Source organism: Salmo trutta, chromosome 9 (genome assembly GCF_901001165.1).
Source record: "Salmo trutta chromosome 9, fSalTru1.1, whole genome shotgun sequence".
NCBI lineage: Eukaryota > Metazoa > Chordata > Actinopteri > Salmoniformes > Salmonidae > Salmo > Salmo trutta.
In genome coordinates, this window is record NC_042965.1 from 2,904,242 (window position 1) to 3,122,121 (window position 217,880).

General features: G+C 44.7%; 4 protein-coding genes across 7 annotated transcripts; 2 read left to right on the top strand and 2 right to left on the bottom strand.

The window, feature by feature from the left end:
• Positions 1–876: 876 nt before the first annotated feature.
• Positions 877–192,579, bottom strand: adgrv1 (adhesion G protein-coupled receptor V1). Of its 2 annotated transcripts, XM_029762120.1 has the most exons (91): positions 192,325–192,579; positions 164,922–165,109; positions 164,087–164,236; positions 155,724–155,819; positions 154,992–155,096; positions 154,610–154,723; positions 149,691–150,259; positions 149,280–149,550; positions 147,582–147,911; positions 146,393–146,569; positions 145,699–145,922; positions 144,339–144,465; positions 143,952–144,137; positions 143,526–143,706; positions 143,149–143,312; positions 142,865–142,988; positions 142,419–142,679; positions 141,189–141,315; positions 140,598–140,815; positions 138,734–139,468; positions 134,984–135,357; positions 133,930–134,106; positions 133,141–133,321; positions 132,301–132,494; positions 131,641–131,770; positions 131,259–131,339; positions 130,644–130,783; positions 129,807–130,416; positions 129,458–129,673; positions 129,080–129,295; positions 127,031–127,275; positions 126,694–126,875; positions 125,695–126,515; positions 125,398–125,607; positions 124,503–124,633; positions 124,262–124,361; positions 123,805–123,984; positions 123,357–123,526; positions 122,927–123,014; positions 122,617–122,640; positions 121,624–121,702; positions 121,033–121,171; positions 120,722–120,863; positions 120,264–120,529; positions 119,862–120,037; positions 119,538–119,665; positions 119,213–119,394; positions 118,443–118,589; positions 118,153–118,233; positions 117,682–117,943; positions 116,938–117,060; positions 116,348–116,570; positions 115,942–116,146; positions 115,616–115,762; positions 115,177–115,432; positions 114,401–114,603; positions 113,477–113,653; positions 113,053–113,235; positions 112,715–112,894; positions 112,443–112,607; positions 112,177–112,297; positions 111,804–111,927; positions 107,849–107,987; positions 107,383–107,568; positions 106,865–107,100; positions 106,262–106,410; positions 103,476–103,674; positions 98,767–98,986; positions 95,173–95,412; positions 94,834–94,983; positions 94,114–94,602; positions 93,641–93,784; positions 92,683–92,854; positions 92,218–92,359; positions 91,202–92,049; positions 90,694–90,814; positions 90,347–90,518; positions 89,338–89,580; positions 88,011–88,418; positions 87,178–87,362; positions 86,751–87,003; positions 85,919–86,058; positions 83,918–84,078; positions 83,480–83,580; positions 44,516–44,632; positions 39,655–39,833; positions 29,786–29,943; positions 17,320–17,441; positions 8,944–9,135; positions 6,085–6,262; positions 877–1,355 (listed from the first exon to the last, which is right to left on the bottom strand). In XM_029762120.1, exons 2-91 carry the CDS (start codon positions 165,105–165,107, stop codon positions 1,237–1,239), a joined length of 18,687 nt encoding a protein of 6,228 aa, XP_029617980.1. In that variant the 5' UTR covers positions 165,108–165,109; positions 192,325–192,579; the 3' UTR covers positions 877–1,236. The 2 variants fall into 2 exon arrangements, with proteins under 2 accessions (XP_029617980.1, XP_029617981.1); XM_029762121.1 differs by lacking the exons at positions 122,617–122,640; positions 192,325–192,579 and having other exon boundaries at positions 164,922–165,107.
• Positions 192,580–193,623: 1,044 nt separating this feature from the next.
• On the top strand, positions 193,624–199,230 carry LOC115199735 (lysM and putative peptidoglycan-binding domain-containing protein 3). The gene is made up of 3 exons (XM_029762122.1): positions 193,624–193,707; positions 197,416–197,676; positions 197,809–199,230. Exons 2-3 carry the CDS (start codon positions 197,422–197,424, stop codon positions 198,481–198,483), a joined length of 930 nt encoding a protein of 309 aa, XP_029617982.1. The 5' UTR covers positions 193,624–193,707; positions 197,416–197,421; the 3' UTR covers positions 198,484–199,230.
• On the bottom strand, positions 199,231–210,684 carry polr3g (polymerase (RNA) III (DNA directed) polypeptide G). 3 transcript variants are annotated; one of them, XM_029762126.1, is made up of 8 exons: positions 210,596–210,684; positions 207,649–207,804; positions 207,120–207,249; positions 206,616–206,675; positions 205,902–205,961; positions 205,737–205,804; positions 205,373–205,492; positions 199,231–199,600 (listed from the first exon to the last, which is right to left on the bottom strand). In XM_029762126.1, exons 2-8 carry the CDS (start codon positions 207,760–207,762, stop codon positions 199,511–199,513), a joined length of 642 nt encoding a protein of 213 aa, XP_029617986.1. In that variant the 5' UTR covers positions 207,763–207,804; positions 210,596–210,684; the 3' UTR covers positions 199,231–199,510. The 3 variants fall into 3 exon arrangements, with proteins under 3 accessions (XP_029617986.1, XP_029617987.1, XP_029617985.1); XM_029762127.1 differs by lacking the exon at positions 210,596–210,684 and adding an exon at positions 210,369–210,450; XM_029762125.1 differs by lacking the exon at positions 210,596–210,684 and adding an exon at positions 210,113–210,301.
• Positions 210,289–215,956, top strand: mblac2 (metallo-beta-lactamase domain containing 2). The gene is made up of 2 exons (XM_029762124.1): positions 210,289–210,877; positions 213,570–215,956. Exons 1-2 carry the CDS (start codon positions 210,436–210,438, stop codon positions 213,956–213,958), a joined length of 831 nt encoding a protein of 276 aa, XP_029617984.1. The 5' UTR covers positions 210,289–210,435; the 3' UTR covers positions 213,959–215,956.
• Positions 215,957–217,880: the final 1,924 nt, after the last annotated feature.

Below are 217,880 nucleotides of genomic sequence, written 5' to 3' on the forward strand. Positions count from 1 at the left end.
TAACCAAGTCTAGCAATTTTTGAGGTCAGAGGTCAGGGTAAAGTAACCACTGAGTTTACAGCTCCAAGCTGAACAGTGAACACACTCATTGGGCTCCTGAGTGGCGCAGCGGTTTAAGGCACTGCATCTCAGTGCAAGAGCTGTCACTATAGTCCCTGGTTTGAACCCAGGCTGTATCATATCTGGCTCTAATTGGGAGTCCAACAAGGCTGTGCACAATTAGCCCAGCATTGTCCAGGGCAGGGCGTCATTGTAAATAAGAATTAGTCCTTAACTGACTTGCCTAGTTAACTGGCTCTCACTTTGCAGATGAAACGGGCTCTTTTTTTTGACATTTTAGTTTGGATAATTGAATTTGTTATCTGAACTATCCCTTGTCATAGAGCTTTTGAAGTGATGTAACGTGTAACCCATGAATAGTCTATTGTCTGACAAATGCTTCAGTGTTTGACCTTGTATCCTGATCGTGTACCTGCAGTACATTTACAGGTTTGGCACACTTCATGAGGATCATCAGGCATTAGATTTCATCTACATACAGGCTCAATATGAACTTTCATACTCCACATCCATACTCCATATTTCCACCTCCCGCCGCTTTTGCAGACCCAAGCAGAAATGTCCAGACCTGATCTCCCAGGACCAGATCACTCAGACTGTGTAGAACAAGTTTGTGAAATTCCCCCAGGAGACTGCATGCATTCACAGTGTCCTCTAGTCTGACCCCACAGCGACTCAGCAATTCCACATCCTGCGTTACGCAACTCTCACACAAGCTCTCCTCTCTTTATGCCCAACTGTTGACAGACCATAGACTGCTGCCAGCCGCTCCAAACGCAATCACAGGCGGACAAATTTAATCAAGACAGCCCAATGTAAAATAGCTGTTGAATTATTTATTAACAATGTTACACAAACCTTAGCAGCAGGTTTGTGGGTGCTGGCTCGTGTCCTAAAAACTTTACAAAATGTTTACATCCAAGGAGAGATAAAATCAACTTCAAAAACTCCATCAAGGACTTTCACAAATTAATTTAGTAAAACATTTATATATTCATATATAAAAACAGACATAAAAACATCACCGGGTTTCATGATATCAAACAGCTAACGAAAAAACTACAACTTTTCTAAAAACAAAACAAAACAAAAAAAAATCGGGATGTTTTAGTGCAAAGGCAGTAGAAATATAAAAATACTGTTGTGTTTTTCTCTGTGGTATAAAAACGTGGGAGGTTAAAGGTGTGTGTCGGCGATGGGGATGCGTCTTAGTTCAACGATCTGGGATGGGGCCGTACTCCCACCATCATGGCTCCCGTGGATCGACTCGTTGTCGCTCAGGTTAAGGCCAGATCCTAACAGGGAGAGAGAGACAGCACACATGTCAATCATCACTTATTGATAATGTTAACTCTGGTCCAGTGCTTAGTGCACGGTGAGCGTAGTGGAAGAATGCGCACTACGCTGTGGACCAGAGCTAAGATAATGCATGACATCAACTTACTTGATTCATAAAAAAAAAAAAAGAATTTTGTTTGTGGTTAAAGGCCTACAGGACATTTCGACATCAACAGCTGCTGCAGTGTTCTGAGTGAAAGGTGAGTGAGAATGATAATCAACAACCAAAACAGCACGTAACAGCACATTTTAACATTATCTATACACTTCAACTACAGTCAACATGTCCAAATTGACAGGTAGAAGTGAGTGTTTCATGACTAGTGGTTCCAAAGGTAAAGGCATGAACAATAGGGTGTATCAAATGGCACCCTATTCCCTAGTGCACTACTTTTGACCAGGGCCCACTAAGAAGTACACTATTAAAGATGCAGTCCAGGATGTTAAGCACAACAAATTTGTAACATATTGTTTGAATTAGATTCGTAAAATATCATATCAATTGATGTAGTACACAAAAAACAGGGACCTGTTTTGTCTCGTGAGCACCACTTTCAAAACCACTGGCTGAAATTATACAAAAGTTCTGGACCATCACTTTAAGGGAATAATAGGGTGACATTTGGGATGAACACAATGTGATGTAATCCAAAGAACAGAACGACCTCTAGATTACCTGCGCAGTTATTGCAATAATAATTTTTATGACAGTCAATTACAGCGCATTCGGGAAAAATTCAGAACCCCTTCTATTTTTCCACATTTTGTTACGTTACAACCTTATTCTAAAATGTTGTAAATAAAAAAAAATCATCAATCTACACACAATAACCCATAATGACAAAGCAAAAACTTTTTTGCAAATGTGTTAAAAATTAAAACCCGAAATACCTTATTTACATAAGTATTTAGACCCTTTACTCAGTACTTTGTTGAAGCACCTTTGGCAGCAATTACAGCATCGAGTCTTCTTTGGTATGAGGCTACAAGCTTGGCACACCTGTATTTGGGAAGTTTCTCCAATTCTTCTCTGCAGATCCTCTCATCCTCTGTCAGGTTGGAAGGGGAGCGTTGCTGCACTGCTAATTTCAGGTCTCTCCAGAGATGTTCGATCGGGTTCAAGTCCGGGCTCCGGCTGGGCCACTCATCTTCCTGTTGGAAGATGAACCTTCGCCCCAATCTGAGGTCCTGGGCGCTCTGGAGCAGGTTTTCATCAAGGATCTCTCTGTACTTTGCTCCGTTCATCTTTCCCTCGATCCTGCCTAGCCTCCCAGTCCCTGCCGCTGAAAAACATCCCCACAGCATGATGCTGCCACCACCATCCTTCACCGTAGTGATGGTGCCAGGTTTCCTCCAGACGTGACGCTTGGCATTCAGGCCAAAGAGTTCAATCTTTGCTTCATCAGACCAGAGAATCTTTAGGTGCCTTTTGGCAAACTCCAAGCGGGCTGTCATGTGCTTTTTACTGAGGAGTGGCTTCTGTCTGGCCACTCTATCATAAAGCCCTGATTGGTGGAGTGCTGCAGAGATGGCTGTCCTTCTAGAAGGTTCTCCCATCTCCACGGAGGAACTCTAGAGCTCTGTCAGAGTGACCATTGGGTTCTTGCTCACCTCTCTGACCAAGGCCCTTTTCCCCCGATTGCTCAGTTTGGCCGGGTGGCCAGCTCTAGGAAGAGTCTTGGTGGTTCCAAACTTCTTCCATTTAAAAATGATGGAGGCCACTGTGTTCTTGGGGACCTTCAATGCTGCAGTCATTTTTTGGTACCCTTCCCCAGATCTGTGCCTCGACACAATCCTGTCTCAGAGCTCTACGGACAACTCCTTCGACCTCATGGCTTGGTTTTTGCTCTGACATGCAGTGTCAACTGTGGGACCTTATATAGACAGGTGTGTGCCTTTCCAAATCATGTCCAATCAATTGAATTTACCACAGGTGGACTCCAATCAAGTTGTAGAAACATCTCAAGGATGATCAATGGAAACAGGATGCACGTGAGCTCAATTTCGAGTCTCATAGCAAAGGGTCTGAATACTTATGTAAATAAGGTATTTCTGTTTTTGATTTTTAATACATTTGCAAAAATGTCTAAAAACCTGTTTCGCTTTGTCTTTATGGGGTATTGTGTGTAGATTGCTGACATGTATTTATTTTTGTAATGTAACAAAATGTGGAAAAGTCAAGGCATCTGAATACTTTCCGAAGGAATTGTACAGTAAAAGCAGGGCATTAAGGACAACCAGTGGGATGGTAAGTTAACGATTCACCCTTTAACGGACTGTGAAGAGCCTAATGAGTGTGCTGCTACTAACTTTACTGCCTGACTGACTGACTGACTGGCCTATTATGCAAAACCTCATTCTAGACTTCCCTTCTATCTCCCTGACCTCTGCCTGCGTCTGAGGGAGGTCTAGGGTAGATATGAAGGAGGTTATCGTTTGAGTGTGGCAACATATGGCCGGCCACGTAGAGAGCTAGAGGTCAGAAATACACGCCAAAAGGGAGGCGGAAGAGGGACGGTTACAACACAGGCCAGGAGAAATGCTCTAGCACAGCATTTCTTTCTCCAAGTCATTGTTTTGGATGTATTTAGGATTAAACATCTTGTTCAACCTGGAAGAAAAGAAGAAGCAGGAGCGCTTCAGGTATCCCACAACAACCCCAGGTAATAGACTTAGCAGATATTTGTGGTTATAATTGTTCCTTTATGCTTTTCAATCGTGTTCACCTGTAGAATTCATCTTCCGAGATGTTGTTTTAACAATAAGAGAGCCGTGAATGCCGCCCCATTCGTAGACGTGTTCAACTTGAGGCTGAATGATGGGGTGTACAGTTGGGTGATAGAGGAGTCAAGGCAAGGCCAGTGAAATGCTGACTCATCTTCCATAACAACTATGGCTTATGCAGGCACGCACGTGCGCCCACCCACATCATACACAAAACACACACACACTACACGTTAAAGACGGCTGAAGAAGAGTTAGCGCTCGCCTCTCCCCGAGGCTTTTATTTACGGTAACATTACCCTCTCTAGCCAATCCACTCTCATTAACACCTCTGACTAACTCCAAGTCCGCTGCCGCCAGGGACTTTTAATTTAGCGCAGCCACGGCGATAGACATGTCTTTTCCGGAGAGTGGATACTGGCGTGTATTCACTGACCTCGCCCAGGGGCCCAGTTAGCACTGAGATGCCAGATTAACCTCTGTGTTGCACGGGGCCCTTCAGAGGCCACTCAATCAAGGGCCCGGCGGGGCCACCGCGAGGTGGGGTCAAAGCCCAGATGGAGTTCTTTCCATGATATGGACACCTTGGTTATCAGGCCTGACTGGGAAATAAGGTAAGACGCATGACACATCTCTTCCCATGGGGTGTGTTTCTATAAACAGAAATCTTCACGGGTGAGAGAAGGTTCATGGAAATAACATGTGTCCTCTCTAAAGAATCCAACTACAGTGAACGTAGTAGCTATGTACAGTGAAGAGACATATCAAATCTAAACGGTATGATGATGTTATGCTGTGACAATAATAGTAATAATAATAATAATAATAGCAAACATGACATGACGCTCTCACAGCACTGCCATCTTGGTCCACCTTAACACTACAAAAGAACATGACATCACTATTCGATGCGCGCTACTTTTGACCAGGGCCCATGGGCCTCTGGTCAAAAGTAGTGCGCCATATTGGGGATAGGGTGCCATTTGGGGCGCGTCCTATATTCCCTAGAGAAACAGACCAAACAAAGTCCTGAACACTACTTGGCATGTTTTCAGCTGGGTCCTGCCACTTGTTATTCAGGCAGCGTAGATCGATTCCTCTGTGATTTGAGAAAGGGAGTGTGGAGCGTTGATATATCAGCCGGCAGTAAGACCCCATATCTCATTAAACATTGATGACTGAGGAAAAATGGTTCCTACAGCCTCAAGACAGGGTTCGCTGAGGACTGACCGAGCAGGGCCAGCAGTAATGGCTGCCATGGGCCCACGACTGCACCTGCGCGTACATGCACATACACACCGGCTCCAGGCCTCCATACACACCCATGCGCATGCACATGCACACGTTCAAATGCGCACACAGCAAATCACACAAAGGTTAGAAAACCATATGTGAGTCCCCCATATTCCAGATCAGGTACATGTATGCTCAAGTACAAGTTGGAACTCTAACTGGATTGAATCCCCGAGCTGACAAGGTACAAAATCTGTCGCCCTGCCCTTGACCAAGGAAGTTAACCCACTGTTCCCCGGTAGGCCATCATGGGGAATAAGAATTTGTTCTTAACTGACTTGCCTAGTTAAATAAAGGTTAAATAAAAAAAACGATTATAAAAACTATAAAAAAAACGTTAAAAAAATGTTTAAAAAAACTTAAGAGGGAATAAGAGGTGATCTGTATGTATACTGACTCATGGCAGTATCCACTTCTCCCTTGACACCATTATGGTGTTGATGAGTAGGACACGGAGTTTCTTCTGACCATATGACCTGATTAGGAAAAACTCTGGGCTCTAATTATTGGCTTCATATAGGCTATAGATGACTGATGAATAATATGTCTGCAGGATAAGTGATAGGCCGTGCCCTAAATTGCTCCCTATTACCTACAAAGTGCACTTCTAAAGTAGTGCACTACGGGGAATAGGGCGGCATTTGGGACGCTGGCCAAAGTGATTCTTACCCGTCTTTAAGGCAAATATGAGGTCGTCAAACTCCTGGGACTCCTCGTCGGCCACTAGGTTGTCGTTGATGAAGCCTCCTCCGTCGGTGGTGTAGGTCCCACTCTGAGGGCTCTGCTTAAACACACTGCTGGGCTGACTGCCCGGACGCAGGGACGCACGCTCCCAGTCCGCGGACACCTGCCACACACACACACACACACACACGCACAGCATGCACACACATAAACGCACGCAGGCGCGCGCACACACACACATAAAAACACAAATATGCACACACATACACACGTACATGCACACGCATGCACACACGTACGCACACGCACGCACACAAACACACACACAGCATATCTTTACAGACTGTATACGGCATTAACAAAGACAGCCACTGTCCAACACATTGAAATGACACTGATCAGAGGGCATAAATTATGTCAGGGTTACATTTCTAGAGTGTTTTTTAGAAGCTGACATTTACACTATTTGGAGTGCACAGTGGGTATCCTTATGGATTTGCATAAACAACACAAACCAGAGACGAGCACGTAAAGGGGGGGAACTAAATCTCCATGATTAATGCAATGCCAAAAACCAGTCCCATTCTGGCAGGGAGTCAGCTCAGGATAGCAGAGAATGGGCCTGTCAGCCGTGTAATCACGTCGTAGACGTGGAGGGTCACGCAGAGTTTATGTTGTCAAAGCTCCCCAAAGGGTTAAACGCAGGACGAAGGGTCATGTGGGGGTTAAGGGGTGAGAGGGAGGTCGCTGGCTCTGGGTCTCATACAAAATCAGTCTCGAATATGCAAACACTGCACTGAACCTGCTGCACTGGTGAATCCTTTCTCTTCAGAGAGAGAGAGAGTGAGAGACAGAGGGAGAGGAAGAGGGGGAGGGAGATAAATTAAAAGGGAGAGAGGGAAGACAGAGGCGGGCACGAGAGATAGGGAGAGAGAGAGAGAGAGACCCAGATAGTTCCCAGGGCTAATCACTAGATGTCTGGATGAGTGGTGATGGGAAGAGAGAGTTCAGCACCATCACAGACAACCAGCTAGCCATGAGAACCGGCACATTGTGTACATAACTAAGATATTTCACTTGGCTAAGCGATCTTGTGTGGTTTCCACCAAAAGAGACTGGATGTTTTTTCAGCAGACAGTATGTGTCCAGGTAATAATATAACCCATCACCGGACAACTATCCCTGTCCTCTCATACACGCCATCCAAGGCACAGACAGGGAATTATTGCGTTGTGGAAAGAATCCTTGTGGAGTCTAATTTTCCCTTAGTCTGCGTTTTCCAGGAAACCCAGTTTCACCAGCCTCCCTCCCTCTCTCCCCGGTGACAGACAGGTGTAATAGCCTATCTCAGTGTTTCTTAATCCTGGTCCTGGGGACCTAATGGGGTGCACATTTTAGTTTTTGCCCTTGCACTATACAGCTGATTCAAAAGATCAACATATCATCAACAGCCAGCCAGACAAACAGACAGGTGTAATAGCCTGTCTGAACAGGCCTGTAATGACAGACAGACAGACAGACAGACAGACAGACGTAATAGACTGTCTGAACAGACCTGTAATGACAGACAGACAGAGAGGTGTAATAGCCTATCCGAACAGGCCTGTAATGACAGACAGACAGACAGGTGTAATAGCCTATCTGAACAGGCCTGTAATGACAGACAGACAGACAGGTGTAATAGCCTATCTGAACAGGCCTGTAATGACAGACAGACAGACAGACAGACAGGTGTAATAGCCTATCTGAACAGGCCTGTAATGACAGACAGACAGACAGACAGGTGTAATAGCCTATCTGAACAGGCCTGTAATGACAGACAGACAGACAGGTGTAATAGCCTATCTAAACAGGCCTGTAATGACAGACAGACAGACAGACAGGTGTAATAGCCTATCTGAACAGGCCTGTAATGACAGACAGACAGACAGGTGTAATAGCCTATCTGAACAGGCCTGTAATGACAGACAGACAGGTGTAATAGCCTATCTGAACAGGCCTGTAATGACAGACAGACAGGTGCAATAGCCTATCTGAACAGGCCTGTAATAACAGACAAACAGGTGTAATAGCCTGTAATTGGTACAGTGTCTAGAGCTGTGGTACAGTGTCCAGCCACCATTTACCATATCCACTCTGAAGGGGGCTGACACCTCCCATGTACCAATCCCCTCCGCACCCCTTCCTCCTCCCCTCTCCATTTTCTCACTAACTCTCCCCCCCCATCTCCTCTTCAGGGTAACTCCTTATAGGGTGTCCAGCAGAGCTGTGACTTAGCAGGGGATGAATGGACTGGGCCCGGGGAGTACGTAGCCTGACAGGTCATATTGAGAGGGCTTAGTTCTTGGGTAAGGTGGGCTACTAGTTGAGGAGAGGAGAACACTTCTCTGCATGGCAGCTCTCACACACACACACGCTAGTGTAAGCGTAATTGCGGTATAGCTGACTCAAGCGATTGTGAACAAACAGAAAGTGTGGAGGGACACGCTGTGTTTCCCTGAGGATCTGCTGACAAGGGTGTGAGTGAGGAGAGGACTGGTCAAACCGAGCCCTGGGTATGAGGGCAGAGAGAGAGAGAGAGAGAGGGGAGAGGAGAGAGAGGGATGGGACTGGGGAAGGGGAAAGGGTTGAGGTAAGGGCTTTAGAGTAAGGGCACCGGGCAGGGGAGAGAGCGGTATGGGGGGTAAGGATGACGCAGTCAGTCAGTCAGTAAGTTGGGGACTTGTGGGGCTAGAACAGGGCTCCTCAGCATTTTCTATTGCTTTTTCTCCGTAGTTTTGTGCAGTGAGGGAGGGAAAGATGGCAGGGTGTGTGTGTGTGTGTGTGTGTGTGTGGGGGGGTTACCTCCTCCATGGCGCTGATGAGGTTCTGGGTGGACTTGTTGATCTCCGCCCCTATGGTGGCGGCACCCCCTACCCCGCTGTGGTAGGTGGAGTCTGGGCTGCCGTGGCCGTTCATCTCCACTGTGTAGCTGGCCTTGGATGGCCAACACAGCTGGTTGTGCATCAGGAAGTACACCGCAAACACGTACAGGCCCTGGGGAGCAGAGGGTAAAGATAAAAAATGCGGCACCTCCATTGCAATTCAAAATGATTTGACCCTGCCAGGCACATCCCGAATTGAACGTACACACAAAAGAAAAAGGAGAGCGGAATTAAATTGTTGTCGATAGCGCGTGGTTCTCCCCATTGCCCTCTGCGAAGTGCACTATGTTGAACGGCTCCACACAACGCAGAGCAGCACGTCCCGTACGGGGAAAGTTTGGATTGATTGAGAATGGTAGAAGTGGCAAGACGTCGTCCCTTGGACATGACATCACTGTCAGTCAGCAGCATCCTGATCTAGTATCTCTACCACTTCCTCTGTGTCATCAGACAAGCCGGTGTGAATTACTCCAGCACGTTCCTCTGTGAAATACCACAGTCCCGGCAGACATCTCACAACACCAGGCGGGCAGGGATGACGGCAACCATAGACAGAGATGGAGTGATGCACTGCACTGCAAATACAGTATTACCGCACGCGCACGCACGCACGCACGCACACCCAGGAGAACAGGACATCACCAAGCGATCTAGAGCAGGAAGTTCATCAAAACTGGGACTTAAATTAAACCAATTGCAATCTCTCCATGTCATTAAAGCCCGTGCTTCTGTTTCACCAGTGGCCTATTGATCTTAACAGCCAGGCAGTTTAGTCCGGCTCAGGGAGAGGAAAGCCACTCAACACTGATAGAGAGACAAAAGCTCCCAATGTAGATACAAACGTGTGGGAATCATTACACTTTCCTTGGAACCCTGACATTGAAAGGGGAAAATAAACGCGTGGCTTTTAATGGATACGACATGCGAGGAGACGAAGGGGAACAGGCTTAGTCCACTACCTGTTTATTGGTGCACTGTAAATAGGGAACATGCGCTTCTATCTGGGGAAAAAGCACACATATGGGAATGGACACAGTACACCCACAACAATCACTCAGAGTGCCTTTACAGCCTGAGCGGAGCGTGTGTGTATGTGGTGTGTGTGTGTGTGTGTGTGTGTGTGTGTGTGTGTGTGGAGCAGCCACTATCAGTAGTCTCTGATAGAGTGAGAGCGACCCCATCCTGACAGTCTTCAGGGCGATTAGCACACGCCGTTTAAGGACCAGCCTGAGTCAGCACGGCCCGAGGAACAAACTTTATTACCCACAGGCTGTTATGTAAGTGTTCCTTGCTCTGGGGACTTGACGTGTGTGTGTGTGTGTGTGTGTGTGTGTGTGTGTGTGTGTGTGTGTGTGTGTGTGTGTGTGTGTGTGTGTGTGTGTGTGTGTGTGTGTGTGTGTGTGTGTGAGACAAAGAGAGCGAGAGTGTTACTACAGGAGGTTAGGTCACGGCCCCTACACCACCATGGGAACCAGGGAGGGAGGAGAGAGGAGGGAGAACACAAGAGGTACAGAGAGGCCCCGCGCTAAACAGCTAGCTAGCAAGGGAGAGAACGCTTTCAGTAGAAAATCAATTGAAAGGAGAAAAAACAGAGAAACAGAGAAAAAGCAAAGGAGAAACAGAGAGGTACTGAGATGGGCAACAGAAAGAGATCAAATGATAATGCATGGACATCGTAGCGCTTAGACCACTGGGCCTATCCCTCCTATACCATGTCTCCTAGCAACGTGTGCTGGGTTGAATCGATGAATGAGGCTGCTACTTCTGCATTATCAACTCATCTCCAGCGACAGGGCTCATGACAGGATCTGCGCTGCAATGAAGAGAAGTCTATTTATAGTCCGCTGTGTGGCCCAATCAGGAAGTGCGGGGGTAAATCTAATTCTGTGGTGGGTGCCTGGCATCTTTCATTGATCAAAGAAAGGGGGGGCTGTTTGTTTGTGAGCTAATAATGTACAAGCCCATTTACTGGCAGAGGGGCGTACACAAATCAAATCAAATCAAAGTTTACAGCAGCACACAAACAATGCTGCCGTGATTGGATTATTCTTCTATAATTCGGGACAAATTCAGCCGGATCTAACGCAGATGCTGCCCTAGACAACCCCTAGACAAGAAATATGTCAGAAGAGAGAAAGAAATAGAGCGAGAGATCGAGAGAGAAAGAGAGAGAGAGAGCGAGAGAGAGAGAGAGAGAGAAAGTGAAAGAGAGAGAGAGAGAAGCAAAAAAGCCTTGCATATGCCAGCTCTGGGTAGCATCTATATTGATAGACTCCAACAGTAATGCTGTTATGTCTGTCCGTGTGGAGTGCTGAGAAGAAACCAACTAAATCTATGGTTGTACTGAATAATGTGCTGGGGCACAGAGGTTGCTCTCACTCCAAAAACACCGAGACTAATACTTGGCAACTAGTAGTATATGTCTACGTCCCAAATGGCACCCTATGGGCCCTGGTCAAAAGTAGTGCACTATATAGTGCCATTTTGGACACAGCCTGTGTTTTATAGACACAGACTTGTTATGTAATTTGTAAGTCACTGAAATTGACATCAAGGGAAATGTCTCTGTTGGTCCTTGCCGGCATCCCAAATGGCACCCTATTCCCTATATAGGGCACTACTACTTCCCAAAATAGGGCACTACATCTTAAGGGAATAGGTTGTCATTTGGTACACAGCCCTTATAGGGAGAGTGAACAGCTTGGAAATGTGACAAATCCTTTCCTCCCTGAGTCATAATACACACGCAGCAACTGCTCTGTACTGTAAGACGGTGGCCCATCCAAGTTGACAGCTGGAGCTAGGTGCTGGTTATAGCCGATGATATCACACTAGATGTGATAGGATGCGTCGGAGGATGTCTGCCCATGGAAGGCAAGATATCCGAGACATTACGTACATTACTGAAAAGCAACTCAATCAGGAATACATCTAGGATCCCACTGTAAACATTGGCTATCTTGACCCTTAGGATCCAGACTTACAATTCTGCAGTGCAAAAAAGAATCATGCTGGATCCACCCAGTTACCAGTTCCACTTCCATAAATTGAATACGGTGAAAAGTCTTCTCTGTAATAGGCTGTGTGCCAAGCGGCACCTTATTCCCTATGTAGTGCAATACTTGGTCCTGCAGACATACAATACTTTGGGACACAGACATTTACTGTACATCCCCTGATGGCTGCCTTCATGTGCAGCTGTCCTTTGAGGTTGCCTAGAATGTCCAGAGCAGCGCTAACTAACCACTAAGCAGGATGTATGAAATATAGCCAAGCACACTGGAGCCAGCTGGTTGACGGCTGCTTACTGGAGGACATGTAACAGTGCTGCTGTGGTTCAGAGCTGTTAGCCTAAATCGCAAAGTAAATAGCATTGAGAGAGTCTATATAGTTGAAATGAATGGATAGAATCGACCTTCTGTGTGTGGGCGCATACATGCGCGTGCATGTACACCCAAGCATTCGCGTGCACACACGTACGCTCTAACATCTGCACTTGTTTAATGACTTTCAGCAATTAGCCGAAGTGAGCAGAACCATTAAACAGCCTTTTACAGTCAGAGCAACAGCCACACTAACAACAATAATAACATGGAAAATTCTCCTCATGGAAAATGTACCGCATGAGCGAGATAACACAAAACAACCTGAAAGAGCATCCAACCGCAAACGGTGCAACAGAATAGGGGCACATAAGCAGCTGGAGTAACAAATAGCCACAGAACACCAGAAAGTGACATAATGTACTCAGATATTATGCCAACTCAATGGATAGCTAGAAAGTAAATGAATTGAAATGTAGCCTTTAAGAGGTTTCTTAGACGGTCTGAGGTGGTTTGTGACACCAAAAACAGAAAACCTTTAATCTGAAGATTTGTTATCCAGCCATACATGTATAATAAACTTCCCTCCATGCAGCGTAGACGAACGTGACTATATTATAAATCCTAATCATATGAGTTGAATTACATTCCACGAAGCCAAATACAAAAACCTGATACATGCTGATGCATTATGGTTCGCAACATTTACGGTCGTCTCTATTAATGTTCATTGGTGTTGGCGATGACGTGGTACTAACGGCCGTGTCACGACACAAATGTCAGTGCTCTCATCTCCACGTTCCCCGTCTCCCCATTAAAGCAATTCGTTTTTGCTCCATAAACGCAGACTCTCAAGGCAGAACAATTGTCCCTTAAACGTGTTATGGCCGAAAGAGGCGGCGACAGCTTCAAAAAGGGCCTGGTGCAGGCGTCAACGGCAGAGAGCAGCAGCCGAAACAGCAGCGCTCGGGAAATCTAGGTCAGATGTGTTTGTTTAGAGCTAATCGATGGTCTCGGATGCAGCTCTCCTTGGAAGCTCATTACCTGTAGAAAAGGGAATGGTCTGTTCCAGCTCAATTCTTCCTGTCTTACAGAGAACTCTCCCTGGAGACAACTGCTTATAGACCGCTTTAGTCTTTACATCTGAGCCCAGGGCAATTGGAGGCTGTGGAGATTCTCTGGTTGAAAGCAAAATAACTTTTCAACCGTGTTCTGCTCTTTCTCCCTGGGGATGATAGAGCTGATTATTTTGTGAGAATTGTGATGTCTGTGGTGGGGGGGGGGGGGGGGGGGGGGGGGGGCAGTGGAAGGGGCTAGGGAGAGGGAGGTCTGTGAAAGGGGCTAAGGAGAGTCAAGTGAGAGAGATTCACTCATGAAAGACACTTCAGAAGCAACCAAAGGCCTTTAAGTTGGATTGGACTTTCTCTACACTTTCAGGGGATTCATCCTGTATTGGAACTTAGTGGCAGGGGAATTCATAAAAATACAGTGAGGGAAAAAAGTATTTGATCCCCTGCTGATTTTGTACGTTTGCCAACTGACAAAGAAATGATCAGTCTATAATTTTAATGGTAGGTTTATTTGAACAGTGAGAGACAGAATAACAACATAAAAATCCAGAAAAACGCATGTCAAAAATGTTATAAATTGATTTGCATTTTAATGAGGGAAATAAGCATGTGGACACCTGCTCGTCGAACATCTCATTCCAAAATCATGGGCATTAATATGGAGTTGGTCCCCCCTTTGCTGCTATAACAGCCTCTCCTCTTCTGGGAAGGCTTTCCACTAGATGTTGGAATATTGATGCGGCGACTTGCTTCCATTCAGCCACAAGAGCATTAGTGAGGTCAGGCACTGATGTTGGGCGATTAGGCCTGGCTGGCGGTCGGCATTCCAATTCATCTCAAAAGTGTTCGATGGAGTTGAGGTCAGGGCTATGTGCAGGCCAGTCAAGTTCTTCCACACTGATTTCGACAAACCATTTCTGTACGGACCTCGCTTTGTGCACAGGGGCATTGTTATGCTGAAACAGGAAAGTGCCTTCCCCAAACTGTTGCCACAAAGTTGGAAGCACAGAAGTCTAGAATGTCATTGTATGCTTTAGCGTTACGATTTTCCTTCACTGGAACTAAGGGGTCTAGCCCGAACCATGAAAAACAACCCCAGACCATTATTACTCCTCCACCAAACTTTACAGTTAGCACTATGCATTCGGGCAGGAAGCGTTCTACTGGCATCTGCCAAAATCAGATTAGTCTGTCGGACTTCCAGATGGTGAAGCATGATTCATCACTCAAAAAAACGCATTTCCACTGCTCCAGAGTCCAATGGCGGCGAGCTTTACATCACTCCAGCTGACGCTTGACTGCTTGGCCTTGGAAACCCATTTCATTAAGCTCCCGTCAAAGAATTATTGTGCTGACGTTGCTTCCAGAGGCAGTTCACAACTCGGTAGTTAGTATTGCAACCGAGGACAGATGATTTTTACGCGCTACGTGCTTCAGCACTCAGCGATCCCGTTCTGTGAGCTTGTGTGGCCTACCATTTTGCAGCTGGGCCGTTTTTGCTCCTAGATGTTTCCACTTCACAATAACAGCATTTACAGTTGACCGGGGCAGCTCTAGCAGGGCAGAAATTTTACAAACTGACTCGTTGGAAAGGTGGCATCCTATGATGGTGCCACGTTGAAAGTCACTGAGTTCTTCAGTTAAGGCTACTGTCAATGTTTGTCTATGGAGATTGCATGGCTGTGTGCTCAATTTTACACACCTGTAAGCAACGGGTATGGCTGAAATAGCCGAATCCACAAATTTGAAGGGGTGTCAACATACAGTATGGCCTATTTTGTCCCAACATTATCCAGTTGATATCAAAAGTATCTTTCTAGAAAGATACTTTGATATCATGTTGGGACAAAATAGGCCATACTGTTCGTCCATTGGACAGCTGATCAGATTACCTCATATTGGGGTATTTGTACATGGCACGGGCTTATAGGTGTTGTGTTACCTCAGCTATTGTCATCATGACATCATGTCTGCAGTCATTAAAGCCACGGGTTGACTTTAGTGTGCTCCTGTCGTCTTTCACGTGCAGACGCTACATATCACTAGGGTCCTGTGTGACACACTTAATGGACAGATGACGTCTAGAAGAAAGTGACAGCTAGCAGAGACATTCACAAGGACTGGCCTGAAAGAACAATTATTCCACTGTCCAGTCCACTGCCTACCTAACTCAACAATTTCAACGCTTTTATAATATGTCCTTTTCAAATGATACGATTGCTTTATGAGTGAGGAATCTACCCTCAACTAGCAAGCAACACCCCTTCAGAGTTCAGACAATGAAGTGGGGTTGAACAGTTCAAACATCTTCAACACATTGTCAGTTACGCAACCGTTAAAAAACGAGATATTCATGCTATTGGCTGTGGACTATGCAGTCGTACAGAAATATCTGATGATAAGGTTCTCTCTCCTCTCTCTCACGCTCTCTGATATGCATTCCCACACTGTACTGAGAGGACTGAGAGAGTGGTCTGGCCTGGGCGATGTCACTCTCCGGAGATATGGTATCTATGATAGCCCGTCAAGAAGAGCTTTTCCACCCTGCCCGGGCCAGACATCAAAGGATGGCTTCAAAGTCCTCGAATACCCTTCATCACACACACACTCATCCAAGCACACACATCAAGACATGCACGCACACATCAAGACGCAAACACACATGCGCAAGCACACACACATCAAGACACGCACGCACACACACACTCACGCAATCATACACACTCACGAATCACACACACACACGCACACATACAAACACACATACACACACACACTCGAAGGGGCCAAACAGTGCAGTGGCTTAAGGGATCAATATATAGTACAAGTGTGCTAACCTCCAAGGCTTCCAGAGACTGAGCAACGATAGATAGAGGGAGGCTATTCTGAACTCACACACACTGACAAACAGAAACCTTAGTAGTTATTACGCCAATGTCTACATTGGGCTCTTAAGTTTCCAGGAAGTAGTTGGTGCTCTGTTGTAACATTTACAAAACTAAATCAGGTTTCCCTCCAGTTTTGACGGCAATGGAGAGATTCAAGACACTAGACAGTAAATCAAGGTTAGTGGAAATCACAGTGTTATGAACATTAGGGTTAAATTGACTCTACCGGGAGTTATCTTAACCCTCAAGAGAGTGATAAGCTCCATGGAGTCAGTGTTGATAACTGGAGTTGATTGGGACAGAGTACTTTGAACTCCATTAAGTGTAACCAGAGACAGAGTTCAATCTATGGAGTTATGCATCGATGTGGGAGGGGACTCATTGTCAACATTAACCAGCATGCTCTGTTGCAGGTTGATTTTTACAACTGTTTGTTTCAATATCTGTGTGTTTTCGCACGTACATTGATTGTTTTTGATCTTACGCTACACAAAGAAAATAACATTTCTTCTAAACTAACCCAATCTGTAAGGGGTTGGATTTATAGCAACCGTTAATGAGATAGTTTCCTCAGTTTACATGGTGTAGTTCAGGGATGTTTTAGGAACTCAGTCGGGATCTCAACTTACTGTTGAAAGTTAGAATAGTAGAATACACAAGGTGCGATTTAGAAATGTGGTTGTGCATCAGCAGTTTCTATCTTATGTCGGTCACTGACAGTCCGTCAATTAGCCCATGTCAGCAAACATTTTCCAATTGCTAAGTTAGTTTAACGGCCAGCTAACTCCCTGCGAGTCGGATATTTACTCAATTTATTGTTGTTTTAACTCCAAAAATATCAACACCGTGACCAGAGTAGTTTCAACATCAAACGGGAGTGGGACCATATAAACCCCCCAAAATAATGTTACATTTGACTCCATAGGAGTTCAATTAAGTCTTGTGATTTTACTGTGCAAAACATGTCTGGATGACACGCACAACGATGATGAAGATAATGGCAAAAAGGTCTTACCAGCAGGCAGTTGAAGATGACGTACAGGATGAGCATCCACAGGTATCTGTAGCCCATGTGTAGTCCTGCCCACAGCCACACCAGGGACACCAGGGCAAACAGGTACAGCACCATGGGCACCTCTGCAGCACACACAACAGGGAACACGCAATACACAGTTAAAACACACAGGCACTCACACAGACAGACGCACATACACGCAGACAGATCGTTCCTAGAATGAAATAAACGACGTAACCTATTCACAATCAGAAATTGGGAGCTATCCCAAAGTTCAGAGCATCCTGATCGCTGCCCTCTCTCCATGTCTGGCTCTGGTCCATCATCCCAGTGCTCTGGTCCAGTATAGAGTAGTGAGCTGGATCTGAGGCAGCAGGCAGCAGACCAGGCCCTTGAGGTGGATTAATGAAGCCTCTCTTAATCAGTACACTTTATACTGTAGGTCACAGATCCTGGCACCGGGCTGCCTGGTACAGTACACCCGTCGGCACCGACACACGCACGCACGAACACACACACACAATCTGTGCCAACTGCTCAGCTAACTCTCTCTAACTAAAGGGCGCATCGATAGATGAGAGAGAGAGAGATTGCAAGGAGATAGAGAGAGAGAGAGAGAGAGAGAGAGAGAGAGAGAGAGAGGGGGAGAGGGAGAGAGAGCGGTAAGCACAAAGACAGTCTACACAATGACAGGGCTGTTGAGCAGAGCCCAGAAAGCAGTATCTCTTGTCCAAATTGCATCTGGTCCCAAAAAGTACTCGTGAAGCTAACCTCCGAACTACACTCTAAACCAGGGATGAGAAATGTTTTAGTTTTGGTGTTAATTTCGTGCAATTGAAAATGAGCATGTTTTAAAGCTAATTTCCTGCAATTCTACATAGGATGGAGAGAAATATTTTCAGTTTTTAATGTGATATCTAAGTGACTGATTAACAAAATCAATGGGGGCCCCCAGGCTCAAATTCAACCTTGATTACTACAAGTTTAGTTAGCTGGCGCCGAGTCCCCCCACCAATAAACGTATATATATATCATTTAAAAAAAAAAGTAAAAACAATGTTGGCAATATTTTTTGTCAGACTGTCCTGCACCTGAGTGTGTGTGAGAGTCTGTGTGTATGTAAAGTACATGTATGTGTGGGTTAAGGTGGGTTTAGTCTTGGGGGGTTCACTAGAGACTTGAAACAGATCTATGGTGAAACTAAAAGCCTTGATTTCAGCATGTTGGAGCAGAGGGACTTTAGCCCGCCCCTCAGAGGGACTTTAGCCCGCCCCTCAGAGGGACTTTAGCCCGCCCCTCAGAGGGACTTTAGCCCGCCCCTCAGAGGGACTTTAGCCCATCTCTTAACCTACTGAAGCATGTGCATTGACCTCCCAATCCTCCCCCAATCCTAACCTTAACTAGGACAATGGTTGCCAACCTTTTCCCTTCCAAATCACCCTCAAAAGCTCTTGAGAACCACCATTCACAGAGTCAAAGATTTTTTTTTTTTACATAACATAAAATACATTCGGTCGAATTTAGTCCATTTAGCAGTGAATGTAACTAATTAAAGGCCTATTGCATTTAGATTTTTGTGTGTATTTTTTATCCTCCAAAAATTGAGGACAACCTGCAGTTCCCTCTCAGACAACAGGTTGGAAAACAATGGCTTTTAGGAGCGACTTCACGTAACACACTACCCCACAGTTGAAGAGGGATATGTGTGGCTCAGTGGGTAGAGCATGGTGCTTGCAGCACTGGGGTTGTGGGTTTGATTCCCACAAGGGACCAGTAAAAAACGCACTCACTACTATAAGTTGCTCTGGATAAGAGTGTCTGGTAAAATGTACTGTAAGTAACACATCAGTAAGCCCAATTCTAGAGGAGTCATGACCCTATAGTTCACCTAAAAATACCTTACCCTATTTACAATGTTGGACATTGGGAAGCACAAAAATCATACAGTATGTTCATGTTATGTGCTCCAGCATTCATGACTCTCTCTTTTAGCTCAGCGTTGAACAATGAAGATGTAGAGACTGGACACAATGCGCACATACAGAGGAAAAGAGAGAGAGAGATCTGACATTTACATGAGCACGTTTCCATTAGTGTGTGTTCTTGCCTGTTGAGAACAGAGTGTTCCATGTTAACTAGCCAGACCAGGGATAATAAATCCCTATTACCATTTGTTTTGAACAGCAATGCAGATGTGGTCCTTTGATCCCCACTCTCAGTCTGTGTGTTGGCTGTGGGTGGATATTGAGTCACTCAGTTTTATCCTGACTGTTACTGGGGAGACTCTTTGCCGGCCGGGGTGGAGGGTGTTGTGGGTGATGTGTGGAGCTTAGTGATATCGAAAGGTGATGAGGGGAAGAAGCAAGGAGCAAGTGGTGACTGGAAGACTCAAACTAGTGCAGGGTAGCACAGTACAGCATAACACAAGCAGTCAGTGCGTTCCATTGGGTGCTGGTTAAATGTAGGGCACACTGTTCAGTCCACTTCACAACTGGGCAGGAAACACAGGGCACGGGCCCAGGGCTAAGCAAATAGCCTACACATAGGTGCCACATCCACCACCTTGTCTGCTCTCTCCCTCTTCTTCTTCCACCTCCGTGTGCCAGTTTGCCATAATTCTATCACTCCGTGCGATCCTTTTTCCACTTTCCTCCGATCTCACGCTATCATAAACTCACACACTTCCTTCACACTCTCTCTGCCTCTCTCACACATCTGCATCCCTCTTCGCTCCTCCCTCCTTGTTTTTTCCACCAGTGTAAGCACATTCCTGGCTGAGGTCTGAGTAGGAGTCCCACAGTGGGAGCAGGTTCCAAAAGCCTGCTGGGAGGGAATGGCTGGTCTGCTGGGTCCACAGGGATGGGAGAGAGGAGCGGCAGGGTGCTTTCCATCACTTCCCCATGGAGATAATAAAGTCATTATCTTATCTTACTGTTCAACCTTGAATGCAGAAAGGGCCTTAATAGACAACCTGCCAAACCCATAATCCTTCGCAATTTTTCTCAACACAATGTGCCCACTTTTATCCAAAAAGCCTGTTTAAACTTTTTCCCACAAGTTTCCACTGGAAAAAGATAGATCCCTTCCCTTGCCAAGATCAGAAGCGGAGAGGATAGGGCTACAGTGCATTCGGAAAGTATTCAGACCACTTCCCCTTTCAGACATTTTGTTACATACCGGTTTATTCTAAAAATGGATTTCAAAAAAAATATCCTCATTAATCTACACACAATACCCCACAATGACAAAACAAAAACAGGGTTTTAGAATTTTTGCAAATAGATTAAAAATAAAAACACTAACACCTTATTTGCCTTACTTGCCAGCAGCATACCACCCTGCATCCAACTGCTGGCTTGCTTCTGAAGCTAAGCAGGGTTGGTCCTGGTCAGTCCCTGGATGGGAGACCAGATGCTGCTGGAAGTGGTGTTGGAGGGCCAGTAGGAGGCACTCTTTCCTCTGGTCTAAACAATATCCCAATGCCCCAGGGCAGTGATTGGGGACATTGCCCTGTGTAGGGTGCCGTCTTTCGGATGGGACGTTAAACGGGTGTCCTGACTCTCTGAGGTCATTAAAGATCCCATTGCACTTATTGTAAGAGTAGGGGTGTTAAACCTGGTGTCCTGGCTAAATTCCCAATCTGGCACTCATACCATCATGGCTGTCTAATCATCCCCAGCTTACAATTGGCTCATTCATCCCCCTCCTCTCCCCTGAAACTATTCCCCAGGTCGTTGCTGTAAATGAGAATGTGTTCTCAGTCAACTTACCTGGTAAAATAACGGTAAAATAACTAAAATAAATAAAAATTTACATAAGTATTCAGACCCTTTGCTATGAGACTCGAAATTGAGCTCAGGTGCATCCTGTTTCCATTGATCATCCTTGAGATATTTCTACAACTTCATTGGAGTCCACCTGTGGTAAATTCAACTGATTGGACATGATTTGGAAAGGCACACAACTGTCTATATAAGGTCCCACAGTTGACAGTGCATGTCAGAGCGAAAACCAAGCCATGAGGTTGAAGGAATTATCCGTAGAGCTCCGAGACAGGATTCTGATGAGGAACAGATCTGGGGAAGGGTACCAACATATTTCTGCAGCATTGAAGGTCCCCAAGAACACAGTGGCCTCCATGATTCTTACATGGAAGAAATTTGGAACCACCAAGACTCTTCCTAGAGCTGGCCGCCCGGCCAAACTGAGCAATCAGGGGAGAAGGGCCTTGGTCAGGGAGGTGAGCAAGAACCCAATGGTCACTCTGACAGAGCTCTAGAGTTCCTCTGAGGAGATGGGAGAACCTTCCAGAAGGATAACCATCTCTGCAGCACTCCACCAATCAGGCCTTTATGGTAGAGTGGCCAGATGGAAGCCACTCCTCAGAAAAGGGCACATGACAGCTCGCTTGGATTTTGCCAAAAGGCACCTAAAGGACTGTCAGACCATGAGAAACAAAATTCTCTGGTCTGATCAAATCAAATCAAATTTATTTATATAGCCCTTCGTATATCAGCTGAAATCTCAAAGTGCTGTACAGAAACCCAGCCTAAAACCCCAAACAGCAAGCAATGCATGTGAAAGAAGCACGGTGGCTAGGAAAAACTCCCTAGGAAAAACTCCCTAGAAAGGCCAAAAACCTAGGAAGAAACCTAGAGAGGAACCAGGCTATGAGGGGTGGCCAGTCCTCTTCTGGCTGTGCCGGGTGGATATTATAACAGAACATGGTCAAGATGTTGAAATTATGAAACCAAGATTAAACTCTTTGGCCTGAATGCCAAGCGTCACATCTGGAATAAACCTGGCACCATCCCTACGGTGAAGCATGCTGGAGGCAGCGTCATGCTGTGGGGATGTTTTTCAGCGGCAGGGACTGGGAGACTAGTCAGGAGCAAGGGAAAGCAATGTACAGAGATCCTTGATGAAAACCTGCTCCAGAGCACTCAGGACCTCAGAATGTGGCGAAGGTTCACCTTCCAACAGGACAATGACCCTAAGCACACAGCCAAGACAACGCAGGAGTGGCTTCGGGACAAGTCTCTGAATGTCCTTGAGTGACCCAGCCAGAGCCCGGACTTGAACCCGATCAAACATCTCTGGGAATAGCTGTGCAGCGATGCTTCTTATCCAACCTGACAGAGCTTGAGAGGATTTGTAGAGAAGAATGGGAGAAACTCCCCAAATACAGGTGTGCAAGCTTGCAGCATCATACCCATGAATACTCAAGGCTGTAATCGCTGCCAAGGTGCTTCAACAAAGTACTGAGGAAAGAGTCTGAATACTTATATTAATGTGATATTTCAGTTTTATATTTAATACATTTTAGAATAAGGCTGAGTATTCTTGGGTATGATGCTACAAGCTTGCACACCTATATTTGGGGAGTTTCTCCCATTCTTCTCTACAAATCCTCTCAAGCTCTGTCAGGTTGGATAGGAAGCGTAACAAAATGTGGAAAAAGTCAAGGGGTCTGAATACTTTCCGAATGCACTGTATGTCCCCTGTATCTTTGGACTGACAGGCTTCTCAGTGTGAGAAGACAAACTGTGTGGAGGACTGGGGGTTCAACACAAACAAGCGAGCCGAAACCCAAGATGGTGCTGACGATACTGTCACAGAGGAGTTATCAGCTGTAACAACACACACAACACATCCCAGCATACCCCTACACTGGCCCTTAGGCTTGGGTTCAATTAAGTTCACTAGCAACACAGGAATAATTCAATAATACTGGGGTTATGAATAGGTGTGGGTCTGTTCGTGCCCTATGTGTGTGTGTGTGTGTGTGTGTGCGCATGCGTGCGCGCGTTTGTGTGTACACGCGTGTATGCTTGCGTTTGTGTGCACGTACGTGCGCTCGTTGCTGGGTGTTTGTGTGGTCTTGCCAAACTCTTTCCCCAAGCCCTCTTCTGTGAGTGCTGTGGCTGGGCAGCCCAATAGGTCTGGCTACAGGCCTGCTCTGGGGTGCTGTGTTAACATGGAAGAGTCAGCTCGGAGGGAAATGTAACTTGTCATCACACCTAAATGGCAGACCCACAAGATCCACTGTGGACTTCTTCTATAAGTCAAGGGGAACTTCAAGTACTGTACTGTTTGCTGTTTTTTTTTTTTTTTCACCATCAGTCTTCCTGACATGTATAATAATGGAAATAATCAAAAAAAATATTTTACCTTTATTTAACTAGGCGAGTCAGTTAAGAACAAATTCTTATTTTCAATGACGGCCTAGGAACAGTGGGTTAACTGCCTTGTTCAGGGGCAGAATGACAGATTTGTACCTTGTCAGCTCAGGGATTCCAACCTTCCAGTGTACTAGCCCAACGCTCTAACCACCAGGCTACCCTGCCGCCCCTAATAGAATGAATGAAGAATAGATAAGAACATCGGCCTAATTAAATGCTGTAGTAATATCCTTCTGTTGACCAGACTCTGTTGACTCTAAAAATAACTGTTTAAAACACATGAACAAGCGAGGCTGGCAATATTTGTATCGTCTTGTAATGTATAAAGGCCATGCTTTGATAGGGTCAATGGGTATGGAGCACAACCATCACCATGGTTTTATTGCTTGGTATCTGCTTATGCTATCAAATTGTCAGTCATATCCATTCTGTGTGAAGCAGCAAGAAAATGACATTACATAATGATAACATTGTGTGGGTGCTACCCATCCAACCCAATAGCGTGGTTGTTGAGTATTGTTAACAGTGCAATGATAAGAATGGGGGGGCAATACACATTAGATAACAACATTATACTCATCACTGTACTTAAGAAAAGGCTATCAACGGTAGTGCCGGCTGTAAAGGCCTCATACTCTTGGAAAGTCGGACAGTGTCCTAATAAAAATATGTATCGTAAAAATAACGTGAGCTGAAAATTGTGGCCAACAGTACGACCTCTCAGGGCCAAAGTAAGTGGTGGATAGACAGATTTGATCCATCCTTTCCCTTAGAATAGACAGAGTGTGTAACCATTGGCTGCAATTTGGGATTAGGAGGTGGTCAGCTGTTTGTATGACCACTCCCATGGCTGGTGACAGCCTGTCTAGGGTCAGTGATTGCATCGTGCCTCCTCTAATTACCGTGGTATATATACAATAAGTACAGTAGGAGGAATCGTGTGCAGTGAAGTCTCAATTGCACCCAGTATCAAGTTCAAAATGGCATGCTGTCACGTTTTTGCCTGCCTGTCTGGACCAGCCTCTCAATCATTTGCCCATCGAATTGTAAATCTCTCTGTGTGTCTAACTCTAACCCTAATCCCTGTGACACACATATTTTCCCATTGAATGCAATGTACTGGCAAAAACGTCAACCACGTGACACTCATATTTTCCCATTGAATGCAATGTACTGGCAAAAATGTCAACCACGTGACACTCATATTTTTCCATTGAATGCAATGTACTGGCAAAAACGTCAACCACGTGACACTCATATTTTCCCATTGAATGCAATGTACTGGCAAAAACGTCAACCACGTGACACTCATATTTTCCCATTGAATGCAATGTACTGACAAAAACGTCAACCACGTGACACTCATATTTTCCCATTGAATGCAATGTACTGACAAAAACGTCAACCACGTGACACTCATATTTCCCCATTGAATGCAATGTACTGGCAGAAACGTCAACCACGTGACACTCATATTTTCCCATTGAATGCAATGTACTGACAAAAACGTCAACCACGTGACACTCATATTTTCCCATTGAATGCAATGTACTGACAAAAACGTCAACCACGTGACAGTCATATTTTCCCATTGAATGCAATGTACTGACAAAAACGTCAACCACGTGACACTCATATTTTCCCATTGAATGCAATGTACTGACAAAAACGTCAACCACGTGACACTCATATTTTCCCATTGAATGCAATGCACTGACAAAAACGTCAACCATTTGACACATCTTTTCTCATTGAATCCAATGTATTGAGAAAAAAAAACGTCATATATTGTGACGTTTTCATAGACGGTGATGTGACAGGATGACGTTTTCCTATGATATCATGTTGGTACTGCACCTCAGTCTGTACAACACAACCAACACTGGAAACGCAGAACCATGCACATGGTATCTAAGACGTTTCTTTATCCATCCGCTAAATGCACCACATCTTGTCCCACTGCAAGGTAACGAGCCTGACACTGACGCTGCATTTCACACCTGGCTGTAGAGTAGAGTATGTCTGCAGACTCACACGCGGCATCAAATGTGAGTGACGTCAGAGGCAGTGGCATATCTCACAGCACTTTCAGAGCTGTACCTGCAGGTCAGGGCCAGACAGATGTGAAATAAGTGGAGGCCTGTGCTTATCTCAGCAGCAGTCCGGTCCTGGTAAAGGAGCAGAGGGGATGGTGTCCGTCACCTCCTCTCGTCTCACAATGATTACATCAGCATTCCAACAGGCTCCCCTGTCCTCTGTTGTTGTCTCTCTCACCCACCGTCAATAGCAATGGTTATCAGAGGGGAGTGAGCCCACTACATGAGCCAGATGAACTGAAATCATTCTGTGGATCATTAGAGAAACAGAAACGCCGATGGACGATAGTTTTATACGCTATATGTCTCGCAAATAAATGGCATTTAAAAATATCGAATACAGCACAAACGTTGGAGAAAAACAGTGCCAGTGAATGAGACTATGAGTCTGGAAGCTAATATGAAGAGACAGGTTCAGTGATCTGTCCTGTATGTCCCACTCATCAATAACAGCATTTACCAAGAGGCTTGGCATCTCTACACAGTAACTCCTGTCATCCATGACACCCAACACTTCTGGTTCCCAAGGCTCTCATCCCTGATTGGCTGAAACATTAGAAACGTTCAGCTGTACCTCCATGCCGACCATTAGAGTAGCATTAATCTGCATGTGGCACCCAGGGGCATCATAATGCAATTCCACTGGAGAGGGCTTTTTAGTGTGCTCTCTGGCCACCGATAATTCTCTATCTCTACTACAGTAGCCATGTCTGCACATCAAGCCTCTCTTAGCCCAAATGAGAATCAGTCTTGGCCTTCTCGCCAGCTTCTCATCCTACAACCTTGAGTTATATAAACTCCAGACAGAGAGAACTCAAACCAACCAGGGATATTACTGTGACTGCTTCCCAAATGGCACCCTACTCCCCACATAGTGCATTACTTTTGACCAGAGCCCTACGTGCCCTATCGGGAATAGGGTGCCATTTGAGACGTGCCCTGTATCTGTTTGTAGTGGAGCCTGCAGCTATTTTTGTTACATCAATTCTCAATGACCAAATCCAAGCTTAGAGAATCAGCCTCATATTTAAATGAACCAGTCATTTCCTAATAGAAGTGCTGGACCTACTGAAGAAAGTCTATAGCCCTGAACAGGATTTCTCAAACTCCACTTCCTGACTAAATGTAAAAAATATAAAACCTTTAAAAGTGTCAGTTCCCCCAATTTTGAAACCCTTATTCAAGGTTTCAAAGACCTCTCTGATGAGAGTAGGCTCCTCGTCTCCTGTTGGATGAGGATGCAGAGAGCTGTGAGAAAATCAAGTACCTTGTGTTGTGTCCACAGTGTTGTGCCCCTGGTCCAAAGAGCATGTGATGACTGTGGTCCTCCAGGGCGGGAACAGATTTTCTAAAAATGTAAATCGCTAGGAGCTGATTTCCTGGTGTTTTTACAGTCTATTATGTCCAATAATAAAAAATGTTTTGCTCAGAAAAGTTTTGAGGGGGGGCAAATAAAACCACCCGCGGGCCAAATTCAATTGGGGAACCCTGTTCTATTGGGCTGCGATGTAAACAAACAACACTGAGGAGAACTACGAGGAGCCTCTTCACACTTGCTACACTTTATTGTAAAAATACCGTCGGCTACACACGTTACTTAAATGTAAACTCGCGTACTTGCTACGTCTCGACTGCTACTTCCGGAGACACTCAAACGACAGTTGCCCATCTTGAAGCAGGGCCGTGTATACAGAATTGTCTCATTGAGCCGACACTCCAAAAGCATAAATCGTAATAGCAGAGCAGTTTTTTTTTTAGAAACAGCTGAAATGTATAAACATTTTCCCAATACCTGAGACTTGTTTTATTGAGTTTTTACCTGAAATTGCAGTAACAGCCGGTTATTGCAGTATATTTTGGTTTGTTTAACACTTTTTTGGTTACTACATGATTCCATATGTGTTATTCCATAGTTTTGATGTCTTCACTATTACAAATAAAGAAAAAACATTGAAGGAGTAGATGTACTAAAACGTTTGACTGGTAGTGTATATAAAAAGGCCTAGGCAGCCTAGCCACCCTAAATGTGAATATAAACCACATTTATCACATTCACATTTTCTCAGAACACAAATAAATTGCATTTCTCGTCCAGCCAGTGTAAATAAGGAGTTTTAGAGGCTGTTGAAAACCTGTTAATGGACCTCATGGTACTGCTACCCCTCTCCTTGAGTGTGTGTGTGTTTGAGTGTGTGTGAGTATTTGAGTGTTTGTGGGCGAGGCTGCTTTAGTGTCCCCCTCAGGGTGTCGGGCACAGGCAGGTACATGGGCTCTAAGGCTGAGGAACAGACGCCGGCAGTGTCAGAGGCATGCCGAGTCAGCCACCACAGCACGACGTGACTGTGTGTGAGTCTGTGTGTGTTTGTTAGGCCCGGTGGCTCTGCCTTCTCCACAGCGGACACACAAACACACTCCAGGGAGGGGTAGAGAGGTACGCAGGGCCTGCCTTAATCCACGTCTACGGCGCCCGGGGGAGCAGGTGTTGTGGGGGTTAACTGCAGAACGGCAGATTTGTTCACCTTGCCGGCTCGGGGATTCGAACCAGCGACCTTTCGGTTACTGGCCGAATGCGCTTAACCGTTAGGCAGCTGTTTTTGTTCACCCGCACCCACCTGCAGTTGCTAATAACCCATCCGCAACCGCCCGACTATATGAGATGAAGTGAAGATTTGAGGCCTGCACCAGACTCCATAGAAAATGTGTTGTAGGCTACAGTCAGACACAGACAAACTATTTTTGACAAGGGGTACAGGATTTTTTTGTTTCAGCTTATAATTTCCAACATTTTTTGTAAACTATATGTTACTCAACTTGTCTATAATTAGATACATGCAGTTTCTCTTATATGTCGCCCTAGAGGACTAAATAAACCCCTTGCTCACCAGGATAATGTCATAAATGACAGAATGAATGTTTCAATCTAGCTGACATTGTAAAAGTTCTCTCTGTCATCTCTGCATCTATCGCAGCGCGAAGACATTTAGGGACCAGGGATATGAGTAAACCCCCGCATCCTTATCACACACAATGTAACACAGACCACACGCGGTGTTGTGGGGAGCCTATGAGCAGCTTGCCAACCAAAGGGCTCGCACTAATTCAGGCTTTCCTTTGTCATTGGAGGGAGCGACCAAAACACTGAAACTTAGCAACAATGGAGAGAGATTTGATTCACGATACCGATGGACCTAAACAAAAGCCAGGGATAATGTGTGTGTGTGTGTACTGAATATCTTCTGTTTGCAAGGAACTGTGTTTCCACCCACTCCGCATAAATCCAAGTGAGTAGCATACAGTGCGTATGTGTTCTGCACTGACGTGCACGTTGCACAAAGCTTTAACCAAGGCTGCCGTATTGTGCCTGATCAGATGCGTGCTTGCTTCGTATGTGATATGAGTGTGCGCGTGTTGGGGTGGTTTTGCAGGCCATTGTAAAAATAGTCCAGCAGCCTGGGTTGGGGATGAGATGTGTGTTGTAACAAGCAAGCTCCACAGGCTTTTCAGGGAACCTACCACAGAGTGTTGGAACAAGGACATCCTACCCACCATCTGTGGATGGGGCCAGCCATGGGGGCTGTGGTGGGGGGTTGCTAGGGGTTGTTGGAGATGGGTGAGATGGAAAAATAGGAGGTATCTCTGTGGATGATGTATTCGCTATAGAGGCTGTCATCTCCTGGACCTGTTGGTCAGTCTGGAAAGCCCTTGTGGTCAGACTTTTGTTGCTGTTGTTACAGTATGAGAATCCAATGTTCTGTTGAAATGTCCCCTCTAAGGCTGGAGAGTAGAGCCATCAATATTGAGGCTGTTCTGGACGGTATAGGACAGGGCAGTATGAACCAGTTCTGACCAGGTTGAACACATTCTAGTCAAATGTATCTGGCAGCTTCATAAGCCTGAAGGGGGTCGGGGGGGATTGACTACTACATGGACCACAGAGCAGGTCACCCAGTAGACCAGTAGGCCTACAGACAGACAGAGGCAGAAGCAGTCTGCTAGCCGTTCAGACATAGGGGCTGACTTGGTCTGGTTGCTCGGGACATGGAGGTGGCTAGATGCTCCAACCCATGCCATAAGTCCCATAGTGGGCAGACTGTGTGTGAATTCACGTTTGTATTCTTGCATGCATCTCTGTGTGTGTGTGTGTGTGTGTGTGTGTGTGTGTGGGGGGGGGGGGGGGGGGGAATATACCTGAGCTGTTGGTGCGTCCGCGGTACACGTCATCGTAGGCCTTCCACTGCTGTGTGACCTGGTAGGCATGGATGAACACCACTAGTACCCCGACCAGGCAGATGAGAGGGACCAGGGCTGCTGTACACAGAGCAGCATAGATATTAGGAATGAAACACCTGCAGAGAGAGAGAAGGAAAGAAAGAAAGAAGGGGGAGAGAGAAAGAGAGAGAGGGTGCAGGAGAGAGAGGGGGGATGGAGAAAGGGAGGGAGAGAGCGAGAGAGTGGGAGGGAGAGAGAGAGAGAGAGAGAGAGAGAGAGAGAGGGTGCGGGAGTGAGGGAGGGGTGAGAAAGGGTGGGAGAGAGAGGGAGAGAGGTGTTATTATACTGAACTTGCAGTAAACAGCCAAGGAGAGGAGTAAAATGAAGCCCTGGATATGTTCCTTTACTGCGCTGTATTAGTTAAAGACATTCTTGCTTCAACATCCATAAACAGGATCTAGGGCCTGATACCTCTGATCCTTCATAAGACTCTCAGCATTCCCAGTGAAGAACAAGCTTCAAAGACACTTCCTTTATGCACAAACAATCTACTTAAACCTCCCTCTCACAACCAGGGCAGCCCTGAAGCAACCCGGGACATAATATCTAAAGACGCTTAAAGTATTTTTCTATTTAAGGCTATTTAAGGCTTTCTAGTTTTTTTGTCTCCTTTTGAAAACAGCGTCTTATTTACCGAAGGTTTATCGTCGATACATCTGCTGTTTTGGCCAAGTCTTCGGAGTGTGCCAAAGTGACAGAGAGATGGAGAGCGTGCCAGGAGGAGAGGGCTGCTATAGTCTACAAGCTCTGCTGTTGGTCAGGGAGCGAGCATTATCCTGCAGGGATCAAATCCACCACTATCACTGACCACTTCAAAAAATAAATGACAAATAAAACAGTTCTCTTCCGATCTCTGGTGAAATACTGATCCTGGATTCTGCGTCATATTTGATCTTGATGTAGCTTTTTAACCCATCATTATTATAAGGGGATGAGCTGAAGTACTGCGCAGTTACTTTGGCGCGCGCGCGTGTGTTTAAGGTCACACTCAGTGTTGTTGTGTCCTTGCGGCAGCACATTCCACCATGGTTGGGGAGGGCAAAATATTCAGCCCCACAGTGGGCCAATTGGCACAGTCAGACATGGCTCCTAACTCAGTCTCACACAACAAACGCACTCCCCAGGGAGTGCAGCAAAGACACGGTGTTCTTTCTGAAGGGGTATCCCTGCTCCGACGGCCCTCACACCACCCTCCCAGTGTTAAGCCTAGCTACGGTGTCCACTAGGTCCAACTGTTCCCCTATGCCCAGACACAGTCACCTCCCAATGGTCCCTTAATGACCACTGACACTTGTTGTGGATCTAAAAATAGAGAAGGAACAATATTCATTTATAGTACTGCTTTTCTCTGGAGCATGTCAGTCTGTCTGTCTGTCTGTGTCTCTGTCTGTCTGTCTGTCTGTCTGTCTGTCTGTCTGCTTTTCTGTCCGTCTGTCTGTCTGTCTGTCTCTCTCACTCACTCACTCTCACTCTACTCCGTTCTATCTCTGCCCCCCTCCCCTACTCTCTCTCCCTCCCTCTGCCGCCGATCCTCTCTTTCCCTTTCTCACTCCCCCTCCTTCCAGGTAATCTATTCCGAGGAATTCACTCCCCTCATCTTTCCAGTCCCTGTTGTGCTCTAGTCGTGTCATTTGGAAAGGTAGGGAGCCTGTGTTTGGCTCTGGGAAAAACAACCCAATCATCTTGTTATGACGAGAGGTTTATCTCAATGAGCATACCAACGGTGCCATCTCACAGGACTGCGCTAATATGGCACTGGAACAACGGACACAAATACAGCCCTACCCTACTTCACCAAGGTAAATAATTGGCTATGGTAAACATAATAAAAATGTAAGGTATTGTATGTCAAATAATAATAATACAGTATTTCATCATGTTCTTCCTGCGGGAGAAAGTGTAAAAACAGACACATGCTGTTGTTGGTCATGTGGTGTCTGTGTGTCTTTGTGGGAGGGAATGTTCATGGAACTCCTGTGTTGCATCCTAATAATCTCTCCTTTCTCTCAAAGTGTGCACTTGTTCACTTCCCTTCATTTGTGGGAAGTAGTAGAACGAGTGCCCAGTTCAGGGAGAAGGAGAGATTGTTGGAAGGCACCCTTGCAGAAAATGTTAAACGCTAGAAATGAACTTACTTTGAACAAATATGTAGCTAGAGGTGTGATGTTTTGTGGGTATTTGCTGTTATTGTACATCAAAAGCTTCAGCAGGACATTGATCCAGCCCACAACATAGGACCAGGATTGGAAAACAATCTTAAAGGTTAAATACAGCCGTTTTTATCTTAATATGAAATACTTTCTGGGCAACAATTAAGTACCTTACTGTGAATGTTTTCAATTAAAATTGTCAAAAAGAAAGAAAAATAGCTTCTTAGTAAAGTGCAATTTCTCAAGCAATACTTTTTGCTAGGATGTCTGGAAGTGGTCTGAGTGGGGAGGGGAAAACTGAAAACTAGCTCTTATTGGCAGAGAGGTTTGGGAACTCTTTCTTATTGCTCTATTAACTAATTTACCAGCTGGCGATGTCACCAGGCAGCCAAAACTCCATCGCACCACGACAAGCTAAAATTCCAGGTCGGTCTTTTCAAACAGCTGTTACACTAAAAAGGCATTATCATAATTTTCACAATTTCAGAGTTTTATTCAAACCTCATAGTGTGGAAATATATATCCCCTCTCTCCACTGGGATTCTCTGCCTCTAACCCTATTACAGGGGCTGAGTCACTGGCTTACTGGTGTTCTTCCATGCCGTCCATGGGAGGGGTGCGTCACTTGAGTGGGTTGAGACACTGACGTGGTCTTCCTGTCTGGGTTGGCGCCCCCCCCCTTGGGTTGTGCCATGGCGGAGATCTTTGTGGGCTATACTCGGCCTTGTCTTAGGACGGTAAGTTGGTGGTTGGAGACATCCCTCTAGTGGTGTGGGGGCTGTGCTTTGACAAAGTGGGTGGGGTTATATCCTGCCTGTTTGGCCCTGTCCGGGGGTACCATCGGATGGGGCCACAGTGTCTTCTGATCCCTCCTGTCTCAGCCTCCAGTATTTATGCTGCAGTAGTTTATGTGTCGGGGGGCTAGGGTCAGTCTGTTACATCTGGAGTATTTCTCTTGTCTTATCCGGTGTCCTGTGTGAATTTAAATATGCTCTCTCTAATTCTCTCTTTCTTTCTTTCTCTCGGAGGACCTGAGCCCTAGGACCATACCTCAGAACTACCTGGTATGATGACTCCTTGCTGTCCCCAGTCCACCTGGCCATGCTGCTGCTCCAGTTTCAACTGTTCTGCCTGCGGCTATGGAACCCTGACCTGTTCACCGGGCGTGCTTGTTGCACCCTCGACAACTACTATGATTATTATTATTTGACCATGCTGGTCATTTATGAACATTTTAACATCTTGACCATGTTCTGTTATAATATCCACCCGGCACAGCCAGAAGAGGACTGGCCACCCCTCATAGCCTGGTTCCTCTCTAGGTTTCTTCCTAGGTTTTGGCCTTTCTAGGGAGTTTGTCCTAGGGAGTTTTTCCTAGCCACCGTGCTTCTTTCACATGCATTGCTTGCTGTTTGGGGTTTTAGGCTGGGTTTCTGTACAGCACTTTGAGATATCAGCTGATGTACGAAGGGCTATATAAATACATTTGATTTGATTTGATATACTGCTCAAAAAAATAAAGGGAACACTTTAACAACACAATGTAACTCCAAGTCAATCACACTTCTGTGAAATCAAACTGTCCACTTAGGAAGCAACACTGATTGACAATACATTTCAGATGCTGTTGTGCAAATGGAATAGACAACAGGTGGACATTATAGGCAATAAGCAAGACACCCCCAATAAAGGAGTGGTTCTGCAGGTGGAGACCACAGACCACTTCTCAGTTCCTATGCTTCCTGGCTGATGTTTTGGTCACTTTCGAATGCTGGCGGTGCTTTCACTCTAGTGGTAGCATGAGACGGAGTCTACAACCCACACAAGTGGCTCAGGTAGTGCAGCTCATCCAGGATGGCACATCAATGCGAGCTGTGGCAAGAAGGTTTGCTGTGTCTGTCAGCGTAGTTTCCAGAGCATGGAGGCGCTACCAGGAGACAGGCCAGTACATCAGGAGACGTGGAGGAGGCCGTAGGAGGGCAACAAACCCAGCAGCAGGACCGCTACCTCCGCCTTTGTGCAAGGAGGAGCAGAAGGAGCACTGCCAGAGCCCTGCAAAATGACCTCCAGCAGGCCACAAATGTGCATGTGTCTGCTCAAACGGTCAGAAACAGACTCCATGAGGGTGGTATGAGGGCCCGACGTCCACAGGTGGAGGTTGTGCTTACAGTCCAACACCGTGCAGGACGTTTGGCATTTGCCAGAGAACACCAAGATTGGCAAATTCGCCACTGGCGCCCTGTGCTCTTCACAGATGAAAGCAGGTTCACACTGAGCACGTGACAGACGTGACAGAGTCTGGAGACGCCGTGGAGAACGCTCTGCTGCCTGCAACATCCTCCAGCATGACCGGTTTGGCGGTGGGTCAGTCATGGTGTGGGGTGGCATTTCTTTGGGGGGCCGCACAGCCCTCCATGTGCTTGCCAGAGGTAGCCTGACTGCCATTAGGTACCGAGATGAGATCCTCAGACCCCTTGTGAGACCATATGCTGGTGCGGTTGGCCTTGGGTTCCTCCTAATGCAAGACAATGCTAGACCTCATGTGGCTGGAGTGTGTCAGCAGTTCCTGCAAGAGGAAGGCATTGATGCTATGGATTGGCCCGCCCGTTCCCCAGACCTGAAACCAATTGAGCACATCTGGGACATCATGTCTCGCTCCATCCACCAACGCCACGTTGCACCACAGACTGTCCAGGAGTTGGCGGATGCTTTAGTCCAGGTCTGGGAGGAGATCCCTCAGGAGACCATCCGCCACCTCACCAGGAGCATGCCCAGGCATTGTAGGGAGGTCATACAGGCACGTGGAGGCCACACACACTACTGAGCCTCATTTTGACTTGTTTTAAGGACATTACTTCAAAGTTGGATCAGCCTGTAGTGTGGTCTTCCACTTTAATTTTAAGTGTGACTCCAAATCCAGACCTCCATGGGTTGATAAATTGGATTTCCATTGATTATTTTTGTGTGATTTTGTTGTCAGCACATTCAACTATGTAAAGAAAAAAGTATTTAATAAGATTATTTCTTTCATTCAGATCTAGGATGTGTTGTTTAAGTGTTCCCTTTATTTTTTGGAGCAGTGTATATAAAAGACAGGCAAATCACGTTTTTGACTGCAGTGGCCCTTTAATGTAACTTGCAGCAAGCCTTACACGCTTGACCTTAACGTTATCATCTAATCATAGTGATACCAATTTTCTGACTGCCTATGCACAACATCCACAGTGATAACATGTCGTCCACTTGGATGGCGTAATCATGAGTAAACATTCTTTTACTGTAATAAAATCAAACTACTTTGTTAAGAACTTTAATCAAAATCTCCAATATTTTTCCATTTGCACAGCTGTAACATAAACCATACTTCACAAAACCACGCTCCCACTGCCTCTCTGGCTGTCAGAATGTGAAACCTGGCAAATAATCTCACCCTTGTCAATGGGCCAGGCAAGCCCAGGATAACACTTGAAAAAAGGAGAGATGAAGAGGCGGAGGAAAGGAAAGGTTCAGCCAGGGTGAAGAATGGCATGAATGCCACAGACGGCCAGGAGGCAGGACTGGAGCAGAGGAGGAATGAACCAATAAGCCAGGAGAGGGCAAATCAGGACAAAGGGCCGAGATGCAACACGGCAGGAGACGAGAGAGGAGAGAATAGAGATACAACAGCATCACACAGAACTACATGCAGGGCTGTAAAAATAGGCTGCAGGTCATATATGAGACAAATGGTCTTTGATTTATTAGGATCCCCCTCCCCCATTAGCCGACACCAATGTACTCTTACAAGGCCTAACTGTGCCAAGAATTCATATCTGCAGAGCGGTGTGGGACTGCAGCACCAGATATTCAATCTGGAGTTACTTTAGAATGGCCAAAACCTTCCACACACATACACACAAACGTATGCATAGACACACATACACACAAACGTATGCATAGACACACATACACACAAACGTATGCATAGACACACATACACACAAACGTATGCAGAGACACACCTACAAGCACCCACCTGGCTCCTTATCAATTCAATGTGGAGTGAATCCCTCAGAAGTACACCCTTTACAGCTGAATGCATTCAGCTGACAAGGTATCCCCCACTGACTAGGTATCCTCTATTCCCTTTCCTTTCCCTCCTACCCTCAATCATTACTGATGCACACTTCACCCCCTGCACTGCTCTTAAACCCTCCACACTTCAACCCCTGCACTGCTCTTAGACCCTCCACACTTCACCCCTGCACTGCTCTTAGACCCTCCACACGTCACCCCCTGCACTGTTCTTAAACCTTCCAGACTTTAACCCCTGCACTGCTCTTAGACCCTCCACACTTCACCCCCTTCACTGCTCTTAGACCCTCCACACTTCAACCCCTGCATTGCTCTTAGACCCTCCACACTTCACCCCTGCACTGCTCTTAGACCCTCCACACTTCACCCCCTGCATTGCTCTTAGACCCCCCACACTTCACCCCCTGCACTGCTCTTAGACCCTCCACACTTCATCCCCTGCACTGCTCTTAGACCCTCCACACTTCACCCCCTGCATTGCTCTTAGACCCCCCACACTTCACCCCCTGCACTGCTCTTAGACCCTCCACACTTCATCCCCTGCACTGCTCTTAGACCCTCCACACTTCACCCCCTGCACTGCTCTTAGACCCTCCACACTTCATCCCCTGCACTGCTCTTAGACCCTCCACACTTCACCCCCTGCATTGCTCTTAGACCCCCCACACTTCACCCCCTGCACTGCTCTTAGACCCTCCACACTTCATCCCCTGCACTGCTCTTAGACCCTCCACACTTCACCCCCTGCACTGCTCTTAGACCCTCAACACTTCATCCCCTGCACTGCTCTTAGACCCTTCACACTTCACCCCCTGCACTGCTCTTAGACCCTCCACACTTCACCCCCTGCACTGCTCTTAGACCCTCCACACTTCATCCCCTGCACTGCTCTTAGACCCTCCACACTTCACCCCCTGCACTGCTCTTAGACCCTCCACACTTCACCCCCTGCACTGCTCTTAGACCCTCCACACTTCACCCCCTGCACTGCTCTTAGACCCTCCACACTTCACCCCCTGCACTGCTCTTAGACCCTCCACACTTCACCCCCTGCACTGCTCTTAGACCCTCCACACTTCACCCCTTCACTGCTCTTAGACCCTCCACACTTCACCCCTGCACTGCTCTTAGACCCTCCACACTTCACCCCCTGCACTGCTCTTAGACCCTCCACACTTCACCCCCTGCATTGCTCTTAGACCCTCCACACTTCACCCCTTGCACTGCTCTTAGACCCTCCACACTTCACCCCCTGCACTGCTCTTAGACCCTCCACACTTCACCCCCTGCACTGCTCTTAGACCCTCCACACTTCACCCCCTGCATTGCTCTTACACGATCCACACTTCACCCCCTGCATTGCTCTTAGACCCTCCACACTTCACCCCCTGCATTGCTCTTAAACCCTCCACACTTCACCCCCTGCATTGCTCTTACACGATCCACACTTCACCCCTTCACTGCTCTTAGACCCTCCACACTTCACCCCCTTCACTGCTCTTAGACCCTCCACACTTCACCCCCTTCACTGCTCTTAGACCCTCCACACTTCACCCCTTCACTGCTCTTAGACCCTCCACACTTCACCCCCTGCACTGCTCTTAGACCCTCCACACTTCACCCCCTGCATTGCTCTTACACGATCCACACTTCACCCCCTGCATTGCTCTTACACGATCCACACTTCACCATCCGGTCAAAACACTTATTCTCTTCCTCCCTCTATTTACCTCTCTGAATATACCGTTAATATAATTTATGTTCTATAATAATATACACAAAGTTCTATATTATTATTATTATATTTATTATATTATTTCCCCTTTTTAACATCTTTTACCTTTACCTACAAATCACATACATAATAAATATACTGTGATAATAATATTGAACTTTGTCTATCTTTTCATTCCAACGCTTCCAAAAAAGCTCTCCTTCTCGCTCATTCCTTCCTCCTCATCCTCTGTTGACTCAGGGTCAATGTTCTACCCCTCCTTGCCAAACAGAGGGCAACACCCACCACCACCACCCCCACCACTCACCCCCACCATCGGACCACAGCCCAGTAGACCAATAGAAGACAAGGAGGGCAGTGAGAGAGGGCAGACTCAGACCTACCCACAATCCCACAATGCCTGCCTGCCTCTAGAGTGACAGACAGACAGACAAACAGACAGACCCAGACTGTTTGCTGTGGGATTACCATTCAAGCCTGTGGTCAGTCAAGAGGCATTCTAATGCCACCACTCCAGCTTGAGACAACAGAGCTTTGCCAATAATTAGCTGTTGCATGAAAGAAGAGGCTCCCCTGGAGAGCAAATATCTATCCAACAAAGAGAGTAGTCATGTGGCTGTGTTGCCTGGCTAACGTGAGAGGAGAGAAGGTCTTAAAACGTCAAGTCTCACATTTCTGTCATGAGAGCTCATGCATTCACCAATACTACTTTTTATTGAACACAGTAAATACGCTTGGTCTTGGCGTATTGAGATACGGCCATTTGACCTATTGATTGTGTGAAGGGAGCTGATAAGACTACAGCGTAAACACCGTGTAAACATTATACATCACGTATGTGTGTGAGAGAGAAGAACAACCGTTTACTGGTGCCAGTGTTGTGGGTGAAACCAATGTCCACCTGAACAGAGAGGAACCCAGCTAGATGAGGTCCTGTGTTGACCGCGTGATGGGTGACTCTTCGGTCCCTGGTGGAATAGGTGCTACCGCCCAGAAGACTAAATAGACCTCTGTCTACCTCACCTCACAAAAACACGAAAGAGAGACACACCTACCTATGACCACAGGCTCATTTTAATCGCAAGAAACCTCACCTCGTGCTAAGACACACACACACACGCAAGCCCGCACAACAGACAGAATCTTAGGGAGGGTAAGTCTGTGTAAGGACCTGTGTGTGCAGTTTGAGAGGATGACCTCACCAGCACAGCTCCTGGAGGTGTATAAATAGCTCTGTGTGGGTTATTTAAAGCCTTACCCTCTCCACCTCGGAAACTAGCAGAGGGACAGCCTCCCTCCACCTCCAATGTAAAGAGAGAATCATTCATTTCATGATTCATTCAGTAGATCCACCTCTGGACCTGCTGACGACACTAGCTTGTTCTGACCATAGACCTGGGTGTTGACCATAGCCTTAAAAATAAGTTGGACACAGCTGGACTGGAATGGACCATGTCCACAAAGTACAGGGTCTGCAACTCATGTGGTCACAACTGGGCACGCATAGGTGTATAATAGATGTGCTACTTACATATCCCTCATCCGACTATAAATAAGTGTGTGTGTGTGTGTGTGTGTGTGTGTGTGTGTGTGTGTGTGTGTGTGTGTGTGTGTGTGTGTGTGTGTGTGTGTGTGTGTGTTCGTGTTATCTACTTTACATCAGGCACTGGGTTAAGCTCTTTGTGTGAATGCGTAAGCATATTTGTGTTTGTGTTGTACGAAGTAAGCATGTGAGTATTTTCCTATTCACTCTCGCCAAGTGTGTTTGCTCTGGTGTATGTGTACTCCTTTGTGCTCCTGTACTTGATGTGTGTGTTTCCTTCACTCACACATCCCCGTGCACCAGGCCGTAAACACTGTGTATGGTCCAGCCGAAGCCCCCCAGCAGCACGATGACCAGGATGATGATGACCAGAGCAGGAAGTCCCCAGCCCAGCAGTAAGTAGACCAGGTAACGCCGCTCCGTGTGCTCGTCGTTCATCACCAACACCTGCCAAAAGTTCACTGCCTGGGAGAGTGTAGGGAAGGGGAAGGGAAAAGAAGAGGGGAAGGGAGGGGAGAAAGGGAGGAGTGGGAAAGAGGAGAGGGGGGGCGGGGGGAGGGGAGGTGGAGAGGGTGATGAGAGGAAGAGGAGTGGGGGGAAGGTTTGGGAGAAGTGGAGTGGGGAGGAGGAGAGGGGATTCGAGGAGGATAGAGAGCAAAAGGGGGTTAGTGAGGGGTTATCAGCCAGTAGGGAGGAAGAAACTCCAGCCGAAGAGCCAAAGGACTGTTCAGGAACCATATGGCTCACTACTGTTTGCTTTGTAATCTAGCGGAGTAGCAGGCTTGGATTATCTCTCTCGGTATTAGATGCTGTACACCTTGTCCTAGAGAGGCTTACACTAAATACACTCCATAACTCTACATTGTGATAATACCCGTAAAAGGCCTATCCACAGCCAGGTCCTCATCTCTTTCTGTACAAGAAAGGATCACATAATAAAAGGAGAACAGAACATTGCATATTTGATTCCATTACATTCATGAGCTGAAAAGTTATCGGTGAATGGGTGGGTGTGGGGTCAAATGCAAGTCACACAAAACCCTCTGCTTCCATGATCAGTCTCCTCCTCTGAGTGTTGCATCATCAGCAGCAGAGAGAGAGAAAGAGAGTATGAGAGAAACTGTTGTGTAATGCATCATATTGGACTGCTAATGGAGTGACACTTTGAGCTCCATGTACATACTACCTCGATTGGGCCGACCAACCAGTGCTCCCGCACAGTGGCTAACCGGGCTATCTGCATTGTGTCTCACCCACCACCCGCCAACCCCTCTTTTACACTACTGCTACTCTCTGTTCATCATAAATATGCATAGTCACTTTAACCATATCTACATGTACATACTACCTCAATCAGGCTGACTAACCGGTGTCTGTATGTAGCCTCGCTACTTTTATAGCCTCGCTACTGTATATAGCCTGTCTTTTTACTGTTGTTTTATTTCTTTACCTACCTATTGTTCACCTAATACCTTTTTTGCACTATTGGTTAGAGCCTGTAAGTAAGCATTTCACTGTAAGGTCTACCTACACCTGTTGTATTCGGCGCACGTGACAAATAAACTTTGATTTGATTTGATCAGTGATGGCTGGGTGTGTGAATAAACAAATTAGGAGTTGGGTTTGGCCGAAGGCCGAAGAGGCTTTGGCAAGTATTGGCTTGCCGTTACATAATGTTGTGGAGCCCTATGGTAAGACATTCCTAGCCGGGCCTCTGTATCCAAGATGCTCACCGTAAGGCCTCGTAGACTGGCTGATTCAATTAGGCACTGTTATGTTTTGGCTCTGGGCCAGCCAGTATTCCACCATTGCACCGCTCAACTGGGCCATTGCAGTCCAAAATGTAATTTTCCTGTGTTTTATATATATATTTCCACACTGAGGTTGGAATAATCCTGTGAAATTTTGAAAATGATGATAATCCCCTTTTGGCTGCTTGAAAAGATCGACCTGAAATGTTAGCTTGTCGTGGTGCGATGGAGTTTTGGCCTGCCTGGTGACATCCCCAGCTGGTAAATTAGTTAATAGATCAATAAGAAAGAGTCATTCTTCTAGCCATCACCGATCCATTTTTCATTTTCCATTTGTTTTGTTTTGTTTTTCCACACACCTGGTTCTCATTTCCCTCATTATGTGTTGTGTATTTAACCCTCTGTTTTCTCCATGTCTTTGTGTGGTATTGTTTATCTGTTCATGTATGCGCACGTTAGGCTGGGTTATGTTAAACCCTTATTTGTATTTCGTGTCAGTTTGTGCCGTGTGCTTTTGGGTCGCCAAATAAAATGCTTCGTTTGGCTACCAACTATCTGCTCTCCTGCGCCTGACTTCCTACAGCCCTTCACGCATACCCTGACAAATTGTTACCCAGAAATGATTTCATATTAAGATAAAAACGGCTGCATTGAACCTTTAAGATTGTTTTCCAATCCTGGTCCTATGTTGTGGGCTGGATCAATGTCCTGCTGAAGCTTTTGATGTACAATAACAGCAAATACCCACAAAACATCACACCTCTAGCTACATATTTGTTCAAACTGAGTTCATTTCTAGCATTTAAATGAAGCTTTGGCCTGCCTGGTGACATCAGGTGGTAAATTAGTTAATAGACCAATAAGAAAAAGAGTTCCAAAGCTCTCTGCAAATAAGATTTCGTTTTCAGTTTTCCTCTCCCCAGTTTTCCTCTCCCTACTCCCAGACTGTCCAAGCAAAATTCTTGCTTGAGAAATTGCTTTTGCTAAGAAGCTATTTTTGTTTCTTGTAGACCATTTTAAGTAAGGTACTTAATTGTTACCCAGAAATGATTTGATATTGAGATAAAAATGGCTGCATTGAACCTTTAATGCTGATTTAGTGCAATATGGATGTCTGTGAAAGCCTCCTGGCTGGCGTCCGCGCATACGCCACTTAGCAAAAAGCTGATACCTGACGACTCAAGGAGAGGGAGGGTAGTGGGTGGATACCCCATCCGATCAATATTATGGAGTATAGGGAAGGGAGTAGGGATGTCGATGAAGCCAGGGATGAGCTACTACCGCAGAAAGGGAGAAGTGAAACCTAAGAAGATGCATCAGACATCACATCTTGGTGGTTTTAAAGGGAAAGAGATGCAAAAAAAGACATGAGAGAGACGGAGAGACAGACGCAGAGAGAGAAAGATGTTACTTTGTCAATTTGACTGACGGACTCCAGGTCAGAGAGTTGAAAAGGGGAAAAAGGTACAACGACACCATCGCACACCAACGCAGTGTCTTCCTACGGCTGTGTGAACACTTTCCAGTGTGTATTGCAGTTGACCTTTTCCACCACCAAATCAGCTCAACTAACACCATGCGTTTCCATCACGCCAGGCTGCCAGCGTTCCGCAAACATTTAGCTGCGAGCCAGTCCAAACTGCAACTGTTTCCTATTGACTTACTAAGAAATCTCAGAGTCCAACGTTATTCATTCAAACATCTCCCAGGTCATCTGAAAAGTATTTCAATCAGGCTTAAGAAGCATAAATAATGCAGTGACACGTACCGCTACTACTCTATGTCCCTGTCAAGACTCCAAAGCTACGCTCCATTAGTTAACGTAATGCACTAATCTTTCACTTTTCAGAAAAATGACTTAGGTGCCAAGACAGATTACATCCAGTACATAAACAACTAGAGCTTTCCTCCGCGTCACAAAGAACAGAAGTGGAGCGCTGCAGGTGAAGATAACAAACAGCCTGTTATTGCAAGAACGGGGGTGCAGATCATTTGGGGTAAGACTCCGAGGTATGGTAAATCAGCTTGTGTTGACCATGTGTAATTAACTAGGCCATGCTCACAGCATTCCTGTCCCTGCAAATAGGTCACAGGTCATCTATACACCATCTCCGGGATTAACTTGAGCTTAAACATCAAATATGAACCACTTGAAGCCCACGTATGATCGTTTTTAGAGCTGAGTGTGTGTTTCGAAGCAGTTACGTGAGAATGGAAGAGGGTCAGAAGGAGGTGTGTTTATGTGGGGGTTGTGGGGGGGGGGGGTAAGAGAACTTGGAACCCCAGCAGTAACAGCAGATATACACGTAGCAGCTAACCTGGGATTTTGCCACACATTACATAAAAACGCACGTGTCAGGTAAAGAACAAAGGAAAGAATGAACATCTGTTTCTGCCAAGTGAGGGAGTCACAAAAATCCTATTTGACATGGTAGAACTGTAATTGTATTAATGAAATCAAACTATCTATGGAAAGATACAAACCAATTTCCCGTTCAAAGCCTCAAATCCAATCCGTTGACTTATCATTTCAAGAAGTTCCCTGCAGTTCAATTCAGGAAGAGTTGACAAATAACAAACGGCAGCGCAAAGGATATGAGCATTAGAGGTGCAGTATGTCAATTCTAGCATCCACAATTGGTCTTTGATGACAGAAATGCTGCCATTCAACGCCGACTATCGTACGAGAGAGAGAGAGGCAGAAAGAGACAGAGAGAGGGAGGGCACCCTGACTGAATGACCCTCATTGTCCACACAAGCGGAAAGAAGCATACATGGGCCTTTACGTGCCAACGTGTGTGCCAAGGCAGCATAGAACTATCAGAACAGCTTTCAACAGGTTGACGCAGGTGTACAGATGGCCCCGAGAACAGTATGCCAGTCTTTCAGTGCCTGCTCTGTGCCATTGTTCAGGTCTACACTTCTTTAGACAACCCACCCGTCAACTGGTTGCATCTGATCTTAAATGAGGCTGATCATTCAATAGAAATTCTAAAGTGGATTTTGAAAATACACACATGACCTCAGTGGCGAACCTTGACTATCGGACTCAGGCCTTCAGTGGAAACAAAAATTATCTAATATGTAGTATCAAACAAAAAAATCAAGAAAATAACGGAAACATAGCCTCACTTAATGCGCTTTTGTATTCATATGACTATGATTGTACTCACAGATGGAGCATATTTGGAAATGTAATGAGACTACTCACCAAACCAATATTGTCCTATGTATGAACTGTTTTAGAATAGGAGTGCTGATTTAGGATCAGTTTTGCCTTTTATATAGATCAGAATGAATACGACTCAATGTACAGGTGGGACCTGATCCTAGATCAGCACTCTGATTCTAAGAAGCTTGATACATACAGGCCAAGGTGTCAGCAGCAGGCCTTACCTGGATGAGCATCCAGCTGAACTGGCTGAGGTGGAAGTAGTGGGAGAAGAGGCCCAGAACAGCACAGCTGTCCTCGGAGAAGACACGGCCACGGAACGCCGACACCAGGAAACAGATCTACAACACAGAGAGAGAGACAGAGTGATATAGAGGGAGACAGAGAGAGAGACACAGAGAGGGGAGTCAGCTGAAAGGCAGACAGAAACACACTAATGCACACAAACAAACACACACCAAAACGAACAATGCATAACATTTGCCTGTACACTATGCTCTTTACTACACAACATCCAGCCCCCTCAATCTCACACACACTAATACAGTTCATGCAAAATAACACTGGCACAAAAACACTTACAACTTTCCCATTTACACTTTCCCTCTGCGGTCTGAGCTCAGTCAGCTAGTACTAGGAACAGTTTGAAATTTACAGGGGTGGGTGGGGTGGTCATAAATAGGGGAGGGTTGTCTAACTTTTTGGGGCTTTGGGGAGGGTTGTGTGTTTTGCAGGTTTTACTATATCATTTCTTCCATCCTAGCCACATGTCCTCATTTGCTTGCATGCGCCAACCCTATATCAAGGTGTTTTGGTACTTCCCTTATGCACTACGCTTTTCCGTGCACTAACTATACCACAGGTAAATACAGCCTACCAGTCTAACTGTCTACCCTGCCCTCTATTCAACATTCATAGTGACAACACTGGTGGGCGGATCGTATGTCAGGATCCGCAATAAGCTAAGTAAGCAATCATATCACACATAAAATCATTAAAAGCTGCATCAAGGTGCTCCATTGCGCATCAAAAAAAACAAACTGTGAAGCCAGACACTACAGCTCAAAAAGCTCCCCTATTGATATTGATTAGGGACAATAGATGCATCCTACCCAGACAAGCCTACAACACCACAATGCAATGAATAATGGCATTCATGTTTTCAAGTGAGCAAAAAAATGATACTCTAGGCTGCAAACTGAAGTGAAAATGTCATTTGAATAACGGCGCAAAAGCCCTGCGATTTGAATATTTCATGCCATTTGGATCAGTTGTGGATCTACTCTTGTCAGTTTGTAAGGTGTAGAAAGGCACAGTAACAGGCCTTTAAGGCTGTGTTTTAAGTTCTGATACTAAGATCTGTTGCGGATCAGATCATTCTCCCAAGTCGTCCTATAATAACGTGGCCACATACGCTCCCAGCAGGTCCAGTTATTCAGGAAAGCTTAACGCGCACTCGGCTTCCTCTTCAAGTGGCTATACCTCGCCCACTTATACCTAATGCTTCAACATAGCCTAAATATAGCCTGTACTGCAAACCGTGATGTTGAAGTGCCCGAGAGTAAGCTCGTCCGTGGTGGTCGGCGAACCCTCAAACTTCTGGCCCGTAGCCCTGAGTGGCATCGACTGTGCCAAAAAAGCATGCTACAGTGGCAAAGTCGATGTCCGCGTTTACAAACACAGAGTTGCTACAATTATTTGTTTTTGTGGTCGTAAACATTATTTTGAGTTCCTTCCATGAGGGGGGAGGGTGTGCAATATTTTTTTTACAATACAAGGGGAGGGGAAAGGGGGTGCATTTTTGTTTATGACACCTTAGGTTGGACCAGTCCTATCCCTCCCCCCTCCTGCAGACCTGTTACATCACAATGCGCAAAGGCAGGCAGGACCAAAATAAATAACAACAACAAGTGACAAATACTTCCTGGGTACCCGTCCAGTAACCTGTGTGTGTGTCCTACCAAAGGGCACTGCAGTCCACACTGTGTGTGTGTTTGTGAATGTGTGTGTGCGTGCGAGCGAGCGTGTATATACACTGACTGTACAAAACATTAAGGACACTTTCCTAATATTGAGTTGCACCCGCCCATTTTGCCCTCAGAACAGCCTCAAATCGTTGGGGCATGGGCTCTACAAGGTGTCGAAAGCGTTCCACAGGGATGCTGGCCTATGTCGACTCCAATGCTTCCCACAGCTGTGTCAAGTTGGCTGGATGTCCTTTGGGTGGTGGACCATTCTTGATACACACGGGAAACTGTGGAGCGTGACAAACCCAGCACCGTTGCAGTTCTTGACACAAAGCAGTGCACCTGGCACCTACTACCTTAACCCGTTCAAAGGCACTTAAATCTTGTGTCTTGCCCATACACCCTCTGCATGGCACACATAACATGTCTGAATTTTCTCAAGGCTTAACCATCCTTCTTTAGCCTGTCTCCTCCCCTTCATCTATGCTGTTTGAAGAGGATTTAACAAGTGACATCAATAAGGGATCATAGCTTTCACCTGGTCAGTCTATATCATGGAAAGTAAGTGTCCTTAATGTTTTGTATACTCAGTGTATATCTGTAGGTGTGTGTGTGTGTGTGTGTGTGTGTGTACATGGGAGGGACCTAATTTAATTAGCGATTGGGGGGGAATTCAGAAAAGCCATGACGACAGCTGAAAATACTGCAGCTCTCTAACGGCAGAGCTTAATTAACCCATGGGACAGAGCCTTGTGCCACTGCCAACCACAGCACCATCTCTGCTTATGTAACTGTGGCTGCCACCTGGCCCGGTGCCAGTGCTGAAGGCCAGGGAAGGAGGGAGCGAGGGAGGGTGAGGAGGGAGAGCGAAGGAGGACATTGAGTCTCCTAACTCTGCCTTTATACAGATGAAGCCAAGAAAGGGAACGAGCAAGAGACAGAGAGAGAAGAAGAAGGAAAAAGAGCAGGGAGAGACAGCGGCTGCACACCTGCCAGACTGCCAGGAGTGATGGATAGGAAAGCTACAGTACATCCAGATGGCAGGCTGCACCAAGCACACCTGCAGAATGATGCTTCTTCATCTGTCTTACAACTCTCTAGGTGCCCCCAACATCCTCATCATCACAACATCATTCTGCAGCCAACTCATCAATCTACCCGATGCTGGTGTAAACACACAGTATTCTATGACATTTGAATGGAACAGCAGATCAAGATGTCATACCCTCTAAGTGTGTGTATAAGTTGTTGGGAAAGTAGTTAAAGTAACTGATTTGTGTCAAACGTCATTGTCTGATGCTAAGAATGTGCTCACTCTGCTTAAACCCCTCCTGTACTCCCTGTTCAACCATGACTGCGTGGCCAAGCACGACTCCAACATGATCATTAAGTTTGCTGATGACAGATTTTGTTGTGAGGATACAGAATCAATAGACCATTTATTTTGGTATTGCCCCCAGGTAGCCTGTTTCTGGTCTCAGGTTCAGGATTGGCTGAAAATGCAGAACATTGATCTAAAATTGACCCTATAAATAGTACTGTTGGGAGATCTGGAGAGACCGGGTCAGTCAATTAATAATATACTAATACTCGTAGTAAAAGTATTTATCTTCAACTCGCAATCTGTGGATTTTATTCAATTAGATAGATTGAAATTGTATGTTAAACATCTTAGCATAGTTGAAAGATATATGGTGCATAGAAATCTGAAGAGGGTGGCCAGGAGAGATAGGTGGGAGGGGCTGAGGGTAGCTGAGGGTTGGGATGTGGAATTGGAGACAAGTGGGAGTGGAGTTGCTGGGCGGGGGATAGAATGACGGTCAAAGATAAAAGTATAAAAAAAGAAAGTCAAAATAAAACATAATAAAAAGTAAGTTTGAATGACACTGAGGGGCAATGTTTTTACAGCTAATGTCGGTTTGCCTGAGGCTGATGCCGTGCAGGTGTTTGTATACATGCATATACACACACTCTCATTCAAATGAACACATGTGTACATACACGGACACTGTCACGTCCTGACCCTTGTAAGATGTCATTTTCTATAGTAGAGTAGGTCAGGGCGTGACAGGGGGTGTTTTTGGGTGGTTTTCTTGTTATCTGTTTCTATGTGGTTTTTCTAGGTTTCTATTTCTATGTTGGAGTTGTTGGGATGGTCTCCAATTAGAGGCAGCCGGTTCTCGTTGTCTCTAATTGGAGATCATATTTATGTAGGGGGATTTTCCACTTGTGTTTGTGGGTTGTTCATTTTTGAGTAGTGTGTATTTCTCTCTGCGTCACGGTTTTGTTGTTTTAAGTATTTGGTGTATTGCAACGTTTCACTGTAATAATAAATATGTTGAACTACAACCATTCTGCGCTTTGGTCCGATCCTTTAAACAGCCGTGACAGACACACAGGTAAATAGTGCCATACATGCAGTCAAACATATTCAGTTGGCCTTGCTATTATGCTTTTTGTTGTCCTTGATGTCTTTGTTTTTTGCATTGTTTTCTGTTTTCCTTTGTCTTTTTTATCTTTTGTTAATTTTTTCTCTTTTGTCCATCCAGGACCTCGATACCAGGAGGTGTCAGAGGAAGGCCCTAAGAATTGCCAAAGACTCCAACCACCCTAGCCATAGACTGTTCTCTCTGCTACCGCACAACAAGCGGTAGCAAGACTTCTTAACAGCTTCTACCCCCAAGTCATAAGACTGCTAATCAAATCGCTAGCCAAACTATTTGCCTTGACCCTCCCCCCGTCTTTACGCTGCTGCTTCTCGCTGTTCATTATCTAGGCATAGTCACTTAAACCCTACATGTACTGTACATATTACCTCGACTAACCTGTACCCCCGCACATTGACTCGGTACTGGTACCCCCTGCATATAGCCTCGTTATTGTTATTTTATTTTTACTCTTTTATATTTTTACTTTAGTTCATTTAGTAAATACATTCTTAACTCTTAGTTTTCTTAAAACTGCATTGTTGGTTAGGGACTTGTAAGTAAGCACTTCAAGGTAAGGTCTGTTGTATTTGGCGCATGTAACAAATAAAATTTGATTTCTATGACAGTACATTCAACAGTGGGAAGTTAGTTTAATGAATCTAGTTGATGCGGTTACTAAAACAGCTGTAGCGTTTGATCGGTAGAAGATAATCCTGTTCTGATGTCAGATTTGAATAGCAGAGACCACGATGCCACACTGTCTAAGTTTTTTACTAAAGTCCTGGGAAAGTGGTCAAAGTAGCTGATTTGGGTCAAGAGATACATTGTTTACAGTGAATAGAATGTTTGAAGACACAGCTTCAGATTGGAAGTTAACAACGGGAGGTTTAGAATGTTGAAATCCCATTAAAGTGGATGAAGTTTAATAGTATAAATGGTATCAAAACGCTGTATGCAAGCACATGTAAGCATTTCACTGTAAGGTGACAAAATGTGACAAATAAAACTTGATTTGTTTTGATTAAAAATGTTGAATGGAGTTTCTAGCTTAAATGGTGTAAGAGCAGTAGCGTGCTAAATAATAACTAATAAAAAGTATATTTTTTCACAATATGTCACGATTGTCAACTGAAGGAGCATTGTGAAGTAAATTTAGCGTAGCTGTGGCGTGATAGGGCAGCGCAACCTAATGCATAACTTGTTTGGTTGGAAGTTTCGTTCCACATCTTTATTTAACTGTGAAACTACGCAAGACATAAACTAATAAACAAAAACAACAAACCGTGACGAAGAGGTGCAACATACTCAAAATAATCTCCCACAAACCCAGGTGGGAAAAACATCTACTTAAATATGATCCCCAATTAGAGACAACGATGACCAGCTGCCTCTAATTGGAGATCATCCCCCCCAAAAAAACATAGAAAACCAGAAACTAGAACACAACAACATAGAAAATTAAACTAGACAAAACCCAGTCACGCCCTGACCTACTCTACCATAGAAAATAAAAGCTTCTATGGTCAGGACGTGACACAATATTTAAAGTGTGGCCACATTTATAAGCTGCAGCTTTGAATTACACAATGTTTGTGAGAGCCAGGGAGTTAGATTCTTAACAAATGTATTGGGACAGGACATATTATATCTGCATATTGAGTCATATTAAGTCTCGTTAAAATTAATACGTTTTCACAGCAGACGCAGGAACTAGTCAGGTTGACACTCTCTAACGTCAGGGTTACAAGAATACATATCAACCAAACAGGTCGCGTTTTTAAGATCCTGACAGTAATAAGTGTTTTGTTCCTTAGGCCTACAGTAAGTAATGACGAGTCTTATAACTGCTGCTTTCGTAACCCTCAAATCACCAGAGGACCATTTGCTAACATAGGGAACCTAAAATGATAGATCAACATTGGTGTCAAAAACCCTACAAGGATCCTATGAAAGGTAGCTGGGGTCACTAGCGCAGAGCCATCGCCTATCCATGATGACTATCAGTAAACATCAAAGACCAACAGCTCTCCATATAAGCACATAAGCTGAGAGAGAGAGAGAGAGAGCAAACAAGCTCTCCCTTCCAACCAAACAAGTTATGCATTAGGTTGCGCTGCCCTATCACGCCACAGCTACGCTCAATTTACTTCACAATGCGGTCACCCAGGCAACCTAGGGCAACAAATATTGCATAAAGCAGTCTCATTTCACCTCGCCCCAGAGGTAACACTTCCACTAAGGTGGTTGATTCCTTCCCTCTCTCCCTCTCCCTTTCAGAAACTCTGAGCCAGCCAGAATGAATCGCTGCAGGTTTTGTCACCTCTCCTACAGGCCTGGATCCTATGTTGAGTTAGGGGCTTTATTTAAATAAACAATGAGGTAACTCAGTTTTCCGTTAGTTTTGCAGCTCTGTATGGTATGAGAAGGGGAGGGACGATTCAGGAAGGAAACCGGGGCAAGAGCTGCCTGGAATGGAGCCTTTGAACCAGGTGGCTACTTGGAAGTGTGATTCCGGGCAGCAGTTATTTGCTCCTAATAAAACCTTGGCTTGGCCAAGGGCACAGCATGCCACAGTCATCACAAGCATCACACACACACACACACTTATCTTTGTTTTCCTCTTCTTCTCATGCCTTGACAGAGTTTATTGCATAGCAGTGAGAGGGTCAGGTCTGCTCAATAAGACCAGCCCCAGACAGAGCCAATTCATTGATCATAGCAAGAGCTCAAACCATTGATCATGGTTAGAGCGCTATGGTCTGGGCTCAGTGGAGCACACAGGACAGGATCACTGGATCACTGAGTGGATCCCCTACAGATTTCATTTGGGTATCATAGCTATCTAGAAAATCCACCCTAAAATAAGCAGTCAAACAACTGTTGCACAGCAGCCAAGGACTCAGGGTTCTGAAAGCCCACCACTCATTTTTTTTGTCCCCTCTATAGACCCTTTTCTGAACCCCAGTCATTTCCATTGAAGACATGCTTCGGCTTGGTCTTCTATTTTAATTATTGTGTGAGTAATGTATTGTGATTGCAAATATTGCCCACAATATTGCCCGTTCATACAAGAGCAATCAAATCCCATCTGGTCTAATTTATATATCAAATAAAACAAATTAAATCACGATTTTTTACCAAATCCATTTGCTTTCCAAAAGACATAGCAAGTCTTCTCTATCTTGTCTCCGAACTAGCTCTAAGTCGGGGTAGTGCGACAAACTGACTAACTATTTATGAGTGTGGTAGATTAACGCTATGTGTTCTGGAGACAGTGACAGCCCATCACTGGCCCACCATAAAGTAGCCTGTAATCAGACACATAGGCCTGTTGCTACTAGCTCCATGACTCAAAGTGGTACTGGGCACTCGGGTCCACTGAACACTGAAGACTGCCAGGGTGTTTATCACCGCCAGTAGTGTAAAAAGTACCCAACTGCCATACTTGAGTAAAATGTTTCTGTCCTGCTAAGCATTCAAAATGTACTTTTGGGTGTCAGGGAAAATGTATGGAGTAAAAAGTACATTATTTTCTTTAGGAATGTAGTGAAGCAAAAGTAAAAGTTGTCAAAAATATAAATAGTAAAGTAAAATATCCCAGATACCCTGGACCCCCTCCAATTTGCAAACCACCCCAACAGATCCACAGACGATGCAATCTCAATTACACTGCCCTCCCAACTAGACAAGAAGAATACCTGTGTGAGAATGCGGTTAATTGACTACAGCTCAACACCAAAGTGCTCTCCAAGCTCGTCATCAGACTCCGAGACTGAACACCTCCCTCTGCAGCTAGATCCTGGACTTCCTGACAGGCCAACCTCAGGTGGTGAGGGTAGGCAACACCTCCGCCACGCTGACCCTCAACACGGGGGATCCCAGGGATGCATGCTTAGCTCCGTCCTGTACTCCCTATTTACCAATGACTGCGCGGCCACGCACAGCTTCAAGTCCATCATCAAGTTTGCTGACGACACGACGGTGGTAGGCCTGATCACAGATGGCGATGAGACAGCCTAAAGGGAGAGGTCAGAGACCTGGCAGTGTGGTGCCAGGACAACAATCTCTCCCTCAACGTCAGCAAGAACAAGGAGCTAATTGTGGACTACAGGAAACAGGGGAGTGTGCACACCCCCATCTACATCGACGGGGTCGCAGTGGACAGGGTCAAGAGCTTCACGTTCCTCAGTGTCCACATCACTGAGGGCTTAACATGGTCCTCTCACACCAGCACAATTGTGAAGAAGGAGTAAGGGATTTGGTATGTCCTCTAGATCCTCCAAAGCTTTTACAGGTGCACAAACGAAAGCATCCTGACAGGTTGCATCACCGCTTGGTACGGCAACTGCAACGCCCTTGATCGCAATGCCCTACAGAGGGTGGTGCGGACAGCCCCATAAATCACCTGGGGCGAGCTCCCAGCCATTCAGGACATTTATGCTAAGCGGTGTCTGAGAAAGGCCCGAAAAATTATCAAAGACTAGTCAACCCAGCCATGGACTGTCCTCTCGCTGGTTCCGTCCAGCAGGCGGTTCCAAAGCATTGGGTCTCGGATCAACAGGCTCCGAGACAGCTTTTTTCCACCATGCTGTTCTGCTATTATTGACTCTTAGTACCATTAGTAATTATCCTGCTACCAGTCACTTTTTTACCTACTTCAATTACTCCATTACCCCTGCACATTGTAATATTGGTACTGGCACTGTCCTGTATATAGTTTGCATTCTTTTTTTTTCTTTTTTCTTCTAGCCATGTAAAGGTTACCTTCATTGACAAAGGCATCTTCTACGCCAATGTTAACATGCTATTTACAAAGCATTTGTGGATGGAGCAGCAACTTACAAATAACACTTTTGAGAACTGTGCACCATTGGCATTTCCCACTTTAGTTGTTCACATTACGGCAATAAATTAACATTTCAATAAAATGTGTAATGTGTAATATGTAATGTGTAAAATGAACATCAAAACATTAGAATAAGCTAAATATGTGGAAGAATATCATATTATAAATCAAAACTTGAGCTGCAGAAAAGGATGCTTGGTAATATGCACATTTTTGTGCACATGCGTTTCTTAAATATATACTTTAAATATATTTTGTGGTCATTTAAGTTAAATATACTTCTTTACTTAAGTATATTTTCTTAAGATATTAAAAAGTATACTCTCAGGAAGCATGTTCCTCAGGTGTGCATGTTTCCTTATGTGGAATAAACAATAGTTATCATTGTCAACTTTCCCTGCACTCTTCTGAACAGGAATTCAGAAATTACTTCAAAACTCATTATTGGCACTGAAACTACAGTGCCTTGCAAAACTATTCATACCCCTTGGATTTCTTAACATTTCATTGTTACAAAGTGGGATTAAAATGGATTTAATTGTATTTAATTGTATCTACAGAAAATACTCCAATGTCAAAGTGGAAGATTTCTATATTTTTTTGGACAAGATAGATAACAATTATATAACTAAAATATAGTCATTGCATAAGTATTCAACCCCCTGAGTCAATACATGTTAGAAACACCTTTGGCAACGATCATAGCTGTGAGTCTTCTTGGGTAAGTCTCTAAGAGCTTTACACACCTGGATTTTGCAATATTAGCCCTTTATTATTTAAAACATCTCTGACAAGATGCTGGTGCTCATGGCTACACAGCTATTTTCAAATCTTGCCATAGATTTTCAAGCAGATTTCAGTCAAAACCGTAACTTGGCAACTGTGGAACATTGTGTTGTAGGTTATTGTCCTGCTGAAAGGTGAATTCGTCTCCCAGTGTCTGTTGCAAAGCAGACTGCAACAGACTGAAGCAGGTTTTCCTCTAGAATTTTGCCTGTCCTTAGCTCCATTCCGTTTCTTTTTATCTGGAAAAACTCCCCAGTATTTGTCTATGTCAAACATACCCATACCAGGATGCAGCCACCACCATGCCTGAAAATAAGGTGGCATTTACGCAGTGATGTGTTGTGTTGGATTTGCCCCAAACATAAGGCTTTGAATTTAGGCCAACACTTTTTTTTGCACTATTACTTTACTATTTGCACTATTACTTGATATATGTTCTGTATATTCGTATTATTATTTCATTCTGTCATTTAAATCATTTATGGGGAGTCCCTACAAAGTTGTTTATCCATTCTCAGTTTTCTCCCATCACAGCCATTGAACATTGTAACTGTTTTACAATCACCAATGGCCTGGTAACATCCCTGACCGGTTTCATTCCTGTCCTGCAGCTCAGTTCAGAGAGAGGACTGTAACTTTGATGTGTCTGGGTGTTAATGCATAATCCACAGCATAATTATTTACTTAACCATGCTTTTTTTTGTAAATGGCGCCGGAGAACAAGGCAGACATTTTACGTGCCCCAACCGATAGTTTTTTTGCAACTATTTTTCGACTTATTTTGTACATAATGTTGCCGCTACCATCTCTTATGACCGAAAATAACTTCTGGACATAAAGACTGTGATTACTCACCACAGACTGGCAGAATCCTTTTTTTCCTTTAACGAGTCTGACGGGCCCGACGCGAACAATATACTGGTTTCTCTGGAAAAGGACCAGATCCCCGTGATTTGCGTGAAGCGGAGAAAAGTGGGCCAGAGGATGGGCTGCCTTCGGAGAATTCGTAGGCGATCGAATAAACCCCCACTTCCTTCCATTCTGCTAGCAAACGTGCAATCTTTGGAGAATAAAATCAATGACCTACGCGCAAGATTAAACTACCAACGGTACATTCAAAACTGCAATATCTTATGCTTTACGGAGTCGTGGCTGAACTTTAATAACTCTACCTACATGTACATATTACCACAACTAACCGGTGTCCCCGCACATAGATTCTGTACCGGTACCCTCCTGTATATAGTCTCGTTATTGTTATTTTACTGCTGCTCTTTAATCACTTGTTACTTGTATTTCTTACTCTTATCCGTATTTTTGAAAACTGCATTGTTCGTTAGGGGCTCGTAATTAAGCATTTCACTGTAAGGTCTGATTTGACATTGTTACTGATCTACCAATCGCTGCCATTTTATGAGGCTTTTGATATGCTCCCTGGTCTTTGTAGTTGAATTTGTGCTTGAAATGCAATACTTGACTGAGGGACCTTATGTCACGCCTGCTCCCGCTATTCCCCCCTGGCACTCGAGGGCGCTAGCCTGCCCTGCATTACGCACTCCTGCCACCATCATTTACGCACACCTGCCTTTCCTCGTCACTCTAATCAGCGATATTGGACTCACCTGGACTTACTCAATCACGTTTATTACCTCCCTTATATTTGTCAGTTCCCCAGCTCTGTTCCCCGCTGCTGCATTGATTGTTATTTGTTTGTGTTACCCGTGTGCTGACACTGTTCCTGTCTCGTTCCATGTCTGTTCCATATTAAATGTTTGACTCCCCGTACCTGCTTCGCCCTCCAGCGTCATCAATGTGACTCCTTACAGATGACACTACCGTTCAAAAGTTTGGGGTCACTTAGAAATATCCTTGTTTTTGAAAGGTCATTTTTTGTCCATTAAAATAACAAAATAGATCAGAAATACAGTTTAGACATTGTTAATGTTGTAAATGACTATTGTAGCTGGAAACAGCAGATTATTTTATGGAATATCTACATAGGCGTACAGAGGACCATTATCAGCAACCATCAATCCTGTGTTCCAATGGCCCGTTGTGTTAGCTAATACAAGTTTAACATTTTAAAAACCCTTTTGCAATTATGTTAGCACAGCTGAAAACTGTTGTCTGATCAAAGAAGCAATAAAACTGACCTTTAGACTAGTTGAGTATGTGGAGCATAAGCATTTGTGGGTTCGATTACAGGCTCAGAATGGCCAGAAACAAAGACTTTCTTCTGAAACTCGTCAGTCTATTCTTGTTCTGACAAATGAAGGCTATTCCAAACTGAAGATCTCGTACAACGCTGTGTATTACTCCCTTCACAGAACAGCGCAAACTGGCTCTAACCAGAATAGAAAGAGGAGTGGGAGGCCCCAGTGCCCAACTGAGCAAGAGGACAAGTACATTAGAGTGTCTAGTTTGAGAAACAGACGCCTTACAAGTCCTCAACTGGCAGCTTCATTAAATAGTACCCGCAAAACACCAGTCTCAACGTCAACAGTGAAGAGGCGACTCCGGGATGCTGGCCTTCTAGGCATAGTTCCTCTTTCCAGTGTCTGTGTTCTTTTGCCCAGCTTAATATTTTATTTTTATTGGCCAGTCTGAGATACAGTATGGATTTTTCTTTACAACTCTGCCTAGAAGGCCAGCATTCCAGAGTCGCCTCTTCACTGTTGACATTGAGACTGTGTTTTGCGGGTACTATTTAAAAAAATGTGTTTACATCCCTGTTAGTGAGCATTTCTCCTTTGCCAAGATAATCCATCCACCTGACAGGTGTGGCATATCAAGAAGCTGATTAAACATGATAATTATACAGGAGCACCTTGTGCTGCGGACAATAAAAGGCCACTCTAAAATGTGCAGTGTTATCACACAACACAATGCCACAGATGTCTCAAGTTTTGAGGGCGTGTGTAATTGGCATGCTGACTGTCCGCCAGGGAATTTAATGTTTATTTCTCTACCATAAGCCGCCTCCCACATCGTTTTAGAGAATTTGGCAGTACGTTCAACCGGCCTAACAACCACAGATGACATGTATGGCGTCATGTGGGAGAGTAGTTTGCTGATATCAAATTTGTGAACAGTTCCCCATGTTGGCTGTGGGGTTATGGTAACGGCAGGCATAAGCTACAGACAATGAACACAACTGCATTTTATCGATGGCAATTTGAACGCAGAGAGATACCGTGATGAGATCCTGAGGTCCATTGTCGTGCCATTCATCCGCTGCCATCACCTCATGTTTCAGCATGATAATGCACGACCCCATGTTGCAAGGATATGTACACAATTCCTGGAAGCTGAAAATATCCCAGTTATTCTATGGCCTGCAAACTCACCAGACATGTCACACATTGAGCATGTTTAGGATGCTCTAGACCGACGTGTACGACAGCGTGTTCCAGTTCTCGCTAATGTCCAGCGACAATGAATTTAAAGTACACTGTTAATAAGTGTATTGAAGTGTGATGATAGCATATTTATAGTAAACCAAAAGACTGAATAAACAATGTAAGTGTAATGATATTATATTCATAGTATACATCAGATATAGTAGAAAAATACATCTCGTATTTTAAGTATATTATTAGATTTTTTGGTATATTTAAGTAAACTTTAGCATACTTGTAATGTATTAAAATATACTTTTTTCACTTGGGTATCTTGAACATATGACAAATAAACTTTGAAACTTGAAGCTTGAGCTAGGGGCCGGCAAGCTTCCTAAATGCATGGCCCTCTATCAGTAAACCCTGGGCCATACCTCAGTTTTGTATAAATAGCCTCTGAAATATATGCAAACAGAAAATAAATGTCACATTTTTGTTGGAGTTTCTTGGAATGGTGTGAGTGGAATTATATGATACAATATCAGTGCTTTCATCTACTGATTTCAACCAGTATGGCTGTGGATTGACTGCATTGTTTAAATGGAATGTTGGCACATTCGCAGTTAATTTCAAACTTTAAAACTGGCAGGCTAGCTAACTAACAAACAACAGTGCATTACTCATCTCATATGTATATACTGTATTTTATACCATCTATTGCATCTTGCCAATGCCGCTAAGTCATTGCTCATCCATATATTTATATGTATATAGTCATATTCCATTCCTTTACTTAGATTTGTGTGTATTAGGTAGTTGCTATGGGATTGTTAGATTACTTGTTAGATGTTGCTGCGCTGCCCTGTCTGACCTAGAGCTAGAAGCATTTCGCTACACTCACAATAACATCTGCTAACCATGTGTATGTATAAAATGCCATTTGATTTGAGCTAAATTCTTCAAATTCAATATTTCACACAATATCTTATCACAGCACTAGCAAACCATGGTCGAACAACTCCCTGACCAAAATGGCTGACCTTTATCCCATCATAAGAAGGTTCATGTCCATTCTAGTATTCTAATTCCTAATTCTATGAGAGCGACCTCCAACCCTGAGCTGTGGGGGTGTGTGGTACACCAGTGCCCCCACTGCCTGCAGTAAACTGCCATGGGGATAGGTTAGGTACAGCACCAGTCAAAGGTTTGGACAATCCTACTCATTCCAGGGTTTTTCTTTATTTGTACTATTTTCTACATTGTAGAATAATAGTGAAGACATCAGAACTATGAAATAACACATATGGAATCATGTAGTAACCAAAAAAAGTGTTAAAGAACTCAAAATATATTTTATATTTGAGATTCTTCAAAGTAGAATATATTTTGATTTGTTTAACACTTTTTTGGTTACTACCTGATTCCATATATGTTTGTTCATAGTTTTGATGTCTTCACTATGTAGAAAATAGTAAATATAAAGAAAAACCCTTGAATGAGTAGGTGTGTCCAAACTTTTGACAGGTACTGTAGTTGTCAGGTGCATATGTTGTTGGTTTGTCGCCAGATCCCAGCCTCCTTTTGTAGTGAGCAGGAGTGTGTGGATCCTCAGACACTGGGCTCAGTAAAAATCACAGTGTGGGAGGTACAGGACTCAAAGTACAAGTCTCCCATCCTGTGTGTTTGTGTGTGTGTGTGTGTGTGTGTGTGTGAGTGTGCAAGCGTGTGTGTGTGTGTGTGTGTGTGTGTAAGCGTGTCTGTGTGTACAAGCGTGTCTGTGTGTGCGCAAGCGTGAGTGTGTACGTGTGTGTGCAAGCGTGAGTGTGAAAAGAGAGGCTGTATACACAGTACACTCCGGTAAAACAGGAACCACTAAGGCACTCCAGCACAAACAACTGAAAGCCTGTCTCTAATTTATTATCCCAGTGTACAAAGATGACAAATTCAGTCAGTCTCTCCCTCACACTCAAACCAGTCCAAGGCAGCCATGCACCCAGGAGATAGATAGATCCCTGGCATTGAGACAAACTGGAAGAGCAGAGGCCACATACGGGTTGGGGAATAGAGCTTCCTCTGTGGAAGACTGCATGTGTGTTTGTCATCAAGCACCAAGGCCAAGGCGGAAAGGCAGGGGACTCGGGGCGTGCCATTGGCCCACGGTTCAGCAGATGGGCCAATCAGCGGGCTTCCCTTTGTTCTCTTTTGATAGCACATGGTTGGATGTCAGGTTGTTGTTGTTTTTCGGGTCTCTGCTCTGAAGGGACTGGATGTGATGTCTGGTTTTGCTGTCACAGTGCCAGCTGGAGGTTGTTTCGCTGCCTTAAATAAAGTGATCTCAAGACAAGATCCAGCGTATCTGGGGTACGCAAATGAGGTTTGAACACCCGTTACAATGTTTCACCCTGAGCTGAAGGATTTGAGGTCTCAATGAAGCCTACAACGAATTGTGATCTAATTTACATCACATTGGCTTCTGTCTATCGAAGCCATTGACGGCAACAAAAACCTGGTGCATGTAATAAGGATCAAAATGCAAAATCAGGACACAACGTTTTTGGTATTGATTCTGCTACCACTGAAAACCACAGCAGCTTTTGTAATGAAAATGCCACGACAAACAATGTGTGTGAGGCATTGAGTAAACCCACTACAATGCTTCTACCAGGGCTTCTTGTTGCTAACCCTGGCGGCATCCTCCCGTCCTTGTGTTGTGCTCATCTAACCCAATCGATAGCGCTGTGTGCTGATGTTAGCTGGCTAGTGTGCCAGTGGGCTAATAATAGGATCTGCTAGAAGCATTACATCAGTGGGAGTGTCTGTCTGCCCTGTTCCATAGCTCCAGTCGGCTGTCCAAAAGCCTTATCTATCCCCCTCCTTCCCTCCCTCTGTCCCCTCCTCCCTCCTCCTCTAACAGCTACCAGTCTGAACTAGCTCTTTCCAGCCCAGGCAGCATTGTGGGTGTTTCTTCAGCTGCTTTTGTTCAGACAGAGACAGAGCACCAGCTTAAGCCCCTGCCGAGCCCCAGCCCCATCCCCAGCGAGCCCCAGCTTCCTCAATCCACTCCCTTAGACACTACTGCTCTCCTCATCACCCCCACTGCCCCATCCTATCCCCCAGAGGTTTGGTGTGTCAGGCTCCAAGTAGTGAGAGTCGCAGGACGCACACTGGTTAAAATTAGGAGAATGAAAAACAATGGGAGATTAAATCATCCATGTTCTATCTAGAAATGAGACCATATATTGTAAGAGCTCAGTGCTAGTCTAAATTCCAAGGGGGAAGATTTTTGTGATTTAATTTATGATCTAACTCATGGTGAGCGCTTGGCCAGCCTTATTGGCTACTCTGAATATGGGTCAATAAGAGTCAGTACTGTATATTATGTGGGTGGGAAAGGGAATGTTTGTACAGTATGTATGTCTGATTGCGACTGTTTGTTACAGTTATGGCGTAATCGTTGCGTGCACGGTGGTGGTCTTACGACGGCCGTGAGAAGGGGGTCACACGGGGATGGCTGGCTGTCTCGTTGGTGGGTTAGTGGGGCAGAAGGACACTTGCCCACACCTGATTTATGATTGGCTGAGGAAGTATGTGAGCCGCCTACGCAAGCAGGATGGTGACGGAGTGAAAAACAACCTAACATGCTCACAGTAAATGCTCAGAGAGTAAACGACAACAGCAGCAGCAGGCAGCAGCAGAGGAAATGGGAATGTCTAACTGCTAATAACATATTTTTCACTATATTTTACTGTACGAGATGTTAAATATTTACTGTACGAGATGTTAAACATATTTAGATGGTAGAAAATGAGACTGGCTACACTGACAAAAAAATCATGTGCAGGCAAGTGTTCTTAAATGGTTCTTCCTCAGCTCTTAAGGTTCCTTGGAGAACTCTTGCCCGATAAAGAACCTTTTGAGTTAAGTGTGGGGTTCTTGACATGGCATCTACGGTTCTTCAGAATTCTAAAAGGTTCTTGAAATGTATGGAAGCCTGCAAATGTGTCCCTTTCATAGCACACAGCAAATTGGCCTGTGTTAACTAGTGTTGATTTTACAGTCTAACATTTCTAGTGTTGATTCAAGAGTTAAATGAACACTGTAAAGAGTTAAATTAACACTCAGTGGTGTAAAAGAACCCCAGTGTTGGTGTTAATAACCAGAGTAAAATCAAAACCGCGCCCACATCATATTTCCCAGCATGCCTTATTGCAGGCAGATTTTATTGTTTCAATATCTATGTTTTTGCATGTACATCCATTGATTCATTAATCTTATGCTACTCAAATATAAATAACATACATTATTATATATTCCAATCTTTTACTTGGATTTATGCACTCGTTCCTGAAATGGTTGTTTCAGTTTAGATGTTTAAGATAGTCTCATATCTTAGTCTTTCCAACCATGGCAGTCATTCTGAATGCAGGTTGAGGAATAAAAATTCCCAATGTTGGATATCCCCACTCTGGCAGGATTCCATTAGGAATTACACATCACTTTGCAAGCCAGCATAATGGGACTTGCAGGCCTGATGTGGCCTGTAAACTACGAGTTTCAGGCCACTGTGTTAGGGTAAAACTGGGCCTTCTATTTATTAAAATATGTATCGTCTTAAAGAATGAAATTGTAATGACAACATATTCACTTAGAATCTCATTTGGTGAAGGCTACAGGACTGAAAATGATTTAATGCAACATCAATGTCTCTGTCACTAGCAAACACAGTCATGGGTGGTACTTGTAACTCAAAAATGTACTCGAAAGGTACCCTGAGAAATATGCAAATAAGGCTTAAATCCCTACTGCAGGGCTGTTCAATTCCGGGCCTGGAGGGCTAAAACATTTTTTTTTTTTGTAAGGTTCTTAAAATAACCAACCTTATTTGGTTCCAACTTGCACCTTTATTTTTAAGAGTGTAGAATGAAGGATAATGATGGTGAATTGACGGCTGTTGGAGCACTGCTCCATAGGAGAATGCGATGCCTATGCCTAATCCAACAGGGTACAGGAACAAATATTATCCACTTATTACAAACAAACCCCCTTAAAAACGCCAACAGTGGGAGTACTTGTGAGGGCCATTCTCTATGACATAGAGCCCTACGTGCCATGGAGCAGCCCCCTTGCTGTTTGATACCTTGTACAAGTTGCTTAAGGTCAACACGTATCAGTAAAGTTCAGTCATGTTTTTGGTTAACACTCTCCGCAAGCCTTGCTGAATCCGCAAAGGACTTGGCTGTTATCAAATAAACAACCGCCCTCCTCAGTCCTGTTTAGGGTTGCAAAGGGAGGGTATATCACTGGAAACTTTCAAAGTTTAGCAGTAAACTAACCGAAATTTGGTATCTTTCAAGGATCACAAGACATCTAGTGGCACTTTTGGTACTTCAGATTATCACAGGTGTATGTTCTTATCTCTGGCCCTCTCTCTGGCATTATCACGTGTTGTAACGGCTGTCGTAGAGAGGGGACCAAAGCGCAGCGTGTTGATTGCTCATGATGAATATTTATTTTAACTCAGAAGACCAAAGAAAAATAACAAAGAGAAAACAAAAGTGCACTGTTGTGTCAGGTACAGAAAACTAAAACAGAAGACAACTACCCACAAACACAGGTGGAAAAAAAACCCTACTTAAGTATGATCTCCAATTAGAGACAACGAGGACCAGCTGCCTCTAATTGGAGATCATCTCAAAAAACAACAACATAGAAATAGAAAACTAGAACCTAAACATAGAACTACGAAACATAGAAAAACACAAAACACCCCCTGTCACGCCCTGACCTACTCTACCATAGAAAATAACATCTTACTATGGTCAGGACGTGACACGTGTAAAACATACGAAATAATTCAATAAGATGTTTTTAAAATAAAAAATAGAATGACAAAGTTGTAAAACATTATCCTAAATATAAACCATCAATTTAGAGAATACCATTTCTGTTTAATATCAGGGTTTCAGCATGAAATATCCTTTATATTTTTGTACACATTATCAATATGGATTTGTTGTCAATATTTTGGCGTCAAACTGGTGGTGGCAATTGTGAATAAAGTAAATAGTTGGACAAGTTGCAGAGGTAATAATGCCATTGTTGATTAGATGCTTTTTTCATTAATTAGGCCATTTTTCTTTCTATTGAACCATATGGTCTACCCACTAGAAAATAAAAGACAATATCATTGTCAATATCAAAATCAGAGATATAAATATAAATATACAAAATGAATACTATATATCAGGGCTGTCAAACTCATTCCATGGAGGGCCTAGTGCCCGCTGGCTTTTGTTTTTCCTTTCAATTAAGACCTAGACAACCAGGTGAGGGAAGTTCCTCACTAATTAGTGACTTGAATTCATCAATCAAGTACAAGATAGGAGTGAAAACCTGCAGACACACAGCCCACCGTGGAATGAGTTTTACACGTGCTAGACGGTATGGGACTCCTGAGTGGCGCAGCGGTCTAAGGCACTGCCTCTCAGTGCTAGAAGCGTCACTACAGACCCTGGTTCGACCCTGGGCTGTATCACATCCGGCCGTGATTGGGGGTCCCATCGGGCGGCGCACAATTGACCCAGCCGGGGTAGGCCGTCATTGAAAATAAGAATTTGTTCATAACTGACTTGCCTAGTTAACTAAAAATGGAAGATGCTTGTCCAAAAACACAAGGTTGTATATGCTCCCACCGGCCTCAGCCAGACAAAGAGCTCATTGGGGTGTTTCACAGATGCCTTAAGCACGGTGAGGAGTGAGCTAGAAAAACACAAGAGCCAGCTGTTCAAGGTCAGTACTAAACACACTCTCAATGGGTCAACTCACACTCTAATACACAGGACTGTGTGTGTGTGTGTGTGTGTGTGTGTGTGTGTGTGTGTGTGTGTGTGTGTGTGTGTGTGTGTGTGTGTGTGTGTGTGTGTGTGTGTGTTGGCTCTCAGTTGCTTTTTCCAGCCAGGGTCATCAGACAGACAGCAGGGACCATGGTCACACATTAGACAACATGGCTACCATTCAATCAGGTCCCCAGAGCCATAACAACAACAGCAAAGAGATGACTTAAAACAATGCCAAGCAATTTCAGATCCCTATGCACCTAAAAGTTTTGGAACTGCCAACTGAACGGCTGCAGTATGTGAGGGGAGAGTCCCTTTTAAAGTCACAAAGCATTGATTAGTGGTGTTCAGCACCACATCCCATCCCATTCAGCACTAGAGTATACCTCCTTCCTGGTGCTACCGTCTATCCATGTTGAGAATGAAGCTCCTCTCAGCTTCCCATTCACTCTACAGTGCTGATCTGTTTTGGGGAAACTCAATTTCTGAGTGGCACCACCATTATGTCACATCACAGCCAGCGGTTAGTTCGTTTGCTTGGTTGCGTCATCACCTGAGCGGTGTCATGCTCTGCGCTCCAGCTTGCCTCTTTATAATCAGTACACCAAACTGTGCAACTTAAATCAAAAGATCCCAACACTGCTTGAGTTCCATTTGAGAGATTTGGAGGGGTGGGGGATTACATCACTGGATCATCAAATCAAATCAAATCTTATTAGTCACATGCGCCGAATACGACAAGAGTAGACCTTACAGTGAAATGCTTACTTACAAGCCCCTAACCAACAATGCAGTTTAAAAAATACGAACAAGAATAAGAAATAAAAGTAGTATTTATAGAAGTAATTATAGAGCAGCAGTAAAATAACAATAGTGAGACTATACACAGGGGGGTACCGGTACAGAGTCAATGTGCGGGGGCACCGGTTAGTCGAGGTAATTGAGGTAATATGTACATGTAGGTAGAGTTATTAAAGTGACTATGCATAGATAATGCATGACATCCCTGCCTGATATCATGATCCTGTCTAATTAGTCGTGGGCGCTTTATTACTGTATAATGGCCCATTGACGATGAGGGATCCCCTTTAACTCTCCTGATACTCTAATACCACTGCATTCATCAGTGAGTGGATCAATCCATATGTGATGAGCCAGATCAGGTTGAGCACTTAATGTTGAGTCCTGCTGTCCACACAGCCCAATACTGATTCACTTTCTCAGCTGTGCTTATCCTCCTGAAATCTTTCGACCATGCGTAAGCACTGTTTCTAGTTGTCGAAGTACTGCATCGCAAGAAGGCAATAGTAGTCTATATGTGGTTGTAGTAGCCTATTGCAAATGTGGAATATATGAAGACACTCTTATTCATAACAAAAAAAATTGCTAAATATAATAACAAGATGCAATCATTTGCCATTAGTGAGAAGATCGAAATTCTGTTTATTTTATCTACAGTGAGGGAAAAAAGTATTTGATCCCCTGCTGATTTTGTACGTTTGCCCATTGACAAAGAAATTATCAGTCTATCATTTTAATGTTAGGTTTATTTGAACAGTGAGAGACAGAATAAAAAAAAAATATATAAAAAAAAACGCATGTCAAAAATGTTATAAATTGATTGGCATTTTAATGAGGGAAATAAGTATTTGACCCCTCTGCAAAACATGACTTAGTACTTGGTGGCAAAACCCTTGTTGGCAATCAGAGGTCAGATGTTTCTTGTAGTTGGCCACCAGGTTTGCACACATCTCAGGAGGGATTTTGTCCCACTCCTCTTTGCAGATCTTCTCCAAGTCATTAAGGTTTCAAGGCTGACATTTGGCAACTCGAACCTTCAGCTCCCTCCACAGATTTTCTATGGGATTAAGGTCTGGAGACTGGCTAGGCCACTCCAGGACCTTAATGTGCTTCTTCTTGAGCCACTCCTTTGTTGCTTTGGCCCTGTGTTTTGGGTCATTGTCATGCTGGAATACCCATCCACGACCCATTTTCAATGCCCTGGCTGAGGGAAGGAGGTTCTCACCCAAGATTTGACAGTACATGGCCCCGTCCATCATCCCTTTGATGCGGTGAAGTTGTCCTGTCCCCTTAGCAGAAAAACACCCCAAAGCATAATGTTTCCACCTCCATGTTTGACGGTGGGGATGGTGTTCTTGGGGTCATAAGCAGCATTCCTCCTCCTCCAAACACGGCAAGTTGAGTTGATGCCAAAGAGCTCCATTTTGGTCTCATCTGACCACAACACTTTCACCCAGTTGTCCTCTGAATCATTCAGATGTTCATTGGCAAACTTCAGACGGGCATGTATATGTGCTTTCTTGAGCAGGGGGACCTTGCGGGCGCTGCAGGATTTCAGTCCTTCACGGCATAGTGTGTTACCAATTGTTTTCTTGGTGACTATGGTCCCAGCTGCCTTGAGATCATTGACAAGATCCTCCCATGTAGTTCTGGGCTGATTCCTCACCGTTCTCATGATCATTGCAACTCCACGAGGTGAGATCTTGCATGGAGCCCCAGGCCGAGGGAGATTGACAGTTCTTTTGTGTTTCTTCCATTTGCGAATAATCGCACCAACTGTTGTCACCTTCTCACCAAGCTGCTTGGCGATGGTCTTGTAGCCCATTCCAGCCTTGCGTATGTCTACAATCTTGTCCCTGACATCCTTGGAGAGCTCTTTGGTCTTGGCCATGGTGGAGAGTTTGGAATCTGATTGATTGATTGCTTCTGTGGACAGGTGTCTTTTATATAGGTAACAAGCTGAGATTAGGAGCACGCCCTTTAAGAGCGTGCTCCTAATCTCAGCTCGTTACCTGTATAAAAGACACCTGGGAGCCAGAAATCTTTCTGATTGAGAGGGGGTCAAATACTTATTTCCCTTATTAAAATGCGAATCCTTTTATAACATTTTTTGACATGCGTTTTTCTGGATTGTTTTGTTGTTATTCTGTCTCTCACTGTTCAAATAAACCTACCATTAAAATTATAGACTGATAATTTCTTTGTCAGTGCGCAAACGAACAAAATCAGCAGGGGATCAAATACTTTTTTCCCCTCGCTGTATACATTCTAATATAACTAGAAATAGACATATATTTATTCTTATTTATTTCATTTCCATGATCAACACCTTTTCTGGGCATGATGTTTTCATATTCCCGCAGTAGCCATACAACAAATTACTATGCACATTTAATTGTGCCTATTATATAGGCTATTATAATTTCAAGTTTTTGCTCTATGCATCCGACAGGGAGCGTGGTTTATAACATACAGTAGAATTGAACAGGTGAACAGACCGTTTATATTTTGCATTGAAGTGCGTAGGCTATTACTTTAAGTACGGTAGTTCTCTTCTTTTTTTCCCCAGCGTAGACAATGTTTCAGAATTCACGTGCAGTGTAGAATATTTAGGTTAGTTAAAATGTGAATGCAAAACATTATTGCATTCAAACGATCTGTTTACACGTCCACAACAATCTGCTATTGCACAGCAAATGCCATTGCAAAAGAAACCATTCTGCCAACACCTCCAAAGACATTTGATCAAGTTCGCCATTGCTATTTCCTTTAGGTTAGATACTGTGTTGGCATAATTCCAATACTTCCAAAGTATACAGCAAATAAGGGCATTATTGTCACCATAAAAGGTGAATGATGGGCGTTTTTCAGGCGGATTTAAATGCTCGTTCACGCGCGCACACTTTATGATAGGTCTGATTTATAATGGGAAACAGGCGTGCGCCAAGTTTATAAATCTCAATATTTTTGTGCGCGCAGTCTTTTCATAAATGGTGCACACAGATATTTAATGTAAATTGTATGCAACGCTTATAAAATGAGGCCCCAGAACACTGGCAAATTAGTTCAACAAAACAGAGCGGAGAGCTTAAACGGTTTCTCCTTGGAGCAGAGCCTTGCAATTTATTAGTGTGCACTAAAAATACGTGCAGTCATTAAGTAACAGTGGGGCTCTTGGCAACTATTGATCACTCTCCATCCATGTTCTGACCATAGATGGAGAGTGACCCCAACAGGACAGAGTGGGAAACGACTGACAGGAAAAGCAGCTGGAGCTACCTTTCTTTATTGAGTGGCACAGTCAGAGAACAGTATGTGTGTGTGTCAGTGGAGGCTGTCGGGAGGAGCTATAGGAGGACGGGCTCATTGTAATGGTTAGAATGGAAACCACATGTTTGGCTCGGTTCCTTTTACTCCATTCCAGTTATTACAATGAGCCCATCCTCCTACAGCTCCTCCCACCAGCCTCCACTGGTGTGTGACTGTGCTCTTCAGTGTGTTGTCATGGTAACCCTCATCCTTGACTCCACAGATAAAGTCTGGTTCTGTCCAAACACTCCTCCAACTAGTGTTAACCTAAACAAAGGCCTATGACTGGGCAGGCTGATTGTGTTAAACTAGTCTGGGCGAAATCGTTGCTGTCATACTAAGGACAAAATGTCTGAATATAGACAGGGCCATTTTTTCCTAGCTCTTCCAGGAAATGTCTCCTTTCTCCTTTTTTATTTTGTGCTTGCACACCATTGTGCCCGGCACAATGCACAATGTCGTTCTTTAATGTTACATTTTGTCTTATCTCAGCATTGTTACAGTTTAGAAAGCAAACGATACAACTTGACAACAAGGTGGTAAATGGAGCAGGGCCTCTTCAGCATCGACCGACCATGAAGACATATACTCTGTCAAACCCCCTGGTTACACAACGCTCCACTTGACCTGACTTAATGTCATAGATTTGTCTTAACTATCATCAATACTGGTATACTGAGGTATCAGCAAATAGTTTATCATCCAAGTAAGAGGCTGTGGTGGAAGCTATATGCAAGAGCCACACAATACCACTGACGCCGTTATTCCAAGTAAACAAACAAATCAACCAATCGAACATACACTACATGACCAGAAGTATGTGGACACCTGCTCATCGAACATCTCATTCCAAAATCATGGGCGTTAATATGGAGTTGGTTTCCCCCCTTTGCTGCTATAACAGCCTCCACTCTTCTGGGAAGGCTTTTCACTAGATGTTGGAACATTGCTGCGGGGACTTCCTTCCATTCAGCCACAAGTGCATTAGTGAGGTCAGGCACTGATGTTGGGCGATTAGGCCTGGCTCGCGGTCGGCATTCCAATTCATCCCAAAGGTGTTCGATTGGTTTGAGGTCAGGGCTCTGTGCAGGCCAGTCAAGTTCTAACACACCAATCTTGACAAACCATTTCTGTACGGACCTCGCTTTGTGCACAGGGGGCATTGTCATGCTGAAACAGGAAAGGTCCTTCCCCAAACTGCTGCCACAAAGTTGGAACCACAGAATCATCTAGAATGTCATTGTTTGCTGTAGAGTTAACATTTCCCTTCACTGGAACTAAGGGGCCTGAACCGTGAAAAACAGCCCCAAACCATTATTCCTCCTCCACCAAACTTCACAGTTGACACTATGCATTGGGGCAGGAAGAGTTCTTCTGGCATCTGCCAAACCCAGATTCGTCCATTGGACTGCCAGATGGTGAAGCGTGATCCATCACTCCAGAGAATGCGTTTCCACTGCTCCAGAGTCCAATGGCGATGAGCTTTACACCACCCCAGCCAACACAAGCGCATGGTGTGTGGCTGTTCGGCCGTGGAAACCCATTTCATAAAGATCATGTTGCTCCTAGACGTTTCCACTTCACAGTAACAGCACTTACAGTTGACCGGAGTAGCTCTACTGTAGCAGGGTAGACATTTGACAAAGTGACTTGTTGGAAAGGTGGCATCCTATATGACGGTGCTACGTTAAACGTCACTGCGGTCTTCAAGAAGGCCATTCTACGGACAATGTTTGTCTATGGAGATTGCATGGCGGTGTGCTCGATTTTAATGCACGTGTCAGCAATGGGTGTGGCCTAAATAGACAAATCCACTGATTTGAAGGGGTGTCCAGATACTTTTGTATATATAGTGTATCAAGCAAGCCAAACCAGTAGGTTGACCGTGAGTTTGCCCTGTCTCACCTTCCAAAGTTCAGCCTGAAACAGATTTAGGGCCGCAAACACGACCTGGCCTCCAAAAATAGAGCAGTGGACCAGAGCAAGCACTCAGTCAGACAGTTCAAGGGTCCTCTCATGTTTATCAGGCAATGTGGTGACAATTAATAAATAAACGCTTAGACCAACAACATTGTTCAAAAGTAGAAGCCTAAAACCACAACTGTATACATAACAGCAGCAGCACAATACAAGTCTAACTTTATAAAACACAAACCTGCAAATCTACAGCACAAGAAGAAGGGTCTATAGATGTGGGATTGTAGGCTACCGCGAATTTGACGATAGATAAGGCTGCTGGGAAAAGCTGAGCAAAGCCACCAGCTGTCATGGCCACTGTTGAAGTCTAAACTCTCGACATCAAAGTAATGCTTCAAAAACGTTGAAAGAAATGACTGTAAAGGAAATCTGTAACAGCTTTCTGGCCGATGCGATCAGATAACATCAGACATCTATAGTACTGAACTCTCTTGACCTCAAAACTGTCTCTCACCTTTGTTGCATTTTACAGTCAGATTCAAACTGTAAGCACTGTAATAATGTAGTTTAATGTGGTTAGTTCTGTGGTGAAGAGCCAGAGTCAGTGCTGCTAACCCATGGTGGTCAAGTAATTCCAAATAGCCGCAGCTTAGGCTATATGTTAGTCAGAAGGGAGCTCCTGCCTCTGTTTGCAGAGCTTTTTCTGGAAAGAGGGGGAAAGTTCAAGGCCACAGGCACCTCTGTTTTTGGGGTCACCCTCATTGGGCAAACCTCCCTCGGTGGTAAAACAAAGAATCAGAGTCCACGTGGCTGCACTGAGTGAGAGAAAGGGCCTCTCGCCTGTGTTTGCAGAGCTTTTTCTGGAAGGGGGGGACAGTTCAGGGCAACCGGCCCTTCTGTTTTTGGGGTCATCATCATTAGGCAAGCCTATCTCGTTGGTGAAATGAAAAATCAGAGAGTGATCTCGTCTGCTGGGCCAGAGGGGCATAGTCTAAACACACTCATAATGACAAATCAGACCCTGCCCTGTTTATTCATCTCAAACACAAACAGCTTATAAAAACAAACAGAGAAAAATGGCTTTAAAGTTTATTTGCTGTCCAACCAAAAAAGTGATAATGCACTGATGTATTATCTTACTATGAAGTAATTTTTTGGATTACAATGTCAATGTACACTGAGTGTACAAAAGATTAGGAACACTTTCCTAATATTGAGTTGCACACCATCTTGCCCTCAGAACAGCCTCAATTCGTCGGGGCATGTCTCTATAAGGTGTCGAAAGCATTCCACAGGGATGCTGGCCCATGTTGACTCCAATGCTTCCGACAGTTGTGTCAAGTTGGCTGGATGTCCTTTGGGTGGTGGACCATTCTTGAAAGACACGGGAAACTGTTGAGTGTGAAAAACCCACCGGCATTGCATTTCTTGACACACAAACCGGTGCGTCTGGCACCTACTACCATACCCAGTTCAAAGGCACTTAAATATTTTGTCTTGCCCGTTCACGCTCTGAATGGTACACATACACAATGCAGGTTACAATTCTCTCAAGGCTTCACCTGGATTCACCTGCTCAGTCTATGTCATGGAAAAAGCAGGTGTTTCAATCAATCAAATACTTTTATAAAGCTCTTTTTACATCAGTAGATGTCACAAAGTTCTTATACAGAAACCCAGCCTAAAACCCCAAACATCAAGCAATGCAGATGTAGAAGCTTGGTGGCTAGGAAAAACTCCCTAGAAAGGCGGGAACCTAGAGAGGAACCAGGCTCTGAGGGGTGGCCAGTCCTCTTCTGGCTGTGCCGAGTGGGGTTGAATGCGAGACAATGTGTCGCGCCCTGATCTGTTTCACTTGTCTTTGTGATTGTCTCCACCCACCTCCAGGTGTCACCTGTTTTCCTCATTAGTCTCTGGGTACTTATTCCTGTGTTCCCTGTTTATCTGTTGCCAGTTCGTCTTGTTTTGTCAAGTCAACCAGACTTATTCCGTGCGCCTGCTTTTCCTTTTCTCTGTTTTTGCTAGTCCTCCTAGTTTTGACCCTTGCCTGCCTTGACTCTGAACCTGCCTGCCTGACCATACTGCCTGCCCCGACCTCGAGCCTGCCTGCCACCCTGTACCTCCTGGGCTCTGACTTTGTTATGATCTTTTGTCTGTCCCTTGGATTATTATAAATATCAAAGACTCAAATCATCTGCATCTGGGTCTCACCCTGTGCCCTTATACAATGATTCAATGTATGTATAGCAGATAAGGGTACCCATTGGGAAGACCAGTAAACAGTTGAACTAAAACTTGTTCAACTCCAAAAAATTCAAGTTTTTTTCTGTCAATGATGACATTTGGCTTCTGATTGGTATGAAGCCAAATCCAATCTGGCTTCCCTTGACACTTTTTTTGGGTGCGCCAGGAGCATTCACAGCTGAGCTCACTCAGTTTAACTCAAGGCTGATTTAAAAATAGCCAAATGACCAAGAGAGGCCAAATGCTCGCTGGCTTTCCTTGCGTTCAACGCTATGGGCGACAACATTGTCAAACTGTTTTTGACCAGACAGAATCCGATAGATTGGATAAACATACTTTGACAGAGGGGCATTGTTTCGTTTGCTTGCATGCTTTCTCCGGTGAGATATATTCAGCCTCTTGCGAATTGAAGGAAATTTATGAAACACAGAGAAACATTATTTTGTATATGTTTTTCTTCTTTTCTTGGTACATTTTCTAGTGAAGCCTGGTTTCCCCTGGCATCCATGAATACACGCCACTGCTAGCACCTATGGTGGAAGTAGAACTAGACCAGCCGAGGTATAGGTATATGTATATCCAATTTGTAAGTCGCTCTGGATAAGAGCGTCTGCTAAATGACTTAAATGTAAATGTAATAGTTTGTGGCAGGGAGAATACAGTTTTGTACAAGAATGAAGGGCACTAAGGATTGAGATGTTCTTTTCACCTCGTCTCTTCCTCTGTTACTTCTTATTCTTGTGTGTCTTATGTTTGGCAATGTTTTGCAATACAGAGAAGTTGTTTGTAGTCGCCCAACTCAGAACGCATATGATCTTTCAAGATTGTGGGTGCCTTAGTTATGAAGGGTGCACAGTTTAAACTACGGGATGTTCCTCTATGCATAATAGGGTATTAGACGTGGGGGGGAGGTCCCTCAGTGATAAGAAGTGTACAGCGTTATCAGGTTTGGGTAGGTAGGGGTGTGCAGTTCGTATAGAGCAGGGATGTTCAATTCAGGCCTGGAGGGCTGAAGCACTTCTGTTTTTTGTTTCTACCTGGTTGTTAATTGCACTCACCTGATTTCCCAGGTCTGAATCAGTCCCTGATTAGGAGATGATGAAAACCAGAAGTGTTTTTTCCCTCCAAGACCAACATTGAATAGAGCTAGGGAGGGTTGCTGCAATTGGCTCAGGATGAAAACTGAGTTCATCAGCAGCGGTGTCATTTCCCTTTTCTAATGTGCTCAGCGCTGTGGGTGGCTGGGAACTGAGGAGAGGTTCAGGATGGGTCCATAACTCTAGGGCACTGATGGCCCTGCTCAGCTCAGCAGACACAGCACAGACTGACTGACTGGAGAGAGCAGAGCCAACCAGGGCCATCCGTCCTCCCAGTCACCCCCTGACGACACCAGAGAGAGATGGAGGGGGGAGGAGCTGAAGAGTGATACAAAAAATGTGTTGTCACTACAATTAAATAATAAGGAGTAAGACAGGAGATTGAATTGGAAAAGGCTTCATTTACATCTTTTCACACTCATGGTGGTGCAGTCAGTCCACGTGCCCGCAGAACTGAGTCAGATGCGGGAGAAAGGTCAGGCTGGCCTCCTGCCTCTGTTTGCAAAGCTTTTTCTGGAAAGAGGGGGAAAGTTCAAGGCCACCTGTGCATCTGTTTTTGGGGTCACAATCAGTAGGCAAGCCCCCCTCGTTGGTAAAAAAAAATAAACCTGAGAATGACCTCGTCTGCTGAGGCAAAGGGGCATAGTCTAAAACGGGGGGTGGGAGGGGTTGGAAACACACTCATAATGACAAATCAGACCCTGCCCTGTTTCTTCATCTCAAGAGACAGAGAGGAGAGAGAGAGAGAGATGTAATGGAGAAGAGGTATTGATGATGGGGGTAGGAAAGGAGTATGTTGAGTATGAGAGAAAGAGATGGATAAAGAGAGGAGGAGACAGTAACCTTCCGGTGGGGCGTAATGTGACCCCCTCTAGGGGCCCTCCTCATCTCCACCCTATCCCCTCCTGTCCTGCTGGCTGAGGCCTTGGTTACATTACACCATGGCATGGCGTCATTAGGCTAGGATAAGCAGAAAGGTGAAGAGCCTCCCTCCACTGAATAGTATGGAGTAGCACTGAGCACACTACCATCATCATTTCATGTCTACTATCAAGTGGGACCAACTCAAAATAAAATATAATTTTCCAGGCATTGTTTTCAAGGAGAAAATCTGTCAAGGTCCTACTGAAAACCCATGGCACTCAGATCAGAAAGGGACTTTTTTGGGGGAATCGAGGAGTGGAGTGAGTGCCAGCATTTCTTCCTCTCCCGACTTTCTCACACCCCACACCCTCCAGACTGGCCTCTGATAATAACACAGGCCTTGTGAGGAGGCTTTCTGACGTCAGCCACACGTCACACGTCTTATTGATTTACTGTGAGCTGCCTAACGAGAAGCAGACCCTATGTGTCACTGCTATGAGCACAATGTTTTCCTTAAGTTGTTCTAACAAAGTAAACAGGGTCAGGCCCTGCGGTTAAGCAACTACCTTTTCCGGCCTGAGTGCGGAGAGTGATGATATCTCAAATCCCTTAGTTCTGGCTTCCCCATTTTTTCCTGTGGGCAGCAGAGGCGAGCGGAGCGGAGTTCAAACTGCTGGACCCTGTCCCAGAACGACAGGATATCCTGTATTACTCACAACTACGGTCACCTAAACACCTCCTGACCGTTGGGATAAACATCAGAGTGTGTGTGAACAGAGAGTAAGATACTTCCAGAAAGTCACAGTGGAAGACAGAAATGTTTGTTTTACTATCCTTGTGAGGATCAAACAATTGATTCCGATTCAAAATCCTATTTTCCCCAACCCCAAACCGTAACCTTAACGCCAAAGCCCAAATCCTAACAATAACCCTGTACCTAAAATACACTTTTTCCTTGTGGGGACTGGCGAAATTTCCCCACTTGTCCGAATTTTCCTTGTTTTACTATCCTTGTGAGGACTTCTGGTACCCACAAGGATAGCAAAACCAAAAACACACACACACAGGGGCCAGGTTGTCAGGCCCTGAGATAAAGAACATGCCTACAATGCCACATATATAATACTCCCGAAGACCCACGATGGGCCCACCATCCCCACTCACACAATAGTGATGTCTCCGACCTGTCAGCAAGGAACTATGGAAATAGGCCTGTCCCATACATACATAACTGCTGAGGAACACAATCCACCATAGTTATTACCTGTTACGTCAGTTATGATAACATCAGGTTAAAAAAAAAGACATGTTTGATTCTGTGGGTCAGAAGGTGAACTTCGATGCATATCCGATTATGTAACGCGTGCCTCTACTAATGCAACCAGCGAGAAGAATTCCAGTAACAACACTTCTACATACAAATCCCATTAGTTTGGGACCGATAAGAATTTGAATTTTGTCAGAGGGAGAGAGAGAAAGGTTGTACGTTTCACATGCTCTGAGTCGGACCAGAACGCAACAGGGCTGATATGCTAGCCTCGGGGGGAATAAATGAAAAACTGCGAGTCGTCAATTCACCACAGAGAGGAGTTATGTAAGCTAGTTGCCCTAACTGCTCAACTGTCTGGATAAACATGCACATATAAACCAAGATGGAGACCTCTGAAGTGTTCTGTTTTTTTCAGGTGTAAGACAAAACAGCTATTTAAGACACGAGAGAACCATATGAATTTGATGACAAACTGCCAGCGGTTGGGAGAGGTTAAAAGGAAATACAAAACAAAGTGATGTTACTGGAAAAAACGCTGACGTGAATGTTTGGGAGGAAGTGTGTTTGTGTCGGTGGGTGATTGTATGTTTGTGTTTAGTCACATTTGAACGGTTGCTCATGAAGTATGCTTTTGTTTGGACAAATACGTTTCTGCATGTGAATCAGTGTGTGTGTATCAAATCAAAGTTTATTGGTCGCGTACACAGATTTGCAGATGTTAGCACAGGTGCAGCGAAATGTTTGTGTTAGCTCCAACAGTGCAGTAACACCTAGCAAAAAAACACTATACACAATCCAGAAAAATAAAGAAATTAAGAAATATCAAAATGAGCAATGTCAAAGACAGGATTATAAATATTTATACAGTGCATTCGGAAAGCATTCAGACCCCTTGACGGTTTCCACATTTTGTTACATCACAGCCTTATTTTAAAATTGATTAAAATAGTCCCCCCATCAATCTACACACAATACCCCATAATAACAAAGCAAAACATTTTTTTTTTTATTTAGCAAATGTATAAAAAATTTTTTAACTGAAATACCACATTTACATAAGTATTCAGACCCTTTACTCAGTACTTTGTAGAAGCACCTTAGGCAGCGATCACAGCCTCGAGTTTTGTTGGGTATGACGCTACAAGCTTGGCACACCTGTATATGTGGAGTTTCTCCCATTCTTCGCTGCAGATCCTCTCAAGCTATGTCAGGTTGGATGGGGAGCGTCGCTGCACAGCTATTTTCAGGTCTCTCTAGAGATGTTTGATCGGGTTCAAGTCAAGGATATTTAGAGACTTGTCCTGAAGCCACTCCTGCATTGTCTTGGCTGTGTGCTTAGGGTCGTTGTCCTGTTGGAAGGTGAACCTTAGCCCCAGTACTCTAAGGTCCTGGGTTCTCTGGAGCAGGTTTTCATCAAGGATCTCTCTGCACTTTGCTCCGTTCATCTTTCCCTTGATCCTAACTAGTCTCCCATTCCCTGCCGCTGAAAAACATCCCCACAGCATGATGCTGCCACCAACATGCTTCACCGAGGGGATGGTGCCAGGTTTCCTCCAGAAGTGACGCTTGGCATTCAAAACAAAAAGTTCAATCTTGGTTTCATCAGACCAGAGAATCTTGTTTCTCATGGTCTGATAATCCTTTAAGTGCCTTTTGGCAAACTCCAAGCGGGCTGTCATGTGCCTTTTACTGAGGAGTGGCTTTCGTCTGGCCACTCTACCATAAAGGCCTGATTGGTGGAGTGCTGCAGAGATGGTTGGTCTTCTGGAAGGTTCTCCCATCCCCACAAAGGAGCTCTGGAGCGCTGTCAGAGTGACCATTGGGTTCTTGCTCACCTCCCTGACTAAGGCCCTTCTTCCCCGATTGCTCAGTTTGGCCGGGCGGCCAGCTCTAGGAAGAGTCTTGGTGGTTCTAAACTTCTTCCATTTCAGAATGATGGAGGCCACTGTGTTCTTGGGGACCTTCAATGCTGCAGAAATGTGCCGCGACACTATCTGAGCTCTACGGAAAATTCCTTCAACCTCATGGCTTGGTTTTTGCTCTGACGTGCACTGTCAACTGTGGGACCTTGGCCCCGACAATCATGTCCAATCAATTTAATTTAACACAGGTGGACTCCAATCAAGTTGTAGAAACATCTCAAGGATGATCAATGGAAACAGGATGCACTTGAGCTCAATTTTCGAGTCTCATTGTAAAGGTTATGAATGCTTATATAAATAAGGTATTTCTGTTTTTTGCAAACATTTCTAAAAACCTGTTTTCGCTTTGCCATTATGGGGTACTGTGTGTAGATTGATTTTCTTTATTTATTTAATCCCTTTTTTCCAAAATGTGGAAAAAGGGAAGGCGTATGAATACTTTTCGAATGCACTGTATATACAGTACCAGTCAAAAGTTTGGACACACCCACTCATTCAAGGGTTTTTCTTTATTTTACTATTTTTTACATTGTAGAATAATAGTGAAGACATCAAAACTATGAAATAATACATATGGAATCATGTAGTAATGCCCAAAATGTTTTTAAAAAAGAGTGTGCAAAGCTGTCATCAAAGCAAAGGGCAACTACTTTGAAGAATCTCAAATATATTTTGATTTGTTTAACACTTTCATGTATATATCAAATTGTGCGTAAAGACAGTATGGACTATTTGAATAGAAAAAGTTTGTACAGCAGTAGTAATATAGGATGAGCCATGACTAGAATACAGTATATTGTATACATATAAAGTGGGGAAAACAGTATGTAAACATTATTAAAGTGACCAATGTTCAATTAGTATTTACATAGGGCAGCAGTCTCTAAGGGTAGAGTACTGGGTGGTAGCAGGCTATCTCTCGGTCCCAGCTTGGATGCAGATGTAGATGGTAGCGGGGTGAGCAGGCCATGGCTCGGGTGGCTGAGGTCCTTGATGATCTTCTTGGCCTTCCTGTGACACCGGGTGCTGTAGATTTCCTGGAGGGCAGGCAGTGTGCCACTGGTGATGCATTGGGCTGACTGCACCATCCACTGGTGAGCCCTGCAGTTGTGGACGGTGCAATTGCCGTACCAGGCTGCTCTCAATGGTGCATCTGTAGAGGTTTGTGAGGGTCTTAGGGGCCAAGCCAAATTTCTTTAGCCTCCAGTGTGGTTGCATGCCCGTAGCTCACACACATACTGACAGGATGACACACACACACACACACACACACACACACACACACACACACACACACACACACACACACACACACACACACACAAAGCTCCAGCGCTGCCCTTACTCCTGAAAGTCGTTTATGGCGGCCCCTCTCTGATTGCCGAGGGCAAATGTGCGTTATTGCCGCTCGTATGAAGAGCCCTAACGTGGTTGACACACACGCGGCCAGGTGAGCTGCAGCACCGGGTACATTTCCACTCCACACAATCTTCTGTTGTCTTGCTGCGGGGAGGGCTTGTCAGAGTGTGGCGTTGCGTGTCTGCCACCACCCGGGCGGACAGAGCACCAGTGAATCACAGAGACAGGCCAGGTCACCTCTCTCTCCCTGGTGTCGGCTGAGTAGACAGATCACTCCTCACCCTCAGGGGGGGTCCGATGTCCACACCACTGACTGTCCTCTCTCTGCACCCTAATGAACAGCCTCCCCACGTCCCCCAGGTCAGTTGGTTGGTGGTTGGTGCACCCCGGTTGACCCCCTGCCTGAGCCAATCAGAGTGACCAGACCTGATATATGGCCAAAAGGAACACATGGGTCAATGCGACTCCACCATATTACTTAATATGCCTCCTTTGCTACGGTGCGCAGCCTGGGACAATAAACTGTTAATCCTTGAACACTGAATATTAAATCAAATCAATCTAACATATCCCTCCAGATCAGTTGGTTAAGGGCATGGCTACATTCTCTTTTTTACTATGCAAGTGTTTTTTTATGGCGCTATACTACAGAACACAGTTCATGCTGTTCTAGCTTATCTTTTTTTCATTTCTGTAAAGTGTGTTGTGACTTTAAATTGTGATTTGATCGCTACAAAATTCCCAGAGCTCGGCTGTTAAGGTGTAAAAAAAAAAAGACGGATATCGAACTGATAACGGCAGCAGGAGAAAGCTGATGGTTACTGATGAGAATGATGTCACCATCAGAGATAACCTTGTTCTCTCCTCATCCCAATGCCATTGTCGGGAAATGAGATTTCGGATTCGAAAAATTGGCCTCGCTGAATTGGAGGCCGTGGGCTCAACGATCCCCCACAAAAAGAGGATTGATATGCTCCAGCTAAACCCTCTCATCTGTTTGACTGATAGAACACCGTCAGATGTCATCTCCTAGGTATGTCCTCATGACCCAAATGCAAAACACCCCAAAGAATGACCACAAAGCAGACAGAGAGAGAAAGAGGGAGAGAGCGAAAAAGAGAGCGAGAGACTTTAGGTCAAAAAGTACTTGTGCCTCAGCAGGAGAGGCATTATCTAGACTTACTCCCAGACTCACAACTCTAAATGAAAGCCATGCAAATCGGCCTCCAGAAGAGACTGCACACATCTTAGAGGGGGGGTGACAATGAAAGAGGGGAGGGGGGGAGAAAACGAGACAAGGGGGGTGAGATATTGAAAGAGAGAGGGTAAGGGGGCGGGAGAATAAAAAGGTGGAGGAATGTGCTTGCCACTGCTGGAGGAGTGAGAATCAATCATGGAGGCACTTTTAATTTCCCTGGCGCAGAGGGTTGTGTCAGTGAGTAATTACACAGAGGGAGATACTCCTCTGGCTCGGCCTGATACCACAGACTGGAGCATCAGCTGGCACCTCAGACCCCGTAAAGAGGATGAACCCTCAACCCTGGCCCCTGAGCCTAGCCATCTGCCAGCCGCATAGGATATGTACAGCATGTATGTATACATGTAGGTACAGTACCAGCCAAACGTTTGGACACACCTACTCATTCAAGGGTTTTTCTTTATTTTTACCATTTTCTACATTGTAGAATAATAGTGAAGACATCAAAACTATGAAATAACAAATATGGAGTCACGTACTGTACTAACCAAAAAAGTGTGAAACAAATTAGTGAGGTCGGGCAATGATGTTGAGCGACTAGGCCTGGTTTGCAGTCGGCGTTCCAATTCATCCCAAAGATGTTCGATGGGTTTGAGGTCAGGGCTCTGTGCATGCCAGTCAAGTTCTCCTACACCGATCTCGACAAACCATTTCTGTAGGGACCTCGCTTTGTGCACGGGGGCATTGTCATGCTGAAACAGGAAAGGGCCTTCCCCAAACTGTTGCCACAAAGTTGGAAGCATAGAATCGTCTAGAATGTCATTGTATGCAGTTGTGTTAAGATTTCCCTTCTAAGGGGCCTAGCCTGAAACATGAAAAACAGCCCCATTATTTATCCTCCACCAAACTTTACAGATGACACTATGCATTGGGGCAGGTTGCGTTTTCCTGGCATCTGCCAAACCTCATATTCGTTGGTCGGACTCCCAGTTAGTGAAGCGTGATTCATAACTCCAGAGAACGCGTTCCCATTGCTCCAGAGTCCAATGGAGGCGAGTTTTACACCAATCCAGCCGATGCTTGGCATTGCGCATGGTGACCTTAGGCTTGTGTGTGGCTGCTCAGCCATGGAAACCCACTTCATGAAGCTCCCGACGAACAGTTATTGCGCTGACGTTGCTTCCAGAGTCAGTTTGGAACTCGGTAGTGAGTGTTGCACTGGAGGACAGGCGATTTTCACGAGCTACGTGCTTCAGCACTCGGCGGTCCCGTTCTGTGAGCTTGTGTGGCCTACCACTTTGCGGCTGAGCCATTGTTGCTCCTAGACGTTTCCACAATAACAGCACTTACAGTTGACCATGGCAGCTCTAGTAGGGCAGACATTTGACAAACTGACTTGTTGGAAAGGTGGCCTCCTATGATGGTGCCACATTGAAAGTCACTGAGCTCTTCAGTAAAGCCATTCTACTGCCAACGTTTGTCTATGGAGATTGCATGGCTGTTTGCTCGATTTTATACACCTGTCAGCAACGGGTGTAGCTGAAATAGCTGAATCCACTCATTTGAAGGGGTGTCCACATATATATATATATATATATAAATAAATGTATATATATATATATATATATATATATATATATATATATATATATATATATATATATATATATATATATATATATATATATATGTGTGTGTATGTGTATGTGACGGAAATCTACACAGTGGAGCAACCGCTTGACCTGATTTAGGAGTTTCAATCCCATTTCAAATCAAAGAAAATGTCGCTCCATAAAGCTGGCTAAACAGAACTGTGGTGCTGAGTGTAAACCCCTCGATGAACCCTTCAACTGTGTCACCACACAGTGTCAAAGAAACTCTAGGTCGAACTCAGGGGACTGCTAGTTATGGGAAGATGGACGTCCCATTGACCTGTCTTTTTTCCGTTTTCACACCTTAGGAAAACAATTCTGCTCAGCAATTTACCAGTGGGAAACCCAGGACTTAGCCTTCTTTTGGTTGCTTGAGACATTAACATTTTGACTTTGTTTATATGGGTTTGCAAGTACAATGAATTGAAGTGAAATTGAAGAATATGTGTACAGTTACCCACAAAAAAGAAAGTCCAGACCATGGACACAATCAAGTAGACCTTCAGCTATGACGGGCACACAACCTACCAAGCCTTCAACCAGAACTTGACCATAAAGACTGAACAGCCCAACAGGACACACACATCCCCTACACATACCTACCTACCTACCTACCTAACCGGGTCTCAACGTACAGTACAGTATCTGAAAAAGACAGAACGGAATTTTCCATCCCAAACCTTTTAGGTTCAGGGGCTCCACTTAGCAATAAAATCAGTGTGCCCGGGGTATTTAGCCCCATGGAGAGACAGGTTTAGTAGGGGCTCTGTGTTTTTCTGTTAGGCACTGGGGATCAGTGGAAAATTCCCACTCCCACTCACAGGTCCAAAGGAGCTGAGACACTCCTCCGTGGTAGCCCCCCACCGGCCACATTTCTCCTTCACCGCTCTAACGGTTAACGGCAGCCATGGTTTTTATGGGAAAGGGCGCTGGAGGATTGTTTTGTTGTCAGGGCTAACGGCTTAGCCCGCAAGGTTGTGGCGGCCCTGTGCACAATTCTGCAGCGCCTGTTGATGTATGTGTGTGTGTGTGTGTGTGTGTGTGTGTGTGTGTGTGTTTGAGTAGAGGGGACTGCTGACCTATAGAGCAAGGCAAATTGATCTGCACAGAGATGAATGCTTCTATAACCGTTTTCAAAAGGTTCCTCATCTGTCTAAATTTACCCACACTGTCAAAACGTGCTAATCAGCTCACTTACACCCAGACAGAGAAGAACAAAAATTGTTATGTTTGCGCCACTCAAAAGCCTTATGGCTAGAATGGATGCATGGGAACATCATTGTGGATGGAGGAAGACGTGTCTGTGTTTTGTGGAGATTCAGCGAGGGGACAATACGGGGGTGGTCCTCGTACCTGGGTACCAAGGCAGCCCATCATCATGTGGGTGAGCAATTTGGCAGCAAACATGGGGAAGCGGGAACACAGCAGGTGGGATACGATGGCCAAGCCGAAACCTGAGGATCAGACAATAAGATATTCTGTATCATTCCATATTGAACATAAAAACCCACATGTTTTAAACTGGTTTAAAAATACTTACAATGTAAGACAAGACATATTAAACAGGGTGGGAGGTAACGGAGGACAGAAAGAGGCAGAGAGAGAGAGAATATGGAGAATGGAGACATGAAAGGCAAGAGAGAGAGATATATATATATAGGGAATGGGGGGAGAGAGATATAAGGAAGATATGGAGAAAGGAAGAGAAAGAAAGAGTGATATAAAGAAAAGGTTGGACTGAAAGAACTAAACTGGATGTATACCTAAAGAGACCCTCCGTCTATACGGTACCTGAGATACAGATGAAGCCTGAGGCGTAGAAGGCCTCGTTGTAGGAGGCCGAGGCGGCCATCTCGGCATGGACCGTGTACACAGACAGGTGGGAGCAGGCACACTCCACATAGTTCCCACTGTCCTCCACTACCCTGCAGAACTGCCCGTCTGACAGCCAGCTACAGGAAAGGGAGGAGAGGGACAGGGGAGGCATAATACAGTCAGTAGCCAACCTTATGCAGGAAGTTCATATGAAGTTATGAAATTCTGATTGAAACATCCAGCTGTGTAGTGTCTCTGCTTCTTTAAGTGCTCCGATGTGCCAACTCTCAGATGCGTTAACGGATTCAGAATATTTCAAAGGGTGACAAGTATAACAAGACAGAAGGAGAGAATTCATATTTGTTCCAGTTTAAAATTAAGCTGAGCTAATTTACTTTCTGAGTGACAGGCATGGGGGATTCTGAGATTACTTGACAACTCGAGGAAATGAATCTAAGAAACACTGACAGTCCTAGTGATTAAATGACTGTGAAGTCTATGATGGGCTTTATTAGACCTGTCATTAGTGCAGCGAGTCTCTCTCTCTCTCTCTCTCTCTCTCTCTCTCTCTCTCTCTCTCTCTCTCTCTCTCTCTCTCTCTCTCTCTCTCTCTCTCTCTCTCTCTCTCTCTCTAAGCTGACGTTATCAACGCTGTTATCTGGTAGACGGATCTTTGAGACAGCTGCTCCATGGAACAAACCAAACCGGAGAAATCTGCGTCCTGTTACAGGCTGTTTAGCCAAGAGTCCCACGCCGGGCCTCCTCTGGAATGTCTTTTCAAACACACTTCTGATGGGCGAGAATGTTCGGGAACTCGGAGCAGAACAAACTGAACTCTTGCTGGGACAACCCAGAGAGAGAGGGGGAGGCCAATTCATCCATGGCCGGAAAGAGGTCCTGGCTGGACAGGGCCTGACCCCTGACCTCTCTGCTGGAGGCTGACCCTTACGTGTGAGGTTCACACCTTCAGAGCAGAGCTGAGCAGGAGGGGGACCCTTTCACTCACTTATATGGTTGTGTCTAAAAGAGTCATTTCAGTCACACACCACATTAATACATGGGTTCAAGATAAGGATAGCGACAGAAACTAAGAGAAATATCCGTTTTGGGGGATTCATAAAAAAAGGAATAATATGTGATCATGAAGGCTCTGTTTGTTGTGGTAGAGCTGTAGGCTCAGCCCTAACTATGTGCTCTCTGTCACCTCTGGGTCTGCCTGGCAAATGGCCCAGGAACACACAAAGGACAATGATTTAAGAGCCAGTACGCCCCCCCCCCCCTTTGAGGGGCCAAATCTCTCTCTCTCTCTATAGTATCCATAGGACTGACTATTGAAATGTGTGTTAGTGACGCTATTGCATCCATGTTTGGTATGCATCTGAAACGTGTCCCTTCAAATGTTATAAATAGAATGAAATGCATTCTGTTTTGTATCCTGTATTATGGCCATGGAATAAGGTTGTATGAAATGCTTCTCTTGTAAACTACTGTAAGCTAGGTCTGATTAAAAAATGTTTTTACCTTTATTTAACTAGGCAAATTCTTATTTTCAATGATGGCCTAGGAACAGTGGGTTAACTGCCTTGTTCAGGGGCAGTACGACACATCTTTACCTTGTCAGCTCGGGGATTCGATCTTGCAACCTTTCGGTTACTAACCACTAGGCTACCTGCCGCCCCAATTAGTTCATGGCTTGTCTGTATGCCTAGATTGTGATTGCTATGTTAATGTCAGTATTGCCTTGTAACTAAAGCTTTATGCCTTGTATGTGAATCCATTCATTTTACAAAGTTATTAAATAATACTTGCATTCTGCATTCGCTTCTCATGAGCATTTCTTGATCTTAGTCAGCCAAACGCATAATACTTGATTACACATGGTTTCACTATAATGTTAAATGTTAAATTACATAGTACTGTGTATAGGAGAGGGGGTTGAGGGGGGGTTGAGGGCATCAGGTGGGTAGAGTACAGTACCTCTCAGCAGCCTGGTTCCACAGAAAGCACAGGGACCGGCCAGGTTTGACCCTTGGCCCAGGGGTGTGAATACGGTACACCACCTCGTCACTCTTATTCAGGGGCCGTGACCCACGGCCCTGCAGGCTGGCAGAGAAAACCTACAAAACAAGAGAAACACCATTAGAGTACAGATCAGGATGAAGTTGCCCCCTAAATGCTGATTTAAGGTCAGTTATGGGATTTTCCACAAAATTGTTCAATACTAAGGATTGGGGGAAGGCACGCTGACCCTAGATATGTGTCTACAGCTATTATGGGCAACTTCTATTTGGTTTTAGCTCTAAAGACCAACAGGCAGAAACTAAGGACAGAGCCTCAGTGGACAACATTGCCCCCTGCTGTTTCTGACCAGCACAAAAGTTACATTCGGACAAAAACATCCTGACCTGTAATGCCGTAGCACTCTCCTATAACTTGATGATCATTTATTTACCTTTATTTGACCAGATGAATGGACTAAACGAGTAAAACTGTGATGTGTTCTGGGCGGCGAGAAGCCTATCGGTTAAGCCCATATTCCAGTAGCCGAAAGGTCACCGGTTTGACTCCTACAGTCCACCAGCTGAACAATCTTTCGATGTGCCCTTGAGCAATGCTCTTAACCCAAATTGCTCCTGTAAGTCACTCTGGATAAGAGTGTCTGGTGTAAAAAAAAAAATCACACTTTTACAACAATGACTTTGGGAAAAATTGCAAGGGGGGGCATCCCATCTCCAGTATAGTTACCAATCAGTCTGGAAGTGCTTATAGCTGCCATGATTTGGCATTGAGTGTGTGTGGGTCTGCTTGCCTTGCCGTTGAGGGCGGTGGTTTTGTCATTGGTGAGGAACCAGTGCTCCGTGCTGTACTCTGTGAGCTGAACGCGGCGGCAGGCTGAGGTGGAGAGGGTGCCCGCGGGCAGGGCTGGCACCTCAAGGAGGGACTCTGGCAACTGGAATGAGTCTGAGTTCTTGCCTGTGAACATGTGCCCGTTGATCTGGGTAGGGTACCAGTGGTAGGCAGAGATGGATATGTAGGCGCAGGTGTCCAGTATGGTCCTCCCCCTTTGAAAATACCAACAAATCACACTCTTATTCTACTCATATAGTCTTTGTAACAGTGGGAAATAAAGATCTACTATACAAGACCATAGTCGACCTTAGTGTCGACATTAGCAGAAATAATAGACTGCACTGCTCCGCTTGAGTTATCCACAATCCCCCATGGGCAGGACTGACCTTTGACCCTGTGCTCCACACTGGGAGTGTGTGAGGAGGGAGAAGGCGAAGCGCTCAGCCACCTCTGCCAGCTGACTCAGGCCCTGCGTGTCGACACGGCTGGGGTTTGCCATGGCACACAGGAGGTCATAAGTCAAACCACGACTGCTGTCAGCAAGAGGGGTCCGCTCTGCCTCCTTAAGCACCTTGGCGAGCAGAGGGAGAGAGAGAGAGAGAGTGGAGGTGTTTATGACTAAGATACATATAGCCAGTAACCTAAGAGCCCCCTATTAAATCTACACACACACACACACACACACACACACACACACACATCTACAGTACCTGTGGGTTATGAGTGACAAGTGGAATTTGGTGATTCTCTGCTACCATACATACAGTACAATGCAACTGACAAACCCTTTTGGAACCTTTTTTTCTAAGAGTGTGTTGGTTGATTTCTAGTACGCCGGTGACAGTTATTCCCTGTGCCCTCAGCCCCCTGCTCTGCTCTCTCACACTACAGAGCAGGCTTGACTTGGCTAGAGGCTGATTGGTTCAGATGAAGTGACAGTGTAACAGCGAGCTGGTGCTAGAGTCAGACAGTCAGTGACAACGGAGACCTTTTCAAAAGGAAACTCTTCTGCAGATCTGTCACTATTTTGTATGGGAAAAGGCTGCCCTTTGGCAAAAGCAGACAAACTCAAATGCAACACACGCTAAGCACACAAAAGCAAAAACCCACACAAACAGATCACTTTTAATAACAAACAAAGCAAGTTTGAAAAAAAGTCTCCCTCTGTTCTCTGTTTAGCCTTTGTTTTGTCTCTCCCTCGCTCTCCCTCCTCTCTCACCTTCCCCATTGCGACCAGAACGGCAGTCAGTTGTTCTGGTGTGAGCTGGGCTGTGGCCTTGTTGAGCAGGGCCTGGAGCACCCTATCCAGTATGGCGCTGTCCAGAGGCTGCTGGAGCTGGTCCAACAGGGCCCAAACCAGCTGGGCCTCTGTGTCCGATACCAGGGTCACGTTAGCCAGCCCATACTCAGGGTGCACCCTGGCCCCTCCGCTGGCTCCATACAGCTCCACGCGGAAGCGCTTGGGCGGGGGGTTGGACGAGGCCTGGTCTGGGGTGAGGGTGATGTCCAGCCCCGTGCTCCTCTGGCCCAGGTCAAAGGTCAGCTGGCCCTCTTCTTTTAGGAAGTCCATCCCGGCCACGGCGGGCCAGACCAGGTTGGGGCCTACTGCCTCAGCCCGAGGGAGTTCCTATTGGACGACAACGAGAAAGGAGTGTGAGGTCATAGTAGGATGGAAAGATTGAGGGAGATGGGAAAGGTGGAAAATAGAGAGAAAGACGGATGGATGGGGAGATACAGCAGGTGTTGCAACAGAGCTTTATGCATGTACAAATATAAGAGAAGAGGAGGTTGAAGACCTGTGGCGAAATAGAAGGAAAAAGGGATGGATTGATGAACAGATGAATTTGGACTCTGTGACATAAATATGTATCCAACTGATGTTTTCAGAACATCATTTCTGTCTGAAAGATGAAAGGAGATAACCTTGTCATATGTAACATGGAGGTGGAGTGCTGGTAAGTGCACTCGACAATCTCCCTTTTGATCTACAATATCAAAGGCTGGGGTTACAAGTGAATGTCGGCCCCCAGCTAGGCAGTGGATCAAACACACAGAGCTCATCCCCCCCCCCCCTGGGAGAGAGGCAGGATGGGAGGAGAGGGAAGACACACAGACACACCGTTAGACCTCGAAGGTCACAAAATTAGGTCAGCTTAATTAGGTCAGGGTGAGGAATGGAAATCTGATTTGGTGAGTTAGACAACACAACATCTTGAATAAGATGGGACTTGGCCTACTTTGAAATTGTCATTTTCGACCAGAAGGATGTGAGAGGTTACAGAGAGAGACAATGTGAGAGGATGTGTGGTAGTATGGCAATATAAAAAGTATTATTTTATGTGAATATATGGAAATGTGAAAAATATTATTACAGAGGAATATGTGTGTGAGTATTCCATGTGTGTGTGTGTGTGTGTGTGTGTCTGTGTGTGGTGTGTGAGTGTGCTTGTTTGTGTGTGCACTGTGAAAATGTTTCCTGTGCATGTGGGTGAGTGTGTGTGGTGTGTAGTATGTACTGTGCACATGTGTATGTGTATATTTCTCACCAGCATGCGGTAGTGTACGGTGATGGTGGAGGCTGTGCTGGCCTCTCTGTACACCTGCAGACTGAGGCGGGTGGTCTTGAGGTGTGCTACGGGCAGTCTGGAACCCACCGCAAAGTAGACCAGCCCCCGGGGGTCATCGCTCTCCAGCATGGTGACATTGGCAAAGCGGGCACTCTCGTTGATAGCAGCGCCAACACCCACCTGGTAGATCTCAACCAGGAACCAGGCCTGGTACTCAGGTTCCTATGGCAACACACAGACATAGGAGGTTTAGGAAAGGCTATCTGGTTTAAGATTGAAATACATAAAAAGGGGAAAAGGATGACAAATAGAAAGAGGGAACATTATGTGCCCCAGCCATAAAATTATAGTACAGTACGAGCAATGTTTATAAAAATGTGTTATATAATTGAACCCCATGCCACATACTGGTGGACAGGTCCTGCAGCCTCCAACAGTGAGACTGGGACTAATAGCTCCTTCCCAGGTCTGGGGGCTGTGTCATATACCAGCATTGTAGGGGGAGGGGAGGAAGGGGTAGGGGATTAGGAAGCACAGCAGACAGACTGCGCTCGATAGGAAGAGGCATGTGGAGGTCTGCCCTAAAATATCCCAGACACACAGACAAACAGCAGGACAGGAAGTGGGCAGAGGCTGGGTGAGCTGCCTGGTAGGACCACCAGGGAGAGGAGAGGAAGGAGATGAGATGAGAAGAGAGGACCGAGGATGTGATCACACCACAGGGGCTTCCTGTCCTCCTCTCTTCAAACCTCCACATTAACATACTGTATATCCTCTGACGCCACAGCAGAAAGATATCGTGTGAAATACAAGGGATGTATGGGCTGGGAGAGAGCTACTTTATAAGGACATCCTGCTTGCGCCTTCAGTGATCAGTGGTCCAAATGAAGAGGAGTTGCTGACAGTTTTTGAGAGTTTTAGAGTATTGTGAGACTCATCTGTTCTGGTCCCCCTTGACCTCTAACCTCTAGTATGACCTGGGAATCACCTGGTCTTGTCGGACCTCCATGCTGAGGACACAGAGGACCTGTCCTCTCCTGCACAGCACGGCGCCTGAGGTCTGCAGCAGCTCCCGGGTCAGGTCGACACCGTTGTTGACCAGGGACAGTTCCGCCCTGTTGAATGTGGCCCGCCACATCACCTCAACATCCTCGAAGGCCCTGCACGGGGGAGGCAGATGGGTCTCACATCAAACACACAGTGCCCCAAAGTGGCTGGTATCACACTACTTATGATGACGATTTTACCATCACTGTCACTGCTGCTACTCTTTGGTTTGCTGACAGTCATGTGAGCAGAGGAATGTTACGGAGGATAAAACACTGAGGAACATACCGGTTCTGTTGTCTCTGTAGGTAGAGTAGGGCCGTTCTGTTCTGTTCCGAGTCCTCATCCAGAACCTGGCCCAGCAGAGAACTCACACTGAAACCCACTATCCCATTATGGAAATCACTCCCTGAGAGGGAGGGAGAGAGGGAGGGAGTGGAAGGAGAGAGAGACAGAGTTATGTGACTATTTCCTTATACTGTTCACTGTATGTACACTGAGGAGAGCGTTCAACAAATACAGCGCATCGAGCTTCCAATTCTCTTGTGACCGTCCCTTTGATTATATCATCAATTATATTCAAACAAACAGTGGAACAGATTTCCCATCACTGGAATTATGTCAGATGTCTGTGCCCAGGGACCTAATTTAGAAATTGTATTGGAAAACAATGACCTATAAAGATTCAATTGCATTAGACAAACTAGAGCATGACATTAGCTTGAATTGACTGACCAATGGATAGACTAAAGGAGCATGTGACAGGGGAGCTGATATGGGCGTTTCAGTGTTTTACCTAGGATTATAATTTTGGCAAAGGAGCTGAAGCCCTGCTTATCGGGTCCATCTGCGATCTGTGCCCCTCCCTCTGGCTCGCTGAGGTAGATGAAGAACACTTCCTGTCCCTCGGGCTCAGAGTCGTCTAGGATGAGTAGGCTGACCTCGGCCTCGCTTTGCCCCTCCTGCAGTGACACCAGGGTGGACTCCAGCCTGAAGTCCTGCCCCTCCAGGGCTAGGCTCCTGTTGGGTTCCAAAGTAAAGGGGAGAGGGGCACCTCCGACACTCCCGCCCCCATAAGCCTGGACCCTGACCCTCACTGGCCCAGCCAGGCTCTCAGACCTGTGCACCTTGAGGAGCACTTTCCTCTCCTGCTGGCTCCCCTCCTCCCTGTCCTCTGCTGTCTGAACCAGCCCCGGCCCGATGCTCAGCACTCCCCCGCTGACATCACTGGCCAGGATGGTGACAGTGGCCACACTGTGTTGGGGGGTGAGACGGGGCCGGGAGTCGCCTGAGTGGGGGTCACCACCACGGCTCAGTACCTGAACGTCTGTCAGGTTGACATAAAAGATCTCATCGGGCTCCGAGAGCACATCGTCCAGCACAGACAGGCGGATTGAGGCGGAGGTCTGGCGAGGCGAGTCGAAGAACAGCTCTCCGTCCTGCACGGCGGTGAAGTCCTGTCCCGCCAGGGCGCTGCCCGACGCCGTCTCGTAGGATAGGCGGGTACGGTTGCTACGGAAACCGTAGAGCCGCTGGACGTAGAGGGTGATGGTCTGCACGTCCTCCTCGATGACCAGCTGGCGGGAGTCCGGGGCGAACTGGTACAGCCCCAGTGGCTCGACCTCTGCCACCGTGAACCCTGACCTGGAGAGGGAAACAGAGATTAACATCACACCATAGCTGTTATATCATTCTAACAGTACTATTACATACAGAATGCAATCTTCAATCAGAAGGCTGTCTCGTTCCAACCGTTGTGCCTATAGTATATAGGAGCGTTATAAGCCTGGCAGGTGAGGCTAGTTACTGTACCTGAGTCTGGCTTCTCCAGGAGCAGGTGAGCTGGAGACGGCTGCAGTGAGGTGAAGGGCGTAGGCCGCTGGCTCAGACACATCAGGGAGTGCCTGGAGGGACACAGCCTTGCTCCTCTCTCCATGGGCCAGGGTCACTGAGCCTGAGGAGGACGACAAACCCTCAGACAACACCCTCAGACACCCTACATCAATACTATCAGTTTGGTCATTTTGTAGGGCGTTTGTTGGTGGTGGTGTTTGGAAAAAAAGAGATGTAAATGAGACTGGAGGAGGTAGAATATGTCTGATGGGTTTATATAGAGAAAAGGAACACTTATCAGCCTATTCACATGCCCTTCTGTGTTTAGAGAGAGAGTTAATGAACAAATAGGGAGAGACTTCCACATCTCAGATAGACAGATAAACATGTCACCAAACCTCTCCTCAAGCTCACAGTGGTGAGTTTCCCGTCTGAGGGCCTTACCTGAGCTGGGGGTGATAACTCCAGGCTTGAACCCAACTGAAGCCTGTCCAGGGGGGTACCCTGCGCTCCACTCCACCCTCACCCCCCCAAACAGCCCCGTCCTGGACACCAGCGCCTCACACACACCCGTCTCCACACTGGAGACCTGCAGTGCCAACGAGGCAAAGCCCACCTACACACACACACACACACACACACACACACACACACACACACACACACACACACACACACACACACACACACACACACACACACAAGTCACACAGAGGAGAAGGAATAGGGGATGATTTCATAAGTGTTACATTAAAGCCCAGGACAGATCTAATAGACAACATATTGAGACGAGACAAAGCAAAACTAGCCAGTTTTAGAATGATGTGCTATAGAACAGCTGACTAAAGATGGGGCATTCAGACTGAAGAGAACTAGACGAACGGTCGAGACCGTTTCCACTGTAACGGTGACTCTCTCCAATGACGCGATGAAACTTTGAAACAAAGTTGGCATTAAGATTGTCCACAGCCCTGTGTACGGCTGTCATGCTTGGATAATACTGTCTGATAGTAGAAGAGATAGTAGTGGCAGCTAGCGAGGTCAATAGACTAAGCCTACGTCGTGGTCACCACCAAGCTGGTCAATTGACTGAGAAGAAATGTATATGTTACATTAGTCTGTCATAACTCCTGACAGAAAGAGGTTGGGTGTTCAAAGGGAGGGGCTACCAACCACAGACCAGTAATTCAGTTAGATACAGAGCATCCTCCTCATCTTGGGTCAATGCAATGTGAGACAGGAGGTATGAACATGGGTCCAACTAAGGCCCAACAGAGAAGTTTCCCCTGAGCTGAGATCCCCAAATCCTATCCTTAAACATTAGTGGGTCAAATGCAAAACTGACCCAAGATCAGCGTCTAGGTGCAACTTCACCCTACTCAATAAAGTTGTTGACTCCTACCTCAGCGCTGGCTGCTTCCTCTGGGACGGTCACTATGGCGACCTTGGCTTCCAGTAGGAGGCGGGGTGGGGAGCTGGGGAGAGGTCCCAGAAGGCTCACGTCTGTTAGCTCCACAGTGAAGTTCACACCCACTGAGAGAAACACCTACAAGACAGAGAGCGAGAGACAGAGAGAGAGAGATTCAGTCTGGTAAGCATGACTACAGAGGCAGGGTCAGCGACAGGGCATTGTAGCCAAAAGGGTACTTAGATATACTGGAGATAGTTTTGATCTTATTAGGTCATTTGTGATGTTCATCATTACAAATTATGCAAAAACAGGAAAACTATATAGATTCAAAAGTTATCTACATGCTTTGCCAGGAAATATATAAATTCAGTTGCGGCACGAATGCATGATCCCCCATTGACGGTTATAAATCATTGGGGTCCCTGGTCTTGAGTATACTATCTCTGGCCCCAATGGTCCCTTACCTGACTATTAATTGGCACATAAACAGAGACGGAGTCCTCCCCCTCCTTGACCAGGGCTCTCCCAACAGCCGCCTCTCCCAACAGCTCCTGTCCATCCAGCCCAGGCCCAGTACTGATCCGGTAGCCCACACTGGCGTTGCCAAAGGCTCCAGCCTGCCGCGTCACCTTCAGGGTCAGGAGTCTCCCCAGCCCAGCCCCCATCCCTGCCACCACCACCGCCTGCTGCTCCGCCTCCAGCCCAAACAAGCCGTGCGGCTCGTCGTTGGCCCACACTCTGAGTCGGGTGCTACTGCGGTTGGCGTCCAGGGTGGCGCCGCCCTCCACGGCGCTCAACCTGAGCGTGTAGAGCTCCTCCAGCTCGGGCACGGCGTCGGGCAGCAGGGAAAGGACCACCTCTGCCCCCCTCTGACCCTCCAGGATGACCACGGAGCCGCTGAGGCCCGAGAAATCCCCCGATGTGTCAGAGTCACTCAGGATCTGCCAGTGCACCTGAGAGACACACACACACACATCTATAACATACATGGGAATTGGCTGTACGCTATAGGACCTACAGTGTAATGACAGTGTGAGTCTATTATAAACTTCATGCATTGTCAATACATTCTCTGAGTACATCTGAAACAAAGGGACACACTCAAAGCCTGAGCACTGCCTATAAAGCCTATTGCTGGCTGTAACTGTATGATGTCACCCCCCCCCCCCCCGAGGTGGTCTTACCGTGATGTTGCCCATGACGCCCTCTCTGCGCGTGATGAGGAGGGAGATGTTGAGCGGCCCCTCTCTGTCTGTGGGCTCACTGTACACACGCTCTCTAAGGTCCTCCTCCGTGAACTGCACTATGCCATTAGGGTCACCAAACTTCTCAATCTGAGACAGAGACACACACAGATCCAGACACACAAACCCAGAAACAAAGACACGCCATCACCATGACTCAGAGACTCTTAAATATCAATAAGAGACTGTGATGTAATTTCAATATGATACAATAATGGTTTAAATACAACTGGAGTGCATATTAAAATTGAGATGTCACTCGTTGGGAGGGTGACATACCTTGAGCGTGACAGAGCCCGCTCGGGGGTCAATGTCCATGTCTCCTGAGAGGAGCTCAAGCATGACTACAAAGGTCTCCGCCACCTCCACCTCCCCATGGGGGAGAATACTCAGATCGATGATGCGTAATCCCCCCTCCCCATCTCTGAAATGAAACGATCCGTTCACAGGTTCACCAATGTCTGTGTTTACGGGTGGTAAGACCTCTTTGGTGTTGGGACCCAGCATGCTCCATGTTATCTGAGGAAAGGACATCAATTATTCAGATGGGCTGGTATGCATCACATTCATGCTTGTAAAGACATTTAGGTAAAGACGAATACATTAACCAAATATTTTACCAACAAATCGATTCCTTGTGAAAAACACATTTTCCATAATATTGACTTATTCTCCACTTTGTATTACAGTCTGAATTCAAAATGGATGAAATAAAAAAAATTCTCATCCATCTACACACAATATCCCAAAATGACAAAGTGAAAACATGTTTTTAGAAATGTTTGCACATTTATTGAACATGAAATACAGAAATAACTAATCAACATACAGTAAAAGTTAAAAGTTTGGACACACCTACTCATTCCAGGGTTTTTCTTAAATGTTTTGATTTTGTACATCATATAATAATAGAGAAGACATCAAAACTATGAAATAACACATATGGAATCATGTAGTAACCAAAAAAGTGCTACAAAAATCTAAATATATTTTACATTTGAGAGTAGCCACCCTTTGCATTGATGACAGATTTGCATACTCTTGGCATTCTCTCAACCAGCTTCATGAGGTCGTCACCTGGAATGCATTTCAATTAACAGGTGTGCCTTGTTAAAAGTTCATTTGTGGAATTTCTTTCCAAATGCATTTGAGCCAACCAGTTGTGTTGTGACAAGATAGGGGTGGTACACAGAAGATAGCCCTATTTGGTAAAAGACCAAGTCCATATTATGGCAAGAACAGCTCAAATAAGCAAAGAGAAACGACAGTCCATCATCACTTTAAGACATGAAGGTCAGTCAATTTGGAAAATGTCAAGAACTTTGAAAGTTTCTTCAAGCGCAGTCGAAAAAATCATCAAGCGCTATGATGAAACTGGCTCGCATGAGGACCGCCACAGGAATGGAAGTCCCAGAGTTACCTCTGCTGCAGAGGATGAGTTCATTAGCGTTACCAGCCACAGAAATTGCAGCCCAAATAAATGCTTCACAGAGTTCAAGTAACAGACACATCTCAACATCAACTATTCAGAGGAGACTGCGTGAATCAGGCCTTCATGGTCGAATTGCTGCAAAGAAACCACTACTAAAGGACACCAATTTGAAGAAACACGAGCAATGGACATTAGACCGGTGGAAATCTGTCCTTTGGTCTCATGAGTCCAAATTAGATTTCTGGTTCTAACCGCCGTGTCTTTGTGAGACACAGAGTAGGTGAACAGATGATCTCCGCATGTGTGGTTCCCACCGGGAAGCATGGAGGAGGTGTGATGGTGCTTTGCTGGTGACACTGTCAGTGATTTATTTAGAATTCAAGGCACACTTAACCAGCATGGCTACCATAGCATTCTGCAGCAATACGTCATCCCATCTGCTTTGCGCTTAGTGGGACTATCATTAGTTTTTCATGAAAATGACTCAACACACCTCCAGGCTGTGTAAGGGCTATTTGACCAAGAAGGAGAGTGATGGAGTGCTGCATCAGATGACCTGGCATCCACAATCACCCAACCTCAACCCAAACGAGATGGTTTGGGATGAGTTGGACCGCAGAGTGAAGGAAAATCAGCCAAAACGTGCTCAGTCTATGTGGGAACTCATTCAAGGCTGTTGGAAAAGCATCCCAGGTGAAGCTGGTTGAAAGAATGCCAAGAGTGTGCAAAGCTGTCATCAAGGCAAAGGGTGACTACTATATATTTTGATTTGTTTAACACATTTTTGGCTACTACATGATTCCATATGTGTTATTTCATAGTTATGTGTTCACTATTATTCTCCAATATAGAAAATTGTAAAAATAAAGAAAAACCCTTGAATGAGTAGGTGTGTCCAAACTTTTGACTGGTACTGTAAGTTTTCACAACCTTGAGTCCATACTTTGTAGAAGCACCTTTGGCAGCGATTACAGTTGTGAGTCTTTCTGCGTAAGTCTCTAAGAGCTTTCCAATCCTGGATTGTGCAACCTTTGCCCATTATTCTTTTCAAAATGCTTCAAGTTCTGTCACATTGGATGTTGATCATTGCTAGACTACTATTTTCAGGTCATGCCATAGATTTTCAAGTAGATTTAAGTTAAAACTGTAACTCGGCCACATTCACTGTCTTCTTGGTAAGCAACTCCAGTGTAGATTATTGCCCTGCTGAAAGGGGAATTCATCTCCCAGTGTCTGGTGGAAAGCAGACTGGAAAAGGTTTTCCTTTAGGATTTTGCCTGTGCTTAGCATCATTCCGTTTCTTTTTTATCCTGAAAAACTCCACAGTCCTTAACGATTACAAGCATACCCATAACATGATGCAGACACCACTATGCTTGAAAATATGGATAGTGGTACTCAGTTGTAATGTGTTGTATTGGATTTGCCCCAAACATAACACTTTGTATTTAGGACAAAAAGTGAATTGCTTTGCCACATTTATTGCAGTATTACTTCAGTGCCTGGTTGCAAACAGGTTGCATTTAAAAAATATATTTGTATTCTGTACAGGCTTTCTTTTCACTCACACTAATAATTGTATGTGTGGGGTACAGAGATGAGGTAGTCATTAAAAAAAATCATGTTAAACACTATTATTGCACACAGGGTGCAACTTATTATGTGACTTGTTAAGCAAATTTTTTCTCCTTAACTTATTTACATTTGCCATAACAAAGGGGTTCAATACATATTGACTCAAGATATTTCAGATTTTCATTTTTTATTAATTTGTAAAAAAATGTATTTAAAAAAATAACATAATTCCACCTCACGGGGTATTGCGAGTGACAAAAAAAACCTCAATTAATATTTAAATTCACGCTATAACACAGCAAAATGGGGATTAAGTCAAGTGGTGTGAATACTTTCCGAAGTCACTGTGGGCTAATAACATTACAGTGTCATTAAGTTTAGCAACATAGAATGAGTGATGGACATCTATCTGGCAGAGAAACGATGATGGTGAACATGCTCTTGTACTACGAGGTCAGAGAGACAAAACATGGCGGTTATACACTAGTATCCCGAACACAGATTCAGGCTCGTCCTGAACTAAAAAGTACTTTCACTGGAGATTCTCCATTGAGCATACTTTTTAGTCTGTGTCCGGGAAACTGGCCCGAAAGTTGCTTAGATGTCTATAGGCCTAGCAAGTACAGGCGGTTGTTAGCACCTTAATTGGGGCGGACAGGCTCATAGTAATGGCTGGAATACTGGCTGGAATGTAATGAAATTGACACATTGAACACATGGCTTCCTTGTGTTTGATACCATTCCATTCACTCCACTCTAGCCATTATTATGAGCCATCCTCCCCTCACCAGATTCCTGTGCGAACAAGAGGAGGAAGAGAGAGAGAGAGACCAGACAGAGGAAGTGGATGGTCCCAGTAGGCTTACCGTAGTGTTGCCCACTAGCCCGCCCACCCTCTCCAGGTGCAGGCTGAGCCTCAGGGTGCTGTTGGGGTTCACCAGGGTGATCACGCTCTCGTTCAGGAAACGGACCACGCCGTTGGGTGAGTCGCTCTTGGAGATGGTAACACTGGCGACCAAATGAGTACCCAGTATGGCTCCGCCCGTGGCGCTGGACAGCTGGATCTCAAACATCTCGGCATACTCCCTGGAAGAAGAGTTCCAACATGCTCATTACTGGTCTCTATACGTTCACATACATTTCTTTACAGAAACTCTTAAGCCTGGTTCAGATACAACAGCAGACAGATAAGGAGAGACGAGATGAGTCAAAACTAGAGAGTTTTACAATTTTGTGTTGTAGAACTGCTGACTAAACACAGGGCATTCCGATCAAAAAGGTGACACTGTAAAAATGCCTCCACACTATTTGTCCTAGTAAAGTCCTACCGTATAAGAAAATCACGACAGCTATGATGGAAACAGGAATTTTCCGTGTAATTGTATGAATGCCAACAAATCATTTGTTCGTTCGACATGGTGGGATCTTTTTGTGTCTGTACAATTAAATTATGCGAGAAATGGCGGTGGAAACGTCTTTATGCGCAAGTATTTATATAATAACCATCAATATCGAAGAAACTTGGAGTCACACGATGACATGTTGTGTTCTCCTCCCACTACAACTAGGGAAAGCATGCACTTTATTAGGCTACAGAAGAAATAAGTTATGATGAACTTCACAGGGTGGTGAAAGTAAACGGTGATCTTGATGCTCCTTTCCAATAACTGCCGATGGTCCTTTTCTGGGTGACATGATGATCGATGCTTGACTGCCATTTGACAAATAAACATTTTCTCGCTCTTATCCATAATAATCTCATCATGTAGACTAGCCAACCCGCACAGTCTACCCGCTCTGTATCTGTGAACTGTTGGCTAGAGCGCAGGTGCCACGACCAGAATAGGCACATTTGCTATTTAACACAAACATTTGTGACAAAACTATTGGTAGAGTTGAAAATGCAATGGAAACACATTGAAATGTACATTTTTATTTGGTACATGAAAACTTAAACGAAAAATGACATTTTGTGTGCACTACGTCATCCCGCACTGATTTTTATCCTCAACAAGTCTGTTTGATGGAAACACTTCACTGTTGGCAAAATGCACATATTATTGTAAAGTAGATTTTAGAATATTTGCACGAAAATCTGTCTCCAATTCGATGGAAACATAGCTATTGACGTGATTAACCTCTCTTGGGTAGGGGGCAGTATTTTGACATCCGGATGAAAAGCGTGCCCAAAGTAAACTGCCTGTTACTCAGGCCCAGAAGCTAGGATATGCATATAATTGGTAGATTTGGATAGAAAACACTCTAAAGTTTCTAAAACTGTTACAATAATGTCTGTGAGTATAACAGAACTGATTTGGCAGGCGAAACCCCGAGGACAAACCATCCAGGGGAACAAATGTTGAGGTCATAGGATTTTCCAATGTTTTCTATGGGATACCCTTATTATTAGGAACCTGATGGCAGTTCCTATGGCTTCCACTAGATGTCAACAGTCTTTAGAAATTGTTCGATGTTTTTATTTTGAGAAATTAAGAAGTAGTCCTATTCAAGTGTCACTCCAGGTGGACTCTACTGTTTTGGTGCGTGTGAAAACGTTGTTTTTATCCTGTATTAGAAACAGTTTATTCCATCTTAAATTTTATTGATTATTTACGTTTTAGGGTACCTGAGGTTGGATTAGGAATGTTGTTTGAAATGTTTGGACCAAGTTTACAGGTAACTTATTAGATACTTTGTAGGCATGTTAGGCGAGTTGAAACCGGTGTATTTCTGAATCAAACGCGCCAAATAAATGGACATTTTTGGGACATAAAGAAGGACGTTATCGAACAAAAGGACTATTTGTGATGTTTCAAGGACATTTTGGAGTGCCAACAGAAGAAGATCTTCAAAGGTAAGGCATTTATTATATCGCTATTTCTGACTTTTGTGTCGCACCTGCCTGGTTGAAAAATGATTTTCATGTGTTTGTATACGGGGCGCTGTCCTCAGATAATCTCATGGTGTGCTTTCGTCGTAAAGCCTTTTTGAAATTGACACAGCGGCTGGATAAACAAGAAGTTATGCTTTATTTTGATGTATAACACATTTTCAAGAATGTTAAATATTTGAATTTAGTATTTTTGAATTTCGCACTTTGCAATTTCACCGGATGTTCACAAACAAAGTTGCCACTTGTTGTACTAAGGTCTTGGATCCAACAAGTCTCATGAAATTGGTTGAGAGAATGCCAAGAGTGTGCAAAGGCAAAGGGTAGCTACTTTGAAGAATCTCAAATATATTTTGATTTGTTTAACACTTTTTAGGTTACTACATGATTACACATGTGTAATTTCATAGATTTGCCATCTTCACTATTATTCTACAATGTAGAAAATAGTAGAAATAAAGAAAAACACTCCAATTTTCATACCAGCCCAACAGACCCACAGACGATGCAATCTCTATTGCACTCCACACTGCCCTTTCCCACCTGGACAAAAGGAACACCCACGTGAGAATGCTATTCATTGACTACAGCTCAGTCTTCAAAACTCATCACTAAGCTAAGGACCCTGGGACTAAACACCTCCCTCTGCAACTGGATCCTGGACGTCCTTACGGACCGCCCCCCAGGTGGTAGGGATAGGTAACAACATCTCAATTACGTCGACTAACCTGTGCCCACGCACATTGACTCTGTACCAATACCTTATGTACAGGTGAAGTTGGAAGTTTACATACACCTTAGCCAAATAAATTTAAACTCAGTTTTTCACAATTCCTGACATTTAATCCTAGTAAAAATTCCCTGTCTTAGGTCAGTTAGAATCACTACTTTATTTTAAGAATGTGAAATGTCAGAATAATAGTATGATTTATTTCTGCTTTTATTTCTTTCATCACATTCCCAGTGGGTCAGAAGTTTACATACACCCAATTAGTATGTGGCAGCATTGCCTTTAAAATGTTTAACTTGGGTCAAACTTTCAGGAAGCCTTCCACAAGCTTCCCACAATAAGTTGGGTTAATTTTGGATCATTCCTCTTGACAGAGCTGGTGTAACTGAGTCAGGTTCTTCGGCCTCCTTGCTCGCACACACTTTTTCAGTTCTGCCCACAAATTTTCTATAGGAATGAGGTCAGGGATTTGTGATGGCCACTCCAATACCTTGACTTTGTTGTCCTTAAGCCATTTTGCCACAACTTTGGAAGTATGCTTGGGGTCATTGTCCATTTGGAAGACCCATTTGCAACCAAGCTTTAACTTCCTGACTGATGTCTTGAGATGTTGCTTCAATATATCCACATAATTTTGCTTCCTCATGAAGCCATCTATTTTGTGAAGTGCACCAGTCCCTCCTGCAGCAAAGCACCCCCACAACATGATGCTGCCACCCCGTGCTTCACGGTTGGGATGGTGTTCTTTGGCTTGCAAACCTCCCCCTTTTTCCTTCAAACATAACGATGGTCGTTATGGCCAAACAGTTCTATTTTTGTTTCATCAGACCAAGGGACATTTCTCAAAAAAGTATGATCTTTGTCCCCATGTGCAGTTGCAAACTGTAGTCTGGGTTTTTTATGGTGGTTTTGGAGCAGTGGCTTCTTCCTTGCTGAGCAGCCTTTCAGGTTATGTTGACATAGGACTCGTTTTTCTATGAATATAGATACTTTTGTACCCGTTTCCTCCAGCATCTTCACAAGGTCCTTTGCTGTTCTTCTGGGATTGATTTGCACTTTTCGCACCAAAGTGCGTTCATCTCTAGGAGACAGAACGGGTCTCCTTCCTGAGCAGTATGACGGCTGCGTGGTCCCATGGTGTTTATACTTGCGTACTATTGTTTGTACAGATGAACGTGGTACCTTCAGGCGTTTGGAAATTGCTCCCAAGTATGAACCAGACTTGTGGAGGTCTACAATTTATTTTCTGAGGTCTTGGCTGATTTATTTTGATTTACCCATGATGTCAAGCAAAGAAGCACAAAGTTTGAAGGTAGGCCTTGAAATACATCCACAGGTACACCTCCAATTGACTCAAATTATGTCAATTAGCCTATCAGAAGCTTCTAAAGCCATGACATCATTTTCTAGAATTTTCCAAGCTGTTTAAAGGCACAGTCAACTTAGTGTATGTAAACTTCTGACCCACTGGAATTGTGATACAGTGAATTATAAGTGAAATACTCTGTCTGTAAACAATTGTTGGAAAAATTACTTGTATCATGCACAAAGTAGATGTCCTAACTGACTTGCCAAAACTATAGTTTGTTAATTAACAAGAAATTTGTGGAGTGGTTGAAAAATGAGTTTTAATGACTCCAACCTAAGTGTATGTAAACTTCCGACTTCAACTGTATATAGCCTCGCTACTGTTATTTTACTGCTGCTCTTTAATTATTTGTTATTATTATTTTACTTTTTAATTATCGATTTTTCTTAAAACTTACACTTATTTTTCTTAAAACTGCATTGTTGGTTAAGGGCTTCTAAGTAAGCATTTCACTGTAAGGCGCATGTGACAAATAACATTTGATTTGATTTGAATGAGTAGGTGTGTCCAAACTTTTGACTGGTACTGTAGGTGATTTGCAGTGTAGCAGGCCTGGGTGATCAGACAGACAGACAGACTGACTCACCTGTCCTGGTCATCTATGATGGTCACGTTGATGTGACTGGTGTTGTGGCCGTGGAGGAAGGTGAGCGAGCCGTTGGCCAGGCTGTAGTCCAGGCCTGGGCTGGCCGTCAGGCCCCTGGATATGTACTCTGCTGTGACCAGGCCGTAGGAACCCACCCTCCTCACCACCGGGATAGACACACTGCCCACGTCTTCCTCCACTGGAAATAACAGAAAGGAGAGAAGAGGACACAGTAGGCTGAAATGGCACCTATGGGGCTCTGGTCAAAAGTAGTGCACTATACAGGACAGTGTTTCTCAATCCTGGTAACACACCTGATTCAAATCAAAGGCTTAATGATGAGTTGAGTAGTTGAATCAAGTGTGTTAGTGCTAGAGGTGGAAAAAATGCACACATGTTTTGGCAAATTACTGGTTAGCAGAGTAGAACACTTGAAAAAGAAAAAGAGACTGATGAAGACAGCATGGCTGTCAAAACGTTGGTTACTAAGTGTGCGGCTCTCCTTATCTTTTTCAAGAGTATGGCAGTCGTCATACCCTAGCTCAACACCAACAATTTAAAATAAGGTACTAAAATCATCTAATTGCTGTATGACATGTTAATAGAATGCTAAGACCCCTATCGTCTGAGACTAATGAAGCTACAGCCCCCATGGTGATAATGGCAGGAGTCAATTTAGATTGTTTTTGCTTTTCTCCAAATTGCATTTTAGAGTTTTTAAACTGTGTAGAAATGCTGTAAAAAATGCTGTCATTCAGATTCCATTCACCCAGCTCAATGTAACATCGATAGGTTTCGGCTATTACATGATTTTCTAATTTTGCCTGTACCCATCATGAGGTCGCAACAACCTAGCCTATGAATGAACGTTTCCAATGTAGCTGCAAAGGTCGAGAGAATTTTGAGTAATCTAGGTGACAGACAGTGACATATTCAATACTGCCTTGCACACTCTTGCTTACATCTAGCTGATGTAGGGTGTAATCATTAGTCCAACAGTTGCAAATGAGAGTTTCTATTGGACAAATTCAGGGATGTTTATCCCCGTTTTGTTCCGTTTGCTTCAGTTTAAGAAATGTTTTTCAACAGAATCGGCGTAATGAATACACCCCTGATCACACGCAAACGCAGTTCACTTTCATAGCAGCCACATAAAACAACACGATCAATTTGCTCCTTGTATATAATTTCTTCTCACAACTATCTACGCGCTCTCCTCCTCTCACCTTTTCCCTTCACTTGTGGACTTCTGTGAACGACACATCAGCTGTCTGTAACCAGGCGAAAAAAAACCTTCCCTAGCCAAACCTTCATATCATAACTGCTAACCGCTAAGCACAGCCTACATCATTGTCAACTCATAGTCAACATACTGTAGCTACTAGAACTAACATGTTAGTAAACCCGCCACAATCATGCATTTCAGAGTACAGTCAGAAAGCAGTTTAGCAGTTACACCGGCGGGCCCCAGTGGCAATAAATTAATAAAACCAAAAGCTTACCTTGATTTGGAAGAGTTCCCGTGTTGGATAGTCATAGCCAGCTAGCTAACAGAACCCATCTCTGTTGGAGCCAGGTGTTTGAGTAGGCTAAACTAGCTAGCTGCATTCAGTGAAAGTTTTTTTTTTTAAATACAACCAAATATAGCTCTCTCTCTCTTGCTTCTCCTTAATTTTGGAAGAAAATAATTTGTTCAAAATGGTTTCTCTCTCTTTGAGTCAACTCCTCACCACATTTTATGCACTGCAGTGCTAGCTAGCTGTAGCTTATGCTTTCAGTACTAGATTAATTCTCTGATCCTTTGATTGGGCGGACAACATGTCAGTTCATGCTGCAAAAGCTCTGATAGGTTGGAGGACGTCAACAGGAAGTTGTCATAATTACTGTGTAAGTCAATGGAAGGGGGTGAGAACAAAGAGCCTCCTAGGTTTGTACTGAAGTCAATGTACCCAGAGGAGGACAGAAGCTAGCTTTCCTCTGGTTACACCATGGTGCTACCCTACAGAGCATTGCTGAGGCTACTGTAGACATTCATTGAAAAATAGTGTGTTGTAATCAATTATTTGGTGACGTGGAATATATTTAGCATAGTTTGATCTAAAAAGGATCACTTTTTAAATGTTTCAATATATTTTTTTAATGAAATTCACTGAGGAGGATGGTCTTACCCTTCCTCCTCTGAGGAACCTCTACTGGTGAATATGAATAAAACTAGATAATTATGAGCCTGTAGTCAAGGAGAAAGCTTTGAGCTTTAGGGAGAAAGGCAGGATCCATGATTGGCTGAGATAATGGAGGGGAATAATAGGGAGACTACTTTCTGAAGGACAATCCATGTTGACTCATGCGTCAACATTTGAATTATTAAAGAGATGGGTGTGGCTAGGGCTTAAGAGGATGTGAACGTAATTTTCTCCTACTTGTCTCCAAAGTGGAATAACACGTGTCTCAAAGAAGCATAACTTTCCCATGTTTCCCCCAACTGCAGTGATTATATACCATTTTGAAGCTCTGAGTCTGGCTTTTTTTACATTTTATAAAAATACAATCTTGAACATTTGACATCAGCTCACCTTCCTGAATTCAGTCACTTAAGTAAAATGTAATACTGCATGTACTGTAGTACTCCTTACATATTGCATTTATCCAATCACCACTCTCAGAATCCCTCTATTATGCATATTCATGGCATATTAACAGGATGAGATGACATTTCCTAAAGTGATGCCTTATGTTCTAATAGCTGTGTTGAAGAGAGCCAACGTGTTAGAGGCTTAGAGACTGACCTGTGATGTTGACATAGTCAGGGAGGAACTCCAGAATACCCTCAGCGTTGTCACTCTTCTGGATGACGATCATGATGGAGGAGATGTTGCCGATGGCTGGAGGCTGGTCTCGTTGCAGGCCGTGCTCCATCACGCTGAATTCCACAGTACTGACCACAGGAGGGCGACAGAGGTCAGAGACACCCCACCTCACACCCAGTCAAAAAAATAAGTGGGTTAACGCTGAATGCAGTTCCCATAAGTAACACTCTCTAAACTTTCAATGCATTTTTCTGCAAAAGGTAGGTAGAGAGTGTTTACGTGCGTTTACCCTCCATTACACCACTGCTCACACCACTCCCACCCCAGAGACCAACACCTTCCACTCTTACAGTGAAGTTCACAGTACTGATCACAGGAGGGTGACAGAGGTCATTAAATCATTGACCAAGGTTGAGATTCTCCTCCCACTCACACCCCAAAACCGCACACCAACAGCTCACGGTAGAAGTTGCCCTTAGGAACAGATCAAGGATCAGCTTTCCCTCCCCAACACTTCTAATCTTAACTGGGGGGGAAGAAAACAAAGAACTGACTCTAGATTAGTGTCCAGGATCCCCCTACCTGTCATTGAGGAGCTCTACTGTGATGATGTTGAGGTAGAACTCCTCAGGCCCCTCTGGGAGGTCGTCGTCATGGATACTCAATGTGACACCACGCGTGGTCTGGCCTGGGCTGAAAAGCAGGCGCCCCGAGGCTTCAGTGAAGTCCACTCCACTGACCGCTACACTGCTTGCTGTCTGGTAGGTCACCCACACACTCCCAAACGTGCCCATGGAACGCACCACTGTCACATTGACCTGACGGAGAAGAGAAGGGAGAGGAGGGATGGGGGGGTAGGGGAAAAAGCAGGCGGCCATATCATCAACTGAATGGCAATTTATCATGGCTGCATCATAAGCCGAATGACTTTCATGCCACTCCCTTAACCACCCTCCCTAATCCCTCCCTCCCTCGGATAGGGCAGGTCAGACTTTTCTCAGGCTCTGATAGGGCAGCAATAGTCATGTAGACGTCCTCTAATGCATTTCAACATTGTGGATGTTTTTGATCATGGCCCGGGACTGCCCTGGCTCTCTCACCTTGCCCTCCTCCTCAGAGGCCCCGACGAGGCCCTGGGGGAAGGAGAACAGGCCGTAGGGGAGGTCACTAGCTGCCATGGTGACTGTGGCCCGCTGAGCCGAGGGACTGATCTCCGCCCCTGGCGTGACTGAGGTCAAGGTCAGCTGGTACACACGCCGCTCCTCCGCCATGTCATCATCCAGCGCCTGAAACAACAACATCAACGAACACCACTACCTTCAGCCTCTGACCCAACATCCACACTAAGATACCATTTAAAATGAATGGCCGATAGGCTGCATCACATCACACTAGTATTCCGTTTCACAGTTCTATTGGGAATTATTCATTTTCAATTCATTTTCACTTCATAATAGGATGAAGTACAATAAGAAAATATACTGTATGTTAAGACAAGATCATAGTGATGAATATCATTCCATAGTCAAAGACAGACAGCATCTGTGTTAAATGTGGTTGTCATACCTTAAGGCGGATGGTGGCTGCAGACTGTCTGTCTCGCATGGTCACCACGCCAGACAGCTCCTCAAACTCAGAGGCCACAGCAGGCGTGATGTTCCAGTAGACCTGGATCTCTCCGAAGATGCCTGGGCCTCGTACAAGGCTACAACACACACACACACACACACACGCACACACGCGCACACGCGCACACGCACACACGCACACACGCACACAATTTCCTCATTGCAACATATTTTTCATTGACCTCTTATCGGCCAAAATAAGAGTATGCTTTTCTCAATAGCACAACAGCAATATTCTGTCCCATGAAAAAAAGACAATTCCCCCTTAGCAATGATATGTGTGTGTAACTGAGGCAAAGTCAGTATTATCCATTGGGTGATTGGTTGAGCCTTATTGGGACGTGACATCACTCCGAGCCCTTACCAAAACCCAACCATTGGATCAAAAATGTCACCTTGTAGCTGTGGTAATTAGTGACAACGCTAAAACCAGTAGTAACCACATACTGCAATGACATTTATCTTAAAATCAAAAGACTTAACTAACATTCCCACACTAGCTACAGAGTTTGAGTCACCTCAGCCGTTTTCTTATAAACAGCTCAGCTAGCAACGCAGTAACCAACGCATTTAGAAGGCTAGCTAACGACTGAAATGTAGCTACACTACGTGAACAAATGCATGTGGACGCCTGCTCGTCGAACATCTCATTCCAAAATCATGGGCATTAATATGTAGTTGGTCCCTCCTCTGCTGCTACAACAGCATCCACTCTTCTGGGAAGGCTTTCCACTAGATGTTAGAACATGGCTGGAGGGACTTGCTTCCATTCAGCCACAAGCGCATTAGTGAGGTAAGGCACTGATGTTGGGCGATAAGGCCAGGCTCGCAATCAGCGTTCCAATTCATCCCAAAGGTGTTCGATGGGGTTGAGGTCAGGGTTCTGTTCAGGCCAGTCAAGTTCTTCCACACCGATCTCGACAAACCATTTCTGTATGGATCTCACTTTGTGCACAGGGGGCATTGTTATGCTGAAACAGGAAAGGGCCTTCCCCAAGAGAGAATCGTCTAGAATGTCATTGTATGATGTAGCGTTAAGATTTCCCTTCACTGGATCTAAGGGCCTGAACAATGAAAAAGAGCCCCAGACCATTATTCCTCCTCCACCAAACTTTATAGTTGGCACTATGCATTGGGGCAGGTAGCGTTCTCCTGGCATCCGCCAAACCCAGATTTGTCCGTTGGACTACCAGATGGTGAAGCGTGATTCAGAGAAGGTGTTTCCACTGCTCCAGAGTCCAATGGCAGCGAGCTTTACACCACTCCAGCCAACGCTTGGCATTGCGCATGGTGATCGGCCATGGAAACCTATTTCATGAAGCTCCCGACGAACAGTTCTTGTGCTGACCTTGCTTCCAGAGGCAGTTTGGAACTCAGTAGTGAGTGTTGCAACCGAGGAGAGACGATTTATACGCGCTAAACGCTTCAGCACTTGCCGGTCCCATTCTGTGAGCTTGTGTGGCCTACCACTTCACGGCTGTGCCATTGTTGCTCCTAGACGTTTCCACATCACAATAACAGCACTTACTGTTGACCGGTGCAGCTCTAGCAGGGAAAATAATTGCCGAACTGACTTGTTGGAAAGGTGGCATCCTATGACGGTGCCACGTTGAAAGTCACTGAGCTCTTCAGTAAGGTCATTCTACTGTCAATGTTTGTCTATGGAGTTCGCATGGCTCTGTGCTCGATTTTATAAGCCTGTCAGCAATGGGTGTGGCTGAAAAAGCAAAATCCACTCATTTGAAATGGTGTCCACATACTTTTGCATATACAGTGCATTCGGAAAGTATTCAGACCCCTTGACTTTTTCCACATTTTGTAACGTTACAGCTTTATTCTAAAATGGATTAAATAAAACATGTTCCTCATCAATCTACACACAATACCCCATAATGACAAAGATGAAACAGGTTTTTAGAAATGTTTGCACATTTATTACAAATAAAAAACAGAAATACCTTATTATGATAAGTATTCATACCCTTGCTATGAGACTCGAAATTGAGCTCAGCTTCATCCTGTTTCCATTGACCATCCTTCAGATGTTTCTACCAACTTGATTGGAGTCTACCTGTGGTAAATTCAATTGATTGGACATGATTTGGAAAGGCACACACCTGTCTATATAAGGTCCCACAGTTGACAGTGCATGTCAGAGCAAAAACCAAGCCATGAGGTCAAAGGAATTGCCCATAGAGCTCCAAGACAGGATTGTGTCGAGGCACAGATCTGGAGAAGGATACCAAAAAATGTCTGCAGCATCGAAGGTCCCCAAGAACACAGTGGTCTCCATGATTCTTAAATGGAAGAAGTTTGGAACCACCAAGACTCTTCTTAGAGCTGGCCGCCCGGCCAAACTGAGCAATCGGGGGAGAAGGGCCTTGGTCAGAGAGGTGACCAAGAACCCGGTGGTCACTCTGACAGAGCTCCAGAGTTCCTCTGTGGAGATGGGAGAACCTTCCAGAAGGACAACCATCTCTGCAGCACTCCACCAATCAGGCCTTATTGTTAGAGTGGCCAGACGAAAGCCACTCCTCAGTAAAAGGCATATAACAGCCCGCTTGGAGTTTGTCAAAAGGCACCTAAAGGACTGTCAGACCATTAGAAACATTCTTTGGTCTGATGATACCAAGATTGAGCTCTTTATCCTGAAAGCCAAGCATCACGTCTGGAGGAAACGTGGCACCATCCCTACGGTGAAGCATGGTGGTGGCAGCATCACGCTGTGGGGATGTTTTTCAGCGGCAGGGAGTACGAGACAAGTCAGGATCGAGGGAAAGATGAACAGAGCAAAGTACAGAGAGCCTTGATGAAAACCTGCTCCAGGGCACTCAGGACCTCAGGCTGGGCCTAAGGTTCATCTTCCAACAGGACAACGACAGGACAACTCCTGCCAAGACAACGCAGGAGTTGCTTCGGGACAAGTCTCTGAATGTCCTTGAGTGGCCCATCCAGAGCCTGGACTTGAACCCGATCAAACATCTCTGGAGAGACCTGAAAATAGCTGTGCAGCAACGCTCCCCATCCAACCTGACAGAGCTTGAGAGGATCTGCAGAGAAGAATATGAGAAACTCCCCAAATACAGGTGTGCCAAGCTTGTAGCATCATGCCCAAGAAGACTCGAGGCTGTAATCGCCGCCTAAGGTGCTTCACCAAAGTACTGAGTAAAGGGTCTGAATACTTATGTAAATGTGAAATTTCAGTTTTATTTATTTGTTTAATTTGCAAAAAAATTCTAAAAGAATGTTTTCGCTTTGTCATTATGGGGTACTGTGTGTAGATTGATAAGGATTTTTTAAATGTAATTATTATTTTAGAATAAGGCTGTAACGTAACAAAATGTGGAAAAAGTCAAGGGGTCTGAATGCTTTCCGAATGCACTGTATAGTGTCGCTAACATGTTGGCTCACACATGCCAGGCAGTAGCCAACTACTGTAGTTAGCTAACAGTTAGAACATTGTGGACACCAAACGACGCCGCCAGCTAGACTCAGGAGCTCATGGGCTACCATAGCCAACTGATTAGACATGACAACACCATGGGCAACAATAACTGGCAACTAGTTCGTTTTCAGACAAATATGTTAAATTCATCGTTAGTTTATCCACCGACTACTGTATTTAGGAGGCTAGCTAAACTACTGAAATTTAGTTAGCTAGCTCACTGGCCAGGCAGTAGCCACTGCTAGCCAACTAATCATGGATTTCTTATTCTTTAATACAGTTGGGTCAACTTGATCATATCAAGCAACAGACAGTTTCTGAAAAGGTAAAAGTGCATCTGTCTAACATCACACGCCCCAGAAGGATCAACTAATCACCCAACGTAACTCATGAATATTAATGACTTTGCCCCCGGCTATCTTACGAAAGGAAATTTAGCTAACTGTACCTGATCAAAGCAGTCCCATTATAGTTTCCCTGAGGTTCTCCTATCAGGACATTCCTGGAGGCCTCAGCGATGCCCACCATTCCCAGGGCTGCACGGTCTCCCTGGATGGTGATTGTGGCCACCCCTAAAGACACACACCAACCCAGGGGACACAGTTCAGTCTAATGCCCTCCACTGGTGCTCCTTAAACACACCCCAGGTAGAAGTTGTCTCTAGGGACACATCTAGGACCAGCTTACTCTCCCCCAATCCTAACTGTAACCATTAGGATTGAAAATGACAAACTGACCTCAGATCAGCTTCTAGAGGAAAATGCATTCCTCTCCTCTCCATAGACCAGAGACTGTATGTGAGGCAGCCCAAAGATACTGACCGTTAATGGGGTCGATGACAGCACCACTCTCGGCAGCCAGGAGCTGGACAGTGAAGTTCTCGTCTCCCTCCAACACAGCGTCAGCCAGAGCCCGGAGCACCAATGTTTTCCTCAACTCTGTCTGAGGTTCACAAAGTCTCACATCAGTGTCTTTTCAACAAACTACGGTACATTTAGCATCAATTATTACCAAGCAGAGCAAAACACTGTCAACTGACTTACTACCATCTTCCCCTATGGCCACCCTAGCCCCACCCCCTACTGACCACACTGAAGACCAGTGTTCCGTTGAGAGGTGAAAGGTCATCCCGGGCCGCGTCCTCCAGCCGCCACACCAGTGTCACCGCCCCCTCTCCTCCCGCACTGCGCAACACTGTCAGCATTGCCATGGCAGCTGGGTCACTAGTGAACGCTGGCTCGCTGATAGTGACCTGAAAGGAGATTAGTTCGTTTAGCATAATGATGGTTTATAATAAAGTTGTATTTGATTAAGATAGCTGTATTCATCCTCTGTAGGGCAATATGCTGGGTATCTCACAGTCTGCTCTTGGAAGCCAAAACGTCCCAGCGGTGAATCGTTGGGGGGGATGGTGACGGTCACAGAGGTCCCCTCCCCCAGTCTGGCTCCACCAATCACACGCATTAGAGTCACACCGAAGCGCTCTGCAGACTCCACCTCCGTGTCATCCATGATAATGATGTCAATAAAGGCTTCACCCTGCAAACAGAACCAGAGTTTTTTACCTGAGGAATACAAGCCTCTTATCCTTTGTAGAAGCTCAACTAGACCAAGTGGATCATCGTGAGGTGACCTAACTTAACTAACTACGTAACCTAACCGGAGAAACTCTCTGGCCCTGGTTATAATCACTTTACCTGGCCGTCTTGAAAGGTGATATTCCCAGAAGCAGGAATGAAGTCATTGAGGCTGGCAGTGATTGTCCGAGCCTCCCAGTACACCACCACTCTCCCAGTCCTGCCAGCCAATCGCACCACAGGTAGGCGGAGAAGGTTCCCGGGCGGGGGCACCTCATAGGCCAGTACTCCTCCGGACTCTTCCTAAGAAGCCGATACAGAAACAGAGTTGAAGCATTAACACTTGAATAGGATTAAAATACCTATTTGTATTTAATCAATCGTTGGATCGAGTTATCAGATAACCTCTAAACTTTAGCATCATGTACAGTAGTTACTGTTGTAATGTGTTGTGAGATACTATAGAAAGGAATGGAGTGTTATACTTCAGCAGCATTGCTAACGTATGAACAGAGGGAGTAGTGTGATGTTTTCTCTGGTTGACCTGTGAGACGCTGAACTGCAGGACCCCCCGTGGGTCGTCGTTCTCCTGGATAGTGACCACAGCCACCTCCATGCCAGGCCTCTTCACACTGGGCTGGCCAGCCCCTGTCACCCCCCCCACCAGCTCCACGCCTGTGATGTTCACCAGGAAACTCTCAGCCAGCTCCGGAGCCTCGTCCTGGGGATATGCACGTGTGCATTCATTCGCACGCATGCGCATACACGCACGCATGCACACACAAACACACAAACACACACGCACGCATGCATACACACACAAACACATGCGCACACACACACACACACACACACACACACACACACACACACACACACACACACACACACACACAGCCCTGAGGACCTGAACTGTAAATGCTAAATCAGGAAGAAGGGAAACCATGTTTAAACACCCAACCCACAGCTTGTCCTTGTTCCACTTCTGAAGCAACTTTACTCTCAAAAATCACCTTAATAAATGCTGGCAGTTTGAGAGCACATTGAAATCAAGGCCTTGTTTTCAAGCTCCTCTCAGTCTAAACAAAACACAATTATAGTTACCATTAGTGGAGGTTAAAATAGCGACTCAGCACTGCAATTTACTGGGAACGGATCTATTCTGGGGTGACGGGAGATAAGTGGTGGGTTTCCTTGGTGGCAGGCCCAGCACTGGTGGTTTTAGGCCTGGTATGGGTCTTAGCTGTAGGCAGAAGGCACCCAGAACAGGCAGAAAGCCCGGCTGTTTACTGAACCAATCTAAATCCACACTGCTTGGGTGGGAGAGGGGAGGCGAGGTAAAGAGAGGGGAGAAGAGGAGAGGAAAAGAGGGGAAAGTAGAGAGGATTCTACTGTACTGTCCTCAAGCGTCCCAGGAGGACACCTGGTGATTATTTGTCGATAAAGTCATATTCTATTATTTTCGTACCGGCAGGATGGTGATGGTGACAAGAGCCATGGTGGCATTCTCCTTCATGATGACGGTGTCCTCCCGGGATGTGTAGTCCTGTGGGGTGCTGGCCTGGTTGGAGGGGGGCTGGGACAGGGCCGGTCTGGTCTGGTAGTGGACCGCCACCTCCCCAGACACTCCCTGCTCTCTCACAATGGTGAGGGTGACATTAGTGGGACTCTCTGAGGTGAAAGCAGAGGCAAACATGGACAAGGAGCGTCAGACGACACACATAGGTAGCCTAGTGGTTAGAGCGTTGGACTAGTAACCGAAAGGTTGCAAGATCGAATCCCCGAGCTGACAAGGTAAAAATCTGTCGTTCTGCCCCTGAACAAGGCAGTTAACCCACTGTTCCTAGGCTGTCATTGAAAATAAGAATTGGATCTTAACTGACTTGCCTAGTTAAATAAAGGTAAAAATACATTTCAAAAAATAAACATAAACCTTACCGTCTGTGCAAGGACAGAAACAAATTTGGATAATGAGTAGAAATGAGTCCTACCAATGTCATAGCTCCTGTCAAATAAGTTGTGACCACTTATGACAACCTACCATACACTTTAGACAAGTAACCAAACACTTTAGTAGCTTTAAAAATGGACATGGTTCAAATATGGCTTTTTGTTGTCCTTGATGTGTAAGGTAATTGCATATGACTTGTTCTTTAACTATACATAATTGAACATGTTTCTTTCCTGTATAAATACATGAATATATATATTGTTTAAAGTCAATCTAAACAGCTGGCCTCTTACTCTGGGGCTCCTGTGTGTGGAGGTACTGGGAGTCCAGGTGCCAGCCTATCACCCCATAGGGCGAACCGTTGGGCAGGATGGTGAGGAGGGCCTGTGCCCTCTGTGGGTCAATCAGCGCCCCCCTGGAGAGCTGGTCTAGGCCCACTGTGGTGACATCCAAAAGGGTAAGGGTGACCCTCTCCCTCAACTCAGGAAAGCTGTCTGCTACCACGGTCATAGAGATGGTAGCCACCACCTGGCCCTCAGAAAACGTCACCTGAGATCGAAAACAAAATGACGGCGGATGATGTCAATTCACAACCAATGAACTAATCAACCTAAATTGGAAATTTCACATCAGTAAGTTGTTCTGTACTTCTTCTATTTCTCTACGTCTACATTTTCCTCAAAGTTAACAGTGAAAGAGATAATCCTGAGAGAGAGAGAGAGCGAGCCTCACCACTCCTGAGGTGGGAAAGACGTCTTCCAGACTGCCGTTGGCTGCCCAGTGGACGGTCAGTCTGCCGAAGGTCCCTCTCCTCCTCTCAACACTCAGAGAGATAGGGTTGCTCCTCTCCAACTCTTCTACTTCCACAGATAGAGAGCCCTGGAGAGAGGCAACGTCAGTGTGTAATATAATGTAGATTTGACCATTCAAATGTATTTGGAACACCGATAAATAAAAACGTGAACACATATATATTTATAAATATATAAATGCAAGTGACAAAAAAAACCTCATTTGAAATGCACTGTGAACCACAGTTAATCGACAGAGGAGGGTACCTGTGCAAAGCCTATGACTCCATGGGCGTCGTCATTGGTTGGAATAAGCACGGTCATCTGACCACCAAAGCCAATCTCAGCCCCTCCCTTGGGATTTCTTAGGACCACACGGAACTGTTCTTCCTCTTCCGGGGCATCGTCGTCGACGATGTTCACCGCAATCTCCAACTCCCGGTCGCCGGGTGTGAAACGCAACTCGCCATAGCTGAGAGTTTGGCGGCAGAGAGCAAACGGACGACGGTCAGAGAAGACAACCCCGAAGAATGAACGGGGGAGCAACAGCACACTTGTGTGACAACGAAACAACGCAAATGAACATTTGCCCAAAGTTTGATCAAACTAATGATCAATACCTCTGGTCAGAATGTAATGGGTTGCCATGGGAACAGTGGGGCATCATAGGTACCTGGGTACGAAGTCAGAGTGGTTGGAGACCGTGGTGAGCTCATACAGGGTTGAGCCTGAGGGCTCGGTGGCTGCTATGAGGCTCTTGGTGGTGTTGAAGTAGGGTAGAGGTAGAGAAAGGAAGTGAGAGGCTGAAGGAGACCTGAGCACCATGGCAAACAGACTGATGTCAGACCTCCAGGAGTACAGCGCTGAGCCATTCCTCCCCGCCAGCAGGACATGGGCTGAGAGAGACACATCTTTAGTGGGTAAACAGGGATAAGTTGTGAAATTGTTAGATATTACTTGTTAGATATTGCTGCACTGTCGGAACTAGGAGCACAAGCATTTCATTACACCCGCAATAGCATCTGCTAAACAGGTGTAGGTGACCAACACAGTTTGATTTAATTTGATAAGACTGCAAATGTTAAAGATTTGTAGGGTCGTCATCATTATAGTCACCATCATCATCGTCACCCCCATCACCGTGATCGTCATCGTCATAATCAGTTGTAACTCTGATAGTACTGATTGAATGATAACACTTAGGGGTCTCTGAGTTGACCCGTGTGAAGAAAGTTGACCATCATTGCGTGTGTGTGTACTCACTGATCCCTGAGGGAAGGGTGAAGGGGTGGGCAGAGCCCAGGCCAGGGTGGGGGATAGACTGGCTGTGCTGGGGGAACTGCTGCGTGGGTCCCCATACAAACACCTCACAGGAGGGAGAGGAACCTGAGGATAGGAACACACACACACACACGCGCGCGGATGAACGCACCCACCCACGCATGCACGCACACACGCACGCACGCACACACACACACACACACACACACACACACACGCACGCACGCACACACACACAGAGCTTTATGTTAGCACTCTATTCTTTCACGAGGAGGTTATGTTAAGCATGGGCCATGCTGACACACCCAACTACTATAAATTACACACCCTGAGCCTTTCTGTGGTTTCCCTATGGCCGACTACAGTGAGCCTTCCAGTAAACTCACAGCATAGAGCCTACCTACTTCGCTTATGTGGATTGTGGTCTGTGGTGTTTCATCAAAACATACATAAATACATGCTCCAATATACATTAGGACCTTTGGCGCCTTACTCCCTCCCATCTGTGCACACAGATCATGTTTTGTCTTTAGTAGACTGGGGACACATTGACTATGCCTTACGTATCATAACTGCAGTACACCATCTCTGCACCACATGCGCCCTTTCAGAGTGAGAACAAAAATGGCACTGTAGCAAAACGTCAACATAGAAGATTGTATTTGTGTTTGCAATCAACAGAGGTTACAAAGGGCATGGTTCGTAGAGGAGGTCACGTGAGGTCACCTTCAGTGACGACCAATAGGAGAATGTCTGCTCCCATGGTGAGAGACTCCACTTGTCGAGCTCTGCTGCTGACAGGCAGAGGCCTGGGGTTCTGGAAGTGTCCTTGACTCCACTGGAACAGTACACAGCCGTCCTCAGTCTCTTTCCCCACACAGGCAGCCAGGTAGAGACTGGTCCCGTGGGAGAACAGAGACACACTGAGGACACCCTGAAGCTCCAGGCTCTGATGAACAACAAAGGTACTCCCAGTCCGAACAAACACCTGGTAGAAACAAGAGGAGTTAGCTACTAGCTAGTCGAAATCAACTCCAGGTGGTGTGGACTCGATCCATTGGGCGTTTTTGATTGGAATGACAACAGTAATGTGGTAGTGTACATATGGGTATCATGATCTATGACACCTGTGTGGTACTGTACCGGTATGCCTCACAGGTTATGGCAAGTCATGTTCATTTTAACCCCCAAACTCACCTGGCTCGAGGCAATCAAGTAGTCTCTTCCTTCAACGGAGAAGTGTTTGACATCAAGAGCTTCAACAGCCAACGTTTGTTCCTAGGGGGGGAAAGGGTTGAATTTGAATGAAATGAATACAATACTCAACATAATGCCACTGCCATTGAGTGACTGTTATAAAGGACGTATCATAGGAACATAAGGCCAGTGACCGTGTAGATCTTACATCATCTTAACAGGTCGAAAACAAATCATTAGGACCCCAAATGAATCGACAACCATCAAGCCAAAGAAGTGAGGGGCTTCACCAGTGTAAGGTTGTGGTCCGGCTGCACTCTGAACAGGCTGAGGTTGGCGGCAGGGGAGTCAGTGTGGCCTCCGTGTGTGATCGCTACATTGTGCGAGCCGTTCACAGAGAAGCCCACACACACACTAGGGTCCTTGATCCTCACCGACTGAAAACACAAGAGATTCAGAGAGAGATTCAGAGAGAGATTCAGAGAGAGATTCAGAGAGAGATTCAGAGAGAGAGAGAGAGAGAGAGAGAGAGAGACAGAGAGAGATCATACATTTGCAATCCTGAGTGACCATGATATTGAGTTATGCATGTGTGGATGCAACACAAAGTAAGGCAGTTACCTAAAAGCTATTATGGGTTGGTGGTTTATGTCTTCCTTCCAATATTCACTCCTACACTTTCTTCCTTCTTTGCCTCCTATGTAGTTCAACTACTGCACCGATGAAGTTTGACCTTTGATCTCTGACTCTACACATAGGCTAATGTTTAGATGAATGACATCTCTCTCTACAAGTCCCCTTTCTGTGATTGGTTAACTGCCTGTAGAGGAGAAGTGATAGACAGCACCAACCTACTCGCTGTTCCACACGCCAGGACTGAAAGATGCAACAAATCCCCCCCCATACCCTACTTCTGCCACCTAATTGATAAGATCCTTTGACTCTTCTCATCTAAATAATGTGTAATTGTTAATTTTCTAATGTTAGTCCATATCCATTTATTTCATTGTCTATGACCGCAATGTGGGTATTAAAAAATCCTGAACTTGAACTAGATTACCTGTATAGGTACCAACACCCCCTGCCACCTGTACAGAGTGGCGTGGCTCTGGGTGGAGCCGCCAGGGGAGGGCATGTCCAACCTCATGGCCAGAGGAGAGGCACCATCAGTCAGGGAACACCAGCCTGAGGTGGGGGTCTCTGAGAAGATCTGATACACTGCCATCACTGGAAGAGTCCCCTCTGAAAATAGACTCGTACAATCACTGTATATCATGGTAAACAAGTGAACACAGACTCAGAACGGAAATTGCCACTGGATTGTGTAGTGTGGATATAATGACATTAACTGTGTGTGCAGAAGCAGAGTTTCTAGCCCGTCTTACCCATGGCAATGGCTGTGTCCGACTGGGTCTCCCACTCCACACTGACCGCTGCCTCTAGACCGTTACTGCGGGACACAGTCAAGAACACAGTCCTACCACCCTCTTCTCCCACCACAGAGCTGTCAGTCCTGTAGAGATAGACGTACATGTGTGAGTGTGTGTGTGCGCACGTGCGTACTTACATGTGCATGTGCGTGTGTGCATGCATGCATGCATACTTGCATGTGTGTGCACGCATGTGTTTGTGCTTGCATGTGTGCGTTTGTGTGCTTGCATGTGTGCGTTTTTGTGCTTGCATGTGTGTGTGTGTGAGCACATGCTCACCTATTGAGGGAGGGTGCGATGCGGAAGAGGCCCAGCGGGGCGGAGTTCTGAAGCACGGTGATGAGTGTGTGGAGTGTGTCTCCAAGCCGCGCCCCTCCCGTTGGATTGGACAGAGTTACCGTGAACGTCTCGTTCACCTCGGGCTCAGCATCCAGAACCGCCCAGATCTCCAGAGTCTAGAACATCACATCACGCAGGAACGTCAGAGAATGTCAACACATCAGAGAATGTCAAAATGAGAATATGAAGGGCTTTATAGGCTGAAACACATCAGGAAAAAGATTCTTGCCCTTGCCTATATATCAATTCAATCTATTCTCAATCCTCCAATATATCTTCAACCTATTCAATCAGTTCTCCTGTATATCTTCTAGACTGACTGAAGTCCATGGTCCCCTTCACCTTGAACCTGACTCCGTCCTCCAGCTCCACAATGCCCTGCCAGGGCATGAGGTCGTCCTGGGCCAGCGTTCCGTTGGCATCTGTAATGGTGAACTGGACGTTGACGGTACCGAAGGTGCCCTGGGGTGGGTCACGCACCACGTACAGGGTGGCCACGCTCTCCCCCAGCCCGGACACCGACGTGGGTTCCCTCAACAGGAAGTGCTGGCTGCTGTTGAAGGAAATGACACCGTGGCCGTCGTCGCTGGCCAAGATGCTCACCATGGCTACGGAGACATGGGACAGGGGAGACGGGGAGAGCAGTTTTCACCAGGGCTCTTGTCGAATTTGTGAAATCAATCAACAATGTCTGTGAAACCATAGGTACGTAGACTACACAATAATGGCCTTCAATAAAATACAATATAAAACATGTGTGGTGAACATGCATGATGCTACAGGCTTCCAGAACATCCTACCTGTGGTATTGTCTCCCAGCTCCAGCCCAGACGATGGATTAGCCAAAACCAGCTGGAACCTTTCAGCTCCCTCTGGGATGACGTCATCAACGATCTGAACCTCAACAAACTTGTGCCTCTCCCCATCAGCGAAGTGGAGCATCTGAAAGAATAAACAAAAACGTGTGAACTCACAATGACAAGGCGTGTTTAGTCTCACTGGTGGGGCCCAGAGTTTTTCCCGGTCAGAACAAAATGGTCAGGGAAAATTCCTGGCCCTACTCATTAAGAACTCTGATTGGTGGTTTAGTGGGTTAGGGGCACGGCCTCACCGACGGAGTGGCGTTGTAGTCCAGGCCCAGCTGAGCTTCCAGGTTCTGAGCGTAGAAGACGAGCGAGACGTTTCCGTGGGTTCCCGCGCTCCTGTAGGCCACCAGGCTCAGCACGCCTATGGTCTCATTTACCTCGAAGCTACAAGGGAAAACACACAACCAAACACAACCAAACATCAGATGTGTCTGCCACTAGAGGTAAGAGAGTAAGGATTTACTTGCTATGGCTATAATATGTGCTTGTCTTACCCATCTACCTGAAGACGGATGCAACTGTAAGTCACTCTGGATATAAGGGTCTGCTAAATGACTAAAATATAAAATGTCGTAACTTGGGTGACTTGTTGATTGACAGCCATGAAAGGGGAAAGAAAAACAGATCCTACTAAAAAAGGTGAGAGCAGTGTCGGCTTTTCCCAACCAAGCAGTCCGTGTGAGGAAAAACGTGGTAGAGTAGAGGGAGTGCTTTTGGGTATATCTGCACAACCACAGGTGCTCTTAGAAACAGAGGGCATCTCGTAAATGGAGAGAAAGGGGCCAAAAGGGGAGGAAAATCACTGTGAATGAGAGGTTGAACACAGAGCCACTCACTTAGTGTTTGTCCATTCAATGACACCTCGAATTCCATCATTGGCGTCAATGCTGATTTCTGCCACCAAACCCTGGGTGTCTGAGGAGAAAAGGCACCATTACAATGGGAATGGTAGCTCATGTCCTAAAGTCTTGTTCCAGTAATACTATCACAAAAAAAAACTAGCATTAGCTTCAGCATGATCACTATGATTGCAAAACGTGGGCCAGAGCATCTAAAGAGGATATGAAGCACTTGTTTGACGCTACAACAGGAGCACAAGATGAGGAGACGAGGGCCATTCACTTTTCACATGCAGCCAGCTGAGAGTTGGAGTATGTGTTGACTGATTTCTAATGTCCTTACTGTCTGTCTGTCTGTCTGTCTGTCTGTCTGTCTGTCTGTCTGTCTGTCTGTCTGTCTGTCCTTACTGTCTGTCTGTCCTTACTGTCTGTCTGTCCTTACTGTCTATCCGTCTGTCTGTCTGTCTATCCGTCTGTCTGTCTGTCTATCCGTCTGTCTGTCTGTCTATCCGTCCGTCTGTCTGTCTGTCTGTCTGTCTGTCTGTCTGTCTGTCTGTCTGCCTGCCTGCTCTGGGCACAGACAGCACGAGGGCCATTTAAAGCGTTTGGTTTGGCTTTCCCACTGCTCACCACAGTGTTTTTCAGCTCGACCCAAATCCCAACTGCCCCTCAATCACAGAGGCATCAATCAATCATAAGAACCGTAGCCACTGAGTGCTGGCAGGCAGATGGGCCCTATGCCTCTCCGGTCTGTGTTGTATTCTGTCTACTCGCTGTTTTCTGAAGTTACCCATTCATAAAATGGACTATGGTTAGGATTACACAAGAGGCAGTAGCGCTAATTACATTTTGGATATATTTGCAGATCAGTGATAAAACTGTGCCCGTTGAACGTAATGTAACGTACAGTGAATGAATCGCATATTAGCCATTATGCCATACTACACAATGCAAAGCATTATACTGTAATAAACACTAAATATATGTTACCTTTCAGTGTGAAATATACAACTTCTACTCATCACACAGAATGGAATAGAAGAGAAACGAAAGGAGAGAGGAGAAAATAAGAGATACAACACAGATTACACAGAATTGAACATGAAAGGGGAATTTACAGTACATAACAGGAAGTCTAGGGCAGAAGAAAAAAAGGAGTGGTTGGTAAACCCATCAAATGACATGTCGAACTAAAAGTGACGTATAGGATCGCTGTGGGAAAACCATACACATTTAGAATGCTTTGTTTGTGATTATTAACCTAGTTGCCCATTTCGGGACAATGCCAAACACAGCATACCTAGTTTAGGGGCAGGTGAGAGGGTGGTGATGAGTACTGCAGACGTAATGTTGACCAGGAAGAATTCCTGCAACTCGGGGACGTCATCCTGGAAAAATAAATGTATATCATTTGTATGACATATAGTCTGCTACATTTATACTGTTTTGAATTCTAGGAAAACTCAAATGAAATGAATAGGCATCCTAAACTTAGCCTACCAGAAAACCACCAGAGCCAAATATGACCGTGTTTGCTGTGGTGGCCAGAGTTGGAGACAATTCCTTTTCAATTCAGTCAATTTAGCAAGTAAACTGGCATTCCAATTCCCCCTAAAAACGCATAGAGAAGCATCGAGGAAAACGGAGCATTGACCAATTGGAATGTCAGCTTATTTCCTGAATTGACTGAATTCAAAAGGCATTGAGCCCAGCCCTAGTGGTGGCCTTACGTCTAGTATGATGATGGGGATGGCCACCGACGTCTGTCCATCCTGCAGGATCACTGAGCCCGACGCAGGGAGGAAGTCCTGTCCTGGTTCAGCGAGGCCGCCGCCCCCTTCCACCTGGGACAGGTTCTGGAGGGACCCTCGGACCGTCTCATAGCTGATATTCACCGCCCCTGAACATAGAACAACAACACATACTTGGCTGTTAACAAACACATTTTCTTTAACATTAGATCGCGTAACAGTTAACCAATAGCAGTTAATGGGTGACATCTGATTAGTTAACATGGCGGCATTTGCGGCTAATCTTGTTTTGAGACAATAGATCAAATGTACAGTATAGTCACAACTTTTCTCCTCCTTAAGGCCTGGAGTTTTCCCTGGTCAGATCACGTGATCGGGAAAAACTCTGTCGCCGCTAGTTAGTCCCAAATCCCTATTCCAGACTGACCTGAAGCCACAAACTCTCTGTTGATGAAGACGTTCAGGATGCCGTCGCGCTCCTCTGTGCTCAGGCTGAGGGAGGATGGGGCGATGCTCAGCATCCCGAATGGCTCGTCACTGGTATCCACGGTAACCACAGCCTCGCGCCCCTGGATGTCCAGCGCTGCGTGACCCGTTACCAGAACACCTGGGGGACAGAACACTGATGGATAATATCCATACAAACACTAGTCACACTCATTTCCAGCCTTATAGGTTACGGGGTCAAACAGACTAAAAACTCTTTGCTATGGCAACCTCTATGCCTGATCCATGCTGCATAGAGTCATTGTAAACAAAAAACTTGCTCTTAAATGACTAGCATGGTCAAACTAAAAGTGAAATAAATAGAGATCCAAGTACATAGGAGTGGAATGTGCATGTTCAGTTATGTTTGTCAGCCAAGGCCAGGGAATGTGATTTACCGTAAGTGTGAATGTTGGACAGGACCACCCTATATTCTTCATTCTCCTCAGGTGTTGCGTCTTCAAGTAGCTGGAGGACTATGGTAGCGTTCAGTGTTCCCTGTGTGAGGGACAGGAGACGCTCGAACAACAAGTACCATATACACCAGAATGAACCGAATACTAGACGCGGCATGTAAACCATGAGACGGACTCCAGTCAAAGACGTTTCTTGAGGAGTTACCCTGGTCAGTTTGTTTACCTCGGTGAAGAATAGTAGTCCTGAGGTATGTGTAAAGGTCCTGGCAACACGGGGGCCTTGGATGGCCCAGTCCACGGTGGCGTTCCCCAGACCAGGAGCTGTCCTGGTCACCAGCAGGGACAGCATCTCCCCTACAACACGCACGCACGCGCACACAGGCACACACGCACGTTAGTCACCTTTTAATGTAATACATATGGCGCAACATGTCAAGCTGTATTTGGAACTTGCACTGGATTATACAGTGTGCCTTCCTGTCTCCGTGAAATGTTAAGGTTATTTCTCATTGCCAAATCCTTGTGCAAAATGTTGCCCATAGTTTGCTGTTTTAGATTATTAGACCAGGATACAGGCTTTGATTACAGCCTTACGAAGGTCTTTCCTTAGCTACTGTAGGTGGTTCGGAAAGAATCAATCCATTAGGAAGTGGTGTAAGTATTCGCCACAGATAAGAGTGGAAGGGCTCTGTCATGCATACCCGATGAGCCATGCCTGGACCTATCTACATGTGCCACCTGTTGCAGCATGCTCCTCCCACTATCCCTTGCATTCCCTCACTAATTCATTGGATGTTTCCGAACGCACAGAGAGCGAAGTGATGAGGTTGAGGAACGGTAGCTGTGTTGCCCTCCACAAACAGCACGTGTATGAATTTGTGATCACAAAGCCAGGATATTCAAAAGAAGAGAAATGCAATGTTCAGCTTACTACAGTTGCTGATGCATTATGATGTTGTGATGTGCTGATGTGTTATTATCAGGGGAGGCAGGGGTCATTATGTCATTAGTGGCTGCTTGGTAAACTGGCTCGGTGCCGAGCTAAATAATTCACACAGTGATTCAGTTGACGCTTGCTTCATTGAAGCGACGTACAGGGTCCCCTGTACTACACCCACCCTCTCTGGCCATGACAGAGCGTGAGACTGCGTGGAAGCCCACCACCCCCGCCACGTTGTCGTTGGCCAGGATGACGATGGTGACCGTGTCGGAGCTGGGCAGGATCCGGCTGCCTCCCGCCGTCTTCACCAAGCCAACCATCAGGGTCTCGCTGTCCTCTGGCTCCGAGTCATCCACGATCACTATCTCAATGGTCTTCTTCAAATCGCCTTTGGATGGAGAGAACACAATATACTGTATATCAACATAACATTCATATCCAAAAAGCATTATGCAGTACTAGCTTTTAAACCTACCGTCGGCAAAGACAAGCGTTTCCCCCGTCCCGGTGAAGTCAGTGTTGGGTGTAGCCATTCCGCCCACGAACCTCCACTCCACTGTCACCTGTCCTAGGCTGCCCCCCCTCCTCTCTATGACCAGGGGTACTGAGACGCGTGGCTCCTCTCTCACCTCCAGATAGATCCCATCCTCTGTAGCGTTAGGGCTGAGGCTGTAGATGAGAAACACCCCAAAGGCATCCCCGTTCATGCCTATGGTGACCACTGCCTTGTCTGGTTGCCCTATGGAGGGCAGGTTCTTCTCAGCCACGGTCAAGTTGACCAGCTCCACCTTCAGGATGCGGATGGAGAAGCTCTCATCCATCTCTGGGAGTTTGTCCGTCAGAATGGGAACGGTCAGGTTGGCTACACCCGAGCCGTCTTCCAAGATGGCCGTCTGCGCTGTCATGGCGGTGTAGTCACTACCCGCCACGGCCTGCGAGCTGAAGAGAACGGCGGCGGCCGTGGTGTTTTTGGTATAGGTGAGGGTCTGGGCGGACGCGGTGAGCTGGGCAGCCCCGCTGGTCACCCAGGTGCAGGAAGCCATGGGGGATGAGCCCCCAGGGGGAGACAGGGAGAAGGCCTGGCAGGCCTGCTCCCTCAGGCAGACTGCAGCACAGGCAGCCAGGGGGTCTCCCTGAGAGCTGACGTTGACTGGCCTGCGGGGGGCGCCAGAGGGTACTCCTGACACCGGGGGATTGTAGTACAACAGCAAGTCCTGGCCCTCAGTCTGGGCCATGCTCACTATGTCTATCTCTGAGGTGCTGTACAGGACCTCCACTTGGCTAAAATGACCACCGCTGATGCGATGAAGGAGTGGGAGAGAGAGAGAGAGAGAGAGAGAGAGAGAGAGAGAGAGACAGAGAGTTAGTTAAGAATTCTATTTGAATAGTAGCAATATGTCGATTCACTGCAAATTCCAAGGTAAGGAGATGCAATAATACAGCAAGAGGACAGAACTAAAACTTAAGGACAAACCTTCGACGGACAGTAATGTTGGCCATAAAAATTCCCTCGAGAGGTTCCTGCACACGATACACAGACTGGTCAAAGTAGACCGTCCCATACGGGTTGTCATTGGCTGGGACAGTAATATTGATTGTTTTGTCTATTCCAAGGTTTCCTCCATTAGTGGCACTAGTCAATTCCACCTTGATTATCTGAAAAGCACAGAACGTTTAGAGGAAAAATGACAGACTGTATATTATATTGGCCTCTACATTATATAGTAAATATAATTATACAAATCCTTTCTTTGGCAAAAAAATAAGAACAATGTTATGAAATGAAAGAAAAAAAAGATTGCGTTTCTTACTTCCTCAATTTCCGGCACATCGTCTGCTAGGACCTCGACTTTCAACGTCTTAATGGTTTCTCCGGGCGCAAAGACCACCTCTCCTGACACAGGCCGGAGGTCCCCTACTGCTGCTCTGCCGTTGACCGTGGCTCGCCACTGGATAGCCACGGTCCCTATGGTCCCAGCATTACGCACTATGGGCAGTGTCACCTCAAAGGAGTTCGCCCCTGGCTCCTCTACGGTGACAGGAGCAGCCTGAAATTCTAGGGAACACAAACAGTACTTTTATGAGGTCTAATGTCATTTGTTGACAAAGGAAAGATGCCGGAATCTTCAGTGGGCTCTTTTAGACTAAAATACAGTTTGCTGATGTAGTCAGTATCGTGCATATACTGTAATCTGATTTGAATGAGCAATTGTATATTTTAGCACTATATTTAAGACTAGTATAGTGTGTGTGTGTGTGTGTGTGTGTGTGTGTGTGTGTGTGTGTGTGTGTGTGTGTGTGTGTGTGTGTTTCAAGGTTTCCGTTTTCTGTTTTCCGTTTGGTGCCGGCAAGATTTTTATTTACCAGGGCGGACATTTGAGAAATTGACCAGACACCCATTTACACTGGCTGTTCATTTTGGGGCAGCAGATGGTTAGAGCGCTGGGCCAGTAACCGAAAGGTCGAATCCCTGAGCTGACAAGGTCAAAATCTGTTGTTCAGCCCCTGAATGAGGCAGTTGACCCACTGTTCCTCGGTAGGCCGTCGTTATAAATAAGAATTTTTTCTTAACTGACTTGACTAGTAAAATAAAGGTTAAATTAAAAAATATATATATAAAAAATTCCTTAACAGAATAAAAAATGTGCCTTTAAACGTACTAAAATGCAATAGAATGATGTTCTTATACCAACATGACAGGTTTAATTGAAAAGCAAAACATTGCCCATTGCGTCTTCATCGCTGCTATAAATAATAAATGAATATAATAAAAAAAATTGAAAAAACATTTAGGCTAGAAGAACCTGTCGCCCAAAGTAATAAAACATAATTTCGAAATATAATATTTGTATAATATAATTTCCGATCAACCTGTCCTATAGGGTATTTTTATGAACATTTTAATGAATACCGTAATTTCCAGACTATTGAGCGCACCTGAATATAAGCCGCACCCACTGAATTTAAAAAATATATATATTTTGAACATAAATAAGTCGCACATGTCTATAAGCCGCAGGTGCCTACCGGTACATTGAAACAAATTAACTTTACACAGGCTTTAATGAAACCCGGCTTGTAACAAAAATAAATAGGCTTTAACGAAACATGGCTTGTAACAAAAAAGAAAAAATTTGCAGTAAGCTTTAGTTGTCTTTTTGCACTGAGTCAATTCCTCACGCTGCTGTTTCCAACGTCTTATCATCATCGACTCATTAAGACCAAGCTCCCGTGCAGCAGCTCTATTTCCTTTTCCAACAGCCAGATCAATCGCCTTCAACTTGAAAGCTGCATCATATACATTTCTCCGTGTCTTTGCCATGATGAGGGTGACAAAATGACTACCGTAATCAGAATGATGGGAAGTTTGAGAGCGCTCAATTTAATCTAAACAGTAAACAAAAAAGTTGTTTGACCTTAACCCGTTCGGCAATTTCATTGGTCTAATGAAAGCTTCATGCCGCCAAAAAACTGAGCACGTCACAGAATGTGTTTTTTTTTAGAAAAAAATTTGAAAGCGGGAAAAATCCATATATTAGCCGCGTCGTTGTTTAAGCCGCGAGGTTCAAAGCGTGGGAAAAAAGTTGCGGCTTATAGTCCGGAAATTACGGTAAATAACAAAACATGGCTGTCTACGAACACAATAGTTTGCATCTAATTTACTTGCGTTTGTGGCGGACTTCGTCCTGCTCAAAGTGAGCAGCTGCTGTTGGGAAGTCAAAACTGTCCAAATCCTAAGAGCAGCTTGCGATGCGCATCAGCCTCAAATCTTCGTCAAAGTTTTTCCCCAGAAAATTTGTCCGGCAAAATTATCGGCAAATGTGAGTGCATTTCTGTGTGTGAGAGAGACGTGAGCTAACCGAAGGCCCCAAAGGGGTCATCAGAGGGCAGGATGGTTATGATGGTGCGAGTGAGCGCCCCCAGGCGAGCGCCCCCTGTGGTCACGTTGAGCAGCTCGATGCGGAAGGTCTCCTCCAGCTCAGGAATCACATCGTTGATGATGTAGATGGGAACAGGCTTACTGGTCTCCCCCTCCAGGAGAACCACGTCAGTGGATGCTACGCTGTAGTCGTCACCTGTGTTGACACACACATTGTTAGAAACACACATTATTACACACACACACACACACACACACACACACACTTACAAACATGCGCACGCACGCACGCACACACACTGTACATGCTTAGCAACATAACAAAACACTATTGAGATAAAATGTAGACCAGACTTACCAACTCTGGCAGTCATTGGTACGGCCCTGAACTTCACGGACACGTCAGCAAAAATTCCCCCGGTGCGTGTCACATTGATGATGGGTCCGACATAGTACTCAGCTACACTGACCGCCGGGGCAGACAGCTGCAGGAACCCAAAGGCGTCATCACTCGCCTCCACTATCACCTGGGCCACGATCTCAGCCTTCGGACCAAGACGAGGAGACCGGGCTACTAGGAAAGATAGAAACATGGAAAAGCGGATGGTTTGACAAAAATCTCATATTCCAGCTACAAATGTTGACCGTGTGACGACTATAGGCCCAGAGATTCATAGTCGGGACGTGGAAATGTGGCAGCGACTTACTTAGTCTCTCCTGCTCTCCTTCTATGAGATTGACACTGATCAACTCCACGAACACAGACTCGTCCCTCTCAGGGTCATCGTCATCCAGCACTCGAAGGGTTACGTTAGCCTCACTCTGATTGGCCGTGAACACCACTGACTCCAGGAGGGGGACGAAGTCGTTCCCCTCACTGGCCCTGCCCACACCCGGGGTCATGAAGGGGGCGGTGTCAGCCTCACTCAGTGTTCCGTACGTCACGCGTACCTTTCCCATCAGCCCCCTCTGCCTGTGGATGGTGAGGATGACCAGGGTGTGGCCCTCGGGCAGGCGCACTGGCCTGCTGCTGTCTGAGAACACAAACACTCCGTAGGGGTCGTCACTGGCCAGCACTGTCACAGTGGCCTCAGTCCTCACAGCCAGACGCCCATGGGAGACGTTGACCAGGGACACGCCGAAGCTCTTGTCCAGCTCCGGCACCTCGTCCTGGGCCACCTGTAGCTCAATTTCCCCCCTGGTCTGGCCCACGTGGAAGGTGATGTTCCCGGCCCTGCTGATGAGGTCTTCCTTAGAGCTGTCCTCAGCCTCCCAGAATACAGTCACGTTGGATAGGGCACCGGATGACCGCACCACCTGATACGGGTAAAGAGGGAGTTTACAACCTAATGTCAGGGGAACACACATACACAGACAGACAGACAGACAGACAGACAGACAGACAGACAGACAGACAGACAGACAGACAGACAGACAGACAGACAGACAGACAGACAGACAGACAGACAGACAGACACGCACTGGCATAGAAACAGACACACACATGCACAGACAGACACACACACACACACACACACAATGACCTGCAGGAGCACAGTGCTGCGTCCCTCCTCAGGCTCGGTGCCGTTGACAGACAGTGAGTCCTGGCTGAACTGGAACAGTCCGTGTGCGTCATCAGAGGCAGCGATGGTCACGGTGATGTGGGCGGCGACTCCCAGGCTGGCTATATAGAAAAACCGTCAGACAACTGTAAAGGCTGCCCTTATTTTCATACTTACAATTTGTTCAAATGAGTCAGACAGTTTTTCCTAGTGTGCGATTTAAAACGAAATTCCAGTTGAATTCCATTGATCCACTTGAAATAATAGCACTGAACACCGCAGTGCATTGTGGGTTTTTAATCAGGTGGAGGGTGGACCCCGACAGAGAAACAATGAGCCTGGGGGGTCTGTGACATTTCTGGTCACCACTTACCACTGTTGCCCTCCACTCAATATAATGCCTATTTGCTTTTCCCACACCAATCTCCCTGGTCACTGCTCACTGGCCCCATTGCAATGTAAATACCATACACACAAATATACAGGCATGCAAACACACACACACACACACACACACACACACACAATACACAGGCTTAGGGGAAAAGGTGGAGTCTAAAAAGATGGGAGGGGCGGTGGAGGGGAAGGTGATCTTACCACGGTGGTGAGAGGACGGGAGGAAAAACTCAGTGTCACTTTCTCCACTGCCACTGCCTTCACTCCGAAGGAACTGATCCACTTTGAGATCGCACAGGATCACACCAGAGGAGTGGGAATCATAGGGGAGCACAGCACACCAGACCACACAGGAGGAGCACACAGGAGGAGCACACAGGAGGAGCACACAAACACACACAAGGACACAGGAAAAGGGTCAGTTAGAACAGGATCTCAGGGATGGGAAATACTGAAGGATGTGACTACAGGATAGGAAGGTGAACTCTAACAAGTATCTGAAGTAAGAGGAGGTAAAAAAGATCATCCCCAATTGGCCGATCAATCAACGAATCAATCAACCAATGGTATTTGTGTGTCTTACCTCCTCCACCAGGGTTGTAGAGTTCCACTCTGAACACTTTGTCCAGCTCTGGCACGGGGTTGTCTATGACCGTCACACTAACGTACTTGAAGCGTTCTCCTGGCAGGAAGTCTAGCACGCCATCTGAGTCCTGTTTGGGCCATGGAACAGGTACAGACAGATCAGGTAGGGAACAAGAGGTTCGCTTGGGTAGTTAGCATAAGCTCACTATCATTAGCTGTGTTTACACAGGCAACCCAATTCTGATATTTTTCCACTCAAAGATTTTTTTTCAGATCAGCTTTTTTGCCAATAATTGGGCAAAAGGTCAGAATTGGGCTGCCTGTGTAGACGCAGCCAAACAGCTATCCAAGGAGTGAGTCTAGTGACTCAAACACATTGGAATTGTCATCCATTATCATTTGGGCTTTTATTTACAGGTATGTCTTATTATTGTCTTCATCATTTCAAAATAAAAGCGCAACAGATAGCCAAGTATGAGGATTGAATAGGTAATGATTATGGGTGTATTCCTTATTAAACATACATAAGTAAATCACGCTTTATAAAGCATTGGTTTCTAAGGGTGATTTGTGTGAGAATACACAGATCTCCAGTAACCATCCATCCCGGTGTCTGCCTGAGACCCTGGTCTACGGGATAAGGAAGGCTGGAAATGACCTCATAGTCCTCGGGGCTGACAGCGGTGAACGGTGAGGTCCTGTAGCCGACCATGACTTTTCCCAACAGGCCTTGGGCCCTGGCCACCAGCAGGCGGACCTCTCCGTCCTCCTCATTGACCGTGACATGGGCAGGCTCTGTTGCCGGGCGGATCATCCCCTCAGCTGGCAGGCTGGACTGGAACTGGATCAGACCTGGGAGAGAGAGAGGGGGGGGTACCAGTACTCACAACAGCTGCTCATCTAGCCTCATAGAACAATACGCTTGTCAGAGATTATGAGAGAGAGAGAGAGAGAGAGAGAGAGAGAGAGAGAGAGAGAGAGAGAGAGAGAGAGAGAGAGAGTCAATGCACTAAATATTCACCATACATTCACAACATGGGAACATCCTTAACTTTGAGTGATTATTTGTTTTGGCTCCATTGTGTCTGTGATGACATATGTACAGTATAACAGTCAGTTATTAACTCACACCAATAGCAGTCTGTTACATTGTTTTCAAGTTATGCCACAAGCTGAACCTTTCGAGTAGGTTGTAAGCAGGGCTGACCGTAGTTAATTTATGTATCTCTTAAAAGGTGTCAGATGAACTCGTGGATTCCATTTTTATGTCTCTGCGTCCAGTATGAAGGAAGTTAGAGGTAGTTTCACGAGCCAATTCTAAATAGCTTAGCACAAAGACTGGAAAGTACAGCTAGCACCAAACTATCCCTTTAAATATGTGGCTGTACAGATTGTTTCAGTTCTTGATTAGTGCAACTAAGGGTGGAAACTGGGAAGATGGGTATCCGTTTGAGGTTCTAGTAGGGTGGCACAGTGATGTGTGTATGCCTCTCTGTACCATAGGGATGGTCACTGGCTGTGATGGTGACAGTGGTGGCTGAGTTGTCAGGGTCAATGCTGGCCCCACTGGTGGGGGTAGAGCCTGGTTTCCCGTCACCTGACTCGGCTGACACCAGGGTGACCTGGAAGGACTCAGCGAACTCAGGGGTGTCATCATCCAGCACCAGCAGGTTCAGGACCTGGGAGTCGCAGGGAGATGATGTCATAACACATGAGTGAAGATTTTAATCTAAAAATCAGTCCTAGCGTAGGTATCCATAATGTCTTTTCAGGCTTTGATCTCTGTAGTGAGATTTTAGACTAAGCCTAATCATTAGCAGGCACCTGTTACTACGACAACATTTTCCTTTTAGCCACTAGGTGGGGCTAGAAGTCAACAACACCACTGAATGGATGAAAATAGTTTTCTGGGATTCAATATGGCCAGAAATGTAGTAGCACGGTAAAATATTTATATTGACTGGTTTGTAACTTTCCTATAGTCTGAACTTCTTGCAGTTGCATTTATATGCAATGTGTGTGTGTGTGTGTGTATGTTCTCGTATATGTATAGGGTTGCTCTACAGGTGTACCATTGGGGTTTCCCTAGCTCATGAATGATTGAGGAGCGCAGGGTAGTTTTCCCAGGATGTATGTATGTATGTATGTATGTATGTGTGTATGTGTGTGTGTGTGTGTGTGTGTGTGTGTGTGTGTGTGTGTGTGTGTGTGTGTGTATGTATGTATGTATGTATGTATGTATGTATGTATATGTGTGTGTGTGTGTACTCTGGGTGTTCCCCCTCACCTCAGAGCGCTGACCGGGCAGGAAGAGCACAGAGCCGCTGGCGTTAGCAAAGTCCTGTTTGGCCTGAGCCTGTCTGTCTGAGTCCAGCTGAGTGACAGTGTAGTTGACATAGACGTGGTCCAGAGCCCCACGCATCCGTTCAATGACACAGGAGATGGTGGAGCCTTCCTCTGTCGTCTGGCCGTAGAGAAAAGAGATGGTTATTAATGATGCTCCCTGAACTAAGACATTTTAAAACATAATGTCACATTACACTTGTCAAAATTGTACACAACCTTTTGTTTGATCACAAACTTGGTATAAAAACGGAAAGAAAATCATTTTGGACATTTTCATGTTTTCCACAGCAAGATACGGTAGTTCATTACCAATTCAAGACTGACAACCACACATTCCAAAAATGAACATTTGGGTTTGAGAAATACTTTTATGGACAACCCTCCTCTAATTCCTGCACAGTCAAGATGTGATTTGCAGAGTCCACCCGATAGCCCCGCATGCCTCCGAGTCCCTTTGTCCCCTTGCAGCGTTAGAGGGACCCTAGATCTGATGGAATGGCATCCCCTGGTGTACCACCTATTGTGCTACTGGGACTCAAGTTCCATAGGAATGCCCTTGGCTGCTCTGCCATCTGTCGCTCTACCTGAGAGGAGCCATGAGACACCCTTGTCCAATCTCCCTAAAGGGCAGAGCGCACACTTTCACCCAGGCGTAAACACTGGTTAAATATGCAGAAGGATATGCACTCACTAATGACTGCCTTCAATTACATGTCTTTCTCGGTAACAAAATACCCATATTCTCAGGAGATATGCTGGATCAAAGCCAGTTAAAGAATGTGTGATTAATGTGCTGTGTGGTCTTCATTCTACTCTGTGTTTTACATCACTGTTGCTGATGTGTCTGTCAAACTCAGGGACCGCCAGAGTTGGTAAATATGGTCTGTACATTTCATCTCAATAGTGTCAATAGCGTCTCATTTATACTGTAAATCATTTACAGGGTGTGCGCGAGTGCTTTCGTGTGAGTGCGCGCATGCGCGTGCGTGTCTTACGTCTGGTATGCAGGCGCCGGTGAAGCCAAAGAAGCCGTTGGCGTTGTCGCTCTTCATCACCCGCAGGGTGGCGGTGGGGCGGGGGAGGGGGAGACGTGCTCCCCCATGGGCCGCCACCAGCTGCAGGTAGAACAGCTCCTCCCCTTCCTCCTCCTTGTCGTCCCGCACCTCCACCACAAAGGCCTTCTGCCTCTCGCCCTGCCAGTACTGCAGGTAGCCAGAGATGTTCCTCAGGTCCGTCTTGGCGGGCTGCGCGTGGAGCTCGTGGATCTCCGAGCGGTTCAGTCTGCTGTGGTAGAGACGCAGGTCCTGCAGGAGGCCCGTGTAGCGCTGTTCTCCGTAGGGGTCCGAGCCGATCCTCACCGGAGCTGAACCTGCAACACAAACACAGGAGGCAGAATACACTCAGAAAAACATCAAGCAGCATGCTGCTGTCAAAAAAAGCGAAGCAAAAACAGCGTATCCGTTCCAGAATGGTTTCATGCTACAATGCTGACTTAAAAAGGTGTAGGCCTATGTACTCCAAAGCCAAATCTGTCTTCGTCTCTAACCCTAACCCTGTGGAAAAAAAGTGGGTACAGCGCATCATCATTAGGCCTATCTCTGCAGCGCAAATTATTAAACCATTAACTAGTTCAGAGGTCATTCTCTATGATGACCCACCTTACTGAGGGCTTGACCAGTACCCAGCAGAACAGCAGAACACTGGACAAATTGAGAAAACCTGCGATGGTGACCCCTGACAAAGCCATCAGACAAAGCAATAAAACACCGGTTGAGTTGACAAGGTCGGACGTGTCTGACGTTGGCATTTATATCCCTTCAATTGAAGTTAACCATAGAAGAGCTATCAACACAGATAGCCCCGTTATGTCTTCAGTTATTGAGGGGGAAAAGAAAACCGCCGTCGGCTTTCTTCTGCCTGTAACAATGTCCACCAGTGTGGCGGCTAAGCGCTCGTTCAAGCATTGCAGAATCTCTGTAAGTCTGAACAAAGGGAGAGGGGTTGGGTGGAATGCATGGTTTTAAATAGATCCTCCTCCCTGACCAGATGTGGGCCACAAGAGTGAGGAGAGGAGCAGGGTCCCACAGTGGTCACTCACAGACGACCGGTGGCTTCAGATTGATGGGGAAGTCTCTGTCTGCTGAGAGTGAGACGCCTCACGGGAACAGGCTCAGACAGGCTAGACTTCAATGAAGTCACTGTAGTCTGAAAGTGTAAATTATACAATAACACAATTGTAAGTATTATGACTTTTGCCTTTAAAGCTAGAATCCTTAAAGATGTCCTACAGCGATTTTGAATGTTTCCTGTTGAAAACAATATCCCAAATATAGTATATGTTTTGAGCAATATATATATATATATATATATATATATATATATATATATATATATATATATATATATATATATATATATATATATATATATATATATATACACACACACACACACACATACCCAGTACCAGTCAAAAGTTAGGACACCCCTACTAATTCAAGTTTTTTGATGGGATTTTGTACTATTTTCTACATTGTAGAATAATAGTGAAGACATCAAAACCTTGAAATAGCACATATGGAATCATGTAGTAACCAAAAAAGTGTTAAAAATAATTAAAATGTATTTTATATTTGAGATTGTTCAAAGTAGCCACCCCTTTGCCTTGATGACAGCTTTGCACACTCTTGGCATTCTTTCAACCAGCTTCGTGAGGAATTAATTTTCCAAAAGTCTTGAAGGAGTTCCCACATATGCTGAGCACTTGTTGGCTGCTTTTCCTTCACTCTGCGGTCCAACTCATCCCAAACCATTTCAATTGTGTTGAGGTCGGGTGATTGTGGAGCCCAGGTCATCTGATATAGCACTTCATCATTCTCCTTCTTGGTCAAATATTCCTTACATAGCCTGGAGGTCTGTTTTGGGTCATTGTCCTGTTGAAAAACAAATGATAGACCCACTAAGCGCAAAACAGATGGGATGGCGTATCGCTACAGAATACTGTGGTAGCCATCCTGGTTAAGTGTTCCTTGAATTCTAAATAAATCACAAGTCTCTTCTTCTTATTGGTGTCCTTTAGTAGTGGTTTCTTTGCAGCAATTCGACCATGATGGCCCGATTCATGAAGTCTCCTCTGAACAGTTGATGTTGAGGTGTGTCTGTTACTTGAACTCTGTGCTGCAATCTGAGGTGCAGTTAACTCTAATGAACATATCCTCTGCAGCAGAGGTAACTCTGGGTCTTCCTTTCATGTGGCGGTCCTCATGAGAGCCAGTTTCATCACAGCGCTTGATGGTTTTTGCGACTGCACTTGAAGAAACTTTCAATGTTCTTGAAATTTTCCGCATTGACTGACCTTCATGTCTTAAAGTAATGATGAACTGTCATTTCTCTTTGCTTATTTGAGCTGTTCTTGCCATAATATGGACTTGGTATTTTACAAAAGGCCAGCATCCCGGAGTTGCCTCTTCACTGTTGACGTTGAGACTGGTGTTTTGCGGGTACTATTTAATGAAGCTGCCAGTTGAGGACTTGTGAGGCGTCTGTTTCTCAAAATGGACACTAATGTACTTGTCCTCTTGCTCAGTTGTGCACTGGGGCCTCCCACTCCTCTGTCTATTCTGGTTAGAGCCAGTTTGCGTTGTTCTGTGAAGGGAGTAGTACACAGCGTTGTACGAGATCTTCAGTTTCTTGGCAATTTCTCGCATGGAATAGCCTTCATTTCTCAGAACAAGAAACTGAAACTGACGAGTTTCAGAAGAAAGTTCTTTGCTTCTGGCCACTTCGAGCCTGTAATCGAACCCACAAATATTGATGCTCCAGATACTCAACTAGCCTAAAGAAGGCCAGTTTTATTGCTTCTTTAATCAGTACAAAAGTTTTCAGCTGTGCTAACATAACTGCAAAAGGGTTTTCTAATGATCGCCTATGTAGATATTCCATTTAAAAAATCTGCCGTTTCCAGCTACAACAGTAATTTACAACATTAACACTATCTACACTGTATTTCTGATCAATTTGATGTTATTTTAATGGACAAAAAATTGCTTTCATTTCTTTCAAAAACAAGGACATTTGTAAGTGACCCCACACTTTTGAACGGTAGTATATATACGTTTTTACACAACTGCAAACTTCAAGGAGTATGGCACTCAAGGAGTTGGTCTTATGGTCAAATGTGACATCATCATCCTCCCCCCTTGCTTTTAGAATAATAGATGAGCAACAGAGAACAACTCAGACCCCCCACCCACTTGTGCCATATCATGACATACTGTACCTGGACCACCTATTGAGATGTGCATTTTGTTAAGTAAATCCGGTGTTAAATGAGGTTATAAGGAGACTGGAGGAGGACTTTAATTGAAACAATAACAAAGCAGCCACCCAGCCTGTGTTTTGGTAAAAAGCTGAGGTGTAGGCCTGGAGAAATATAACCACTCTTAATTTCAAAGACAGAGCTATGAACTGACCATCCATGGTATCAAAAGGATAGTTTTAACCATGTTTTGAGGCTATACAGTGTTTGTTTACATTTCCATTGTTTACAAACACTGGCAGCAAAACAAACTTGTATTTTGGGTTCTGATGGGGTATGACAGTTGAAATAAACTCACGAGGCATTTGTAAGATATATTCTTCCAGAATGAATGGGTATGTATCATTCATTTCTAAGTCCCAAAATAGATGTACAGTAGCAACTAAGGATTCCAGCTTCAAGAGTTAATGAAATTATTGGGACTCACCGTCAGTGATGGCCTCTCCTTTGAGACTCTTAATCCCTCTGGGCATAAGGTTGCCATTCAGGAAGAACTCAATAATCCCATCATCCACCGTGATCAGCACATGGAGCCACACATTGTCCTCCACAAACCTCTCTGCCGTGGCCCGAGCCACCAGGGTGTTGTTGGCCCCCAAGGCTGTGTAGTACAGCATCACACTCACATGGGACTCGTTGGTCTGGACCTTCACCCCATAGTACAGCGTCCCGTTCCTGTTGCCCTTGGACACGATGAAGCCGTTGGTGTCCGGCCTGGAAACCAGCCAGGCTGAGAGGGTGAAGTTAGCAAGACTGTCAGGCCCTTCCTCTGGGCTGATGGTGCCGTAGGCCCCCTGTAGGCCCGAGAAGAACCAGGTGTCGGTGCCTGAGTGGTGCCTCCTGGAGTGGGGCCTGAGCTCCACCTCCTTTGGGAAGGAGGCGCTGAGGAGGAGGTCCTGCATGGGAGGGAGGCCGAGAGGGAAACGGACAGATACAATCTCCCAGGCAACCCGCACCTCCCCGAAGGTGCCCTGCTGCCGCAGGATGGTGAAGGAAGTGACATCAGACATGTCTTCTTCTGACAGGATGTCCTCAGCCACTTCCTGGTCCAGGTTGTCGACAGCGATGGCGAACACTCCAAAAGGGTCATCGTTAAAGGGGATCAGGACAGAGGCGTTGAGGGATGTATTAGCCAATCGGCCACCCTCTCCGGGGTAACCACCTATGGAATATCACCGGACAGAAAATGGTTAATGCTTGGTATCAACAACATTTGTAACGTGACACAGAGTAATTTAGGAATAACCTAAATTACCCCACTTCAACTGAGAGAACATAGGTAGCTTTAAAGCTCAGATGTTGATGTTCTAGTCAAGAACATACTAAATCAAATCAAATTAGATAAAAGTTTATTGGTTGCGTACAAAGTTTAGCAGATGTTATAGCTGGTGCAGTGAAATGCTTATGCTACTAGCTAAAAATGTCAAACAAATACACAAATAATAATCAAAAACAAGAAATCATTCATGTCCGGATGAATCCAGTTAACAACTCAAATAATATTGTATCAGTAATCCAAATGCAATCTATACGTATACACACCAGTAAGATAGAGTGCCTTCGGAAAGTATTCAGACCCCTTGACTTTTTCCACATTTTGTTACTTCATAGCCTTATTCTAACATTTCCCCCGTTCCAAGGGGATTCTGGCCCATGTTGACTCCAAGGCTTCCCACAGTTGTGTCAACTTGGCCGGATGTAATTTGGATGGTGGACCATTCTTGATAAATACACGGCAAACTGCAGCATTGCAGCTGGCACCGACTACCATAACCGTTCAAAGGCAATTACATTTTTTGTCTTGACCATTCAACTTCTGAATGGCACACATACACATTCCATGTCTCGATTGTCTCATGACATAAAAATCCTTTAAGCTGTCTCAACCTCTTCATCTACACTGATTGAAGTGGATTTAACAAGTGACATCAATAAGAGATCATAGCTTTCACCTGGATTCACCTGGATTCACCTGGTCACTCTATGTCATGGAAAGAGCAGGTGTCCTTAATATTTTGTAAACTCAGTGTTTATGGACAATATAACAAAAATGAAATGTACAGTAGTAGATATATTAGAATGAGCTATATGAAGAATACAGTATATGAATACACAGTGTGAAAGACAGTATAAAAGAAATGGTCCAGTGTCTACTGTCTCTATATACATCGGACAGCAGCGTTGGCTGTGTGCGTGTTGTGTGTGAGTGAGTCTGTTACTTACTACAGGAGTACTACTAGTTCAGTAGGTCACCTGGCGGATATCTGCCTCACACTCCCACTTCCCCTTACCTGAGATGCTGATGAGCCTGAGGACGTAGAACTCGTTAAACTCAGGGAGTTTGTCTGAGATGGCCTCCAGGACGACGGGCTTGGTCTCCTCTCCCGTGGTGAAGGTGATGGAGCCAGAGGTGTTGGTGAACTCCTGACCAGGCTCCAGGGCTGTGTCGTTGGCATAAAGGCGCCAGAACACCGTCACGTTGCCAAAGTGGCCCCTGGCCCTGATAACACTAGGAGACAAAAGGACTGTATGTAGGACTGAGGAAGAACTCAAGGATACAACTCAGGTCCTTAGAGGCTTGAATGTATGCTGGTTCCTGTGTTTTCCTTCTAAACAGGAAGTGATTAAGACCTGAAAATCAAATGTGAGCACTTCCTTAGCAACCAATGACATTAGTGGACCAACGAAGTGCCAGGGAGAAGAGTGTCAGCAGACATTACGGCCCCCGAAGTCCTGAACTGTCCCACACAGGATTAAATTATACCAACAGATGGTAGAATAATCAACTCAATAAGTTTGTTAAGAGCTGCTAATCTATTCCAGAGGCTGTGTAAGCATGCAGGAAAGGTGTATGGTATATTAAGGCTAGAGTTGGTCCTTACTAGAAGTTGTTGGTCTTGCCCTCTTCTACAGACCTCTCTGTGGATTCCAGGGAGAATATTCCGTTGGCCTCATCATTGGCCTCAATCACCACTGTCGCTGTGTCCGCACCATACACAACAGCGTCACCTGTCCCCACAAACACACACACACACACACACACACACGCAGGGTTTCAAGTCCAGCAGTTTTACATGCTTTCTAAGCATGAAGTCACTGAACATATTTACGATGCCTGTTAAAACTCTGTCCCTCTGTTGTTATTAAATAACAAATTACTGAACAAGAGAGAAACATGAAATGTGTAGACAAAAAAAACAAAAAAAACATGTAGTGTCCTTCAAGTCAGTAAAATGTTCTTGTTTGAACTTAACATCTTGCTTGGCTTAAATAAAATGCGGCATGTGCGTGTGCTTTTACAGGAGAAACAGAGAGAGAGAGAGAGAGAGAGACAGATGAGGTTGCTTTATAATACCCACATAGTATTGTCATGCTAAATATCATCACAAAAAGGAGACTGTTCTCATTACCATAGCACACAGTAACCACGGCAACCCAGCGGAGAGGGTCAGGGTTCTACATGCAGATGTCCGCCACGAAAATAATATAAGAGCCCTCGCTCGTTAACTAAGGCTTGGAGAGGAGCAGAGTGGGTTAACCCTTATTTTCACTCCAAGTAGTCCACGCACATACAGCCAGGCCAGGCGGCGGAGTGGAGTAGTGGACTGGGCTGGCGGGCTTTGTGCTGCAGCCTGCAGAGTGAGTCTGAGTTTGGTAATTAAGTTCCCCCACAGGCCCACCCGCTTTCATCCCTGTCTGTGTCACACAATACCGGGATTAGGAGGGCTTTTCAGGGTCACCAGTGTCAATGCTAATCAACCCAGTTACTCACCAATGTACAGAAACAGCTGTCAAAGAGACTGGAGATACAGCTACTGAACGAGGAAAAACAGTCAACGTAACGAGGATGATTGTTTCCTACTACGGTCGTCTCTAAAATGACTTGACCAATATCTGTTTGTGCTATTGTACTGAGAGAATGAATTAGATTGGACAACCTTCCATACTACACAATGTGAGTAAGGCCAGGAGTTTTTCCTGACCACGTGGCCTGACCAGGAACCTAGCCATTGTTTAAAACTAGAGCGCAGAGTTTTTCCTGCTCAGGTCACGAGGTCAGGAGAAGTATCTTGTTCGTTCGAATGCATAGCGAACGTGGCAGCCTTACACACCTGTAGTGTTGTAGAGGAGGATGTAGAAGGGTTCGTCAGTCTCAGGTGTGTCGTCCTCCTCCGCGGCAACAGAGATGTTCTTCGACCATTCTCCCACACCAAACACGAGCACGGTGTCGTTACTCAGCGGGGCCAAGTCACCCGGTGACGTTGCGCCGTAGTCCACGCGATACATCACCGTGGCAACCAAGCCAGCCGGACCAGCCCTCAAAACAGTGAAGTTGGCAACACCCCCCTCCCGAATCCTGACAACCACAGGCTCTGGAGGACAGAGAGACAGAGTGTTACGTCATCCTACGTCAACTGACATAACCACCATGCCGCGTGACAATAAACACTAGGTCACTTGATATAGCCACTCTATGTCTGCTAACACGCAGCAGCGCTTGAAAAAACTCCCAATGCTTTACATAAAGTGCTAGGGAGCAAATCAAAGATATCCTTACCTGCAAAGTAAATCGGGTCATCGTTTTTGTTGATCTGCAAGCTTGCGTTGAGTATGTTCCCAAGTCTTGCTCCCCCTGTCACATTCAGGAGCGTGATGGTGAAATTCTCCATGTCCTCTGGGAGCTTATGTTGGAAACAAGATATTGTCGGGCAAAGATGAAGTATTGCGTAGAAAAGATAACGGATACCATACAAACCATGACATTTTTATTGTCATAGATGTTATACACATTATGTAAAGGAGCCCTGGTCAAATACTGTAGCGTTTGAGAGATGGCTTTACCTCATCAGATACAGAGAAGAGGGTGAGGTTTTTCACATACTCCCCCTCAGCAAACACAACGTATCCCTGTACGGGGCTGACGTCAGCAGACATGTGGGGCTCTAGGACCCAGGACACAGACACCTCCCCAAAGCGACCCCTGTTCCTCACCACAGGATAGGCCACTGCCAAGGAGACCCACAACAGAACACAATATTTACAATATAATACACTCAATCCTATTAGTTTCTGTATCATCTCTCTGCTGAATCTCGTCTTCTAAAGAATTCAAAATACTTAAAATATGATGTTTTCCTGTTATTTTACTTTCTTCATACTATATTGTCTTAAAGTACTGTCTAGTTTTTAGACACTGTTCCTCCACTGCACCATTGTACCTGAGTGAGACTCTGAGCCTTTGCTCTCGTTGATGGCCTCTGCCAATCCAGACCGGCCAAACTCTATGACCCCGGAGGGGTCGTCATTCTTCCGCACCGTGATGTTGACCTCTCGGTGGTTGCCAAGGCGACTGGGTGGAGTGCTATAGCTGCTGAGTACCATCGAGAACATCTCATCCAGCTACACACAGACACACACACACACACACACGGGCACATCAACATAACTGTCACACTGTAATCTGTGCACTGTGTTCTACAGGCGAACACATGTAAACTATCAAAACCAGCAAACTGATTTTGAACTTCAAAGGCATTTGAAACTGGAAACAGTAGGACCGGCGACACCCTCACAGTCAGGAGGGAGTGTCCAAGCCATACATACATGATGTCATAAAGGGGGGACAGACAGTCGTGTAGCTGTACCTCAGGGACCCCGTCAGGCCGTGCCACCAGTGCCACCAGCACCTCCCTCTCCCCGGGATTAAACTCCAGGATGCCCGTGGCGCCGTAGAACTCGGCGTTGCCCGAGGGCATGAGGACATACCGCACCAGCTGTTTGAGCAGCTGCCCCTGGACCCTGATGACACGCAGCTCCACCACCTCACCTTCCTATAAAGAAAAGGTCACAGGGCAAACCAGGACAAACTAGGGGTCAGAAGCGTTGCTGTTGTTGATGTAGGTAATCCATCGAGAACACTTGGTAGTTTGCGAAAATGACCCGGTGGGTCAAGATGCTATTCAACACGCATCACAGTCGATGAAACAGATGAGCATCAACAGTCATGAGGCCTGTCTGTGTGCCAGACGTACGTTGATATACCAGGGTCCTCTGGAGAAGGGGGAGAACTCAAAGACTCCACCTGGGTCGTCGTTCTCCACAATGACTATCTCTCGACTGGTGAAGCCAGGCTTCAGGATCTGGTTCTCAACGTTAACCCTGCAACACAGAGGGGAACTCAGCGGCTAGACCAAAAAGGAACTCACAAGCCTTCATCTCAGTGGGAATGTGGGTTGTGGGGGAATTTTAAAACAGCCAGCATGTATTGCTTGTAAAACAACAAGGAGATGCACTTCAAAGCTTACCGCAGAAATCAAGTATTTTCATCAACTTACCCTTCATTTAAAAACAGTGAATGAGTAAATTCCTTGTATTGGCTCATGTTCAGTATTGACCAGAGGCCTGTTGTTTGAGCTGCTCTGATTAACCGTGTCACTCAGTGGCCCCTGAGCCTCTCTCTCTCACAGCAGGGGGGGGGCCTGTGTGTTCTGTCAGCCTGGCCCCTGATGAGCAGGGTGTGTGTGTGTGTGTGTGTGTGTGTGTGTGTGGTGTGTGTGTGTGTGTGTGTGTGTGTGTGTGTACGTGTGTGTGTGTGTGTACGTGTGTGTGTGTGTGGCCACATAAAGGGTAAATGAAAAGCAGAGGCTGGACAGAGCAAAGCACACCAAACAAACACTTGAGTCCAACTCGCATCATGCATACAAACACTGACGTCTTTACAGGAGGGCATAAAGAACGGTTCAAATTAGGTGCAACACAAAGAAGATCCCTCCTTACTCCCCACACCCACGCTCCTCTCTTCCCAATGCACAGCCCCACAACACCACCCCAACAACCCCCCCCCCTCCCCATCAAACCAAAAGCCCAATAAATCCTAGTGGTTCCTTTTTCCCTAGACAAAGTCGTGATTTAAAGCACACAAAGAGTGTTCACTCCACTCGCCACTTACCCGAAGTACACTATAAAGCGCGGAGTCTCCACCCTGCAGGAGAGGGGTGGGAGGGAGGGAGGGAGGGAGGGAGGGAGAGCGAGCCAATGTTCCCGTCACAGGTCATCGGTAACAGATGACAGGCAGGAATTGGAGTAGGGGTAGGAACAGGGGTAAAGGATAGGCTTTCCTTGTGACACCCTAGTCTCACTGCTCATATTAGTAGTTCTTAAAAAAGAAACTATTTCAATGCTTTAATAATTTTAAGCACAGCCAGGCATTGTCGTTAAGTAAATTAACAAGTGGACAATACGCTACTGATTCAAATCCCAGGACATATGGCAATGGCGTGTGGTACCTCAACAGAGCATAATCAGACACAGGCACTTATTTCCATTGCTACTGATTAACAGAATGAGAATCTGTTGGCCAACCAAAAGCTCCCCAGAGTTGCTGTCCAGTACCTGTCCAGAGTGAGGGAAAGGGTCTCGTTGACCTCGGGGATATCGTCGGCCATGACGGTGACGTTGATGACGGCGTCACTCTGTCCTGTCAGGAACACCACTGAGCCGCTCAGGGTTTCCAGATCGTCAGGGGTGATGTCAGCCTGGTTGTCTCCGATTGGTCGAAGGCTCCAGAACACCACGGCCTTTCCGTCTGTCCCGTCCCGCCGCAGGCTGAGGGTCACCTGTGGGAGGAGGAAGAATATCTTTTCCCTCGACCATCTGCAGTCATATTAGACATTTGGACAAACTGACTCGTAGGATAAGAAGCCTATCCATTATAAGCACTGTGGCTACGTTACATGAAACAAGACCTGCAAATTGCTGTTCAAACATACTGTAGTGATCATTCAACTGCAGTGATTACGATGTGAAAAACATTTCATTGCGGTAAAGTCATCACTGTAACATCCCCACACATACAGTATCTCTAGCCAGATCATATCAGAGTCACGGTACACTACACAGGTGTGCCATTGAGCCTACAGAGGGTTAGCGTACTGTGCTGACATGTGTGTCATTGATAAAGAGAGATGGTTAGCGTAATAGCGTGCCATGCTAACATGTATGCCATTGATGCAGACAGAGGGTTAGCGTAGTAGCGTACCATGCTAATGTGTGTGCCATTGATGCAGACAAAGGATTAGCGTTATACCGTGCTAGTGTTGGTGTCCTCTGGCTCATACACCACCACCGTGGTGTTACTGGTGAAGCCGATCTCCCCGTTGGCGATGTCGGGGGTAACTGTGAGGGTTAGGTTGAGCGCCCCTCCTATGCGAGGACTCACAGACGGGATGGGAGGGCTGATACTGACCAGGTCCACACTATGCAGCTGGAAGAGAGACAGCAATGATTACTAAGCACAAATCCCCTATAGCCATCTTCCAATACATGACTCAACTTTCATACCAGTTGGCCGCATTTTTGTTGTGTTAGCCAAACGGAAAATGAAACCCTTTTAAAATGTCTTAAAAAAAAAGACAAAGAAAATAAATACATGACTCTCACATGGGCAGTATACTGTATAAGTACAGGTGTGGGTTTCATTCAAGTATTGTGGAGTTAGTTCATCAGGGAAGGAACAGAATGTGAAGCGTTAATGCAAGGTTGCAGTTTTCTCTCAGGCATTTAGTGTTCTATTGTGTAATACTGTACCTCTTTACCCCTCCATGATTCCAAATAAACTGCTCTCTTAACTTCCCACTCTCACTACACTATGAATGACTTTCTCCAAAGACCTCTCAGCACTGTCATGCTGCTTCTTCTTTGGGCTTTGTGTGTGTGTTTTTGCATGTGTGCGGGTGCGTGTGTGTGTGTGTGTGTGCGGGTGCGTGTGTGTGTGTGTGTGTGTGTGTGTGTGTGTGTGTGTGTGTGTGTGTGTGTGTGTGTGTGTGTGTGTGTGTGAGGGGGCAGTTTGGGACCCATTGAATGTGAAGGAGGTACTTCCATTTTGTGTTTGTTTTTAAGCGCTGCCTGATGAGGGCTGTTTGTTTGGAAGCTTGGACAGATCCCATGGCAACAGGCCAGAGCACAGTTCTCAGGTCCAAGTCACTCACACATGCAAATGAGGGACCATGTATCTGGACAAGCTTGACAACACTAAGAACCAACCAACATTTTCCAAAGCTGGAGTCGCTGACCACTTTCAAATTTTTTTTTACATACAGTAGCACAGGTGAGCTACGTTAAGGTCTTCACACTCATTTAAAGAAACGGATCTTCTTATCTACTGTATTTGAAACCTCCCCTGTATGAATTGTGTCCCCCACTCCCTGTGACAGTGCTTCTATGACTGGGTCAGTATTTGACCCAAAAGTGTTGCCGTTCGAGACCTCTGGCCCCACCTGGATGAGGAAGTGGGCTCCGTTCTGCAGGAAGGCGTCATTGCGGATGGGCAGGGTGAGTCTGGTCAGATCCTGGCCCTGAGAGAACAGCACGGTAGTAGAGCGGCTGCCGTTCAGCACACCGTCCCGGGCCAGCCCGGGGTCCACGGGCCCCGCGGGGATGTAGAGGGCAGTGAGGGCTAGGGCTACCTCCCCCAGGGTGCCCCCCTCCCGCAGAAAGCTAAGGGACAGGAAGCGTCCATCGGGCTGACTTTGGATGTTCTGGTTCTCCTCCGGGTGGAAGCGGAACAGGCCGTACACGTCATCACTGTCCTGGAGGTAGAACATCATCTGTGGAAGGAGAGGAGGGAGAGGAAGGAGAGGGGGGAAAGGAGGAGAAAGCATCAGACTCTGTGTCGTAAAGAAAGAACCCTGGGCTAATTTTAGAGATGCATCCTCTTTAATTAAATGGGCAAGAATAGCTTTCATGAGCTTTTTTACTAGGGCTTACTGTAGATGTTTGACCAGGACTCACGGCTGTCTGACAGGTTTTAAGTGTCGCAGGCTTGCAGCATTTGGAGTGTGTTAAATCTTTTGTGTTCTCTTGACGCATACATTGATTAACTCATTCAATTTCTAGAGTTGTCTTCTAATGCTTATAAGCAGTGCTTAGTCAACTGCGTATACACACATGGCAGCAGATACCACACGCTGGGAGTCCCACCACTGTGTGTGAGTGCGTGTGTGTTCTAATACATTAAACATAAACAAGGGTTAGATCTACCCACTCCTTTCACACATAGCCAAGATGGGAAGCTGTGACAAAGATGGCAATAATAAAGACTTTACACTGCCACACCCACTCATACACACACACACACACGTTTGTTTTACTATCATTGTGGGGACCAAATTAAATCCTATTTTCCCTAACCCCTAACCCTAATCACAAACCCTAATCCTAAACCTGACCCTCAGTCTTAACCCTAACCTTAAAAGTATCCCTAACCCTAACCCCTAAGCCCAAAATAGCCTTTTTCCTCGGGTGAAAAGTCCACACTTGTTCGAATTTTCCTTGATTTACTATCCTTGTGAGGACACAGGCATATCCCCACAGTTGTTTTTGTTTAGATTCATTCAACCACATTAAGGGAACACCCAGTGTGAAGTGACAGTATTAATAGGGTCTACAGTACAGGACCAGTGTGTGTGCCAAGTCTCCAGCCATCCACCCACCCACCTCCACACACACACACACACACACACAAGACCACATCCTCTAGAGAGGAGGGGACTGCTTTCCAGATGTGTCTCCCACAAGTGCAGCCCTCCCCCGCAAACTTCCTCAGGAGGGCGTGGGTACTAGACCTGCTCCCTCCCTCCCTCTCAGGCGCTACCCTATGTTAGACATTGCACTAAGCTCCCAGGGTTGACAAGCAGCTTTCTGACTGTCTGTCCTTCTGTCTTCCCCAGCTTGAATTTGTAATTGCAAATGAACAACAGCCAACACAGAGCTCCTCAAAACCAACAGCATCAACAACATGACAGAACATAATATCTGGTTTAAATACTAGAAAACCTGATCTCTGTATACAAAACAAATCGTCAGCCTCTAGTATTAGAACTGAAACTTAAAATATAGATGGACCAATCAACCAATCCAATCAATCAACAGCAGCAGCATCCTAACCAATCATATCCTAGCCAGGCCAGACTGACCTCCATAGGCTCGTCCACTTCGGCCCCTCCCTGCACAGTGTCCGGCAGCAGTCGGAGGACAAAGGCCTCTGCTTCCTCTGGAAGCTCATCTGCTGTGATGTTCAAGGGCAAGACCGCGCTCATCTGACCCGCCGTCAACCACAGTGTGCCCGCCTCGGGGCTCAGGTCATCTGACACGGGCGAGCGGTCGCTGGAGTTCCGTCTGATGGTCCAGTTGACAGAGACGTCACCGTAGTTACCGCCGTTCCTCACGATGGAGATACCGTCAAATCTTTTGGACAAGAGAGGGCGGGGTTGTGAGAATAGCAGAGACACAGAAACAGTGGAGGTTCAATGTGTTTGGAAACGATCATGTTATAAGGTGACACACTGATCCAATGACATTCTTCTCCTAACTGTAGTTTGACCAACCTGTCAGTCATATCCTCGTTGATACTGATTAGCTGATTGAGGGGGCTGCCACTGATTGACAGGACCCCGTGGGGTTTATCATTGGGTTCGATGGTGACCAGGACGGCATTGGGCGGGATCAGCACGGCGTCTCCTCTCACCGTCTCCTCCAGCAGCACTACGTGGAACGACTCGGCAATCTCCGGCACCTCGTCATCGCTGACGTTGAAGAGCAGACGTGCCTCATAGACCCATGGGGGAAATGTCACCGTGCGTACCGCCTGCAGGTCCACGAAATCCACAGCCGGAGTGGCACTGCCCGCCCCTTCGCCGCTGACGACCACGTAGTCCACGGAGACCTCTGTGTCATCTGAGCCTACCAAGCGGCCGTGGTCGGCCAGGAGGCCGCGGGTTATGGTCAGGGAGATGACCCCGGCGGTCTCGGCAACGGCCACCTGGGACTGGGAGAAGCGCAGGGGGCTGTCATTACGGCGGATCTTCAGCTCCACGCTGCTGCCATTGGGGTTGAGGACCGCCCCGCCTGCCACACCCGTCAGCCTGACTGTGAACACCTCGTCACCCTCAGGGATCTGAGGGAAATCACAGTAACAATGGTTTAGTGACGTGTTACCATGGAAATAGTTTCACGTTTTAATGTCACGTGCACAAGTACAGTGAATTGCCTTTTTTGCGAGCTCTGACCTAAACAAATACAAAAAATAACGTAGAAACAAAACACAAAGTATAAAAAGAATAAATAAAAAGAACAAGATAAAGTAAGTAAGCATACAATATACAGGGTCCGTTCCAGTACCATATTTACAATGTGCAGTCACAACCTATCTATACAACTATATTCTCTTAATTAACCCTTGAATAATTCCTACAAACCTCACTATTCCCATCACCCCCCCCCCCCCAAAATACCACCCACACCCCTGACCCTGTCATACAACCTCTCCCTTACTATATCATACATTTCACAACATAATAATACATGTTAAACCATTTCCTCTACCATACAGCCATTACACATTCCAGTACCATGTTTTCCTATCAATTTCAAAGAGGAATTCAATCCCATATGCCCTGGTCTCATTCTACACAACATAACTTCCCTTGTGCTTCCATTAAATCAAATCAAATTGCATTAGTCACATGCGCCGAATACAACAGGTGTCGACCTTACAGTGAAATGCTTACTTACGAGCCCCTAACCGACAGAGCAGTTTAAAAAAATCCGGAATAAGAATAAGAGATAAAAGTAACAAGTAATTAAAGAGGAGCAGTAAAAATAACAATATAGGTGCAGGTACAGTGTCAATGTGTGGGGGCACCGGTTACCTACCATGTAGGTAGAGTTAATTAAAGTGACTATGCATAGATGACAACAGAGAGTGGTAGTGGTGTGGAGGGGGGGGGGGCAATGTGAATAGTCTGGGTAGCCATTTGACTAGATGTTCAGGAGTCTTATGGCTTGGGGGTAGAAGCTGTTTAGAAGCCTCTTGGACCTAGACTTGGAGCTCCGATACCGCTTTCCATGTGGTAGCAGAGAGAACAGTCTATGACTAGGGTGGCTGGAGTCAATTTTTAGGGCCGTCCTCTGACACCGCCTGGTATAGAGGTCCTGGATGGCAGGAAGCTTGGCTCCAGTGATGTACTGAGCTCTTCGCAATACCCTCTGTAGTGCCTTGCGGTCGGAGGCCGAGCATTTGCCATACCAGGCAGTGATGCAACTAGTCTGGATGCTCTCGATGGTGCAGCTGTAGAACCTTTTGAGGATATGACGACCCATGCCAAATCTTTTCAGTCTCCTGAGGGGGAATAGGTTTTGTCGTGCCAGCTTCACAACTGTCTTGGTGTGCTTGGATCATGTTAGTGTGTTGGTGATGTGGACACCAAGGAACTTGAAGCTCTTAACCTGCTCCACTGCAGCCCTTCGACGAGAATGGGGGCGTGCTTGGTCCTCTTTTTCCTGTTGTCAACATTCATCTCCTTTGTCTTGATCACGTTGAGGGATAGGTTGTTGTCCTGGCACCACACGGCCAGGTCTCTGACCTCCTCTCTATAGGCTGTCTCGTTGTTGTCGGTGATCAGGCCTACCACTGTTGTGTCATCGGCAAATTTAATGATGGTGTTGGAGTCGTGCCTGGCTGTGCAGTCATGAGTGAACAGGGAGTACAGGAGGGGGCTGAGCACGCACCCGAGGGGGCCCTGTGTTGAGGATCAGCGTGACAGATGTGTTGTTACCTACCCTTACCACCTGGGGGCGGCCCGTCAGGAAGTCCAGGATCCAGTTGCAGAGGGAGGTGTTTAGTCCCAGGGTCCTTAGCTTATTGAAGAGCTTTGAGGGCACTATGGTGTTGAACGCTGAGCTGTAGTAAATGAGTAGCATTCTCATGTAGGTGTTCCTTTTGTCCAGGTGGGAAAGGGCAGTGTGGAGTGCAATAGAGACTGCATTATCTGTGGATCTGTTGGGGCGGTATGCAAATTGGACCGGGCCTAGAATTTCTGGGATGATGGTGTTGATGTGAGCCATGACCAGCCTTTCAAAGCACTTCCTGGCTACGGACGTGAGTGCTACGGGTCGGTAGTCATTTAGGCAGGTTACCTTAGTGTTCTTGGGCACAGGCACTATGGTGGTCTGCTTAAAACATGTTGGTATTACAGACTTGGACAGGGAGAGGCTGAAAATGTCAGTGAAGACACTTGCTAGTTGGTCAGCGCATGCTCGCAGTACACGTCCTGGTAATTCGTCTGGCCCTGTGGCCTTGTGAATGCTGACCTGTCAAAAGGTCTTACTCACCTCAGCTGCGGAGAGCGTGAACACACAGTCTTCCGGTACAGCCGGTGCTCTCATGCATGTTTCAGTGTTATTTGCCTCGAAGCGAGCATAGAAGTAGTTTAGCTCGTCCGGTAGGCTCGTGTCACTGAGCAGCTCTCAGCTGTGCTTCCCTTTGTAGTCTGTAATGGTTTTGCAGGCCCTGCCACATCCAACGAGCGTCAGAGCCATTGTAATACAATTCGATCTTAGTCCTGTATTGACGCTTTGCCTGTTTGATGGTTCGTCGGGGGGCATAGGGGGATTTCTTATAAGCTTCCGGGTTAGAGTCCCGCTCCTTGAAAGCGGCAGCTCTAGCCTTTAGCTCAGTGCGGATGTTGCCTGTAATCCATGGTTTCTGGTTGGGGTATGTACGTACGGTCACTGTGGGGACAATGTCATCGATGCACTTATTGATGAAGCCAATGACTGATGTGGTGTACTCCTCAATGCCATTGGAGGAATCCCGGAACATATTCCAGTCTGTGCTAGCAAAACAGTCCTGTAGCTTAGCATCTGCTTCATCTGACCACTTTTTTATTGATCTAGTCACTGGTATTTTGTGCTTTAATTTTTGCTTGTAAGCAGGAATCAGGAGGATAGAATTATGGTTAGATTTGCCAAATGGAGGGCGAGGGAGAGATGTGTCTCTGTGTGTGGAATAAAGGTGGTACAGAGTTATTTTCCCCCTCTGGTTGCACATTTAACATGCTGATAGAAATTTGTTTAAACAGATTTAAGTTTCTCTGCATTAAAGCGTTTTCTTATGGCAAAATACAGCTCATTCAATGCTGTCTTAGTGCCAGCCTCTGACTGTGGTGGTATGTAAACAGCTACGAAAAATACAGATGAAAACTAGGTAGATAGTGTGGTCTACAGCTTATCAAGAGATACTCTACCTCAGGCGAGCAATAGCTAGAGACTTCCTTAGATGTTGTGCACCAGCTGTTATTTACAAAAATACATAGTCCGCCGCCCCTTATCTTACCAGACGCTGCTGTTCTATCCTGTCGGTGCAGCGTATGAACAGCCAGCTTTATGTTGATAGTGCCATGGTTCAGCCATGACTCCGTGAAGCATAATATATTACAGTTTTGAATGTCCCGTTAGTGTTTTAATCTTCCGCGTAGGTCATCTATTTTATTGTCCAAAGATTGCACATTTGCTAGCAGAATGAAAGGAATTGGGGGTTTATTCAATCTCCTACGAATTCTCAGAAGACAGCCCCGACCTACGGACCCTTTTTCTCTGCCTCCTCTTCACGCAAATCACGGGGATTTGGGCCTGTTCCCGAGAAAGCAGTATATCGTTCGCGTCAGGCTCGTCAGACTCGTTAAATGAAAAAAAGGATTATGCCAGTCTGTGGTGAGTAATCACAGTCTTTATGTCCAGAAGTTATTTTCGGTCATAAGAGACGGTAGCAGCAACATTATGTACAAAATAAGTAAAAAAAAAAAGTTACAAACAAAGCAAATAAACAAACAAAAAACACAATCGGTTGGGGGCATGTAAAACGTCTGCCTTTTTCTCCGGCGCCATTTTATCTACAAGGTAAAGTAGATACAATACTTTACCTTGTATGCGGTACCTTGTATGTGGTACAAATCACATTATTGTGGAAGCATCTCCTCTAAGAATATGAATTTAGCTGTTTGAGAAGGTTTGAATCCTAAGCAACCTGCCTACACATAGTCTGAAGTATAATACCAACATAGCTACTGTAGTAGGTTAAAGCTGTGTGCTGGAAAACCTTGGTAGAGCTTGGGTGGTATAGGCATTGTGGTGCTCATGTGAATTTCCCTTCTTTTTCGACTTCAGACCAATGCCTATTGTCTCTTAAAACATAGTTTTTTGTTTTTAATATTTATAGGGGTAAGGTGACCAAGCATCAGGATATATGATAAACAGAGTACAGCTTATTATTATTATTAGATATACTAGATACATTAGGTACATAATATGGGAATATATAGTGTTGTTTCAATGGTTTACTGACATGTAACTCTGGGTTTACTTAGCCTGCAAAAGAAAGCTTCAGATGATGAATGTGTTTGATGTGAAGCTGTCTGGTAAAAGGTGTAAGTGATAGCATACAGAGGGGGTGGAGAGGACAGGATACCTGGTCATCCTGGATGAGGATGCTAAATACCACCAAAGCTCGTCCAGGTGGAATGGTGATGTTCCCCCGGTCTGGACTGAGGTCCTCCAGGGCAGGGTTAGGGCCTTCCGAGATCTGCCCGTGTAGAAACCACAACATATTGCTCACATATTGTCATCAGAATGACAGGAATACATTTATCTGAAAAGTGTGTATCTGCGTGTGCGCGCGCGCGTGTGTGTGTGTGTGTATATCGATGCATGTGTGTCTGTGTGTGTGGCTGGCATAAGTAGACCGGGTGACAGATAGACATCCATACTAAAATGCAACCAGCCTAATGATCTGATATGACCTAACCATAGGGAGGTCAAACAGGGGTCAGTTACTGTTACAGTGACCTCACCTCAAAGTTGACCGTCACTGTCCCATACGTCCCCTTCTCTCTGACCAGGCTGAGAGGCACATATTGGTTCCTCCCTCTAGGTTCATCCACAATGACCTGTTCAGTCTGGAGGAGACAAAGAGAGAGAAAGAGAGAGAGAGAGAGAGAATTAACATTGTCTTTAGTGATTATGAAATTAATTACTTGCTCTTCACAAGACCACAACTTTCACAGACGACATGATGAGCATATTGACTCTAAAACTAAACAAAAAGAAAACATGTTTCAGAATCGTAATTCCGGAGGCAGAGAGTCCTTCATTGATTTCCAAGAAGCAAAATAATGATCCCAAATAAGACCCCAAGGGGGGTGCAGGCAGGACCCAATACTATGGTTACCATAGTAACCCTCAAAACTCCCACTGACAAGTTAATCCCAGGAGCAAACTGCAGCCTTTGTGGTTGTGCTGCCCCTGGCAACCCCAGACCCCTCCTGCACAACCATCTGCATGGATACCCTCTGTGGCATTTGACCCCCACCCTTGCCCCACCCCACCCCTGCCCAAAGCTTCATTTCCTTATCCTGACTGTGACTAAAGCCTTCCCTCTCAATCTAATATGGTACGTATTGTAGTAGGTAGCCGAACCTGGGATTCGCTTTACATTCAATGAAGGTTAAAACGGAACTGGTTGAATGGAATGCAGGCCTATGCTATAAGCAAGAATCAACACTAGACAGATATATGTTTCTTACAGAGTTGAAGGAGATGATTCCGAAGGCATTGTCATTGGACAGGATGGTGATGGTGGCTCTGTTGGGCGTCCCAAGTCTCACGCCATTGGAGGAGCTCTGAAAGAAGAGCAAGGATGAGAAATCCATAGTTCTATCCCCTTATCAGGCACACAAACTGCATCTTATCCCTTTTATACGATGACAAAAATGTGCCAACTTTACCGTGCCATCTTCTTTATACCACTTTATATCTGAAAGGTGAAGCCAGTAATAAAGCCGGTACATTCACAAGGCTTCACATAAATGCTTTGAATGCATTTATGCTCTCCATGTAAATGTATGTAGTTCTAACGCTGAGCTGTTCTTGTCTATTGTCACAGAAATGCCTTGGCATTAAGCCTGGGGGAGCACACAAGCGCATCTGCCACTTCATCTTTTTTTATTGTACTTTGACAAGTAAATATTTAAAAGGAGCCTTATAATTAGCTAATAAATGATGGGTTAATATGTATAGGTTTCTAACTTAGACTACAAATCTGTCTTCAGCCCAAATAACTGGTGGGGAGTTTGAAAGCAGAGAGAGCGTGCGATGGTGAGATCACATTGGCTGGTGATGATAAATTGACACACTGAAAACATCCAAACGAGTAAACAACAATTGGAAAAAAATGGAAATCACTTGATGATCATTTTTGTGAAGCGGGTGGTTTAACGGTGGCACCACATTTTCAAGTGCGTGCGATGTCTGTATCCACTCGACATTGGTAAACTAGGGGATTTCTTTGTGTATATTCAATGGATTTATTCAAATATCCCACCCATATCGGCACACCCCTTCTCCCACCCCTCACCGGTGCCGGCTGTGCACGGCGATGGATAAAAGGCGTATGCCCACAAGAAAGTGGTAAAAATGGGAGTGTTTCAAAAGGGGTCATGTACTATAAACATTGCCAGGTTTTGTTACTGGTCACATACCGTCAATTCTGTCTGAAATAGCTATCACACAAACAGTCTCATTGCATGAAAAGTAGAGTTTCTGGGTGAAATCAGATCAACTATATTCCCGTGAAATTTGAGGTGGACGGTCGTGAGTGGGAATTTCCCAATCATTCCTGCACACTCCCGCACATCCCCGAACACTGATACGCATGATACGGGAATGTCTAGGATAGCACGTTTCTGGAAATGTCCAGACTGTGCACGACATGTACATTTGTCAACGGCTGCAGGTGGGGGAATCCCTATTTCGTCATGTAGTGGAAGAGAAGCCCAGTGAAAAGAAACCAACTCTCCTTGTCTTCATATTTATCCTGTTTTCCGGTTTGTAACATTTATAAGAATGGTTGCGTTTTCAAAATCTAGCGGTAACTTGTTTATCTAAACTGTTATGAGTTTTCTGGTTATTTTGATGTGTCAAGTGTTTTGAACGACTGAAAAACGAGTGAGCTACCTAAGATAGCTAACTTTGTATGTAACTAAGTCAATGAGAACAAGATCGTGTCTCGGATGATTTTTATTTCTGTTATAAATATTTTGCCGCTTAATTTTACTTTTCTTTTTTTTCCATTTTTTTTTTTTACAAAGGATGACTGTATTTACATGTGTAAATATGAACCATGCAAACTACAGTTGAAGTCGGAAGTTTACATACGCCTTAGCCAAAGACATTTAAACTCAGTTTTTCACAATTCCTGACATTTAATCCGAGTAAACATTCTCTGTCTTGGGTCAGTTAGAATCAACCATTTATTTTAAGAACTTGAAATGTCAGAATAATAGTAGAGAGAATTATTTATTTCAGCTTTTAGTTCTTTCATCACATTCCCAGTGGGTCAGAAGTTCACATACACTCAATTAGTATTTGGTAGCATTGCCTTTAAATTGTTAACTTGGGTCAAACGTTTTGGGTAGCCTTCCACAAGCTTCCACAATAAGTTGAGTGAATTTTGGCCTATTCCTCTTGACAGAGCTGTAACTGAGTCAGGTTTGTAGGCCTGATTGCTCACATCACCCCCTTTTCAGTTCTGCCCACAAATTGTCTATAGGGTTGAGGTCAGGGCTTTGTGATGGCCACTCCAATACCTTGACTTTGTTTTCCTTAAGCTATTTTGCCACAACTTTGGAAATATGCTTGGGGTCATTATCCATTTGGAAGACCCATTTGCGATCAAGCTTTAACTTCCTGACTGATGTCTTGAGATGTTGCTTCAATATATCCACATAATTTTCCCTCCTTATGATGCCATCTATTTTGTGCAGTGCACCAGTCCCTCCTGCAGCAAAGCACTCCCACAACATGATGCTGCCACCCCAGTGCTTCACGGTTGGGATGGTGTTCTTTGGCTTGCAAGCCTCCCCCTTTTTCCTCCAAATCCAATGATGGTCATTATGGCCAAACAGTTCTATTTTTGTTTCATCAGACCAGAGGACATTTCTCCAAAAAGTACCATCTTTGTCCCCATGTGCAGTTGCAAACCGTAGTCTAGCTTTTTTATGGCCGTTTTGGAGCAGTGGCTTCTTCCTTGCTGAGCGGCCTTTCAGGTCATGTTAATATAGGACTCGTTTTACTGTGGATAAAGATACTTTTGTACCTGTTTCCTCCAGCATCTTCACAAGGTCCTTTGCTGTTGTTCTGGGATTGATTTGCACATTTCGCACCAAAGTGTGTTCATCTCTAGGAGACAGAACGCGTCTCCTTGTTGAGCGGTATGGCGGCTGCCTGGTCCCATGGTGTTTATACTTGCGTACTATTGTTTGTACAGATGAACGTGGTACCTTCCGGCGTTTGGAATTGCTCCCAAGGATGAACCAGACTTATGGAGGTTTTTTCTGAGGTCTTGTGTGATTTTCCCATGATGTCAAGCAAAGTGGCACTGAGTTTGAAGATAAGCCTTGAAATACATCCACAGGTACACCTCCAATTGACTCAAATGATGTGTATTAGCCTTCCAGAAGCTTCTAAAGCCATGACATCATTTTCTGGAATTTTCCAAGCTGTTTAAAGGCACAGTGAACTTGGTGTATGTAAACCTCTGACCCACTGGAATTGTGATACAGTGAGTTATAAGTGAAATAATCTGTCTGTAAACAATTGTTGGAAACATTACTACAATTGTTGGAAACATAACAAGAAATTACAAATTTGTGGAGTGGTTATAAAACAAGTTTTAATGACTCCAAACGAAGTGTATGTAAACTTCTGACTTCAACTGTACAGTCGTGGCCAAAGGTTTTGAGAATGACACAAATACTAATTTTCACAAAGTCTGCTGCCTCAGTTTGTATGATGGCAATTTGCATATACTCCAGAATGTTATGAAGAGTGATCAGATTAATTGTAATCCCTCTTCGCCATGCAAATGAACTGAATCCCCAAAAAACATTTCCACTGCATTTCAGCCCTGCCACAAAAGGACCAGCTGACATCATGTCAGTGATTCTCTCGTTACCACAGCTGTGAGTGTTGACGATGACAAGGCTGGAGATCACTCTGTCATGCTTATTGAGTTCGAATAACAGACTGGAAGCTTCAAAAGGAGGGTGGTGCTTGGAATCATTGTTCTTCCTCTGTCAACCATTGTTACTTGCAAGGAAACATGTGCTGTCATCATTGCTTTGCACAAAAAGGGCTTCACAGGCAAGGATATTGCTGCCAGTAAGATTGCACCTAAATCAACCATTTATCGGATCATCAAGAACTTCAAGGAGAGCAGTTCAATTGTTGTGAAGAAGGCTTCAGGGCACCCAAGAAAGTCCTGCAAGCGCCAGGACCATCTCCTAAGGTTGATTCAGCTGCAGGATCAGGGCATCACCAGTACAGAGCTTGCTCAGGAATGGCAGCAGACAGGTGTGAGTGCATCTTTTGGAGGATGGCCTGGTGTCAAGAAGGGCAGCAAAGAAGCCACTTCTCTCCAGGAAAAACATCAGGGACAAATATTCTGCAAAAGGTACAGGGATTGGACTGCTGAGGACTGGGGTAAAGTCATTTCCTCTGATGAATCTCCTTTCCGATTGTTTGGGGCATCCGGAAAAAAGCTTGTCCGGAGAAGACAAGGTGAGTGCTACCATCAGTCCTGTGTCATGCCAACAGTAAAGCATCCTGAGACCATTCATGTGTGGGGTTGCTTCTCAGCCAAGGGAGTGGGCTCACTCACAATTTTGCCTAAGAACACAGCCATGAATAAAGAATGGTACCAACACACCCTCCGAGAGCAAATTCTCCCAACCATCAGGGAACAGTTTGGTGGCGAACAATGCCTTTTCCAGCATGATGGAGCACCTTGCCATAAGGCAAAAGTGATAACTAAGTGGCTCGGGGAACAAAACATCGACATTTTGGGTCCATGGCCAGGAAACTCCCCAGACCTTAATCCCATTGAGAACTTGTGGTCAATCCTCAAGAGGCGGGTGGACAAACAAAACCCCACAAATTCTGACAAACTCCAAGCATTGATTATGCAAGAATGGGCTGCCATCAGTCTGGATGTGGCCCAGAAGTTAATTGACAGCATGCCAGGGCGGATTGCAGATATATTGACTCTTTGCATCAACTTCATGCTATTGTCAATAAAAGCCTTTGACACTTATGAAATGCTTGTAATTATACTTCAGTATTCCATAGTAACATCTGACAAAAATATCTAAAGACACTGAAGCAGCAAACATTGTGAAAATTAATATTTGTGTCATTCTCAAAACCTTTGGCCACGACTGTATATGTATTTTAAAATTGTATCTAACGGTCCCAATGCTAATTGCTAACCACTAGCGTTATCTAGCGCAGTGGTAGGGGATAGCTAGCCTACCATTTTACTCTACTAGCTAGCTTATGTTGTTGTTAGCTAGCTGTTCATGGGGTTTTGCCACATTTAATACACAAGCCTCTTCTATAATTTCCGTGTACAATTAGCTCTGTATAAATGTGAGTGAATGAGATATCCTGTGTTGTATGGGCAACAACAGTATGTCATAGCTATATATATATATATATATATATATATATATATATATATATATATATATATATATATATAGTGAGAGAAGGCTGTGTTTACACAGGAGAAAAAGAGTGAAACAGTCAAAGGTATGTTTAACGCCCTGGCCACCAAAACAACATAAAATGAACCATGTGCTTATCAAGCCATGTACCCAGAGGAGGACAGAAGCTAGCTGTCCTCCGGCTATACCATGGTGCTACCCTACAGAGCGTTTTTGAGACTACTGTAGACCTTCTTTGCAGAATAGTGTGTTTTAATCAATTATTTGGTGACATGATTATATTTAGTATAGTTTTATCTAAAAAGGTTAACTTTTTAAATGTTTTAAAATGTTAAGTTTTATGAAATTCACTGAGGAGGATGGTCCTCCTCTTCATCCTCTGAGTAGCCTCCATTGCCCTGGACCAAGCTGGATGACTCAGTACTGTCAGTACTGTGGTTGATTCTTTTGAAAACCCTTTTGTTGATCTTTTAATTTTGAATAGGCTCTTTCATATTCCTCCATGTGGTGCTTACCTGTTTACACCCAGGTAAGCAACACATTCGAAATTCCAAGATGAATGAAAGTAAAAAACAAAAATATCAAGCAGAGTACTGTCAGGAGTCTTGGCCCAGGGCTAGCTTTCATTACTTTAGTTTAAGGCCTTGCTTAGCCTAAATGCAGATACTATTACCCGCTTTCTCCTGCTCTACTGAAATTAATTGCCATCCTTCAAGAAGTGATTAAGTGGATTTGTGTGTTTTATTCAAGGAACTAAGAGATGTTTAGCGATAGTATAGCTATGTCTATGTCATACGGTGCTGGAAAAACCTTGATAGTGGTGCTCAAATGATATTTCTGAAAAGGTGTAGGAACCCTGATGTGTGATACTAATAATAATAAGAAAAAAAAAATATTTACGCATTCATTCATAATTCACTGTAATTCATTCATTAATTCATTCATTAAATCCTGAATTGTGTTGTTAATATACCCGTGACAGTCACTAAGGCAAGCTAGCAATAACTACACTCATAGAAATGGGGTTCTAAAAGGGTTATTTGGCTGTCCCCATAGGAGAACCCTTTTCGGGTTCCAGGTAGAACCCTTTTGGGTACAATGTAGAACCCTCTCTAGAAAGGGTTCTAGATGGAACCCAAATGGGTTCTACCTGCAACCAAAAAAGGTTCTTGAAAGGGTTCTCCTATGGGGACAGCCGAAGAACCCTTTAAGGTTCTAGATAGAGTGTAGCCTTAGCATTCATTGGGGCGAAAAAGCATGTGCAGTCGTCTTGAGCAAGTGCAAGATCATTAACTGTGATTTATAGGAGTGACGTGGGTGGACGTAGACGGAGATGTAATGCAATTGATGTCAAACGTGCACCGGAATTTCAAGATATGTCCTGGTACGTGGGTGGAACTAGGAGGTCATTTCAGGGGTGTTACTGAACCGTTTCCGGACATATACACGTCCCTGCATGTTCGTGCACTAAGGTGATCCATTTTCGGAGATACAGTATACAGGATGTATGCAGGGCCATACACGGCTCGACACTTGCACATTTCCAGAAACTGTATGTTTTCCGACTTGTGCACTAAAGTGCTGTTGTTGAAAGTCAGATGAATAAAATAGTTCATTTCAAACGTTCACATGCATTGCAAGAAGAACGATTTCTCTAAAAATGCTGTTTACATGTACACATCTGAAATCAGATTACCTGACTGTGTGCCCAATGCAGAACCTGTGTGTGTGTGTGTGTGTGTGTGTGTGTGTGTGACTGAGTGAGAAAAAGAGCTTAGCCCCTCTGCTTTCACCTCTCTATTCAGACATGGCTTTTCCCAGCTGTAACAGAGCTTTCTTTCAGGAGCTGAGCTCTTGTTGTGGCTGACAAACAGACACAGAATCCACACGCTCTCACAATCCAGCCTGCAGGCCCTGCCAGGGGCCCGTTCCCTCTGGGACACAAACACAGCCCACCAACCACCAACCCTGCACAGGAATCCTAGCCCCCCAGCCCAGCCCAGCCGTGCCCTGCACCCCCAGCCCAGACCCTAGCAGTATGCACAGGATAAGTGGACAGAACCTGTCATGGTCTTGCCAAGCAGGGTGGTAGCATTACAGTATGAGGGACCGTTCCTGGACTTTTTGCTGAGCTCATTGGGATTTTGTGCTAAACTCAATTCCAGCTCTCCCTGTGTTTTGGATTAACTTAATTCTACATTTCCTCTATTATAAAAAGAAAAGCTTACCCAGCATTATAGCAAGTGTAGCCCAGCCGGTGATGACAAAATTACTCAAAAGAAGAAAGGGAACACCAAACACTTTCATCTCCAACCAATCGCATCCTGTCCAAAACAACTGAGCCTAACAGCTTTCTGCTTGTCAGAAATGACAGATTCACCAAGCCATCATCCTCTCGTACCCTGTGCTTGATATGTGAGGGCCCTAGGCACGTAGCTCATCATCCAGCCAGACCTTTGCTTGCTTGGTTGTCCTGCCTCTCTTTCACAGAGCCATTAGTCAGAGTGTGTGGACAGGCATACAGTGGGAGCCAGGCCCTTCATCATCCATCACATGACGGCAGCCTGCTAATGACACCATGGCAATCGGATTCTAGGTGCAAGGCATGCTGCGCAGCCGCCGTCAACACAGATTTTTTTTTTTACATTACATTAACAACTCTCTATGCATCGTGGGAAGGGTTTCTTTCAGCAGAGCTGTTTGCCTGTGCCATGGCCGCCTACACTCATGTCAGGCTCTAGATTATACCCTTCTACTGTGAGGGAATCCTCCGATCTGTTCTCCAGCATTTTCCCTCCCAACCATGGTCCCCAGCTACAGGAAGCACATTGGTTTCTCTGGTCTGTTTGATGGTGTGAAACGGCTGTCTTGCTGTGACTTCACACAGCCCCTGACTGGGCTTTAATCTACTCTGTGGTGAAGCCTTGGCTGTCAAAATGGCTGTCTGCTCACAAAGGTGTCTTTAAGTGGTGCTCTCTTCAGCGGCCTAGCCCTGAAGAAGCCATATAGAAACACATCAAAGGGCATCTATGGCCTCTCAAGTCTTTCTGCTGGGGTTGTAAAGGCAGGGCTCCAAGGCCCCCACTCGGCAGTGGTTGGACCAGGATGAGGGTTTAAGGTACTCAGGGGCAGGATGGGAACACTAGAGATCTTTGTGGGATAACTGACTAAGGTTCTACATCGGAGGCCAAAAGAAGGAGGCCTCATTTTTCACTCATAGACACACTCATGAGCATTACAACACATACACAAACGCGCACACACACGCACTTATTAACACATGAGCGTAGTATGAGGGCAACCATAACAACCACTGACATTGAAGGACCGCTGACACACACATGCACACACAGACCACCCGACCCAACACACACTCTTTCCGTTACCTGTAGCCTAAGGTTGAAGACAAAGGTCTCATCGGCCTCGGGCAGCTCGTCATCCCTGACTGCGATGAAGACGGTCTTACTGGCCTCTGAGGACAGCAGGAAGGCTGCAGCCGTGGTGGCCTCAAAGTCCCCCGTGTCATCTCCCTCCAACTGGAAGCAACAAGGACAGTTGATGTGGTAATCGCTATTGTCATAATTTGGCATGATCGTTTACCACTTGAACACCCAGTCAAAAACGCACTCGGCCTGTACAAAAATATAGAATGCTGGGGTCAACTAAAGTGCTGAAACAGAAGATGACACTTTGTGTTTCATTCTCTAGGGATATAGTACTGACATTTAAGGAACTGTAAAAACAATATAAGAGCTTCTTCAGGCCTGGGAATGTCCCGGCCAAGTCATCAGTTTCCCAGACACCCATGGGGAGGGAGCAGGCACTGGCTCCCATGTGGGAGCTGACACATTCTGATGTGGGTGACAATAACTGCAGACGTCGACCTTTCATGTCACCCTCTACCTCCCACAGTAAAAAGGTCACTGATCTATCCCCCTAAGGAGAACTGCGCATGAGAACTCAGGGTGCAGATCAGTGAAACCAGGGGTTTGGGTTAAGGCTCCGCTGTGATGCCCTACTGCTGTGTGTTGCTAATCATGGCTTGTCACTGTTGCTGTAACAACACTTAACCTGTCCCCTACAAGACTTAGGTCAGAGAGGCTAAAGCCAGTTTAGAGGAGATTATATAAACACACAAAGACGTATCGAGATAACACTACAGTAGGTCGGACACTCAACAGGTGACCTAAAACAGTCCTCCTATGACCAGGCCATTCCTACCAGAACCAGCGCCGTCACGTTGACCGGGTCTCCGATCCTCTCCACTACCAGGCGCACCACGGTGCGGCTGCTCTCGTTGACCACGAAGTCCGTCTGTCCCAGGAACCTCAGTTCAGCCGACTCAGGCCTGGCACTCGGGATGGACAGAGCCAGAATCAACCCAGCTAGTGTGAGGATAGTGTGCATTCCTGACAGAGGAACACAGACAGACAGAAGAGAGGATCAGATAGAGATGACTGAAGGGAACATGACCTCTTTGACCTCTATTACCCTGCTTAAACTATAGTCTTGCTGCGCACCGGAATATAAAGTGATACTTGCACTAAAATATTCCTTAACCCATGCTGTCTTTGGGTTGTCATGATGACTTGTCTAGATTCTCGTTTCACCCCGCTTGACTAGTGGAATTTGCCATCACATCCATCAATAATAATGTGATTGACAACGGTCTTCCTAGAGACAGTTGAGATAGCCTGTGGGATTTTATGAGTCAACTTTACATGGTCTAAACACCAGTACTCCCACGCTCTCCTTCCTGCTAAGAATCTAATCCGAGCGACGCAGCCCACAGACAGTTGTCATGGCTAACAAAACAAACAACACGACAAGTGGGTGTGGTCACCGTAATGCAAAGTTGTGGGCATCCCGTTCCTGATGTACATGATCACGTCTTCTTAAAATATTTGCTCTAAATTACAAGGTTGGAAAATACACCAGCACTGAATGAAGTCATGTTTTCATTTTTGGGGGAAGAAATGTCTTAGGAAACTTTGACTTTGAAAGCATCCAATTTTTCCTATGTTCCGTCCCTGTTAGATCACTTAGGTTATTTTCAGTATCATGGTGTGTTTCATAGAGAAAACATGAATCAATAAAGGTGTCATGCTGGAGAACTGAATGGAACAACTACTTAGATTTAAAATTCTACTTTGCACCCTATGATAATCAAAAATAATAAAAATCAACAAACCATAAAATGAACAGACATTCAAAATATTGATACAGTATGTATATTTGTGTCTTTACGTTTCTCTCTCTGTGTGTGTGTGTGTGTGTGTGTGTGTGTGTGTGTGTGTGTGTGTGTGTGTGTGTGTGTGTGTGTGTGTGTGTGTGTGTGTGTGTGTGTGTGTATTTGTGTGCCTGGGTGTATGCCTGTGGTGGACAGGGTGCTGTGAAAGCTATCAAAAGTGGATTAAGAGCTGATGAGTAGCGGGGCAGGGCAGGGGAGGCAGAGGGAGCCGGGACAAAGAGGGGACAGTGGGGGAGTAAAGCCTGTTATTCTGCCTGCTGTCTCCCCTGGGGATGGGAACTTCCTGCCCCACTGACACAGATCACATCACACTAAGAGAGACTCTCTCTATCACTCCGTAGGCCCACTCTCGCTGTATCACTTCATCACTACACAGACACCCATCAACACCAACGCCATTGTTACCTCGCTATCACTCATATCCTCTGGCATACAGTGTCTCTCTCTCACTCTTAATCTTTCCCCTTACATTCACTCTTTATCTCTCGGCATTTATAAACAGCACTCCCCCCCCCCGTATTCTTTTCAATGGATGGCAAACAAAATGTAAACTTCATGAAATTCAGAGAGTGAGAAAGATTGCTTTTAGTCGCTCCACAAAAGCACATGTCCACTGACCCAAAAACCAAAGGTATGATGCTGGGGAGATGCTGGGTGTGTTGCCTCAGCCTGGTTATGTGCAGCGCACCAGTCTTTGTCCTGACGCTGCCTCCACTGCCAACTCTGACACTGGGGCTCCTGGGCCATGCAGGGCCTGTCTGTCAGAGCACAAGGCAGCGTGGAAAGCCTGGCTGAGCCTCCTGACATTGATAAGGCTCTGAACAGTCCAACTCCACAAATACTTCTGCCAGTACCGCCACGGGACATACGTCCTCCTGGGAGCGTCAAAGGCCTCAGAGGCCAGAGACTGCAGACAGCGGGGTGATAGGCCAGGACAGTGGAGCACAGATTGAAGTGGCACCATACACACAGTACCAGATCTGTCCATCATAGATCTCCTCAGCTAGATAGAGAGGGAGAGGGGAGGGTAGAGGCCAGGACACTAGGGACGTGGCTGTCTCAATGCCAACCTCACAACAGACCCCTGAAGAGTTGACACAGTCTGGATAGACAATGTAGCCTGCAAAGTGGAAACACATTGGATTTCATTTATTTTATGATGAGATCAAAATTTACATCAAATCAATCTCCATTTACTGTTATTAGACTGCATATTCAGCTAAACCTTCAAGCTGGAATCAAGAAACATCCTGTAACCTCCATTTGGATGAAAATCACTACTTCAACGAGTTGGCTCTGTATGTTCTGCTTACTCCGGACCCAGACAACAACACATCCGCCATGCTGACCATCAACAGCTCCAACACCATCATCAAGTTTGCTGACGACATGACGGTGGTAGGACTGATCACCGACGACGATGAGGCAGCCTATACGGAGGTCAGAGACCTGACAGCGTGGTGCCAGGAAAACAACCTCTCCCTCAACATCAGCAAGACAAAGGAGCTGATCGTGGACTACAGGAAACGGAGGGCCGAGCACACCTTCATCCACATTGATGGGGCTGCAGTGGAGCGGGTCGAGAGCTTCAAGTTCCTCAGTGTCCACATCACTAAGGAATTAACATGGTCCACACACACCCACACAGTTGTTAAGAGGGCACGACAGCGCCTCTTCCCTCTCAGGAGGCTGAAACGATTTGGCAAGGGCCCTCAGGCCCTACAGCTGCACCATTGAGAGCATTTTGACTGGCTGCATCACCGCTTGGTACAGCAACTGCAAGGCATCCGACCACAAGACACCACAGAGGGTGGTGAGTAGGGCTGTGGCGGTCATTGCAGCCGCTGATAGCCAAGCAAATAACTGCCAGTCTCACGGTAATCGACTGTTAATTAACAAACACATTTAGCATCTCCTGGCTTCCACGCATAGCCACAGATGCAGACCTTTGGAACATCTACATTTTAAGAAGTCAAACAAATCCAGCACCATAAATCCATTACTTATTGTAGACAGGTCTAAAGAAACATGATATGAAGAAAATGTAGTATGTTTCAGAAGAACAGAATAGCATACTCTGAGTTATCCTGATATTAGGCCCTGATCTGTCTATGCCACATGGCTGTGGGCTACACTACACTTAGAATTCCGTGGCATTAATTTATATTATTTAATAGTATGAAGAATACAATTGAACATAGCTGAATAAAATAGAAATGATATTTTCTCCAAAGTACTTGAGGGAGTGTGGTTATTCTGTGTTGAGCGGTTAATAGTTTTGAGTTATTCATGTAACTTTAGTTGTTCTACAAACGTTGGGCTATATGTTTTGATGTTTAATACATTGTAAGGCTGCATGATGCAACTCTAATGAGGATTTGAAAAAAGTTGCATGAAAGGCGTGAGCTCTGCTTTGTTTTTTTGCGCAGGCTCCAAACACTTCATCAGTCTCTCATTCACAATTTGACAAACACATGATAATGCCTCGAAATTCCCGTCAGCATCCCTTTGTGTGGCCGTAATGCCCCCTAAAAAAATCCATGCCTTTTGCGACCAGTGGCCATTTTGCCCTTGGGCTGAATATAAGTTATAATTCCCTTATCCCGGCTTGGCGCACCAAAGCACTTCTCACTCACATGGCTCTCTGTCACGTGATTGGATCTTTCTCACAGGCTACAAGTGAAGACAGACACATTGGCGACGCAACTGTGCGAGTCCTTATCCAATTCTGAGGCACATACTGAAGATATTGGCAGAACTGTCCACATTTACTTTCATCAGCCAACAAAATGAGTAGACCGAATGTTACGACTGTCGTCGGATTTAGACCAAAATGCAGCGGGGTTATGTGTACTCATCTTCTTTATTATATCCGGACAAGAAGGAGAACCAAAATAAACACGTACACAAAGAAAACACAACGACTATACACAGGCTGGTAAGGCACAAGGCTATACACAGAACAAAGTACTCAACAAACACATACCTATGTATAGGACTCTCAATCAGAGGCAACTAGAAAACACCTGCCTCCAATTGAGAGTCCAACCCCAATAAACAAAACATAGAAATACACTAACATAGAACAGTGCCCAAAAACCCCTGGAATACATAAATCAAATACCCTACTAAACAAACCACCACCCCGAACCACATAAAACAAATACCCTCTGCCACGTCCTGACCAAACTACAATAACAAATAACCCCTATTACTGGTTAGGACGTGACACCGAACAAACAGAAAAAAAACACTAGCCTGTGTCTATCTACTATCCCGGGTAGTACAAAAGTTGACCTATTCTATTCAGTGCGAGAAATAAATATTCCAAACATACTCTGGGACAGTTGTGGGATGCGATAGATCCCAAATTAATACAAACACTAGCATCAACAACAAAAAAATTAAGTAATGAGGCTGACTCAACAGGAGATACATTATGTTGAAATATACTGCTCAAAAAAATAAAGGGAACACTTAAACAACACATCCTAGATCTGAATGAAAGAAATAATCTTATTAAATACTTTTTCTTTACATAGTTGAATGTGCTGACAACAAAATCACACAAAAATAATCAATGGAAATCCAATTTATCAACCCATGGAGGTCTGGATTTGGAGTCACACTCAAAATTAAAGTGGAAAACCACACTACAGGCTGATCCAACTTTGATGTAATGTCCTTAAAACAAGTCAAAATGAGGCTCAGTAGTGTGTGTGGCCTCCACGTGCCTGTATGACTTCCCTACAATGCCTGGGCATGCTCCTGATGAGGTGGCGGATGGTCTCCTGAGGGATCTCCTCCCAGACCTGGACTAAAGCATCCGCCAACTCCTGGAGAGTCTGTGGTGCAACGTGGCATTGGTGGATGGAGCAAGACATGATGTCCCAGATGTGCTCAATTGGATTCAGGTCTGGGGAACGGGCGGGCCAGTCCATAGCATCAATGCCTTCCTCTTGCAGGAACTGCTGACACACTCCAGCCACATGAGGTCTAGCATTGTCTTGCATTAGGAGGAACCCAGGGCCAACCGCACCAGCATATGGTCTCACAAGGGGTCTGAGGATCTCATCTCGGTACCTAATGGCAGTCAGGCTACCTCTGGCGAGCACATGGAGGGCTGTGCGGCCCCCCAAAGAAATGCCACCCCACACCATGACTGACCCACCGCCAAACCGGTCATGCTGGAGGATGTTGCAAGCAGCAGAACGTTCTCCACGGCGTCTCCAGAGACTCTGTCACGTCTGTCACGTGCTCAGTGTGAACCTGCTTTCATCTGTGAAGAGCACAGGGCGCCAGTGGCGAATTTGCCAATCTTGGTGTTCTCTGGCAAATGCCAAACGTCCTGCACAGTGTTGGGCTGTAAGCACAACCCCCACCTGTGGACGTCGGGTCCTCATACCACCCTCATGGAGTCTGTTTCTGACCGTTTGAGCAGACACATGCACATTTGTGGCCTGCTGGAGGTCATTTTGCAGGGCTCTGGCAGTGCTCCCCCTGCTCCTCCTTGCACAAAGTCGGAGGTAGCGGTCCTGCTGCTGGGTTGTTGCCCTCCTACGGCCTCCTCAACGTCTCCTGATGTACTGGCCTGTCTCCTGGTAGCACCTCCATGCTCTGGACACTACGCTGACAGACACAGCAAACCTTCTTGCCACAGCTCGCATTGATGTGCCATCCTGGATGAGCTGCACTACCTGAGCCACTTGTGTGGGTTGTAAACTCCGTCTCATGCTACCACTAGAGTGAAAGCACCGCCAGCATTCAAAAGTGACCAAAACATCAGCCAGGAAGCATAGGAACTGAGAAGTGGTCTGTGGTCCACCTGCAGAACCACTCCTTTATTGGGGGTGTCTTGCAATTTGCCTATAATTTCCACCTGTTGTCTATTCCATTTGCACAACAGCATGTGAAATGTATTGTCAATCAGTGTTGCTTCCTAAGTGGTCAGTTTGATTTCACAGAAGTGTGATTGACTTGGAGTTACATTGTGTTGTTTAGGTGTTCCCTTTATTTTTTTGAGCAGTGTATATCTTCCCCAAACTTGAAACTCACGCGCTGCATATGTATGCCAGTTAGACTCTGCAACCGTTGTAAAGGGGATTAATGTGCTTTATTTTAAGAAGTTATTTGGCAACGTTAGTTGTGATACAAACGTTGGGCTATATGTTTTGTTGTTTAATACATTCTAAGGCTGCATGATGCGACTCTAATGATGATTTGAAAAATGTTGCATGAAAGGCTTTGCTTTGTATTTTTGCGCATGCTTTACACACTTCATCATTCTCTCATTTACAATTTGACAAACACTTGATAATGCCTCAAATTTCCCAGCGGAAAATATATCATTCACAAGTGATAGGATAATATTGTCACCCATCAGACTATTCTTGATTATATCTTGTCTTTACATTACTAAATAATATATGTGTGAAATTGTTTTGATTTAGAATGGACCATTACCATGCACCTGTCTCGAAACAGGGTCAGGAGAAAAAATGTAATCTATGCACTTAAATAGCGAATGGAGGACGCTATTCCCGTGGTTCATTTTCATGCCATGCTGTTGTAAACAGAAGCAATGTGCTTAATATTAGGAAAGTTGAAGAATAAATACAGTGAGGGGAAAAAGTATTTGATCCCCTGCTGATTTTGTACGTTTGCCCACTGACAAAGAAATGATCAGTCTATAATTTTAATGGTAGGTTGATTTGAACAGTGAGAGACAGAATAACAACAAAAAATCCAGAAAAACGCATGTCAAAAATGTTATAAATTGATTTGCATTTTAAATGAGGGGAATAAGTATTTGACCCCCTCTCAATCAGAAAGATTTCTGGCTCCCAGGTGTCTTTTATACAGGTAACGAGCTGAGATTAGGAGCACACTCATAAAGGGAGTGCTCCTAATCTCAGTTTGTTACCTGTATAAAAGACACCTGTCCACAGAAGCAATCAATCAATCAGATTCCAAACTCTCCACCATGGCCACGACCAAAGACTCTCCAAGGATGTCAGGGACAAGATTGTAGACCTACACAAGGCTGGAATGGGCTACAAGACCATCGCCAAGCAGCTTGGTGAGAAGGTGACAACAGTTGGTGCGATTATTCGCAAATGGAAGAAACACAAAAGAACTGTCAATCTCCCTCGGCCTGGGGCTCCATGTTGCAATGATCATGAGAACGGTGAGGAATCAGCCCAGAACTACACGGGAAGATCTTGTCAATGATCTCAAGGCAGCTGGGACCATAGTCACCAAGAAAACAATTGGTAACACACTACGCCGTGAAGGACTGAAATCCTGCAGCGCCCGCGTGGTCCCTGCTCAAGAAAGCACATATACATGCCTGTCTGAAGTTTGCCAATGAACATCTGAATGATTCAGAGGACAACTGGGTGAAAGTGTTGTGGTCAGATGAGACCAAAATGGAGCTCTTTGGCATCAACTCAGCTCGCCGTGTTTGGAGGAGGAGGAATGCTGCCTATGACCCCAAGAACACCATCCCCACCGTCAAACATGGAGGTGGAAACATTATGCTTTGGGGGTGTTTTTCTGCTAAGGGGACAGGACAACTTCACCGGGTTGAAAGGGACGATGGATAGGGCCATGTACCGTCAAATCTTGGGTGAGAACCTCCTTCCCTCAGCCAGGGCATTGAAAATGGGTCGTGGATGGGTATTCCAGCATGACAATGACCCAAAACACACGGCCAAGGCAACAAAGGAGTGGCTCAAGAAGAAGCACATTAAGGTCCTGGAGTGGCCTAGCCAGTCTCCAGACCTTAATCTCATAGACAATCTGTGGAGGGAGCTGAAGGTTCAAGTTGCCAAACGCCAGCCTCGAAACCTTAATGACTTGGAGAAGATCTGCAAAGAGGTGTGGGACAAAATCCCTCCTGAGATGTGTGCAAACCTGGTGGCCAACTACAAGAAACGTCTGACCTCTGTGATTGCCAACAAGGGTTTTGCCACCAAGTACTAAGTCATGTTTTGCAGAGGGGTCAAATACTTATTTCCCTCATTAAAATGCAAATCAATTTATAACATTTTTGACATGCGTTTTTCTGGATTTTTTTGTTGTTATTATGTCTCTCACTGTTCAAATAAACCTACCATTAAAATGATAGACTGATAATTTCTTTGTCAGTGGGCAAACGTACAAAATCAGCAGGGGATCAAATACTTTTTCCCCTCATTGTATAGTAGGCCTAGCCTATAGAAAGCTGATGGGATCCTCCTCTTTTTAATAGAGGCCATCACTCTGTTTTCTCACGCAATTGCATAGCCTATAGAAATGTTGCGCAACATCAGCTCATGGGCTCTCATGAAGTGTTTGATTAGATTAGCGATTTCATTTGTATTGATGTCAGTGATTAGAGGGACATTAGTGTGCTGAGTACCAGGCAGTTAGCAAGTTTGGTAGGCTACTAATGACCATCAGCAGCATCAGAGCTTGGAGGAGCCTGGAATTTGACTGTCATCATGACTCATGACCCCCGTTGTGGCAGTAATACAGTCACCGTAACAATCCTAGTGGTGAGTACGGCCCAGTACATCACTGTGGCTTAGCTCTCTGCCATTCAGGATCTCTATTTTCATATTTTTTGTATTTTTTTTGTATTTAACTAGGCAAGTCAGTTAAGAACAACTTCTTATTTACAATGATGGCCTACCCTAGCCAAACAAGACTGCTAAATAGCTCCTCAAATGGCTACCCGGACTACCTGAATCAACCCTTTTTGTGCAATAACTCTCTTGCACTGACTCTATGCACACACACTGGGCTCTACCCACACACTCACACATACTTACACTGACACCCCAACACACACACACACACACACACACACACACACACACACACACACACACACACACACTTTCATACTCATTACATACGCTGCTGCTACTGTCTATTATCTATCCTGTTGCCTAGTTTTACCCCTAATTCTATGTACATACTGTACCTCAATTATCTCATACCCCTGAACATCGTCTCAGTTCTGGTACTCCCTGTATAGAACCATGTTATTTTTACTTTACTTTATTGTTATTCACTGTGTATTTATACCTCATGCCACTATTTATATTATTTATTTATGAATGTTTATCTTTATCTTTAACTCTGCATTGTTGGAAAAGGACCTGTAAATAAGCATTTCACTGTTAGTGTATACCTGTTATTTACGAAGCATCTTCTATAACATTCTCCCTATGTAGTCGGTTTGGAATTACTGCCCCTTTGCAAAAGCGCCAGGAAAGTTTCTTAGTGTTAAGCATTTAGCTTCATTCAGGATGGCGAATAAGCAAGCCTCTCATTTCAGGAGCTTAACCGATCACAGCCAGTGGAGTAGAGAACATACTGCAGCTCAGAGACACTGCACCCTTTTGCATTAGCACCACTTTCTTTGTGATGGATAGCTAGTCATTAGACAACTGCTCTCCCTCAGCTGCCAGGACGATGACAGAGGTGGCCAGTGGTGTTTTGACCCCGTCACCTGTCGGCAACTTGGCAACAAGGTTGACAGGGCCGATCTGCCCATAGTAACTGAGACTTGGGGGCGATTACATTGGATCCTGTGGAGCTGATGTGACGAGGTGTTGGGTTACCTGGCTACTCCTGGGGTCAGCCTGGGCCCGCCTCTAGGGTTTCTCCTTCCGGGAGCCAGGCCTGCTCTGTAATCTTACAGTTTTCCCAATCGCTTTGGTGCAATGTTCATAAGTGCGTGGTACGTTTTCACAATGCTTATCACAAAAATCTAAACAGATCATCAAAATGGCTCATGTTTCAAAACTCTAAGCACGTTTTCAATTGACTGAGTGAGTACAACAAACACATTCACAGTCACTTGTTCACTGCACCAAATCACTCTTTCAATTTGGATACCTATTCAATCTAATATTCATTTCACTTTTGATATCATTTTCTTGTCATTCGTCAGGCAAAACAATTAACTATCACTTAATCAAACTGCTCAAAACTACTGAACCAAAATGATGTAGTGCCTAGTGAAATATAATTTGATAACTACTGAACACTGTACTTTTCTATATTTTGACATCATAAATGTATCAATTTGACACGAATTTATGTTGGAATGTAAAACCAAATCATATACAGTATGGATGTGGCTGTAAAACATACATCATCCTCCATCAGCCAGAAGGGGAAAGAGTCACTATGTGCTACCACTTGGAAATATAGTGTAGTGAACAATGCACTGCTGAAACATCTGGGTTGTTTAGGCTTATGTAAGGGATAATCAACGAGGGGTTATGCATTCTACGGAAAATAATGAACGATGTGGAAGGTGTGTAACCCAACGCACTAGCGGAGTTGCAATATTTTCTAGAGAACGCATAGAGCCGTGAGTTGATTATCCCTTTTACATCATGGCTATTATTTAACACATTTGCCGCTAGAAATGTGTTCATTTGCAGGTAGAAATGTGTTCAACATCCACTGAAGCAGCTAGCAAGTTTACTAGATAGCTACAGTAGTGGCCGTGGTAAGCAAACATACAGACTTGCTAGTTTAGCTAACCAAACCATCAGTCCTAGCTTGCTGTTATGAAAATAGAATTCAACAATACCAATACTGTTTTCAATTCGACTTATGCATTCAAAAGCAGCTCAAACAAAACATGTAAAAATTAACTATAGCCAAAATGCTGAAATGCTGTGCATTATAGGGAAATAATGCACGCTCTAGAATGGCCTTTAAGCTAACCAGAAAGTAATGCTCAACAATGCCATGGTATAAAACTGGGTGGTTCGAGCCCAGAATGCTGATATCAGACCGTATACCACAGGTATGACAAAACATGTATTTTTACTGTTGTAATTACGTTAGCAACCAGTTTATCATAGCAATAATGCACCTCAGGGGGGGGGGGGGGGGGGGCTGGTACAGTATATGGTCAATATACCACGGCTAAGGGCTGTACCCAGGCAGTCCGCATTGCGTCATGCATAAGAACCGCCCTTAGCTGGGGTATATTGGCCATATTTTGTACCACACCCCCCAGGGCCTCTATGCTTAAATATTCCACTCATTATCTGAATTTCATTGATACACTGTAAGCTGATGAATTTCAAGAGAGAGAGCCAATATTGTATCAATTGCCCATCCTCCCAAAAACGTCTGAAACATACCTCTTTAAAAATATTTGGAAAGGTCAAATGCAGCTATTTTCATCTCAAAATCAAATCATTTCTGGGTAAAAATGAAGTACCTTACTGTGATTTTGAATTAAAATGGTCAAAAATAAACAAAAATAGCTTCTTAGCAAAGGGCAATTTCTAAAGCAAGAATTTTGCTAGGGAGTGGGAGTGGTCTGGGGAAAGCTGATAACTAGCTGTTATTGGCAGAGAGGTTTGGAACTCCCTTTCTCACTGGTCTATTAACTAATTTACTTCCTGGTGATGTCCCCACTCCCCCAAAAATGCACTCATCATTTCCTACTAGCACTGACTTTGCTGATAATGACTTTGTTGAGGGAAAATGTACTTACAACGATGGTGAGACAACAACATATCACATAGCTATCTGAAGATTAATGGATTAATGTAAGTCGTCCTGGATAAGAGCCTAAAATGACTAAATATTTTAAAAAAAAATGGATTAAAATGTTTTTTTCCCCCCCTTCAATCTACACAAAATACCCTATAATGACAAAGCAAAAACAGGTTTTTAGAAATTTTAGAAAGAATTTCAAAATAAAAGCTGAAATATCACATTTACATAAGTATTCAGACCCTTTACTCAGTACTTTGTTGAAGCACCGTTGGCAGCGTTTACAGACTCGAGTCTTCTTGGTGTGTCACTGCATAGCTATTTTCAGGTCTCTCCAGAGATGTTCGATCAGGTTCAAGTCCGGGCTCTGGCTGGGCCAATCAAGGGCATTCAGAGACTTGTCCCCAAGCCAATCCTGCATTGTCTTGGCTGTATGCTTAGGGTCGTTCTCCTGTTGGAAGGTGAACCTTCAAACCAGTCTGAAGTCCTGAGTGCTCTGGAGCAGGTTTTCATCAAGGATCTCTCTGTACTTTGCGTCGTTCATCTTTCCCTCGATCCTGACTAGTCTACCAGTCCCTGCCGCTGAAAAACATCCCCACAGCATGATGCTGCCACCACCATGCTTCACCGTAGATTTCCTCCAGACGTGACGCTTGGCATTCAGGCCAATCTTGGTTTCATCAGACCAGTTTTCGTCTGGCCACTACATAAAAGGCCTGATTGGTGGAGTGCTGCAGAGATGGTTGTTCTCCTGGAAGGTTCTCCCATCTCCACAGAGGAACTCTAGAGCTCTGTCAGAGTGACCATTGGGTCTTGGTCACCTCCCTGACTAAGGCCCTTCTCCCCCAATTGCTCAGTTTGGCCAGGCGGCCAGCTCTAGGAAGAGTCTTGAGGTTTCCAAACTTCTTCCATTTAAGAATGATGGAGGCCACTGTTTTCCTGGGGACCTTCAATGCTGCAGAAATATGTTGGTACCCTTCCCCAGATCTGTGCCTCGACACAATCCTGTCTCGGATCTCAACGGACAATTCCTTCAACCTCATGCCTTGGTTTTTGCTCTTACATGCACTGTCAAATGTGGGATCTTATATAGACAGGCGTGTGCCTTTCCAAATCATGTCCAATCAATTGAATTTACCACAGGTGAACTCCAATCAAGTTGAAGAAACATCTCAAGGATGGTCAATGGAAACAGGATTCCCCTGAGCGCAATGTCGAGTCTCATAGCAACGGTTATGAATACTTATGTAAAATAGATTTTTTTGCAAAAAATTCTAAAATCCTGTTTTTGCTTGTCCCATCGCACTCTAGCAACTCCTTGAGGCGGGCCGGGCGCATGCACGCTGACTTCGGTCGCCAGCAGTACGGTGTTTCCTCTGACAAATTGTTGCGGGCTGGTTTCTGGGTTAAGCGAGCAGTGTATCAAGAAGCAGTCTGGCTTGGCGGGGTCATGTTTTGGAGGACACATGACCCTCGACCTTCTCCTCTCCCGATTCCGTATGGAAGTTGCAGCGATGGGACAAGAAGGGGGAAAAAAATATATATATTCATGAAATATATAACTTAACCACATCATAGAATATGTATGTAAATATATTTTTAAATATATGTTAATTATATCTATTTTTGCACCACATGTATCATGCTGAATTGTAATGTTGAGTCTATTGACCTCTGATACAGTACCTTGGCATTAGATTCCCAAAGTGGGGTTTGCATGCAAAATTTGGGAAAAAATTATGCAGCTATTGAGGCTACCCACCACTTATGAAACATAATAAGATTAGCTATGTTTACTTTGAAAAGAGACACATGAACATCTTCTGAACTGTCAATCACAATTGAAAATGTTTCCGAGCCAGGCCCCCAGCCCATCTCCAACTGACAGAGCAGCCATTGCAATGTTTTTTTCTTCAGATGAAGGAGAAGACCAGCTGTCAGGGGAAAACCTCATTCTGTTTGGCTGGGCCTAGCTCCCCAATTTTTCAAATACATGCAGTACCAGTCAAAAGTTTGGACACACCCACTCATTCAAGGGTTTTTCTTTATTTGTACTATTTTCTACATTGTAGAATAACAGTGAAGACATCAAAACTAGGAAATAACACATATGGAATCATGTAGTAAGCAAAAAAGTGTTAAACAAATCAAAATATATTTTATATTTGAGATTCTTCAAAGTAGCCACCCATTGCCTTGATGACAGCTTAGCACACGCTTGGCATTCTCTCAACCAGCTTCATGAGGTCGTCACCTGGAATGCAATTCAATTAACAAGTGTGCCTTGTTCATTTGTGGAATTTCTTTCCTTCTTAATGTGTTTGAGCCAATGAGTTGTGTTGTGACAAGGTAGGGGTGGTATACAGAAGATAGCCCTGTTTGGTATAAGACAGTCAATATTATGGCAAGAACAGCTCAAATAATCAAAGCGAAATGACAGTCCATCATTACTTTAAGACATGAAGATCAGTCAATGCGGAAAATTTCAAGACCTTTGAACATTTTTTCAAGCGCAGTCGCAAAAACCATCAAGCACTAGGATGAAACTGGCTCTCATGAGGACCGCACAAGGAAAGGAAGTCCCAGAGTTACCTCTGCTGCAGAGGATAAGTTCATTAGAGTTAACTGCACCTCAGATTACTGCCCAAATAAATGCTCACAGAGTTCAAGTAACAGACACATCTCAACATTAACTGTTCAGAGGACACAGCGTGAATCAGGCCTTCAAGATCAAATTGCTGCAAAGAAATCACTACTAAAGGACACTAATAATAAGAAGAGACTTGCTTGGGCCAAAAAACACGAGCAATGGACATTAGACCGGTGGAAATCTGTCCTTTGGTCTGATGAGTCCAAATTTTTCATTTTAGTTTTTTTTTTACCAAGGAGAGTGATGGAGTGCTGCATCAGATGACCTGGCCTCCAATCACCCGACCTTAACAGAATTGAGATGGTTTGGGATGAGTTGGACTGCAGTGAAGGAAAAGCAGCCAACAGTGCTCAGCATATGTGGGAACTCCTTCAAGACTGTTGGAAAGAATCTCAAATATATTTAGATTTGTTTAACACTTTTTTGGCTACTACAAGATTCCATATGTGTTATTTCATAGTTTTGATGTCTTCACTATTATTCTACAATGTCGAAAATACTAAAAATAAAGAAAAACCCTTGAATGAGTACGTGTGTCCAAACTTTTGACTGGTACTGTATGTATTTGAAACATCTGTCAATATATTATGCTTCTGTATGGGTGTCTCTGGTTGATCACGTGAGCACGGAGCTGAGCGTAGCCAAGTAATGGACATACTGTCTGATGCTGACAACTCCCTTCTAAAAAAAGACTCCTACAGCAGAAGCACACTTACAGAGAGGACTCAATGTCAATGTGCTCCAATCAATGTCAATGTGCGCCTATCACTGGATCAGTGTGATTATAAATTGCTGATAGTACTCATGAGAAATTAATTTGAACATAGATACCGTGCTATCTTCTATCCAAGCGTTTTCAATCCCATGCCAATGCAAATGCCAAGCCAATGTTTTAAAACCCAGTCTTGAGACTTCATAGTCTTTATGATGGGCTTTCCCAGCCCTTAGGTTTCCCTAGTTCTAAAAAGTCCTCCCACGTATGAGCCTGTGGTTGTGTCTAGCAGTTTATGTTCCCACAGATCCGCAGGATTTAAACATGGGGCGGCTGTGGGATTTCATTCATCATCAAGTTCTGTTTGGAGTCAGCCGGGCCACATTGGAAGTGCCTGTCAGTAACTCTAGTACACCACCGTTCCTGTGACAGGGGGGTGTCTTGCCATTGATCTGGGTGGGACAGGCCACACTGGGAGTGGTAGGCAGTACACTTCATACATCCCAAAGTGTCACTACAAACAGTGATTTCAGAAAGTATTCACACCCCTTTCCACATTTTGTTGCATGAATTTAAAATGGTTTACATTGAGAGTTTGTGTCACTGGCCTACACACAATACCCCATAATGTCAAAGTGGAATTTAAAGCTGAAATGTCTTGAGTCAACAAGTATTCAACCCCTTTGTTATGGCAAGTCTAAATAAGTTCAGGAGTAAAAATGTGCTTAAAAAGTCAGATAATAAGTTACATGGACTCACTCTGTGCACAATAATAGTGTTTAACATGATTTTTTAAATGACAATCTCATCTCTGTACCCCACATACACAATTATCAGTAAAGTCCCTCAGTCAAGCATTGAATTTCAAACTCAGATTCAACAACAAAGACCAGGGAGGTTTTCCAATGCCTCGCAAAAAAGGCCACATATTGGTAGATGGGTACGAATAAAAAAAGCAGACATTGAAAATCCCTTTAAGCATGGTGAAGTTATTAATTACCCTTTGGATGATGTACCAATACACCCAGTCACTACAAAGATACAGGCATCCTTCACTAACTCAGTTGCAGGAGAGAAAGGAAACCGCTCAGGGATTTCACCAATGGTGACTTTGAAACAGTTACAGCGTTTAATGAGCGTGAAAACTGAAGACGGGTCAAAAACATTGTAGTTACTCCACAATATTAACTTAAATGACAAGAGTGAAAAGAAGGAAGCCTGAACAGAATACAAATATTCCAAAACATGCATCCTGTTTGCAACAAGGCATTAAAGTAGTTCTGCAAAAAAATGTGGCAACGGTATGGCAGGGCGGCAGGTAGCCTAGCAGTTAAGAGCGTTCGGCCAGGAACCGAAAGGTTGCCAGCTCGAGACGGCAAGGAGGGAAGATCTACCGTTCTCTCCTTGAGCAAGGGAGTTAACCCCCGGGTACTGATGATGTCAATTAAGGCATCTCTCTAAGGCATCTCTCTGATTCAGAGGGGTTGGGTTAAATGCGGAAGAGACATTTCGGTTGAATACATTCAGTAGTGCAACTGATTAATTATTCCATTTGAAAGCAATTCTGTCCTGAATATGTTTGGGGCAAATCCAATACGCCACTCGCCATATTTTCAAGGATAGTGGTGGCTGCATTATCTTATGGGTGTGCTTGTCATCGTTAAGGACTATGGAGTTTTTCAGGATAAAAAATAAACAGAATGGCGATATAAATCTACCATTCCAGTGTTTTACTTGCTATATTGTATGTACTTCGCTACCATGACCTTTTTTGCCTTTACCTCCCTTAGCTCACCTCATTTGCTCACATTTTTCTACTGTATTATTGACTGTATGTTTGTTTTACTCCATGTGTAACTCTGTGTTGTTGTATGTGTCATACTGCTTTGCTTTATCTCGGCCAGGTCGCAATTGTAAATGAGAACTTGTTCTCAACTTGCCTACCTGGTTAAATAAAGGTGAAAAAAATAAAAAATAAAAATAAACAAGCACAGGCAAAATCCTAGAGGAAAACCTGTTCCAGTCTGTTTTCCACCAGACACTGGGAGATTAATTCCCCTTTCAGCAGGACAATAACCTTAAACACAAGGCCAAGTATACACTGGAGTTGCTTACCAAGACGACATTAAATGTTCTTGAGTGGCCTAGTTACAGTTTTGACATAAATCGGCTTGAAAATAACTGTCTAACAATGATCAACAACCAACTTCACAGAGCTTGAAGAACAAAAAAATGTGAATGTGCAAATATTGTCCAATCCATGTGTGCAAGGCTCTAAGGGACAAATCCAGAAAGACACAGCTGTAATCACTGCCAAAGGTGAGTCTAACATGTATTGACTCACCTTTGAGTCAACTTTGTGAATACTTATGAAAATGTGATATTTCTGTATTTCATTTTCAATAACGTTTCAAAAATGTCTAAAAACATGGACAAAGGCAGCATGTTAGAACCAGATATAAAAAGGGCTTGAGTCTCAACCAATCTAGCTTGGCCCTGGTAGGCCTTTACCCCCTGGCACTGGCACTTTCAGTCAGGAAGCACAACAACTAACGTAAGTGATGAAACCACCAATTTTTTTTCTTTACCCAAACCAGAATGTATCCTCTGTGTTTGTTGGTTAGTTTTCTATTTGAGCAAACCATACATGAATTATGCCACCCCCATGTGTTAGGCTACCTCAGAAACCACCCTCCATGCCATTCCTCGTCGCTGGCCACGAATGGCTGCCATATATGGTCAGCTCACAAAGCCATAATTGCAATTTCACATATAGTTTCTCCTTCAGTATTTTTAGATCAGTGAAAGTTCTCAACATCCAGAGCTTGGGGGAATTAAGAAATGTAATGTGACTTTGGCTAAAAGGTACATCATTAAATCTGACGAAAATTCAGTAAACCACAGCGTATTGTTGGCTAGACACTAATTTAGAGAGCTATTCTGGAAATGCACTTTATTTATTTTGGGGGGAAACACAGAGAACCTAGCATTAGCCCAACAAGCAGACAAAATACTGTTTTGGAAATACGTTTTTGAGGGATGCAGAGAGGTATGAGTGGGAAAAAAAGGATATCATTCCATCTTAGGGAGAAGTCAAGTTTATTTGGATCCCCATTAGTTTTTGCAGAAGCATCAGCTACTCTTCCTGGGGTCCACAAAAAACATAAAGCATGACAAGTAACAAAACACTGATACATTGGTAGGCAAGGGAAGTAACACAAATTAAAATTACAACGATATACAAACAATGCAACTAAAAATATAATACAATTACAGGTCATCAAGCACATTGACAGTGTACTTTTTCCAGCAAATGATTTTCCTCTTGTGGAGATGGTGCCAATCACTGGTGCATTTTTACTGTGGACAGGAAAAGAGAGAATGTCTAACAGAGGCATTGTCCCATCCCCACGGCTGCGGTTGGCTGCTCTCAAATTGCGCCAACTGCATCTCACATCCTCGCAAACCAAAAACACAAAGATTTTTTTCTTTGAGAAAAATGGGTAGAATCCCAGACAAAACAAGCGAGTTCCATTGAGTGCTCCGAGCGCCCTGGAGCTGGCTCTCTCTTCTGACTGATTAGCCTGTACAACACACACAATGATTGAGCTAGACAGAAATGCACTTTCAGGGGATTAAACAAGGACGAGCTCGCTACAGCACCGGGACCAAAAGGGCCAAATTAGACAGAGTATTACTTCATCGCATGTAACCAGTGAGGCCTGGATGAAATGCTAATTGCCTTTCATAGACGTCCACAACAGAGACGGGATCCAGAGGGGTGGCTGTTGTCAGGGCGGGAGCGGGACATCACAATTCACTGACCAACGCACAGTTCTTCAGCAGGCTTCTGTTGTGCCTGTTCTTTTCTTTTCTTTTTGCGTTGTTTTTTCCCCTCTCTTTTCTTTGTCTCTCTCCTTTTTTGCATGCAGGACTCCCCCTCCCACCCAGCCAAGTACAAACCCCATTCAGACAGATAGTCCTCTTCTCTCTGAGTTATTCTCTCTCTCTCTTGCTCTCTCTCTCTGCTCTCCCACACCCCCTTCAGTATGGGCAATGTGGGAACCTCGTTCCTCTCCAAGCCTCTCCACTGGGCTGCTCTTGGCAGACTGGGGACAGATGGCAGAATTGTGGCTTCAGTAAATCCCTGATCAAGTGTGGCCGGTCCCGAGCAGCGGTACAGCCAATGCACAGCCTATATACCACACTTCCACTAACAAGCTGGTCATTAAGTCCGTCTCAGTGATCCTTCCCTGGTCCTTCACAGACCACACAGGTTCTCTCTCTCCCCATCATGCAGTGAGTCACTATACAATCTGGGTTTGGTTAACTGCGAACACCTGTTCAGTGATTAGTAATAGGGATTTTGCATGCTGATCAGATTATCCTTGAAGACAATAAGCATAAGCAAGCAAACCATTCAGGACCCCACTTTGATAAGATCATCAATTCATCGAATAGGAACTGTCTGTCTTCAAGCATACGGTAGATATGGTGAAGACAGGCTACTTTACTATGAATCTGTGGGACACTTCCTAATCCACAAACTGATAAAGGTTATCATTGGCAGCATATCATGTACAGTGGCTAAGATGTATAAAGGCATAAATCCCAACTAATAACTTCTTATCCACTTTCTCAGCATTGCAACGCATAGTAAGGAACACAAGCCCTGGTCAATAATGCACTATATAAGGAATAGGGAGCCATTTAGGATGCACTCTTGAACTGATAATCTCATGTCACAGCTCCTCTCTGGGGACCACAACAACCACTCAGTTTTCTCCTGTGGACCTCGAAAAAAAGATGGAGATGGTGCTCTAGCCTAATTTCCAAATGAAAGGACTGAGAATAAGGATCAACACACCTCCCACTCCAAATGTTCTCGAACAACAAACACACTAGATCTCTGTTCCAACGCTCTACTTAAGTAATTCCTGCAGCATGACAAACTACAATGAGGAGGTACCTGGTTGGTAGAAAGGACCCAGGGACACTTAGTCAAGAGAAAGAACATGAAAGAGAAAGAGGGTGTTGCAAATAGGCTTGCTTCTTTTCTTGACTGGCAACGACATATAGAATGCTCCCGTTTATAAGCTACACACACAACGAGATGAATGGGTGCCTTTTTTGCTGGCCACCCAAAGTTTTTAGTTAAAAAAAATCTATACAAAAATGAACAGAATGCTCCTCTGTATAAGCCACACACACACACACACACACACACACACACACACACACACACACGCACGTTTGTTTTAAAAAAAAAACTTTTTTAGTAGAAAAGCATTCCCACAAATGAAAAAAAGAGACGTTTCTCAATGTAATCAAGGTATGAAATGATTGCTTTGTCAATTACAATCTCGTTTTGGGCTTAACTGTGGTCAATTTGCAGTGTATAAATTATTATCCTTATGTTCCGGCGCCCCAACCATCCGCTCCGACAGAAATCTCCCCGTGACTGAATCTAGTTGCCTAACCCTGATCTAGAGCAATTCAAAAGGCTGATTGAGGACCTTTTCTACTGAAGAATGTGTTTGTTTTCTATGATTGTGTTTTGTTTGTGTGTATTGACGTGTATATTGATGTGTATAGTGTATATAAATGTGTATTGATGTTTATACAGGTCTCATCTGTAAAAGGGACCTTGGTCTCAGCATGATTCCCTGTCAAAATAAAGGTGAAATAAAAAGAGCACACACACACACAGCCATCCAGCCTGTCTATATCCCCTGACCAAGGCACTCATCGGGGTGACTAATACAGGAGAATGGGGTGGGATCTGGGGTGTAGAGTAGGGTTGGGGTGGGTCTAATAAGGGTGAGATCCGGGGAGCATGATCTGTCTGTGACCCCCTCCAATGGGAGTCTGTGTGTGACTCTCCAACTGACCCCTGTAAATTAGGAGAGGAAACGTGGCTCCCCCTCTAACCAGGATAAGAGGTACGACCCACGGGTGTTTACGGCCGGATGGATAAACTTACCACTGTGACCATGGAGGGGGGAGTGGGGGTCAGTAAATCCTGCAGAACAGGAGCACTAAACAGCAGCCAGAGAGCAATCAAATGAAGGCTTTTAATGGCTAGGGAATATCTAGCTGACAGAATTGCTGCTTTGTATATCTTACTTTCAATGGTCATATTATAGAGATAGTGTAGCAACTGCAAAACATGTTAAAAATGATTTATAGGTTTGTGGCATAGTAAATTCAGTCTTTATTGACAGTCCTTTGTTGAAGCTGAGGTAAGTAGCAGCTATGGACCTCAGTGAGAGTGGACAAGCTGGTGATGCATCGCATGGCCCAGCAGGGTGCTAAGTCTCTAAGGCGGCTTTAAGAACATCAGAGAGGGTCGAAGTTCAAGTTCAATGCCCCAAGAAAATGGGATGCAAGACAACTGTAGGGGGGCTCTTCTTTGGCCCTACAGAGTACAATACAGAACAATGTGTGTGTGTGTGTGTGTGTGTGTATGTGTGTGTATGTATTAAAAGAGTACGTGTGTGCATTTCTGTTTACCTGTTTGCGTGCGTGCATAGGGAATGGATTTAGAGGAAGGTCTGGGTCTGGCTGTAGTGACCGAACGATTCTCACATCAGAAACCGCTGCATAACAATTGCGGTCCGTCAGGTAAAATAGAGACCTCAGGATTGTTGGACCTCTCCAAGGGCTCATGATGTGTCCCGCCACTTTCCTGTCCCTCTGCTCCAAAGTAAACTTCTACTACCACATGATACTGTCTTACTGGTTAGCTTGAACTGACAAAAGTACTCTGAACACAGTCTATAAACACTTCAACAGTGGATAAATTACAATCCATCATTTATCTGACAAAGTCGAGAAGTGACTCACTGTTATTCTATCAACGTGACGGCAATAGCTTTAGACTTTTACTGCAACTTAAAACATGTGGTGATGACATAACCTAAGACAGGCTTCTTCTCATGTCATCTCTCTTACATTTGAGCATAAGGACACTCAATACCCGCCTTTTAACTGACCGCAGCAGCGCTAAAAACCAAATTACCTTCAATTCCTTTAGCAAGGTAGTGATCCTTTTCTTTTGTCCCTCCTTAGCTACCGCCATTTATTCAAATATTCCGCTCTGTTTAAGAAGTTAACAAATGAAACAAGGAAAAATATTAAGTGTGTGTTTGTGTGTGGTGTCTGTGTCTGTCTGTGTGTGTCTGTTTGTGTGTGTATGCGCGTGTTTCACCCCACGACACATTCAGAGTCTCTTCATGTCTCCTTTTTGGAATCAGAGCCCTAATTATGCTGTCTTTCCACAGCTGTGCTTTTCAACATTGACCAAACATCACGTAATCGAGGAGCGCCCCACCACCAACCAGCACAGACACAGCACAACCTGCAACATTGATTCACCATTCGCTTATTAGCCTGAGAGTTGGTTGTCATGTCATAAGAGTATAACTTACCTCTAATGATCTAAACTGCCCCGTTATATGCTCAAAACCAAGAGGGAATTAATGCCATTTATGTATGCTCTCTGAGCATGTTCTTGGCCTCCCAGTCTCTCTCCATAGCAGCACTCAGCTGAACTGCTTAACCCCAGTCATATCCCCACTGCGCTGCTACTGTGCTGTGGCTCCTGTGGCTCCTGTGTCTTTGTGAACTGGGCTGGGCTGAGCTCGTTGAATTGAGTGACTGTGTGCAGCCCAATGGCATGCGTGGGTGCTTTGTTTTAGCCGAGGCCCCAAAGTGGTGGGAAAGAGCCCTGAGACTGGAACCCCACTATTTACACTCTGAAGGTGTGGAAAACAAAACCAGACTGGAACTAATCTCTATCCCATTTTCCCACACACTTAGCGTAAGTCAGTGCCATGCCTTGCTCTGTGGCACTGAACTATCTACATAGTATTGTTACAATAAGAAATGAGCACAATGAATAAGCAGAGAACACTGTATTATAACCCAAGAGGGGTGTGAAGACTTCCAAATGTTTAAAGGAGGGATACATGGAGAGATCCACAGCACTGACCTACCTTATCCCCTGTAAAGAAGCCCACAGAGAGAGCCCCATCTGGGCCCGGGAGTCTGAGAGTCACCCTGACGCAGGCAGGGCCCACAGGATGAGGCACTTTCCACTCCCCTCCATGCTCCATCAGAAGGCTGGAGGAGCACAGAGCTCCACTTCGAACGATTCCTTTTCAAACATAATAAAATCAATGCTCTTGACATATGGGTGAGGCAGCTGCCCCTGCTTTGGTTCCTAGCTCCATGCAGACACGTTACCCACGCTGCTTGGTGAAGCAGGGAGTGGGGGGGGCAGCATGCTAGGGGTGTAGAGGGATTGAGGGAAAGAGGGAGGGAGGGAGGTAGTAACTGCTGCTGGGTATCAAAGGACACCCACTCCCAACACCGCCATTCCCAACACAAAAACAGCCATGTCTGTGATCAATCTAGACTGCGCCCAGAAGAGGTTATTTCCTAACATCGACCGCCTCTTATTGAGGGTGCTCTGTTGGGTTTTCAGGACATCACCTCGGCCCCCTGTGATGGTGCTGATTGGGAGGCTGTCTCTTTGTCTGGTGCTTCATCACGCCTTGCCCTGTGAGGCATCTCTCCAGCAGACATCCATCTCAGTCTGGCCATGAGGCACTCTAGCACCTTATCAATTAGCACGGCCTGTTTATGGCACTGTCCCCTTTGTGTGTGGCTGCAGTAAGGGGAAGCCGCAGAGGCTGAGCAGGGCAGGCAGTAAAACAGTTTCCGCCCAGTGAATCACATTCACACTCACACACAGGCGACTGCGCTGTAAGTCGTGCCAAGCAATGACATAAAAGCAAACAAACAAAAGAGACAACCAAACAAAAGACATGCAGTGCAACAACGGCAAGTAATAAGACCCAAGTCTGCCCAAAACACAGTGGAAAGTGGCTACTGTAGCATACTGGGATTTACCACTCTTAAATACCCAATACAGACATTATTATACCAATATCAAATAATTTCAGGGTAACAATTAAGTACCTTAATAGCTAGGTTTCCATCGAATTTACGACAGATTTTGATGCGAATATTCTAAACTCGGCATAAAATATTATGCACATTTTCCCACCAGAGATGTCTCCATCAAAACTGACTTTTTGCTGATAAAAGGCCGTGTGTGATGACGTAGTGCACATAAAAATTACTTTTACCTCTAATTTACCATGTACCGAATGAAAAAGTTAAATAAATGAGTTTCCATCGCATTTTCAACTCTACTGATGGTTTTGTCACACTCCGGTCTTGGCACATGCACTCCAGCCAATAGCTATCAGATACAGCGCTACCTACATTATAGCTATCAGATACAGCGCTACCTACATTATAGCTATCAGATACAGCGCTACCTACATTATAGCTATCAGATACAGCGCTACCTACATTATAGCTATCAGATACAGCGCTACCTACATTATAGCTATCAGATACAGCGCTACCTACATTATAGCTATCAGATACAGCGCTACCTACATTATAGCTATCAGATACAGCGCTACCTACATTATAGCTATCAGATACAGCGCTGCCTACATTATAGCTATCAGATACAGCGCTGCCTACATTATAGCTATCAGATACAGCGCTGCCTACATTATAGCTATCAGATACAGCGCTGCCTACATTATAGCTATCAGATACAGCGCTGCCTACATTATAGCTATCAGATACAGCGCTGCCTACATTATAGCTATCAGATACAGCGCTGCCTACATTATAGCTATCAGATACAGCGCTGCCTACATTATAGCTATCAGATACAGCGCTGCCTACATTATAGCTAGCAGATACAGCGCTACCTACATTATAGCTAGCAGATACAGCGCTACCTACATTATAGCTAGCAGATACAGCGCTACCTACATTATAGCTAGCAGATACAGCGCTACCTACATTATAGCTAGCAGATACAGCGCTACCTACATTATAGCTAGCAGATACAGCGCTACCTACATTATAGCTAGCAGATACAGCGCTACCTACATTATAGCTAGCAGATACAGCGCTACCTACATTATAGCTAGCAGATACAGCGCTACCTACATTATAGCTAGCAGATACAGCGCTACCTACATTATAGCTAGCAGATACAGCGCTACCTACATTATAGCTAGCAGATACAGCGCTACCTACATTATAGCTAGCAGATACAGCGCTACCTACATTATAGCTAGCAGATACAGCGCTACCTACATAATAGCTAGCAGATACAGCGCTACCTACATAATAGCTAGCAGATACAGCGCTACCTACATTATAGCTAGCAGATACAGCGCTACCTACATAATAGCTAGCAGATACAGTGTTACCTACATTATAGCTAGCAGATACAGTGCTACCTACATTATAGCTAGCAGATACAGTGCTACCTACATTATAGCTAGCAGATACAGTGCTACCTACATTATAGCTAGCAGATACAGCGCTACCTACATTATAGCTAGCAGATACAGCGCTACCTACATAATAGCTAGCAGATACAGCGCTAACTACATTATAGCTAGCAGATACAGCGCTACCTACATTATAGCTAGCAGATACAGCGCTACCTACATTATAGCTAGCAGATACAGCGCTACCTACATAGGCTACCTACATTATGAGATTATTATGGATAATAGCAATATTATTTGTATTTGTCCAACGGCAGCCAAGCATCGATCATCATGTCACCAGAATAAGACCCTCGATATTTATTGGAAAGGAGCATCAAACTCATCACCTTGCACACTCACCACCCCGTGAAGTTCATCATACCTTATTTCATCTGTAAACTAATAAACTGCATGCTTTCACCAGTCATAGCGGGAGATCCCACTTGTCGAACAAATTGTCTGTTGCCATTTATAAAATTGTATCTGCATTTCATGTTTCCATCAGCCCAGACTTTTTTTCATGCGCCAGGTAATTAATCAGTATGAAATCATTGGAAGGAAATTTGGTTAATGTATTAGATTTCCATTAAAATGGCCAAAAACTGCTTTTTAGCAACAACAAACATTTCTCAAACAAGAATTTGGCTAGGACTGTGTGGGAGTGGTCTGAGTGGGAAGGGGAAAGCTGAAAACTAGCTATTATTGGCAGAGAGGTTTGGAACTCTCTTTGTTATTGGTCTATTAATCAATTTACCATATGGTGATGTCACCATGGAAAGCCGAAACTCCCACCCATGCTAACCTGCTGATTAGAAGTTGCTTTGCAGATTGTATTTTCAACTAGCAACTATCATTAAATAACACCATATTTTTCTCTCACTTTTACAGTGTTAGTGTCATCAGCTGTTTTACAATAGGATATAAAACACAGGAAAAAATGGATTTTGACTGCACTGGGCCCTTAATACAAAATGCTGTGAATTAAAGAGTTGAGAAAACACCATTCTAGGTTTGCTGCAAGAGCAAATCAGTCTGATTCTACACTTAAACCTCCAAAATGTCTGCTTAACTATGGAAAGAAGCATTACTGTTCAAAGGCTGGCAGACAGGGCTTAATAGAGAAGCAGCATGATTATCCCAAAAAGGAGGAGCAGGTGTATGCTGAATGGATATAGAAGTAGTTCACTGCCCACTGACAAAATGAATTTAACTCAGCTGTGGCACCATAGAGGAAGCAACAAAGGAGACTTAAACGCACCAATATGACATCACGTCAAATCAATTAAAGATGGTGTGGATATGATTAATTATATAGAAAACCGGACAGGCACTTCTAAATGTTAAAAGATAATGTAAAAAAAAAATATTACATGCCTGCAAAAGTGGCGCAAAGCAGTTATTTTACTGATGGCCACACTTGCACAATGCGAGCTTCTACAGTAGCATATGCGTAACTCAATGTGAGCCAAGATTACTAATGACCCCAGTGTAAGATTAGTCAACAGGGCCTTTATGAGCGGGTCCTAGCTCATGCGCACCATGTGTGGCGGTTCCCCGCGGATTGTTGTTTTATTTCAATGGAAGAGAGAGGAAACACACAAAGCACAGTGTCCACACTGAAGATCCAGAGAGTAACCATGGAGCCGTTTGTCTCACTCCTCAATGGGTTACCCGGCCATTCATTTAGTAATTTTACTGTATCAATATTTAGGCTTTTCAAATATATTAGCCACTCCGAGGGGATTTTGGCACTGTTAAACATTAAATTAGTAGTGGCTCAATACTTTAATTGTTTTCTTACAGTGTTAGACAATCCCTCTGCGTGAGCTGTCAGGTGATGACAGTAAGGGGCACAAATTCAAATAGGACTATCTCTGACATAGGGTACTTCTGATTACTATAGACTACTAACCTAACGTAGCATTAAGAAAAACAAATACAATCTTAGGTGACAAATAGAGAAATTCGAGCCACTGCAAGATTCTATCAAATTGCCCCAATGAAAGGTGCGCGTATAAAGGCCAAGAATCCTGCAGGAAAACGGTTTTATTAGTCAACTTGCTGTATAGTTAATTCAAACACCTGTTCACAAAATTATGAAATTTATCCAGACTTACCTGACACCTTGCTGGCTATCAGTCCAAGATAAATTATAGAAATACCACTACTGTTGAGGATAGCATCGATAACGCCTATCAATAATCTCCCAAAGTTTCTGTCAGATGACGTTATTGGTCAATGAATGCATCTTGATACTCGTAGCCTACTCCAATTCTTGGGGTGCTCTTGACAGCTCTCGGTACCCCCAGCGAACAACCACACATAAAGCGTCACACTCGTGACGGAATATGGCAAATAACTAACGGTGTTTCCTCTGTGTACAAAACGGTGTAGTGCAATCGTTTTTTGTTCAATCCATCTGACTGCTTAAGGGTTCGCTGAGAGAAAGAACATACGCAGCCATGTCGATCAGCCTCACTACTGTCTAAACAAAACTACTATGCGGACTCCCCGCATGTCGAGGGAAGGCGAAATGTGCTAATCTTAATCGCATTTGCCTCGGGGAGCTCGACAGAAGTAGCGGACAGCTCCACCCAGCGAACCGTTGTCCTTACACCCAGCTATTTCGATAGGCCTAGAAGTGCATGCTTAAAATGACCCGAGGTTCACCATAAAGAAACGTGACCATTACGTTTGGGATTCAAGTTTATTGTTAGAATGATGTGTAGATTGAGATGTACCGTAATTTGTCTCTTCCTAGTAATTCTGAAATGGTCACTAAGAAACTTCTCAAAGGTGTTCCTATAGCCTAACAGCCCCTAGATGGCACAGTGATAGCTGAAGATCACGTTCATTAGCCTTACCTCAAAATTATCACATTTCTCCAATTGTGGACACTTGCACTTGTTCATTTTCAGAAGAAAAATAGTCAAGTATCATTTGTCGGTGCCTAGGCCTAACACTTTAAATATCATAGATAGGAATTACTATAACAAAAAGAATAGCCCTATCAATTCATGTTTTCAATTACGCTCAATAGGGCTACTATGATAGGGGCCAAACTAATTGGACCCAATCATAGGGCCGAGCCCGTGGCCTCTGATAGGAACAGCACTTGCGCCATCTAGTGGTTTTAACTAGTTGCCACAGCCACAGCAAAATGGGATATATCGTAACAATTCATGAAAACAAAAATGTGCTTCTTAATTTGAGGTTTGGGTTAGGTATAATGTTATCAGTGTGGTTAAGGTTAGGGTTAGGTTTAAAATCACTTTTTAAGAAGATAAACTGTAGAAAGTGGCGTGGTTTATGACTTTGTGGATGTGGTAACTAGTGACGACAACATCTAGTGGTCAATGCAAGAATTGGAGTTCCTATCCACGTACGTCATCACGTTAGTATTCTGTTGACGTGGCGTAGCTAAACAAACGAACGCCAGTAAACCGGGGGAAGAATGGATGTGGCTTAGGTCGTCGACGGAACAGTGCTCATGTTTTCAGGTAAAGTCTGGGTGCTTCATCGCTTATAATTTGCTAAAATTAACACGGACTTTTACCAGCAACAATAATCGTGAATGTACTATAGATAGCTAAGACACTTAGGGTACAGATGTTAGCTAAGCTAGCTCTACGTTAGCTTGACAGGCAAGCTAGCTAACTAATAGTTAGCTAACTAGAAACCTACCTAACGTAGCTATCTGGCAGCTGCTTCAGTCAGTTGGGCAACAAAGTGTTTGGTTGCGTTTTACTAATGTAGTTAATTGATGTGGTGAGAGCACAATGTTCGTACCTAGCTAGCTGGCAAGTTGTTTTCCCGCAGATAACTAACGTGTTGGGTTACATATGGATGGGATTGCCCATTCAAATAGACGGTAAACTTTATTAAACGTTAGGGTGGACTGCTGTAAACTGGGTATACCCCACTTGGGTTCTCAGAGATCTAGTTTAAGGTTAGCCAGAGAACTAGCTAGCATTTACCTCCATGTTCCGTAACGTTATGAATGTTCATTATAATACTGAACAAAAACATAAACGCAACATGTAACTTAAAGTGCTGGTCCCATGTTTCATGAGCTGAAATAAAAGATCCCAGAAATGTTCCATGCGGACAAAAAGTTACTCTCAAACTTTGTTTACATCCCTGTTAGTGCCAAGATAATCTATCCACCTGATATCAAGAAGCTGGTTAAACAGCATGATCATTACACAGGTGTACCTTGTGCTGGGGGACAAAAGGCCACTCTAAAATGTGCAGTTTCGTCACACAACGCCACAGATATCTCAAGTAAAGGGGGCGTGCAATTGTCATGCTGACTGCAGGAATGTCCACCAGAGTTGTTGCCAGAAAATGTAATGTTAATGTCTCTACCATAAACTGCCTCAATGTAGTTTTAGAGAATTTGGTAGTACGTCCAACCGGCCTCACAACCGCCAGCCCAGGGCCTCCACATCTGGCTTCTTCACCTGCGGGATCGGGCTCAGGAGTATTTGTCTTTTTAATAGAGCTCTTTTGTAGGGAAGAACACATTCTAATTGACTGGGCCTGGCTCCCCAGTGGGTGGGCTACTGCTGCACCCGTGCTCAGTCATGTGAAATCCAAATCAGCAAAGTCTCTGACATTGTTGCGTTTATAACTTTGATCAGTATATTAGTGATAGTGAATTTACGTTAGTATGGTTATTTTGTTGTGACGGTTATTAACTTAGCTAGTTAGCTAACTGTGACTTCTGCTTAAACTTTAGCCAAAGATTTGTATAACTAAGATAGACCACAGCCTGTCGTTTCCAATGGGAACAAATTAGTCACAAGTGGGTAGAACCAAGCACAAGCTAGCGTGATCCTATTGTCGCGTTCTAGTAAACATTTGCATATTTCCGTTAGGGAACTTCTACTTTGAAGTGGCAATAACTCAAATCGCCTTTGCAGTCCTAAACAACGCAATTAAAAAATACAAATAAAACTTTGCCAAAGGTTAAAGTCTACAAAACTTTGTACACTCTGTTAAGCAAATATTTTAGTTTTGGGAACAGAACTATATTGACATTAAATGTATCATTGAGAATTTGCAGAATGTCGGCCAAAATCCACATCGTTCCATTTTCTCTCACTGCCGGCCAATGGGCTTCCTCTCACTGCCATATTTGGTAGTGAGTGGAAAGGCCGAGTGGATGCTTCACATTTATACGTCCTGTGAAATATGTCTCATTGTTCTCTGCGCTTTAGCCCTCTGAACATTAGCCAAAGTTTATCAAGATGTTATCTGACAAAAAGCTGTCACATCAGCAGCTGATGTTCCTCTCTGAATGTCAAATGGAAACAAATGCCAACGTTACATAAACAAGGAGCTTCAGTACACTGCCGTCTCCCAGGCATCGATCTTATCAGTCAGTACCACTGACTAAACGTACAAGACTGATGGACTTTAATCATCCCTATGAAGATCATTCAACTGGAAGAGTTGGACTGAATGCTCTGTGCTTCACATGCAAGATACATTTACTATTGCACGTTTTGAAGTATGTGAGATCTTGTCTATATTGAATGTAAATTAATGTAGGCTAACTAGCTAGGTGTACCTTAAAAAACAAGCTGATATAATATACACTGCTCAAAAAAATAAAGGGAACACTTAAAAAACACAATGTAACTCCAAGTCAATCACACTTCTGTGAAATCAAACTGTCCACTTAGGAAGCAACGCTGATTGACAATAAATTTCACATGCTGTTGTGCAAATGGAATAGACAACAGGTGGAAATTATAGGCAATTAGCAAGACACCCCCAATAAAGGAGTGGTTCTGCAGGTGGGGACCACAGACCACTTCTCAGTTCCTATGCTGCCTGGCTGATGTTTAGGTCACTTTTGAATGCTGGCGGTGCTTTCACTCTAGTGGTAGCATGAGACGGAGTCTACAACCCACACAAGTGGCTCAGGTAGTGCAGCTCATCCAGGATGGCACATCAATGCGAGCTGTGGCAAGAAGGTTTGCTGTGTCTGTCAGCGTAGTGTCCAGAGCATGGAGGCGCTACCAGGAGACAGGCCAGTACACCAGGAGACGTGGAGGAGGCTGTAGGAGGGCAACAACCCAGCAGCAGGACCGCTACCTCCGCCTTTGTGCAAGGAGGAGCAGGAGAAGCACTGCCAGAGCCCTGCAAAATGACCTCCAGCAGGCCACAAATGTGCATGTGTCTGCTCAAATGGTCAGAAACAGACTCCTTGAGGGTGGTATGAGGGCCCGACGTCCACAGGTGGGGGCTGTGCTTACAGCCCAACACCGTGCAGGACGTTTGGCATTTGCCAGAGAACACCAAGATTGGCAAATTCGCCACTGGCGCCCTGTGCTCTTCACAGATGAAAGCAGGTTCACACTGAGCACGTGACAGAGTCTGGAGACGCCGTGGAGAACGTTCTGCTGCCTGCAACATTCTCCAGCATGACCGCTGTGCATTTCTTTGGGGGGCCGCACAGCTCTCCATGTGCTCGCCAGAGGTAGCCTGACTGCCATTAGGTACCGAGATGAGATCCTCAGACCCCTTGAGACCATATGCTGGTGCGGTTGGCCCTGGGTTCCTCCTAATGCAAGACAATGCTAGACCTCATGTGGCTGGAGTGTGTCAGCAGTTCCTGCAAGAGGAAGGCATTGATGCTATGGACTGGCCCGCCCGTTCCCCAGACTTGAATCCAATTGAGCACATCTGGGACATCGTGTCTCGCTCCATCCACCAACGCCACGTTGCACCAGACTGTCCAGGAGTTGGCGGATGCTTTAGTCCAGGTCTGGGAGGAGATCCCTCAGGAAACCATCCGCCACCTCATCAGGAGCATGCCCAGGCGTTGTAGGGAGGTCATACAGGCACGTGGAGGCCACACACACTACTGAGCCTCATTTTAAGGACAATACATCAAAGTTGGATCAGCCTGTAGTGTGGTTATCCACTTTAATTTTGAGTGTGACTCCAAATCCAGACCTCCATGGGTTGATAAATTGGATTTCCATTGATTATTTTTGTGATTTTGTTGTCAGCACATTCAACTATGTAAAGAAAAAAGTATTTAATAAGATTATTTCTTTCATTCAGATCTAGGATGTGTTGTTTAAGTGTTCCCTTTATTCTTTTGAGCAGTATACTTTGCTAATGCATCTGAAACTTGTAACTGAAGCTGTTGTATAGCTATCAATAACAATGTCTCGCTCCTCTCTTTGAAGTGAAAAATGACTGGGAGAAGCCAGCACTATGGTTTCCAGTCAGCCACGACGATGCAGCCTGCCAATGGAGGACATGCCTACCTATTTGGGAACAGCGCTGAGAACGATCTCGCTGAGGACGGAGAGAGCTACGAGCTGCGCACCCGAGGCCGGGACCGGAGGAGCACCTCCAGGGAGAAGTCAGACGACATTGTCCACCTGGTCCGAGACATTAAAGAAGGGGACACTCTGAATAGCTTCTCCCTGCAGTACCACTGCTCAGTAAGTCAACCTTAATCCCTGTCTTACTCTCTAATGACAAGCCCTTTCAGACAGACCGGACATGTAGCTTTGACTTCTCTCTACTTTTTTGCAACACAAACACAAAGTTAACTCCTTTGTTGTGTATCATAGGTAGCAGACATCAAGAGGGCCAACAACCTGTTGACAGAGCAGGACTTCTTTGCGCTGAGATCCATCAAGATCCCTGTGAAACGTTTCAGCATGCTGACAGAGACCCACAACACTACTGCTCTCAAATCTGCCTCCCCCACAGGCCACCGACGCATCCACCAGCCCCCCGTCTCCACAGAGACTTGCACAGACTCCTCCTCCTCCACAGACAGTGTGGGTAGCTTCCTGCAGGAGAAGGACAAGGACATTGAGCTGCTGGTCAAGTCCACTGGCACCTCCAGAAGCAGCCTGAACGAGGTGGTCTCCTCCCTGGCCCTCCAGCAGCCCTTACTACTGGGGGAGCCTGACTTCAAGCCTGTCCTCAGGAAGGACCCCTACCATGGGGCAGACTGGGGCATGAGGTGGTGGATGGCGGTGGCCATCATGGTGGTGGTTGGCATCGTCACACCAGTGTTCTACCTGCTGTATTACGAGGTGCTGATGAAGGTGGACGTGAGCCACCACACCACCACGCTGTCGGCCAATCCGAATGGCATGCAGAACGCCCAGATGCCTGAGCCTGTGGCAATCAATGGAGGGCCCAACTCAAGACCTCACGCTGGAAACGTACCTAAACCAGACTCACATGGACACAATGTGGATGACCACCTTGGCCCCAAGAAAGAGAGAACGTAGCGAGGGTGAGAGTCTCACTGAAGGAGTGGGAGATATTTCTGAGCAGTTCTATTTGGTACAATCTGAGAATCACTTTATGGGGAACAGAATCCATAGGAAAATTATGGAGGGGAATAATTTTCCGTGGACATACGTATGTTTTTTTTAAAACGTTTTTAAAGCATTTTTTTTTTCCCACACAGAGGTACCCAACTGCTTATTGTCCCCTTTGTCAGCTGATGGAACTGTTTCCGTAACGCTGTCTAAAGGGTTTGTGCTATCCGGGATCCTTGGGATGTCCCTACGTTACCATATGAGGTTTCAACTTTAATGGGTTGATGTCAGAGTTGGACATCCCAATGACCCTGTCTAAAGTGAGGGTTATTTTCTTGGTCAGAAAAGTACTGATTGCTGCCACTTATCAATGACAGTAATTTGAGGAATATTGGTCTTATACTTACAATATCAGTATTGTCTAAAATGTGTTACAAATCTTGAACATTGCTTGTATATTTTTTTGCCTGTCTAGGGAGAACTGCATTTTGACTCACAAAACCTATATTTCTACTTAGGGCATGGTGACAAAACAGGAAATGCACAATATTCCCAAACACTAGCTTGCTATATTCTAGTGACATGTTATTTTAGTTCCTTTTCCTCATGTCCATTTCATAAAATCATGTGTAACAAACAGTATGTGCCTTGAACTTGTGGAACACTACAACAGGCTGAAAAATAAGTATATTTTGAATAAATTATTGATGCTCAGACTTTGCATGTTTGTTTAATTTGTTTATACAATTATTTACAAAAGAGCCATTTACAGTATTTTAACTCAAACCACACATCTTTATGATTCTCACATTGTAAATGTAGGTTCAAACAAAATATGTGAACTTGATGACAGTGTTAGTCATATAGCCAACAGCTATTTGGTAAACAATAAATCATGATTTGGAGGGGAAATACATTTGGAAGAGTGACAGTCAACATTCTTTTGGATTTTTAAATACTGTATGCTCTTGAGACAACATCCATACAGTTGAGGTTAATATGTGGCTCCTTCATCCATGTTCTCATCACTGCCTGCACCAAAATCATCACCATCTTCAAAGTAGCTGGCAATGTAGTCATTTTCCTACAAAAAGGCAAGTGTTAATTGTGACATTCCCCATTGGTGTGTGAATGCCCTTGCAAAAATAAAAGATTGCCATTTTGTAACCGTAGTCGGCTGGTATTTTAGACGCAGTTACACAAATTACTGTAAACAACTTATTTTGGATGCAATATTTGCAGCATATTGCAATTGGACTGCAATCTTTTTTAGTAAGGGTGCTATGTGCATAGGGACTGTAGCTATTAAATGTCATTTATACTGAACAAAAATAAAACGCAACATGTAAAGTATTGGTCCCATGTTTCATGAGCTGAAATAAAAGATCCCAGAAATATTCCATATGCATAAAATGCTTATTTCTCTAATTTTGTGGACAAATTTGTTTACATCCCTGTTAGTGAGCATTTATCCTTTGCCAAGATAATCCATCCACCTGACAGGTGTGGCATATCAAGAAGATGATTAAACAGCGTGATCATTACACATGTGCACTTTCGTAAGATTGGACATTGCTTATAACATCAGATCGGATATAATCGATCTGGAGATGGTCTGGCTGGATATCTGCCTTCCAAAAACCAAGCCGATTTTGTTGGGGATGTGTTACATGCCGCCCTATCAGAATGCATTCTATGAAGATCTCTAAATTGTGTTGTCAAACTAATGATTAACTAGTGAAGGAAATCATTTTGTTAGGGGATTTCCAATACTCACATTTGCAAAGAAGATAGCCCAACCCACAATGCATCTATGCACTTCTGTAGATCACTTGCTCTGACCCAATTGCTAAAATATCCCACCAGGACAGCTATCCACAGACTGCTAGCCACTGACCTCATTCAATGTCATTTTGACTACACTAGTACTTCCTGGTTTGGGGGCTCATCTAAGCTTCTGAATGGGAAGCTCCAGAAAGCCCAGAATAAGTTTCAGGGTCATTTTTGTATTTATTATGGATCCCCCATCTTCCTGGGGTCCAGCAAAATTAAGGCAGTTAAACAATTTAAAAAAAGATTACAATACATTCATTACAGACGTCACAACACACTAAGTGTTTGCCTTCAGGCCCTTACTCCACTACCACATATCTACAACACAAAATACATGTGTGTGTATAGTGCGTATGTTATGTGTGTGTTGCTTCACAGGCCCCGCTGTTCCATAACGTGTATTTTTATTTGCTTTTTAAAATCTGATTATATTGCTTGTATCAGTTACCTGATGTGGAATAGAGTTCCATCTAGTCATGGCTCTATGTAGTAGTTTGTGCCTCCCATAGTCTGTTCTGGACTTGGGGACTGTGAAGAGACCTCTGGTGGCATGTCTTGTGGGGTATGCATGGGTGTCTGAGCTGTGTGCTAGTTGTTTAAATAGACAGCTCAGTGCTTTCAACAGGTCAATACTTCTCACAAATACAAGTAGTGATGAAGTCAATCTCTCCTCTACTTTGAGCCAGGTGAGATTTTTGCTGCCTTGTTCTGAGCCAATTGCAATTTTCCTAAGTCCTTCTTTGTGGCACCTGACCACACAACTGAACAGTAGTCCAGGTGCGACAAAACTAGGGCCTGTAGGACCTGCCTTGTTGATAGTGTTGTTAAGAAAGCAGATCAGTGCTTTATTATGGACAGACTTCTCCCCATCTTAACTACTGTTGTATCAATACGTTTTGACCATGACAGTTTACAATCCAGGGTTACTCCAAGCAGTTTAGTCACCTCAACTTGCTCAATTTCCACATTATTTAAATACAATGCTATAGGTTTTTGAAATATTTAGGACTAACTTATTCCTTGCCACCCATTCTGAAGCTAACTGCAGCTCTTTGTTAAGTGTTGCAGTCATTTCAGTTGCTGTAGTAGCTGACATGTATAGTGTTGAGTCATCCGCATACATAGACACACTGGCTTCACTCAAAGGCAGTGTCATGTCGTTAGTAGACAAAAAAAAAAGGGGCCTAGACAGCTGCCCTGGGGAAATCCTGATTCTACCTGGATTATGTTGAAGAGGTTTCCATTAAAGAACACCCTCCATGTTCTGTTAGACAGGTAACTCTTCATCCACAATATAGCAGGGGGTGTAAAGCCATAACACATATGTTTTTCCAGCAGCAGACTATGATTGATAATGTTAAAAGCCACACTGAATTCTAACAAAACAGCCCCGACAACCTTTTTATTTTTAATTTCTCTCAGCCAATTATCAGTCAATTTTGTAAGTGCTGTGCTTGTTGAATGTCCTTCCCTATAAACATGAGCTGCTTTCAGGAACTCAACTGGCTGCCTGTTGATGCTAAAGTGTCCCAGATTAGACTGGGTTTGGTTTACAGGAATATTTATGGTTCTGCACCCAGATATCTGGACTGATTACTTTCCCCATTTTAGGGATGCACACAATCACAGTACCAGATTAGGTGTTACTAATGTGTGATAATAGTATACAGGTTCCGGAGTAATGCTGGGAAAGGTACTTTCTTGTATACTGGCGCCTCAGAGTGGAATGAGTTGCCTCTACCCATAAAAACAACATCCTCTCTTGGCAGCTTTAAAAATAAAGTTGAAAAAATGGTTTGATGTCTTCTGTGCCCATTTGAATGTACCCTACGATATAACCGCAATGAGATAGATGTTCTTCTTCGTGTTTATGTTTTATTTATTATCATCTCGCTACCATACTGTGTATAACTGTGTTTGATCTTGTCTAGCCATCTTGTCTCAAGAGGACCACAATGGAAATAAGTCCCAGACTTTGTGTGTAATCATCGATGATTTTATTCATGTATGGCTTTTAAGTTTTATGTGTGCTTGTTTTTTTAAATGGTTGAATTAATAAACTAAAAACAAGTTGTGCTGGGGACAATAAAAGGCCACTAAAATGTTCAGTCAAACAACAATGCCACAGATGTCTAAAGTTGAGGGAGCTTGCAGTTGGCATGCTGACTGCAGGAATATCCACCAGAGCTGTTGCTAGAGAATTGAATGTTGATTTCTCTACTCTCATTTCAGAGAATTTGTCAGTACGTCCAACTTGCCTCACTACAGCAGACCTTGTGTAACCACTCCAGTCCAGGAACTCCACATCCAGCTTCTTTACCTGCGGGATCATCTGAGATCAGCCACCCGGACAGCTGATAAAACTGTGGGTTTGCAGAACCTAACAATTTCTGCACAAACTGTCAGAAACCGTCACAGGGAAGCTCATCTGCGTGTTCGTCGTACTCACCAGGGGCTTGACCTAACTGCAGTTCGGTGTCGTAACCGACTTCAGTGGGCAAATGCTCACCTTCAATGGCCACTGGCATGCTGGACAAGTGTGCTGTTCACGGATGAATCCCGGTTTCAACTTTACCGGGCAGATGGCAGACAGCGTGTATGGCGTTGTGCAGGCGAACAGTTTGCTGACGTCAACGTTGTGAACAGAATGTCCCATGGTGGCGGTGGGGTAATGGTTTGGGCAGGCATAAGCTACAGCCAACAAACACAATTACATTTTATCTATGGAAATTTGAATGCACTGAGATACCGTGATGAGATCCCGAGGCTCATTGTCATGCTATTCATCCACCTCCATCACCTCATGTTTCAACATGATAATGCATGGCCCCCCAAGGATCTGTACACAATTCCTGGAAGCTGAAAATGTCTCAATCCTTCCATGGCCTGCATACTCACTAGACATGTCACCCATGGCGCATGTTTGGGATACTGTGGATTGATGTGTACGACAGCGTGTTCCAGTTCCCACCAATGTCCAGCAACTTCGCACAGCCATCGAAGAGGAGTGGGACAAAATTCCATCTGCCACAATCATCAGCCTGACCAAGTCTGTGTGAAGGAGATGTGTCGCGCTACATTAGGCAAATGGTGGTCACACCAGATACGGACTGGTTTTCTGATCCACATACATATCTCTATTCCCAGTCATGTGAAATCCATAGATTAGGGCCTAATTAATTCATTTCAATTGACTGATTTCCTTATATGAACTGTAACTAACATTTTTGAAATTGTTGCATGTTCCGTTTCTATTTTTGTTCAGTGAATATTGCGTATTGTGATCTTCAGACATTACATACAGTCATGGCCAAAAGTTGAGAATGACACAAATATTAATTTACACGAAGTTTGCTGCTTCAGTGTCTTTAGATATTTTTGTCAGATGTTACTATGGAATACTGAAGTATAATTACAAGCATTTCAAAAGTGTTAAAGGCTTTTATTGACAATTACATGAAGTTGATGCAGAGTCAATATTTGCAGTGTTGACCCTTCTTTTTCAAGACCTCTCCAATCCACCCTGGCATGCTGTCAATTAACTTCTGGGCCACATCCTGACTGATGGCAGCCCATTCTTGCATAATCAATGCTTGGAGTTTGCCAGAATTTGTGAGTTTTTGTTTGTCCACCCGCCTCTTGAGGATTGACCACAAGTTCTCAATGGGATTAAGGTCTGGGGAGTGTCCTGGCCATGGACCCAAAATATCTATGTTTTGTTCCCCGAGCCACTTAGTAATCACTTTTGTCTTATGGAAAGGTGCTCCATCATGCTGAAAAAGTCATTGTTCGTCACCAAACTGTTCCTGGGTGGTTGGGAGAAGTTGCTCCCGGAGGATGTGTTGGTACCATTCTTTATTCATGGCTGTGTTCTTAGGCAAAATTGTGAATGAGCCCACTCCCTTGGCTGAGAAGCAACCCCACACATGAATGGTCTCAGGATGCTTTACTGTTGGCATTACACAGGCCTGATGGTAGCGCTCACCTTGTCTTCTCCAGACAAGCTTTTTTCCGGATGCCCCAAACAATCGGAAAGGGGATTCATCAGAGGAAATGACTTTACCCCAGTCCTCAGCAGTCCAATCCCTGTACCCTTTGCAGAATATCAGTCTGTCCCTGATATTTTTCCTGGAGAGAAGTGGCTTCTTTGCTGCCCTTCTTGACACTAGGCCATCCTCCAAAAGTCTTCGCCTCACTGTGCGTGCAGATGCACTCACACCTGCCTGCTGCCATTCCTGAGCAAGCTCTGTACTGGTGGTGCCCGGATCCCGCAGCTGAATCATCTTTAGGAGACGGTCCTGGCACTTGCTGGACTTTCTTGGGCGCCCTGAAGCCTTCTTCACAACAATTGAACCGCTCTCCTTGAAGTTCTTGATGATCCGATAAATGGTTGATTTAGGTGTAATCTTACTGGCAGCAATATCGTTGCCTGTGAAGCCCTTTTTGTGCAAAGCAATGATGACGGCACGTGTTTCCTTGCAGGTAACAGTGGTTGACAGAGGAAGAACAATGATTCCAAGCTGCCAGTCTGTTATTCGAACTCAAATGAGCATGACAGAGTGATCTCCAGCCTTGTCCTCGTCAACACTCACACCTGTGTTAACGAGAGAATCCCTGACGTGATGTCAGCTGGTCCTTTTGTGGCAGGGCTGAAATGCAGTTGAAATGTTTTTTGGGGGGGGGATTCAGTTCAGAGGGACTTTGCAATTAATTGCAATTCATCTGATCACTCTTCATAACATTCTGGAGTATATGCAAATTGCCATCATGCAAACTGAGGCAGCAGACTTTAATATTTGTGTCATTCTCAAAACTTTTGGCCACGACTGGAAACATGTCATTTATCATACCCAGAAACCATCAGAGACGTCTCAATACCAAGTTGATGGTATGGAAGTGTGTCAGCGAACAACTTGAAATACAATACATTGTGCGATAGAAGTTGACTAATAAGGATGATTTAGATCAAAATTGGGCTTTATATATTACAACTAGGGGGAGTCGGGGGGGGGGGGGGGGTTACCTCTTCTAATTCCTCCTCTTCCAACTCCTCTCCTTCAATTTCTTCCTCCTCTCCTTCCTCCGTAGTTTTCTTTTCTTCTTTCTCCTCGTCCGATTTTACATCGTCTTTCTTTTCAAGTTCCTGAAGAAATAGCCATTGTGTATGATTATCCAGATTTACAAACAGCTTTCACACATAAAACATGATATGATGGGTATGTTCATTTTATCATTATACAAGTCAATGTTATCAGGCTATTAGAACGTCAAATCTGAATGTACAGATAATCCCAACTAGTCCCAACCCCTCCAGAGATTGCATGTTTTAAAATAACAAATCAATTTATAATAAGTGAAAAGGAATAAAGGTGATGAAAGTGACTTACATCTAATTTACTGAGTACATCTGCTTTTTCTTTGCTTGATACCTTTATGGGTTTCTTCTTTGCGCCTACTAATATTACGTTCATTTGGAAATATAGTTATTAGCATACAATCACAATTGTAATATGAAAGATATGTTTGATTATCCCTACACAAACTTTAAGTACCTGGTTTTACATTCAACTTTTTCTTTTGAGGCATCAGCTCTTTTGGAAAAAGCTGCCAGTCTGTAATGACAAACAAGTGAGAAGTTATCTTAAAAGAAGTTAATAATATTGGAAATCAGACTCAGGTTTGGTTTACAATATTTATTTCCACAATGTTGAAATAACACTGAAATTGTGAAAATGAATAAAAATTGTTTTTGGCCCACAGATCAATCTGATCTGATAATTCTGACCAATGACCAGTCATCTATTATTTGCATATGTATCCTCCTACTTTCAAGGGGTAAGCAGGGTAGGCTCTAGAGCAGGGCTCTCCAACCCTGTTCCTGGAGATCTACCCTCCCAGTTGTAACTAACCTGATTCAGCTTTTAAACCAGCTAATTATTAGAATCAGGTACGCTAGATGAGGGTTGGAGTGAAAACCTACAGGAACAGCTCTCTAGGAACAGGGTTGGAGAACCCTGCTCTAGACAATCCCATCTGCCAATCAGCACTGTATGGAAATATTTTCAAACTGTCAACTCGCCCAAACGATCAGACTGAGCAGTTCAATAGCAAAAGGAAATACATTCCCAAAAATATATTTAAGTTATTTTCATGAAATAAACCCACATCATGATTTATTAATCAGACACAGTGATGACTTTAAAATACAATTTAAAAAAAGACTGCATGGGGACTTCAATGTGATAATGACCAAATTGAACAAGTACCTGGTGTCCACTCATCCAACATGTTTTGCCTCTGATACCTCTCCTTGTATCTTTCCACATCTATTTGATATGTAAACAGTAAAGGTTATGCATGGATACTCACACAAACGTTAACTAAACACTCAATTAAGTCAGCAAGCACATTTTGTACCTGCTGGAAATATCTCTTAAATACTTATTTCTCCTGTAGTACATTGAGCATATGACCAAGTGAACTCAAAAATACAGATAAAGCCGTTATTTCTACTATACATCAATAAGCTATGATAAGGCTGCCCTTGATACGGACACATCATCTTACCCCAGAAAATAATGTGCTCTATATCCAAGTTTAGTCAGGCCAGGAATGTATAACTCAATATTCTCTCCTAGATCAGCTTCTCTGTCTCCAGATAAGATATGGTTAAATAGCTCAGTTACTGTGTGTTACATTACCTCACCTCATGCCATTGTCTTAATGGATGATGAGATACACTCACCATTGCTGATAATGCACGCTCTCACCTCCTTTCCCAGCCAGAGGCTTGATGTTGTGGGGTAGTAGTCTCATGGTTCCCCTTATCTCCTGTTTCAGGGCTAGCATGTAGTCCTCATCTTCTCCCTCTTTCAACGGCACAGGCTTGAACTCCACATCCTGAATGGGGAAAATAACTGTTGATGTGCCCTTGAGCAAGGCACTTAAGCCTAATTGCTCCTGTAAGTCCCCCTGGATAAGAGCGTCTGCTAAATCAGTGTTTCGCAACTCTGGTCCTCCAGTAACCCCAACAGTACCCTTCAGTACCTCCAACAGCTCCGGACAAGCACACTTGATTCAATTTAACAAATCATCAAGCCGTCAATCAGTTGAATCATGTGGGTGTTCTGGGGCGCAAACTGAAACGTGTGCCGTTGGTGGTACTGGAGGACTGGAGTTGGGAAACCGAATGATATAAAATGTACTAAAAAGCCCATTCTTCCCAAGGCAATGTCACTTACTGGTCCAGGAAACAGAGACCATAAGCCTGGTAAATGCAGTCAGTATAGTGCTACTCACTGGATACAGCTTGTTGGGCCCCTCTCTGGTCTGAGGCATATTCCCCCTGCTGAGGCCCAGGGATTCGATGTTGAAGCTGAAGGCAGCTATACCACGGCCTTTACCACCAGCCATGTCTGCACTATGAGTGGGCTACTGCTTCCAACACGCGATAACCTATATTACAGAGGACATAGTGATGTTCACATTCTCTCACAAACACATGCCCCCTCAGATGTCCTGTAATTTGTTTTTATACATATTTACTTTTTTGTTGTTTCGCTGTAATACTAGCAATTTTATGAAGTTGGCTTTAGCAAGCCCAGACTGGGAACCTAGAACCTCCTAACCTCATAACTAGCTGCTTTTAGAAATGCTAGTATTTACACACTAGCATCGCTAGGAAGAAGCTGACAATTTTTTTTTTTTTTAAACATCTAATAGAAAATAAATGAAACAGACTTTCCAAACGTGGGTCTGTTGTAACATTGCTGTATATAGCAATGTTATTTTTTTACCCCTGCATTGTTGGAAAAGGACACTCGTTGTTTATGAAGCATGTGACAATACCATTTCATTCAATTTGTTATTTGATTTGTAGAACCACTTAATCTCTGCTTAATTCATGTCAAAATTAAAGTGCTTCACATGTGCAATACTTGCAAAACAAAAAAGCAAGAAGTTGTGGGGGACTTTTTATGTTGCCATGAGGTAAGCAGAGGAACTGACCTTGCTGAGTAACTGCATGGGTCTACAACAGACCCACGTTTGGAAATTCTGTTTAATTATGTTCCATTAGATGTTTTATTTTATTCCCCCCCTGCATAAGGATCAAGCCTACAGACAATTTACAGAGTAAGCTGAAATATAATTGTACTTAACTTTTAGTTCCAGCGGACTGTTCCTTTTTTTTTCTCTTTCTGACCATGTAATTGCTTGCAAATCTAGTGTGTAAATACTAGCGTTGCTAAAAGCAGCTACCAAGAAGTCCTTTCAGGCTATCAACGAAATTCGAGTAGCTAGCAAGGTTGGTAGACTTTAGAAAAGCAAGCAATAAATACATGTACTGAATAAGACTCATTTCCACCAGTCAGGAGGATACAGAGGTATGCTTAGATATGCAGAAAAATGGACACATTTTGACATAGAATTAAGCATAGTGATTATGGCTAGATTGCAGGAAAAAGCTGTTTCAGGTTTTTGAAAAATGAAAAAATCTCAAATCTTATGGACAAAAGAGCAATATTATTTTTATTTGTCATGTCACCAGAATAAGACCCTCGATATTTATTGGAAAGAAGCATCAAGCTCAATACCTTGCACACTCACCACCCTGTGAAGTTCATCCATTTTAATTTGTAATAAACTGGATGTTTTCCCGACACATAGTGGGACGACCACACAACAAGTTTACTTTGATAGGATGGTTATTAACCTATATCAATGTGTGCATAAGAGCGTTTCCACTGACATTTCTCGCATAATTCATTTTACCAACACCACAACTTGTCTTGCGTATTTTGTTTCGTCGACATTTGGAAAGTTTACCGGAAAATGTTCTGTTTCCATCAGGCCTGACAAAAATGCATGATTTTTTTTTTTTTATCCGACATGCACTTTACTCGCATAAAAAGGTTGGATGTAAACCTGGTAAATAGTATCAGCTGTCAATGCATCACTAACTACGTTTCCATCCAACCCTTTCATTCCCATGAATTACCTGATGTATGACAAAACTAACGCCCGGGCCTATGGAAACATTAAATGCGGGTACAAGTTTATAAATGCTGACAATTGTCGTTCGACATGGTGGGATCTTTTTGTGTCGGTAAAATTAATTATGCGAGAAATGGTGGTGGAAACGCCTTCATGCGCAAATATTGATATAATAACCATCACATCGAAGTACACTTGGAGTCATGCGATGATGGTTATGTTGTGTGGTCCTCTCACTATGACTCGGGAAAGTGAGCAGTTTTTAAGCTACAGATGAAATACATTGATGAATTTCACAGGGTGGTGAATGTGCAAGGTGATGAGCGAGGGTCATTTTCTGGTGACATGATCATCGATGCTTTCCTGCCGTTTGACAAATAATATCGTTGATCCACAATAGTCTCATAATGTAGGCTAAGTAGCCTACCAGCACTGCTCTGCGAGATGTTGGCTAGATAGAGCACATGTGCCATGACCAGAGTGGGCACATTTGCTATATAACGCAACGGTTTTATGACAACCATCATTAGAGTTGAAAAATATTTGAAATCGCGAAAGTCAGTTTGATGGTAACAAATCTCTGGTGGGAAAATTCGCATATTGTTTTAGGCAGATTTTTTTAGAACATTCGCATGAAAAAATCTGTCATAAAATTGGATGGAAACCTAGCTGCAGTCAGCCCATGTTGTGGATTGAAATCCATTGCATGTTTGTTCTGTGTGGGTTAATCAAATCGAATGTCATGGAGTTAAAAGTAGGACCTAATTACCACGCCACCGGTGAATTGTAGGTCCTCGTCTTTCTCCTTTGCGCACAGCTGTTACTTTGCAGCGATGCATACATTGGGCATGGTTTATATGACGACATGGGTAGGTGTGTTCCAACCAATAGCTTTTGGGTTTCACAGTGCCGTCATACATCTATCCGTCCAGTCAACATGCGTTCCTCCCACAAGGGTGTGTCCGGTGGCCACCATTATTTTTTTGCGTATTAAAATCTTAGACATTCAAATACAGTGATATTACCTGTGTGTAGCAGAACAGCGGCAATTGACAGCTTTGTTATTACGCGTCGCCAAGTGCATGACCTGGGATGTCTGCCGCGGACTGGTACGCGCATAAATCCCTCGGAGAAGGACTATACTGGATCCAGGAGAAGTTTTTCGAATCGTCAAACAGAGCTAATATTTGGCTCCTCCGAGGATCTCACCAAGACGTAGTGATAGACACAGGCTTGGGTTTGAGGAGCTTACCTGACTACATTAACTCCAAAAGTCTGCTTGGAGACGACCCGCAGCGAAAGAACCCCCTTTTGGCTATCGCCACCCACGCCCACTTCGACCACTCAGGTGGTCTGCATCAGTTCCAACAAGTCGGGGTCCACAGTGCAGAGGTCGATGCGTTGGCTAACGGAGACAACTTCGAGACGGTCACCTGGCTGTCCGATAGAGAGATAGTCCAGGCTCCCTGGCCGGGATGGAGGGCCAGGCAATACAGAGTCAAGGCTGTACAACCAACACATATACTACAAGAAGGTAAGAACCAAACCAAAAATGCTATAGAGATACCGATGTGGTGGCATAATTGTTACAGAAATCTAGAAGACCATTTGCTGTATGATGTTGAGATAAGGATATGGTCAATATGAATGTGATAACACAGCCCTTTAAGGATGTGTCTGCAACCCTTGTTACAGACTTTGCATTGGAATACGCTTTCACATTAGGCTGCATCCCAAGGGAAATTTATACTGCAGAGACTTGGCAGAGCACCAACACTGACCTCCCATCACGCACACGCGCACACACACGTGCATTACCCCTCCCTGTTTTGTATTCCATCATACACTCTCAATATAAGTCAGAGCTTTAAAAGTCTGACTGCGCATTCTTGAGATGAGGTTCCACACCCTAAATATGTTTATTGACTCAGTTACATGAACTGTACAATGTTGTTGCTTATTTTATGTATTTTATTTAACCTTTAATTAACTAGGCAAGTCAGTTAAGAACAAATTCTTATTTACAATGAAGGCATGTCCCGGCCAAACCCTAACAACGCTGGGCCAAATGTGCGCCGTCCTATGGGACTTCCAATCACGGCCGGTTGTGATATAGCCTGGAATTGAACCAGGGTCTGTAGTGATGCCTCTAGCATTGAGATGCAGTGCCTTAGACTGCTGCACCACCAGAGAGCCCTTATAATGGGTCCCATAAGAAAGATTATTTATGGTCATGGTTCAATGTCACATACACCGGATAGGTGCAGTGAAATGTGTTGATTTTACAGGGTCAGCATAGTAGTACGGCACCCCTAGAGAAAATTAGGGTTAAGTGCCTTGCTCAAGGGCACGTCGGCAGATTTTTCACCTTGTCGGCTCAGGTATTTGAACCAGCGACTTTTCAGTTACTGGCCCAATACTCTAACCACTAGGTTACCTCCCGCCCTCTTAGGATCATAAATAGCCCTACTCTGCAGTATGCCGGTATCTGCAAAGGTACAGTGCCTTCAGAAAGTATTCACACCCCTTGACCTTTTCCATATTTTGTTCTGTTACAGCCTGAATTTAAAATGGATTACATTTATGAACTATGTTTTTAGCAATAACATCAGGAGTAAAAATGTGCTTAACAAGTCAGATAAGTTGTATGGACTAACTCTGTGTGCAATAATGGTGTTTAACATGATTTTTGAAGGACTACCCCATCTTTGTACCCCACACATATAATTCCCTCAGTCGAGCTCTGATTCAACAACAAAGACCAGGAAGGTTTTCCAATGGCTCGCAAAGAAGGGCACCTATTGGTAGATGGGTAAAATAAACAAAAAACAGACATTGAATATCTTTTTCAGCATTTTAGAGATATTAATTACACTTTGGATGGTGTATCAATACACCCAGCCACTACAAAGATACAGGCGTCCTTCCTAACTCAGTTGACGGAGAGGAAGGAAACCGCTCAGTGATTTCACACTGAGGCCAATGGGGATTTTAAACCAGTTACAGAGTTAAATGGCTGGGATAGGAGAACTGAGGATGGATCAACAACATTGCAGTTACTACACAATACTAACCTAAATGACAGAGTGAAAAGAAGGAAGCCTGTACAGAATAAAAATATTCCAAAACATGCATCCTGTTTGCAATAAGGCACTAAAGTAATACTGCAAAAAAAAAAACAAAAAAAAAAAAACATTTACTTTTTGTCCTGAATATAAAGCATTATGTTTGGGGCAAATCCAACACAACACATAACTGGGTATCACTTTTCATATTTTCAAGCATGGTGATGGCTGCATCATGTTATGGGTATGCTTGTCATCGGCAAGGACTAGGGAGTTTTTTGGGGGGGATAAATAGAAATGGAATAGAGCTAACCACAGGCAAAGTCCTAGAGGAAAACCTGGTTCAGTCTGCTTTCCAACAGACACTGGGAGACAAATCCACCTTTCAGCAGGACAATAACCTAAAACGCAAGGCCAATTATACACTGGAGTTACTTACCAAGACGACATTGAATGTTCCTGAGTGTCCTAGTTACAGTTTTGACTTGAAAATGGCTGTCTAGCAATGACCAACAACCAACTTGGCAGAGCTTAAAGAATAAAAAAATAAAAATAATGGGTAAATATTGTACAATCCGGGTTTGCAAAGCTCTTAGAGACTTACTCAAAGACTCACAGTTGTAATCACTGCCAAAGGTGATATTAGCATGTATTGACTCAGGGGGTTGAATACATATATTAGTTTTATTTTCCATTAATAATAAAAATGTTATCCCACATTGTAATACTACAAAATGTGGAAAAAGTCAAGTGTTGTGAATACTTTCTGAAGGCACTGTATATGCTATTTTCATACTCAGCTGATGACTTTGATGGATTTTATTTCAGCCAAGGAAATACAGCAGACTAGACCCGGACATACTGAATTACTACATGGCCTGAAAGGGAGAATGCACACACATTCAATCCCATCCACAGAGATCAGACCACAACACATTCTTAATTATGCCAGGTTTTTGGTCCGTCTTGTCACATTTTCACGCATTGCCGCACATTTAAAAAAAGTTGGCTCAAACTCCCCCAGCCAGCATCTGATCCCTGTGTAATCTGAGCACTGGTCAATACACTTCTGCTGCGTCAGTGCTGCAATGCAGTTGGAATATCTTATTGCTCAATTTGTCCGTTTTCCCCATCTTTCTTTCTCTCCTCATTCTACCTCAGGTGACGTCATCAACCTGGGTGACAGGCAGCTGACGGTGCTGCATATGCCCGGCCACTCCCGGGGCAGCATCTGCCTACACGATGGCGACAACAAGATGCTGTTCAGCGGGGACGTGGTCTACGACGGAGCCATGATTGACTGGCTGCCCACCAGCCAGGTCAGCGACTACATCAGCAGCTGTGAGCGCCTGGTGGGGCTGGTGGACAGCGAGCAGGTGGACCAGGTAATGCCGGGACACTATCACACATTTGGCGCGAAGCAGCTCCACCGCATCGCCTCAGGGTACATCGACAAAGCTGGCACCTGCCCGGCACGCTTCTCCACGTTCGCCTGGAGGACCTTGGCCGGATTGGCGTTACGGGCCTCCAACACACGGGGCATCTGCTAGCCATAGGGACAGGGTAGCATTTAGAGTCGCACAGGTAGACTGGGGATATGCGGGAGATAATTTACCCCCTCAATGATCAGGAATTCTTTGTACTGTCAATCAGAAACTGCTGTGATCCAATGCATGTTATTTTACGTCCTTCATTAAAATGCCCCCACGCTTTACATCAGGCAATGATTGACAGAATATCAAAATTCCCATCATTATGGGATGCATTCACTGGAAAATGAATATATATATATTTTTATATAACGTTAAGAATATGACAAGTTGTGTGATTTTTGGAATGTGCTTTCACATTAAGCAGCATCTCTTCTGGCGGTGTTTCTCAACCCCAGTACTCACAATTGCATATTTTTATTTTAGCCCAGCTGGTATAACTAATGAAGAGCTTGGTGGTTAGTTGTCGAATAACACTGCCGTAAGGGAAATAAGGTGACAGGCAGCACATCACCTACTGACCTCAACACAGACAGAAAGAAAGAGAGAGAGACATTCACACACAGAGCATGACCCGTCTATATCTTTGTAACCTCGTCCCCAGGCTAACAGAGAGAGAAAGGCGGCTGGTGGACGAGACTATATATTTTGTAACACTGCGTAAGCCATCACAAGTATTAGCACATTCTTGAAATGAGACATTCCAGTTACTGTGTTTTTCTTTTACTTTCAACACTGAGAAAATGACATTTTCAACAGCACAAATTCCCATTGAAAGATTCATATGATAGTTTGGCTGCAAATACCAATTCTCCTCCCTTTTCCAAAGCGTGCCCTTGCACACTCCACGTCATAGATTTTAACGATGGTGGAAAATCCCTCTAGCGAATGATTTCACTAATCCAATGATTTTAAATTCATGACGGGAAAGTGCACAGTTCGGGAGACGGTTGGAGAATCGGCACGCAGGCTTGGATCCTGTGTGCAGAGAATGACAGGGATAACTAGGTCACCAATGGCTCCAGTACATTGTCTGGATAGCTGAAATGCGCTACAGCAGTTTTCAATTTTAAGTGGATAAAATATTCATTCAGTCCCTAAACTATGAAACAGAACACTGTTGGCATGCACTATGTCTGCATACATTTTGGGTCAACTGACAGAGTTTAACGGGGTAGGCCATCATTGTAAATAAGAATTTGTTCTTAAATAACTGACTTGCGTAGTTAAATAAAGGTTTAAAAAAAATACTAAGTGTCTGTCTAACTCAGCCCGATTTGTAAGTAATCCTTTGCCTACATCAAAGCATCTTTCATTTCCAATTCTGATTATGCATAAGTGATTTGAGGTAAGGTAAATGGAACAAGGTAATTAAATGGAATGATAATGTAGTGCCCATCTCTGCAAGTTAAAAGGCTGTACAATTTCAATTCTGCACAATGGCACAGCATTTTATAAACTTTACTGTGGAAAATTGATATGCTTACATATGACTGGTTTCACATTTGTCTCCAGCCATTAGAAGGTAAAATATATTTTTTAAAGTGTCATTTATATTTACAATTCCCTTAACCAAACAGATTACTCATTTACCTAGCTCTTATCAAGTTGGAAATTACAGTGCGTGGAGATTGATGTTATTTCTATCGGGGGGAAAGGTAGATGCTTTTTCCACTTGGAACTGGTAGGTTCACTAGACCTTACTCATGGTTTACTATAACGTAAAGGTGATGGAATAATTAGGGAATTAAGTCCAAGTCAGAATACAGTGCATCTGTGGCCACACCATTTATTCTTCTCCACCTCAAACTAATAGGTGAATAGCATGAACTTAAGCATGAGAATAGCAAGGTCAGAATACGCAGAGAGAAGTGCACAAAATGGAATAATGTTCCATTTACACGCGCTAACCTCGGGTCAGAATTGGGCCCATGTGCTTAATGGTCATATGGGGTGAAATGTGTATATATTTGAGTATGTGAGCACACAGTCCATTTGACCTGACCAAGATCCTTGTGGATCGAAACGTTGTCAATAAAAGTGGTAATTGGGAGCATATTCAGTGTGCGGGCCTTTCTGTTCAACATTGGCAAAAAGCATGTTTGCACTAGAGCAGGGCTGTTCAATGTCGGTCCTGGAGGGCCAAAACACTTCTGGTTTTCATACTCTCATTAGAATCAGGGACTGATACAGACCTGGGACACCAGGTGAGTGCAATTAACTACCAGGTAGAAACAAAAACCAGAAGTGTTTCAGTCATCCAGGGCCGGAATTGAACAGCCCTGCTCTAGAGTTAGCTAATAGCTTTTCTCCTCTACATATCAAATTATACTCTGTATCTTTTCCACTGAAATGAGACAGACATGACAAGAAAACAATGGCTGTTCTAAATTGACAAATCATTTATTATCGTTATGTTACATATTTAAACAACACAGGACACTTGCATGGTTAACATTTAATGTTATCTACCGGACGCAGTTATAGATCTGAAATCAACTGTTAAAATAATATCAATATAGCTGTATTTATAACAAAATCAATCATGTAAAATATATTTTAACAAAAAGAAATGAGGAGTTTTGTTAATTAACTTAGAAAAAACTTTACAGTAACAAATGCCACTTTGAAGCATTTACAGTTGTTTTAATGAGAAACTGAGTGAGCCAGCTGTGAGCCCTTGGAACACAGTAACATATCATAGCCTACAGTCCATCATAAACAAAGAAACATGGAGGGATTGATAGGCTTCAATGCATAGACCAGGGGGGCCAACCACACTTACCCCTGCCCACCTTACCATAATTTAACAACTACTACAATCACCTGGTTTGCATTTCTTGGTAGGTAAAAGACGGCACCATCTTACGAAAAAGCTAAACACAATATTTGCTATAGATCAGTAATTCCTGTATTGCCTACTTGCATAATCGATTGCGATGTTCTATATATACACAGTACCAGTCAAAAGTTTGGACACACCTACTTAGTCCAAGGTTTTTCTTTATTTTTTTTTTTACTATTTTCTACATTGCAGAATAATTGTGAAGGCATCAAAACTATGAAATAACACATGGAATCATGTAGTAACCAAAAAAGTGTTAAACAAATCAAAAAATATTTTATATTCTTCAAAGTAGCCGACCTTTGCCTTGATAACAGCTTTGCACACTCTTGGTATTCTCTCAACCAGCTTCATGAGGTAGTCACCTGGAATGCATTTAAATTAACAGGTGTGCCTTGTTAAGTTAAGTTGTGGAATTTCTTTCCTTAATACGTTTGAGCCAATCAGTTGTGTTGTGACAAGTAGGGGTGGTATACAGAAGATAGCCCCTATTTGGTAAAAGACCAAGTCCATATTATGGCAAGAACAGCTCACATAAGCAAAGAGAAACATCAGTCCATCATTACTTTAAGACATGAAAGTCAGTCAATGCGGAACATTTTCAAGTGCAGTTGCAAAAACCATCAAGCGCTGTGATGAAACTGGCTCTCATGAGGACCGCCACAGGAAAGGAAGACCCAGAGTTACCTGCTGCAGAGAATAAGTTCATTAGAGTTAACTGCACCTCAGATTGCAGCCCAAATAAATACGTCAGAGTTCAAGTAACCGACACATCTCAACATCAACTGTTCAGAGGAGACAGCGTGAATCAGGCCTTCATGGTCAAATTGCTGCAAAGAAACCACTACTAAAGGACACCAATAATAACAAGAGACTTGTTTGGGCCAAGAAACACGAGCAATGGACATTAGACCAGTGGAAATCTGTCCTTTGGTCTGATGAGTCCAAATTGTACATTTTTGGTTTCAACCGCAGTGTCTTTGTGAGATGCAGAGTAGGTGAACGGATGATCTCTTCATGTGTGGTTCCCACCGTGAAGCATGGAGGAGGTGGTGTGATGGTGCTTTGCTGGTGACACTGTCAGTGATTTATTTAGAATTCAAGGCACACCTAACCAGGATGGCTACCACAGCGTTC

Excerpts from the sequence above, each read along its gene's own strand:
- LOC115199735 (XM_029762122.1), top strand. The coding sequence starts at position 197,422 with ATGACTGGGAGAAGCCAGCACTATGGTTTCCAGTCAGCCACGACGATG. Across the intron at positions 197,677-197,808 it reads CCCTGCAGTACCACTGCTCA|GTAGCAGACATCAAGAGGGC; the intron begins GTAAGTCAACCT and ends TGTGTATCATAG.
- polr3g (XM_029762126.1), bottom strand. The coding sequence starts at position 207,762 with ATGGCTGGTGGTAAAGGCCGTGGTATAGCTGCCTTCAGCTTCAACATC. Across the intron at positions 206,676-207,119 it reads GCCTCTGGCTGGGAAAGGAG|ATGTGGAAAGATACAAGGAG; the intron begins GTGAGAGCGTGC and ends CATATCAAATAG. Across the intron at positions 199,601-205,372 it reads AAGAGGAGGAATTAGAAGAG|GAAAATGACTACATTGCCAG; the intron begins GTAACCCCCCCC and ends GCCTTTTTGTAG.
- adgrv1 (XM_029762120.1), bottom strand. The coding sequence starts at position 165,107 with ATGCACACTATCCTCACACTAGCTGGGTTGATTCTGGCTCTGTCCATC. Across the intron at positions 119,666-119,861 it reads ATCGCACCCTCCCTCAATAG|GACTGACAGCTCTGTGGTGG; the intron begins GTGAGCATGTGC and ends CTATCTCTACAG. Across the intron at positions 39,834-44,515 it reads TCAGCTGGATGCTCATCCAG|GCAGTGAACTTTTGGCAGGT; the intron begins GTAAGGCCTGCT and ends ACACTCTCCCAG.
- mblac2 (XM_029762124.1), top strand. The coding sequence starts at position 210,436 with ATGTCTGCCGCGGACTGGTACGCGCATAAATCCCTCGGAGAAGGACTA. Across the intron at positions 210,878-213,569 it reads AACACATATACTACAAGAAG|GTGACGTCATCAACCTGGGT; the intron begins GTAAGAACCAAA and ends ATTCTACCTCAG.